The 288358-nt window shown below is 40.9% G+C and overlaps 1 protein-coding gene and 1 long non-coding RNA gene across 8 annotated transcripts; one reads left to right on the top strand and one right to left on the bottom strand.

Moving 5' to 3' along the window:
• Positions 1 to 7318: 7318 nt before the first annotated feature.
• LOC131404431 (uncharacterized) lies at positions 7319 to 15164 on the bottom strand. The gene is made up of 3 exons (XR_009219795.1): positions 15023 to 15164; positions 12473 to 12637; positions 7319 to 7557 (listed from the first exon to the last, which is right to left on the bottom strand). It is a non-coding gene; the product is annotated as an uncharacterized LOC131404431 (long non-coding RNA).
• Positions 15165 to 157469: 142305 nt separating this feature from the next.
• SEMA6A (semaphorin 6A) lies at positions 157470 to 282262 on the top strand. Of its 7 annotated transcripts, XM_058538937.1 has the most exons (20): positions 157470 to 158254; positions 220535 to 220672; positions 222926 to 223043; positions 227395 to 227455; positions 228434 to 228496; positions 229218 to 229319; positions 235075 to 235165; positions 238189 to 238308; positions 238991 to 239079; positions 239943 to 240160; positions 243772 to 243903; positions 246097 to 246252; positions 247673 to 247849; positions 248212 to 248352; positions 248440 to 248520; positions 251281 to 251339; positions 253723 to 253743; positions 253878 to 253928; positions 259223 to 259387; positions 279139 to 282262. In XM_058538937.1, the coding sequence occupies exons 2-20, from the start codon at positions 220573 to 220575 to the stop codon at positions 280335 to 280337; spliced, it is 3144 nt and encodes a 1047-aa protein (XP_058394920.1). In that variant the 5' UTR covers positions 157470 to 158254; positions 220535 to 220572; the 3' UTR covers positions 280338 to 282262. The 7 variants fall into 7 exon arrangements, with proteins under 7 accessions (XP_058394920.1, XP_058394938.1, XP_058394930.1 ...); XM_058538955.1 differs by lacking the exon at positions 259223 to 259387 and having other exon boundaries at positions 157471 to 158254; XM_058538947.1 differs by lacking the exon at positions 253878 to 253928 and having other exon boundaries at positions 157472 to 158254.
• Positions 282263 to 288358: the final 6096 nt, after the last annotated feature.

The raw sequence follows: 288358 nt of genomic DNA, 5'->3' as shown, positions 1-288358 counted from the left end.
AGAAGGGAGCTGCCCTGTGCAAGGGTCCCTTCCCTCCCTGGGATTCAGTAACAGGTCTATGTAGGGTACAAGCCCCATCTACCTTGCCTCATATGGGACACCACTAAAGGACCGTCCCAACTCCAGAGCTCCCTGTGGCTGGGGCCTTGGTTGCAACTGCAGCACAGCTCAACTCCTCCTCTTCCCTCTCATGAATGCTGAGAGCACCTCACAATGAAATTCCTACATGGAAAGCACCACCACTGAGTCTGTTTCTTGGGGAACCCAACCCAAGGCAGCAGAACGCCACGGATGGTGTATGAAATGGCAGATGTGCTGAAGCCCTGTCCAGGTGTTTCGGGAAAGCACCATGCTCAGGAAAATGTACTAAGGTCAGGAAAGACACATTAGGAACTGGCTGCCTGGCATTTCCCTATTTATTATCCCACAGTGTTCTCACAGTATTCTGAAAAATTAGCACATTCAGTAGAATTGAAAATGCTGGTGCATAAAAATTTTAAATTTCTATGTTGTAAAATAAAGAATTAGTATAATAAAAAAAGATAACAGGACAAGTGAGAAATAGGGGAAACTATATGCAACATATATGATAGACAAAGGGATAATTTTCTTAATGTATAAAGAACTCTTAAAATTTAATAAGAAAAATACCAGCAACCGAAAAATAAAAAGGACAAAGCAGGTGAACTGAGTTTGCAGAAAAACACATTACAAAGTGGACTTTTTGCCTATAAAAAGATAGTCAACCTTACTCTTAAGACAATAAATGTAAATTAATACTAACCTGAGATATCATTTTCACCTAACAGATGAATCAAGATCAAAAAGTTGAATAGCATGGTGTGTTGGCACATGTGTGAAGGAATAGCTATTCTCATAAAATTATGGCAGGTGTATAAATTGGTACAACCTCTTTGGAAGGCAAATTGGCAGTTTTAAATGCACAAACCCATTGACTCCCAAAAAATTTGGCTCTTCGAAGGATTTATATATCAAAAAAGTATGCAAAGGCATACATATGGGGTTATTCACTTTAACATTGTTGATAGTAGCAAAAGACCAGAAATCATCAAAATGTTCATCATTACATGCTAGAGTAAATAAATTTATAGTAAACTCATCAATAAAATACTCCTCAGCCTGGCTCTGCCCGGCTGACCCTGCAAAGGATCAGTTCTAGGGCCAACCGACCCCGAGGTCAGGAGAGCCGGCTGTACAGGTTGTAGACCAGACACAGCCCACCCCAGGACCTCCCCAGGCACCCCACTTCTTTCCTGAGTTTGGCCAACTTGACCATCACTTCCGGGCAGCTGTGCTGGATTAAATAACCTTTGCAGTTCACTCTGCTCCTTATGATAAACAGCTGATGTAAAAACACATTTTATCACCATTTATATTTTAACAGATTACGTGGTTGGTTATTCTGACTTATATTAGTCTCTCACTAAGAAAAAATTATTTCTAACATAAGTGTAAATTATGATATTTAATTTTTGGATGTTCAAACCAATCCGAAGAAATTTTTTTTGGTAATCTTTCCTCAGAGAGTTTATTAAATAGCTTTCAGGTCACAGAATGATTTAAAGGCAAACTTTCCTAGGTTCATCCTATTTGTTATGGTCTTGAGCTTCTTTATTCAGAAGAGTTCTAAGGGTTTTATATAATCTATGCCAGCCACAAACATAAATGCGTTAAAGGAGCAAGAATCTTTGGCTCAAAACTCTCTTAAAATATTTTTCAAGATACTAATCCCTGAAAAATTAACAGAGAAATAAACCAGAACTTTCAAACCCAAAAGCCTCAGAAATGTTTAACTGATTCTTCTTGGCCGCATAAACATTCTTAAAAAGCCCCTGGATGTTCTTCAGCGAGAAGACTACAGTGGTGGAAGAAGAGGTAAGCACAGTTCCAGTACTCTGCGCTTATTGTCCATCCAGTAATGCCTGCTGTCCCTTCCACAAAGAGGCCTAGATGTCTATTTCATGGCAGGTGTCACTTACATGGGCACATTCTCCCAATTCTGCGCTACACAGCGCAATACTCTGCAGAATCATTTCCAAGGCGCATAAACTCAGAATCACACCCCCGGATTTCAGATGCCTGTAAACCTGGATTAGCACACACTGCTTACTGACTCAGCTGCACAGTTGAATCCCTTGGATGTTGCAACAAAGGACTGAAGAAGAGATGAATTGTGCTGGGCCCTGTCAATTCATTTCAGGTGTCAAAATGACACAAGAAGGCACAAGGATATTTCTTTATTTGTGCAGCCCTTGAGATGAGATGGGGGAGGGAACCCCGGTGCCTTGGAGAACTGAAAAACCATCCCTCATGTTACACAAATGAACTAATGCATCATCAATCATTGGTATTTGAAAGGACTTTGGATCACGTGATGCATTATTCTCCACCATAACCTGCATATTGTTTTTAATTGCTCTAACTAACTGCAGGAGAGAACACTTGCTTGGAGTTCAGATAGCAACTCCTCCATCAGGTCTTTTGGCAGATTAGGAGTGAGTGAGTGTTCTTGGCAAGGAGACTTTCTTAGCTGTGTGTTGATTAATAACTTGCTCTGCCCAGTCTCATTCTCTCATCCGTCGTCTCTTCCCTCCAGCCCCTCCCCCTTCTCCCAGCACATTTTCCCACAAAGCCCTCCTTCCCTTCAATCCCAGGCCAGGAATTTGCTGCAAGGCCTGGAAGTTTTAAGGGGAGTCAGTGCTGGTGCTTAAGCCACAGCAAATGAAGTGGCAGGGAGCCTGCTTCTGCCTCCTTGGGCTGATGTATCGTGGGAAGTTGTGCCAGGGACTAGTGGGGACAGCGCGTTTTATTAGGAGTCAAGGCTGCAACGTGGAGCCCTTCCAAGGCGTCTTTCACATGTCCTTGCTACTCCTCTAATAAACCAGGATTAACCCTAAGTAGAGCACACTGTGCTGGAAAGAGCCTGTAAATTTTATCTTGCACCGTGGTCCTAAAATGCTGGCCTTGCTTTTGGCAGCCACAAAGCTTAACAAATGAGCAGCCACTTGCTTGTCTCCCCTCCACACCTCTCATGAAGGAGGCTTATGAAATGGGTTTCCCGGCACGGGATACCCGTGTGGGTGTACCTGATGTGGCTCTTGGCCCTAAAACCAACACTTTCTGCTGAGGGCAGAGCCCCCTGCCTCAGCACACCTCCTTACTCCTTGCTAGGGTCAGCTTCAGGGTATGCAACCTGAGCAGTCGCACAGGGTCCCGGTCTCAGCAGGACTCCACACTTGGTTTCATGCTTTGCTGCTGCCATCTTGAAATTCTTAATATTTTTTTTAGCAAGAAGCTTTGCATTTTCATTTTGCGCCCGACCCTGCAAATTATGTAGCCAGTCCTGCTTCTGGCTACATGGATCCTAACCCAGAGGAAGACATGCTGGGAAAGACAACCTCTGTTGGAACATCTCCTGGATTTTGTTTTTTGAGCTGAGGGCTGTGGGCTTTCCAATGTGGGGGCAGCCATGTTCTCACAACCTCCCAGCGATGCCTTTCTTTATTGCCAAGCACCCCTTGGCAATATTTTTGAAACATTGTAGGGATTAATACTTACTGAATGATTAGTGAATTCCAGGCCCTTTTTTATGCATTTTATCATATAACCCTCACAACAGCATTGTGAGGCAGGCACTATCATTACCCTATCTTAAAGATGAGGAAATGGACTCTCAGAGAGTTCTAGTAATTTGCCTCAAATCAAATTCAGATGCAGTTAACTCCAAAACATGTAGTTTTAACCACTAGACCATACAGCTTGATTATAAAAGGAAAATATGTTCTCCATTTCTTTGGCAGTAAGATTTGTGATTGATGTGTTGATTGATTGTGAGTTTGGAGATGAAGACTGGTTGGAAAGAAAAAAGTAACAGAAAAACATTCCTTTTTTTTTTTCCACTGAGTACACAGGAGAATATAAACTGATATTACCAGAGTGCCATAAAGAAACAAAAATCTCCTGGAACTTTTTCCTGTGCACTTTAGTCTAGGCATTACTCTTAAGGCTGCTGGCTTGGGTAGCTGTGAGCACTTGTAGCTCTAGGACTGTGGGATTCATTATCCCAAAATGGCTTCCAGGCCTTACAGTTCTATATCTTCTCAAATGCATTCAGCAGACCGAGGATATGCCTAGAATCCAGCATCAGGGAATTTTCTACAATGATAACCACCGTCATCTAATAATCAAAGCCAATATTTATTAATTGCTATGAGCCAGCCAGTTTACATATATAAACTTATTTAATCCTCACAACAACCACATAAGGTAAGCATCATTATTGTAATTTTACAGATAAGGAAACTGAGGCCCAGAGAGATGAAGTAATTTGGTGATGTCACTTAGCTGGTAACTCTCAGAACCAGGACTTGAATCAGGGTAGTCTAGGGCAGAGAGCAAGCTCTTAACCCCTACACTGTATGAGAGCTGAGTGTCTTCTGTCAAAGGCTCTGTCCTGAGACAGAAATCTAGAGAGATGAATAATCAAGAACAGAAGGGTCAGTGGGGCCTCCTGATCCCAGAACCACAATGCCCTTTCTTTCCTGACTTCCCCTTCTTTACACACCACTGACTGACTGTGTGTTCACTGGGAACAAGCAGTGACACACAGCACAGCCAGCACTGGGGACTTTACTGATCCTGCTTAGATTAGAGATGTCCGTAACTCAAGAATCTATTCGTCCTCAGTGTCCTGACTAGAATCACGGGGGAGTGATAACTAGTTAATCTCAGGGAATTTAGTTCTTGACAGTTGTTTCTGGGAAAACCAATCACCGTAAGTGAATGGGGAAGACATTTTATGAATCTTGATGTAACTCACTTAATTTCTCACTGCACCCTGAGAGGAAGGTATCATTATCTCCCTTCTACCAAGGGGGAAGCACAGGTTTAGGCGAGTTTAGTAATTTTCCCCAAGTCCCACCACAAGGAAGTGATGGAGCTAGGGATTCAAATCCCAGACCACTAAAATCAAACCCAGGGTCTAAACTATGACCCATGTAACCTCTCCAAATACTGTGTTAGGAAGCCCAGCACCAGCCCAGTGTCTTACACAGTACTGTGTAGCATCTCATCTCTCAGCATGAACTGTGCTCCCAAGGCCATGTTCATCCTCCAACCCTCTAGGCCATGGTTTCCTAATCAACACTAGCTACTCATTGAGGTTTTCTCACTCTTGAAGAGGTTCTTCACAAACCTTTTTCCTTAGGACTGTATCATACTAACTCAGAATCATTTTCATGGGACAATTTCATGTTTACAGAATATAGTAATAGCAACTTACCTTCTACCAAACTTATTAATCTTCTTTTTTCTTCCTTTCCTTCCCTCTAATTTTGTGAGTGCAGGAACTGAGTTATGCGTTAGAAAAAGCATCACACCAGATGTCATTACCTTTGCAGCTGTAGAGCTTACTCTGAACTGACAGAAAGCATACAAAGAGAGCTTTCCTCTCTCCCTCTGTCCACTCACCTCCATCTTACAGATGTACGCACCTGTGCATGCACACACATGCATGCGCACACACACTCATACACATGCACACAGTCACATAGGCAAGCCCACAAAGTGTACAGCTCTACACACACACACACACACACACACACATGCACACACATGTACTCACACATGCATGCACACACAGGCCCTCATATACAAACACACACACAGATTTGCTCACTCCCTAGGACTCACTGACTGGGTATAGAGGGTCTTAGAAAGCACATCGTTCAGGTAAACGGTCTGGGAAACTTCCTCTGCCTTCTCCTCTCAGACACACCCCCTCTTTGCTAGAAGCCAGCCTCAGGGACTTACCTGGTGTATTTTGTTAAAACAAAGGCTACAGTCACTTTCCAACAATGACAGCAATGTGACTCCACATTGTAAACAGAATTTTTATCTGTTGAGCAACACTTTTCTATCCATTGACAACTTTTTGCAGACATGTTTCTAGCTTTAATCTAGATATATAATTATGAAAATCAAGAGTAATTATTACTTGGAAGTGACAGTTTTCTTTATAAAGGATTCACCATGCTTTGAAAGAAGTCTCTTCGTGCAAACGAAACACGACTCCATTGATAAAATTTAACCACATGCTTGGCTGTTCAGGATCACCCTATCACATAAAGTTCTGGAGGACACTCACTACCTGATCCACAGATAATTAAAACTTAAGGTTCTTCTGAATAAACAAAAATTATGATGGGGAAACACTTGATTTGAAATCAAAAGTTAAAATGCATTGAGTGGAATTAACTGCTTAAAAAAAGAAAAAGGTGGGGTTGACCCCACGGCCTAGTGGTTAAGTTCAGCACACTCCACTTTGGCAGCCCAGCTTGGTGGGTTCGGATCCCAGGCATGGACCTACACCACTCGTCAGCCACTCTGTGGCAGTGACCCATATATAAAGGAGAGGAAGATTGGCACAGATGTTAGCTCAGGGCTAATCTTCCTGAAGCAAAAAAAAAAAGAAAAAGAGGAAGATTGGCAACAGATATTAGCTCAGGGCAAATCTTCCTCAGAGGGGAAAAGGAAAAAGGAAAGTTACTTCAGAAGACATTCAGGGCCTGCCTGGTGGCGCAGTGGTTAAGTACATGCACTCCACTGTGGTGGCCCAGGGTGTGCAGGTTTGGATCCCCGGCACACACCAATGCACCACTTGTCAAGCCATGCTGTGGCGGTGTCCCATATAAAGTAGAGGAAGATGGGCACAGATGTTAGCCCAGGGCCAATCTTCCTCAGCAAAAAGAGGAGGATTGGCATCGGATGTTAGCTGAGGGCTGATCTTCCTTACAAAAAAAAAAAAAAAAGAAGACAACGACATTCAGAAATTCTAAGGGCAAATTCAAGGCGGAAAAATAGATGTAGTCTGCACACCTGCGAAAGTGGGGCAGCCCCTGGAATCCTTTCCTTAGAGTTGCAGTCTTGAGGCTCCCTCCATACCCAGTGTCCAAATCCCTTTATCTTTCTTTGTTGCCAGCTGGCCCCAGGGTCATTGAGCAGTGCTAAATATAGGCCAGCCTTTTATATTTTTCACTTTGCTGGGGAAACGATCATATTTTTAGTCTAGATGAAAGCAAGGCAAATGACTACTTTTCCTGGAAAGCATATGTTTATAATTCCTAATTTTGCAAGAACCAGGCAGCAGAAATTCAGTCTATTAAAACATGAATCTAGTACATTTGCAAGAGTGGTGATATTTATTCCTACTGAACTTGAAATTATCTTGGATGCTAAAGAGATCTTTAATTATGTATAGACACAGGACAACAGAACACAATGCATCCTTGCTGTTTTTTTTTTATTTCTCAAGAGCAAGAAAATGATAAGTTAAACGTTTAATGTTCTTACAGCCTACATTTTATTTCCATCAAGTTCTGGAGTAAGTAAAATTTTTATTTTGGCATTAAAAAAAAAGTCACTGTATGAGATATATAGGTTTACAATTGGCCTGATGTTTTTCCATTGGATTCAGGAGGATACTAGGAATTCACAAGAATAGGCTTCTCCAATTTTCCATGGCATCTGACTTTACATCTGGAAATAGACAGAGAGGAATAATCGTACATGTGTGAAATGCTGTTGAGTTTTCCCAAGACATTTACATATGGCATCTCATTTTGAGCCTCACACAACCCTGCCATACGAGCCTAATTACTCTCTTTTCTGACCCTACCACAATGGTGGAGTTTGAAAAGTCATTTAACAGCAAGAACATCAAGGTCTAGAGAGGCTAAGCAACTTGATCAAGGTTTCCAACTAATGGAGGAATTAGAACTAGAATTCAGACTTTCTGACTCCCAGATCAGTCCTTTTCGACCACACTTACCAATCTGAATCCAATTTTCCAGTGGGGTCTGGTTGCCGTTGGCAACATGGCCTCTTGTGTAAGTACAGAGACTTCTCAACAAAGGACTTTCATAGTGTTGCTGGAGGGTTATCAAGGCCCTCTGAGGAATTCTGGAGTGTACCTCCAAGCTCCTCCCTCACCCAGCCTCAAACAGCACTTGCTCTGAGGAATTGCCTGTAGCCTTGATCTCCCCTGCCAATCCCAACTGATCAGTGTGACTGCCAGGAGCATCACAGTGCGAAGATGTCTTTGGCTGATTCTTCTAGGATCAGTGAGTAAAAGTGCCGTGAGTATCGGCCACTATACAAGTGTAGGAAATGGGAGTGTGACTTGAATGTCGATTCCATGGCTTTGCTTTACATGGTGTGTTTGAGACCAGAAGGTGCACATTTTCTTATAAGCCTGCCTTTCTGTCCTGAATACTCAGGCTGCACATTGTTTTGACTTCCAATGATTGGGACTCCCTTCAGAGTGCACGAAGGGACTTTTTATTTTCTTTTTGGGGGAGGTGGCTGGGAGGGAAGAGGTAGCACACTGTGTAAATCATACTCATTAAAACCTTAACTCCACTGTCTTTATCAGATTCTTTATCAGACGTGGCAAGGTTTCAAACCGGGAGCTGTTCCAGCTGATGGAAGCCTCCCCATGGAAGTGTTTTCTTTTTAATCTTTTTTTTGTGTGTGTGTGAGGCAGATCAGCCCTGAGCTAACATCCATGCCAATCCTCCTCTTTTTGCTGAGGAAGACTGGCTCTGAGCTAACATCTAGTGCCAATCCTCCTCCTTTTTTTCCCCCAAAGCCCCAGTAGATAGTTGTATGTCATAGTTGCACATCCTTCTAGTTGCTGTATGTGGGACACGGCCTCAGCATGGCCGGAGAAGCGGTGCCTCCGTGCACGCCCGGGATCTGAACCTGGGCCGCCAGTAGCAGTGTGTGCGCACTTAACCACTAAGCCACGGGGCCGGCCCCCATGGAAGTGTTTTATTGGGCAAGCTCTGAAGTTAGTGGGGCCTTTAACTTGCTCCCCTGTGCTTCCCTGTGCAATACAGCACCCTCTGCTTCCCCCAGGTGACACCTGCCACTTACCTGCCTGTCTATGAAGGCTTCTGAGTTTGTTCCCATGACCTTTTGTCCCATAGGCCTAGGACGTGGCATGGATACTTTCTGATGAGGGTTGGGACACGGGGAAGCAAGAGGCTCAGATCCAGCATCTTCTCTTTGGGGTAACCAAGCGGTAAAGCGAGATTGAAAAGGCTAGGCTGCCAAGCGAGAGATCACTGAGATACAATACAAATACACTTGACAGTTTTGCTTATAATTGAACGACCACCGTGAGCTTTTAGAGTTCCCACCACTGCCAATTTGCAGACAAGCTGACCCTTCAGCACCAAATAGCATCAGAAAGAGGCAGTCCATCACCCCCTCTCCTCCGTCACTCCCACGCCCTGCACAAAGGGCGGCAGGATTGGCAACGGCACAGGCTCGAAGGGTAGATTTCTCTCCTAATCACAGATGCAGGGCGTGCGTGACCTGGGGCATAGCTTCCTGCTTTATGGAAATGCTCTCTCCTCTGCTTGCTCTCTGTCTCACTGCCTCATGACAAACTGCCTCCTTGTAGAGTCTCTATTCCTATGCCACTGCGTACCGCCTAGAGAGCCTATTATTGCTTTTGATCTCTTTTTGATGAGTTAACCCCTTTGCATGCTCAGATTTGTTGTTTGTATACACTCTTCTTTAACTGATGAAAAGGCAAAGGTAAAGCAACGCAGTCTTTGATTTTTATCTCCTACAGATTGAAGATGAATTCTAAGTGTGTTTTTAGAAGTGACTTGCTCCCTCCTAGATTTCATTTTCATCTGGCTAAGAAAGCAATTGAACGAGGAGCGAGGATTCCAGGAACTATAGTCGTGGCCATGTATTAGATACGTGCAACTTGCAGGTGTGTTCAGGTTGGGGCATCAAACAAACAGAAGTGGCTTTTTCTATGCACTTCTTTTCTTCAGTTTAAAATCTGAAATTCCAATGAGGGACAAGATTGTTATTATTTAATTATTAATTTATTTTTATTTATTTATATCTGCTTTGTTCCAGAAAAGATTCAAGGCAGCATAATGTATGAATTTCTGATCTACGTGCAGGACCAGTTCCATTTGATTTTTTTTTTTTTATCAAATGCACTTGTTAATGATTGATATGTTAATGATTTGATTAATCCATTGGGTGTGATTCATTTACATAGTCATTTACATTTCATCAACCTGTGTTTTCAAGGAGACACTTGACGTCCTTCTCAAAATGCTCCATTTCTCGGCGTGGGGAACTTTTCTTTTCCATAAGCAGACGAAATCTGAAGCTTGGAACTCTAACTGACAGGAAGCTGATATCTAAGTGTGGAGAGGATAAGTAATCTCACTGAGGCTTCACAAATCCTGGAGGAGCCCACTTTTTCTTAAGTCTATGTTTTTTCTATAAGGTATATTCATGAGTCTATAAAATTTCTACAAAATCTAGAAGTGAACAACAGCCCCTTGGCCATCTACCCCTAGCAGGCTGAGAATATGCCCAGAAAGCCTCAGGCCCTGGCACAGGGCCTGCTCTGCACCCAGTAAGGAAAGCTGTGCCCACAAGTGTCCCCCTGCTGAGCCTCGCAGTCTGCATGTGACCTTCTGGGCATTCTTTGTGGGTACAAACAGAGTTGAGTTCATGTGAAATAGAGTGGTTAGGCCAGAACGGTGGTATTTGAAATGATTTTAGTAGGACACAGACAGATCATCAAAAATTTGGAATGCATAGTGAGAAAATGGCTCTCTGCTTTCATTTTCATGTTCAATTCTCTTTCAGCGTTTCCAATTACATTAAGGAGAAAGTCTCTGCTCGGTGACATTTAACATCCCCCTCACTCCTACTAAGTTCAATTCTCAACAAAGAGCTGGCAAGCAGCAGTCACTAGCTACAATCTAGTGAGAATGTTCCATTTCTGTTGTATTTTGTTTTTAATTTTTTGTTTATTGCAGTAACATTGGTTTATGACATTGTAAAAATTTCAGGTGTACATCATTGTACTTCTATTTCTGCATAGATTACATCATGTTCACCACCCAAATACTAATTACAACCCATCACCACACATATGTACCGAATTATCCCTTTCACCCTCCTCCCTCCCCCCTTCCCCTCTGGTAATCACCAATCCAATCTCTGTCCCTATGTGTTTGTTTATTGTTGTTATTATCTACTACTTAATGAAGGAAATCATACGGTATTTGACCTTCTCCCTCTGACTTATTTCACTTTGCATTATACCCTCAATGTCCATCCATGTTGTCACAAATGGCTGGATTTCATCGTTTCTTATGGCTGAGTAGTATTCCATTGTGTATATATACCACAGCTTCTTTATCCATTTGTCCCTTGATGGGCACTTAGGTTGCTTCCAAGTCTTGGCTATCGTGAATAACGCTGCAATGAACACAGGAGTGCATGTACCTTTACAAATTGGTGTTTTCAAGTTCTTTGGATAAATACCCAACAGTGGAATAGCTGGATCATATGGTAGTTCTATCCTTGATTTTTTGAGGAATCTCCATACTGTTTTCCATAGTGGCTGCACCAGTTTGCACTCCCACCAGCAGTGTATGAGAGTTCCCTTCTCTCCACATCCTCTCCAACACATGTTGTTTCCTGTCTTGTTAATTATAGCCATTCTGACGGGCGTGAGGTGATATCTCATTGTAGTTTTGATTTGCATCTCCCTGATAGTTAGTGATTTTGAACATCTTTTCATGTGTCTGTTGGCCATCTGTATATCTTCTTTGGAGAAATGTCTGTTCAGGTCTTTTGCCCATTTTTTAATTGGGTTGGTAGTTTTTTTGTTGTTGAGATGCATGACATTTCTGTTGTATTTGGATTAATGTTTACCCTCTCTATCAACTGATGCTAATTGTCATTTGAGGAAGTGATATAAAGTCATCTTTTAAAATAAATGTATTCAAGTATTTTAAAAATCAATTTTAAAAAAATTAAATAATTATATAGGTGATACATAAATGATAACATTTGGGGTAACAGGAGGGAAAAGGTAAAGAGCTTTCAATGAAAGACAAGCAGCTGACGTCCTGAGAAAAAGTTAGCATTAACCCCAGAGAGGCTGAGTCTGAGACCAAAACTCCTCCTGACAAGCCACCGGAGGTGATGAATTTCTGGTTACTGGTTTCCCCACCTATAAGCTGGATATAATAAAAATATTAACTGTTTCACGCATTTGTGGCTAAAGATCAAATGAGATATTGTAAGGGAAAGCCTGTTACAAATTATAAAGTATTATACCCATGTTTGGGATCATCACAATATACGAGCAATGGGGGAGGGATAAGAGACGATAAAAGGAACTTAAGTTGAAAGAAACTAGTTAACTAACTAAAAAGAAAATTCTGCTGCCTCTAGGTAAATGGGCCTGGTTCTTGGAAAAGCAGGAAGAAGCCCAGCTTGTAATTTGTTTTATACAAGGGTAGGGATCAGAGGAATAAAAAATTAAAATCAAATGAACAAAAAAACCTGCTTTAATTGGAGGACCCACCGGGAGAGCAGAGAAATCTTGACAGACCTCAAGTCCGGGTGCAACTTTCCCGAGGGTAAGGCCTCCACAGAGCGGGGTTGGTGCCTCTCTCTGCCTGCTGGTGTCTGTCAGCCGTGATTGCATCCTCATAGGTCCCAGCATGTGCAGCAAAGCAATTTGGGTCCGTTCCACATCCAGCTGCTGAGTGGGATGCTAGATGGAAAGGGACAAGAACAGGCAGAATCAACCCCACGAGACAACAACACTGTCCGCTTCCCTTAACACCCAGCGCCCAGTACAGTGCCCAACAGAGTGGGTGCCCAGGAAGCATTTGTTAAATGAGTGAAAGGAAGAAGAAAGGGAGGGAAAGAAAGCCCCAAAGAGCTCAGGCAGCAGAGGCGAAGGCCTGGCATTTTATCCCAAGCCTCCTGCCCCTCTCTGTAGAAGTGACAGTGAGGAGGCAGCACAGCGTTCCTGAGCGTGGGCCTTGGAGTCAATGGAACAGAATTTCAGTTTCACCTTGATCACTTACTAGCTGTATGACACTGGGCATGTTACTAACTTCTCCACTGTCAATTTTCTCTCGGTAGTATGGGAATGATCATAACAGCTTCATTCAGTTTTTGCTAGTATTAAATAAGATAAAATATGTGCACATGGTAGATGGGCCAGAATTGTAGCTTTAATTATTACTGTTGTTGTTTATTATATATGTTCTACAAAAATGCAGAGAAATTATTTTGATTCTGTTAAAAGTGTGACATGATATAGATTTTTATTCCATAAACAAATTCTTATACTTTGCTTCCTAATTAGACTATATCTGTCATGTCTGTAATTCCTGTGTAATTAAATTGAAATTAAATGTCAATTTACTTTGAATTACGGACTAATTCTATGTATACATGCCACGCAATCTGCATTTTGTTAGAAGATGACAACCAAAAATATCTTGACAATCCCTCTGTAATTACACAGTGATCTGATTAAGATCAGCGTGACAAACTACCTGCCAAGGCCTGAAGAAGGAAAACCATGAGCTGGTGGAGGTTAGGCCCAGGAGGGGAGGGGAGAGCGTGAGCTCACTGATGACCTCGCCATTCCCCAGGAACCCACGAAATCCTGAACCGAAGCCAGTCACCTGTGCAGGTGGTGGGGGTGTTCCTTTAAAAGAAAAAAAATACCTTAATTACAGCACACACTAACTGGCGCTGCTTCCTCTTCACTCTCTAACCCAGCTGTTTTAATTAGACTGGTGTCTGGGGTCCTGAATCCTCATGCCTCAAAGACAGTGATAAATGTAGAGATAATACTTCAAACCTCATCCAGGAATTTTATCTTGGTAATACACAAAATGGCTCCCATCCTCTGATTTAAAAAAAAAAAAAATTGAAATACTTTATATTCTATTCTTTTATAACCAACAAGCATGTTAATGTTTATAGCATCTTGAGAACAAGTGGCAGTGGGAAAAGCTGAGGTAAGTGGGGTAGAGGGGAGGGGAGAGCCAGGGCATGGAAAAGCCACATCAGGAGCCGTGAGCAGCACTCCGCAGGGCACTGGGCTCCGGTCTGCTAAGATGCTCACAGATGTGAGCAGCGCAAAAATGGAAAGGCTGCCACCTATGCTTTCTCCCCTGTCTCCTTCCCCCAAATCCTCCCCGTGGCCAAGGAAAGTCACCTCCCCTCAGCCTCCCTTTCCTTGTCTTTGCCCCTTGGCACCCTCCTCACCCACGTGTGGCTTATTTCTGACAGTTAACCAAACTTTACCCCAGTACTCTGGGATCCAGCCTCTGGTCCTGGATCCAGCCTCATCATCTGAACTGTATGGACTGAGCAATTTGGACTGATTATTTTCCATTAACTCAGCAAAAGGCCCCCTTTTCCTGCTCCACACCAGGCCCCAACACTCTGCAGGGCCCCCAGGGGCAGTCTCCAGAGGCGGGGTGAGAGGTCCTCCAAGCTTACAGGTTGGGAGTGCACAAGAGAGAAGAGGCCAACAGACAGGGTCATGCTCCACCCTACACAGGGGGCACTGCCAAGAGCATGAAACTCAGAGTCCTGAGTTCTAGAACGAGCTCTATTTCTTACCCGCTATGACCCCAAGCAAGTCATTTAACCTCCATGAGCCTCAGTTCTCCCAAATACAAATGGAAATTAAAATAAATTGTCCTATTGCATAGGGTTGCTGGAAGAACAAATTAGCTAAAGTATAAGAAAATGTTTGGAAAGAGTAAAGACCTGTCTGTGTTTGTTGCTATTATTATCTTCATGGAGGTATTTTAGTCAGAGCTCTCTCTTTTGCAGAAAACCCAACCCAGCCTAAGGAGATCAGAGGAAAGAAGGGACTTGGGTTTTGGGGTCTCTTGTAGCTAAACTGTCCAGAGTAGATGCAGCTTTAGGCCTAGCTGGGCTCAGGGATCACACAGAGTCCTTAGACTCAGTTTCTCTGCGTCTCTGGGCTCTGGTGTCAGCTGTGTGCCCTTCTCTCTCAGGCCCCATGCAACACTGCACGACTGTTTCAGCTCGCATCCTCCCCAGCGCAAATTCAGTGGGAAAGAGCGTGTCCCAGAGCTCTCACTCCAATCCCAGGACATACCATGCTTCGAGCAATTGGTCACAAACCAATCACTGTGGCTGAGGAGATTTGGGGTGCTCTCCAGTGCTAATCCCAGCCTCTGGTCCTGGATGCATCCTCACCATCTGAACTGCAGGGACTGAGCAAGAAGAAGGGGGTGACTCCCCAGGGGCCTGAGGAGAAGAAAGAATGGAAGCTGGGCAGGATGGTCACACACACACACCTCAGAAGTCAAGGAATTTGTGGTTAGACCAAATCTTAGAACAAGAAGTAAGCAGGTGAGCGAAGGTGGAGCATGCTCCCAGCTGAGGATGGTAGAGGCACAACTAGAGAGACTCCTAAATAACAGATGACGTGAGGAATGGTCCAGAGCAAATGTGTCTCTATTCCATGCAGCTTTGGAACTCCAGAACTGGACAGTTCTGTTACAGAAGAGGCAGCCAGCGCAGCTGATTGACAGAAGCTTGGCCCAGATGATAAAATGACTGCCGATGTGCAGCTAAGGGTTACTTGAACTTTGCTTTCATATCAGGAGGTGGGACCCCATCTCTGTGAGCGTTTCTCTCCAAATAGAGTGCTCCTGCTGCAGGCATCATCAGAGTGTTTTTCAGGCCCTCCCCTGTTTGCCACCTGACCCTGAATGACATGCCTCACTTTCCACCATCCTGCTCCCTGGCTTCTCTTGAAAGCAAAAACAAATGCGTGTCTCTAGACTGGCTGCCGTGGAAGCGGCATTTAGCCCGCTGTAGGCTCGCCCGCTGGCCGAGGACAGCAGCAATGTGAAACGGATTCTGATACATCTGCCGGAGAATTTTTTAAGGTCATTGTGCTTGTTGCATGTGTCTCTTGTGTTCTGAATATTTCAGAATTTTGCATAATGGGCAACACGGAAAAGTCAACATTTTTCTTTTTTTGTCTGCCAAATTCCGTGGAGGATATAAAAAAGTACAACATTTTCTATGAAAAGGAAATTGTTACAGCCAAATATCTTTTAAACCTAAGCCTCCTATTGCTCAAAATATAAAGTCATCGATCATCTGTGATCGTCTTTTCTGTCTATTTGGTCATTTTGGAATTAACGAGAATGCAAAAGTATCTCTAGGACTTCGGCTCTGCCCATTATGAGCTTGGCTCTTCCTTTAACACTCATTTTAACTCGGCATGGTTCTCTTCATCCAGAAGGTCAACTCAGCTGTTCACAAACCAATAAAGCTACATGTTTGTCCTTGTCTTTATGTTTTCCTCTTTGTTTGACTAATTATTATCTGGACATGGGAATTTAAAATTCATAGGGTATATAAAGGGATACACTGCAAGGCAAGTTCCCCAGGCCTTCTGCCCAGAGTCTATCACCGTGAAACACCTTGTGTGTCTTTTCACACACATGGATGTCCCACGCCTCTACAAACAGTTTATATATATACTCCACTTTTTCTGTGAAGGGCTCATGGTATATATATTTTTCCACAAGTCACTTTTGCTTTTTTTTTCTTTTAATTGAACACTATGTGTTAAAGAGTGTTCCATACCACCACTCAGAAGATTCTTTTTTGCAGCGGCTACCGATGGACTGCATTTTGCTGTTATAAACTATGCTGGTAGATTAATTTCTAGTGGTAGAATTGCTTCATCAGTTCACATATGCATTTTATTGTGTTTTTTAAATTATATTAATTTATGAAGATTGAGTATATTCACATGGTACAACAAGAAAAAGTATAAAAGTGTATTTAGGAACAAGTAAGTTTCCTGAATACCACTGTTGGAAAGTCATTCAGTTCCCATTCCTGGGACAACTCCTGTTATCAGCTTCTTTTACATCGGCTGAGAAATGCAACATTCTGCCCCTTCCTTTTTCTCACTTAACCACATATCTTGGTTATATGGCTATAAATACCAGAATGTAAAGAAGCTCTCATTCTTTTTTGTAGTTGAGTAGCATTCTATGGAGGGATGTGTCATAATTTAATTTAGCCAGTCCCCTTTTGATGGATTTGTAGGTTATTTCCAGCTTTTTTGCTAGTTCAAACAATGCTGCAATAAATAATCTTCTATATACATCATTTGGCAAAAGAACAAATATATGAAAAGGAGGATACGTTTCTAGAAATAAAACTATTGGGTCAAAGGGTAGCTGTATTTTAAAATTTGGTAACTATTGCCAAATTGCACTTTGTAGAGGTTGTGCTAATTTACACTGCCAACAGAAATGTGTAGGACGTACTGTTTCCCCATACTCTCACCTTACCAAAACGTGAGAGAGTAAGAAACTTTTTGATCTTTGCCACACTGAGAGGGTAAATGGTATTTCATTACGGTATTAATCTGAGTATCTCTTCTTATGAATATGCATTGTTTAATATGTTTAAAAACCATTCATACTTACTTTTCTGTGATCTGACTGTGTTTTTTGTCTCTTTTTTCTGTTAGTTTGGTGTTCTCATTCTTATTGATTTGTAGGAGATTTTTACATGCTAAGGAAAGTAGCTTTACATGTGAATGATAAGTTACAATTTGCCATTTGACTTTATTCTTTTGTCATGAAGAAAAATTGATTTTTGTATAGTCTAATTATCAATCTCGCAATGTTAAGGATTCTATTTTTAGAAATGCCTCCCCCACTTGGAGATTATTGTTCAATTTTTTCATACATTCTTCTGGTATTATCTTAGATTTTTGTAGATTTTACATTTTAAATTTTTATAGATACTATAGATATTGATAAATTATAGATATTGATAAATTGATAATTGTGGGAGAATTGGGTGAGGGAAACTTTCTTCATGAGCGCATCTATGAAAGACTTCATTAATATGTTCCCACGTCAATCAATCAAGACAACACATTAAGCCTAAGACTATCTGTGATGTTTTATAGAATCTAATTCAGCAATAATGAGTAAACTGCCATTAATCTCCATTTGTAATCTCCCATTGGAAACTTTTTCTGGCTTTTCCTCCCTATAAATTTCAGTAAGATGCTTGAACATTCATTTTATTTTGATGCAGATAATATATATACTAAAGCATTCTCTCTGACTCAAATTAAAATCCACATAATCAAGAGAGAGGCACACAGACATGCACAAATATCCACATATAATAGAATTTCATGTCAAACAGCCTCATCTTCACACTGGCTCTAATAAAGGGTTTATACTCACTTGTAGCATGGATGATTTAAAAAGACAATTTAAGAAAGGATTTAGTGACAATGAGAAGTATTTGGAATACATTACTGGGAAAGGTTTCAGACTCAAGTTCTCTAAAAGACTGTAAATGTAGAATGGGAATCCTTACTTGTTAAAACCAGCTATGTTTTTGTGTGTGTGTGTGTGTGTGAGGAAGATTAGCCCTGAGCTAACATCTGTTGCCAATCCTCCTCTTTTTGCTGAGGAAGACTGGCCATGGGCTAACGTCCGTGCCCATATTCCTCTACTTTATATTGGACACTGCCACAGCATGGCTTGACAAGCAGTGCCTTGTTCTGTGCCTGGGATCCGAACCTGTGAACCCCGGGCCGCTGCGGTGGAGCACGCACATTTAACCGCTACGCCACTGGCCGGCCCCAAAACCAGCTCTGTTTTAAGGCAAGACTATGTTCTGGACTAATGGTTCTCAAACATGTCTGTATATCAGAATGACTGGAGAGATGATATACACAAACGCAGTTTTCTGCTGGGACAGCTAAGCTGATAGAAACAGAGTCAGCAGGTCCTGCCCTGTACCTTCTGACTTACAACCTGCCTTCTAGACCCAGAATTTAAAAACAATGTTAAAGGTCAGTCAAGTGTATGGATTTTAAAAAACTGTATATATGTTCTTTATTTGTGCCATTATCTCACTAAATCCTCAAAATAACCCTATGGAGAAGGTATTACTACACTATGAAGTAGTTATAATTGTTATGTCTGTTACACTGATTAGGAATATAGAACTTAAAGAGTTTGAACCCTTTTCTCAAGGTTGTACAACAGGGCAAACCCATGACTCCAAACCCAAGACTCTTAACCACTCCAAATACAGATAGGACAGCTAGTGTCACGATTGATGAACAAATGAGTAATTGAACTTTACTAAAAACATCATTAGAGAATCAGAATAATACTGCTCACAAAGGGGAAAAAGCAATGGAAGCAGCATTCCTAAAAATAAAAATGTGTGTCATAAAGAACTTGAAGCAGTCTTTACTTAATTCCTCAGAAGGCAATTTTAGAAGAGAAAGAAAGACAAAAAGAAAGAGAAAGAAAGAAGGTTGTCCATTTGTTTAAAGAGTTTACATACAAGAGACTCTATATCCTCCATTATTAAAAAGATCTACATAACATCTCTTCCCTTAATAGCTAATTTGAGTCCCAACAGATGCATGGGAATCTTCTTTGCCTTTCCTCACTAAAAACAGAAAACAGCTGTTCCAAAGAGCCAACATAATATCCCTTTAGGGTAGTAATTAAATGGCCGTTACAGTTCTCTATTCACCCCCCCTAACAGTTTAGTTCCTGACATTGTCCTAAATGCTGATGCATGGGCCCAGAGAGGGGCATCCTGTAAGTGTCTAATACAGTCACCAATAGCCACAGTGATGGGGGTGGGGAGAGGAAGTAGATTTTCCAGTATGTAAATTACACAAGACTTTTGTTTTTCCTCTTGCTCCCACTAACTGCAACTAAACAACATCAAAAATAATATCCTCTTTGGAAGCAGTAGAATACAAAGAGATTAAAAAGCCATCTAGAAATAGTAGCAACCAGTATATTATGAAGAAACGATTACATTGAAAAAAAGAAAATTGCAAGTGTTTGTAAAGGGCAGTTTAAGGAATTTTCCCCCACATTGGTAACAAAAATGACCATACAGTCTCAGGTTCCTTCACAGTTCTGGTTCACTTTATCTTCCCTACGACCTGCTTACTGGGAAGTTATATTTTTGATGTATTAATAAAATCAGGAAAACCTCATGATGTCTTACAGGTTATTTATATGACAATTCTATGCCCATGTCAGTGCATTTTGTATAAGCAGATCTCCAGTCTTTCATCTCTGGCCATCAGAACCTCTAATGGTATTGGTCGACTGCCTGAGCACTTTTAATGGTGTGCATCTGATACATCACTGGTTGGCAACATCCACATGCTTTTGCAAAATGTCCTGCTGATGGGTACTGAAAAGCTAATGGAAAAATTACTCTTTGATAATAAAACATCAATGCTTGACTTTCTGGCTTAGTAAAGTTTTTTCACATTAGAGATGGCAAATGGGGACCTACCATGATGTCTCTCAAAGAGATATACCTTCTTGCAATTGTCCTTCAACAATTTCTGATAATGGTGACTTAAATTAGGATAACTTGACAGATACTCAGCATGTTGATGCTTTTGGCAGGTCTTTCATATTTTTGTATTCACATTCCTCCTAATTTATGGCTAAGAAAGCCTTTGGTTCTCTGAAGAATAGAAGAGTATTGTCACATTCCTCCCTTCCTTTCTTCAATTCATTTATTGACCCCCTGCTATATGCCAGTTATTGTACATAGAGACTACCTGAAGAAGACTCATCCCCAGCCTTCAATTCTCAAAGACTAGTGAGGAACAGCATGCAAATAATTAAAAAGCAATATCATCCTAAATAATCAGATACCGTAATGGAAGTTTGGACGGAGCGCAATGTGACCAGCTGCTTCGGAGGCTGAGAGAAGTCTTCCCAGAAGACAGGAATTTTGAGCTGAATATTGAAATAAAGAAAAGAGTCCACTGGGAAGATGAGGGGAAAAGACATTCCAAGACACTTTCCTATGCGCAAAAACAGGACATATTAAAAAACATTGTATTCTTGGGGTTCAGAATGTCCTTTAGTAAAGCTAAACAAACGCGTGAAGGGGCATGTCAGGAATAGATTCCATAAATATAGCCAGTGGCAGATTCTATTCAGTCTTATATGGCATGCTGAGGAGTTTGATTGTTACCTTGTAGGCAAGAGGGAGCTCTTTATTAAAAGGTTTGAAGCAGGGGTCGGCCCAGTGGCGCAGGCGGTTAAGTGTGCGCGCTCCGCTGCAGCGGCCTGGGGTTCACTGGTTCGGATCCCGGGCGCGCACTGGCTCACCGCTTGTCAAGCCATGCTGTGGCGGCGTCCCATATAAAGTGGAGGAAGATGGGCACGGATGTTAGCCCAGGGCCAGTCTTCCTCAGCAAAAAGAGGAGGATTGGCAGATGTTAGCTCAGGGCCGATCTTCCTCAAAAAAAAAAAAAAAAAAAAAAAAAAGGTTTGAAGCAATTCAGTGATGAGTTTAAGTAGATGGTATGTTGTCAGTGTTACCTCATCTCACTGAGGTAAAAACAAAATAAACCCTTGGTTACTCTGTGGCATGAGAAACTTCATTGAGGTACAAAGGAGTATTTACTGACAGTAACATTTGCTAACTATTGGAATGAGTTCCTGAGAAATGTTGGAAAATCACCTCAGGCGGTCTTTAAGAATAGACTAAATTATAATTTGTCTTAGATGCTTCAGATGTGATTACCCGTTAGGGCAAGGGGATTGACTCTGAGTCTCACAGACTTACAGTTCCATTGTTCATAGAATATTGGAGTGAATAGAGCTCTGCATTAGTTAGCAATTTGTACTTGATCCTGTGGTTGCAAATTGATTACAAGATTACAGAAGCAGAATGTTCGCCTGAAAAATAAGCATTTAATGAACACCATATGCATGGGAAGCTATCGATCTGTCGAAGATAGAGCAACCTGGTTTGTGAGAGAGGTGAATTCTCCCCTTACTTTCTCATAGGTTCTTCATATAACCTTGCTGTAATTTCATTTTTCTTAAGGTTTTCTGAACACTAGAGCAGGTACCATCAGAGATGAGAAGACACAATAATGAGCTATAGCAGAAATAAAGGAACTCAGGTTAACTCAATATGTGGGGGTACCTTGCGTCATTGCTCAGGAAATTAGTTAAAACTAGCTATTATAGAAGGTGCCCTCTGAGACTATTAATAATCCCCAGAAAGGTCATAGTTTTAGAGTTTAGAAAGTTCGTCCATGGGTATTACCTAAGCTGCTCTTCCCAAGAACACTGAAGTGAACAAGCCTTTTACAAATGAGGACACTGAGGCTGAGAGCATTGCAGTAACCCTCCCAGTCTGAATAGCTACTAAATAGCCTAACCTGGATTTACCCACGCTCAGAAACATTTTATCTGATCTCAGTTCCTATAAATCTTTCCAAAATAAGGAAATAACAGTTTGGAGGGGTAGGAGAAAGAGAGAAAATGAAGAAAAAATCTAAATAAAATGATACCTAAAAGCCAGAACTTAGTTTCATTTCCGGGTCATGAATAATACCTAGGCAGATTATCAGTTTGCAAATACAGACAGTCCCTGACTTATGATGATTCGACTTATGATTTTTTGACCCTTGCAATGGTGCAAAAGCAATACTCATTCAGTAGAAACCTTACTTCACATTTTGACTTTTGATCTTTTCCCGGGCTAGCGACATGCAGTTCAACCCTCTCTCCTGATGTTGGGCAGCAGCAGCGAGCGCAGCTCCCAGTCAGCCCCACGATCATGAGGGTGAACAACCCATACACTTACAACCCTTCTGCACCCATACAACCATGCTGTTGTTCACTTTCAGTACAGTATTCAATACATTACATGAGATATTCAACACTTTATTATAAAACAGGCTTTGTGTTAGATGATTTCGCTCAACGGTAGGCTAATGTAAGTGTTCTGAGCATGTTTAAGGTAGGCTAGACTAAGTTATGATGTTCAGTAGGTTAGGTGTATTAAATGCACTTTTTACTTGCAATATTTTCAACTCATGATGGGTTTATCGGGACATAACCTGGTTATAAGTCAAGGAAGATCTGTACTTACTCTTGGTAAACCATAGCCTTCGAACTAAGAAAAATCCTCTAAAACACTGACGAGATAACAGATTAAGGAGAGGCTAATAATAATAATAAATTAACAATAATAGTGAGATCTCTGATGTGACAGATCTCATTAGCAAAAATAAAATAACACTGGATTAATAGGTTCATTAAACTATGTATAACAACTGAATTTTATTGAAACTAAAATAACATTGATTATAAGACGTACTATTACCTTATGTTCTACTAAGAAAGAACAAACGTGGCCAATTAAACTCCAATATGCCATTGAGTTTAAGACATGTCATGATCCTAGGGATGCTAAATGGAGATAAACATTCTGCATTTTAAAATATATGAAGTATAATGTTTAAATATATTACACCAGGGGTTTAATAATAACTAGAGGCACTGAGGAGGTATCAACTTCAGTATCATGGTGATCTGTTCTGGGCTGGATTTTAGATGAATAGAAGACCTCCTACACAGTAATGAAGATGGCACAATCCAGGGACTTAGTTTTATGTTGGAAACATCACCTTTAGGAGTAGAATGCAGAGGGTTTTCTTCTGAGAAATTATATACAAGAGGATAACAGTAGGGAAGAGAAAAAAATTTTACTAATGCAAAATATTCTAGGAACCATGGAATATGGGTTCATCTAAAGGGATGTGGGGTACTGATCTGCCCTGTAGACGCCGAGACTAGAAGGGGGTCCACCCAGTAGATTGATCCTAGAGCGTGGAGAATCGAAGGCCTAGAAGAAGCAGGTGACTAAAGCATCCAGGTGGCCTTTGTACTAATACAGCCTGTTAGTAGACAAGCTTCAATATAATAAATTCTAGAAGTGGTGTTTTTCTATAAAAAGGTTGTAATATTTTTAAATATGATGAATACTATAAAATTGCTTTCCAAAATGTAATTGTTTATAAGCATAAAAGTGTGTAGAAATTCTTATTTTCTGCATAACCCCACCAACTCTGGGTATTATCAGTTATTAAATGATTGTAAATACAATAGATGTAACATGAAATATCGTGTCTCATTTTAATTCAAATTTTAACATTATTAGCAAGGTTTAGAATATTTATTTGTTTATTTGTTTGTTGATCATCTGAACTTACTCTTCCAAATCACCTGTTCATAGGTTTTGTGTAGTTTCCTCTTGATTTTACTTTATTGATTTGTAAAAACTCTTTATATGTCATTGATATGACACTATATATATATTTATATATATCCATATATATCAAGGAGTAACCTGTGAAATTATCTATATATAGCACTATATATAGTACTCTATATAAGGAAATATATACTCCTTGATCTGTCATTTATTTTTTAATGTTATTTGCTAGGTTTTTTTTTTTTTTTTTTTTAAAGATTTTATTTATTTATGTTTTCCCCCCAAAGCCCCAGTAGTAGATTGTTGTATGTCATAGCTGCACATCCTTCCAGCTGCTGTATGTGGGACGCGGCCTCAGCGTGGCCGGAGAAGCGGTGCGTCAGTGCGCGCCCGAGATCCGAACCCAGGCCACCAGCAGCGGAGCGCGCGCACCCAACCGCCAAGCCACGGGGCCGGCCCAGTTTTTTTTTTTTTTTTTAACATACCAAGGTATCAAAATTTTCTATAGTAATATATCTTAATCTTTTTCTTTATGATTTCTAAGCTCTGTGTCATACTTAAATGGCCTTGGTTATCTGAAGGTAAAATACTGCCTGTAGTATTTTAATTGTTCTATTTTTTTATGTTTAGATCTTTAATTCAATGGAATTTATTTTTATATTTGATACAAGGTAGATATTTAACTTTTTATTTTCAAAGAGAAATACAATAGTCCTAACATCATTTATTATAAAATACATTCCTGCTCCATAGATTTCAAATGCAATCTTTTTTTCATATCTTAAAGGACCCTGTTTATCCTTTCATTGATTTATTTGTCCAATATGCGCCAATACAACAATGTTTTAATTATATTATTATAGAATCCCTTAACATCTCATAAGCTAAGTCTCTTCGCAATAAAAGCACTTTCAAAAAATTTTGAGTAATCTTGCACATAATAGTCTTTCAGAAAAATCTTTGAAAAGAAAAACTTGGCAAGTCCCCTTCCACTGACTTCCCACCAAAACCACATTAGGGTTATGATGGAAGTTTCAGAAGATATATGAATTTGACAAAGATGATATCTCTACTACATTTATTGACAAAGTATCAATAAAGATGAGATCTACTATATTTATTCAGGTCCATATCTCTTTGGGCAAAATGCCACTGCTAGCTTCATGGAGACTTAGACATTTCTTATTACATTTAGTCTGAGACTTTTCTCAGTTGTTGTTGCTATTGCCAATGAGATTTAAAAAGTTCGTGTTAACAATTTATTTGCTGATATAACTAAACTATCTCCATATATTTATCTTGCTTCCAAACCCCTTTATGAACTCTATTATTAGTTTGAATACTATTTCATTTAGATTATTTAATTTTCTAGGAATATGTTCATGTTTTCTACATGGGTGATAACTGTGTCTTTTCTAATACAGATGCCATTTATTTCTTACCTTACTGCATTAACTACAATCTTCAAAAAAATGTGAAAAAAATGACAACAGTATCTATCTTTTTCCCCTCTGAGTTTAACAAAAATACATTTAGTATTTAATGTGATGGTTGTTATTTATGTCTAATACTGTTTTTCATACTTAGGAATTTTCCATCTCTTCCTATCTGTTTTTGAGCTTCCACCAAGAATAGATGTTAAATTGATAGATTTGCTAATGTTGTACTATACAAGCATTCCTTGAATAAATTCCATTTGATAACACTCTATTTCCTAAAATAATTTACAGTATCCTTGCACTCTTAGAATAAATCTCACTTGAGCATGAGGTATTTCCTTGTATAATCTTAAATGTATCATTTAAGATTTCTGCACCTATAGTCATGAATAAGACTAATTGTAGTTTGGATGCTGTTCGTGTTGCTGAGCTCAAATATCTCCCATCCTACCTGCACTGTGGGATCGTTCAGTTTATAACTCCCCAGTCATTCTTTCCCCACTTTGTGGAGTTTCACTTCATTCAGGCTCAGCAAAGCCTTAAGGAAGCTGCACATAGGTTCTGGAGCTTTTGTTTCTCTGCAGGGCCTTCATTTCTGGAACTCTGCATTGCAACTTCTGGTTGTTTCTTCCCCCCTAAACTCCAATCCCCATCTCCACAACTCAGCAAGGCCTTGTGTGGGTTTCCTCTCCCTGTGCCTAGGTCTGAAAATTGCCTCCAAGCATTAAGCCAAGATCTGAGGGCTTACCTCATCCGTCCCTTTCTCTCAGGGATCCTGGTGTGTGCTGCCTGGTGTCCAATATCTAAAAATAATTGTTCCATATATTTTATCCAGTTTTACTGCAGAAGGTTAAATCTGGTCATTGTTACTCCTCCAAAGATGAAAGCAGAATCCCTAGTGCCTTTTTGGTGATAGATATTTAATACACTTTTTCATATCTTCAGTACTTAATTTTTTGTTCAGTTTTTGGTTTTGTCTTCTTGAAGCCATTTGTATAATTTTGACTTTCTTACAAAATGATCTAATTCATCTAGATTTTCAAACTTAAACAATTATTCTCCTCCATTGATAGCATTTCCAGATTTAGCAAATAACACAGTTATACTTGAATTTCAGATAAATAATGAATACTGCAATAATTTTTGTTTGTGTCCCAATAATTTTTGTAAATATGTCCCATATTTGGGACACACTTACACTAGAAAAGTATTTGTTGTTTATCTGAAATTGAAATGTAACTGGATGTACAGCATTTTATCTGGCAAGCCTATCCATTAAGCATCTTTGTAAAAAAAAAAAATCAATTTTGGTTTTATTGACTAAATCCTGTACTTTTGTAGGTTTTTTGGGTAGGTTTTTGAAAATATAGCAATTTGTGCCCTATATTTATTAATTTCATGTTCTCTTGCTTTCACTTATGGTTTATTTTTTTTCTAGTTTCCTAAGTGAAGTGTTTGATTCATTTGTATTAAAATAATACAAATGTTTAAAGTCATGAATTTTTCTCAGAGTGTAGCTCTATTCACATCATGGAGATTTCTCAATGAAGAGGGCTCATTTGCATTAATTGCTAAAACATTTGTAATCTCAGTTTTTTATTTCCTCTTGATTCAAGAGTCATTTAGAAAATATATTTTTTTCAAATTTTAAGTGGGTTTTTATTACTTTGTTTTGCCATTGAAATCTAACAGTTTGGTTGTGGTCAGAGTATATCCTATAAGTGTTCTAGTTTGGGGAAAAAATGTGAAAGCTTTTTGCAGGTCAAGTATATAATTAAATTTTGTACATGCTTTATAATCACAAGGGAAAAATATACATTCTCTCTTTATTGAGTTTGAATACAGAAATATAACAAAGTTAGTCAATCATGTTATTTAAATCCTTCAAATTTGTACTTGGTTTTGGCCCAGTTCACCTTGAGCAAGATTGTGGCAGATAGAAACCACACTGAGCTTTTGCTCAAGACCTGGAAATGCAACAAGCTTTTCTCTCCATGATTTGTGAAGCATTTTTAAACATGGATGACTTTCTATGAAAAAGTATCCTTTTACAAGGATTTATTAGATAATGTATCATTGACAGCTAATTAGCCCCTTGTTCAGAAGACAGTAAAGGCCAAAAACATGAATGAGATTATGTAGACAGAGTGCCTTATACAATTCACCAAAGCCAAACCTGCCCATTCTTCCACACAAAAAGCCTCATAGTCACTGTTTTCATCAATGGATTGCGTGAAGAGATATGGAGAAGGCTTAGATATATTTTTGTAATATTTTAAGTTAGCCTCCAAAGCAAAAGCCTAGATAGCCAAAATCAGAATTTTAACCTCTTCTAACAAATGGGGGGGGGGAGGGGGAGGGGGCGGGCCAGGAAACAACAGCAGAAGCTAGAGTGTGGATTTAACTAACGCTAACTAGTCAATCACAGAGTGAAAGCAAGAATTAGGGCCACAGCTATATGTAATTATAATTGAAAACTTCCAAATGGTGTTGTTTTCAGTTTTCAGATGTATCAATCACAGATATTGGGAAATAAATAGACTGAAATTTCAAAACGTGGACTTGTTTTTAGTTTTGAGAGTTTTCAAAGGATTGCATCTATCTTTTGGAATGCTTCCTGAAATGCCTGGGCCATGGAGTGATACTATAATTATAAAAATGCAAGGAGGCAGGACTCTCTGCCATACATTGGTGTAGCTTGTTCTCTCTGAACTTTTCCAAGCTTCTTAGGGAAACCAAAACTACCATGCATCACTAACCTTTATCTACTTGACAAGAAAGGTTACAGGTGTCTTTCACTATGAGAAGTATAATATAGTGGTTTGAGCAAAAACTAAGGTATTAGACCTCATCGGGTCAAACTCAAGGTCCGACACTTCCTAGATAAACTATGTAATCTCTCTATCTAAGGCTCAGTTCCTTGATTTTAAAATAGAGATGATGATGCTAATGCCTCCCTCCAGGAATTATATGAGATTGTTCTTACGAAGAATTCACCACAAACCCGATACACAATAAATATTATGTATTGTTAGATAGCATTTTGTAAGCATCATATCTTATTTTAGCACAATCTGTAAATAGAAGTTGTTTTCACATGGTTTCTTTAAAGCCCTGCAACATCCTGGTCCTCAAGCTTTTCAAGAGCAATACCATCCATGCCTTTAACCATGAGCAACCCAAATAAATTATGAAGATGATCAATGGTGCCATGTTCCAATTATTGCAATTGTATGTTATTTTAGAAAATTGATGAAAAGGCTTCACCTGAACCATTGACCAAGTCAACTTCATGACCTCAAGCACATAGTACAAGTAACTTTCCCCAATAAGGCTGCTCTCCAAAAATCTCCCTCCAACTGACCCAAGAAGGATGACATTTGGTAACTCACTCTACACTGAAAAAGCTCTGCAATTGGATTCCAAATTCCAGGAGAGCCAAGATCCTGTCTTTTTTTCCATGCTGTATCCAAATTTAGAACAATGCCTGGCTCATATTAAATGTACAATACATATTTTTAAACAAATTATTGAAAAAGATATTGATAGTGAAATTAAAGAAAGTACATCTTTTTTGTGTGTGTGTGAGGAAGATCAGCCCTGAGCTAACATCCATGCTAATCCTCCTCTGTTTGCTGAGGAAGAGTAGCTCTGAGCTAACATCTATTGCCAATCCTCATTTTTTTTCCCCCAAAGCCCCAGTAGATAGTTGTATGTCATAGTTGCACATCTTTCTAGTTGTTGTATGTGGGACGCGGCCTCAGCATGGCGGGAGACACGGTGCATCTGTACGCGCCTGGGACCCAAACCAGGGCCGCCAGCAGCAGAGCACACGCACTCAACAGCTAAGACACGGGGCCGGCCCAAAAGTACATCTTTTAATTCTTCAAAGTTGATAAAGAAATAAAAATTTAAGATCATCCTGCCAAAGCCAGCCTAGCAGTTACAAAGGGGAACATCAGGTCTGATTTTCGGAAATTGTGATAAGTTTCAAATGGAAGCAAGCACGCCTAGAGAGGCAGTGTGGCATAATGGGAAGCCCACAAGTTTGGGAGTCATAACACTCGGGTTCCAGATCCAGCTTAGCTACTGAGCAAGTCACTTACTCTCCCTTAGGCTCAGGTTCCTGGTTTGTAAAGCAGCAGCTGTCATGCTTATGTCACAGAAAAGTTCAAACGAGACAAAGGATTAAGAGGCTTTGAAACCTAGAAAGTACTGCACCATATAACTGAGTGTCTAAAAATGTAAAGTATAAGAGCTATATTCATTACACCAAGCACATAAGAAATAATATCAGTCATAAATGAAAAATTGTAAGCAATACAAATGTTCAGCAAAACTATTCCCTTAAAAGAAAAAAATCCAAAAATTATGTCTAGAGAGCCAGTGTTCATTGTTTGATGTTTGAAAAGAACATCTAATCACATATGCTGTATTCACTGCTAGGTAAAGCCATTTTGTTTTGTACACTTTTTCCTCTTCATTTTTGTACAAAATTAAACCTATTACTTGTCTCTATTTATAGAACAAGAAATAGCTCTGTTGCTTACGTTGTTCCTTTCCTGTCTTGTCAACAGAGTCCAGAATATATCTGAAATGTGCTGATGGAAGAATTTAAGAATCTCAGAAAACACATCTTCTGCCATCTAGGCACAAACATAAAAGATTGCAGAAGTAAAGAGAAAGACAGAGAAGAGGACACAGATACACAACACACAAATTCTTTCTAGCACATCTCTGAAAAAGCAACTAGGAAAGAATTTTAATAAACATCCATAGTTATCTAAACTGCTGAGATAGTTAGCCAGGACACAACTGCTTTGTAAATAAGTTGGGGTAATACTGAAACGCTAGTTGAATCTGCTTTCTTTCACTGGTTTGTTCGCTGGAATATTCCTTATAGTGATCCTGCTACTTAGAAAATCTTTGATTTTATGGGTAACTATTCAGAAAATAAGCCATGGACAATGCGAGTCAATGTTTAGACCAGGGTACAGAAACTCTTGGTCATGACTGTCTAAATGTTTTGTACTTTTATATACATCTACAAACATGGCCATTAAGAAAACACAAGATCCATGATTTATGCTTTGGGAAATAATGTTTCTGAGGCGGGAACAACATATTTTCTTAATTTCAAATAGGAAAAGTTTACTTTTTATTAAAAGTATCATTTCCTTTTGGCTGGTGTCCACTGAGGTTGAGCAAAGTTTCTTAACTCTTTTTCTCTTAAAAATCTATATTTTGTTTCCTTTCATTATCTTTCCTGGAATTATCATCTTCTCCTTCTCCACTGTATCATTTCCATCGGCACATTTTGTTATTTCTTCCATTTAAAAAAGTGCATAGATCTCATGAACCCTTCCAGCTATTACTTCATTTTTCTGCCTCTCTTGATATCAAAACTTTGTGAAAGAATTATCTACGTGTGTCTACACTTCGTCATCTCACATTCTCTCCCCCACCCACTCCAGTAAGGATTCAATCCTCACCACTCACTGCAACCACTCTTGTGGGTGTCGCCGAGGATCTCCATCTCACCAAACACCATGTTCAATTTTCATTCTCATTTTACTCTCTTTTCATCAACATTTGACACAGTTTCCTGCTCCCTTCTTTTTCAAATATTTTCTTCACTTGGTTTTCAGGAAAACACTCCTTGTTTTCTTCCAACCTGACAGGCCACTATATTTTAGTTTCCTTTGCTGATGTTTCCTTCTTCAAATATCTGCATATTGGAGTGTCCCAGGGTTCAACCCTTAGTCTCCTCCCCTCCCCTCTTGTCTCTATTTACTCACCTATAAGTCTTTTTTATCAAATTTTATAACTTTAATTAAATTTTAAATGATTCCCACATTTATATCTTGGTTCTGACCTCTTGCCTACACTCTAGACTCATATGTATAACTGTCTACTCAACATTTCCACTTTGATGTCTAATAGGTACATCTCAAGTCTAGCATTTTCAAAAGAAAGCTCTTTAGTCTACCCTCCCACTCCAGAACTTCTCTTCCCCCACTTTTCCCCATGTCAGTAAATGAGAGTCCCAGTCACTCACTTGCCCAGCCTTAAAACATAAAGTCATCCTTGGTTCCTCCCTTTCTTTCAAACCCTACATCCCATCTCTCAGCAAGTACTTGGAGTCTCCCTTCATGATGTGTCTAGAAGCTGGCCCCTTTTCACCACCTGCACTACTACCACCCACGTCAAGCCACCGTCATCACTCACCAGTGCCTCATTCTTTCCTAAGTGGTCTCCTTGCTATCATTCTCATCTCCTAAGGTCTTTTTTTGGCTAGCAACCAGAGTCATCTTATAAAAACATAAGTCTCATCAAATTACCTTCCTAATCGTAACTCTCCAATCTCATCCTTTCACACTCAGAATACAATCCAAACTAATCCACTTTCACTTGGTTAATTCCCTCACTACATTCAAATCTGTGTTCAAATAATACCTCCTCAAAGAGGCCTTTCCTAGCAAACCTATCTAAAATATGCCCCAAAGCCCACCTCATCACTCTCTATCTCCCTAAACAGCAAGTTTATTTTTCTTTATAGCACCTATCACGAAGGCAGGGACTAATTGGGCAAGTAGTAATTTGAGAATGTGGCTTGTGGTGTAGCCACTTCCTAAGGTTAGCAACATTGTGTCTTCTGCTGTCTTTTAATCATACACCTATAAGATGGCCATAAATGGATAAGAATTAGCAAATTTTTCATGTGCCTATGTTTGCATGGACAAAAGCACAGTGGAGAGTTGAGTAATGCATGCAGTAAAATTGACTCCCATCACCAAAAGATAAATAAATAAGTGAAAATTTTTCCTTCTCAATCTCCATATAACCTATAAACATGTGAAAAGGTACAATCCCATTAGTAATTGAGAAATGCAAATAAAACTGTAATGAGATAGTACTACTCAGCCAAAATGGCTAAAATTAAAAAGACTGACAATATTAAGTACTTGTCAGCAAGGAGGAAAATGAAAACTCTCATACATCACTGGTGGAAGTGTAAATTGATACAATTAATATGGGACATTGTTTAGCAGTATCTATTGAAATTAAAATTGGCAAAAAGGCCCTAGGTCCAACAATTCTATTCCAAATTATATAGCCAAGAGAAATGCAGATATGTGTATATCAAAATATAGGTATAAGAAATGTCCATAGTAACAATAAGTGTAATAACAAAAAAACTAGAAACAATCTAAATGTCCATCAATAGCAGAAGAGGTAAATAAACTGTGGTATATTCATACAATGTAATGCTATTCAGAAGGGTAACTGAATTAACTACAGCTATATTTAAAATCTGGAAGCTGATTCAAAATAACACATAGTACATGACTCCATTTTTATAAAATTTTAAAAATAAGCAAAATCAATTCATGTTGTTGGCAATGAGAAGAGGAACAGGAAAGGGAATGACAGGAGAGGGGCATGAGAGAAGCTTCTGGGGTGCTAGTAACATTCTATTTCTTGACTTCATTTGTAGTTACACAGATGTGTTCTTATAGTGATAATCCATTGAGTTATACACTTATGATTTATACATTTTTATATGTGCATTTATTTACATTAGAAATTTTGTTCAAAAGTAGCTATGTATCTGGTTCATCTTTTCATTTTATTAGCCTGTTTAAAGCTCAGCAAACCCATTTTCCTGATTGAATGAGCATGGGCTGAATCCAAACGAAACTTCAGAAGACAACGATAGGAGCAAAATTTACAAATGGCAGCACTTTAGCAGTGTAGAAGATAAAATACAGCTTCTTTAAACTATACCACAGAAGGTCTCATTGAATATGAAAAAATATGTTTCTAAACTAAAAATGTACTTTGCCTACTCACCAAAATACAATTAGTAGATTCTATCTATGCTGACATTTCTCAGTCAAATGATGTTACTATTTAGGTAGTAGTTTTAATGTTTTTGGAGGCATATCAGTGATAAATTAGTCTCTTACTGCTTTGTCCCCAAAGCAAATAGTTGCTTGGGATACTATTGTGCTACTTGTGTGTTATTGCTATTTTTAACATATATTAGACCTCCCACACACTTTGCATATACGGGTAAGATGTATAGGAAAAGTGAGGGACAGCTTTTGTGAAGTAGCTACCAAGAAAAAGATGCAAATAGGATTTTTACCTATTGGCAGTCTAACTCCTCTATATCTTTTCCTCTTCTACATACTCAAACATGGAAAGAAAACCCTTTTTGATAGAATCCCCTTCCCAATATGATTATGAAGTACCCAAGTTTGCAGATATTCTGCAATATACAACATCTATTTTTAAATTGGCATAGGGTTAACATTACCATCTTTTGGTTAACATGAAAATTGTTTTACGTATTTCAGTTAAATGCCATTAGAGTATACATACACCCTTAGTAAACAGAGAGGGTATGTATGTGTGTGTGTATGTGTGTGTAAAATAAATTGTGGTATACTCATACAATATATTATTAAGAAGTGTAAATGCACGAACTACTGCTATATCCGAAATAATCCTGGAATAATCTCAAACATAATTTTCAGCAAAAGAAGCTGACACAAAATAATGCATAGTATGCGATTCCATTTTCACAAAATTTTTAAAACAGGCAAAATTAATTTATGGTTATGGAAATCAGGAGAGGAAGAAGAAAACAACAAAGTAATATTTATGTTTCTATATCAAAGCAACAAATGCCGCTGATTTTTCTTCAGCCCAATTTTCACTCTTCTCGTAATGAAAACTGTCTCCTGACTTGATTGCAAAAGGATCTCCATGAATGTGGAACAAAAGAGAGTGGGAGGAAAGCATGAACTATGGCCCAGAGCAGAATGGTTCATTCCTGGAGTTCTTATTTGCATTCAGCTTGAAGGCCGGGCGGTTAGCATTTCCAACAGAAAACAATTCCATGGCCCTCCCCATCTTGTCTCATCCTGGAGCCCTCTCTGAATTCCTCCTTTTTCTTGTTGCTGCCCTCGTTCTACACCAGAGAGAGCTGTACGGTTGAGATGGGGCAAGCGACTTCAGAATTATATTTAGTTTCTAAAGAGCTCTGCTGCATTTGGAGATAAAAAGCACTTCGGAAACATATGTGATTATTGTTGCATTAGAAGTAAACCTAGGATAAGAAAAAATCCATTAACAGGTGTTTCTGCTAAATGCTTTCTCAGGTGGTCATTCAGAGATACATTTGAAGATGCAAAATGTAGGAGATCCAGTGATATCTTCCAGATAAGAAATACTTTGTGTCCAACAAGTGCTGATCACAGAAAGCCATCAGAGAACCGCAACTTCGAATACTAGCAAAAAGCAAATCCATCCCTCAAAGGCAAACCTAGAGATTTGCTTAAACAACGCCATTTTAGAGATGCCAATCATTTTAGAGACCTTAAAAACAACTTGCCTATCTTTACCCAAGCAAAGGTCATAATAACAATTTGATCTTACAGTTGGTCACCAGCCTAGGAGATCTGAAAAACCTGGAATTTTCTATTACTCTCTTAAATCTGTATCAGGTCAAAGTCTATTATCTCAAATTAGGGTTGAAATGATAGCAGAAATTGAGGTGCACATTTTAACATTATCAAGATATCATATTTTGTTAAAAATTCTTTAGATTTTATAAGTAACACATCGGCTCAGCCTCTGCAGATAGATGAAACACTCCTTTTCAGCCAAAAAGTGAGATGCTATCTGTAAACCACTTAAGCCTCTGAGCACATAATATGTGCCCAATGACTGTTAGTTACCTTCTCTTTCCCCTGGGGGGGTTACCTAGTTCTCAAATTTATTTAATCCAGTCTGAAAAAGAAAAATAATAACAACAATGAGAATAAATATCTTTTGTTTGGTGTCTAGTATATATGGTCATTGTGGAAACCACTATACATTACACTCTCTAATTTGTACAACAACTCTATGGGGTAGATCACATTATTATCCTCATTTTACATATGAAGTTAACAAAATTGCCCACAATTTAAAGAGCAAGTTTTAAAAAGGAAGATCACCTCCTCTCTCAAACTAGTCAAAAGGGAATATCCAGAGATTTCTTCTGACACTTTGGAAAAAATCTGTGAGACTGAAGATTGCTGGTTCTAAACCATGCGCTCTTTATGTGTTTTACTCAAGTCCTGAAAAAATCAACCTGTTAAAGAGTGGGTAGCCCTTCTTCTGTTTACAGAATTTATCTTTCAGGATTCTATGTTTATGGTAGATAACTAGACACGCAGAGTCAGAGTTTGGAAAATTCTTTTGGTTTTCAGAGCAAATTGCTTATTTTACTATCTTAAGGGCAAATGTGCAGGTTTAATTTGGCAAATGTGCAGGTTTAATTTATGTAAGCCCTCATATGGAGCCCTATAAATATTCGCCATATGCCTTGGGGTAGAGAACATCCAGGATGTTGTCAAGGCCAAGTGGAATCATATCAAGAAGTCCTTCAGAGTTCAGTTCTTCTCATCCTTGAAAATGAGTTTAAATTACCTTATTAGTGAATATTACTATAAGATTCCTGATTGCTCTACTACGTAGCGAGTACATGGTGTTTCATTAATTACTTCCAGTTATCTGTTAAATTTTCTGATAAAGCAAGGTGATTTTAGTTGTGGGATCATTTTTCATAATGAAAGAAAATGTCAGTCTCCAAAATAGGTCCCATTCATTCTTAACCCTATACCTTCACTCCTGTTAGGGCACGTGTTGGAAGAGCCACACCCCAATCTATTTAAATTCTAATCACTCTTGAAGGTCTAATCAGATTTTGCATCTGCAGCCATCACTGACCTCTAGCTGCCTATTGCTTTCTTGGTTACGTGCATCTTACCTCTCCATTCTTGTTCCCTCTCAAGGCCTCTCTTAGTGTCCTGCATATATTGGCACTCAAAACATATTGTTGATGATATGTCATTAGGGGTCTGTAGTACACAGTTTAGTACCGAATCATTTGTGGTTTTACACTGTTCACCTCTAAGTCATTAATGTTAGTATGGCACATTTAACTGAAGTACATGTTCCTTAAGGGCAGAAACCAAGAGGTATACTTGTTTATTATCAAACGCTGCAACTAACATAAATAAAAATATAGCGAGCGCTGGGTGAATAGAACCCTAGAATTGCTCAATGTGCCACACATACACACACACACAAGTTGTGAAGCCTAAATGAGGTGATTTATACAAAGTTTGTTAAATAGCAAGCTCTTAGAAAAAAAGCACTTACCAAGTGCACACACCTGCTCCATTTTCATTCACCCAAAGAATGTCATCTTCATTTGAAGCATACATCAGAGTGACAAAAATGCAAAAGACAAATCATATTCAATGTTTGGGAGAGTGTGGGGAAAGGGCACTTTCATAAACTATGAAGAATAAAAAAAATCAATATAACCTTTTTGAAGGGAAATTTGGCAGTCCAAAGTGATTCTACAAATAATCATCTTTTTCTCAGATCTTTTAATTTTTTAAACTGAAACTTTTTCCCATGATAAATAGATTGATATTACCTTTTAACATTTATACTGTTTAACATTTATTGAACATGATGAAGTTAATGATCAGTGACAAAATATCTCAAAAATAAGCCCAGTTAGAGCAAACATGTCTTACACTAATAATCAACATTTTGGACAAAATAAAAATGGTAGACAGTTGATGCCCTTTTGCTCTAGGGTGTCTTTTTATTGACATGTATTAAAGTTGTCATATTGAAAATATTGAGACACTCCTGCAGTGGTTAAGGGCATAGATGCTGGAGCCAGACCACTCATATTCAGGTCCCAGTTCTGCCACTTACCAGCTGTCTGACCTTAAGCAGGTGACTTAGCCATTTCGATGTTTCGGTTTCCTCATCTGTAAAATGGGGATAATAATAATTCCAATCTAGGACTGTAGCAGGTATTAAATGTGTTCGTAGACACCGCACTTTGAGCAGTGTTGTAAAGTGCTTTGCAAAAGTTTGTTTCATTATTATCATCACTAAGTATTGAGCACCCATTATGTTCCAGAAGCTGAGGATATAGCGGGAAAAACTTCATCAAGTTTACATTCTAATGGAAGAAATTATATAGGTTGTTGACTACATTGACAAATACACATATTCTTAAAATTATGATAAATATCCTAATAGAAAAGCTGTGGTTAATATGAGAACTAATAAAGGAGGTACCAAATGTACATTAGGGGTTGGCAGTCATGAAGGATTATCCAAGGACCAATAGGAAGAAGAATCTTCCAGGCAAAGCGAAGAGGATAAGCAAAGGCACATTCAATAAACTGACGAAGACCAGGACCACTGTCCCAAGACCAATGAGTGATGGGGAGAGTATCACAAGAAGAAGCTGGAGAGGTTGGCAGGCTGAATAGAGCAGAGCCACGTGGACCATGTTAGAGATTTAGGATATGGCCTAAGTTCAGCTGAAAGCCAACAAAAAGTTTTAGGCAGGGAAGTGACGTGATCAAATTTGCATCAATAAAATCATCCTGGCTGGAAAATTGTGTAGAACATTTTGAGTTCTCGTACATGTGCACAAAGACACGTACAATAAAATCTGCCCACTTGGAGGAATTCAACCACGCATTCTCTTTTTCATATAATTAAATCACTATAAATGACATATTACATATGAATATATTATATACTATACATTCCTGTATATATTACACATTTATACATATGTATGACTGTGCAGGTTTGTACTATACATGGCAAAAGCCATTCTGGACCCAATTCCAGGTGTGGGAATTTCCCCCACACCTCCAGCAACAATTCTTGGACACCAGCAGCGTATACAAGAATTTGACTCAATTCTGGTGCCATAGTCAGACATAGCATCAGTTTTCACAGGTTAAGGGTTTGGTCCTACAAGACTGCCCTCCCTCCCCACTTCAGACACCAGTTGCAAGTCCAGGTCGTCACCTGTGTTTCTGACCAACTGGCTATAGATTGGAGGTTCCCATAACACCCTCCTTGGGTTTGATTAATTTGCTAGAGTGGCTCATAGAATTCAGAGAAACCATGTTACTTACTAGATTACCCGTTTATTGTAAAAGGATATAATTCAGGAACAGCCAGATGGAAGAGATGCATAGGGCAAGGGATGGGGAAAGGCATGGAGCTTCCATGCTCTCTCTCCCAGCATGCCACTCTCCGCATATCTCCCTATGTTTACCAACCCAGAAACTCTCCAAACCCGCTCCTTTTTTAGGTTTTTACGCATTACATAGTCATGATTGATTGAATCATTGGCCATTGGTGATTGATCTCAACCTCCAGCCCCTCTCCCCTCCAGGAGGCTGGGGGTGGGACAGAAGTTCTAACCCTCTAATCACATGGTTGGTTCTCCTGGTAACCAACCCTCTCCTTAGGTGCTTCCAAAAGTCACCTCATTCACATGACAAAAGACACCATTATTGCTCTCATCACTTAGGAAATTCCAAGAGTTTTAGGAGCTCTGTGCCAGAAACGGGGATGAAGACCAAATATATATTTATTTATAAATCACAATATTACACACGGTAAACCAAGTACTGTTATTTAATAAATTTGCAAGTTAATTTCATTTCTAGAGATTATTGCCTTGCATGTTAACTTTAGAATTAAGATGCAACTGCACTGTTAAATAATGTTCACTGAGCATTGTTTGTAAAGAAATAAACATAAATAATGATATAATTATACACATACTGGGGATTGGTAAAATAAATTTCGATATGTACATATATAGACCAAAATGGAATAGTGTTAAAAATATTGTTAAGGGTTATAAATCAATGTTACCTCAATAAAAAAAGTATATATATATAAAAATATATATGTGTGTGTGTATATTAAAGTATATAAATATATGAGTATATATATATTGTTAAAGGGGAAAAAAACAAATTCTAGGAACATACAATTAGGAGTGATTTTTGTGAAAATAAAAAGTATATGTGAAAAACTGTATAAAAATGTTTGTTTATCCAGATCTAAAAGTATACATGTCAAACTGTTATTATCACACAAAATTGGGGTTCTCTTGACCAACGCATATAAACAGCCAATTAATTATGGCATCAGCCTTTGGGAAAAGAGATCAGCTTTATTCTGCAAGGAGGCATGTGCCCTCAGATCTGTCTCCCTGATTCAGGATTTGGAGTGAAGTTTAAGAGGTTAAGGAGGGCCAGCCCCGTGGCTTAGAGGTTAAGTGCGTGCGCTCTGGTGCTGGCGGCCCGGGTTCAGATCCCGGGCACACACTGACGCACTGCTTCTCTGGCCATGCTGAGGCCGTGTCCCACATACAGCAACTAGAAGAATGTGCAGCTATGACATACAACTATCTACTGGGCTTTGGGGGAATAAATAAAATTATAAAAAAGAAAAAAAAAGAGGTTAAGGAGAACAGCCTGGCACACAGAAACACTGGCGGGACAGGTTTTGATTGGTGGGCTTCAAGCATTTATGGTAAGATTTTAAACATCTATGACAGGGTTCTAAATATTTGTGATGAGGTTCTAAACTTTTGTGATAGGGTTCTACACATTTATGATGAGGTGGGGAAGGAATTTTAACACTGGATCTTACTGAATGAAGGACCTTTCACTTCTGATAAGAGTCCGACTTTCAAGTTCTGGCCGTGTCCCGGTCCTTTGGTTCCAGAACTTTGGTTCTGCAGTCATTTCAGGTCAAGATTTCTTCTTCTGCACATGCTCTGGCTATGTGACTTTGCGCATTTTCTGAAAGACAATTCTAAATCACTCTGTTGATAAGAGATGGGGTCAGTTGAACTGGTGCTGGAGGGCCTGAGGTTACACTGTTAATATTGATTATTCCTTGAATAGCAGGGTTAGGGGAAGGGTGAGCATTTACTTTTTACTTAAGATATTTGTCATTGATTGAATTCTTTATAATGAGTATCTATCAATTTGCAACCAAAAGCAAGTAATAAAGATATAAAAATTAATAAAATACAAGCTTCAATTTAAATCTTTTAAACAGAAGTAATTTACAGCATAATAAAGAATTGAAGTAAGACACAATTAGTGAGTGAAATGAAAAGAAGATTGATATATGCTAATTATAATTTTAAAAATAGTGGCATATGATTAAGGTATTTCCTGTTAATTACTGGTGGGTAGAATTAAGGGATCTCTGTCAGCCATTATTGATCGGGTAATACAACCTGATGTCAGTCTAATATATGACCTGTGAAGGGTGAGTTTTATTCTATGATAGCTTCCTCTTCCTTCTCTTAGCAGTCTTCCTACCTGCTTCAATTTGTCTTTTCAAGAATAAATGGATATTGAAAGACTTTGATCAAAGTAGATGTAGAAATGGCAAATCTACAAAACAGTATTACTGTAATGTATCCTATACCTGTCCACAGGGCCTGAAGAAAGTCATGAAACTTCTTTAACATCTCTTGTAATTAGAGGGACTAGCTAATTACATTGTATTATTAAGACGTAGTCAACAGAGACATGAGAATTTAAAGCCATCTAATTCAGCATAATTCCTTTCTATGACTCGGCTGAATGACAGGTCCCAAAATGCCAGTGTTGTCATTCAATAGTTTTAAAACAGCTATTAGGAAATTGTACCAGCAAAATATTTTGGTATTATCTCAATGAATCCACCATACTATAGACCAACATTATTAAAAATATGTTCTCCAGAACACTAATTCTGAGGGCATATAATAGGTGTCATGTGTTTTTAAAAGGGGGGGTGGGTTATTAATTAAATAAAATTCAAAAATGCTGAGTAAAATGAAGTGAAGAAAGGTTTTTTTGGTTTTGGGTGTTTTATTTGTTTTGTTTTGTTTTCGCTGAGGAAGATTGGCCCTGAGCTAACATCTGTTGCCAATCTTCCTCTTTTTTTTGCTTTGAGGAAGATTAGCCCTGAGCTAACATATGTGCCAATCTTCTCCTATTTTGTATGTGAGTCATCACCACAGCATGGCTGACGAGTGGTGTAGGTCCATACCCGGGATCCAAACCCACAAACCCAGGCTGCCAAAGCAGAGCGTGCCGAACTTAGCCACTATGCCATGGGGCCGGCACCAAGAAAGTTTTTTTACTGGACTTCTTGGAGCCATTAATATGCTAATGTGGATTATGAATCTTCAAGATATGGATATAATAAGTAGTATTTTCAAATTCCAAATTCATTTTTCTAGGAAATCCTTTTGTTGGCAATATGTTAGGGGTATGTTAAGGGACAATTGTTCTTTTGGAACTGCCAACATAGCCCCACGGTCAATCTAAATTTGGTGCTTTATGCTATGAAACAAGCTTGGTTGCCGTCTTCCTTTACTCATTTAAAAGAGTTGTATGGCCCTCTAAAACAAAACTTTGCCATGTTGCCATTCCCTCTAAAGAACATTTCTCTCTTTTCTTCCTATTAGAAAGTTACAGAATACATTTAAGGCTAACCTTCAGAGAAAGCCAAGGTACACTGAGTTCTTCATTCATCTCTCTCTCTCACTTTCTACCCTTAAATTTAGAGTGAAAAATGCACATGAATAAAACTTGGTCTTGGCTATAGCAAATTTGGGTTGATAGATCTGAATACACAAAAACAGGCCTGGGTCTTCAACCTGAAGGTAGTTTAGTACTCCTCAACACTCAGCTTATCACTAGCAAATTTCTTAGCTAAGATTTTACTCACTTGTTAATCATAAACTTACACTAGTATCTGGGTAACCTACGTTGAATTCACAATAAAAATATAAGAAAAACATTCGAGAAAACAACTTGGCAACACATTCAAAAGTCTTTTAAAAGTTTCTTTCGATTGCTCTGCATTTGATTCCACTTTTAGAAATTGATCACCAAAATATGTATAAGAATGGTCATGGATACATTACTCATAACAGTCAGAAAAAATGATAAACTCATACAATAGAACCTCATTTAGAACTTTAAAATGATGCTGTGGAAAAATATTTATTAATATAGGGGAAATGCATATATCCCTATGCATGCATTTTTAAAAAGCAGAAATAAATACATACATATTGGTATAAACTTGTATTTGCATAGATCATCCTGAGTGATGCACAAATTGAAAATGGTAGTTGCATCCGGAGTGGAGAACTGGGAGACTGAGGGATGCGGGAGGAGACATCAATCCTTTACTCTCCTTTGTACTGTTTGAATCATTTACCATAAATACAGTAAAATAGGATAGGTAGGTGGGTAGGTAGATAGGAAAGAAAGAAAAACAAGAAAAGTAAAGAGAGAGAGAGGGAGAGGGAGGGAGGGAGGAGGTGGAGGGAGGAAGGGACTGTGATGGTATAAACTACAAAAGAAAATGTGTCTTTAATCCTATATGTAGCCCCAAGTAACTAACTCATGATCCTGATAGTTCAAGCACAAGTTTGATATTGTTATTCAAATTCTCTATAGTTTTATTTAAAACTTTGCTTACTTGATCTGTCAGTTTCTAAAACAATGTTAATGTACATTTTCTCATATTTTTAGTGACTTCTGCAGTAGGTAACTTGACACTGGTGAACATAAAGGCTCATGACGGGACACATCTTGCTGATTTAAACCTTTTAGCAACATTATATACTGCTTTTTTCCTTTAAATAATTTTAGTCTTGAATTCTATTTTGTCTAATAGTATATGTTATAGTAGCTTTTGTTATCAGTATTGTTGTTAGTATTTGCTCAGAATATCTCTACTTATCCATATATTTTCATCTTTCTTGGGTCATAAAAACATATAGCTGGATATTAATTTTTCCAAGCTGTAATTATTTGTTTTTTAACAATGTTATTTAAACCATTTACATTTATTTCTTATACTTTCTATTTGTCCCAATCATCTCTTTTTGTGTGAATTATATTTACCGTGCTTTATTATTTATTCTCATTTTACCCTTTGATAAATTTGCTGGATTGATTATATTTGTTTTACATATTGTCCTTATTCCATGTTTTTCCTTTAATTGGTTGGAAGTTATACCTCTTGTTTCTGCTATTCTAGTGGTTTTACTCAAATTTTTAACACAAATATTTAAACGTGAAATTTACACAAAACTTACATTTATCTGTTAAAGCCTAGACTTTAATCAATACTTATAACCTCCTGTCCTCTCCCCTTTCCCTAAGCTCCCAGAATGTTAAAATTATATGGGATTTTAGTTCTAAATTTTATTTTAAATAATTAATACTCAAATAATTAATACTCAATTATAAATTATGCTTAGTTTTTTGCTCAGTACTGCTTCCTTATCTTCCTTTTGAGTTCATTTTTAATATTTCTGAACTATATTCTCTATTAATTATTCCATGTAAGGTTCACAAGTGGTATATTCTTAAGTGTTTTGTTGTATAAAATGTCCTATTTTACCTTCCTACTTGAACGATAGGTTGATACAGAACAGAATACTATTTTCTCACAGCTCTCTGAAAATACTAATTATACATACTCTGAAGTCTTCTCTTGGGTGCTCTATTAATTATGTCTCTTCACATATTCCTTTTTTTGTAAAACATGACACCTGTCTTTCATGATGGTTGTTTTCTACCGTCTCCTGATTTGGGGTCGTGAGGTCATCGTTTTATTAGCTTTTTCCTTTTACCACAGCCTACCTGCAAACAATGACTAAACTGGAGTCCTGGGCACAGCGGCTCATCATTCCCTGTGGGCTTCACCAATAACCACGGACATTGCCCTGCCTCCCAGATTTGCAGCTATTACCTAGAAGAGGGAAGGAAGAAGCTCACCTCCAGGATGCTTTCACAGCAACTCCCAACCAGGCCCCTCCTGTGCCTACCCACAGCATCTCAGCCCAGGGCTCCCCTGGGGCCAACGTCCCCTCCTCCATCACCTTCTCCTGCACCTGTTTAGGGCTGTGGATTCCTCCTTCAATCTGATCTCATCTAAACTCTAACTTGCAAAGATTCCTCATAATTTCTGATCCACTAACGCTGCCCTTTCTCTTTACATATATTGAAATTTTTTGTCTGTTCATCCTAAAGGACTTGAGCGGGGACAGAATGTGAGTCTGCTCAATCCATCCCTTTGGCCTAATCCCCAATCTTACTAGCATTTTTTTAAATCACACATACACACACACACACACACACACACACACACAACCTCCATATTTTAATGCTAAATCTAAATAAAGTAATTAAGTCTGAACTGCTCACTCTCACAAATAGTAAACCACACTATTTCAGTGACACGTTTGTATTGGGAAAACTTTATTAACACTCTTTCTACCAAGATATAGTTTCCTGAATTTATTTTTATCTCTGTTTTAGAAAGGAGATTGAGATTACCTGATAAGGAATTGCTACTTCTTGGTTTGGCGACCCTTTGTTACTTTTGCACACTTCACTACTTCTCCCCCTCTCCCTCGGCCTGCCTTATCGAGCCCTCACAGTCTGCACAGGACTGTCACGGGATTTTGAGTTCAGTATGTTTTAAGTCTCCTTTCTTTTCTCAAAATCTAAACTTTGGAATTCACATTTAGATGAAGTTACATAGACCCTGTTGCAAAGACCACAACTACACACCCAGGGCCAAATAGACTCAACTATAAAAATGTGGTCCCCTTGACTTACCACCACATGCACACCACCAAGACAGGGCGTGTGCACTTCACATCGGTCAGCCTTTCAGGGAAAATATCCAAGGAGCACTTCTAAGTTCTGGCAGAGAGGTAGATGCCTGTGCCTGGGGCTGAACCTTTTTTTTTTGATCTCTAAGATAGATTTGCTTGTGACTGCTAAATACTGCCACATATTTTCCCCCACTGTAATATGAACAAACATACGAACAAAAAAATGTATCAGTGAGTAAATACACAGTGAAAGGCAATCTAGTATGGTGATTAAGAGCCCAGACGCTGGTTGAATTCAGATTCTTCTATTTATCAAATGTGTGATCTTAGCCAAATGACTTAACCTCTCTGTGCCTCAGTTTGCACACCTATAAAACAGGGACAATAGTAGTACCTAATTCTGAGAATTGTCATGAAGATCAAAGAACTTAGTGTATGCAAAGTGCCTAGAACAGTACCTGGCACACAGCAAGCCCCATATAAGCATTTGCTAAAATGACAAATATTACTAGCAATTACTGCTACTATGTTCAGTAGAATAGAACTAATTCTGTGACTCTGTTTTTGGAAGGAGTGAATCTCTCTTGGCACTGTTCTGACTTCCCACATAGAGATTGTGGGAATGGACACCTCCACAGAACAGACCACACAAAGGGTGTGGAAATACAAGTCACCATCAGACTATTGGGCTGGTGCCCAGGCACCCTCAGGAGAAGTGTGACTCTGTCCTTCAGATCTCTTAAGAAAGTTCAGAATAACTCCCTGTAGCTTGGCAAACTCATCATCACTCATCTGCTTTGGGAACCAAGTGACCCATGAGCACAGAGCTGCTGTCTCTCGCACACAGTCCAGGCACCACTCAAAGAGCCAGGCCTCCTGCTCAGATAGCCTGCTTCTGTCTGGATCATGCAGGATCAGGTGCTGCAGTTTTAGGCTCTACAAATGGCAAATGGCCATAGGCCTGTTCGAGTCCTACTTGCTTTTAGACAGAGAGCATCTCGTAATCAGTCCTGGAATCCAAGCTGACTAGAATTGATCACGAAGGCACCCTCAACGCCAGGCCCTGCCAAGAAGCCTCTTTTCATTCTTTTGTCTTTATTTAGCCAGTATCCCCTGGATGCAGCTTAAGTGCTTGGGAAGGGCAGAAAGGAGTTATTAGAAAGGAATTAAAGATGGTGTTGCTCTTGGGTTATAAAAAAGAATAGGACCTGTTTATGGTTCTTGGGGTGGAAGCGGATAGAGATAGTAGATTGATGATACGTTCTTTTTTTTTTTTTTTTTTTCCTTTTTTCATATTGACTGGAAGGATTATAGTTTGAGCAAATATTTGCTTGGCCTTCTCCCTACCTTTTCCATTGTTACTTTGGCCTTACAGCCTCATCTGAGGATGCATTTGTTTGCATTTCTCATTAATGCAACAGGTCTATTCATTAAATCCTAGAAATCAATAGTCTAGTTTGAAGACGAAGCCCCTGCCTTGCTTTCCTGGAGATGGTCTCTAAAACATGGGGATGCATCGTGCACACACTCAGCTCTGTCATTTCTTTGACCGTCAACAGACACACACAATCCTAACCAAACCGAGCCAAACAGTTAAAGCAGTATAAGGAAAATGCTTTCCATCAGAGCAAGCCAGGGCCAGGCTAAGACATGTGGGTGCCCCAGAGACTAATAATTTGCTTTCTCAGCCAATGGATATTCATTAAATTACTGACAAAAGAACACCTGCTGGATGAATTAAGAGGGGACTGGAATCCTTGTGGCAGCTTTCCACCTCTCCGCTGCCCCAAGCAATTCACCTCTTGCCTCAAACTCACACACCCAACTCAGCAGAACAAAAGCTCTGCAATTAACCAAATCTACACTCTTTAGAAGGCAATTTAGTAACTTTAGGACCTGCTTAAGGCCCTTAGGTTCTTTACACCCCTCCACAGAGCACTATACCAAATTATTCCAACAATTCAACCAAAACATTTCTCACCCAGAGAGGAATTCTGGTCAATATAAATGTCCCATCTCATTTCCAGGGATGCTTTTGCGCCTTTTATATGTCAATGCCCCAGGCAGCTCTCCAGCCCCGGGCAGCGCAGAATGGGAGCCAGGCGGAAAGAAGGAGCAGGGGTTGGGAGGGCAGCTGTGCTCTCAGCCTCAGGACAGGCTTTCTGGTAAGGAAGGCAGGCCAGAGGGAGCTGTCCTGTGAGCAGGAGGCCATGTGCTAAAACAAAACAAAAACTTGAAGAGTGCAGGGGATGAAAGGGACCAAGGATGTGAAGTCATAGTGAGGTGTCAGCTTTGGTCATATGGAATATCATTCATAGAATTTACAGGAATTTCGTTTCCAGTTTTCTCTCTGGTTCCCTCCCTTTGCAAGCTCCTTAATAGAACACTTGAGTTGGTCTCAGCGAAAAGTCATGGAATTCACCTTCCAAGGCAGTGCTGTCCAACAGAAACTAAAAAGGGCCACATAACATAATTTTAAGTTTTCTAATAGTCACATTTTAAAAAGTAAAAAGAACCAGCTGAAATTAAATTTAATGCCTTTTTAACCCAATATATCCGAAATAGCATCATGTCAACATGTAAATAATATTAAAATTCATTAATTTTTTCATGCTATGTATTGGACAATGCAGTTATTCAAGCTCTTAGTCTCATGGTGAGATCAGTCTGTTCCCAGGGAGTTTTCAGTCTGAAGAGACAGTGGAAGTCTGAGTGAGTGAGAGTTATCTGAAGGCTTATTCCAGAAAAAAGGAGGTGGCATAGTTTAGTGATTAGAGGTCGAGGCCCTGAAGTCAGACCTAGAGCTTCAACTCTGCCTCTTATTAGCGGTGTGACTTTGGACAAGTTAGTTAACTTCTCCAAGTTTCACTTTCTTGACCTTGCAGGGTTGTTTTGAGGTCTGGCCCTAACAAGCAGTAGAGAAATATTAGCTCTAATTACATAAATTATGAAATCTTTATAATCATTGATATTTTAATTAAGAATTTGGCATATTCTCTTATCTTCCGATCCCTGAAAAGGAAGATTTCTAATTTATCAATGACTGACAAAGCCCTATGATGAGAGAGAGAGAGAGAGAGAGAGGTAGTTCACTAGTTAGTTAGTTAGATAAGTGTGGAAAGAAAGAGAAGGCGAAAATGGGAAATAGAATGCCAGCCTAGGGAAACAGGAATTCCCTGTAGACAGAGACCCAGACACTGGATTTGCCCTGTTTTATGTCTGTAAACACTGAAGAAGGGACAAATTCAGGGTTTAATAAGTGAGGGCATTTCCTGACTGCCATATGGCTGGTACATAGGGTCCAGAAGGACCAGAGCCCCTTCTGGCCACATTGGCTCAGAGTACAATTCTGTGGTTTATGGAGAAGAGAAGGAAGGAAGTGAGCAAGGAGAGCAGATGTTGGCAAGTACCCCAGAGGTACTTAATAACCCAGGCTCTTCTTCCCCAGGTAGCAGAGTGGTCCTCCTAACCCATTTCCCTCATCCCTGTCAGGATGTCCTAGTCACAATCTGTTCTCTACACTCTGTGATGAAAAGATGATGTGATCTAGGACATCAATGGAGGGAAACACAAAGTCTCTGAGGTTGTAGGACCTTAGTCCAGTTTCCCATCAAACTCCCAAATCCCCTTTCTATGGGTCCCAACAGACTCTTTTACTCCTGCTTGGCCATTTGTCCAAGTAAGCTCTTTAGTTGACAAGATAGCTTATAGCTCTCCATGCTAGAAAGATCTCCTCTGTATGGAGCCAAAATATGCTTTTACTTTAAGGTCCAGCTCACTCTTTGCCTTAGTTTTGCCTTCTGGACATGCATAATATCTCTCCTACAGGCCAATCTTCAAATACATGAGGGCAGTCATCACATCTCCCCTTGTCTTTTTGTTTTATTTTCCAAACTAATAACTGGTTTCTTCAGTCCACTTCTCATTAGTTAAGGTTTCCAGGCCTCCTCCTTGCCCTTCATGGAATGTGCTACATTTTTTGAATGTCCTTTTAAATTGCAACACACAGCGTGGAACATGCTCTTCCCTATACAGGCTGAGCAGTGTCCAGTACGGTGGACTATTGTTTGGGACATTCAGCTTGGCAGCCCCATTGCACGTACGCCTTACCATCCTCCCAGTTGATCAACCCGTCTCTTCTCCCACAGTAAATGCTGTCTGTTCTCCTTCCACAGCATCTCTCGTATCTTCCCTCCACTTCACCATCCCCCACCAACCCCCGCCTCAGCCCAGGGCCTCATCACTGCTCACCTGAATTATTGAAATGGTCTCCGATGGCTTTACTACCTCCAGCCTCTCACCTCTGCAATGCATCTCTCACCCTGTTGACAGACGCTTCCTTCTGATCCATAAATCAGTTCCCGTCTCACCCTTATACAGAAACAACCACAACTCCCTATGGCCTTCAGAATAAGTCTTAACTCATGTTACAGCATTCGAAGCTTTCAGTGATCTAGCTTTAAGCTATTTTCTTTACCTCACTGTCCTCTACACCTTCCTTGCCAATCCCCTCAGCCTCAAATATTTCATACTTCCTCCCTTGTTGTAGAAAGGTTTTTGTCATCCTTCAAAGCCCAGAGTAAATGTCATTTCTCCATGATGCCTTCAATGATCTCCTCCTTGAAAATCTTGCAGCGTACTAGTTGTATTTCCTTGTTGGATCATTCATGTATAATTTCTTTTACTCTGTTTTTTTTCTTTTTAACCAGACACTGTCCCTGTACTCAAGGAGGTTCCAATCTAATGAGAGAAATAGACAAGCAAAGAGCCAACAGAATCATGAATAATCTAAAGGGGCATGGCTGGGAACCTGAGGAGTGGGGGGTGGGTGTCTAACCAGACAGACTTTGGGGTCAGGGAACATTTCATGCAGAACAGGACGTTAAAACTGAGTCCTGACATGAGTGGGAGCTCCAGGCAGAGGGAGTCATCTGTGAAAAAGCCGTATGACAAGTGAGATCATGGGCCATTTAGAGAAAGGAATATGTAACTTTGTGGCTGCTTTGTAGCACAAAGATGGGCCTGGTGGGGACGAAGCTGGGAAAGCGGCTGAGGCAGATTCCAACAAGACCTTGAAGGTCATGCTTTACAGGGTGGAGTCGTTGAAGGGTTTAAGCAGGGGAGTGACACGCTGAGATTCTGAGCTTAGAAATGCAACAGTGTAGAGAACAGATGAGAGCCAGTTTGGAGTGGAGACAGGGAGACCTATGATGAGGCTGGAGCAAAACTACAGGTATGGAAGTGGGTCCAGAGACTGGTGAACAGACTCAAAAACTACTAAGGAAGTAGAAACTTCAAACCATGAACTTGAATGTGAACAGAAAGGAAGAAAGATAAATGCTGGGTTTCTATTCAGCTTTTACTTTATTTTGTCTTGTTTTGTACAAACTGCCCCCAAAGAAGTAGCACTGCCCTCAACAAAGTTTATAGTCCCTGATAATAGGGACAATCTCTCAATCAGCTATAGATCCTCTATGTTGCCTTCAATGGTATTTTGCACAAGGAGGGTCTTAAGCTTTTGCCAAATTTACCAAGACTCCTAATTTTTGGTAGGCAAGTTTAATTTATGATAATGGCAGATAGGGCACAATTTTTTGAAAATCACTTTAAGAGAGGCCTACAGTTGGGTCATTCCATGTTCATCCATCTATTTTTCACCCTACGACTATTTACTTAGTGTCTCTCACATGCCAGGCACTGTTTTAGGCGTTGGGGATGTAGCAGTAAATAAGACAACAGGCTTCCTGCCTTAACAGAGCTTATTCTTCCTGGGGAAAACATACATAATTAACAGTAAAACAAAATAAAAATATAAATTCACATAGGTATAATTGCAAAGGGAATAAATGGAGTAAGAAGTGAAAACTACCATCCAAGGAGGTAATAATTAAGCTAAAAATGGGATGACAAGAAGGCAGCAAAAATATCGAGAAGAGTCTTCTAGGCAGAGGGAAGAGTGAAATGCAGAGAGCTTGTGTGTCTGGGAATTAAAGAGGAGGGAGAAAAGCACCCGCGGACGAGTTCAGACAGGTGGGAAGCTCATGTAGGGCCTCACAGGTCATGAAAAAGGGTTTGGATGTTTAGTAGGAGACTAGCATGATCTGACCATGAAGATATTTTTTTTCCCCTTAGAAGTTGTCACAAGCCTGCTCCTCATATCCTTGGAGAAAGCAGAGCAGTTTTCCATGACTCTGCCTTTCCTGAGAATGTTCCACAGGGAACTAGCCAAATCATATTTATGACCTTCATTTAGAAAAATTTCACCTGGGCTCTGCTCCAGCATCTTTAGTAATATTATTTATTATTTATCCAGGTACAGGAATGTACACCGCACTTGGCCCAACAGGGGGAGCTGAACCTAACAAAGAACAAAGTCTCTATTGTGCGCCTGCTGGGTATGGAGGCTTTACCTCTGTTAATTGTCTCTCCTTGGAGCATGAGGATCAGGGACGTGGTGGTGGACCAGGACAGAGCCAACAAGGCCTCTTATGACTGGAGCACTGTATAGAGGTGCAAAAGAAGAGAAGAAGGCTGGTGCACTGGTGATGCCAGGTGGTGGCAAGAGCGCATAAGCAATGGTTGTAGGTGATGACCTTCAGGTTGAAAGATGGGGAAATGAAAGCTGAGGAGAAAATTTGGCTTCGAGCCTCTTACAACAAGATAATGGCTCAGCATCAAAATCACAGCTGTGGGACACTGGTCTCTTCTGGTTTCCCCAAGAAGAAATAGAGGTAATTATTTCTGAAGTTTCAATGAGAAGAATATGGAATAACCAAAGATAGAAGTTAAATTAAAATGAAGCTAGATATAACGAGCCCCCCATTTTCATCTACCTCACTTTCACACTAGGTCTTCTCTATACCTTGAAGAGCCAAGAGAACTTTTTAGAATAAGAAAAAGAGACTTAAACTGGAACTCATATAAAGAGGAAAAATATAAATGGCAAATGGGCCTCTGATTAGCAAGTTCTGTTTTATTTTCTCTTATAAAGATTAAAAATACGAGGGTGTTTTAGTTGCTGCCATTCTTCCTCTGTCTTGACTCTCTCTCCCAAAACAAAATAATTCCCCATCCTTAGTAGAAGCCTGCTTTCAATTATCTCTAGCTTCAGTGATGATTGTTCCTTTTGCTTGTTATAAATGTGGTTAGGGCCATACCATACCCTCTGGGGTTTTGGGCTCTTTTGCCCAGTCACTAGAATTTCATCAATGCCCTCACAGTCGAATGGCGCCCATGTGTTAGTGATCTCACAGATACACCATTGTAATGCTTCATTATGGTTTTCCTTGGGGGGGCAGGAGTAAGAGGGGGGTCCTGCATAGACTCCAGCATGTACAAAACACTGCTGTCAGAATTCTACCCATAGTAGTAGCCTGAACATGTCATTCTAATCACAAGGGAACTGTATTGGCTCCTTGTCAAATGTTGAATTGATTTTAAAATTGCTTTGATGACTTATATATTCAGTGCACAGTTTGGGACTTCTGTTTATCTCTCCATATGAGCCTAGTCACAGCTTGAGAGCTTTTGAAGCTTGTTCTATTGGCCGTTTGAAAATATAGGTTTAAGTCACATGGAGCACGTGCTTTCAGTTGCTGTTTCAGAGTCTCACATTTGGAGTTCATTCCTGGCTGGCCTCCAAAGCACTGAATGCATAGATCTATTTAAGATGAAATTTCAGTTTTATCTTTACACAGAATGCTTTTGAATTAAACATATACATAAGTTGTATATGATTTTATTTTGGGTTATATAGCACATGAGAACTTGAAAGAAGAGAAGAGGAAAGGAAAACAAAAACCTCACCTGGCCTACTGGTTCAATTGGTCACATGTTACCTAGTTTACCTTCCAAGTTCAGCCAGGTGTTCCATATGGCAGGAGGTCTGACTTCTGCCCAAGTCTGCCTCCAGGATAGATAAGAGAATCTTGCCAAGATAGAGTGAAAATTCAGAATTGGACTAGAAAGGTTAGACTTTTGTTCACCTAGGAATTGATTAATAAAAGAAAGGAGGAGGGAACTGAACTAAAACCCAGGAGGAAATCTACACTGCAGATCTAGGGGAATGGCTAAGCTTCTGTGCTATGTGTTAGATTAGTGAGGATGATAATTAGTTGAAATTAGGGAAATGGAATGCAAGACAGGAATGTGATAGCCTGAAAAACCAGAGTCCCCAGAGCTCTACTTGTCCTGTTAGGACTGGCTGATCCTTGCACAATTTTCCCCAGGGTGGGTGCAACACAAAATTCCTTATGCTTAAGGACATGTTGATAGATTAAACTAAAATCTAACCTGGGATATCCATTATATTGCAAGATGCATGCTTAACACACACGGACTTGGTAGGAAATGTTTATGACGGGAGGCAGAGATGAGTCCAGCCTGCTTTTTAAAATTCATGTTACCAAAGGTCTAGAAAGCTAATGATTTCACTTTCTGATCATGCTTACTTCATATCTATATTGGAAAGAAGTCATTTGTTTCAATCGTGTCTCCAGAGAATTAAAATACCCTTAAGTCATCTCCATGGGTGTTAAATAATAGCAAGCAAGCACTGAATTAGCGTTCCTTGCCCCCTTTCAGTGTTCAGTGTCCATTGGAGAAGAGGCAGAAAGAAAGAAAATGATGTTATAGCCAATCCTGGCCATGTTCTGTCAATACCGTCATTTCATTTTCCAAAACACAGGACCTAAATGCTGAATACAATAGAGAAAAGTATATTGAATCTGGATCAGCTGACCAGAGACATGAGGACAGCTGAAGTATTCACCACAGCTCTAAGGTTACCAATCCAGGTCGTAAAGAGTAAGACCTAAGGTCAAGGCAAAATGTGATCAGCTTGTCTGCGCCAGTCAACACAATTTAGAATAATGGTTTTAAGTCTGAGCATCAGAGGTGGATTTCCAGTGAAGCTAATGACACTTAAGCTTCAGGAGCTCTCACTGCACAGACCCTGGGAGGAACCCTAAATTTGTTTTCTTGTGGTCATGTGTTTTTTAAAAATTTGTAAAAGTAAGGTATTATAATTATCATGAATAGAGACCACGGTGTCTTTCTACTCTGACTTGCCCTTCGTAACACTTCTCCTCGTGTTAGAAGGCTCCAGAGTGACTATGTGCATTTTGAGAATCTGACAAGGGGAAGCTGAATTTGGGATCCCTTGGCTTGAGTTTAGTATGATATACTTGTTAGGTTTCAGTGACTCCTGTGTATAGTTAAGTGATCGCTAGTCATCTCAGAGTAACAATGATGCCTAGGAATGGTCTTATCACTCACAGTGCCAACTCACCCAGTCTTGAGACATGAAAGCATAAGGTCTAAAGTAATACTGTGATATGAATTTGTCCCACAGTGCCCAGCACCAGAAGTTTGTGGGTGATAAAAGAGCAAAAAGTTTGGCAATGCATGGAGCCAGAAGCTATTCTGGCTTTTATTTCTGGATTTGTGATGTTTGTGGTATTTGATAGCTTTTTAAAAGGTATAATTTGCTGTGATTTATTTTCTCATTCTAAATTAATTATTTTAATACCTAACTTATATTTATAATTGTGCATTATTTTTCCTAAAGAGCTCTAAAAGCCTGGATTCATCCCTGCCACTGATTCAAGGTGGTGTCCAAGAAGCCAACCTGATAGCATCAGAGACTATAGGCAAAGCGTTAGTGTAGTAAAACTTCTGGAACCTGAGATTCCAGAAGCTGAAGGAGATATATAATCAACATTCCTAGATATTCTGATGTAGCCTCCAGATATGCCTGCTCTGATCAATCCTGCCTAACCAGTCCATCCCTGGATTCTGAACAAAATCTTTCACTTTAACACCTTGTTCACAGGAAGGACAGAGTACTCTTGATGGAGAGCAGAATTCCTGCTAAGGTCGTGAATCATGTGCCATGTTCCTTCCCACCACTGCTGTCCTCCTCCAAGGGCTGGACAGAGTACCCTGTTGAAGAAACTGTGATAATCTATCACATACAGTTAGTTAAACTCCTATTATCACCTAGCCTCAAGGTATGAGGCGTCAAATCCAGAAGCCCCTCCTTATCACCCCAAATCCCCATTTGGGCTCCTATAGGATGTCAAGCCCCTCATATCTTCCAGGGTAAAATAATAAGGAAATGAAAACCAAGCTCAATATGATTTACTTAATCACCAAAACGCATTCTTTCTTTTATTCCTTAAAGCTCTTGAGTATTCTTTTGCACAAATACAAGGCTTTGTTTAGTGTCTTAACATGATTTTATTATTTCTCAACCTCTCTACTTCTTTCACAGTCCATCTATAAACCATACTCCAAAGGATGTTAATTAATAAAAGAAAGCAGCTGATGGAATGCAGTGTGGTGTCAGGACCTATTATCACACATACTTACTTCTGCTATACAAAGTATAATTAGCACACTGGGGTCTCAAGTAGTTTAAGTCCATCAAATGGGTTAAAGCAAGGTACTTTCAGAATAGGCAGGCTATTTGCATATTTATTCTTGCACAGAATTATAGCAAACTGGAGACAATTCAAAAGAAAAAAAAATCTAATAACTTTGTTTTTGTTTTTGTTTTTTGTGAGGAAGATCAGCCCTGAGCTAACATCCATGCCAATCCTCCTCTTTTTGCTGAGGAAGACCAGCCCTGAGCTAACATCTATTGCCAATCCTCCTCCTTTTTTTTTCCCTTTTTTCTCCCCAAAGCTCCAGTAGATAGTTGTATGTCATAGTTCCACATCCTTCTTAGTTGCTGTATGTGGGACGCCACCTCAGCATGGCCTGACAAGCAGTGTATCGGTGCACGCCCGGGATCCAAACCCGGGCTGCCAGTAGTGGAGCGCACACACTTAACCGCTAAGCCACGGGGCTGGCCCCTCTCATAACTTTGAAAAAGTAAAGAATAGACAAGTTTAAATCTCACATATTAAAATGGGCAAAAAGTTTCTGGGTATGTGAAGCTACTTTTAAATGTACATGTGTTATGCGAATACTTTACATCATTGATGTTACACATGTTATCAGCAACCAGTTATAAACTCACATTCTTCCAGATGTGCTGTCAACTATTAGTTTAGTAAAATTTAATCTTGTGTTCAAAAGCATCAGACTGCAAGCATAATAAAATATAGTTCCATTATTTCAAATGTCCATAAGTAAAGACAACACTAAATGTGAACACCCCTGAACATTCTATTCTTATCCTATCCTCTCCCAACACAACACATAAACAGTAAAGTTTTACCAGAAAGTTGCCCAAACCATAAACAGCATCCTATGATAGCCAGTCTTCAAGATGGCCACCAATGATCCCTGCCTCCTGGGATTCACACCCCTGTGTAGTCTCCTGCCGCATTATATCAGCTTTGGTCAGTGTGGCCAATAGAATGAGGCAGAAGTGATGATATGTCACTTTCAAGATTAGATTACAAAAGACTGTGTCTTCTTGGTCACTCTCTTGCTCATTCATTCACTATCTCTCTCTCTCGCCACCCTCAGCCCCCATCGCTTCCTCTGGGGGCAGTAACTTGCCATGTTGTGAGCAGCCCTATGGAGAGGTACATGTAGTGGGAACTCTGAGGCCTCTAGCCAACAGCCAGTAAGGAACTGAAGCCCGCCAACATCCATCTGAGTGGATGGAGATTTGACTGATACATCCTCCTCCCCAACATTAAGTCCAAACTTTAGTAACCGACTGGTAGAGGCCATATCTCTATGACCTCATAGAGATGAGAATATCCTGTGTGTATATTTGAAACTGAGAGGGTCACATGCTGAAGAAATAATCACCTCCCTTGTTCAAACAAAATACAAACAGAGGCCATGAGAAAGGGGTGAAGTGCAAACAAAACGATCAATGGTTCTGTGCTGTTTCACCTTCAAGCTCATCATGGGTTCCTAGTCCAGGAGAAAACTACAAGCTCAACCCTACATTTTAGAGGCATGTTTAAATCACATCACACTGAATTTCTTGCAGTGGATTTCTTTGAGTATGACTTTGCATTTGTTGTGCATTTAGAGATTATTTCTGATAAGTCAATTAGTGCTTTTCAGAAACTGTTAACTTATGCAATATGTCAAGTAAGAAAAGCATTTTTTAACCTCCCAAGGGAATAGAATATGAAACATTCAATTCTGAAGTTTCCCAAGGTAGAGGTCAATAGCTGCTAATCCACTGATATTTCTGGTGCTGATTCTATAGACAAGAAGTCAATATTTCTAACCCAAAACTTTGGAGAGAAGCAGAGTAGATTTCTAAGTGATTATGAATATTTTAAGATGTCTTTTTCTTTTCCTTTCTTTCTTCCTCCTTCCCAGGTAGGACTTTCATTGGTGACTTTCCTGCTACCATGTTCTGGAGGGAACAGACTATGTCTAGTCCATTTCTGAATCCCTCTCACAGTGCAAGCGTACACTAAACATGCCAAATGGTCTGATTTTAACCAAGCCCTTCCTTCCCAGGCAAAGCCCAATGAGATCCTATGAAAGAGAACAATAGACAGTAAAATAAAAAGCGAGTAATGTTCTAAGACAGCAAGAGAAGTAATACACAGGCACATTGTAATATCCTCCTAATGAATTCTTGCTTGACTCAAAGATGAAATATACTCAGTATACTAAACTAGAACAAGAGCTAATGTGTAACCAAGAAAGATTTCGATCCAAAGCAACATACACATTCTTTTATTCTACTAGTCTGCCAGAACAAAGTAGGGAGTTTTCTGATTTCATAGAAATTACCAATCTTTTTACCTTTTAAACAATTAAAACAAGAAAATCACTATACTTTTGTAAGTAATAATGGGTAATAGTGAGTAATTCTTCTTCCCGTATATGTTCCTGCTGAAAATACTTTTCCATGAAGAATTAAATGCTACTTAATCCTGGAATTTATCTCATAAAAACCACACAGAAATCCACTCAGTCTTCTAGTATATGTCATAAACTTCTCATTCCAGGCAACCAGGAAATAGAACTTTATTTACAAAGTTAAAATAGAAGCTGCAATAAATAATTACTGCCAGAAATCTAAAAATAACTTTTACTCCTAATTACTATAAAAATAATACAGGGAAATGTTGAAGCCCTACTTTCCAGCACTTCCTGGCTATGCAAATATCAAAGTGTCACTTGGCAACAGTTGGACAAACAACCGAGTTTTGTGTCAACCCAGACAAAGTAACCGGCGATCCCTGGGATCTCTGCTTGCAGCAGAGTACAGGGGGCAGGGATGGGGGTGGTTGGCAGCTCCTTTATGAACAAGATTATTATCTCTACCCTCCCCTAGCCCTTAGAATTTTTTGCTTTCCCCAAAAGTTGCTTGTTAATTTCCCATTACACTGAATCTAAAGGAAACATTCTCGAGTATTGAATAAGCATCTGGCCATAATGCAAAACAACTGTGTAGGTGAATCAGCACCTTTCTAAAATTGAGTCTGACCAATGAAGCAAGCAGTCTATAAGAACTTTTGTGTTCAACAACATCTGTCACTAAGTGAGATATTTCCAACTGCTCTACGTTTCTTGTCTGCTAAATGGCTCCTACATCACTAATAAGTTCAATCTGGCTTTGCTAAACCAGTACTCTTCTGTGGAATTGGACAGCAAGCACATATTGCCCAGCAGAATGGACTGCCGGGGTTTGAACCTCACTGTGCCACATACTAGCTAAGTGTCCCTGGGCAAGTAACTTCGTCTGATTTTAGCAACGGCAAAGAGGAGATAACAATAGAACCTATTTCATAAGGTAGCTCTGAGTATTAAAAGAGGTTATGAGCATGTCGCATGCTTGGCACAGTGCCGGCATAAAGTAAATGCTCAGGAGTGTTGGACCTCATTATTCTTGTCATTGTCTTTTAGTCTTATTTCTGTTGTTAATAGTATTACTCTTGCGAAATTATGAGATTTGACTTCCACAAATGAATGCCTAGAGGGATAGTCACATAAAAAAGTTTGACTATTGTCCATAGATTAAAAGGCAATGTTAATAAAAAGCACATTTATCAAGCCCATACATGTATTTAGGTCTATGATAAGTACAGAGGAAATAGGGTATGGGCTTTACACTCTCAGAATCTATCAAGTGTCCTCTCTTGTCCCATTTGAGTCTCCAAGCTGTTTCTCCCAATATTCTGCATGATGATTATATTACATCTTCTGTAAAACATCTACCAATCTCTTCTTAAACCCAGACTCTTATACTCTGCATAGTAATCCTCAACTCCCCAGTAACGGAATTCACAGAACAAGTGATGAAAAGAACTTTGAGAAATTCATCTCCACTCCAAAGAACAAAACCATAGCCAACAGGGATTCTATAATTTACTCAGGTCCTTATTCAAATTAACATATGGAGACACCAATAAGGGAAACCCAGGAAAGATGTAGCCTAAATAACTCTTCTAGAAGAAAAAAAAAAGGGGCTCTGAAATGAAGTCTTCTTCATAAAAGCAAAACTCCTGCAGGGGCAAGTCAGCTGATTGGTTTTTAATGGAGTGCAAAGCTTAATCCAGTTACAAACTAAATCACACCTAAATCAAATCAGGATCTTTCTAGCTGATTATGAGAAGAATCTAAGGAGGTGCCATTCCTGTTGCCTTCCGAAAGATCTTACTCCTCCATGCTATAGTTATCATTCAGTAAAATACAGAAATTATTTGCTGTTAACTCTTTGAGTTAGGACTTACATTTAGCCAACTGCCTTTTTGGAGGAAAAAACTCTCTTCTCTTTCTAAAGTCAGGGAATAATCCAGGGCTCTTTTGAAATAATATAAGAGACATTATACTTTGAAAGAGGTTATTAGTAATGCAAAAGTCAACTGTCATCTATTTTGAGCTTAGCAAAAATAAACCAAATAATTAATGTGTTTGAAGTTCTTATATAACAAAAGAACTAATATTTATGTCAATGGGTGGAACTCATTTGACCATGGTAAAAAAAAAAAAAAAAAGGAGAAGGAAGGAATTACCATTCATCAAAAGCCTATTATGGGTCAAACAGTAGTGATGTATGTATACTAAGTCATTTACTCCTCGTAACAATCCAATGGTGAGAGTATTATTGTCCCCATTTTAGGGATGATAAAAGAAAATGATGTTCAAAGAACTTAAATGACTTGTCCAGTCACACAGCTACTAGTGATTCAGCCACCAGAGACCAAAACCCATCCATGTTCTTTACACTGTACCAGTAACCTACAAACAGACCAAGTTATTTCACATATATATACAGAAATTAACTTTTAAACAAGTTTAAAAAATTATTAATCTGGTTGTTGGAACTCAAAGTGCATTTTGATATAGAAAGAACTTTACAAATGACAGTTAGACCTGCAGACCAGTTTGCAAACAAGTAATGAAACCAGAATTTCACAGAAGTGCTTAATCGCTGTTGCATGATTATTGGGTATTTTGATTTTCTTTATTTTCTTGGATTAGGTGTTTGGGTTTGTGGGAGAAGGAAGGTGAAAAATTGCAATTCATGACTCTAGGTATTAGCCAGGGACTATCTGGTTATAAGGAACAAAAACTCATTTAAATTAGTTTAAGTAAAGCAGGAGGAACACGAGGACTGAGGCAGATCAGAAAGCCGGCAGGAACGGATATTCTATTCTCCAGCTCCAAGGGTTCACTTCTTGCCTTTGCTCTGCTCTGTGAGGTTGCTTCTCTCTTCTCTGTCTCAGGATAATTTTCTCTGTCTCTCCACTTTCAGGGGAAAAAATGTCCCACTTTATATTATATCCCAGTTCAAAAACATCCCTGAAAAAAAAACTTCTGAACAAGTTTGCAAATATTCTTTGGAATATCTGGTTGACTGGAAACGTATCTCTTTTCTGCTTCAGTAGCTGAAAGGGGCTCTCCAAACTCTCAGAGCGTAGACCTGTGTCTTAGTCTGCTTGGGCTGCTATAACAAAATACTACAGACTGAGTGGCTTGAACAACAGACGTTTATTTCTCCCAGTTCAGGAGGCTGGGATGTCCAAGATTAAGGGGATGGCAGACTTGACAGATTGTAGAGAGCTGCCTTCTCACCGTGTCTCATATGGAGGAGAGAGAGAGAGCTCTGCTCACTTCATCTTCTTATAAGGGCACTAATCCCATCATGGGGGTCCACTCTCATGACCTCACATAAATCTAATTACTTCCCTAAGGCCCGTCTCCAAATACCATCACATTGGGGGTTGAGGCATCAACATATGAATTTGAGGGGGATACAAACATTCAGTCCATGTCACGTTGAGTCACCACTGCCTTGGTTCTCAGGCCCACTCCTCCACTGCCATCACCAGCGTCCCTAAGGAAGTCCCGGTCCCACATTTCCTGACCTTCTCCTTCTTCCATTCCAAATCTTTCTTCTGCTGCTGGCAGAAGCTTTCTTCTCTGCTTCATCAACTGGAAAAGCATCTAGAAGAGTTGTTGGCCAAAGACTGTGGAGCAAGAGTTGTTTTGGCATTGAAAGCTCTAGTAGCATGTGCAGATTCCCCAAGGAGTCCCTGACAGACATGGCTCCAAATGCCCAGCCTGAGGTAAGATTTAGGGATGGCCCATTTTGGATTTTATTTCAGGTACTACCATCAGATACAGTGTCCTAGACAAGTCACTTCTTTTTTTTTTTTTTTTTTTTTAATTTTTTGTTTATTGCAGTAACATTGGTTTATAACATTGTAAAAATTTCAGGTGTACATCATTGTACTTCTATTTCTGCATAGATTACATCATGTTCACCACCCAAATACTAATTACAACCCATCACCACACACATGTGCCGAATTATCCCTTTCGCCCTCCTCCCTCCCCCCTTCCCCTCTGGTAACCACCAATCCAATCTCTGTCCCTATGTGTTTGTTTATTGTTGTTATTACCTACTACTTAATGAAGGAAATCATGCGGTATTTGACCTTCTCCCTCTGACTTATTTCACTTTGCATTATACCCTCAATGTCCATCCATGATGTCACAAATGGCTGGATTTCATCGTTTCTTATGGCTGAGTAGTATTCCATTGTGTATATATACCACAGCTTCTTTATCCATTCGTCCCTTGATGGGCACTTAGGTTGCATCCAAGTCTTGGCTATTGTGAATAACGCTGCAATGAACACAGGGGTGCAAGTACCTTTACAAATTGGTGTTTTCAAGTTCTTTGGATAAATACCCAGCAGTGGGATGGCTGGATCATATGGTAGTTCTATCCTTGATTTTTTGAGGAATCTCCATACTGTTTTCCATAGTGGCTGCACCAGTTTGCACTCCCACCAGCAGTGTATGAGAGTTCCCTTCTCTCCACATCCTCTCCAACACATGTTGTTTCCTGTCTTGTTAATTATAGCCATTCTGACGGGCGTCAGGTGATATCTCATTGTAGTTTTGATTTGCATTTCCCTGATAGTTAATGATTTTGAACATCTTTTCATGTGTCTGTTGGCCATGTGTATATCTTCTTTGGAGAAATGTCTGTTCAGGTCCTTTGCCCATTTTTTAATTGGGTTGGTAGTTTTTTTGTTGGTAAGATGCATGAGTTCTTTATATATTTTGGAGATTAAGCCCTTATCAGAAGTATGGTTTACAAATATCTTCTCCCAATTGTTAGGTTGTCTTTTCGTTTTGTTGATGGTTTCCTTTGCTGTGCAGAAGCTTTTTAGTTTGATGTAGTCCCATTTGTTTATTTTTTCTATTGTTTCTCTTGCCCCGTCAGACGTGGTGTTTGAGAAGATGTTGCTAAGACTGATGTCGAAGAGCGTACTGCCTATGTTTTCTTCTAGAAGTTTCACAGTTTCAGGTCTTACATTCAAGTCTTTAATCCATTTGGAGTTAATTCTTGTGTATGGTGTAATGTAAGGGTCTACTTTCATTTTTTTGCATATGGCTATCCAGTTTTCCCAACACCATTTGTTGAAGAGACTTTCTTTTCCCCGTTGTATGTTCTTGGCTCCTTTGTCAAAGATTAGCTGTCCATAGATGTCTGGGTTTACTTCTGGGCTTTCGATTCTATTCCATTGATCTGTGTGTCTGTTTTTGGGCCAGTACCATGCTGTTTTGGTTACTACAGCTTTGTAGTATATTTTGAAATCAGGGACTGTGATACCTCCAGCTTTGTTCTTTTTTCTCAGGATTCCTTTAGTTATTCAGGGTCTTTTGTTGTTCCATATAAATTTTAGGATTCTTTGTTCTATTTCTGTGAAAAATGTTGTTGGAACTTTGATAGGGATTGCATTGAATCTATAGATGGCTTTAGGAAGTATGGACATCTTAACTATGTTAATTCTTCCAATCCAAGAGCACGGAATATCTTTCCATTTCTTTGTGTCTTCTTCAATTTCTTTCAGAAATGTTTTATAGTTTTCGGTGTACAGATCTTTCACCTCTTTGGTTAAGTTTATTCCTAGGTATTTTATTCTTTTTGTTGCAATTGTAAATGGGATGGTATTCTTAATTTCTCTTTCTGCTACTTCGTTGTTAGTGTACAGAAATGCAACTGATTTTTGTATGTTGATTTTGTATCCTGCAACTTTACCATATTCGTTTATTACTTCTAACAGTTTTCTGGTGGATTCTTTAGGGTTTTCTATATATAAAATCATGTCATCTGCAAATAGTGACAGTTTCACTTCTTCCTTTCCAATTTGGATCCCTTTTATTTCTTTCTCTTGCCTGATTGCTCTGGCTAGGACTTCCAATACTATGTTAAATAGGAGTGGTGACAGTGGGCATCCTTGTCTGGTTCCTGTTCTTAGAGGGATAGCTTTCAGTTTTTCACCATTGAGGATGATATTAGCTGTGGGTTTGTCATATATGGCCTTTATTATGTTGAGGTACTTTCCTTCTATACCCATTTTATTCATTTATCAATTTGATGCTGTATCTTGTCAAATGCTTTCTCTGCCTCTATTGAAATAATCATGTGATTTTTATTCTTCATTTTATTAATGTGGTGTATTACGTTGATTGATTTGCGAATGTTGAACCATCCCTGCATACCTGGAATAAATCCCACTTGATCATGGTGAATAATCTTTTTAACGTATTGTTGTATGCAATTTGCTAGTATTTTGTTGAGGATTTTTGCATCGATGTTCATCAGTGATACTGGCCTGTAATTTTCTTTTTTTGTGTTGTCCTTGTCTGGTTTTGGTATCAGGGTAATGTCAGCTTCATAGAATGAGTTAGGGAGCTTCCCCCTCTGCTCAATTTTTTGGAAGAGTTTGAGAAGGATAGGTATTAAGTCTTCTTTGAATGTTTGGTAGAATTCACCAGGGAAGCCGTCTGGTCCTGGACTTTTATTTTTGGGGAGGTTTGTGATTACTGTTTCGATCTCCTTACTGGTGATTGGTCTATTCAAATTCTCTACTTCTTCTTGATCCAGTTTTGGAAGGTTGTATGATTCTAAGAATTTATCCATTTCTTCCAGATTGTCGAATTGATTGGCATATAGCTTTTCATAGTATTCTCTTATAATCTTTTGTATTTCTGAGGTGTCTGTTGTAACCTCTCCTCTTTCATTTCTGATTTTACTTATTTGTGCCTTCTCTCTTTTTTTCTTGGTGAGTCTAGCTAAAGGTTTGTCAGTTTTGTTGATCTTTTCAAAGAACCAGCTCTTGGTTTTATTAATTTTTTCTATTGTATTTTTAGTCTCTATTTCATTTATTTCTGCTCTGATTTTTATTATTTCCCTTCTTCTACTGATTTTGGGCTTGGTTTGTTCTTCTTTTTCCAGTTCCTTCAGGTGCATTGTTAGATTGTTCATTTGAGATTTTTCTTGTTTGTTGAGATAGGCCTGTATCGCTATAAACTTCCCTCTTAGAACTGCTTTTGCTGTATCCCATAAATTCTGGCATGTCGTATTTTCATTTTCATTTGTCTCCAGGTATTTTTTGATTTCTTCTTTGATTTCTTCGTTAACCCAGTCGTTGTTCAGTAGCATTTTGTTTAATCTCCACATATTTGTGGCTTTTCTGATTTTCTTCCTATAGTTGATTTCTAGTTTCATACCGTTGTGGTCAGAAAAGATGCTTGGTATTATTTCAATCTTGTTAAATTGATGGAGACTTGTTTTGTGGTCTAATATGTGATTAATCCTGGAGAATGTTCCATGTGCCTTTGAAAAGAACGTGTATTCTTCAGTTTTTGGATGGAATGCTCTGTATATATCTACTAGGTCCATCTGTTCTAGTGTGTCATTTAAGGCCAATGTTTCCTTATTGATCTTCTGTTTGGATGATCTATCCGTTGGTGTAAGTGGAGTGTTAAAGTCCCCTACTATTATTGTGTTACTGTCTATTTCTGTTTTTATGTCTGTTAATAATTGCTTTATATATTTAGGTGCACCTGCATTGGGTGCGTAGATATTTACAAGTGTTATATCCTCTTGTTGGATTGTTCCCTTGATCATTATGTAATGCCCTTCTTTGTCTCTTTTTACAGTTTTTGTTTTAAAGTCTATTTTGTCTGATATGAGTACTGCTACCCCAGCTTTCTTTTCATTGCCATTTGCGTGGAGTATCTTTTTCCATCCCTTCACTTTCAGTTTGTGAGTGTCTTTAGGTCTGAAGTGTGTCTCTTGTATGCAGCATATATATGGGTCTTGGTTTTTTATCCAGTCAGCCACCCTATGCCTTTTAATTGGAGCATTTAGTCCTTTGACCTTTAAAGTAGCTATTGATAAGTATGTACTTACTGCCATTTTTTAACTTTTGTTTTTTCTCAGTGTTTTAGTAGTCCTTCTCTGTTCCTTTCTTCTTCTATACAGAATTGATGGTCACTTTAGTTTGACCTCTGTCTGAAAGCTGTACTCTTTAACTCCCCTCCTCCCTCACGTTTTTGATATCATATCTAACCTCTTTGTTGTGCATTTGTATCCATTACGTTCTAATCATGGAAATAGATAATTTTTCCTACTTGTGGTCTTTTCTTTTCCCCTTAAATCCGTCCCTTTAACATTTCTTGTAGCACTGGTTTCTTGGTGACAAACTCCTTTAATTTTTGCTTATCTGGGAAAATTTTGATGTCTCCTTCCATTTTGAATGATAACCTTGCTGGGTAGAGTATTCTTGGCTGTAAGTTTTTTCCTTTTAGCACTTTAACTATATCGTGCCATTCTCTTCTAGCCTGTAAGGTTTCTGTTGACAAGTCAGCTGATAGCCTTATGGGGTTTCCTTTGTATGTAACTTGTCTTTCTCTTTCGGCTTTTAGGATTCTCTCTTTATCTTTAATTCTGGACATTTTGATTATGATGTGTCTTGGTGTGGGCCTCTTTGGGTTTATCTTGTTTAGGGCTCTCTGTGCTTCCTGTACCTGGATGTCTGTTTCCTTCCTTAGGTTAGGGAAGTTTTCATCTATTATTTCTTGAAATAGATTCTCTGACCCCTTGTCTTGCTCTTCTCCTTCCGGGACACCTATAACACGGATGTTAGTGCGCTTGATGTTATCCCAGAGGTCCCTTAGACTGTCCTCAGTCTTTTTAATTCTTTTCTCTTTTACCTGTTCACCTCGGGTAATTTCTTCTAGTCTTTCATCCAGCTCACAGATCCGTTCTTCTGTATCCTCTACTCTGCTTTTGAGTCCCTCTAATGAATTTTTCATTTCCAGTTTTGTATTCTTCATTTCTGATTGGTTCTTTTTTATATCTTCCATTTCTTTGTTGACATTCTCACTGAATTCATCTATTCTTCTCCCCAGATCAGTGAGCATCCTTAACACTCTTAGTTTGAACTCTCTGTCAGGTAGGTTGCTCATTTCTGTTTCACTTACTTCCTTTTCTGGGGTTTTGTCCTGTTCCCTTACTTGGAATGTATTCTTTTGCCTCTTCATTTTGCCTCTTTCCCTGTGCTTGTGTCTACGTATTAGGTAGGTCAGCTACATCTCCTGCTCTTGGATAGGTGACCTTATGTAAGTGATGGCTTAGGAGGCTTCCAGTGTGCTTCCCTCAGTTCTCAATGTTCCAGGGGTGACCCCTATGTGGGCTACGTGTATCCTTCTGCTGTGGCCTGTTTGCTCTCCCTATAGGCGCCCAGGGAGGCTGAGTTATGCTCCTGGCCAGCTGTTGTAATGCTCAGCTGCTTGTAGTTATTGTGGGCCCTTCAGTCTCTTTATCAGGTGTGGGGATCCCCAGCACAGTTGGCTGCAAGTTCTAATACCACATTTGTGTTGCAGTATTTCTTTTAAGTGAGTAGGCCCCCAGCGTGGCAGGTTGTTAGGCTCAGGGCCTTACAATTGCTGTAAGCCTCTAGCCTATTAGGTCTCTTGTCAGCTCTCTGAGGATTGCAGCTGGGTGGGGCTGGCCTCAGTCACAGGAGCACCCAATTGTTTCAGGTTTTGGAAGGTGGAGCAAACCTCCTATGTGGGTCTTTGAGAAGTACAAGTCTTCTGCGGCTGAGAAGCCCTGCCACCCACAGGTCCACACACACAGTCAACACAGTCCTGCCCCGTGTGAGTGCCCTGACCTCCCCAAGCGGACCCAGTCTCTCCACGGCGGGAGCCCCACACACTCCACACTCCGCCACCGCCCCACACTCTCCACCCGCTCCTTGTGCACACCCTGCCCCGCTCAAGTCAGCTCAGTTGCCAGGCTGCAGAGAATCCAGTCACCAATCTATGCAGGCCCACAAGTTGCCTGAGGGCTTGTTGTTGGGTGGGGCCAGTCTCTAGGGTGGGCTGCCTGCCCTGGCTGAGCTGGATTAGATCGGTGCTCTAGCGGGTGGGGCAGACCCTGGGCTAGCAGGCCTCAGGGAGAACTCCAATGGCGTCTGTGTCAGCACGCCCACACCAGGCCACAACAATGGCCGCCGCCAATGTCCCAGTCCCTGGAGAGGTCTCACCCCTCACCGAAATGCACTCAGGGCCTATTAGGTGAGTCTCTTGTCACCAAAGCACTGTACATCTTTCTTTCTGGTGACTTTAGGGTGCTTCCTGAAACGGGTGAGTTTGCGCGCGGGCCCTTCAAGAGCCGGTTTTAGTTTCTTTGTGAACCGGGTTTTCTGGGGGTGCTCCCCAGTGTTTTAGTAGAAGGCACAGTCAGATATTATGCCGCTGGTCTCGATTGTGCTGGGTCCACAATATGCCCACAGCGGGGGCGCTCCCCGGCTCAGGGCCCTGCGTCTCCAGGGAGGTTGTGGACCTTTGAGCTGCTTCCGGCCGCCGTGAAGCTGGCGGCTTGTGACGGCGGCGTTTTTCGTCTCCAGAAGGGAGTCTCTGCCTCTTCCACCTCAGTTAGGATTGTCCGTTGTTGCAGGAGTTCCTCTCATCGAGTTTTCAGTTCTGTCTCAGGGGTAATTTTTCCACGAGTAGTTGTAAATTGGCTGTGTCCACGGGAGGAGGTGAGTTCCGAGTCTGCTTACGCCGCCATCTTGACTCCTCTCGACAAGTCACTTCTTTCATCTAAACCTCAGTTAAAGTCGGAGGATCTGAGTAGACGACTCCTGAAGTCTGCGGCTCTGTGACCAGGACACACTGCCAGTTTTGCCATTCTTCCATTTATTGTAACTTGATGTTTGCATAACTATACTTGATGCTAAAGTTACATTTAACCTCATATTACAAATGACCTCCTCTGCATACTAGTGAATACACTTATTTTTAGTTCTTCAAAAATTATAATCAATCAAAAAGTGATGTTTTTATGAGCTCTGCACTGCTCCTACCACTCCAGAGGATTCATCTATTCATTCATTCTTTCAACCATTGCTTAGTGAGCACCTCTACCAGACATAAAGAAAAGTGCAAGACGTGGCAGGCCCTCAATGGAAGCTGAACCTCATTGGGGGAGAGAAAATTTATTACTATGAAACAACGGCAGAGAATACTAGCAGCTTCTGTGAGGGCTAACTGCTATGTAAGGCTAAAAGAACTTTAAAGTTCAGAGAAATGGGGAAAAATATCAGTAATGTTTGTCAAGTTCCTAAATGTGGTTAGGAAAGCTGAGTCCTTACCAGAACAGCTTCATTAAGCTGTCTTCTAGAGAATTAACGATGTCACAAGATATATAGTAAAAATGTGCTTAAAGTGAATTGGGGGTGAGGGGAGCAGAATTGAGAATTGGTTGGCTCCTATCCTCCATGCAGCCCCAGTTCTTATTTTCTTACTAGAAGAGGGGAGGGGTGTGGCAGAAAGGGTAAGGATGTGAGACATCTGTCATTCATTATGCCAAACTGCAGCTGTAACAAGGACCATTCACTGAGGGCCCCGGCCAGCTGGCAGCTGTGCAGGGTCTTCCTGGTCATTTCATTAACGCCCATCACCATCGCCACCATCCACACAACCCACTAACAGAAACCTGTGTTTTACATGATTGAATTTTTCCCCACCTATACTAGTCATATGTCTCCAGAGAAACAGAAATTGATTTTATATAGAGATACATAGAGAGAGAGAGAGACAGAGAGAGAGATTTATTATGAGGAAATAGCTCAAGCAATTGCGGAGGAGGAGAATCCCACAATCTGCTGCCTGCAAGCTGGAGAGCCAGGAAAACCAGTGGTGTAATTTAGTCTGAGTCCAAAGGCCTGAGAACCCACAGGAGGTGATGGTGTAAATCCCAGTCCAAGGACAGGAGAAGATGAGACGAGATGAGACGTCCCAGCTCAAGCAGTTAAGCAGAAAAAAGTGGTGAATTCCTCTTCCCTGAACCTTTAGGTCTATTCAGGCCCTCAACAGATTGGATGATGTCCACCCACATTGGGGAGGGCAATCTCCTTTACTGAGTCCACCAATTCAAATGCTAATCTCATCCAGAAACACCCTCACAGACACACCCAGAAACAATATTTAATCTGCTGTCTGGACATCCTGTAGCCCAGGCAAGTTGACATATAAAATTAACCATCACATCACCTATCACACTATGATGTGGTTGTACTCCATGCGAATGGTTTATAAGGATGGGTAAGGTGAGATGAGGGCCAGAGTAATTAGAGAAATGTGAAGTAAAAGCAACTATAGGATTCTCACAGGCAAGACAATGTGCTGGAAGTCTAACCAAATAGCAAGAAGGATGATCTGTCAGGATCTGGTTTCTTTCCAAATGTCTTCATGTCCGTGTTTTCTCTCCCTTCCCATGCTGCCATCTTGACTCATTCACAATGGGGTTCCCAGCTGGCCTCCCCAAGGCTATGCTTCCTGCCCTTCAATCCTGTTTCCAAAATTTAATTAGATTATCTTCTCCTAACTGATCCCATCACATCACTCCCCTCTCAAAAACCTGATTTAGTCTACATCAAATACCTGGACCTAGCATTCAGTTTCCTGTTCTCCATTCCAGTCAAACTGGTCTCACTCCCCCACATGGCATGCTCATTCCTGCCTCTCTGCCATACTCCTCTTCTTAAATATTTGACTACCTCCCCATCATGAGCTTGAATCTTTCAGTCCTTCAAGGTCAGTCAAGTTCCACTCTCTTCATGAAAACTGGCTGTGACCACTCTGGCCCTCCCCAGTTGCTGATCACTTCACTGAATATCTACAACGCTGTGGCAAACAATTTTGCAAGTAACAATGTATTTAATATCTTTTAATCTTGTCTCTCTAGTTAGAATGTCAATACCTGGCACTATACCTATCATATAAGCTCTATAGGTTTTTAATAAATAAAAGAATGAATGATCATACTGGCCAGATCATCTATACTCTTTATCTCTCATGTAACAAGTCACCTGAGCCAGTACCAATGTTTTATGCAAAATCATTTATGAAATGGTTTCCAATTGTAGCACCTGGAGGAATCCTGGAGTGATAATAATGTAGGCAAACTCATGCCTTCACAGAGCAGTGCACACAAGCAAGAAAGATAGCATCAAAAGTATAAATGGTCCATTGAAAATTCTTGATATATAGAAGATGATAAGACAGTTGTCATGTACAGGCTAAGGGCTCCTATAGGAGAGTGGATTTTAGGGCAGTGAGATGGCAGGCAGAGAGCAAGAAGTGCACTTGGATTAATAATGAAGATGAGCATGGAGAAAGTCATCCACATCTCAGCTTGGACAAGAGAAGGGGTAAAGGCAAGTAATAGAGGAAACAGGGACCAGATGTATATACAACCTGGTACCCACGTAGGTCTGTGCCCAGAATATGAATATGTGCCTCTCAGTGTTGGAGCAGGAAGATGGGGGCTTGTTTGTTAATTTGCTGATTTTCCAAGTATGGGAATATATAGTACCTATTCATTGACTCAGGTGTTAACGTGTGGGTTCTGTTGGTGATTCATTTGTTCATTTACTATTTTATTAGGTACTTACTGTTTGTTAGATTCCCTGCCAGCTGATGTTAGAGCATACAAGACATTGGGCAGGCCCTTCAGGTGAAAATAAGACTAATGAAAAGGAAGAAAAATGGTAACACAAGAAAAGTGTGCATGGTCCCTGCAGGTGGGACAAAGAGTAACCCTTTAAGTGTCCAGAGAAAGAAGAGCCAATCCAGGAGGCAGCTAGTGTTGTGAAAATTGCTCTGAACTAAGAGTTAGAGCCAGCTTTTAAGAATACTAAATTTTTTATGAGTATAAGGTGTACATTTTTAATTCGATATTTTACTGTATCTGATATCAGGATAATAATAATAACAAATACCTATATAACGCTTACTGTGTGCCAGGATACATTTTAAATGTTCTACAAACGTTAACTCATTCAATTTTCACAACAACCCTACAAGGTAGATACTATCATCAGCCATATTTTTCAGGTAAGGAAACTGAGGCACAGAGTAGTTAAGGTACTTGCCCAAGGCCACAGTTTGTCAGTGGTGGAGCCCGTGTTCACGCTGGAGCTGGGCTCCAAAATTCATGCTTATCAGTAATAAATTTAAGGGAATATGCACACATATACCTTGAAATATCCACCCCAAAGCGGTTATTAAATCAAAGGTTCATCTTACAATCAAGGGCTCCTTAAAATCAAAGAACTCTGTATGGTACCTCTGTACCTGATATAGTACCTTGAATTGGGGGTGGGAAGTCAATTTGATTTAGCAAATATTTACTTAGCTGTGGAGGATTAAGAGATGAATAAGACGCAGTCACTCTTCTTAAGGAGGTCAATATGTAGTGGGAACCACAGATAAGTAAACAGCTCATTGCAGTGCACTGGGCTAAGTGCTACAGTACCATTTCTATTGTGCCAACAAAGTTTATGGGCTGCTCAAGACAAAGGGATTAATTCTGTCTACCAGGTTTAAAGAGGCTTCACAGAGGTGGTAACCACTGAACTGAGCCTTGACAGAAGATACGCTGTACTCAGGTGAGGGGGCAGGGGGTTGTGGAGGAGAGAGAGGCCTTTCCAGGGATGGTTATATAGAGAGCTAATAAGGGGCGATAATAAAATGGTACTCTAATAGTCCCTAAATTCTGCTTTGGCCTCTCCAGTCCTTTTCCTCAAGGTCCCTCAGGGATATATGTGCACAAAAATGGCAAAGCAAGGCCAGCTAATATTTTCTTTTTAACTTCCTGTCCTCCCACCCCGAATCCTAGTATAAACTCTGAGAAGCTAAGACAGACCCATGGAAAATGCCTTTATCAAAGCTAGGATGGTTGAAATGCCCTAGAACCCCCACAGCATGAAAGGCTTGCTCTATTTCACCCAAAACTCAAATCCAAAGTGTATGTCTCAGGACTCTGGTTTGAGGAAAAGCTAATCCAGAGTATAGTGCTAGAGTAAGAGAGCCAGCTAGAGAGAGTGAGGGCACGTTGACTTGAGCAGAGTGAGAGAGATGGGAGCCTCCCAACGAGGAGACTGGATCTCTCCTGAGGGAACAGGTCACTGGTCTTAAACAACTCCAGCCACATAAGTGGAAGCCAAGGATGCAGCACTCAGCCTGCTCGCAGGGAGTGGCCTCAGTCCTCATTTCCACTCCTGCCTTGTGGGATCCTTTGAAATTTTCACAGTACATGCACTGGTGCTTTTATTTATTTTTTTAATAAATAGAGCATAATGAAATCTTCAGCCACTGGCAGTCCCTCTAAGGGACTGATTATAGCACCTACTTTTCCTTGGAACAGAATAAGGGTGGTGATGGGGAGACTGTGGGGAACTCCCCACATTACATGGAGGCATAAAACTCCACAGTGTATTCAGGGAACTAGTCTAGTTCAGCATTGCAGTGTATATGGTTCACAATGAAGAGTCAAAGAAATGAAGTCATGTCCCTCTGCCAGTCTGTTTCCCCATTTGAAAATGAAGGAAATGATCTCGAAATCTTAGTAGGCAGAGTTTATTTCTGACACCATTTTTGATCATAGCTGGGGTGATGAAGGCTTAAAGGAAGAATGAGATTTCACTTCCTAGCTCTGTGGACTTAGGCAAGTTACTGACCTCCCTAACTCTCACTTTATAGATAGGAACCTCAATAAAAAGGTGGTGATGCCTACCTCTTAGGGTGGTTGGGATGAGTCAGTGAAAGAATGTATGCAAAGTGCCTCACATGAAGCCTGGCACATGGAACTTATTGATTCCTTGTGAGGGTCTACTATATGAGGACAGTTCCTGCCCGCAAATTCTAAGGGACTGGACATAAGTAATGTTATTTGTTGTAGAGTCAGTGCAGGAACCAGAACTTACCCCAGGTATTTTAAGCAAAATGGGTTTAACACGGGGATTGAGGAGCTTACAAAATCGCTGGGAAGAGTGAGAGATGAGCTTCTTGGAATGACTCCCAGAACAACCCAGAACTAGCCTAGCAGAGGTGAACTCAGAGGCACAATTAGAGTGACAGCAGTCTAGTTGGAGGCCCCTGCTGCAGCAGGAAGCAGGAGAATGGACGTGAGAAGCTGTGCTCAGAGATTAGAGATCAGATCAAGGTGTGGCCACTACCACCACTGCTTCTTGACAACCAGGAAGCTGGAGAAGACTGGAAGCCAATGCAGGAAACCCACAATCTTGCTAGTCAATGAAGACAGCCAGAATCCAAAAGAAGCCCCTGTCTTCCTTCTTCTAAATCTCCTGTGAGAACTTTCGTTAGTAGAATCTAATTTATAGCCAGAATCATAGCTGCAAGGGAGCCTGGGAAATGTAGTTTCCAACCATGTGCCGAGCCAAAACTCTATGAAAGAAGGAAGAGAATTTTGGAAACAACTAAATGTCTATCTCTTTTAGTACAAGATGGAAGGAGAAGACATGTGAGGGCAGAGAACAATATTACTAAAGACTCAAGTCAGCAAGAACAACTGAGTAACCACAGTGAAGGAGGATAAGAAGGACCCCATAAAGAAAGCTAGAAACTAGATATTTGATATCATCTAACAGCTAACATAGAGACCATTTCTGACTTTCCATATTTTCTACCTTTAGAATTAGTTAAAACTTATGATCTTTTCCTGAAAGCTCTTCTTCCCTAGGAGTCCCAAAATCCTGTTTAAAGTCTCATTAATTTGTCATTAAATAGAGCATCATTAACTGGGTCTGGAAAAAAACAGAGGTCCCTTCCTCAAAGGCCAGCTCTGCATGGAGCTGGTCCCCACGAAGCTATACAGCATTATCCGCTTAGGTTCAACTTTATGCCCAAAGGTGTTGTTAATAGTTACCTGCCACAAGGTTTTCTGAATTTGTTTAAAACTGCCATGCATTATTATTATTAATCAAAGTGTACTCTTTGAACCAAGAAAGAATTCACTTAGAATTGAATATTGAGTGGAAGGAAAGAAAGCAGGCACCAGGTGACAATTACATATTTACAAGGAAACTAATATTTTATATCTCAAAGTGTAGCCTCTGATGGCTGAAGCCATTTTTCTTTGTTCATGCCCATGGTGCAGGGAAGGGCTCTAGTGCTTTACTGGTGAAAATAGAGTGGCAGAAGCAAGCAAAAAAGACAGTATTGTTTTCATTTTGCACTAATGTCCCTAGACAGAAGCATGCATTTGTCACATTTGTTTTCTCAAGGCCTTTATTGTCCTAGCTTCCTGTTAAAAATCAAGCTAGTGATGGCAGACCCATGCGATCGCATTAGAATACTGAAAGCAGTGTATTACAGTACCAGGCAGGAGAGTGAGGGCCAGACAATAGGTATAATAGGAAAGCATTAACCCCAAATGAAATCGATAGTAAGCTGCAAGCCATCCCCATGGCAGAGCCCAGGCTACAGCTATAAAACAAAGACGCAAGTATCATTGATGGAGCTTCACAAACAAGCAAAACTGGAGAGGCTGAGGGCAAGGAGAGAGGAGACAGAGAGGTTGAGGAAACTCAGCTTTGTCCCCACCAGCTCGCCCATGGAATTCAGCAGGTCTCTAATTTAAATCAAAGCTGTGCTACCAGACACAAGCTTAACTTGGACATTGAAAGAATAGTTTTGAACAAAGCTGTTGGAACAAAGAATGCTGGATCCATCAAACAGACAAATATGTTTGGAGTCTGATCTTTTTTTGTGCATGCCACTGTGTGCATTATCAACCATAACATCTAATGATAATTCTCGTCTTTGCCTGAGCAGGAGGAGAAAGAAGAGAATGTCATTCAAAAACACAGAAGATGAACTTTAGGGTCAGTCTTTGAGGGCTTGTTGCTAGACTCTCTCGACCCTTCAGTGAATCTAAGAGTAGTGGGCAAGAGAGAGATCAGCAAGCAGATAAACATACAAGGATAAGGAAGAGTGATTCTTCAGCAGGGCCTTGAACATGTACCAGCAGAGGAATTATGCTGAAATATTTCCAAATAATTATAGAGTGTGTTTCTAAAGACATAGATATACAGCCATAGATACATATCCTCTGCCCACATTAAACCTTGTACTAGAGAAGACAGGCTATCACTTGCAGAGAGATTGATTTGAAATTCTCCATAAAGGTATTTATTCCAAGAAAAGAAACATTTACCTTCCCCACATCCTCCTGCCTAGAACAAATGTTAAACCTTTTAGAGAGAGAGGACACATCTTAGTTATCTGAGGTATACAAACTTCTCAAAATTATCAGCCTAGATATTTTCAACAGAGAAGATGGATCTATTTGCACACACTTAACTGAAGTCAAGAAACAGGAAATTGTAAGATAATTCAAGTCAAACAAAATACTTTTGCTTTAAGACCTATATGAATAAAATCATAAAACTTTAGTGAAGAACATAAAAGAAGACATACCATGTTGAATAGAGAGACATACCATGTTGCTAGATAGTAACACTCAGTGTTGTCAAAAATGTCAATTTCTTTCCAAATTAATCTATAAATTCAGAGCAATCTCAAGTGAAATCCAACAGTTTCTTTCATGGAACTGACAAGCTGATTCTCTGGATTTCTCGGAAAAGAAAATGTACAAAAGGAATAAAAAAAATTTTTTTTTAATAAATTAACTAAATAAAGCTATACTAATTAAAACAGTGCATTCTTAGCACAGACAAAGTCAACTAGAGCAACAGACTAGAATAATGTCCTGAACATCTGCCATAAATGTCTGTGTTGGGGGGGGATTTTATTTCAAATTAGTGGGGAAAGGAAAATAAATGGTATAAATATAATTGTTTACCCATCTAGAAAACACATGCCTGAATCACTGCTTCCGTTACTGTTAGGGCTGAGAACTAAGTTCCCAGCAGGGTCTACAAGGCCCCACAAAATCTGGCTCTATACCCACCACACTTGGTTTGTCTCCCACTGTGACAGACTTATTCTCTGGATGTTAGCCCTGTTTATTGCCTCAAATGCGCATGCTCCCTTTAATCAAGCTACTTGGAAAGCTAGGCTGCTCTGGATCCCTCCATTCCCCTTTCAACCATCTTTTTCGAGGTACAATCTATCCTCTGCCTCTTCCTTGGCATCTAAACTCAAAACCATTACTTCCTCAGGGAAACCTTCCCTGACATTCTAGATTAAGCCCTTGTCCCCCCATATAAGGTCTTATACTATATACTTCTCCCTTATTGCACTTGCCACATTTGTAATATTCTATTCAGTTACATAATTCTTTAATGTCTCTCTCCTGCAGTAGGCTGTCAGGCTCCATGTGGCAAGGGACTCTGTCTGTTTTTGCTCACCTAGTATCTCATAGCCTGGAACATAGGAGGCGCTCCATAAATCATGTTGAATAAATGAATTTTTATTAAAAATGTATTTACATATATTTGTATCTGTTATTTATATTTATGTGTCATATAGAAAGTGCTGGAAAGACAAACACTGAATGTTAGCAGAGTTTTTCACTGGAGATTTTTACTTAATTTGAATTTTTAATAGTTAACATCCATTGCATTTAAAGGCTAAAAATCTAAAGTTATTGCCATTTGGAAAAAAAACACTCAAAGGTAAAAATTAAAGCTCTATAACTGTGTAGCAGCTGGGAAATTTTAAAATATATCAGACTTAGGATAAATATGATTCTGTATTCCTTTATTTTATGTTAGATAGTCAAAGAGCAACTGTTCAGGCAACTCACTTATCTACACCTGCAAGATTTTCACACCATCTCACAGCTTACTAACTTTTAGCTTAATTTCTAGGTAGCTTCAGTTTTTCACTTCATTTGTTGTTGGTGGTGGTGTTGTTTTACTATCGTTATTATTTGTCTTTTTTTTCTAACTCAGTAGATAACCGCAAATACTACCCACTTACCTGGCAAAAGAGACTGTCCTCATCCTGTTTGAAAAAGCCGCCTAATTAGCAATAATGCTAATAAGAAACTAGAAGGAAGAGGTTGGAAGAGGCAATGGAAAGAATAATAGAGAGAAATTATTTTAAACAGTTTAAGGGAGGGGCTCTAGATAGGCAAAGATGGACCTGATTTTTGAATGATTGTCGAGCTTCTCAAAGGTGATGCTTCTGAAATAATTACCATGGTGGAGCCAGAAAAGGTGTTAATTGACTTCCATGATTATAGCATCTTTTCACCTTTGCATAATTACTCAGAGGAAATGCAGGACAGTTGGGCTATCCTATTCTGAGTTCATCTCTACAGTAACCCAGGAAGGGAATTAGGTTGTGATAAATGATGGTTAATGAAATGAGAATTTTAAATGAAAAGTTTTAGATTTTGTTTTCAGCATTTGTAGAATTTCATTGCCTTTGAAACACTGAAAACTGTCAGACACTGTACTACCTTTTAACAAAATCAGAGCTATGTACCAATTTTAAACCTTGGAGACACTTAGAAATCCAGACATTTGCTCTGATTTTTATAGCTATTATGAAATTATTACAAATCTCACCTTAAAAATTAATGTGACACTCCATGAGCATAATTACATTGTTCATCTTTCCATAATCCATAATTCCTCTGCGTGTAATAACATGTGATAAGTCCTTCTTGTAACCCAGCTGCTTCAAATAATTGCTTGCTGTCCTACTGAGAAAACTTTTAATAAACGGCACATTAAGCAAAATAGTGCAACTCTGTTCTCATAGCTACAAAATCAGAAATGGTTTTTCCCCAGAATTGAACTCTGTGATACATTCTCCCTTCTTACAGTAGCATTGGGTGGGTTGGGGAGAAGAGAGGATTTGAATGTTTCGCTTAGAACCCCCACAGTTCTTGAGGAATACAACCAGGATTTTGCCACTAATTGAAGAAATAGATAACATGTGTCTTTTCCTTCAGCAGCTCTTATTTCCTTAATAGACATATTTTCAGCAACTTTAAGAAATGTTTCCTTTTGAAATACAACATCATATAATGGGTCCCATCTGGAATGGCAATTTTGCACACAAACTAAGAAATTGGAAAAAGAAAAACTTATTTTTTTTGTCTTTGTCTAGGGCGAAAAGTTGCAATTAGCTACTGCAATATCTGTATATGCTACCATGACAGAAAATGAGCGAAGCTTTTCAATGACCCTTAGGGCACTCAAAATCCTGAAAAGGCTGATATCCAAGAGAAAAACCTAGTGAATTTTGTTTATTCAAATTGAAAGCATTTTGTTTCCTATTCAGTTCTATATTACCTTCATTTCTGATAGTTTCGGTTTTGTTGTCTTTTTTTAACATCCATTTGGAAAAACATCTGAACTTTCTAATCCTCTTCTTCAAATTTGGATGAATTCTTTACTGAAAGATGAGAGCTTTTCTTTAAGTCAAAAAACATGGAGAATTTCATAGGAAAAAGTAGCCTCTGAAACCTTGTATCCTCGTTTGGGATAAATGAAGACTGGAGTAAGCAGAAGAATTCAAGCCCTGTGGACGGGAAAATAACAATTGGAGCTGCTGAATCTCTTCACTCGGTAACAATTTCCTAGGTCTGTGCTCTAAGAAACATGAGATGTACAGGGATAATTTAAAACACTGAATGTAATGCATGAAAGCCAAGGCCCTACAAGGGAAGGCTATGCACCAACAACGAGGGCTGGAAGGAAGTTACAGATTGATCGGTATACCATGAGGCAGTCATTGTACTGAAAACCAAATCAAAGAAGGATTCCTACTCCTGTGTGGAAAAGGGCCCTAAATTTCAAATTATGAAAGTGGGATAAAATGCTAGGTGGGTTAAGTGAAATCCTGCATCCCAGCTGTGGCACATATTCACAGTTAGGATTGTGTTAGTTGCCACATTAACACAATTTTGTGTTTGTTTTGCCTTTCTGTGCCATCAACAGTAAAATCAGTGGGACCAATCCTGGAGACCTGTTTCAGGCTGAGGCAGCCAGTTCAACCATTTCCTCTAGTTCTAAGTTATGACATGATTCCAAATCAACGGTTTTTCCTCCAGCTTTGTCAGAGTTTCCTCCCTCCAGAAATTAAGGAAAGGTATGTTATTTGGCAAACGAAAAAGAGAGAAGGGGGCTAGTTCTAATTAAAAGCAGAACGCAAAATTGACTTGAAAGCATCGGGTTATGAATTATCCCTGTCATTATATCCGAAGTCCTTTGTAAACCCAATCATCATCTATGACAGCCAGAGTAAGAAGTCTTCTCATTCTTCCTCAGCCTTTCTATCAAACAGTCTCAGGACTGCTGACTGCTGAAATGTAAATCCTATTACCATGTCTGTACGTGGAAACAGCAAGTGTCTTCCAAGACAAAACAATGAGTGCTAAGCTCAAGGAGCATTAAAAGGGTACTATCGGTATTTTCAGACCTCAAAGGACCATATATCTTTTGAAGATAATGACATTTTGGACACGAAAATCACTACTTTACAATAGAAATATCTGATATTCAATCCGCCTCTGTCAACATATGTTTAGAGCCAATACATGCTGCTTATTTCATTAAATCACTATGAATCTGTGACTGGAATCATTATGCTGTTACATTGCAAGGCCTTCTTCTAAAGCACAATCTTCCCCCTAAGTGTTTACTTTCATTCTTTCTTCTAGCCCTCTATCCTATTTCCCCTCTCTGTGGCAATTCTCTACCACAGTAAGAATTGCCTGGGGCCGGCCCCGTGGCTTAGCGGTTAAGTGCGCATGCTCCACTGCTGGCAACCCGGGTTCAGATCCCGGGCTTGCACCGAGGCGCTGCTTCTCTGGCCATGCTGAGGCCACGTCCCACATACAGCAACTAGAAGGATGTGCAGCTATGACACACAACTATCTACTGGGGCTTTGGGGGGAAAAAATAAATAAATAAAATCTAAAAAAAAAAAAAAAAAAGAAAGCTTAGAATTGCCTGATGGTGTCATTGGGTAATCCAGGAATACAAGGGATCACACAAAAGTTTTACAATTAACTTTGGGCAATGAGATCAAAGACTCAACCGTTAACACTCTATGACTGAACAAACATCTACCACCACAGAAATAAGGTAATAACTACCCTGGCAAACTGGAAGGTTTAACATAGAAATCCCTCCCTTCACGTGTGGCTGGGATCCTCCCAAGGTGTTGTCCAGCAGCCAGAATCCACAGCCCAAAATAATACTCCCCCAACCAAGCGGTAGATCCCAAGGGACTCCTTTGGAGGCACAGACACCCCCTCAGGGTGACATGCCAAGTCATCGAAACTCAAGTCCCCAGTGAATAGAGGTGACCCCAAGTAAAAGGAATGTTCCAGAGTTCATCTTTCAGAAAAAAAAATAAAGCTAAAATCTCTATAATTAACATTTTGCAAATGTTTCCTTAGAGAAGAAAAATTAGATAAACACTATAAATTTTCATAACAAAAAATGGTAACGTTCTGATTTCGGCCCACCCACGGCATAAACAACTGACAAACAGGGCACCATTAGCAAGCTCCTCTTAGGCTGATTCAAGGCACCCTGCACTGTTCCTAGACTCTCCATGTTACGACACACTCTCTGCAAACCCTGAACCCTGTCATTTTCCTCCTTAGTTCAACAACACTCAGAAACCTTGGTCCCCAAGGATGTTGTCATGTTTCACAAAGGGCCACATTGTGTCTCTAATTCCTACTCTCTTCGAGGTTCATTTTATATGCCTTGCATGTGCGTTTTGATTTTCCGAACATGACTCATGCCTTTGAAGTTACTCTACAAACTTACAAATGGAGAAAAGGAGTAATGGGTTGGCTGATTGGAAGTGAAAGAAAGTGTCCTTCTTTCCCCGGACAGTGTGACTTTTCAAAGAATGCACTAAGTGACTTCCTGGCTCACCAAGATCAATGTGATGTGACATTTGAGAAGGGACAGGAATAGTGGATGTTTTTCTTACATGATTTTTAGACAGCTCATCATTTTTTACTGACAGAAGTAAAGCTTTTTTCTCCTTCATCTTTCTTTCAATTGAATAACGGAGCAACATGGAATGTTAGAGCGCAGCTAGATATTCAAAACAATTGGGTCAAACCGAAAGATTTCACTGAGTGACCTATTTAGAGTTATAGTCAAAATGTATTGGACATGATTCTGATATCGGTGTCCTGATGGGCCCCAGGATTTAAGTAATGTAAATACTTCCCCCTTTTGGAAGGAGGTGAAGACAGTATATTACCTAGATTTGCTTTGGAGTCTGCACTGTTTGCAAGAGCACCTTGACGAGGAGGAACCCCACCTACCATCAGGCCTTGGGGATGGGTGAGGGGAGTTGCTCTGTTTGAGAGAGGGGGTTAGGGATGTGGGGTGTGGGGAGGTAGACAGACGTGAGGAGGGAGAGGGAGAAGAGCAAGCCCTTGGAAACAGGCTCTCAATCTCCCCTGGAAAGGGGTCGTCACAATGGATAATACCTCCTGAACCGATTGCTACTGTCTTACTGTTGCCATGTAAACTCAGTTCCACCTGCACACCCACTGCACTCTTACCCATTCCAGCATAATCTACTGGTATGTTTGGGATGGATAATCTTGATTGTTGAGATCAGAGAGGGGCTGAGTTTCTCTGTGCTGTCTAGGTTATGCAGCAAAGAGTCTGCCTGTAAGATAAAGAAACCTGAGGACAGTAACCATAAGAACTTGTGTAACCATAAGAAACCTGGAGAACTTGCAGAAATCTTGCAGAGACTTGGGGTGCTTGGTGCTACCCCTGCTGCGGAGTTGGAGATCAAGGTAATCTGATCCAGATCTATAAGAGCAGAGAAGTTCCAGCTACATCTGGATTATTTTTCCCTCTGTCAGCATTTACACAACATTCTTGTATTTCTTAACACATATGTCTTGTGTACCTGTAGATGTGAGTCTGTACGTGTGTGAGAAAGAAAATTTGGGGTAGTATCTGACCAAAAATAGGAGCTCACTGCTCTTTTTCATTCTTCTTTTTTCCTGGCTAAAAGAATGGTTAGTTTTAGATAAACTTGCTAAAAACTTGGGTGAAAACTCTGGGGCTCACAGAGAGAACTTGGCCTGTCATTGAGAGTCCTGACTGTCCTGTGATAGAATGCTCTGACATCATCAAAATCATAATGCTCTTTGTTCTTTTATTATTTTGACTTATGTTTGTACACTTTTCAAAGGGCTTTTACATCTATTATGTCATCTTGTACTGACAACACCCCTGTGAGGTAGGACAGGTATCATTATAACTCAGCCACTCTCCCATCAACACTCATGGCTCATGACTGAAGCCCCAGAGCCCAAGACAGGGAAAGCAACCCAATCACCTTATGCTCCCCCAGAAAGATCCTCCAAGGCTGACAATGGGACAAGGCTTTGCAAGGGGCTGAAGGAAAGAGTCCTGAAAAAAGGGCAGCCTGCCTAGATGGGCCTATGCCAACAGCTCCAGGTAGAAGTAGGATGGGGTGGGATGGGGATGAAAGCTCCTTTTCTGGAGGATCATTTTTCTTCTTCTGGGTCTATCAGGGCACACAGGGTTTGAGGCATCAGAGGGACTAGCATGAGTCTTTACTCTCTTCATTCAGTCTGAGAGACGATAATGCAACTGGACAGGATGAGAAAGAACGATCCTCCTTTTTGGTTTAGAGCTTTCTTTGGGAAAGCTGCAAGAAAGCAAAAGTCTGTAAATTTCAAGGAGAGATACATAATGTTCTTTTTTTCTGTCCCAGCCAGTGATGGCCAAGTTGACATGTGCCAAATGGCTGCACTATTTCATGGCCGGGTGAGTCATCTTTTCTTCCTCATAATTTCTATGTTCACAGCATGAGGTTAAAAACAACATCTAAAGTTATCAGCCTAGTACCTGGTACACTGTACAAGCTCATTAAGTGCCATCTATGACTGTAATTATACGTATAAGATCAGGAACAGAGAGTATAAATTGGTATGTCTCTTGAAATGGCTAGATCTGCCATATAGTACTTAAGGGCCTTGGCCTGTATAGACAAGGCTAAGTTTTCAATAATCAAGACAAGTGTCCTCCCTGTCCACAAAGTGGGGTAAGCCAAGCTTGAAAGGAGAGGCCAACACAGGTAAGATTACCATGAGCCTTTCTTGACCAATTGATCATTGTAAGTGCACGTACAAGCAGAAGACCACCCTTACCTGGCACTAACATGTGAAATAGTTCATTAGAATGAGAGAGACAGTGTTACTGAATCCAACATTTTTATTAGTGCCCTCAGAGTTGATTCTGACTCCTAGTGACCCTGTATACAGCAGAGAGGAACCCTGCCCAGTCTTTCTGCACCATCCTCTCACCTTCCGGTGCTATATCAGACAATGTTCCCCTGCTGCTCATAGGGTTTTCATGGCCAATTTTTTCAGAAGTGGGTAGCCAGTTCTTTCTTCCTAGTCTGTCTTAGTCTGGAGGCTCCGCGGAAACCTGTCTGCCAAGGATGACCCTGCTGGTATTTGAAACACTAGTGGCATAGTTCTCAGCATCACAGCAACACACAGCCACCACAGTATGACAACGAACAGACAGGTGGTGTGGCTTCTTACCTGGGCCCCTGGCCCCATAAGATATTAACCACAACCTGCTCAGAACAAGCCTAACATGTTACCTTTAGCTTATAGGAAACCACAAAGAGAGGAAGGAGAAGATGGCTGAGACCTGGGGTCAGAACTAGTTTAAACCAGTTCAAGGCAACATTGTGGTCAGACTTGACCTGATATACACCCCGCAGCTCAGTCTATGTTCATTGTAATACATCACCATACTAAATGACACACCTACTCATGGCCATGAGAGGAAACACCAGATCAAATAAGGGAAGAAAAGGAATGGCACCCCAATTCCCAGAAAAGCCTGCCCATTTCCCCAAATAACTGTGAATATTCCTCCTCTTCATTACCTTGACCCTTTATAACAGCTACTTAATAACCCAAGAGCTGAGAAGTTGATTTGTGAACTTAATTCTCCATTCTTAGGCCATTGAATAAAGCTTGTGCTGTTGAACTCGCAGCTTCAGTTTCATTTCAAATCCACAATACCTAACAGAGGAAGGACCCTCCGAGGTTGGGAGGGAGCTCAACTGGTAACAGATCCCCGGGCGGCAGCAGTGAGAAGGCCAAATCTTAACCTCTAGACCACCAGGGCTGGCTGAATCCAACATGCCTATTGACATTTGTTTGATGATCCCCCCGATCATACACAATTCTGAAGGCAAGAACCTAAAATGACTTTTAAATGTATCCAATTCAGAGCCAAGTGAAAATATTTCTGTACTGAGAATAATCTTACATTAAACTTTTTTTTCAGCAGCCTAAATTTAACCAGTGGGAATTCTTTTTTTAGATGCCATTCTATTCAACCTTTAAAAATGAAAGATCTGATTTTAGTGCGAAATCTGCATTTCATCAAAGACGGGACACAGTGTCCTTGGCTTAATTATTCTTAGGAAATCGAACACCTTTACTACTGCATGTTTAACAGGTAGCAAGAAAAAGAAATTGCAGAAAATGTGCTCCAGGTCTGAAGGACTGAATCCACTGATTCCATCTATACTGATAAAGCGTAGGGAATCCACCATGCACTGCTATTGCTCACATGCTGAAATGGCATGTGGTGTAATAGTCAATGATAATGTCATTATATGCCTACACATACAAGGGAAATTTAGAGCATGAATAAGTAAAATAATAAGACTTCACAATTTTATGACACTTTGCTTTATAACCCTCATGTAATAGCTATCACTCCATTTCATATTTTTTATCAGCCCTGGGAGGGAACCAGCCAGCAGGGCTCAGGTAAGAGAGACTGTGATTGTGACCATCCAGCTTCTAGGTGGTAAATCCAAGCCTTGAATCTCACCTTTCCAGAGCACTTTTCTTTTTATCATGAAGGTTCCTAATGAATGTTGAGAATTTTGTGGAGGGGGCAGGAGGTGCAATAACTGTACTTAAGGAAACTGCTTCATAAAAAAGAGAGGGAGAACTGATGGATGAAAGTCAAACTCAGTTGGAGCCTTGATTATGCTTTTAAGAGATCAGGGTGACCTGGGACAAGTGCCTTAAATATCCAGTACCTCCAGTTTTCACCTCACAAGAGGGAATGTTAATTCTAGTTCTTTCCACCTCATCAAGTTTTTAAGAAGGAGCTAATGAATATGAAGCTGTTTTAAACAATATTAACTCTTTTCAAAATGTAGGTATGGAGAGGATTTTTAAATAAGGTATATTGCTAGTTAACAGGAACACTTGAATGGAATGAATGTATTAAAAGCCTATGAGGTCCTATCTGCTATGGCCATTTAGATGACTCCAGGTACCTGCGGTGGAGTGGGCATCTGCTGTCTGTGCTGCCTAACTTCCATTTCCCTTCTGATGGTAAAAGGTACAGATTTACTTTGGGAAACTCCTCCCACCACATACAGACGGGAAGGGATCCGCCCTCCCTAGGCCTAGTTGCACTTCAGAAGATTTTGTGCCATGAGCAGAAGGATATGGTGCCCAAGAACAGTTGAAGCTCATTTACCTCCAGGGCAGGGCTCAGAAGAGGCTTCCCTGCCTCCTACATTCCTGGAGCTCCTCGCTCCTTGGTCTGCCCTGCCTTGTTCTTCAGCCTTCGCTTTGATTCTGGAAACTCTTCCACATCCTTGCAGTAAATTCCATCAATGTCCTCTTGTCATTGCTGTTTCTGTAAGTCAGCTAGCGTTGGTCCCAGCAACTTGAAAACAAAATACCCTAACTGTGAAAGCAGCAACACTAACAGATTGTGAGGCCAGAGGAAGGTAGCCAGAGGAGAGAAAATCAAGAAAATCAAACCATTTGATCACTTATTATCTACCATACAAGAAAAGGCAGGAAAGCCTAGCCAGGTAAATGAGCCAATAATAGGTATACAGCCACCATACTTAAAATGTTTTCCTTTTTCTTCTGTAAGTCAATAAAACTTTAAAAGATCAAAATAAAAACATTAGTGTTGTGACAATAAAAGTTAGTTTTAAAAGTAAATTATATGGGGCCAGCCCCAATGGTGTAGTGTTTAAGTCCAGCGTGCTCCGCTTTGGTGGCCCAAGTTCACAGGTTCAGATCCCAGGTACGGACCTACGCCACTCATCAGCCATGCTGTGGCAGTGACCCACATAAAAAATAGAGAAAGACTGACACAAATATTAGCTCAGGGCTAATCTTCCTCAAGCAAAAATAAATAAATAAATAAATTATACAATTTATATATAATATATATATATTTTACAAAGTTTTTTATGTGACCAAGTAAATACTACTGTTTAGTACCGTTAGTTTTATAAGAAATGTACTAGTAACTCTGTTAATGAAGTTGTCAATTTTTTACATGAAAGTTACTCTCTTCAAGACCTAGATTCTGCTAACGTGTATTTGATGGTGCTGTCATCACAGAATCAAATCACAAGGAAGAGCTGCATTCCAAAATCTTCACAAATGTTCTGGAATCAGATAAATATCTAAAGATATTTTTATACAAGGGTGTTCAATAGCCAGAACATCAAATATGAAAGGGAAATTCAAAGAGGTTCCTCCACAATGAATAAAATCACCAGCCTCATTTAATATCACATTTTCTTCACATCTAAGTATTGACTTGGTTCTAACATTTCTTCTTTCAAGAAATCTTCTGTTCTGATAACTATTGCTACTTGGCAAACCACTCCAAGCCTAAATGGTGTAAAACAGCCATTTTATGATGCTCACAGATTCTGCATGTCGGGAATTCACAGAGTATGTAGCAGGGATGGCTTGACTCTGGTCCGTGATGTCTGGGGCCTAAGCTGGGAAGACTTAATGGCTGGAGGTGACTTAGCAACTGGGGGCTAGAAACATGTGGAGGTACCTTCTCTCACATATCCGCTGCTGATGTTGGCTGTCATCTAGGACCTCAGCTGGGACTGTCAACCAGGGCACCCATAAGTGGCCTCTCCACGTGGCCTGGGCTTCCTCACAGCATGGCGGCCTCAGGGGAATTGGACTTCTCACATGGAGTCTCAGGACTTTTTACATGATATTCCAGAAAACAGGCTAGGTTCTGAATCTCCTTTTCTGACCTAGCCTCTGAAGTTTTGTGGCATCATTTCTGCTCTGCACTGTATTGGTTATAAATGAGTCACAAGCCCATTCAAGAGAAGACACCTACTTCCACTTTGAATGGGAGGAGTATCAACATCTCATCATAGAAGAGCGTGTGGGATGGGAGATATTATGGGGTCACTCTTAGAAGATACAATCTGTCACTCCTTCATGGATCTCTCATTTCCAGCTAGAAATAAGCTTTTCTTCTCTAAATTCTCACAATGCTCTATTTTCAAATAGATGCTTACCAATTTCCATCTTATATTGTAATTATCATAGACGTGTTTCATCTTCACCTCTCCTCTTTGAGCTCCTAGGGTCTTCTTTGCTTTTTGTATCTTCACAGTCCCTAACAGAGCTCATGGCACCTAGTAAACACACAATCAAGTTTATTGAAGAAATCTGGATTGTTTTAAACCACTTTCAGATATGATTATTATATACTTAGGTGACACTCACAAGTGCTTTTGGAAGGAAGAAAGGAAAGAAGGGAGGGAGGGAAGGAAGATGGAAGGCAAACAGGTAGCATAATTGTTTGAAGTAGCTCTTTCATTCTCTAAACATTTAAATTATGCATTTTTCAAGTTTCCAAAGGAAAAAAGATCCAATTCTCCACCTTTTACATACATCAGCTGTGCAGCTGACAATCCCTGGAGAAAAACACACAATCGTGCTGACAGGTTTCATTTTAAATCCATGACCACGAACCTCAGCTAGGCCCCTCACGCTGCCTGGCAATTGTGCTTTACTTCCCTAGTCTGTTCGTGTTCCTACTTTCCCAGATGTCTGTTTCATACCTCGTCCTCTCTCCTCAACCTTCAACATCTTCTCCTGCCTCTATATTTTCAGTTGATGACCTTCTTACTTCTCTGAAACAACAAAGCAATTCAAAGAGAGTCCCTATATACCCCTTACCCTCTCACCTGCCAGCCTCTGCACACAAGTCCTCTGCCTTCCCACAGCTGCCATACATGGACCATCCACGCCCCATTCTAAAGCCAGTCTCTCTGCTCTAACACTGGATTCTGTTCCCTCCCACCTCAGTGCTCCCAGCAGTCCAGCCCTCTGATCCCTACACCAACAATTCCAAAAGCGTATTAATATGCTGTTATTTCTCCCATCTTAAAAAGTACTTCTCTTGACCATACTTCGTCCACCAGCCCATTTGTTTTCTCTTCCACATAAAAAAGTTACTTTCAAGAGTTGTTTATAATCACTGTTTCATCTACATCTCCTCACACTCTCTCTTAAACTCATCCCAATAAGGTTCCCACTTTCACCACTCCACCAAAGTTTCTTGTCAAGGTCATCTTAGACCACTTCGGTACTAAATCCAATTTCTAATTCTCCAGATGGTTTGACCCATCAGCAGCATTTGATGCAGTTAACATTCGCTTCTCCTTTGTATACTTTCCTCACTTGGTTTCCAGAACACCACACTTTTCCCCCTACTACCTCTCTGACACGCCTTCTATATCTCCTTTCTTAGTTCCTTCTCCTCCTCTTTACTTCTTAATGCTGGGTGCCCTAATCTCGGACCTCGAATTCTTCTCTATCTACTCCCAATATTTTGTAAAGTTTCCAGGCTCATCACTTTAAATACCACGAATACATGGGAAACAACTCCCACAATATATCTCCACCTAGAACTCTCTCCCAAACTTCAGACCCGACATCTCCACTTCAGAGGTCTAATAGCACTTTGTACTTAGCATGCCAGCATTGAGCTCCTGGTCTACCTCCCATTCTATTGCTCATGCGGTCTTTCACATCTCAGTTGATGGCAACTCCAATCTTCAAGTTGCTTACACCAAAAACATTGAAGTCATTCTTGACTTCTCCTTCTCTTATATTCCAAATCTATCACAACAGGAAGTCCTGTATCCAGACTATGACCACTTCTCCACTGTTCCAAGCTACCACCATCCCTGCCTTGATTATGGAAATTGCATCCTAACCAGACTCCCTCTCTCTCTCCTGCCCCCCTACTGCCTATTCTCAAGAGTGCAACCAAAAGGATTAGTTAAAATATCAATCATACCATGCCTGTCTTCTGGTTAAGGCCCCGCAATACCTTCCCATTTCAATCAGAATGAAAGCAAGAGTCCTAACAATGACCAACAAGTCACTACATGGGTTTACTCCTGTTACGTCTCTGACTTCACTTTTTGTTGTTCTCCTCCTCCTTCACTGGCCTTGTACTCTACGTCAAACATTCTAGGCATGTTCCCACTTTACGGCCTTTGCCTTGGCTCATCCCTCTTTGTGGACTGCTCTTCTTCCAAATATCTGAATGGCTTATTCCCTTATCACCTGCAAGTATTCATTCCTATGCCACCTCCTCAGTGAGCCACCATGAACACTCTATTCCACCTGCAGTGACCTACCTCTCAGCATTCCTAATCTTTCTTACCCTGATCTGTTGTTTTCTGTATCATTCATCATTGTCTAACTGACTATTTAACTTATCTATTTATCACCTATGATATCTACTGTTTGTTCTCTATCACTCCCTGCCAGAATGTAAGTCTCACAAGATCAAGGACTTCTGTCTGTTTTGTTCACACATATGTCCTAAGCCCCTAGCATACTACCTGGCACATAGTAGGTACTCATTAAATAATTTTTGAACAAATAAACGGTGTGAAGACAAGATCTATACAGAAATGGAGCAGAAGAGAACATACAAGGTGTGATTTTAGGGACATCATGGGGCTTCTCTTAACCCAAAGTAGTTTTCCCACCACATACCAAGGCACTGCTCTCCCCTCCTCTCTGGTCTACAAGTCTCACCTTTAGACTCGGTCATTATTGGTCCAGAATAGCAAAGTCCAATAGCTAAACACACACACTTATTCTGAGATGTTGGTAGGAACTCAAAGAAAAGTTAGGTTGGTTAGTGAGGAGGTGAGGGAGACAAGAGACAAGGTGGTGAAGTCAAAAGGGCATTGGGCCTTGGAAAAGTTACATAATCTCAATTTCCTCATCTGAAAAATTAAAGGGGTGGATTATGGTCACTAGCTCCATCCATGCAGTGAAGTACAGTGAACGATCATCAGATTGGCAATTAGGCAGCCAGACTCAAATTCCAGCCTTCTCACTCAGTAGCCTGAAAAACAACATAAATTCCCCCTCCACTATGAATGGTGAACAATACGAAGGACCCCAGAACCTTGAAAGAGAATGCTGAGGGTATGTTCTTCGAAACAGAAGTTGAAGGATTTGGGGAGGCACTGAAGGACAAACATGGCTGCCTCCACCATTAATCCTGTCTCTGTAGTGTGAATGTGGCCGTGACAAACACAGTCTCCCTCATCTTTGAAATGTCCTAGTGTTCCAAAGAGGATGTGTGATGTGCAAAGGAGCTGAGATGCTGTTATCTTGTCATCAATTTCTTATCTATGACTACGATGAAAACCTAGAAGGAAACATGTCCTAACAGAGATTTCTTTTAGACCCTTGGCAGATGGTTGGGTACAAGACTCTAACTTTAAGGCAAAGGAGACTCAGAGGCAGTACTGTAAATCAGCCAGGCCAATCTCCTGGGGTCCTCTTGAGGTCCATGTGTCCACATCTCCACCTCCCAGCCAAAGCAAGTCAGTTCAACAAGATTTTCATTCAGATCTATTTCACTTTCTCATATAAATAAGGTCCAAGGTAGTCACAGACTGGCTAATATAGCTTGTTTATATTCCCCCAAAATTGTTTATGGGCTGCATCACCTCCAGAGCAGCTACAGACAAACGGTACTCCCAAACATACCCTCCCTCTATCTCTTCTCCACCCTCCCTTCTTCCTTCCCTGCCTCCTTTCTTTCCTTTCCAAGAGTTGGTTTAGAAAACGTCACGGCATTATTTGCAGAATCAAGAAACTATACTGGTGCTAATTAAAAGAAGCCAGATACCACAAAGTGCATAGTGTATGACTGCATTTATATGAAGTTCAAAAACCAGCAAAACGAATGTATGATGTGAGAGGTCAAGGTCGTAGTTTACTTGGTGGGAGCTGTGATTGGAAGCACCTGCTAGGGAGCTCTGGCGTGCCGGTAATGTTTTCGCTCTTCATCTGGGTGCTGGTCACATTATAATGTACTTTTCTGTATGTTTATTTTACTTCACTTAAAAAACAAACTGTGAGGTGCTAATGAGGGGACAGAATCTGTCATTTCATCAGTAAGCTAAAAGTTCAATCACACTAAAATGAATACTGTGTTAGTTCCATTCCAAAATTGAGTATATGGCCTAAAGAAAAAAAGACAGTCACAAAAATAAATGAAAAATCTATTGCACCATCACATATTTAAAAATCACCATGAATGCCTATAATATTCTGGTATCAAATTATTCAAATATCTCAAATAGCAAATCTCAAATGTTCACATTAATATGGTAGTTATTGCCTACTAAAATACTGAATATATGCAATGCTTGCATTTAATTAGCATCTGAAATTTTTGGCAAAGCCAAAGCATGATCTGAGAGCAAAGGAGAAATTGAATTCTAATAGGTTTTCTGAGATATATTGCTCAAAAAAATCCCATACTATTCTACTTCAGCATAAATTTTGATATAGAACCTGTCTTCCCTGCCCAGATTCTGAACCAGTGAGTATGGGGAGCCGCCTCTGGTGAAACAGAAGAGCCCACGTGCTCAACGTAGTCGACAAGCCCCAAGAAAAAGAAGACAGGCAAGGAGAAACTCACCAAATAGGTAATTTCATACCTTCCTGTTCTCCCCAGGGGCAGGAACGAGTGAAGGCCAAGATGTCAAAACTAGTGCAATTCCATCCTCATAGAAGGAAACACAGTGGGGTCTAAACTTCCTCACTTACAGATACCAAGATGTAGTTAATAAATCAAAAGGTACCTTTTAATGAGGTGGTTATTGCAAAAAGGATACTCTATAAGCCAGAGAAGGCTGTGTTAGCCCACATCACAGCCTCACACAGAAGTGGATGCCAGCCCCAATGCTGCGTTTTCATATCATTTACCACATGTCCTGTATTATACTGGGCTTTACATCCATGAGCTAGTTAAGGCACACAACCATCCCAAAATGTTAGTATTATTCTTCTCATTCCACAAGTGAGGTAACTGACTTGCAGAAAAGTGAAATAACATGCCCATGGATACTAAGGGATGGGCTCTCTCTCGTCCGTAGGACATACCGGCCACTCTGCCTTACTGCTGCTCCAGCACGACTATTTTAGGAAAGAGGAAATGAAGCAGAAGCACAAAGGTGAGCTCAGTGTGGGGTGGTGTGGACAGCATGATTGAGGGGATGATAAAATCAGGATGCCTCCAATGGGCCCTCAGCAGCACCAGCTAAAGAGAAAACTGATGGTTCTTATCAAGTACCGTTTCCTTGTGGCAAGACCAGCACTAGAATAAAGAAGGATCAGGCTGCTGCCTGAGGACCTACATTCCAAACAGTTGGGTGTGGGGACACACTGGTCTGACTGCAGTTGGAGAAACTCCTGGACTGCTTTAAGGGGACCATCCTGGAGTGCATTAGGTGTGCCCCCATGCAATCTGGAAAGACCAACTTGTCTGCTGGGGAAAGAGTTAGTTGATCAGGTTATGACAGGCTATCATAACAGGAACTCAGGGGCCAGGACTAAGGAGAGGCAGTGTGGTGTAATGGTTAGGAGCCAGAGCTGCCTGGGCTCCGGGACCTGCTCTAAAACCTCCCACTGCACCAGCCCAGGCAAGGTGCCTCAACTCTGCGTGTCTCAGGTTCCTCATTTGCAAAATGGGATAAACATAATTATCTCATAGGTTTATTGTAAAGTTTAAGTGAGCATATAGATGTCAAGCATTTAAAACACCTGGCATATACAAAATGTTATGTAAGTTTTAGCTATTATTAATATGTGTCATAAATAACAGATAATGTAATATAAAAGGTAAGGCAAATTTGGAAGCCTGGACATATACACACTTTGGTTGGGTGTTCCGATTTGTTTTTCTAATTGATCTAGTGAGAAAATAAAAAGGGATGTCCAGGAGTGGTATGAGTTGAACCATATGAAATTGCTGATATTCAGTCAATTTTTTTTTTTTGCCTGTGCAATAGCAATTTCATGTGGTTTGAGCTATTATTAAGAGGGGAATAAAAAAGTTTGTTTTTCCTTGTTGCTAAGCTGTCCAGGCCTGCCTTAAACCTAAGGCCAAGAACCGCATGTGGATTTGTGGACCCGGGGCTCATCCATTAAGCAATCTTTACCCTCATGTGGTATACACACACACTCGTTGGCAAACAATCGTGGAATTGGCCCTGGGTGCACTGGGTGACACCTTCCTCTTACCCCAGCTTTTAGGTGGGCAGGGGAGACCGAGAATGCCCAAAGGCATCAATGGTGTTATCCAAACTAACCGACGGGGCTTTTCCTTAGAGTGTTTAAGTTTATACAATCTTAACAACTGAAAGAAACCAGAGATTCTTTCTAGAACAAATCCCAACCCATTGCTGGGAGTGCTACCATGGTGTTCCTAAAAGGCAAATATCCAGCCTGTTTCAAAGTGCACAGTTATTTTTTAAAATTCACCCAAAAAACTATAAAGCAAATACTAAGTCTTCTCACCTATGCTCAACAATTGATCCTCCCTCTAAAATAAACACTGTTAAGAGTTTCTTAGGTATTTAACCAGAAAAAATGTTCTGTTTTTACCTGTATTTATGTTTATGCTTTTTAAAATTTACACAAATGGGATCTTACCATGCATGTTGCTCTTTTGCTTTTTTTACTTAAAGATCTACTTGGAAATCTTCCTACTATGTAAGTACAGGGAACCATCCTGGAGGGCATGAGGAGTGCCCCTGAGGAGTCTGGAAGACCAGCTTGTCTGTTGGGGAAACAATTGGTTGGTCATGTTATGAAAGTAGTGACAGTCCTATCATAAAATTAGCTGGAAGCTTCAAAGGCCAGAAGAAAAGAGATTTATCTGTGGAAAATTCCACTGCATAGATGTGCCTCTAATTTTTTTAAATAGTCTCTTATTCATGACCTTTTGTGTTCCTCCCAGTTTTTTGCTATGAGAAATGTTGATATAGTACTATCTTTGGCTCAGGGATGCACAATTTTTAAGACAACCCGCTCCATTGCAAGACATTCCAGTTATTAGAAAATGTGTCCTTGAATTGATTTAATATTCAACACTTTGAGTTCAAAGTATTGGTCATAATTTGCCATTTTAGAGTCAGCAAGACAAAGAAACATAAGAAATAATGTACTCTCAAGTTTTTAAGACATTGCCAGTTAAAGTATTTCAATATGTATCCTGGGTAGACTTCACAGATTTAACAAATAAAAATAGAGAGGACCCAATCAAATTTGAATTTCAGATAAGTAATAAACAATCTTTTTAGTATAAGTTTGTCCTATGTAATATCTGGGGCATAATTATACCTAAAACATATTCATTATTTATCTTAAATTCTAATTTAACTGCTACCTTGTATTTATCTGGTAACCCTACTCCTGGGTTTCTTCTTCTAGCTAAAAATGCCCAGTTCCTGTGAGCATTTCTCATATGATTTTATTCCCAGACCCTCTAGCATTGGGACATCCTTAAACCATAACACAGAGCTCCAGAGAGGCCCAGAGCTGGTCCTTCTGACCATTACCTGATTCAGCACTGTGTCAGCCATTTCCATCCATCCTATAAAGATTGTGCCCCAAACTCAGACCTATGAGTCAAAGAGCATGCAGTTGGATCCTACCACACCAGAGAAAGATTGGACTATTCCCAAAGTAAAGGAGGATGAACATGTCTCCTGTCTATAAAATGTGTCATCAGAAAACAGCTGAACCAAGAACCCTGCTTTGCAACCTCACTTTCTTGGGCCGCTATCCTCTCTAACACAAAAGGAAGCCGTTAGACTAGAATTCTTCAGCTCAAATGATCTACACGCTCTAGTAGCACAAAATACAATGCTACTTGCGTTTTCTTTAAGGCAAACACTAGACTTTTATTATTCAATCCATACTTGAAGTTTCTTTTATATATATATATTTTTGTAACTTTGTCAGATCATTGATTTGTCTTTGAAGCTTTTAGAGTAGCCAGAGCAGGCAGGTTTCCATCTAACAGATCATATTGCTGCTCAATTAATTATTCATCAACTTGATCACGTGAGCTGGGGCGTAGGCAATAGATCCATTTATTTTGACACTTTAACTACCAGGTCGGCTTGGCCATATTGCTAATCAACTGAGTTCAACTGGTTGTTAACGAGAGTAAACAAAAACAGTTCATAGTATGTAGAGTTGGCTCCAATTTTAACCCATGAAAAGAAGTGATTAAGGGAGGGAAGAATTCAGAATGAAAGAGGAGGCAGAAACGAAAATGCAAAATGAGAAGAAACGGCTGCAGGAGACAGAGCAGGGGAGAGGATTAATCACTCTCCCTACTCCTGCGCCTCTCTCCTAACCCAGGTCATTTCTATTAGGCAATCATTTTCCTAAATAGCCCTGATAAAATAGAATCATAGTACATTTATCATTCTGCAATCTCCTTTTTCACTCAACAATATCTCCTGACCATTTTTTCATGTCGGCCCTCACTGTTTTTACTACTGGATACAATGTCATTGTAAAAATATACCATAATCTATTTAGGTCCCTATTAAGTAGTTTACCTTTATTGCTATTATAAACAATGCTGCAATAAATATCTTTGCTCATTCTTTCTCATGCACATTCAAGAGGTTTTTTTAAGTGTAACTTCTGAAAAGTTTCCAGGTCAAAGAAAATGCAGAACTTTAATTTAAATAGATACTGCCAATTTGGAAAAGGTCTGGAGGGTAATAGTTTCTCTTCTGGGGAAAGTATTGGTGTGACAGCCAAAAGGGATTTTAGCCTTATCTGTAATGTTTTAAGTATTTTTTAAACAAAGAGAATGAATTCATTTATTAATTATGTAATGAAAAGATTATTATTTTTTTTTTTAAAAAAAAAGAAAGCTTTTAGACACAGAATACATCAATGGCTTAAATAACCTTGAGAGTCAAAGAGATCCAATCAACCTGCCTACCCTATCAGGGCCCCTGTCTGGGGTGAAAATAGCCGTCCTACTGAGAGGAGGCCGAGCTTGCTGGATGCCCCTACACACACACACACACACACACACACACACACACACACAGGGAGTCTAAAGGGCAACCTTGAACAGGCCAAACACTTGGCTGTTCTATCCAAATCAGGTACAAGTTGTACTTGATGGGGTTGGGGTTTCTGAGGGAGGCACCAATGTGTCGCTTCTCCAGTCACATTCTGAATAATTTAAACAGAGAATTAATACAGAGGCCAAAATATCTTTTTTTTTTTGGGGGGGGAAGATTGGCCCTGAGCTAACATCTGTTGTCAATCTTCTTCGTTTTTTCCTTTTTTTCTCCCCGAAGTCCTAGCAGACAGCTGCATGTCATAGTTGTACATCCTTCTAGTTGATCTATGTGGCACGCCTCCTCAGCATGTCTTGATGAGTGGTGTGTAGGTCCACGCTCAGGATCCAAACCAGCAAACCCAGGGCCACCGAAGCAGAGCGCGCAAACGGAGTGTGCGAACTCAACTGCTACACCACCAGGCAGGCCCCCAAAATATCTTTATCAAGCTGACTTTTGTAGGTTTGAGAATGTGGATTCTATTGGTGAGTAGGGAGTCCTACTAATCTTAACCTCAGAACTGAGCAGACTTACCCACCAGTTATGGGGTCAGGGGTCTGGTGCAGGCCTACCCCATGTCCCTGCCCCTATCAGTGAGGGTCCCAGCAGGATTCAGAGGGCAAACTCAAATTAGGATAATTCAAGGAGACTCCATCAAAAGCATGGGCAGGGAAAGTACTCTGAGGAGAAGAACAGCACTGTCAAATTGGTACCTTAGGAAAAAGGCTCTGAGACAGAGATCAGCATGCAGGAAGTTCATTAGAGAATATACTCAAGATCCACGTTCTGGGGGAGTGAAAGAAGTAGAAGTGGGCAGAGGGAGGTGTTGAATTGCCAAGAAGTTGCAACAAAGTCCTCAGTTGATCCAGAGACTGGGATGAATCTTCCCAGATGTCCTGCTTGATGCAAGGAAGTTGGGCCTTTATACCTCATGTTGACCACGCACTGGATGGGGGCTGCCGCTGGAGAGTGGAATGTGACCTGGGGAAAGCATGACCTGTGACTCCCTTTAGCAGAAGACAATTCCTGCAGAGGGTCTCAGCTGAGAGGCACAAGTCACTGAGTCACTAGCATTCTCAGAAGCTGGGAGAATGATCTCCTCTGTCCTAAAGGGATAACTGGGCAGTGCCCCATAGTACTCATTAGGGTTCAGCCTAATGGATCCACTTTCTTCAATAGTAAAATCTGGGAACAGCTTCTCCAGGAGTCTGGCTGGCCTATTTTTCTGGGTAAACTTATAAGAGGAAGGTTAGTGACATGAATTACAGCCCCCATTGCTGTAGCTGGTTTCAAGGTAATGGATACACATCATGTTTCCACTCTACTACTCGTTTTAGATTCCTCTCACCCTTGGCTAGCACCTCTGTTGGTCTAAGTGGCTTACCTGGTGGGGTCACCCTGACCTGCATCAATAAGATGATCTGAGTCCCTGGTCACGATGCCCTTCTCAGGCCATGGCTACTGCCTGTGTCCATTTATCATTAAAATTGGGTAAGAGAGTTCCAAGAGACACCCCAACGTGTGACAGCCTCCTCCTGATCATCAGGGTCAAGTACTCCTGCTAGGATGGAGACTATTTCCCTTGCCTGATAAACTTTGGCACAAGGCTAAGTCGACAGGTATAGCTTAACGCTTAATGGGACCCCTGCTGAGTTTCCTGATGGAAATGTTCTCCCTCTGGAAACTGAGACCTCTAAACCCAAAAAGCCTAGGAGCGCAGTAACAGGAAGCACAAATACCCTAAGTGGGTCACTAAGAGTGATACACGTTGAGCCACACCTACTTCTACTCCTCGCTTCCCAGACTCACGCTTGCTACCTACTGGGGACACAGCCCCATGTAACAGTTGTTGATGTAGGGTGTATACTGTGTCTTGGAGGATGTTGCCCATCCTCACAGTTTATCATCTCTAAGCTGGATCCTCGGCGGCTGTTAAGAAGCTATTTCATCACAGCCAGCAACTTCTGGGTGATGCAGTATGCAATAAGGCCAGTGGATCCCACGGTCATGTGCCCACTACCACACCTCCTTGTCTATAACTGAGTTCTTCAGTCCAATGATGTGGATCCTGTGTCAGTGAATCAAGCACTCTGTAAGCCCTTTGATAGTCATGCTGGCAGATGCCTTCAGGCAGAAAAGGCAATCTTGCATCTGGTGTACATGTTGATTCAGTCAAGATGAATTGCTACTCCTTCCAAGATGGGAGGGGTCTGATGTAATCACTTGCCACCAAGTGGTTAGTGGATGATGCCAAATCAGCAGCTCAGTATTGGTCTCTGTTCCTAGAAAGTTGGACATTCAGCAGTGGCAGATGGGCCTTGGTGAGAGGGAGCCCATGCTGTTGGGCCATGCATAGCTTCCATCCTTTCCACCACGGCATGAAGCTCATATCGCCAGTATTGGAGTGGCCCAGACTGATGTCAACTGGCTGAGTCATTTTGTCAACTTGTTTGTTTAGTGCCTTTTCCATGGTGAAGGAATGTTTTCTATTGAGCATTAATATTTAATACAAGGTTTGTCACACATCATGCTCCATCCCATAGATGCTTCCACATGCCTCTTCCCCAGACCTTCTTGTCCCTAATCCTTCAATCTTTCCCTTTTGAGGCCGTGATCACCAGACAAGCCATTGATTACTTATCATGAGCCTATATTTATTGTTTCTTTAGACTACTTCTCTTTCCACACAAAGTGGGTAATCAAATACCTCTCCCAAAGCTCTGTCTTTTGGAGGATTTCTCTTCACTCTTTCTTTCAGGGCCATCCCTGAATGGAGCTGTAATACAGCAGGTCACTTTCATCTTACACCCACATAAAGAGCCAACCCATTTGTGAACTCAGTTTGGCCTTTTACCTCCTTCATCAGCTGGTCACAGGGACCTTGCAGGAAGAGGTTATCAAGAGGATGTGACCACCAGTTGACCTGCACGCTGGACCCAGGCAATTGGAGGCTCCTTACCCACTCCCCTGTCCTTGGAATGTACGTTTTGCCCACCACTCCCACAGTGGGAGCCGTTTTCAAGGACACAGCCTTGAGAGAGAAATATATTGTTGAGACCATCTGGACAATATACATGACTGAACCCAGTTAAGGCCTCTATATAAACTCTTAAGATTCTGATGGGCAGGTGTAGAGATCCACTCATTTTGTGGCCACCCAAGACAAGCCTTGTATGTACATTTCTCGATCGTTAAATCTGCTACTTACTAATCTGGAGTGCTCTGCCTCTTTCTTCTGTTTCTCCTTGCCTTCCATGTATGGGGGCCAGGTTGTGAACCAAAAGACCTTCCCATGCCCCTGCAGCCATAGATGTGAGCTGAGGGAGAGGCACCAATGGAAGAGTGGTAGGTGGAACGGGTCTATGTTACCTGTTCATGCGGCCTCCCTGGCTCTGCTTGTGCCCACTCCCAGATGTAGCTCTTCCATTTTACTATAAATTGCTGTTGGGAGTGTGTGATCTTATGATACAAGGGGTCTGGCAGAGGTCAAAGATGCTCATTGATGAAGATGATACAGGTCAGCCTCCTGGAGCCTAGAGTAGGGAGGAGAAGGGTGGAGAGTTTATCTAAAGGCAAACAGAAGATATTCAGGACACCCCCAAACCCTGTTCACCACAGAGGCAGAGCCCTGGGGGAACAGCAGAACTTGTGTTCCCAGTAGGTAGCTCATTCCCAATTATTCTTCCCAAATTAACCAATCAGTAAGGCACCTCCACCTCGCAGGAGGAGAATGAGTAAAGAGGCAGACAGAAGTCAGAAATGAGCTTAGGGAAAATTCTTCCCAATGGGAACCCAGAGTGGGACCAAGCATTTCCGCTCTAATAAGCAGGACGAGCTGGATTCTCCAGGCCCAGAAGGATTAAGTGCAGCCTAAAAGGGGAGGTCTCATTAACAACTAGAATTTTCTGTCTCCAATGCTGTCAACCAAAATTTTCTGTCTCCAATGCTGTCAACCAAAATTTTCTGTGAAGATGAAAATGTTCTAGAAGTCTGTGCTGTCCAGAAAGATAGCCACTGGCCAGATGCGGTTACGAGCACTGATGTGTTGCTAGTGCAACAGAGAAACTGAGTTTTTTATTTCATTTTAATGAATTTAAATTCAAAGAGCCACATGTGGCTAGCAGCTACTGTATTGGACAGCACAGAGACTAGGGAATACGTGGGCCTTGACTCTAGAGAGAAAGACCTTTAGAGGCTCAACCACACAAGCTCCCATGGAGCTAAGGAAGGCACTGGACACTTTCACCTAAGTCCCCTGAATTTGATGGAGCAATGCTCTTGGCCTGCGCTATGGCACAGGCCCAGGCCACTGCTAACCAGCTGTGTGATTTCACGCAAGTTGCTTACTCTCTGAGACCCAATTTCCTCTCCTGTGAAATGAGAATAATACTTATTTTATAGAGCTGTGGTGGACGCAAAATGAGAGGACATCTGTAAGGTATCTGCTTCACAGTGATCATTTCATTAGCACATCTTCTGACACCAGCCACCAGCCTCAACTTTCTCCTACTTTTTCAGCTTTTCTTTAGCAAAATCCCAGAATATCAGCCCAGTTCTTTAGTCTGAGCTTGCTCTCCCACTGAGGAAGAATGAAGTCAGCTGGGCTCCCTGCTTTAGATGTTCACATTTATTGACCCCAGAGAATTGGGGCATGGATTCCTTAGAGTATAAAATGGAGGACAATCTAGTTACTTCTGGGGGAGGGAGGAGTGGAATTCATTCTATTATCTCACAAACATGGCATTTCCTTCCACATCATCCCAACTGCATTAACAACAAAATTACCTAATAAAAATCAGCAGCCTCATTGCATCAGTGGAAGTGAGATTCTCACCTATTTTTGCTGCCAGTTCTTAGGAGCAAAAGTCTCAGATGAGAGGCTGAAATTCTCAGTCGAGAGCCCTTGTCTGGGATGACGTAATTCCCTCAGGGCAAACAGCCAGAAGCCAAATTTGGCAACTCACCAGGGCTTGCTGGAGGCTGACTTCGCCTCTGTTTGGCTGTTTGGCGCAGTTGGCTTTTGTTTTGGTTTGGGATGTTGCGAGCGATGTTCAGAGCTGTGTGAGGATTCTCAGGTCTGCCTTTTTGCCTGTTGTTGGGGGGAGAAGAGAGAGCTTCCTTTGTCTGCAGAGCTCAGTAATGATCTTCTTATTTCTGTGGCAGGAGGTGTCGGGAAGTTCAGAGGTTCAAATTTTAATCTAGCTCCACTACGGGTCCTGCTGATGAATTTATGTTTTAATTTTTTATTCGTGCCTTGGCAGCAGACATCATATAAATAAATGAGTACATAAATAAAATTCATGAAGCTGGGCTAGAGATTTGAAGCTGAGCAGCCTTGCTGAGTTTGAGGGGTGAGTTTTACCATCAGAGCCTCCCCATCTTGTTATTATTACACATGCAAAACCCTGTAATGAAGGAACAAAGTAGGTCAGTCCCAGCTGTACCAAAACAGAACAGAGTGAAGGAATTATCAAAGAAATTAAAAAGCCTGTCGTGGCTGTTGAAAGAGCACACTTTTATAGGTTTTCTTTCAGTGATAATCCTGCAAGTCAAACGCATACTCGTGTCATTGACTTTTCCACCCTTCTCAAAGCAGCGGTAATAAGTCAGCAATCCTAACAAGGTTCCTTTAGAAAAGGGCAATGAGTACTCATGATAATTAAAAGCACTGGGAACCTAGAGAAACTTCCATCCCCAGTCTGATGTTAATCTTATAGTATTTCCTGCTCTTTCCTGGGGTTTTGTTTCCCTGTGTAAAATAATAAAATAACTTTAGTTGTGTCCGAACTCTGAAAAGTCACTTTGTACTCTTCTGAAAAAGAAATCCATGTTTGAATAGAATAGGCCAACATTTCTTCAGATTACCTGCACTTAAATAGCCCTACCGGTTTGCAAACCATCTTTGGAAAGATGAAAAAAAAAGGTTTTGGCAACTTTCCATCTTAAAATGAGCTAAAGTCAAATCCCTGGAGATAAAGAAAAAGTGGGATTAATTACAGTCTAGTGTCTTAAAAGACAAACGTAATGAATGAAGGCACAGAGCTAGCAAAAAGAAAAGAAGAAATTATGTCCTAACTAGATTACAGGTTTTCCTTTCCAGAGGTTTTTCTCTAGGAGAAGTCTCACATTAGAAAACGTTTATCTCATAGAAATAGCCTAAGCAGACTGATGTAGAGGGTCCGAGTCTGCTCTTCGGGGCAGAGAGGAAGCACTGTATTCTCTGGTTCTGAACGATGCAGGTAAAGCAGCGAGCTTCGTGCCTGACATGCACCTGGTCAATTACTGTATATTCCCTTCTCACTTATCTTCTTTCCCACTCCATTCAGAGGGCCACCTGGGGATGAAACCAGCATCTAAATAGATGCCCAGAAAAAGTGAATGAAAGTGCTTCCCCAAGAGCACCTTCTCTGCCAAGGGCACAGGAACCAATGTCCCCCTGTTTAGTATTTGCCCAACAGGCAGGGTGATCTGAGAGTTTCTTCCCCCTAAAGAGAAGATGCCGACACTGTTCCTTTCCCTCCACCTCCCCATCCCCACCCGGGTCCCTGGTAGGATCTATGCAATCGGGCAGCCTATGCAGGACCATAACACTAGTGTCATTCTTCTTAACACCTTCGCAAGATCCTTTTTTCTTCCCAATGTCACTTCAGAGGGGGAAAAAGAAAATCCTCAAAGTGGAAAAAAGGAGAAGAGTAGGGCAGGTGGTTTAGAATATCCCTGCTGAGCAGCAGAATATCCCCCTCACCTGCGTTGCTGTCCTTCGGGACATACAAACATACACACAGCCCTTCCCCTTGCATCAAGCATCAGAGGTGAGGTGCGCATCCTCTGATGGCATAAACTAGCTCCCGCCAGGCTGCCCTTCATCCTCCACATGCAGCATCCTATCTCTAGAGGCCAGGGCGGTGCTCCACATGGGGCCCTAGAGACACAGTCTAAGGGAACATTCCTGGGGCAAGTCAGATGTGGATCTGGATCTCAGCTCATCCCAGATGTGCAATCTTGAGCAAATTAGTTAACCTCTTTGAGCCTTCATTTCCCCATGCAGTACATGTGGATAATAATACCTAGTTCACAGAACTGATATGAGGCTCAAATAAGATAATATGTAAAAAGCTTCCAGTGTGGCATGTAGTAGGAGCTCAATAAATAAAAGTGTTTTCTCTCTCTCTTTTTTTCTCCCTCCCTGTCTCACACACACATAAACACACACGCACACACATACTTAACGCAAGACAAGACAGAAGTGACGGAGGAGTCAAGGAGAGAATAGTTGTGTATACGTCACTCCAGCTTCCTCATCTGTAAAATCAGGAAGCTGGGTTGCATGATTTTGAAGATTCCATGAAAAACTAAACTGACCCATGATTGAGGAAGAGAAAAGAAGTGAACAAATCACAACCTATAGAATTCCTAGAAGACTGAGAAGGCTGCCCTGGAGGGGATCATGGAGACTCTTTCCAACTCTCTCAAAGACCCCAATCCCAGAGGATGCAGGAAGACACAGAATTCAACCAGCACAAACTCCACTCAATAAATGGTAGGTGGTTAACAAGGCCAACAGCACACACTAAAAATGTTTCATTGGGGTTGGAAATGCTTCTTCCCCCTCGGTTCCTGTCATGTTTGCTGTTAAGCCAAATGGAAGAGAGGTGGACAGGTGGAACAGGGGCAGGGAGGGAAGGTTCAAGCAGATCCCCATCACACAGACATCTTCCTCCAGGCTTGCTCCCGAGCCCAGATTCCTTGAAGGGGCCACATTATTGGGATTTCTGAAAATATGTCAAAGCGTAGATTGTGAAGGCCCCAGGGAGCACCAATTTCAAACTATAGCTTCTCAGAGATGTTGAGCAGATGTCGAGTGATGGGCAGATTCTAGCCTCCCTCTCCATCTCTGCAATCAGTCATCTCATTTCCTTTTTACCTTAGGAATTTGCCCTTTCTTTTGTAGTTGACTTGGGTTAAAAAAGGAAATCGTTGGGTCAGAGATTTCACTATGACGTATATGAGAGTATAAAAACAATAATAGGCATTGGTCACTATGGGCATATCCGCCCTATTCCCATTGGCTTCCCAGCAGTCCAGCTTAGGAGGATGAAGACAAGTCTCCTCCCTCCACTCCCAAAGTGTTTAGGAGCCCTGTGGCCCAGGGTTTATGAAATTTCTTCCTTGGTGTATCGTATAGGAGACGAAGACACTGAACACGTCTCTAGCTACTCTTAAGACAGCTAACTCATCTGTCGTAAGTGGTGAATGGAGAATGGTCAAAGGAAAAAAACATGTAAGATATCTTTTAGGATGGGGTCTCCTTTATCTTGAGCTAGGGGCTGGAAGATACCTGGGGATAGTCAGAATCTGGGTGGTCCTGAAGAACCACCAGCAACCCACTCATTCAGTGCCTAGTAGATATTCTAAGCACGCAAAATTTTTTACATTTTTGAAAAGGGTGTTGCCTTTCAATTCAAATTCAGTTTAGTTCAACATCATTCTTTCTCTCGTTTTGTCTTTGATGGAGTTGAGGGGTGCCTTTGGTGCCTTTAGCTGGAGATTCGCAGAAGTGGGGGATTTTGTTTCCCTCACTCCAGGTATTATAGGTGTTTGTGCCTGGGCATGGAGGAGCCAAGGCAGCTGCATTGTACTCATTTAATCTTAAGACAGACGGCTCTGCACATTCCCAAATGAACACTTGACTCGATCCAGCCAGTATCACATAAAATGAAGCCAAACATTTTTTGCTGGCAGGTTAAAAAAGAGTGGGATTAGTCCTAAAATGTGTTCCCTTCACTATTAGAGTTCTTTCCTTTGCTTTTATCTCAGGTGAAGTGGCTGTGCTCTCATTACAAGACCATAGGAGAGTGGGAAACAAAGAAAATGGAGATTTCTGGTGAAATAAGTATCGTAGAGGCTTTTTCTCCCCTGTAGCTGTGATGTAAGAAATGAAATACTTTTTACAATTTCCTCAAATTCTAACTCTGAGAAGTTTCACTAAACCCATTCAAAACTGGACCCCACCCTGCGGGCCCCACATTCCAACCCTGTACCAGAGCACTTCAGCTGACAGTGGCATGATTTTGCTCTGCACTGTCCAGCGTTTCTTCAAGGCATATTGAATGAAAGAAGAGTTGACAGAGGAGAGTTCCCCTCCTTTGCGTCACCTCTGAGGTCCTCTTTACTTCCCAGGGAGGCTTGCAGAAAGCCTACATTGCACAGTTGAAGAGACCGAGTCAGGTACCACGGATGTCCCAGGCAGTTTTCCCATCTGGAGATATAGCAGGAACATTTATCCTTAGCATTCTGCACTTTTGCCAAGGAGCTCTCTGCATCCTCTCCAAGCAGATCAGGCCATTTTTAGAGTGAACACTGATTAGAATTCCCAAGTCCAGAGTGAAGTTTTTGCTCAAAGAGAAGCCAACTCGCAAACTTTGCAGGGTTGGGAGGCCCAAGTCTCAGGAGCCAGACGAGCTTGTTTGATTTAGTATCAGCACCAATCTGATCCTTTAAATTGTTTCCTAGCAGAATGTAACCAGCTCTTTTGAAAGTCATTCTGACTGTAATTTGCTACTAATTGTGGTTTAAAGTGAGCTACTCTGGGCCTAGCTGATAGCAAAGCATAAATTCAAGTGGCTGCTTTTAGGATGTCCTTGGATTAAGGTGAGCTTGAGTATTCTCACTGCCTGGGCTTCTGGAAATTGGATCATTTCCATGCCTATCGTACATATCATCCTACCATCAAATTAAGGTAGGCTCCCAAATGATGGGAATGATACGAATTATTTGGATAGTGTTTAAATTTCATCAAAGGACAGTGTCATAGTGGCTAACTGTGCAGTTTGCTTCTATTACAAACACCTTTCACTGGCTGCCCATCTTCTTTTTACTACTCCTTAAACCACTTACTCCTTAGGGTCATGTTTGCAAAGTGTGGCCCATGGAGCACATTGGGCCCTTGCAAAAATGCACATTCCTAAGCCCCCAATCCTACTGAATCAGAACTCGAGTACGGGGTAGGGGGCAGGTCCCAGAAATCAGCATTTAACATAAGATCCCTGAGGGATTCTGATGCACACTCAAGTTTGAGAACCACTGCCTTGTAGAGAGATTAGGCTGGTTCATCAATGGGAAACTTTTAAGTCAAAAAATTGAGTGCTGATTGTAGTGAAATAGAAACCAAGAAGAGAATGTGGAGTGGAGGTGCTGGGATGAGCTCTTGTATCTCCCCCCATCCTCCACTACCGCTCAAACTATTGTCTTTGCCACTCTGGGTGCAAAAGTCCCAGCCTGACTAGGCTGAGTCAAGGGGTGGAGGCAAGATCACAAACCACAAGGCAGGGTTCTCCATCATTTGGCATTGATGTCCTCTCTCTCCCAAGTACTCTCCACTCTGGCCCAAATAGTGGCCTCTCTTCTCCTCTCATAAGCCACGCTCAAGCTTGTCTCCGTGTCTTTGCTCATGCTGTCTGGCCCCTTGCATATAGAAAGTCTCGCCTCCGCCCCTTGATACATTCCAATCCTACACATCTTTCCTGCTTAAGTCCTAACTCCCTATGAACTTTTTTGTCCATTCTGGAACACCTTCATCTCTCCATTCTCCAGAAACTTTACTTCCTTTAGAATCAGTCTGAGGTTTGGGGTTTTCTTTTTTAGCTTTTAATTATGACATTTGTGTAAGACTCATCTTGCGAGCTAGATTTTGAATTTCTCTAGGCAGGGAGACTATTATACTTTTCAATATTTCCCTCAATTTTTAGCACTGAGTGCAAAGTTAAGTATATGATACGATTCTAATAAATTCTTGTTCAAGTCCTGATTGATGGAACGCCTCCCTGCCTGCTCAGAGGATTATGTGGTAATTTCTGCCTCCCTTATCATGTCTGGTCCCATTCAGCACCAACTGAGTCAGTGGTATTACAGAAGACACAGAGAATTGGCACAAGAAACATGCACGAAGAGAACACTCAACCAGTCATTATTTATTAAGCACCAACTGTATGCCAGGCACTGGGTTTAGGTACTGAGAATACAGTGATCAGTAAAATATTCTCCTTATGAAGTTCCCACCCTCCTGGCTGAGACAATTATTCAGATGATCATAAAAATTAATATGAGATTATAACATGATACACGTTAGAAGGGAATGATATATATGTGGGCTCTGAAAGCAAGATACAGGAGGACCTGACCCTTGCTGTGAGATCAGAAGGAAGCTAATGTGCTGGAAACAGAACTCTGAGCCTCCAGGTTGAGACCATGTAAATCTCTCCCCCACAACCACCTCCCCCAGAAATTCAAGTTGTGTGACCATCCCTTTAGGGGCTCCCAAACAATTAAAGAGTTCTTGAGTCCATGTGGCTGAATCGTGACTGCCAGATGATAAATCTGTTTTATCCCCAAAACGGCTGAATCCCTGGAATTCTCCTTGGACTTTCTGGCAACAAAATGGGTATGATAACAGAGCCTTGCTAAACACACACTGTGAACATTGAGGAATGATTGTAATGACTTGAACTCCTAGGAAGGTAAAGCAATCATGGCCCCAAACCAGCAGAAATTTAGCCCAAATTTCTTTGCTAATCAACCCCAGAAAAAACAAGAAGGAATGAGGGATGAGGACTCTGTGTGTGTGTGCACGCGCGCGTGTGTGTGCGCGCTCGCATGCGCGCACGCCCTCATATGTGTAAAAATAAAGTTCAGTTACATAGTTCAGCTGCTCTCCTGTGACTTTGTCTAGGTTGCAACAAAGGGACAGTTTAGGGGTTCCACAAGAATCCTCTGAGGGAAATTTGGCTGCCTGTCGAATGACAGAGGGTATTGTTTACCCCTGAATAGCTTTGTCAGCAATAGGCAAATTTAACAAAAATATAGTTACCCTGAAAACTCAGTGTGTAAAAAAAGCAATAACATATGGAGACAGAGATGTGTTTTTATTATTTTTCTTTTCTGTAGAGTTTGTATAAAGTGTGCTACATGTCCCTCTTGAGAGTGGGTGGGAAGGTGGGGGGGGCCACCAGAGAGGCTGGTGGATCACTTAATATAGCCCTATTCAGTCAGGTGGGTTGTATTATGCAAACACACACATTGAAGACATTTCTCTTCAACCTTTAAAACATGAGATTCAAAATAGCGTTGTCATAAGACCCAGAAGATTTAAATAGATAGTGCATCTGATTGTATTTAAAAAAAACAAAACACTTCCAGTGACTAAATCTAGGAAGGCCTTTGTATTAAATCTGGTCTGCTTCTAATAGCTATTTTAATAATTAAACCATAAAAGCAAAAGATACCTGTTTTTACAAATATAGCCTTTTCTGGTCCATCTGTTTGTCTCTCTTCTCCAAGTGTTCAAATATTATCCATTTAGAAGACATTGTAACAAGAAGAAAATTGCTTTCTATGTGTCAAGTGCCCTTCTAATGTCTTTTGGGTATGTTAACTCATTTAGTACTTGCAACAACCCTACAAAGAAGGTCTGACCTTTACTTCCATTCATAGATGAGGAAACGGAGGCCCAGAGAGGTTTAGTAACTTGCCCTAGGTCACAGAGGTGATAAATGGTAAAGGCGTGATGTGAATCCAGGCATACGGATGCCAGTGTCCACATTCTCGCCCTTTCTGCCATATCCTCTCTAAGGCTTAGAGAAAGAGATGGCTGGTAGTAATGGTAATTGTCTTGGAGCAGGTTGGAAAAATATAGTGTTTCCCTAGGCTTTCCATAGGCTAATTTCTAAAACTCTTCTTTAGCTAGATGGCTAATGATGAGGTAGTCACGAGTTAACTTACAGCAAACTAAATGTCGTAAATAAATCACACACGGCTAATTTGTACAACCTAAGTCAGAATTTGCAATGAAAGCAAGGGAGAGAAAATGTTTGAGAAAACTATCTTCAGAGAAAAAAGCAATAAGTTAAAATTGACTCCCGGAGGTAAAAAGACTCTCTTCTTTGCAATTTACCCAAGTGCTTGGAGGTGACTTACAATTCCCAGCCCATGCTCAGCTCTGAGTTTAAAAGTGCTTCTTTTAGCAGCTCTTGCAGGATAAATTATGACTTCAAAGCAGAAATGTCTCCATTCACAAAATGGGTCGCTGACAAAAGCTCTAGGGTGCAAAGAAACTATAACAAGCAAAGAAATATGGCAATAAGAAAAATGAATTTTACCCTAGGTTCTGCTTCCTCTTATCTCCTTCACCCTGTATTATAGAGAGTCTCATTCTCCCTCTCATCACAGTGGGAGGAGCATGAGAAGGGGAGCAGACTCAATTAAACCAGTGGATCTAGTCCACAGAGAACGATGCTGGGAGCAGAAGAGGCATCATCTACTTCTTCTAAGGCCTGTGTGGCTTTTGCAGTGAGAGCCGCTGTGCTGAGGCCCTATCCTGGTGGTTGACCAAGACTTGAGGACCAAGCTTGGGGCTGGGAGTCTGAGCTCAGTGCAACATGGAAATGCCCAACAGAAGCTTCTGGTGAAGTCCCTCTGAGACAAGAGCTTCCAGGTCAGCTGAGGATCTGTGTAGCCCTGCAACCACTTCTTGCTGTATAATGCTGTCCATCTCTATATCAAGGGGGGTTCTGTCTAAACAGGAATGGCCAGTGTTGACATTTTTAAACTGCACCTACAGAAGTGGCTTTGGAAACTCCACTGTGTTTACAGTGTGGGGGTGAAAGAAGACACTGTTTTAGGGAGCACTGAAAAACCTTCTGTGTACCTAGAGGTAGGAGCCTAGAACATCCAGTGGTGTAGGTAATGGAGCAGAGCAACAGCATGGAGCACCCAAGAAGGCAATGTATGCATGTGAAGGGAGGGGGCCTATGTCACTACAAACACGGAGGTGGCATGAAGGCACCTCCATCAGCCAGGTAGCGAAGGAACTTGGAGCCAAAGTCAACTTGGCAGGATTAGATGATGCTATTTCTCCACTGGCTCAGTGGGGAAGCAGTCCTTAGCAGAAGTCAGCTCAGAACCTCCAGCCAGTGGGCAGTGGAATTAGTGGGAGGAGCTTTGCTCCACTTGGGTCTCAGAACTTTGCCTCAGTTTCCAGCCTGGCATGCAATTCTTTCCAAGGATTAGAGCATAGCTGGGACTCAGGCCATTTGGCTGAGGCCCTGATGTCTTATCTGGGTCTTATTATCTTCCTCCTTCACCCACCCAAGAGCATGAACTTTCTCCTATCTCAACTCAAAAGAAAGAAAACTTGTTGAAACAGAGCTCTGCTTCATGACTTCTTGGTTCAGAGAATTCGTGAGTGTTCCCGAAAAACCAGGTGCCACTCGATAAAAATCGTAACTAACTCCAGGCCAGGCTTTGTGTCAAGCACTTTGGTTAATCCTCAGATCTACCCTGAGAGGGAGGTATTTCTGTCCCCATTTTGTAGATGAGAAAACAAGGCACAAAGAGGTCATGACTTACCAGGGCCTGCACTAGAAAGTGGAGGAGCCAGGGATCAAATCTTGACACTTTGCTGGTAAGTGGTAACATTACATTTCTTCCACAACATGCTGGATACATTCCCTCACCTCTCAGTGCTTCCCCTCGCTTCTCTCCAGCAGAGGTGCCAGGTTCGAGGCGGGTGTCCCTGGGGGAGGCAGTGAGAAGAACATGATCTGATCCATGCGTTAGCACAGCAAGGTGCCATGGGAAAACCCCCTCCTATAAAAAGGAGGGAACAGCTTCTTTCCGGTACTTAAGATTTTCCTCCCCACCCCTCTACCACCTTCTACTTTCTTGCTAAAATTAGGAACAAAACCAAGTCAGCACTTCAATTCTTCCTGCTGTCCTGATTCAGCCAGGAAAACATGGAAAACAGACCCAGCTCCCTGGGAACAGAACATTGACTAGAAGGGGTGGAAGGAGTTAGCCCGGAGCCCAGTGGGGGGAAAATGGATGCATCAAGAGAAATTAGAAATGAAAACAAAAGTGAGTTCTTTTATTACTGCTAATATATACAGTGTCAAGATACAGATGGAGGAAAACATGTGGGGAAAAAATAAATTAAAAAAGCAAAGAAAGGGGGAAATGTTTGCAACTGTGTCTTTCTCCAGCGGAAAGATAATCCAACTGGTAGTTGGAGCTGACGATCTGGTCTTGGCTGTGCTAATAACTGGCTGTGTGACGCTGGCCAACACACTGCCCGTTTCTGGCCCTCAGGTCCAGGTTTTGGTCCAGTCACAATCTAAGCAAACACATTCAACCAATTAATCAATCTGCTGGCACTTGCCTATCATGAATTGTTCCTACGTTTTTATGCCTGTAACACACAGAGAAGCAAAATGGAGGGAAGACAATTGTCATGTTCAGTCATCTGCTTTCTTGTAGGAAGATTGTTTCATTTCAGTATCCTTATGAAATAATTTTAAAGTCATCTTTACATATTCACACAATCACAAATGCTTTCCCTGTGATTTTCAAAAAAAAATTTGTACTGACATTCAGAAAATAAAATAGTAGGTGATATACTGTGAAATGAACATCGCTGTGTTTTGGTTCCGCCACCCTTAACTGCAGTCGGGCAGGACACAGAGAGCTGACTAAGCATGTGAGCTTGTAGAAAATAACGCATATTTCACTTCCAGAAAGAGCTCAAATCATTTCCTGCAGATAAAACAATGACTTGGGGACTTATCTTACCCTTTTCTCTGTTTCTAAAAGTTAGTAAATAACGTAGGCACAGTCATCAAATCTGAGCATACAGATTTTCAGAATACATTCTCTCAGTGAATGAGACTATTGCTCACATTTTTAAATGTTAAATGCACACAGTGTAAAGAGACAAGCACAACTGTGGCATCTTGTATCAAAATTAGTCTTACTATAGTTATTGGGAACTCTGAAAATTCTCTGAACTCTCTGTGAGTAATTTTTAATGGAAGCAGAAAACTCGAAAATGGTAGATAATGTGTGAAGGAAAGAGATCAGAGAATGGTCCATACTCTCCACTCTCACCTACAAGATGCTAAGGGGAGAAACACAAGGAGTTGCTTATAACCTTTGCGATGACATGCTCTTTATTTAATGCACTCAACTACTTAATTAGCATGCCAATATTAATCTTTAAAAACTGTGTGCAAAGTCAGCAGGGGGTCTGAGTCCTGAAGTTATTTTTCCCACAGCTGAATAAATGATTCCCACCACCACCAGCACACTCGTACACTCGTCCTCATTAGTATGTATGAAGTGAGGGAATAAGCATTGGGAGATTTATACTGCACCAGATCCAACTTAATTAATAAGAAAGGGAGCCGATTTCTAGAGGAGGAAGTAGATGTTCACAGGCTCCTACATACCTCTGTTTAATTAATAATATAAATCCATCATAAGGAGACTTTAAAAATGTCCTCCTCATTTTCTCTCCCTATTACAACTATTAACTAAACTTTTCAGTAACTTACAGATGTTAAGGTGCTATGATCTTTAGGTAGCGTCTGCAACTTAATTATAACCTTAATGTCCCTGCCCTACACCTAGCTCAGGCATTCAGTAAATATGAAATGATATCAACCCTGGCCCAGCAATGTGCTAGGTACACAGGACACAAAGATGAATAAGAAGGAGCCTGATTTTCAAGTAACTTGCAGTTAAGTGGAGGAGACGCGGATATAAACAAATGTGATACAGAGAGAGACTTTCTGAAGGGGTAGGTATGTACAAATTGTTAAAAGAGCCTCAGGCAATGGTGATGGGGAAAGCAGAGCGTAGAGGGAAGGCAGTTGCAGAAGGTTTCACAAAGGAGCCGATATCTGAATAAAGATTTCAAAGATAAGTGCTCGTCTTCTGCTGGGACCCTACTGCCACGAAGGCAGGATTAAGTTTTATCCACCAGTATATCCCCAGCACCTAGCACAGAGTATGCGCTCAATAAAATTTTCTGAACGAGTTAACTGAGTAAGTTTGCCAGGTATAGAAGAGTGTGACAGCATTTCAGAGGAGGTTCGGGGATGAGGGTCAAATGGTCTTGGTACATTCTGAGAATCACAAATAACTTGCTACAGGAATGTGATTTGAGCAAGGAAGTGGTGAAAGGTGGGGCTGGAGAGGGATTATAAAAATCCTGTTTTATAAAATTGGGTAAAATAAACAGCCGTCTTCTAAGAATTTTTACTTCACTGAAACCTAGAAGCATATCAGAGTGCATGTCAACCTCATACATAAATTAAGCATAATATTAGCAGTGTCTGGATAACCATCTTGTAGTTTCTTGACTTGTTTACATGGCAAAAAGAAAATAGAGCCAGGTGTCTCAGCCATAAAAACATATTTCTTTCATTTGGAATAATGAAAAAGTTCTGGAGATGGATATTGGTGCCGGTTGCACAACAATGTGAATATACTTAATGTCACTGAATTGTACACTTAAAATGATTAAAATGGTAAATTTTACGTTATGTATGTTTACCACATTAAAAAAATAATTTTTGGATGGCTACTACATACAAGACACACAGATTTTACCATATAGAATTTTGGTAATGATTGCTATCAAGCTTACTGGGTTTAGTTCCTTATTTTTGATTGAGATGTAAGTTACATACACACAGGTCTTAAGTACACAGCTCAACACGTATTAATATATGTACATCCCAGCACCCAGATCAAGCACCCAGACCAAGATTTAGACAATTTCCAGTCCTCTAGCAGGTTCCCACCTGCCCCTTCCCAGTAACTCCCCACAAAGCCAACTGCAATCCTGATTTCTACTTGAAGAATCTTTTTCCTCTTTTGAAAATATATGCTCATTCTCACTTTTTCCTGATTTTTTTCAGTAGACTCTTTTGGCAGTTGTTGACATTGCTGTTTAGTTTTCCATTGCGTTGTAACAAATTACCACAAACTTAGTGACTTAACACAAATTTATTACCTTTCGACGCTCATGAGTCAGGAGTCTGGGGACAGGTTAGCGGGCTCCTTTGCTCAAGACCTCACCAGGCCGAGATCATGGTGTAGGCCAGGGCTGCTCTCTCACTGGAGGTGCAGAGCACTCTTTCCAACTCACTGGTTGTTGGCAGAATTCACTTCCTTGCAACTGAATTCCTGAGGTCTCTGTTTTCTTAGAAGCTGTCAGCCAGGGACTGCTCTCAGCTCCTAGAGGCCACACTCAGGTCCTTTCCACATGGCTCCCTCCTCTCCCAACAGGGCAGCTCACTTCTTCAAGGCCAGAAGAAGGCTGCTGCCGCTTCTTGTCTTTTTTAAGGGCTCAGCTATTTAACTCACGCCCACCCAGGCTAGCTTCCCTTTAGATTAACTCAAAATCAACTGATGGATCCTTAATTACATCTGCAAAGTCTCTTTTGCCATAAAACACAACATAACGATGGAAGTGATATCCCATGATATTCACAGTCGCACCCACACTTGGGGAGGGGATTATTCAAGGCTGGCACACCGAGGGCAGGAGTCTTGGCGCCATCTTAGAATTTGGCCTACCACAATTGCTTCTCAGTTATTTCGCCTAACCACCAAGACAATAGTTATTTTTCTATTTAAGACATTTATTATAGAAAATTTAGAAAATACAAAGAAAAGTAAAATAAAAAGTAACACATCATTCACTATTATAACTGGATAGAATCACTCATAGCATTTTACTGAATCTATTTCCAGTTTGTTCCTAAGCATTATAAATATACTTAAGTGGGTATTTATAGAAGTGAGATTGCACTATACAGACTAATGTTAGCTATTTAAATTGAGTTTTCAGTCTGGTTTCTCATTGTGTTCTTGGAGGACTATTTTCATCTTTGGGTTTTGAGCATACATTATGGAGTAGCCCTATGTTTATCTATGCAATATGCTTGCATACATATGTATATACGTACAATTCTAAATTCTGCTAAACTAGAATGTGCAATAAATTAACATCAGCAGAATATCCAAAATGTCCTTTTTTACATGTTTGCTACCTGGAAAATTCCAGGAAGCACACTCCCAAGCTTAAGAAGTTGCCCAACTGAGCTTTTACTGGATAGTGGGAGGTGCGATTAATGAGCAGAGTAGTGAGATACGTCATAACTCATTTGTTACTAACAATTTTTCTCTTTTTAAATCTGCAGTGGTCATTAGCGTTTTCACAAATATTCCATTTTTCCTTCTCTGAGCATATAACAGGACCACTTTTCCCTGTCCCCACATAGCATGTCTTATGTGACTTATCTCCGTCATAAAATGGGAACAAATGTGTGTGTGCCATTCCAGGGCAAAAGCATTAAGAACGAGTTTGTGATTCTCTGTGACAGGATGAGCTGCTTTGAGACAGCGTCTCAGTCAGCTAGGTCCCTGGGTGGCCATGATTAGTAAAGCGCCCCCTCCCCTATAAGCCTACATGTGTGAAAAACAAAATGTTGTTACGTAAAGCCACTAAGACTTGTTTCTTACTGCAGCACGATCTAGCCTAACCTGAATAATGTAAAACTAAAGTTTGAAAATAATTTTTCTCTTTCTGTAAATTACAGCAGATTCAAGTTCATACCTATAAAAATATGTCTCACACTAACTCGCATTCTGATGTGTTTTTGTTTAAGTGGAAAGGAATAAGTAAAGAGAACATGGATGTACTGAGAAGTGCACATGGGAGCCTGTCCTTAGGGTGAACATCTTCCTTCATGTGTGACTTGGTGGAAAAAAGTTGGGAACAGCAGATTATCACACTGGGGCTGGTAGGCCAGAAGGCTGAAGCACCTGCTTCCTCCACAAATCTGTATTATCTACTGCTAGTTCGTCAGGTTAGTCAGGAACTGAAATTGAATGTATCTAAACATATATCCAAGCTGTGACAGTCTCATTCCACTAAAATTCTCTTTCGAAAGTAGAGCACAATAGAATTACTTTAAAAATATATGAATAAACCTTCACATGCACTTAACCCTTTAGAGTCATGTCTAATATGAGTTAGCTAAGGGTGGAGTCTTCTGACTCACTGCTGTGCCCAGTTACAATTCCACGTGGCCAAGACATGTATGAATCATGGTGTTTGCTGTTAATACAGAACAAAACAAACAAGGAAACAAAAACAAAAACAGTCAGTCCTGTTGAGCATGATGAGCTGAAATGAGATTTTTAGCAGAGAGCACAAGAATGCTTGTAGACAAGCTAAAACCTAGCTTCTAGTCAAGTGGCATAGTTATTGTATTTGATATCGAAATCACTCCTGCCACCAGCATCCATTCCCCCTTCTCTGGGTAACTCTCCTAATTTTTTCCAGGTAGCCACACCTCCCATGAGCCCTTCTGCTTTTGTGTGTGTGTGTGTATGTGTGTGTGTGGAAGATCGGCTCTGAGCTAACGTCTGCCAATCCTCCTCTTTTTACTGAGAAAGACTGGCCCTGGGCTAACATCCATGCCCATCTTCCTCTACTTTATATGGGACGCCGCCACAGCATGGCTTAACAAGTGGTGTGTTGGTGTGTGCCAGGGATCCGAACCGGCGAACCCCGGGCCACCACAGTGGAGCGCACGCACTTAACCACTTGCACCACCGGGCCGGCCCCTGAGCCCTTCTGCCTTGAGGGAGGTTAATGCCCCCATTCCCACTGAGGTGGGGTCTGTAGCTCAGGTCTAAACAAATCAGTGGGATCTCCTCCCCTGGCTACAGTGATTGGCTCAAGTATGGATGGACAATATGTGGGCCAAAAAGACCGAAGGAGACATTTTCTATAACTTCCAAAAAAGAAGCATCTTAGCTCTTTTCTGAGAGCTTCTGGAAAAGACCATCCCTCCGGCTGTCTCCAAGAATATATGTGAAAGCAAGCATCCTATGAATCTGTTAGCAGCCAAATTACCACCACGAGGTAAGACCAGCCCCAAGGTGAATCTGCCATGGTGGTGGGCAAAGAGGAGAAATGGTAAGAAACTTTGATGACATTGTTGAGCTACTGAATTAAACTAATCCAGAGGTCTGACATACCGGTAGACTGCCAGCTATATAGACTAACATATACGCTTTTAATGTTTAAGTCATTTTTTCTTGGGTTTTTGATTCTTTGCATCTGACACACTTAAACTGATACAATTACAGACTGATTGGAAACGCAGTTGCCTAAAGCAGTTGCCTGGATGGAACACAAAAATCAGAAAGCAGTCACCCATTTCAAAGCAATGGCTTTACGCAGACCATGAATCTAGGCTTCCTAAAATGACAGACTATAGTAAGTCTCTCTTGCAGTACCAATTATGTTACAGAATGGTCACCTATAAAGAGTTTTAGATAGGGTCTTTTTAGTGTTTTTTTGGGGTAAAGAGATGTGATCAGGAAGGGAATGGCTGAGAAAAAAGAGAGAACACAGATCTGATAGTAATAACAGCGGACACCATTTTGTGCTTACTATGTGTCCGGCACTATTCTAGGCAGTGGACACATTAACTCATTTACTCCTCATAATAGTCTTACAATAATACTATATTTATCCCTATTTTTTTCAGAGAAGAAAATAGAGGCACCAGACAGAGGTTAAGCACGGTGCCCCCACCCCAGGCCCCACATAAAAGCTGCAATTCAAGCAGCGGGTCTGGCTCCCACGCCGGCTCTTTCCCTCTCTGCTGCTTTTGCCTTTTTTGTCCTTAATTTAAGGCTGATATACAACTATCCCACTGCCGATACTGGGCATTCCCTGAGTGCTCTCTGTTTGTAGTTTCCTTTGCAACCCAGCGGACATACCTAGGATTCATCTGGATGAAGCAAGATGTACCTGGCAGAGCCCAAGTGGATAGAGTTTGCAAATGAATCACGCCAAGGAATTAGGTAAACAGAGGGAGTTCCTGCCAGTTACCTGCACAGATTTCACCGCCACCTACTAACCTGTTCATGTCATTGAGAGCCAAAGTTTCTTCTCTGTCAACAGATTCCTTTCTTCCTCACTCCTCCTACAGAAGAGGACGTTACACGGGGATGAAAAAGCACCTATCTGGAAGAGGGTATCTTTTTGCTTAAGTTGTAACCAAGTTACTTAAACATATTCCAGCTGTAAAAGTAACGTAAAAAAAACAAAACAAAAGAACGCATTCAAACTTCCGACGCTAGAAATGGATGCTCCTACTGTTTTCATTGTAAAAGTAAATAATCAGCTCAGTGAGTTAAATGAGACAGTCTTTATTAAGCTCCTTCTGCATTATCACCAAAGTTGTGTAAGGCACTATAGGAAGCAACAAAAGATGCCTGTAGTGGTTACTATTTTAAAATATTCACTTACTTTTCTTCTCTGTCTTTTTCAGTTTTTCCTCCTTTCCCAATAAAACTTTCCCACCCCACTCCATTCCAGCACAAGATCAGATTTTCACTCATTCAGGAGAGGCACACAATACAGTGGAAAACAGGGCAAACCACAAGCTTTTGTGATTTGTTTTACAAAAGCCTAAACCCATGGGGAAAGAGATTCACTATTCACATCCTGAAGAAACAGGAGTGAAGTTCCTCTAAACTCTCCCAGTTCCCTAGGGTTGGGGAAGTATGGAAGAGGCGGAGGTCTGGGATCAGTCCCAAGAGCAGAGAATTGTGCCCTGCATTAAGCAGCCCACTAAGAAGGCTGCCAACCTCAAGAGGGATGGCTACATTGTGCACATTGAGCAGCCTGCACGAAGATTCCTGGGCTCCCAGCATGACATGCAGAAGACCATTAAAACTGAGAACAGAGATGACAAGCTCTCAGACCTACCTTGTCTGGAGCAATAACAGAGGATCCAATGTCTCTTCCATCCCCAACACTTAGCTCTGTGGGAGATCCCAGAACCGTTGCACAACCCCAGGGAAGTGGTTAGAGTTTCCCAAGAAGAACTAAAATTTAGTTGTGTTTTGCTTGTTGGTTTGTTTTTCCACAGGCCTAACTGAATGGGCAAATCAGAGTCAGATCTCAAGCTGAGACAGAGAAAGTACAAAGATGAAGTATTGTTTGTACACCAGAGTTTGGGGTGTGGAACTCATGGGTGCTATAGAAGAATCCATGAATCCTGCCATAAGCGTTCATAATCTTCTAGTATACAGGTATGGAGACAAAATGAATCTGAGAACAACAAACACACAAAGTAGCCAAATGACAGAATGTGTGGTAGGAGGAGATATGATTATGAGCTGGGGACCCGAATGAAGCTCTCTGGAGAAGGTGGAATTTGACGTGGTGTCTCAGTAGAGCATGTGAAAATAGGATGTACAGGGGAGGAGGCAGGGCTCTTCAGGTCCTTGGACAGCATGTGCGAGGAGTCAGGTTTGAGAGTGAGCATATTTATTCCAGGGTAATGATAAGAAGGAGAGACATTTGACAGACTGAATTGAGGGAATAGTGAGTGACTAGAAAACTAAAAGTGGGCCACCCTGTAGAGGGTCTTGGATGCCTGGCTCAGAAGTCTGTATTGGATACTATAAGCAACAGGACACCAACAGAGAGTCTCAAACTGGACTGTGAAATGGTTTTTAAAAATTGTGTTCTAAGATTAACATGAAGTTGGTATGATAGATTATTAACAGCCAGTGATATTGGAAGAAGGCAGAGCGTATGGAATGCCATTTCAGTAATCTAGGAAAAAAGTAAGTAAAAGCCTGCATTAGGGGTGGATAGAGAAAGAAATTAGCGCTTGAAATAGTGGAAGAAAGTGTTTTGAAGAGTAGAATTCATTTTGGCAAGTTGGAACTATGACTTGAGCATTCTATTTAGCCGAACTCACAATCATCACATTGGGCATAAGTTCATTCCATCTAAGCAATGTTACAGGCAAAAATCGTGTAATATATTTTAGTCAGCCATTTTAGGCTGCTGTTCACCTTAGGCCCTTTGGAAATGTGCTGTCTTGCTTTGGGTTGGGAAAGGATTACAGAAGTGAAGAGAAAACAAGGTTTCCATCCTCAGACTGTTTTCACGCTGATAATGTTTGGTGCTACTGCTGTTTAATGTCTTCTGACACTTTGATATACTGTAGCACAAGGCAGCTATGAAGACAAACACGTCTAATTGCAGGAACAAAGCCACCTTAGAGTAGTCCTTGAATCTGTTACTCCTGAGGAAGTAAGAGAGAATTTACAAAGAAACAAACATGATTTGTGCAAAAAAAAAAATACATCTGGAACATAAAATATATTCAAAACACATGCAAGGAATTGCTTCAACAGCATAGTTTTTAGAGAGAAAGTCCTGGGTTCAAATCCTGATCCTGCCACTTAATGACCACACAGCCTTGAACAAGTTACTTAAAAGACCAGCCCTCATGACCTCCATGAAAATTAGAAACAGGTGCCCCGCTGGGCAGATGAAATCCCAAGGAGACTGGAGGGCTCGTTTTTGACCCCCACCCTGACCCCTGTGACTGAGCACCCACACGCAGTGAGCAATCCACACAACTGTGCACAGTGGCTCCATTACTTCAAATCTTTGTGTTTTTATTTCCTCTTTGTATATTGAAGGAAATGAGAGTATCTACCTCATGGGGCTGTTTTGAGGATTAAGTTGCTGTAGAACACGGAATGTAATGTGTTTAGTATAGCACTTGGCACATTTTAAACATGCTGCAAATGTTTACTACTGTTATTGCATTTTTATTCATCTAAATCTCTCATATTTTAGGGCAGAGGTTAGCAAACTATGGCCTGTAGGCCAAATCTAGCCTACTGTCTGTTTTTGTACCGCCTGAGAGGTGAGAATTGTTTTTATATTTTTAAATGGTTGCAAGAAAATCAAAAGAAAAATATTTTATGACACGTGAAAATTACATGAAATGCAAATTGTGTTATCCATAAACAAAGTTTTATTGGAGCCTAGCTACTCTCAGTCATGTATGTATTGCCCATGCCTGCTTTCAGGGTATAGTGGCAGAGTTGAGAAGTAGCATCAGAGACGACGTGGCCCATAAAGCCCCAAATATTTTCTCTCTGGCCCTTTGCAGAAAGGGCTTGTCGATCCCTGTTTTCAGGTGTTTTTTCACTCCAGGATGTGCTCTTCAGTCTTTCCCAAGGATTCAAATTAAATCAAAATGATTTTTTAAATTCTTGCGCACCAGTGAACATCAAGCTGTTGAAAGAGAAGCATTCTTATTCTTTCCAAGTATTTTGCAATATCTTTCAAAACACTGTCATCTCTTTTCATGGGTGATGACAATGTGCTTAACATTAATTCTCCTTCTGATATACAAAGACAGTGGCAGCCTAGCGCTGTGTCAGAGCCAGAGCAAACACATGCCTAGAGAGGCTGCCCTAAGTGTTGCTGTATGTAAAACAGGTCCAAGTTGGAAACATATTTTATATGGACAGGTGCCAAGCATCTTTGGCTGTCACATGATGTCAACATACATATGAGCAAAGCAAAAGACTCAGTTGATCATTGAGATGTTTTATCTATTTGATGCCAAAAATTCAGATATTTGGAAACATCTGGATAATTGATTACATTTTTCAATTTTCATCTGGATTTGGCAGTCAGCATATTTCAGCTAATGAGAACAGCCAAATATTAGCTCTGTTCCGAATACTAACATAGAAAAAAAAAAATAACTTTCTCCCTAGTTTTTCCAAGATAAGTTCCTGGTTCTACTTTTTCCTTTTTTGTGCATTTACTGTTTTCTTCTATTTTCCCCTCTGTTTCTCATCTCCTTCCTTTCTTTTTGTCTTTTTGGCCTTGATTATTCTCTCTAGCATAATCTCTACTGTAAAACTTTTAAAAATGTCCTCTTCTTTCCAATCCCTTTTGTCCTAAGAAGAAAAATGATTGGCTTCATAATAAGTGAAATTCTCAATTAAAACCTAATGTTCAAGTCTCTGATGGTGTGAATGCTGTCTCCTCATTTGCTGGGAGACTGCTTTGTGTATAATTGACCAGACCATGTCCATAGCAGAATTCAAGGGAAAGGTCACAGGGACAGCTTTTGATTTACCTATTCGTACTTTTTCTATTATTTTCAACTGATTTTTAACCATCTGTTCAATGTTATAAGTGTATGTAAAACCCCTATGATATAATACAGACTTCTCTGGGCCACTTATTTGCAATTACGGCAATTACACCCTTCTCTTGACTCCAGCTATTTCTGGAGGCATGGTTATGGTCTACACTGGTCCACAGTCTTCTTTTGTAATAACATGGACCTCGCCAAGACAAACGCAATCTTCTCTCCCTGCTCTCCCAAATTCTTGATTGATGCTCTGCCTTTATGAAGTCTTGCTGTGAACACAGCATTTAATCCATGACGCTCCTGTCAGGATGTCTTTTGCACATTCCCAATGAGGGCTTTTTCTTCCCCAAACAGCACTGTAGGGTTAGCTGTAGCCCCAGACCATATAAACGGATAGCAGCTGCAAAACCATGAATTTTATTGTCTTTGGTCCTAAGCTGCTGACTTCATATTTAAAAAGAAAGAGCTTCCAATAGAAAAGAGAAAACATCTTGATTTTGAAATAATTATTGCATGATTCCTGGAGGTAATGAGCTATGTTATGTTCATACAAATACTTGGTTTTCTTTTTGCCTAAAGATCACTATAAGAGAAACCTTTTTCCTGAAATCCTTCATAATTAAAGAGGAAAAAATTTTCTTCAAATACTAGATTTGTCAGCCTAATTTTAATGCCAGCCAAGATCATAGACATATTAAATACAAAAATTCTAGAATAATGTAAGTAGTGTTGATGAAATAGCAACCAATATGGTTGTGAGATAGGAAACTCCTGCCAGATCAATTTAACTTGCAGGTAAAATTACATTACAAAGTATACCATTACAAAACTATTTCTGTATAGCTAAACTGTCTTAATGTCTTGGGGGAGAAACCAGGATGACAGTGATTTTTAATTAAATTAAGAATAACCTTCTATAACAAACTATTTTATGGAATACACACTTTCTCAGGTATCTTCCAGAGAGTTTGTATTCTCAACCCTTAGACATCTTTTTGTCCTTTACTTGTGTTGGAAAAAAATAAAAAGAAAAGAAAAGAGCCAAGATCATCTCAGTTCTTCTACTAAGGTATCTATTAAGAAGGCAGGAGTCACTTTCAATTCTCCTTCCCACCTGACACTTTCAACACCCAACCTTACCCCTCAACACAGGAGGGCCGGGGGCGGGAATGACCTCTCACTCTTTTCCTTTTGGTTTAGAACTTATTGCCCTCTTCCTTGACTGATTCACTAAAGAGCCTGGGAAGCAGTTCTGTTTGCTCCTAAAACCTCTGGTACGGGCTGGCTGCTGGCGTAGTGGTTGGGTTTGCGTGCTCCACTTTGGTGGCCCTGGGAGGTTCAGATCCCAGGCGTGGACCTGCACACCACTCGTCAAGCCATGCTGTGGCAGCGTCCACATAGAAAATGCAGGAAGATTGGCACAGATGTTAGCTCAGCAACAATCTTCCTCAAGCAAATAGAGGAGGATTGGCAACAGATGTTAGCTCAGGGCCACTCTTCCTCGCCAAAAAAAAAAAAAAAAAAACACAATTCTGCTAGGAAAGGAATTTCTACAAGTTCATTGATTTCTAGAAATGTATGAGATCATAACTGTCCCCTTCTCAGAACCCTCCAATGTTTCTTATCCCACTCAGAGTGAAATCTCAAATCGTTTTCTAGGAAGACTTACAAAGGCCACATATCCAGCCCCAGCTTTCCTCTAGCACCTCAGACTCTGCCTTTCCCTGCCCCTTGTCTACTCAGTACCAGCCACACTGGCCTTTCCTCTGTTTTTACCTATATGCCAAGCTCATCCTGCCAAAGAGCTTCTATACTTGCTCTTTCCTGGGAGAGCCTTCCACCATCTCCTTCCATGGCTCACTCAGATCACTCAGGTCTCTGCTTAAAGGTCAAACACCCAAGAAGACCTTCCCTGACCACTCTGTGGCAGGCAGAATAATGGCCTTGAAAGATGTCCACATTCCTAATTCCTGAAACTTGTGAATATATTACCTTTCATAGCAAAAGAGATCTTGCAGCTGTGATTAAGTTAAAAATCCTGAGATGGAAGATTTTCCTGTATTATCTGGGTTGGCCTAATGTAATCACAAGGGCCCTTATAAGAGGGTAAGTATTGGTTTGTAAACTGGCCCTCCTACATGGTGAGCAAGAAGAGACCGAAGAAAGGGGCAGACCACTCCAGATTGGTAGGTGGCAGGTTTAAAAAGCAAGGGAACTTACATACAAGGCTTGCCTTGGGTGGCCATAAGATGAGTAGATCTCTGCACCCGCCCACCAGAATCTTAGAAGTTTACATAGAGGCCTTAACTGAATTCAGTCACTATATCATTCAGATGGTCTCCAAAGCACGTTGCTGTCTCAAGGCTGCATCCTTGAAAATGGCTCCCACTGTGGAAATGGTGGGCAGAGTGTACATTCCAAGGACAGGGAAGGGGGTGAGGAGCTTCCAATTGCCCAGGTCCAGCTCACAGGTCAACTGGCAGTCACATCCTCTCGATGACCTCCGCCAACAGTAAGAGTCAGAGAGAGATTTGAAGATGCTAGGTTGTTGGTTTTGAAGACAGAAGAAGGCACCATGAGCCAGGGAATTAAGTGACTTCTAGAAGCTGGAAAAAGCCAGAAAATAGATTCTCCCCTAAAGCCTCTGGAAGGAGTATAGCCCTGCCGTCACCTTGATTTTAGCCCAGTAAGACTCATTTTGAACTTTTGACCTCCAGGAGAGTAAGATAATAAATTGTGTTGTGGAAGACACTAAGTTTGTACTACTTTGTTACAGCAGCAATAGGAAACATATACACACCCTATCTAAAATAACTTTCCCTCCCTACTCCCGGCTGGGTCACTTTCAACCCGTTACTCTGCTTTATTCTTCTTAGTAGCACTTACCACTACTGGAAATTATATTGCTTTCTCATCCGTTTGTTTGCTTATGTATCTCCTGCAATAGAATGTAAATTTCATGAGGGTAGAGACTTTGCTTTATTTACCTCTGGATCTCACATACCTACGAGATTACCAGGAGAGAGTAGGCACTTGATGGATCTTTGTTGAATGAATGAATGATTGAATCAATAAGTAAGTTAATACTTATTAAAACCAGACCCCACTGAAACATAATTTGGATGCTTATGGAGTTGTGTGTGTGCATGTGTGTATGTGAGTATAGTAGTCAGAGTGGAGTAGGAGTAGTAAACAGTATTACTGGTGGTAGCAGCAGCAGTCATGGTGGAATTGTGGGATTTGACCTATTTCTGTGATGTAGCAATGGCCCCAATTGATAATAGTTAAAATACATCAATATTTCAAGAAGGCTTTTGATTAGATGCCATATGAAAATGTCCTCCATATGTAAGTTCACAGCTGTTCTGAATTATGTTGTTACTACCATTTGGATAATACCTTCAAATGAAAGGCCCTGCCCACAGGGCAATTATTAATAGCTCAGTGTCCATACATGGATTGCATACTTTGGAGAATTTCCCCAAATTATGTGACTAAAGAAGTCAATCTAGTTGTGATCAAAGCTGTAAAGAAAAGTTAACCCCAAGAAAAATTTAGGTCAGTATTTAAGCCCTCGATTTATAAACTAAAAGATGGTTCCCATATGAAAAAGGAATAGAGAAAAAGGGAACTAAAAAGTTGGGAATTTAATTGGCATCAGAAATAGACCTTAAAAGAGTTATAGGCCCAATTAGTAAATTGGATCTCAGTTGACATTTTTGTTTCCAGTGTAATGGTGTATTTATTTAACTACCTTCAGATGTTCTTTGCACTTGGGAAATAATTTTCTTTAAAATACTAATGATCCTTCAAAGAAATAAAAGGATAATCTGTAACTTTCTTCAGCTCTTTGTGCATCATGTCACTGTTCTGGCCAACTCAAATGAATCCTAGTACCTTCAGTTAAATCAATCTGCTTCATTCACTCGTTATTCCATGCGCTGGGCAGTGTGCTCAGTGCTAGCGATTCAGAAGTAAAAACAAAATCATAGACCCTGCTTTTAAAGCTCTTACAAATAAAGCAGCCACTATAGTAATACAATGTGATACAGATCAACCAGTGTAGCCCAGCCCAGGAACAGTGAGGGAGGAAGGGGAAGGTGGTAGTAGGAAGAGCAGGAAGTGAGTAAGGCTTTGTCTAGGAATTAGGAAGTAGGAGCTATCCAGCAAAGGGGTTGGGGTGAGGGGATTGGGGGCAGGGCACGGTTGCTGTGGAGAGATAGTCAGGGAAGGCTGGGAAGCATGAGAACCCCTAGCGTCTTGGGGGACACCCAACAACACCTTTCAACTTACACTCGATTTTTTTCTCCACTTATGATATGTGGGCTATATTGTATCCTTTTAAGATCTATTTGTGTCAATATATATGGGTATAGCTCATTCACGTTGTGTTGTTAGTATTTTGGCATCTCAATAGGCCATATTTTATTTAACCTTTTCCCTATTTACAGACATTTTAACTGTTTCAATTGTTTTGTTTTGTTTTTGCTATTAGAAAAATGCGTCTGTAAACATTCTTGCCACTCCTTCTTACCCACATGTGTGAGAAATTTTATAGGACAATATATCCAGAAGTGGAAATGTTGAGTTTTAGCACATGTAAAAATTTAAATTTACTAGATATTTTCAGAATGTTTTCCAAAATGGTTGTACCAATTCGTACTCCCCCCGTTGGTATGTTGTTTGTCCACAGCTTCTCCGACATTGATGTCATTTCTTTTATTCTGATGAGCGATAAGTGACATCTCATTTTTGTTCCAATTTGCATATCTTCTGTCATTGTGAAGTTGAATTTATTTTTCACATACCTGTTAATTCTTCTTGAACTTCTTTTGATAATTGTCTGCTTATGACCTTTACAGATTTTTCTAGTTTTTTGTCTTTTTCTGCTCGATTTATAGACATTTTTAAAAACTATATTCTGGATATCATTTCAGTCTTTGCTACAAACTCTTTCTCCTAGTCTGTTTTAACTTTAAAATGTTTTGCTTTACTTTAGTTTGATCTGTACATTGTTCTTTAGCCTTTCTCTTTGAAATGACCCTGTTTGATAAGCCATGTATCCATTAAATTTAGATCACTGGAAAACAGACACACATATTTTCTGGCCTTATTGTCAGAGAATTTTGTTAAAGACAAATATCTTTGGCATAACCAAACTTATTAAGCAGAAGTGCCCTTCTTAAAAGAGCTCTACTTGGTCATGGATAAAGACATCCCAATATTTAATAAAGTATAATAAAGAGATTTTCCTTAATGCCTAATCACTGTACTTTCAAAATATAGTTAAAATGTGCCTATTTATTTGCAGTAATTTTCAAGAATTCTTATTCTTTCTACGTGGGTATGTTCATTTTCAGCAGTTTAATGACATCTTCTTGAAAAAGACATGTACAATCAGTATTTTCTTCTTAGAATATGTCTAATTTTACTTTTGTAAATCAAAAAGGGGCAAATCCCATATTAAATTAATTTTTTATTTACCATGTTAGTGATTTTTTTAAATGGTATATATTAGAATTGTGTTCATTTTATTAATATTTAACTAGTATATAGATGTGAAGATACCAAATTTATTATCATGTAATCAAAATGAAATAAAATGCTATCAATTACATATATCTTTAAATTTCCCCAAAATGTTTAGACAATGCTTTTAAAGACTATCTAAAAGAGTACAGTCATGTGCCGCATAACAATGTTTCAGTCAATGATGGACCACATATACGACAGTAGTCCCAGAAGGTTATAACGGAGCTGAAAAATTCCTATCGCCTAGTGATGTCATAGCCATCGTAATGTCACATAGCTGAAGAAGATGCAAGAGAAAAAGAAACTGCAGGAGACGAAAAAGAAGAAGAACCCCCGAGAAAATTCACAGTGAAGTAAACCCTCAACAAGCTCCTTAAAAAGTTGGAAAACATGAACCCCAACAATGAGAGCTTTTCATTAATAGAGAGGAATGTTCATGGTGCGTTATCTGCTTACAAGCAAATCTATGATGAAAAACAAACAAATCAAGCAAATCACCATGGACATATTTCTGAAAAGGGTGACAGCTCCTCAAGAAGAGCCTCAGGCAGGTCCTTCAGGAGGTATTCCAGAAGAAGACATTGTTATAATAGAAGACGACAGCTCCATGTGTGTTATCGCCCCTGAATACCTTCCAGGGGGACAAGATGTGGAGGTGGAAGCCAGTGACATTGATCATCCTGACTATACGTAGGCCTAGGCTAATGTGCATGTTTGTGTCTCAGTTTTTAACAAAAAAGTTTAAAAAATAAAAAAATAGAAGAAAGCTTATAGAATAAAGATATAAAGAAAGAAAATATTTTTGTACAGCTGTACAATGCGTTTGTGTTTTCAGCTAAGTGTTATTACAAAAGAGTTAAAAAAATTTAAAAGTTTATAAAGTAAAAAAGTTACAGTAAGCTAAGGTTAATTTATTATTGAAGAAAGAAAAATATTTTTTTTATAAATTTAGCATAGCCTAAGTGTACAGTGTTTATAAAGTCTACAGTAGTATACAGTAATATCGTAGGCCTTCACATTCAATCACTGCTCACTCGCTGACTCATCCAGAGAAACTTCCAGTTCTGCAAGCTCCATTCATGGTAAGTGCCCTATATAGGTGTACCATTTTTCTCTTTTATACTGTATTTTTACTGTACCTTTTCTATGTTTAGATATCTTTATGTACACAAATACTTACCATTGTGTTACAATTGCTAACAGTATTCAGTACAGTATCATGCTGTACAGGTTGGTAGCTTAGGAGCAATAGGCTATGCCATATAGCCTAGGGGTGCAGTAGGCTATACCATCTGGGTTTATATGAGTACACTCTATGATGTTTGCACAATGACAAAATTACCTACAATGCATTTCTCAGACCATATTCCCATTGTTATGCCACACATGACTATATTAGATCAGAAATTTCTATAGACCCTCCCTCAAAGAAGTAGACACAAGTTTAAATGATATAGAATAGTCACTATGAAATGTTACCTATAGAATTGGTGGAATTGGTAAATAGATATTATAAATTCTCAATCAGTCGCAGTGTAAGGATGAAGAAAATCCACAGAACATTTTAATTTTCAGCCAGTATTTCAGACCTCTTTTTCTACTAATTCTCTTGCAAGAACTTCCGGAAAGATGCAAACATGCATGGATGGGTGCATGGGAGGAACAAGTTTTGCTTTATCTTCTGTAACATACCAACTTCTTTTGAAAGTTCTTTTGAAAAGCAAAACAACCAAAAGAAAGGCATGAACTGGTGACAGAGAGGCAAAGACTACACAATCCACAAATAGAATTATTAGCTCCTGAACCACCAAGTTTTGAGGGTCAACGAAAGCAGTATGAAATAAGTAAACTTATATCTAGCACTGAAGAACTAGTAAATAACATGTGTAGGCAGGTTGGAACATGCAGGTATCACTGTGTTTTGATTCACTCAATTAAGATTTGTATCTAAAACATAAAATAGGTATTATTTATGGTGAGGTAAAGCTGAGGATAGTGGGAGAGAGAAAAGAGGTGCATGACTGGAAGTTTCTTTAAATGACAGACTAGACTAAAAGCTGGGCAGATTCAATTTATCCTCAGTGTTTCCAACTGAGGAATGAATCTGTAATGACTTGTGATGACATTTCCTCTGCCATCTTCTAGAGGTTTCATCTTTAAATATCTCTTTCTCTTTCTCTTCTTCAGGATCCTTTTCCTCAAAATATCCAGCCACTGCAGGGACATAAACCAACGTAAACATACACAAGCTATTTCATTCTACTTTGAGGGACTCTCAGGTTGCAAACTAAATATAGAGAGGAGGTTGTGGAAGAAGTCTGCCACAAGCCCGCAATTGTGGGTCCATTCTATCGATGGTGGATAAATTTCTCAGGCAGTCCACTCCATGCCAACCCTCGAGCTGAACTAGCCACTTCAGCACACTCAGAGTGGTGTTCTGAAGACAATGCACGAGCTCTGCAGTTAGACAGCCACAGATTTAAATCCTGGCTCCGCCCCTTCTCTGGTAGCGGCCTGTGAAGGTAGATAGTATCTCTGAGCCTCAATTTTCTTATCTCTGAATCCAGTGTGCACACATCTGCCTTCCAGCTTTGTGGTGCAGGATAAGGACAGTGAATGTCACGTACCTGTGTGGCAAAAAGAGCACTTCTGGAATCTAGTTTCAGTCAATGGATGGGGAGCCAAGGGATCCATGTCCCAGGTGGCTCCAGGAAATTCAGTGCTTCTTCCATCCTTGAAGGCCATGTATACGGATAGCATAACCATAAGATGGAGGAGGGCTGCCCGCTCACATGGGACTTTGTGAAAGCAAGAGCCAAACTTTTGTTGTGTTACGCTATTGAGATTTTAGAGTTTATTTTCTACTGCAGCATCACCTGGGAACTGGTTAGAAATGCAAATTCTCAGACCTCACCCCTGACCTGCTAATTCAGAATATCTGGAGATGGAGCCCAGGAATCTGTGTTTTTAACAAGCCCTCTAGGTGATTCTGATGTACTCTCAAGAATGAGAACCCCTGGCATAGACCACCCTGACTAACCCAGTTCAGCACATAAGGAGTATTCAAAAAACGGTAGTTATTATTAGTTAAGTCAAACCACTTGCAACAAACTCGTCATTGCAACTAAATAAAAACACTCCTGGTCATATTTTATAAAAGAAATCTGACCCCCAATTAATATCTGCTCCTTCCTTTATTTGAAAATGCAGATGGTGGAACTGTTAAGATGATCAAGAAACCTAGGACGTGGTAATCCAGATGCTCAAGTCAAATTTATCATTACAATTAAATTGATATGTGAGATTCAATGACAAACTTTGGAAATCAAATCCCCCAAATTTATAAATATTTCATAATCATTTATGCAACACAGCTGCAGTTACCGAATAGTAAATCTTATAAGAAAAGTTGTAGTCATATAATGTTTTCAGAATTACATTTCTCTAACTTACACAACAAAGTGGGAATGTGTATGTCTGTGTGTCTGTGATGGTGAGGTTGGCCTTCTTTGATAAAATACTTAAATTTAATTATAATGAGATTTATTGCAACTTTGCCTTCTCACCTTTTCTTTGTTCATCAAATGTTTGTTTAGATTTTTTAATTTTGTTTTGACCCCGCCAGGGCTTTTAGTGTCAGAATCACCAGCCGGTGATTCTCAAACAGAAAAATACAAGCTTTATATGTTCAGGCTGAGCCACGAATATGTCATATGATGCCCTCGGAAAATTTTTAAATGGGCTAAATCTTTACATTTTGCTGTACAGAGCCTAAGGTTGTGATTCTAAGACAACAGTGCCCCACTTATCATGCCTAGCCTCATTAATTTGACGTGATAATCAATTTTTCTCTTTAAAGTGCTGCATAACACATTTATTTGTCCTAATTAAAGTAAATGAAAACAAATTTTGTTTGAAGAATTTGGTGGCATGCACGGAGCTTTCCTGGAGATCAGCAAAATCAGATCTGAAAATCACTTTTCTGAGGATATGGCAACTTGACCATTCTTAACTACCAGGCACAAGAGGAAAGAACAATGGAATTTTACCCCCAAGGACTTTTTTTCTTTAAAAATCAGAGGAAAATTTTGCACTTTTATTTGGAATGTTTGATGCCAGTGGGAATCAGAATTTTTCTATTTTGTCTGTGCTAGAGGAATTTTGTCTTTCATAAAGTACCAGGCCATAACAGCCACATTTCCATCATTATTCTCAAAACCTTGGAGGGAATACCCAACTAACAAATGGATTTTTGTAAACACCTTCAGTTCTCTGTTTTGCTATTCCTTAAAAATTCACACTTAGTCACCTTGGAGTTTCATTCTACCTGCAGTATCCATTCATCATTCATTTAACAAACATTCATCCTCTCACACTTTAGTTATTTTTCTATTTTATCTTATTTCCCATGCCCATGCCTCCTTTCTATTAGCAGCCATTCTGAAATGTTTAATGTTGTTTTTTTTTTTGTGAGGAAGATCAGCCCTGAGCTAACATCCACGCTAATCCTCCTCTTTTTTTTTGCTGAGGAAGACCGGCTCTGAGCTAACATCTATTGCCAATCCTCCTCCTTTTTCTTTTTTTTTCTCCCCAAAGCCCCAGTAGATAGTTGTATGTCATAGCTGCACATCCTTCTAGTTGCTGTATGTGGAACGCGGCCTCAGCATGGCCAGAGAAGCGGTGCATCAGTGCGTGCCCGAGATCCGAACCTGGGCCACCAGTAGCAGAGCACGCGCACTTAACCACTAAGCCACAGGACCGGCCCCTGAAATGTTTAATGTATACCTTTTTGTTTGTATTCTTGAAAAATGGGTATTATCGTTCTACATGCAGGTATTTTTTATTCTTTTTAAATGTCATTGTGTTATATATCTAATTTTCTTTCATACCACCTTCACCCAGCACTATGTTTTTACCTACAATTATATTACCATATATACAGCCAGCCTGTTATTTATAATTCTTGTATATTAATGATGGACCCTTTTTCTAGCTATTAGGTATAAAGGGTCGAACAAGAAAATTCATGCTTCTTACTTCCACAGAGCTTACATTCTAGTTGGAAGAACAGACATTAAACAAATAACCACACACAGTATGGTAAAGTGTTTATCATTCATTTTTTCAACAAATATTTATCAAATGCTTTCCATATGCTAAATATGATGTAAAGCACTGGAGATGAAATAAAGAATGAGATAGATGAGATACCTGCCCTCATGAGGCTTACATTCCAGAGGATTAGCCAAGTCTTATAGATCATAGTAAGGATTTAAGGTCAATGGAAATGATTAAATGGTTTTCTGCAACAGAGTAATATGACAAAGTTTGTATCTTTATTCAAGACACAGTAGGAATAATGGATTAGAGGGGAGCAAGACAGGGTTCAGGGAAACTAGTCAGGTGGCTGTTGCAGTGAAACAACTGAGAAATGAAAGTAGCTTCAATGGGGATGGTGGTAGTGAAACAGAAAAGAAAAAAGAGTGACGTGACATATGTTGGAGATAGGACAGAAAAGATTTACTGACAGATTAATTGAGGGATGAGGAGGAATCAAGAAGTATCCCTGGGTCTCTAGTCTGAAAGGTGAGATGGGGAAGACTGAGCATGGGTCGAGTTTGTGGAGAAAAGCAAAGTCCTGTTTGGATCATAATGCTTCTGCGGCATTTAAATGGACGTGTCAAGCAGGCAGCTGAGTATATGAATCTGATTTTCAGAGAAGCGATGTACACTGAAGATGCATATCCAAGAGTCATCACATATGGCTGGTCTTTAAAATCATGGGAATGAATAAGAATGTAGACAGAGGCAAACAAAGTGGGGGGGGGTGCACTATTACAGAGCCCAAAGGAATCCCACCATTTAGAGACTGGATGGAGGAGAAAAAATCAGCAAGGAAATTGTAAGGGAGTGCTCAGGGAGGGTCTACTGTGGTTGAGCCACTTGGGTGTCTATGTGTTTCCCTAACTAATGCCTTTAGCCAAAGCTGTTTTTCTGGAGAGATGTGGGAAGGACCCTTACACAGAATGGTATAAAGAGTAAGTGGAAGTCAGGAAGTAGATATGGTGCATGCAGAAAATGTTTAGTGAACTTGGGGATGAAGGGGAGGAAATGAGGCAGGGTGATATCTAGAAGGGAATTTTGGATTAAGAAAAGGACTTTTTTAGGTGAATGAGACTTGAGCATGATTAAAACATAAAACAGGGGTCAGTCCAGTGGCATAGCGGTTAAGCACTTCGGCAGCCCAGGGTTCGCTGGTTCGGATCCTGGGCATGGACCTACTCACCGCTCATCAAGCCATGCTGAGGCAGTGTCCCACGTAGAAGAGCTACAACTCTACAACTATGATATACAACTATGTACTGGGGCTTTGGGGAGAAAAAAGAAAAAGAGGAAGATTGCAATAGATGTTAATGCAGGGCCAATCTTCCTCAAAAAAAAAAAAACATAATACATAGGTGCATAGGGATAATGGTTAGTGGAAAGTTCCTGAGAGGCAGAAAGAGATGGAATCCGAGCCTATGGGGCAGGGTCTGGCTCCTGGTGAGAGGAGGGGCAGCTCCCATTTGATAGCACCCATTCCACACCTTTCTCTGAATGCTATTTCATTGACAAAATGAGAAGAGGAGCCAGTTTGAGAGCTCTGTTCAATGGGTTTCACAAGGAGCAGAAGGAAAGGGGCCTAACTCTTTAAAAAGTAATTTGTTCAAAAGTCAATGTCAGAGAAACCAGACCTCAAAACAAGAAGATATCTATAGAATTTGGCAGAGAATCTGATTTTATATTGTCACAGGGCAAATTTGGGTTGGAAGAAGGCTGTCTGGTGGAAGAAAATTACTCTCTTCTGTCTGGGAAGAGACCATAACAGGCTTTGACAGAAACCCAGAGAAATCGTCCAGCCTTTCCTTGTGTTTCTCAAAATGCTGAAAGCTCCCTCCCTTTTCCAGCTTCAGGAGGCATACAGAGCAGAAGACAGATTCTCCAGGATAAATAAAATTCAGGAGTATCAAAATAAGTAGGGGGAAATGATAAACCAAACGGTAGTGATCAGAAGACATGCTAACGCCGTTGAGCATTTAGCTGGGCAAAGGCCAGGGTGAATCTCCTTCTGAGACCTTATCTGTAAGTCTGAGAGGACCTATGATGAATTTTCTACTTAGGCCTGGGAAAAGACCACAGACAAATTAAACAGTATTTAATAACAGCTAAAAAATAGATGCAAATATATCTGAATATATTTATTTCATTAATTCTTAGGCTAAAGAGTACAGATGTTTAATTTTCCTAGTCATAGTATTCATAGTGTTTTGTCACTTTCTGAGTTGACTACTTATACATAGTCACGAATTTATCAAATCACATCCTATGTTTTATTTTTCAGATCTTTATGCCATGGAGAAGTGTAAGTAATTGGATCACAAAGTCATAGCCAAGAGGCCAACATTGACTTGGGGGCTGCTACGAGGTAGGCAGAGTAGCCCTGAGGAGATAGGCCATCTCTGCAGGGTTAGACTCTCAAACCCAAGCTTATAAAATGGCATCATGGGTAGTAAACAGAGGGGCAGTATATTATGTTGCAAAGAATGCTAACTTGAAAACTAGCCTTTTGGTGCTGGTCTGCCACTAACATAGTGGTATGACTTTGAGCAAGTTACTAAACTCCCCAAGGCATTTCATCTGTAGAGTTTCCACAGGTACTCAGTAATTTTTAAGGTCTATCCTAGTTTTAAAATCCTTTGATCTAATGTATTAATCAGGATTAGTTTGGTTTCAAGTGACAGAAGCAGACCTCAAATTGACTTAAGTAAAAGGGGAGATTTATTGGTTCATGTAACTGCAAAGCTATTGGCAGCCCACATAGCCCCTTCTGAGAAATGGAAAAAGGGCTCCTGAGTGAGCATGTGGCTTGGCAAGCAATGGGAGCCTTGTGTGAAACAAAACAAAACATGTCCCTTCCTCTAGGTAGATGCAGCCTTGCTCCCAGATGCACAAAACGGATTTCAGCCCCCATTTACCCCTGTGGCCGGGAACCCTTTGCAGTTCACAAATCGCTCAACTCCAGAGAGTGGGCCTGAATCCAAGGGTGACCTGGCATCAAGCCTAGCTTGATGGGGCTCAAACACTGTGCACCAGGACTTACTCTCGTTCTTTCTGCCTGGCTCTGCTTGCCTTTTGTTGAATCCATTCATGAATGTATTTGTGTGAGTGTGTGTGTTTGTGTGTATGTGTGAAAGAGCGAGAGACTGCCCTGGGTCACATGCTGACTTCTTGGATCTGAGGGTGGCACAGGGGGTCCCATCAAACCAGGTGGATTGAGAGAACAGAGGAACTCAGGGTGCTGTTCCTAGAGGAAGGGGATAGATGTTGAACTGGGAAAAATAATCCTCGTCCTTTTATGTCTCTTTGTTGTTTTCAATCAGCTCACCAAGTAGTCTTACCAGAGCTGAAGAACCTTCCCTGAAGCTTTTACATCAGCAAAAACCTTGAAATGATACTAGCCAATGCTGACAATACCATGATGAACTGGGTATATTTGTACGTTGCTGGGGCCATCATTAATTGGCACAAGCCTTTGGAAAGCTATTGAGCAATTTTGATCAATAGAAATAAAAATTGCTTGGATCACGTGGCCCTTAGCAATACCCCTGAGAACTTATCCTAGAGAACTAACTCAAGTTTAAAAATTCATGTGTATGAAAATGTTTATTCAACATTATCTGTGATAACAATAAGTTGGAAATGGCCTAGATGTCAACCACAGGGGCATAGACAACTAAATTATAATATAACAACTGAATGAAATATTGAGTAGCCATTAAAATGACAATTATGAAGAGTATATAACATCCTCAGAGAGCTGACAAGAGACCTAAAGGCTGGAGGCTTATAGCAATTGTAAGCCCCTGAGCCTAACAACCTGCCACGCTGGGGGCCTACTCACTTAAAAGAAATACTGCCACACAAATGTGGTGTTAGAACTTGCAGCCAACTGTGCTGGGGTTTCCCACACCTGATAAAGAGACTGAAGAGCCCACAACAACTACAAGCAGCTGAGCATTACAACAGCTGGCCAGGAGCATAATTCAGCCTCCCTGGGCACCTACAGGGAGAGCAAACAGGCCACAACAGAAGGACACACATAGCCCACATGGGGTCACCCCTGGAACATTGAGAACTGAGGGAATCAGACTGCAGGCCTCCTAAGGCATCACTTATATAAGGTCACCTATCCAAGAGCAGGAGACGTAGCTGACCTACCTAATACATAGACACAAGCACAAGGAAAGTGGCAAAATGAGGAGGCAAAGGAATACATTCCAAGTAAGGGAACAGGACAAAACCCCAGAAAAGAAACTAAGTGAAACAGAAATGAGCAACCTACCCAACAGAGTTCAAACTAAGAGTGTTAAGGATGCTCACGGATCTGGGGAGAAGAATAGGTGAACTCAGTGAGAATGTCAACAAAGAAATGGAAGATATAAAAAAGAACCAATTAGAAATGAAGAATACGATACTGGAAATGAAAAATTCATTAGAGGGACTCAACAGCAGAGTAGAGGATACAGAAGAACAGATCTGCGAGGCTGGAAGAAAGACCAGAAGAAATTACCCAAACTGAACAGGTAAAAGAGAAAAGAATTAAAAAGAGTGAGGACAGTCTAAGGGACCTCTGGGACAACATCAAGCACACTCCGTGTTATAGGTGTCCCGGAAGGAGAAGAGCGAGACAAAGGGGAAGAGAATCTATTTCAAGAAATAATAGATGAAAACTTCCCTAACCTAAGAAAGGAAGCAGACATCCAGGTACAGGAATCACAGAGAGCCCCAAACAAGATAAACCCAAAGAGGCCCACACCAAGACACATCATAATCAAAATGTCCAGAATTAAAGATAAAGAGAGAATCCTAAAAGCCTCAAGAGAAAGACAAGTTACATACAAAGGAAACCCCATAAGGCTATCAGCTGACTTGTCAACAGAAACCTTACAGGCTAGAAGAGAGTGGCACGATATAGTTAAAGTGCTAAAAGGAAAAAACTTACAGCCAAGAATACTCTACCCAGCAAGGTTATCATTCAAAATGGAAGGAGAGATCAAAAATTTCCCAGACAAGCAAAAATTAAAGGAGTTTGTCACCAAGAAACCAGTGCTACAAGAAATGTTAAAGGGACTGATTTAAGGGGAAAAGAGAAGACCACAAATAGGAAAAATTATCTATTTCCATGATAAGAGGGTAATGGATATAAATGCACAAAAAAGAGGTTAGATATGATATCAAAAACATAAAAGGAGGGAGGAGGGGAGTTAAAGAGTAGAGCTTTCAGACAGAGGTCAAACTAAAGAGACCATCAATTCTGCATAGAAAGAGAAAGGAACAGAGAAGCACTACTAAAACACTGAGGAAAAAAAAGTTAAAAAATGGCAGTAAGTACATACTTATCAATAGCTACTTTAAAGGTCAAAGGACTAAATGCTCCAATTAAAACGCATAGGGTGGCTGATTGGATAAAACAACAAGACCCATATATATGCTGCATACAAGAGACACACTTCAGACCTAAAGACACTCACAAACTGAAAGTGAAGGGATGGAAAAAGATACTCAATGCAAATGGCAATGAAAAGAAAGCTGGGGTAACAGTACTCATATCTGACAAAAGAGACTTTAAAACAAAAACTGTAAAAAGAGACAAAGAAGGTCATTACATAATGATCAAGGGAACAATCCAACAAGAGGATATAACACTTGTAAATATCTACGCACCCAATGTAGGTGCACCTAAATATATAAAACAATTATTAACAGACATAAAAAGAGAAATAGACAGTAACACAATAATAGTAGGGGGCTTTAACACTCCACTTACACCAACGGATAGATCATCCAAACAGAAGATCAACAAGGAAACATTGGCCTTAAATGACACACTAGAACAGATGGACCTAGTAGATATATACAGAGCATTCCATCCAAAAACTGAAGAATACATGTTCTTTTCAAATGCACATGGAACATTCTCCAGGATTGATCACATATTAGGCCACAAAACAAGTCTCCATCAATTTAAGAAGATTGAAATAATACCAAGCATCTTTTCTGACCACAACGGTATGAAACTAGAAATCAACTATAGGAAGAAAATCAGAAAAGCCACAAATACGTGGAGATTAAACAAAATGCTATTGAACAACGACTGGGTCAATAAGGAAATCAAAGAAGAAATCAAAAAATACCTGGAGACAAATGAAAATGAAAATACGATATGCCAGAATTTATGGGATACAGCAAAAGCGGTTCTAAGAGGGAAGTTTATAGCAATACAGGCCTATCTCAACAAACAAGAAAAAGCTCAAATGAACAATCTAACAATGCACCTAAAGGAATTGGGAAAAGAAGAACAAACAAAGCCCAAAATCAGTAGAAGAAGGGAAATAATAAAAATCAGAGCAGAAATAAATGAAATAGAGACTAAAAAAACAATAGAAAAAATTAATGAAACCAAGAGCTGGTTCTTTGAAAAGATAAACAAAATTGACAAACCTTTAGCTAGACTCACCAAGAAAAAAAGAGAGAAGGCACAAATAAGTAAAATCAAAAATGAAAGAGGAGAAATTACAATGGACACCTCACAAACAGAAAAGATTACAACAGAATACTATGAAAAGCTATATGCCAACCAATTCGACAACCTGGAAGAAATGGATAAATTCTTAGAATCATACAACCTTCCAAAACTGGATCAAGAAGAAGTAGAGAATTTGAATAGACCAATCACCAGTAAGAGGATCGAAACAGTAATCACAAACCTCCCCAAAAATAAAAGTCCAGGACCAGATGGCTTTCCTGGTGAATTCTACCAAACATTCAAAGAAGAATTAATACCTATCCTTCTCAAACTCTTCCAAAAAATTGAGGTGGGGGGGAAGCTCCCTAATTCATTCTACGAAGCCGACATTACCCTGATACCAAAACCAGACAAGGACAACACAAAAAAAGAAAATTACAGGCCAATATCACTGATGAACATCGATGCAAAACTCCTCAACAAAATACTAGCAAATCGCATACATCAATACGTTAAAAAGATTATACACCATGATCAAGTGGGATTTATTCTAGATATGCAGGGATGGTTCAACATTCGCAAATCAATCAATGTAATACACCACATTAATAAAATGAAGACTAAAAATCACATGATCATCTCAATAGATGCAGAGAAGGCATTTGACAACATACAGCATCCATTTATGATAAAAACTCTGAATAAAATGGGTATAGAAGGAAAGTACCTCAACATAATAAAGGCCATATATGACAAACCCACAGCTAATATCATCCTCAATGGTGAAAAACTGAAAGCTATCCCTCTAAGAACAGGAACCAGACAAGGATGCCCACTGTCACCACTCCTATTTAACATAGTACTAGAAGTCCTAGCCAGAGCAATCAGGCAAGAAAAAGAAATAAAAGGGATCCGAATTGGAAAGGAAGAAGTGAAACTGTCACTATTTGCAGATGACATGATTTTATATATAGAAAACCCTAAAGAATCCACCAGAAAACTTTTAGAAGTAATAAACGAATATGGTAAAGTTGCAGGATACAAAATCAACATACAAAAATCAGTGGCATTTCTATACACTAATAACGAAATAGCAGAAAGAGAAATTAAGAATACAATCCCATTTACAATTGCAACAAAAAGAATAAAATATCTAGGAATAAACTTAACCAAAGAGGTGAAAATTCTGTACACCAAAAACTATAAAATATTGCTGAAAGAAATTGAAGAAGACACAAAGAAATGGAAAGATATTCCATGCTCTTGTATTGGAAGAATTAACATAGTTAAGATGTCCATACTTCCTAAAGCCATCTATAGATTCAATGCAATCCCTATCAAAGTTCCAACAACATTTTTCACAGAAATAGAACAAAGAATCCTAAAATTTAAACGGAACAACAAAAGACCCCGAATAGCTACAGGAATCCTGAGAAAAAAGAACAAAGCTGGAGGTATCACACTCCCTGATTTCAAAATATACTACAAAGCTATAGTAACCAAAACAGCATGGTACTGGCACAAAAACAGACACACAGATCAATGGAATAGAATCGAAAGCCCAGAAATAAACCCACACATCTATCGACAGCTAATCTTTGACAAAGGAGCCAAGAACATACAATGGAGAAAAGAAAGTCTCTTCAACAAATGGTGTTGGGAAAACTGGATAGCCACATGCAAAAAAATGAAAGTAGACCCTTACCTTACGCCATACACAAAAATTCACTCAAAATGGATTAAAGACTTGAATGTAAGACCTGAAACTATGAAACTTCTAGAAGAAAACATAGGCAGTACTCTCTTTGACATCGGTATTAGCAACATATTTTCAAGCACCATGTCTGACTGGGCAAGAGAAACAACAGAAAAAATAAAAAAATGGGACTACATCAAACTAAAAAGCTTCTGCACAGCAAAGGAAACTATCAACAAAATGAAAAGACAACCTAACAATTGGGAGAAGATATTTGCAAACCACACATCTGATAAGGGCTTAATCTCAAAAATATATAAAGAACGCATGCATCCCAACAACAAAAAAACTAACAACCCAATTCAAAAATGGGCAAAAGACCTGAACAGACATTTCTCCAAAGAAGATATACACATGGCCAACAGACACATGAAAAGATGTTCAAAATCATTAACTATCAGGGAAATGCAAATCAAAACTACAATGAGATATCACCTCACACCCGTCATAATGGCTATAATTAACAAGACAGCAAACAATATGTGTTGGAGAGGATGTGGAGAGAAGGGAACTCTCATACACTGCTGGTGGGAGTGCAAACTGGTACAGCCACTATGGAAGACAGTATGGAGATTCCTCAAAAAATCAAAGATAGAACTACCATATGATCCAGCTATTCCACTGCTGGGTATTTATCCAAAGAACTTGAAAATGCCAATGCATAAAGATACATGCACCCCTGTGTTCATTGCAGCGTTATTCACAAAAGCCAAGACTTGGAAGCAACCTAAGTGCCCATCAAGGGACGAATGGATAAAGAAGCTGTGGTATATATACACAATGGAATACTACTCAGCCATAAGAAACGATGAAATCCAGCCATTTGTGACAACATGGATGGACATTGAGGGTATAATGCAAAGTGAAATAAGTCAGAGGGAGAAGGTCAAATACCGTATGATTTCCTTCATTAAGTATTAGATAATAACAACAATAAACAAACACACAGAGACAGAGATTGGAAGGGTGGTTACCAGAGGGGAAGGGGGGAGGGAGGAGGGCAAAAGGGATAATTCGGCACATGTGTGTGGTGATGGGTTGTAATTAGTATTTGGGTGGTGAACATGATGTAATCTATGCAGAAACAGAAGTACAAGGATGTACACCTGAAATTTGTACACTGTTATAAACCAATGTTACTGCAATAAACAAAAAATTTAAAAAAAAAGAAAATCAATTTCTCTTGGTAAAATATAGAAGTTTAATATTCAAAGATATAAATAAAATTATGTACTCCTAAAAAAAAAAGAGTATATAACAAGTATGCTAAGTGCAATAAGGCTCACTTATAAGGACAAAATTATATAACCGTGTAATGGCAACAGAAAAATATGTAAGTGTGTAGATGAAGCCTAGAACAGAACACCTAAAAATGGAAATCATGTTTGTATTTACAGCGAAAGGTAATGGAAAAATTGTTTTGTCTTTAAATTTCTTGCAATGTTGGTACAATATTGTTTTATAATAAATAAACTATAGTGAGAAAATTCTATGATTTAAGAATGATTGTCTCAATTTTCTCATGGGGGTTTTGTGAGGATTAAATGAGATAATGCATATAAAATGTTCAGGGAGTGTCTGCCATGTACTGAGGATGAAATAAATGGTGGTCGTCAATATTAACGTAACACATTTAAAACAGCGTGTGCACATTATGTAGTATTAGAAGATGACAGAAAGTGACATTTTCCCTTGAGCCTTCTCCTCTCAAGCTAAGAGGAAGCGATTTCCCCTCACCACAAACCCCCGTACCAATTCACACTGTCTTATTCCAGTGTCCTAACCTCAAGTCCTTCTACAGTATTTCCTCAGAGTTTGTGGTGAGGGACCTTGACCCGAGGGAGGTCCTCTTGGAAAGTTTTTCAGGGAGGCTCAGAATAAATATGCCTGCCTGGATTAATATTGTTCAGGGGAAAGTGAGGAAAGGAGGCAAAGGGCAGTTAGAGGGGGAGAGGGAAGAGAAAATTGACTTTAAAAAGTTAATGTTTTAATCGTACATGTAAATACATTCTCATTTTAAAATATTAGAACATTACAGCTAACTTGTCAGCTAAGGCTAATGTCCTCTTTTATACTTGTCTCAGTCAGCTCAGGCTGCCATAGCAAAATACCACAGACTAGGTGCTTTAAAAACAGACATTTATTTTCTCAGACATTTATTTTCTGGAGACTGCAAGTTCAAGATCAAGTTCCCACAGGGTTTGGTTTCTGGTGAGGATTCTCTTCCTGCCTTGCAGATGGCTGCCTTCTTGCTGTGTCCTCACATGTGGGAAGAGAGAGTTCAAGAGAGAGAGAGAGAACCCCAGGACTCTCTCTAGCATCTCTTCTTATTAAGGACACTAATTGCATCAGATCAGGGCCCCATCCTTACGACCTCAATTAACCTTAATTACTTCCTTACTCCAAATACAACCACACTAAGGGGTTAGGGCTTCAACATACGACTTTGGGGGGGACACAGGCATTCAGTCCACAACAACATCCCCCCGACCTTCCTGCACCTAGATGCTTCTTCCCTAATTATGAACTCTATTATCAATTCTCAGGTACAGGGAGGTAGCCAGACTTTTTTCTTAAAAAAGAAAAAAAAAAAAAACCTATAGATTCTATGAGGGTATTTTATTCTGTGCAGTTTTAAAATTTTTCCTGTGTATAGACTTCTTCAAATTGTTTTTTATAAAATACGTCTTGGTGAACCTTCAGAGTAGTATATAAGTATCAACTTTATTATATTTTAGCTGCTGCATACTATTCTACAATATGATGACCAGATCCTATTAGCTATTTTAAATAACTACCACCATATTCATAAATGTTTAAATCATTTCTAATATTTTTCCCCAATTAAAGACAATCCTGCTATGAAAATCTTTATCCATGCCTCTTTGTGCACAAAGGTGAATGTTTCTCTTGGTGAACACCCAGAAGCTGAATTGCCGGATCATAGAATATGCACATTGTCAATTTTAATAGATACTGTCAAACTGTCCTCCAAGGTGGCTATCCTCATTTATATGTATTTGTATGTGGGACGCTGCCACAGCATGGCTTGAACATCTTTGCCAACATTTGAGATTATCAAACTTTAATATTCTTTGCTAGTCTGATTAGTACAAAAAATGTTATCTTACTGCTTAAATTTGTATTTCCCTAATTAATGTGAAGTTGAGTATCTCCTGGGATATTTATGAGCCAACTGCACTCCCTCCTAAGAATTGCCTCTTTATGTGTTTTGCTTTTTCCTATCAAATTGTTGATTATCTTATTCAATTTGAAAGACTCCTTACAAATTCTTTATCCCTTTTCTGTTAGTTAAGTTGCAAATATTTTCTCCTAATCTGCCATCTGCCTTCTTACTTTATTTATGGTTTATTTTGTCTTATAAAGGTTTTTACTTTGGGAGGCTGGCCTGGCGGTGTAGCAGTTAAGTTCACACGTTCCACTTTGGCAGCCTGGGGTTCCCCGGTTTGGATCCTGGGCGTGGACCTACTCACCACTCATCAAGCCATGCTGAGGCGGTGTCCCACATAGAAGAGCTACAACTTCACAACTATGATAAACAACTATGTACTGGGACTATGGGGAGAAAAAAGGAAAAAAAAAGAAAGTCCCAAGGGAAAAATAAGATTTAAAAGTTTTCGTTTTGGAAATAGCCAAAATTTCTAATATTTGCCTTTAGAGGTTTTGCTTTTAGTGTTCTAAGAAGGCCTTTTCAGTCCCAAGATCATAATCATGTTCTCTTATATACTCATTTAACTCTGTTATATTTTGTTTTTGTTTTTCTTTTACTTGTAGATCTTTAATCCACCTGGAATTTATTTTCAAAAGCAATGTGAGGTAGGAACCAATTTCACTATTTTCCAAACGGAGAGCCAGTTGTCCCAGCACAGAGAGTTGACTCTTTTTGTTAGAAGCTCAAGCTCTAGAGAAGAGAAAAACGATCTTATATCTCACCGATTGTGGACTCAGCTCAAGAGGAGAGTCAGCTGATGTACACAGCCCTGCTCAACACTCTCCGCAAGAACAGGACCACACACATGGAAGCAGGGAATCCAGGGTGCATTCATTCTTCATGCAACGGACAGACATAGGTTGTGGTATATTGTTAAGGTTAAACATTAAACTTGAATCAAGAGCTTACTTCAACATCGATGCCTCTCAAAAGCAAATCATCTTTTCTATAAATCAAATTATTAACCCCTGCTTTATCCCTTTTATAATTAAGATTTTCCTCTAATTTGGTTTTCAGTTGAATGAATACACATTTAAATTTAAACAATTTGCTGAAATTGTGTTGAGGAGGATTCTCCATAACACTACACACATTTTGACCTAGATTCTATTTTGTTAAGTTAGCAGCAGCATTAAACACCACAGCCTCAATGATGTTTGGGACTTCCACATTTCTCAGAAGGGCTGAAACAAGGAACCAACCGCATATAACACACATGATTCCTTTGCCTGACTGTGCAGCACAGCCGGTGGCTCGGTGCCGAAGGCCTGGGTGTGAATTCTGCCTCAGCCACATCACAACTGCAAGCCTTTGGCCACATTTTCTTATCTTTTTTTTTTTTTTTTGGTGAGGAAGATTGGCCCTGAGCTAACAGCTGTTGCCAATCTTCCCCTATTTTGTATGTGGGATGCTGCCACAGCATGGCTTGATGAGCGGTATAGGTCTGCATCCAGGGTCTGAACCCATGAACCCCAGGCTGCTGAAGCGGAACGTGCTGAACTTAACCACTACGCCACGGGGCTGGTCCCTGGCCACATTTTCTTAATATCTATTTGCTTCATTGGCCTCATCTGTTGAATGATGATAATAAAAATACTTATATGTTAGAATCATTGGAAAGACTAAACGGGTTAATACCCATAAAGCTCTTAGAAAAGTCTCCAGCATGAGCAGCACTGTGTTAGGGAAGCTTTCAGCCCCACGGGGAGCTGCTTTCATAATGTCCCACTTTCATCCTTCTTAAAACTTCGTATATTTTCAGATTCACTTCTCTTTTCCACTAGCACTACTTTCTCTTGTGTGTATTTTCAAAAATAGAGTCTTTGTCCCAAATTCATTGTCAAAGAAAGTTGAGCAGTGTCTTTGTGGCCAGTCTGATGAGGAGGGCACCTGGATCCCCACACCTCAGCTTGATTCCCAGGGAATGTGAGTCTCAGTCATGGACCTTTTCATAGTCACCCTGGCAGCCCAGCTCCAGGCCTGCATCACTCCTACTCCCCCAAGAAGCTTACAGAGCATGCTTGCCCTATTTATTGCCTGAGCTCCTTTTGGTGAGCAGCACTCTTCTAGGAGGTTTCAGATGTATAATCTCAGGTAAAAAGCTAAGGCTCATGGCCATTGGGCTCACCGAGGTTTCCTGTGCTCTTTTACCACACAGGCTGTCTCCCCATGCACCAAACCCTATCTCCCCAGAGGCCCTCATTTCATAGCACCCAGGCCTCATTTGGGAGCTCCCCTGTGAACCCCACCCTGAGAGGTGATCAGTTTGGGGAACAGTTTGCATGTTTTTGGCTCTACCCTGACAACTGATAAAGTCCTCATCACCCAGGAAGGGCCATAAAGTGTCTGGGGTCCTTTTGTACCCATATTGGGGGAGAACCAGAGGTGGAAAGATTAGTCAATGCAGATGTTGGGAATATGGGGGGCATTGTTCATTCTGGAGAAGTCCCAAAGGGACAAGGACAATAAAGGAGGGTTTGGAAGGGAGGAGAGCAGTGAGAGACCCAGTCAGGGGAGAAGCAGCACAGAGATGTATGGACAGTAAAACACAGGAAAGAACTTCCGGAAGGAAGGGCCAAGGTTTGGATGATGACCAAGAGTAAGAGCGATGGCAAACATGGTGGATATAGCTCCCCAAATCTAGAAGGCAGTCCCTCCGATGCTGAGAAAGACTAGGTGCTCCATTATACTAAAAGATAAGAAGGGCTAAAATAGGCTCATAAGCACTGTGCAAATATGTAATTTGTAAAATAAAAATACAATGATTTTCTATATGTTAGATATATTTTATATATATTATATTCTATACACTTTATACACATATATGTTATATATAATATTTTTTATGTATGTGGTGTGTGTGTATGAACATTATTTGAAGAAAAGATTAAAAAAGACCACTTGAGAATTTTCTGAATGTGAGCCCCAAACCAAATGGCCCTGCCAGCCTCTCATCTCCATCAGCCTGCCTGCAGAACTATGGGCATGGGATTTCACAGGATTCAGCTAAGCCTGGAAGGGAGGCTGTTAGGGACTGAATGTTTGTGCTCCCCCAAGGTTCGTATGTTGAAGCCCTAACCCCCAGTGGGGCTGCATTTAGAGTAAGAAAGTAATTAAGGTTAAATGAGGTCAGAAGAGTGGGGCCTTGATCCGATAGGATTAGTGTCCTTATAAGGAGAGACACAAGAGAGCTCACTTGCTCTCTGCTCACAGGTACCGAGGACAGTGAGGTTCTCTCCATTTGAGGACACAGCAAGAGGGCAGCATCTTCAAGCCAGGGGGAGAATAGCCACCAGAAACCAAATTGGCCAGCACCCTGATCTTGGATTTCTAGCCTCCAGAACTGCGAGAAAATAGATGAGGTTGTTTAAGACACCCAGCTGGTGATATTTTATTATGGCAGCCCAAGCTGATACAGAGGCCCACATGGAGGTTATCATGTGAGCTAGCTCTCCTTTTCCTCTTGGTCTTTGGAAGTGAGCATCTGAAGTAATCAGCAAGTAGTGAGAAAACGCCTCATCATCCATCCCAGGCGTTTCTCATTCAGAATCTCCCAGCTCTGCATACCCATTCCCACTCTCACTGCGAAACAGCAGGCACTGCCCCAAAGCAAACCGTATCAAAAACAAAAACACACCATGTTCTGCCTGCTGTAACATTAGACAAAGAAACTGTTAAAGAGAATCCTGTACTTGGGAACATTTCTTGACAGAGAGCTACCAACTTTGCTCTAAATTGTACCCAGCACGTGGCACATGTACCAGTAGCCCTAACATGATTGACATTAAATGTAGTAAGCTGTGGTTATTTATTCATTCACTCAACAAATATTTATTGCATTTCTAGCATGTGCCAGGCACTGTGCTAAGTGCTGGGAATATACTAATAAATGAAAGTCAGTTCCTGCCCTGATGAAGCTTACGACTGAGTGGCAGGAGACGGGACGGACACTAAACAAACAGTAAATATTTACAGGGTCAGACGGCAGTAAGGGTGGTGAGGAAAAATGAAGCAGGATAAGGGAGCAGGAGGAAGGACACTAGGTTGAGGAGTTGTAATTTTATAATCAGTGGTCAGGAGGTCTGACATTTGAGCAAAGACCTGAAGGAGGTGAGGGAGTGAGCCCTATGGATATCTGAGGAAACGGTGTTTCGGAAAGAGGGGAAACAAGAGCCTGACATGGGATGCGCATGACGCAGCGAGGCTGGAGTGGAGTGAGTGAAGGGGAGAAGACGAGAGGAGGCTGCAGAGGTGGAGGGGAGGCCACGGGTGGGGCCTTGGCTTTTACTCTGGAGGAGGTGGGAAAGAAATCATTGGAGGGTTTTGAGCAGAAGAATGACATGATTTTATTGAAAAAGTTAAAGGATCATTCTGGCTGCTCTTTTGGGACTAGATTGTACGGTATGGAATACAGCAAGTTCAGAAGTAGGGAGACCAGTTATGAGGCTATTAGAAGATTCCAGATGAAAATGGTGGTGGCTTGGACCAGTGTGATAATGGTGGAAATAAGAAGTAGTTAGCTTCTGGATATAATCTGAAGGTAGAGCCAAAAGGATCTGCTGATGAATTGGATGTGACAAATAGGAGAACAAGAGGCGTCAAGGATGACTCTAACTTGTTTGGCCTGAGCAGCTGGAAGGATGACGTTGTGATGTGATCAAGAAGCAAAATGTGATAAGCAAAGTACCACTGCATCTGAGTCACCGTCCTCCAATAACACATTGATAGGAACCTGAGAGCATAAGGCTAATCTCACTCCACAGTGAGTGAATTAACACTGTCATACGACACTCGTATTACAGTTTATACAGTGTGTTTTGTAAGAAAAATAGCTAAACAGTTTACCAAAAAAAAGGTAACTGAAAAAAGTAACGTATTGACTAAGGAATTAAACAAAAAGGGAAAATTCCTTAAGGTAAGGGAATCTAGCAAAACAATGTCAATGTTGGGCTGTAATAATTCAAAAATCCATAATCCATACTTGCAGTTTTGTTCAGAGGGTAGAGAAGAGAAGGGGACAGAAATAGTGACGAGGAGCGAGAGTTACAGATTTTCTAAAGTTTGTTTAAACAAGAAAAGGCTTTAAAAGGCTGTTTGGAGAACGGAAATGATTCAATTGCTTTGAGGCATGGAAATAAAGAGAGAGGAACTATGAAGAAATCAATGTGTGCGTTTTTATAAAAGTCTTAATAATACAGTTCATGACATATTTCTTAAGAAAACAAGTGTGCAGGTTTTCAGTTCAAATGTTAAAATGTAACATTCTAGTTCATATTAATAAGTGCCTGGTTATGAATAAAGGTGTATTTAAGAGTTTCACAAAGAAACTGACATCAATTGTTCCACTTGTCTTAAATTTTGCTAAAGCACAAATTAAGCACTATTGAATCATCTGAAACTTCTGGGAACTACTGAATAACGTGTTATTTATTTTAAAATGTAATATTTAAGCTCATTTCAACCTAAAAGTTGAAAACATTCTAAAACCTAGCTAGTTAAGTGTTGTCAGTGTTTTATAGGACTATTAACTAGAGACTTGCCCACATACAAAATCCAAAGCAGGTTAAGACATTAGGAAACCATCTTTATATGTTATAATTATATGTATAGGGGAGTTTTCAGAGGATAATTTTAGATTAAACACTGTTATTTTTCATACTTCATTAAAAAACCTACTTTAGATCCAAGCATATCATTTTTTAAAAGTACTTTCATTGTCACTAATTATGCAGCCTGAGTTTAGATGTTTAAAACAGCTGTCTTCTGTTTTAAAGTTTCAATGTGAAAGCAAACAAAACATCCTCCGTTGTCTCCATTTCTCTGGTTATAAAATTACTCTTAAATACACATTCATCATAAACAGCCTGGAAAAAGTCTTTCAGTTGATACTAGTACAGTGTTTTCTCACATAATCTAAAAACTAGATTTGGAACGAAGTGAAGCATAATTTGATATTTAAGCATGGGCCAGAACACTTTTCTCTTCTAGCAGGCCTTCTACTACCCAGAAGCAAAGACCTTGAAAACAGTTCTCAAAAATAAGTATACTTTATTTTTATCATTCTTTCGGCCAAATAGCGAATTCCAAAGTGGTATTTAATCATCTAGTTTATCTGGTTATGAAAAGTATAAATTACATTTAGGCAACTGCATTTTTAAACAAACTCATAATCAAGTAGATACTTTTAAGTTTAAATGGTTAGTAGGAGGGGCAATTAAAAGAAATTCTGTTGGAACTAAAAGAAGAAAATAAGGTCAGAGACAGCCTTTGCTCTGTCTTACATAACTAAAGACATCCAGTAAATGTAAAGAGCTTTTGAGGGGAAAAAAATGGAGTTCTGGTTTACTTAACATTTACTGTTCATTCATTACCTTATTTCTAATCTACCCTTCTCTTAATTTCCTAAACAATAATTTGATATCAGAAAGTGAATGGGGCCCAAGCTTCACTGTGGTACAGTGGAATGATTGTTACATGGGGAGAGGGTACCACCCTGAAGCTATTCATGGAGGGGCAGACAGTAAATCACTGTTAGCACAATTCAGCTTGCTGGGAGAGCGGTCCTCAGAGATGCTCTTGCATTGTTCCTAGTAGATTCAAATTGCAGTTCTATCTCCTTCCACTGCTCTTTTAGAGTTATATTTATATTCCTATCACAGCTTATTTTTAAGCATTTTGTTTTGTAATTGTGGTATTTACTCACCATTTACATCTGTAAATCTTTTTTCCTCATTCAAAAAACAAATTAGCCAACATACATTAGAAGTTCTATGTTGGGTGAAAGCCTAGATTTTGTTCATCTTTAGAACTGGAATCTCAAAATAATTTTCTGGTGTTTTATTTTTTTTCTTTCTCTTTTTAAATAGTCCTATCCCATCCAACAATCTATTTCTTTTCCTACTGAATCCTTGAAAAAGAACTCACTGCTTTCACTAATTCATCCCCTCTTTTATGTACAAGCCCTTATTCTCTGCCTAGTGCTAGAGATACAAGAGAAACGAAAGATGCAGTCCCAGGACTCAAGGAGCTCTCATCTAACAGCAGAGAAAGGCATTCAACAAATAATTGCACCAAGAGGTAACTCCAGCTGTGATTTATGGACTAAGTTGCAAGGCACTTTGAGAACACACAATGGAGGAGCTATGACATATTCTGATGTATCAGGGAAGTCTTTGTTGAGGAAGGGACATTTAGGCTGAAACTTGAAGGATGAGTAGGAGTTAGCCAGGTAAAGAGGTGAAAGGGGGAGATGACAGTGTTCCAGGCAGAAGCACATGGGCAGGCTTGTAGTTACAAAGGAGCATGGAACTTTCCATGTCGGCCACGTTGCAGAGGGAAGAAAGTGATGGAGCATGGCAGAGAGATAAGACCAGAGAGGAGCAAGAACCCTGCACAGCCTTGAAGGCTAGGGGCTTTGGGATGCCAAAGGGTTTTAAGCAGGGGAGTGATGTGATCAGGTATGCATTTTTCAAAGATTGCTTTAACTACGATTTGGAGAATGAATTGGAGGACAAAAGTAAAGAGGATATTATTTATGTTAACTTAGGAAAAAAACACGAAAAACATTGCTATATACTGGTTCTGGGTACACATGGTATATGTAAAAGTATAGAAAATGAACTATAAGGATGCACAGAAAACTCATGATAGTGTGACCTCTGAAGAAGTGGAGGGGCATGGGAAAGACAGTGTTGATATAAGGAAGGTAAGCTTTATGCACCACGTTTTATTTCTTGAAATAAAGACAGAAAACAAAGATGACAAAATATTAACATTTGTCAATTCTGGGTGGTAAAAATTGGGATGTTAAATTATTCTTGAAAATGTTTGTATCTTTCAATTTCCTCAAAAGAAAAGCAACGTTAAAAAAGGGGGAGAGGGAGGAGGCGAACCAGGAGGGACTGATGGGTTGTAGAAGTCAAGAGCAAGGAGTATTTAACAGAGGAAGGAGGGGTCGTGTTCATTGTTGCTGAGAATTCAGATAAGAAGAAAACTTTAAAATGTCCACTGGATTTACTCTCATGGATGTCACTGAAGACTTCAGCAAAAGCCTTGTCAATGGAGTGCTGGGAACAGAAGCCAGACAGGAACAAGAAAATGGGAGTGGAGGAAGTGGCAATGGTGACTGTCAACAATCCTTGGTGATACTTGGCTTTGGAAGGGAAGAGAGGAGGGGTAGCTTGAAAGAAACAGAGGACCCAAGGAGGGCTTGTTTGGAGAGAAACTAAAGCTTGTTTATGTGCTGATGTAAAGGACATACAGATGCAGGAGACACGGAAGAGGTGGAGACAATAGGACAGAATTTCTGAGAATGTGTCAACGATCCGAGAGCAGGTGGAGAGATTGGTCTCAGATCGGAGGAGGGACACTGCCTCCACCATACGAGGAGATACGTAGGAAATAACGAGCACAGAATCAAAAAGTTCCCATCTGATATACTGTTTTTTCAGGGAAGTAGGAGGCACCAAGGGCTAAATATCTGGTTAACGGGAGAAAGAGAGACTAATTGAGAGAAAGGGAAGATGACGATGAGGCAGTGTTGAGGGTCCAGTTGAGGTTGACAACTGAGTATACAACCTCCCTAGATGTGTGCTTCAAATTTTTTTCCAGCAGGCTTCCACCGCGGGATGCAAGAGCAGAGAAGGCTGATTTTACATAATTCAGGACTGGTTTTTAGTCAGATGGGTGTCACCAAAAGATAGGGGAGCAAGGCAGTTGAAAGTATTTGCTAGAGAGAGATTATTATTGTGAAGCTACGCTGGACAGAGAGGGGAATGAACGAAGTGGATGGACAGAGAGAGAGGGGCAGGACCCACGGCGTGGAGGTCTTCACGAAATCAGAGTGAGTGCAGAGGGGTGCCTAAGCAAGCAAGCTGGAAGGAGAGGAAGTTGCGATTGGAGAGTGGGATGTCAGAATTAGTGATTTAGAAGATGGAGCCCCTTCTGAGAATAAGGCCCAGCATGAAGGCCTGGAGTGGGGGCAGAGGGGAGTAAGGGAAAAGGACAGCGTAGCTGAGGAAGGCAAAAAACAGAAAGCAGAGAGTTAGTGGTTAGGTGGACGCTGACACTTCCACGAACGGTGACAGGTAGTAGGACAGATAGAGGACAGTTAGCCTGGTGCTAAGACTTTGAAGGGGGTCAAATGCCGTCTGTGGATGAGATCACCAACGTATTTGTAGAGCGGAGCCTCCAAAGCTCTGGGAGTTTTTGAGAGAAGAAGAAACGGTCTGAGAATCAAGAAGGACACTGACCTCACTTCCCTACACGGGGATAAATGGGCAAGAGAGAAAATAAACAGCCCCACCAGAAAAGGCTGGGGAAAAGCAGTGTTCTAGAACACAGCCAGGATTCATTGTGATGGTGGTTCTCATCCCTGGCTACGCACTAGAATCATCTAGGGAGCTTGAAAAAATGCCCATGCCCAGGTCCCACCCCAGCCTGGAAATCAGAATCTCGGGAGCCTGGGGATCTGTGCCATTTAAAAGCCTCCCAGTAATTCTAATGTGCAAACGGATTTTAAACCCACTAATTTAAGGCAAAGAGGTGAAGGGAACTTCTGAGAAGGGACTATAGATACAGAGAGGTTTCCTGATTATGATTGATGGCCTCAATGTACAAACTGCACTCCCCAAGGGCCCCCCAGGATCTCATACCCTCAAGGAGCTGGTCGTAAGCAGCAGCAGACCCTTCTTTTTCCAAGGTCTCTACTCCTTTTTGTCTTAAAGCAGAGATTCTGATCAAATAACTACATGTGGTCTTTAAAAGGTTCCTGGGTGAGTTTACCTTTTTATTTAATCTTCCTCCATACTTTTTCCAGGTGATGTGTGGGAAAGCAGGTGTTATAAGCATTTATTGAAGAGAAGTTGTTATGGGTAGATCCCAGCACGGACACAAAGCAAGCCGCGTCTTCCCTCTGTGCCTCCATCTGAATCCTGTAAAATGTGGTAGCAGGATGACCAAGATGACAATGATGCTAGGTAACCTTTATAGAGCAGTGTTTGCCAGGCCCTAGACTCATGGTTTATACTCACCATCTCATTTAATCCACACAATCCCTGGGAAGTAAGCAGTATATGAATCCCCACTGACAGATGAGTCCACTGGGGCTCCAGAGAGATAAGTGACTTGTGCAAGGTCACCAGCTAGTAAGTGACATAACCACAGCTGGCCTCCAGAGACCAAGGCCCTCCTCACTCCATTTCACGCCACTTAACTACAAAACAGTCTACATTTCCTTGTCCTTTTAACATTCTGTGATTCTTTAACCACCCCCCCACCCCCACATCCCCTGCGTTGGCTTTCTTTCCCTGAAGGGGCAGGGTAGATGGCAGACTTCAAACACGTTGGAGGGGCAGCAGTTTTACTGAAAAGTTAAAGTAGACGTCTGGGAGTGAGTCTGAGGCACACAGAAGGGGAAATGACATCATGAGGCTTCACAGATGCTCCCCACAGGTGCTCCCCTGAGGGCTTTGGGAGCGACACAATACCTGGCTTTTCTTCCAGCTCCCAGAGCATCTCTCCCCTGGCAGGTGGAAAGGTAATCTCACCTGGTCAGGATGATGGGCGCCTAATTGGATGGTGAGACTTCAGAGCCTAGTAATTGCCAGAAAGATTCTGGGTGGTATTTCTTAGCCATGCAAAAGTTAACTCAAATTCTTTTCTTCTTGTATTCCATAATTTTAAGTTCGGTAAATTTAATCTCTTGCTTCTTGGCTCAGCATTACTGCAAATTAAACATGCAACTATTAATAATGAAAATAATTTCCCTTTAAAAACATATCCTGAAACTCGATGTGGGGCATTTCCAATATATCCATAAAGCAAACAAGACAGCTTAATTGTTTGTTTCTCCAAGGGAAGAAGCTAAGCCCGGAATTAATTTGGTACAGCCTGTGAAACAATTCGTTTGCTCTGCCTAATTCTGCCAATTAAAGAACTTTTCCCAGACACAATTAGCATGTAAATCAACGGCAGAGAGCGAAGAAGGGGCCTCCGCGACCCGAGCGGGGTGGAGGTGCCGGCCAGAGAACCCGGGAGACCTCTCGGTCTCGACCTCCGGGCTGCGGGACCGCGCTGGGGGCGCACGGACGAGCTCGGGGACCCGACTGACACTGGCCCTGCCATCACCCGCCGAAATCTGGGCTTTTATTAGTACAGCCCAAGATCGAACCGTCGCAGCCCGCCAGAGCCCTTCCCCCGGGCCCGACCGGATTCGAGATGGACGTCCGGGAGCCGGCCCCCGACCCGAGCCGCGGGAGCACGCAGCCCAGCCCGCCGCGCCCCACACCCCAGCCCCAGCCCCAGCCCCCTCCCACAACTGGCTCCGCGAGTCGCGGGGGCTGCGCGCGCACCTAGGGCCGCGCCCCCAGCCACCCCAGATCTGTAGCGGCTTTTGCCTGGGAAAGTGGAGATGGCGGCCCCTGCTGGCAGCTCTGGATAACAGCAGAGAGACTGGCTTTTTTCCCCTTACCATTCTCCCCATCTCCCCAACTTTTCCAGGTGGTTTGTGGGGGGAAAATATATATATATATAGTGTTGTCGCGTGCGCATTTACTCTTTGTGAGCCCTCATGAACAAATGTCTGTACGTAACTTGGGTTCCCAGCAGGAACGGCAAAAAGAGAACCAGGACTTATTAGTGGCCCTACCCCCAAATAGGTAATAGGTAGTTTCTAATGCATTTATTTGAGCGCACTTGGCCTAAGGGCGACTGAAACCCTGATCTCCCTCCCAATGCCTTTCTCAGCCGACCCTATAACATAAAATATTGCTTCGAGAACTGCCTGACCGCCCAGTGTTACTTCCTTTGAAGGCTGTAGCTATGGCCCGCACCATCTGCGAAGCCCACTTGGGGAGCAGCGGCACGGTGCGCAGTTGTTTGCCTGCCAAGCCGGCGCGGCGGGGATCGCGCAGCAACCCGGGGAGGGGGACATGGTGTGGCCTGACCGGTTGGCACAAGCCTGTAACTGCAAGGCTTTTTGGCGATTGAAAGTTCAAGCGGTGGAGGAAGACTGTGCCTGTCATTCTTCGTGTGATGATAACAATAGCGCGTTGGAGAAGTTGCGATTTACTTCTTCCATGAAGCTGTTGGATTCGTTGGAATTGTTTGTATTTTATTTCTGAAGTTTAGTTATTTCTAAGAACAGACTACACACTTTCCAAGTTTTAAAACAGATCGTCACTGTCATTAATAACACCATTCTTTGTACTACAGGTTATTTGCTTACTTGACATGCTTTATTAACGTGTTGTAGGTGCGTTTACTAATAGCTGTCTTCATATTTTCGAAGGTATTTTTAACCGCACCAGCTTCTATCCAATTCATCTCGGTGCATAGAGCGTCCATGACTTCTGAAATCCACCTCTTGATACAATAATCAGAATTAGAAAGGCTGGCCATTCACTTACCCTCAGCCTTTAAAACTTTTCCATTTAAGAAAATCGATGAACAAATCCTTTCTTGTAACTCACTCCTGCACTACGTCTATTTTTATTTATTTTTCTGATTTGGCAGGGCTCAGCAATGCTGTTTGGGATTTTTTTTTTCCTTGCTACAGCAGATGCGGGGGTGAGGGAGGAAGGGCTGGGCGCCTGCTCGAGTTGCCCCAGCGGGGACCTCCGCCGAGCGCGCGGCGGGGCCAGGAATCGTGGAGGAAGGAAGCTGCGCTGGCCAGTCGGTCCAAGGCTCCACCTGCAGTCACACCACGTAGGTTCTCCCTCTCTCCGCCTCGCTCACTCGCATTCACACATACACCATAGCTTTCCTTTGGGTCGGAGAAGACGCCAGCCAAAGGAGGCGGGGTTGCAGGAAGGGAGTCCGCTCTGCGCAATCCAGTCCGGGACTTGGCTCCGCCCGGGAGCGGCGGCCTCTCCGGTGACAGAGGAGTAGTGAGCGGCAAGGGGTGAGGCTGCAGCCAACTCTGCTCCCCGCGCACTCGGCTGCCCAGGCGCTCGGGACGCAGCAGCGGCGCTTCTCCGCGGGGCCGACCGCCCGCGATGCCCGCTTAGGAGCAGCGGCAGCGGCCAGCATCGCCACACTCGCAGCATAGCGCTCCAGGTCGCTGAGCGGGGCTACAGCGTGCACCCCTGCCCCAGCCCCCACCCCGCCCCCCACCCTGAAATGACTTGTTAATCGCCGCAGACACCACCGAAGGGACTCACCGGAGTGGAATCCAAGTGGAATTTGGATTTGGAGAAGAGTTTCTTGAACATTTACTCCTTCCTTGTTGGTTTTTTTCTTTCTTTTTTCCTCCTTTTTTCCTCTTCTCTTCTCTGTCATTGGAGATGAACACAGCGCGTTTGCATCCCAGAAAGTAGTCGCCGTGACTGTTACCCCCAAAGAGACAAGCACACATGTAGGAATGACAAAGGCTTGCGAAGGAGAGAGCGCAGCTCGCGGCCCGGAGAGATCCCCTCGATAATGGATTACTAAATGGGATACACGCTGTGCCAGCCCGCTCCGAGCCCCGGCCGCCTGCCCGTCGATGCACCGAAAAGGTACGGCTGGGGCGCCTCGGCGCGCCCCACCTCCCGGGCGGCTCGGCTCCAGCCTGTGGGTCCCGGGGCCGCGGCCGGCACGCGCTGTCGGCTTTGTAGTGCCTGCGTTTTATTTTGTCTCGTGTCTCTGTCTCCCGAGCGTTGTCCGGCCCTGGGGGAGCAGTCGTGAGCCCTGCCTGCCGCTCCTCTCCGCCCTGCGCCCCAGAGACCGCCGGGCTCCGTGTTGCCAGCTTCCCCACCCCGCTGCGCACACGCCCGGCGCCGCCCGGGACTGCGACCGTGCGGATGCCTGCCTGGACTGGGGATGTGTGTGCAGGACACGGGGCTGATCCTCACTTTCGGGCAGGGAGCGGAGGCCCCGAGAGGGTGGGATCTCGGAAGCGCCCTGTCCTGGTGCGAAGGCAGGGGAAGGGGTTCTGCCCTCGAGGGCTGGAGGAGGTTGGGTAGAAGAGCGCTGTTTTTGCCTAGCACCAGGTTTGGGTTCTGGGGTGGGAGAAGAGGTTCGGCAGAGACGGTGGGGATACCTAGAGAATCTTTTGTTGTCCGCGCGGGGTCTGGGCTGGGCTCTGTGGAGTGCGGGAAACTTGTAATGGCCCTGGCACCCGCGCGCCCTTCCACTTGGTGACATCCCGGCTCCCGCGGCCGCTGGCACCAGAGGTTCCGGGCTTTGTTTGCTCGAATGAGTGCCCAGGAGCGGCTTCCTCCCGGTGTGGCGCGGCGCCCCCCGCCCTGGGTCCTATCCATCGCCGCAGCTCCCTCCTGGGCGGCGAGGACAGCACCCGTCGCGGCTGCGTCCTCCTCAAGCACAGAGCCTATTACGCCGGGGCTGGCGCCCGCTGGACCCTCCTCCCGAATCTATGAGGTACCTCTCTGGAAAGGAGGTGTCCAGGGAGGGGGAAGGGTGGGAAAACCTGACACAAGATGGCCCAGTGCTTGCTACCTAGACAAGAGCTCTGCCTCGGTCCCAGGTTCTGGATGTCCGAACTACTGGCTGCGTCCTAGAGCGCTGCCTCGCAGGCGGCGGGGCGCTCGGTAGCAAGCCGGACAGAGCCCAGCCACCCTGCATGACCCTGCTGGGGTGCGAAGCGTATCTTCTCCAGATTCTCCGCTTTTTTTCTCAGCTACCCACTGTGGGACACGGTGCAAAGCAGGATCCTGAGGTCCGCTCCCTTCTCCCACGACCCAAACGGTACAGGGGGAGCCAGCGAGCAGTCCCGGACTTGTGGGTGTCGGGAAAGGAAATAGGACTCCGCTGTCTTTCCCACTCCCTCGCCGCCCCTGCGCCCAGCGCCGCCTCCTCCTTTTCCAGCAAGAGGTCACTCGGCCAGGCGCTTCTGGAAAGTTTCTCTGAAAGCCAGGGGGGGTAGACACGACAGGATTGGGGCTCAGCATGTGCAGACCGCGGGAAGCCGACCCCCGAGGGAAGCGGGTGGACGGTCCAGAATGCGGCTAGAAGCTAGGTGCTGGCCCATTGGACAGTGGCGCCCCTCGGGCCACGGTCGGGTTGGTTGGGGTCTTGGCGCTGCACTTGTTGGACCAGTTTCTCAAGCAGTTGAGGAAAGGGTGGGTGTGGGGTGGGGGAGGAAGGGGAAGTTCAGGGGCAGCACTTGGGATGCTGGTGTGGCCAGTGTGGACAGCGGCTGGCGCGCGGGTGCGTGTGGACACCGGCCGGGGCTTGCTGGCTTGCAAGTACCAGCTCCAAATGCAGAATCCCCAGCCTCCTGCGCCCTGCGCGCCGTTTTCCAGCCAGCGGGTGTCCAGGGAGGAGCGGAGTAGGGAGCCACGGGTGCGTGGAGCAGAGAGATGCACCGCTGTCTTCACAGCCAAGGCAAGCACTTCCAGGGGCGGCCCCCGGGCTGTATCGCACTGGGCAGCCTCAGTGGCCGTTCCGCGTCGGGTCCTTTGAAAGGTGGCTGCTTTGGGGATGCAGTGGCCAGGCACGGCCACGGTGGGATCCCTCTCTGCTTAGGCTCTGTGGAAAACAAGTTGCTACTGAATGCGATCCGCGAAAGGTTTAAAACACAGGCGCGCGGATACACACAGACACACTCTCACACTTGTACGCACAACTTTCTTTGCCTCAAATCTGAAAAGATGTTGAACCCAGTTGCAGTGTTCTGCCAGCAGGTCTCAGGAAAGCTATTTAATGCCCCCCAGCGCTGGGTTTTAAGTCTCCCTGGTAGGAAGGTCCAGTGCCTTTTCCTTGCCTTTCTCTAACCCTGGTCATTGAGGGTCTTCCTTACAACATAAATCTTGGTCATCAAGTCCTTGGTCTGCCACTCTGATGGCAGGGAGAAGATTGTTGGTTCTGGATAAGTGAATCCTTTATTTAGGTTTTTCCCAAAAGTAAAGATGTTTATGTCAATCCTTAATGAAAATATCTTGCTTTTTTACACCTTATCCACATGGCTACCAGAGGTCAAGATTGCAAGCATTTTGTATGGTTTTTTAATACCCTGTTTAGTCTGCATGGAGCAGTTTTATGATTTACAGGAAGCTTTGATTAAACTACTCCAGGCACCAATGTTAATTATTAACGTAACCTTAAATACAGTAGCAGAACCATGTCTCCACCTATTAACCTAAACTATCTGTTAAATAATAATTGCACTAACTATTTGAATTTGGTTTACCCAAGCTTGTTTATATGGTAAGTTTTATTGGACTCTTGAGTAACCCCTGCTCTCTATTATTATTTTGGATTTAGGACATTCTTGAATGAGGCACTTTGCAAGTCAATCTGAAAGCAGAAAAGAATGAACATCAGGTTTAAAAACTCATTTTGTGTTATGTCTTTTTTCAAGTTGATATAAAGGAGCATTCTAGTTCATGTTTCTTATTTGCAATGTTTGTGTGCTGACAATCTTCCCAAAGTGTTATGTTTTGCAGTTACCACCCTTTGGAGATGGGCCACATCTCAATAATGCATATAACCCATGTATGTGAAAGTCCAGCAGACACCCAAAATCATTCTCTCAGGAGCCATCTGCAGAATATACTTATTGAATAAAGTATCTACGTTTAAATAGGTTAAAATTCATAAGAACCAGTGTAGAAACTCAAGTAAATATTAAATGAATAACTGAATGAAAGAAGTAGTCACACATGGCTCACATCTTGCCACTTAAAGTGGACCTGTTTTTTTCTCCTACAGTGAAAAACAAAGTCTATGCCTTCAAGTGGCAATAAGTGCAACGCTTTATTTACGCACACATACACACACACACACAAACACGCACCCCTCAGGTTCTTTCAAAGTCTAGTGAATGCTTTTCCCATCATTAAAAAATATGTCCTTTGCATTTTGAGTAGGCGGCGAACATTGCTGAGTGTGTTGAATCAGAGGGATAGCAAGAATTAGGAAGACTGTTATCTTCATTGAATAAAAATAAGACACCCAAATTAAGAACTTGTATTAAATTCAAAATAAATACTCATGCTTTAAAAGCAAGTGGGTAATTGCACTCTCCTATGAAATGGAAGGAAAAATACTGTTTTGAACAAGGAGGTAAGTCAGATACTTTACTATGTGTACATAGTGGTTCAGCTCTTTTCTGAGCAGGACAAAAGAGTGATGATGGGAGAAAAAGTTTTTTTAGAACTAGATTGCCAAGAGCTAATATATTCTCCCATCTTATTTGTTTGCAGAAAGGAATCACAGAACAAGCCAAAGTAATTGCAGATGCTTTAATTAGGCATCTGCCATTTGCAGCAGTGTAAAGCTGAGGAGAGCCTGCCTGTATCTCTGTCCTGCCCCCACCCCCCGCCCTTTTAGGTGTAGACAGTTTATTGTCTACTCCCGGAGTGGGTGTTCCCTGGGTGTTCAGGCTTCCAGGGGAAGGTGAAGCCTGGAAGCCTCCTCCTGTGCCCTCCCATATCGGTGTCCCCCACTCTCTGGGGGTGCCCCGGAGCCAAGTTGTCTCTGAGATTTTCTATTTCAGAGTGAAGGCTTTTCTCATTTGCCTTAAAATATGCTGCAAGAGCAACTGAGCTATTCTCTGCTGGCAACCACATGGTTGCCTCAAGGGATAGGGTAAAATATGGAAAGGAGGGAGGCATTTATTCCCTTTGAAATGGGCAAATAAGATGTCATACCACACAAACCTCAAGGGGAGAAGGGAGTTCAGGATACTTCTCAGCATGGGACTGTTAAAGTATGGTATATACACAGGGGTATCTTGCTTTGTGAAGAAGATGAGTTCTTGCTAAACTTTTTTTATTAGAATAATTCTAATTACACTAATGGAGAGTGTCATATAAAACTATCCATACTCTGATGTTTCGCAAATGACCCCTTTAGCCTAGACGTCTCTCCTGGATCTCTCAAATATTCACTGCCTACAGAGGAGGTAGTTCCTCTTGGATCCGATAGACATCTCAAACTTAACATGTTTGAAACACCTAATTCTGGATCTTTCTCCCCCAAATATGCTTTTCTTATAATCTTCTCCATCTTGATAAATGGTAATTCCATCCTTTAAGTTGCTCGGGGCTAAAAACTTGAGAGGTATCTTGGACTCCCCTTTCTCGGATCCTCATCTGTTCCAGCTGCAATGCTGTTGGTCCCACCTTCAGTGCTGTTGGCCCCACCCTCAGAATGCAATGCATGCAGACTTCCTCCAGGTCTTCCACCTCTGTGGGCCTCACATTGGCCAAGCCGCTGTCCCCTCCTGCTGGGTTATTGTGCCAGCCTCCCAACTAGTCTCTCTGCTTTCCTCTTGGCCCCCTACAGTCTTATCTCAACACAGCAGTCAAAGCGGTTTTTTTTAAAGCTAAGCCAGATCAGATCACTTCTGCTCAGATGCTTTCCCATCCTATTCTAGTAAAAGCTAAAGTCCTCACTCTGGCCTTTGTGGCCCCACATTATTTGCACTTGGGTCCCCACCTCTCTGACCTCCACTCCTCCTTGGGGTTCCTTGAATATGCCAGGTGTACTCTCCTCAGGATCCTTTGCAGGGTCTTTGCACCTCCTCTTTCTTGGCTTAGGACGGTTCTTTCCCCCAGGTGGCTGCATGATTTGCTCCTCACATTCTTTAGGTCTCTGCTCAAACGTCATTTTCTCAGTGAAGCCTTTTCTGATCAACTTATTTACTTCACCCTTTTTCCCCGACACTTCCTATCCCCCTGGCCTGCCTCATTTTTTCTCCTTAGCATTTTTCACAGCCTGACAAACTAAATGTTGCCTTTATTTTCTGTCTTCCACTAGAATATAATGCCATGAAGATAGACATTTGTATGTTTTATTCACTGCTTTATCTCCAGCACCTAAACCTATGCCTGGCGATCATAGGCCCTTCATAACAAGTATTTGTTGAATGAATGAATGAATGAATGAATAAAAAGTGAATCTTTTGCAAACAACTAGTCTTTCTCTTTGTATGCTCTTGTTTTTCTACATCATGTTTCCATCAAATGAGACACTTCTCTGCCTGTGTGAGTGTGTGTGTGTAACACTGTCTTCCATGTACATAGGTGATATATCTTATGCACCATTAGTGGAGCATTGACTGTGGGGTGTTTTCCCAGTCTTGGTGATGGATTGGAGCCTGCTCATTCCCACACTCTCACCCAGTCCCCTTCTGTGGCCAAGAGCACACATCTGTGGGACACCTGGTTGAGACTGGAGGGAATCTGAGTTAGGTAAAATCAACTTGCCAAAAAACAGCTAAGAAGACAGCCAGCACTGATGGGGACTGAGCTTTTGACCTTGGCCTCATTTGTTCTGCGTTCTAACCACTGGCCAGAGACCCTTCTCACTTTTTTTGGAGTTTTCTATTAGTACTTTTTAAAATTCAACTTTCCACCAGGAGAAGAGAGTATGCCTGTTAGCACATATTTCTGCCCTGTACCAATATGATGATAACTGTTGTTAAAGATCCCGTACTTGGAGTCGGATGACCTGGGTTCCAGACTCTTACTACCTTGGACAAGCCACTTAACCTCTCTGAAGCTGCATGATTTATTTATTTATTTATTTTTTTGGTGAGGAAGTTGGCCCTCAGCTAACGTCCATTGCCAATCTTCCTCTTTTTGATGAGGAAAATTAGCCCTGACTAACATCCGCATCCGTCTTCCTCTATTTGTATGTGGGACGCTGCTACAGCATGGCTTGATAAGCAGTGCGTAGGTCCGCGCCCAGGATCTGAACCTGCGAACCCCGGGCTACCAAAGTGGAGTGTGCAAACTCAACCACTATGCCACCGGGCCAGCCCCTGAAGCTGTATGATTTTAAATAAAAGTTGTGAATAGTAAACCTAGGCTTCCTACCTTGTATGATTGCTAGGAGAATAATAGAAAATCGTGAATGTGAATGTATTTGGTAAAATATGAAGCACTCTGGAAATTTGAGAAGTTTAGTGCTAACTCTCTCCTTCCCACTCCAAACCCTGGGTCTAGCAGAGACCCTACTTCATCATCTTCTAAATCATAAAAGAAAGATTATACACTGTTGAAGTCATTTGAGTATAAACCACATTATGAAATTAAATAACATCTTCGAAGTCATTGGAAACATACAGTCTATGTAGAGCTAGAGCACGGATAGCAACTTTACTATCAGAATGCCAACTGTGTCAAGTTAAGATTGCTTTCAATGTGACCATTAAATTGGGCAAGGTCATGGGAGTGGCACTCTGCCAGTCATTATAAAAAAAAGTAAGGGCATTGTTTGTGCTTGGGTCAGTTCTAAAATTGTTCGTGTCAATGTAAGCATTAATGTAGAACAGACACGTCAGGGTGAACTAGGAGGAGTAGGAGAGAAGTTTTGATCTTTGCTGTAACAAGGGCATATTCATTTGATTTTGTGGTGTGAAGTTTATAAACATGGAGAGACTGTCAGAGGGAAGGCAATGGACAGCTCTGGAGGCAATGCAGAGGTCACACTTCTTAGGCAGACACAACACACTTGGATTTGCATCCCATTTTTTGCGATTTACAAATAGTGTGACTTTGAGCCAGTTGCTTAACTTTTCTGCCTCAGTTTCCACTTGTAAAATGCCAGTATGATGACGTTGTTATGGTTGTTGAGAAGAGTAAATATGATAGCATCTGTACAATTTGTAATGCTTGGCACACCATACACACTCATGAAATATATGATATTATTTTTATTTGGGTGGCATTAGTCATGATGAGTGCCCTGGTGGGGAAAGGACAAAAGGAAATGGCCACAAATCTCTAGCATAAACAGATGATGCAAAGGAAACAACCTTTGGACTAGACATGAACATTCACACCGCAGCTGGCCACAGTGTCAGGAGTTTTAAGCTGAGAAGTGTGTGAAAGAGTCACTTACATGGGAAGAGGAGTCATGATCCTCTTCCTAACTTTGGAAGTTGAAATAGCACACCCAAAACGTGGAAGAAAAAAACCACTTTACAAATAAAACAATAGTAAGCAGCAAAGAGCCTTACATCAAACAAGAGCCCAAAGGATAGTTGTTTTTAAAAAATGATAGCCTTCCCTTACTAACATTTTAAAAATAAAATACATAATCTGCACCCACTAAAGAATCTCAGAGCACCCACATTTGGAATCTGAGAGCAGTCCATAACTGACTGGTCAAGGATGAGTTGAATTGACCTCAAGGACCACCTCTGTCATAGGAGAGACGCTCGGCTGCCGATTGACTCCTCCAGGAGGCTGTGGCTAGGACTTCTGCAAGCAGGTTTTCATGGTGGCCATACACACGGTGGCCATACACTTGCCGGGTCACTTTTCCCTGGCCACGCCTGAAATCGATTTGAGAGAGCATGAATCTCCACGCAGAAGCAAACCACTACCTTCCCCACGAGATGTAGGAAATAGTAGGCTGACCCCAATAGAGATAGTGTTAACTCTACTGACTGACATACCGCCACACGACCTGAAATTTGACTCAAATGATAGTCAGACAAGTTCTTATCAGTGAGAAGAATCTGACTTCTGAAAACATACAGCAGAAGGGGCAAGAAATTGGTATTATCACCACAATTCCCTGCAGGACTTCTGCATCCAGGATAGGAATCCCTCCATGGCTTAGAATTACAATTATTTTCATCTAGGAAAAAAACAATTCTCTGATATTTTATAAGTAGAAAGAGGATGTAAAGAGAGCAAAATAAATCAGCTATTATGTCCTAAAGACTGAAGGGCCAGGTCCTTCCATGAGGAATGTGATGATTGTTTCTTTGAAAGTATTGTTAGTCATAGATACTGCCACCTACAGCCTTTAGACCTGAGGCTTTCATTGAAATGTGACTCAGCACTTTCTCGTGGTTTCCAACTAACCTATAATTGCCATCTGTAGAAAATTGAATTCAAAAAGAATCCATGCCAATTTTAAAAATTTAGCAGAAGAATCTCTAAAATTGATGCTATTTACCCCTCTATGATCCCTTGTGCCCTCCCACGTGTTTAAGACCAAGCCTCTGGCCATGATTTGATTCAAAGCATGTATAGAATAGAACAGGATCTGGCATTGAACACAATGAAAACATGCCATTGGAAAATAAACATTTTAGTGACTGGGAAGAAATAAAGAATGTATTAATTATGGTTTAATGTTATATGAGAGTTTTATGGACAAGCTTTCTGCGATGGATCCATTCTTCTCTCCTTTTCCCTATTCCTGAATCTTTTTTTAAGGCGAGTGTTCCATCTTTTCATTAATGTTGCCGTGACTCCAGCACTTCCCCACCCCTGCCCCAGACTCCTGCCATCCTTGAACAAGGAAACTAGACAATCCTGATGGAGCTGGTGAATGGAAACGTTCCTTTCCTGAAAATGGAATGCTTTATGAAAAATTGCATTCCACAAAAAACACTCAAACAATTCAACAACTGTCTCGCCTCTTTTTTACCCCGGAGAGTCACATGGCTTCATTCACGTATTTTGGTATTTGAATGCGTTTGTTGTTAGGCCTCGAATACCCAGGTGGAAAACCTGTCTTAAAAGAGGTCTTTCAACCTGTCTTAGCCTTTCATTATTCTAAAAACGTGAGCATCTGGGTTACTAAGAACATTCTCATCTCTGCATAGTGAGAGATAAATAGAAGCCAAATTGTTTACAGTATTCTAACCTGGAGTCTATGTAGCAGAATGGCAGTTGGGTGGATTATTATAAGAGTACTTGTTAATGGTTTTCGAGATGGATTCTGTGCTAATTCTTCTCGCGTCATGAATGATGGCCCTAGCTAGACACTGTCGCTGGGATCTTCATCTATTAATCATGGAGGCTGCTTTCTTATTCGGTTGCCATAGTTTCAGTGCCTCAGATAGTGTTGGGGTGTCTTGGGAAAGGCTTGAGATATACTAGGGCTTGCAAGCCTGGCAGCTATTCTGGCAGTTGTGGTGTTCTGAAAGAACCACTTCTCATGTAATTCACTGTTGGATTAAAAGAGGCAACTTCTGAGAGTGTCTCTCTGGACCTTGTTATGTGCACATCCAGCTGATATTTACTCCAGGATTTGCCTCTTGCTCAGTCCTGTTGGTAAAAAATTACAGTCCAGGAGCTGATGTCACGTTCATCTTTCGACAAGAAAGCCAAGGGTGCACTCTTCATTAAAGGTATTCATAAATGTGAAGGTAAATGAGAGCATTCATGACTTTGCTCAAAATTTCAGTTTCATAATCTGGTTTTGGCTCTGCAGATCGCTACATAAAGAAAATGACCTCATGAGTGTTGTAGGCTGTGCTTTGGTATGGGCAATGTAAACATTTAGTGCTTTGCTTCAGGTTTAACCTTGACTTTTTTAGGTTTGACACACATTACTGAGGAGCTGGAGACCATTTTACTGTATTTTGCAACATTGGCCCATAGGTCTACTGCCTTCTCAGCTCTTGAGTGTATGAGCATTTTTTTCCTTGCTGTAATTGTAATATTTTGCTATTTTGTTTTTAGCATTGTGACCTCAGAGTTGATAAGGAAAAGCTCTCCAGTTGTGTATATATTGTATGACTTAGTCAAGAAAAGATTTAGAGGAGTCAATTGCTACAAGAGGGAGAGATACACACTCAGTGATTTCTGTGCTTCCTGTGTGATGGAGAACACAGCTTTCCTTTGTTAGGTAAATTTGGCCTTGTGTGGCAGATAGTGGTACACTTCTTAATGTTTAAGTTCCCATTTCTCAAGTGAACTTTCAAGGACTCCTACCAGTCTAAGCCAAGCTGTTTAATTCTTTTGTAGATTAAAACATAAAACAATCTCACACTTGAAGCAAACAGGACTGAATTCTAGAAATGTAAGGCATCAAATGAAAATCCAGGCAGATTCAGACGAAGAAAACCTCGAATTCATTACAAATGGGCCTAATCTAGAAAATTAGTCACTTTTTTTTTTTTTTTTTTTACTAGAAAATGACTAGCTTTTATTTCAGGGTGAGCTTCAAAGCAGCCGTTTTAAATTTCACCAGATCCAGCCTGCCAGAATTTTTGTGTAAGATCAACAAGCATTTTTAATGCACGTGCCTATTATATTGACCACTCCCTTACCCAACCACACTAAATGATTGATTTTAGAGGCCAATAATTTGAAGTAAATTAAAAGGATAACATGGCCTTAATTGCTACTGGCTTCACCAGGCTTCTGGGCACTGGAATTCCTTGTGGAGAAACACTTTTAAGTGTCACAGCAGTTTTTGATCATGTGGTCTGGCTTACCCATAGGCTGCAATTATCCCCCCAGCCTTTCTCCACCTCCCCCTCAAATATCTCCGTGAATCAAAGAAAACACACATTTGTAAGTTCAGTATTATGGACCCCTGATTATTTGGCAGGGTCAGAAAATAGGTCCTGCTCATTTTACGGTATTCTCATAAGTTAGTTGTTAAAAAAAAAATGGCATGGAGTGGGGAAGGACAGTGGGACTAATATTTCAGATCAGAAGATTTTGTTTTTTTAGAAGAAGAGTTTGTGTGAATTAAGTTCGCTGTCATCACGACAATAACAAGATTGTGATTACTCTTTGGTATCTGGTCAGACATAGTATTGCACACGTAGCCTTAAGAAAAGTAAGCAGGACTTTTGTGTGGATGTCAGTCAAATACAATGTGGACTTTAATTAACCTTCATTAATGATTTCTGATTACAGATTTTCTTTTGTGCCTCCAAGGCCTCAATACCTTGGAGGCTGTATTTTGATGGAACATTTTCAGACAGCAATGACTTGAACGCACTTCCATTATATTGCCATGCAAACCGCACTATCTTCTTCTTATATGAAAAAATGTGATTCTGTAGCATTTGCAGAAGAGTCTTGTAAAGAATGAAATATCACTTGAGGGACAACTGAGATTTATAAGTGATACAGAGTACTTTGAATCTTAGGGGAACCATTTTTAATTTTAAAGGAATTTGCTTATCAAAATTGCTGATATTGGCTCCTAGCTGGATTCGAGGCCATTCCTTCCAAAGACTGAATAGGACTTTGAGTGGTACCCTAATTCTTTCAAATGAAAGCTACTATGTGCTGGGGCAATGGACCAAGTGGTATTACCTTTGCTTAAAAGTACCAATTCCCGAGTGCTAAACATAATGACCAGGGAATATTGTAACCACTGAGGCCTTACTTTTGGTTAAAAGTATTTTTCCTGTGTCATGAGTTTTACAACAGATATCAAGAAGCTGAATTATAATGTTAAGCCACTATTTACATTCAACTTTTAACTAGAGAATCTAATAAAAGTTAGATATATTAATGCCAACTTATGAATTAATTTTTCGTGTGAATAATCACTTTGTAACTTATACGAAACTCGAATAGCATATAACCCATCTAGTCCAGCATAATTTGTGCTTATGAGTTATACATGCTTAGCTTTTACAATTAAGCTTACCGATCTATAAGCATTTTAATGAGAAATTACCTAAATTAAATTGATTTGTAGTGTTTGCTGTACTGTGTTCTAGGGTAGTGATTATCTAAAATAATTTTCAAAATGGTTGTCCCACTGCGTGCAATATGGTTTTACTTTTCATAGAAATAATGTCAACTCAGCGGCAAGAGCAGATGCTACTGGTGTCAGAAGTAGGAAGAACAGAGTAGATTCAAATGTAGCCAAGAGAAAAGGTAACAAACATCTTTTGGATACTTTTCTTTTTTAAAGGGATGTTCAGAGTACAGGGAAAAGTTTTCTACTGAAAGACCAATTTTTCTCTACAAGGTGTTTCCTCTCAATTGTGATGAGGGGAAGTGCAACATGTTGAATATGCTGATTAATTAATTCTCATGGGATGTCTTGGAGGGTGGAGCTTTCGTTTTCATATTTTGTCATGTCCAACACAAGACCTGTTAATATTGCCCAAACACATCCGTTCCCAAGAATGAAAAAGACAACATAATTGCCTTTGCTGTTAGAAAACAGCCACATCCAGTTCCCCAGCAGCTCCCACATGCCAGGTGTGCAAGAGAAGGCTTTGAAATGTTGTGAATGCTTGACATTATCACATTGTTATTGAAATGCAAATTCTTCTGAGCAGAACTTGAAAGGGTTTTAAAATGTACGACTAGGACAATGTATTTTCTTGCTTGTTGTCAACCATAGCTAGTCTTAACTTGAGGGCTTGTTCTATTAAAAATCATCGTAATGCATTTGCATATTTCATTGTATCTCACTGCCTGTGTTTAAAGTACAGACACACCTTCCTGGGATGGTACCTTGTTGAGAATGGACAGATTTGCTTTCAGAAGTGAGGTACAAACCCAGGACTGTTCTGCCTAGGAAGGAGTCTTGCTGAGTCACACAGCAGATTTAGAAATCAGGCTTACTGATGATGATCAACATCAACAGTATTTAATGGTGTTATTATTAATAATAAAGACCTCATTTATACAGTGCTTATATTTTTCAAAGTGCATTTACAAACATTGCCTCATTTAATGTCATTACAACCTGAGTTAGGGAGGGCGGGTATTATTATGCCTAATTTAAGGTGAGATAACTGACGTTCAGAGAGGTCACATCATTTGCCTAAGAGTGTACCTCTGGTAAGCGAGGTGCTTGGGACAGGTCCCCAACCTTCTGAATCTGAGTTTTGTGCTTCTCCATGTCATTGTACTGTTTACTCAGTACTTCAAAAATTATAAAAAATGATTACAGCCTTCCCAGCATAGATGTTCTCACATTATGCCTATCATGCAAATTGAATACCAACAGAACAAGTTTAGAAGTAGCTTTCCAAGGACTCCACCTGAGGCTTCAGCGCAATTAGGACCGAAATTCCTGCTTTTCAGTGGACAGTGGCTTCCTCCTGCCATTTCAGGACATTGTCTCTGGAGGCTTTTGGGGTCTTGAGTCTGTCATCTGAAAGGAGATCAGTGGAAAAATGGAGGATGTTTTATTGGGGATTCTAGTTGTTTTTTATAGTAGGGATAAAAATAAACAGTAACATCAGGGTGGAAACTCTGACCCTAGTGTAGGGTAGAATCAGAGGAACAGAGGGTTGAACCAGATCTTCTGGCAGGAATATCCTCCTGGGGCTTGCAACTTGTACCTATACAACAGAAACATGTTTTTAGCAAAGAATAAAGTAGACTGCATGGCACAACATAAGTAGATCTTCTCTATGACAAAGGTCATTTTACTCTCTGGTCCATGCTACTAGGTCTAGTGAAAGCAGCAGTTCAGTTTAATTCAACAGGTATATGTTTAGCACCTTCTCTAGGCAAGGAAAATTTCTGGATACTGCAGAAACACAGTGATGACCTAGTTCAGAATTTATTGATTAATTGCGTACCCACTATTGGCCGGACATTGGGCCCACATTCTAGCAAGGAAGGTCGATATATGAAAAATCACTATAGTGTAAGGTCTGACTATTCTCCATATCAAAAGCAAAATGGTAAGTATCCTAAGAAGCACAGGAAGGAGCAGCTCTGTCCAGGTGGGAGGTCAGGCAGGCCTTGGTGAAGGAGGAAGCCTTTGAGCTGTATCTAAAGAATGAGGGAGATTTCAGTGGGTGGGAGGTGAGGGGTAAAGAGCAGTGGGGCTCACGGAAAGGCAGGCACCAAGGTCCACAGGCAGGGAAGTGCAGGACTTGGCCTCAGAGCACCAAGGGGTCCTCTTGGTGAAGGTGATGTGGCCTGGAAGCCTTGAGGACAGAAAGGGGCATGGAGAGCAGCCTGTGGGGGGCTCTGCCCTGCTAGAGAGGTAGGACTTGGAGCTGCAGGCAATTGAAGCTTTTCAGCAAGAAGAGGACATCATCGGGTGTGTGTTTTAGAAATATAAATCTGCTGGAATTGTGAGTGGAAAAAGGAAACAAACCTGGTAAGGTATAGCCTTCAGGACGTAGGGACCAGTTAGATGTGTGGGGTAAGGAGTGGAAGGAGTAAAACGTGGTTCTAAGATGCAACATCTGGGGGACTGAATGGATAGTGGTGGCACTGGCCAAGACAGGAATCCAGGTTTACAGACAAAGTGGTTAATATTTAACAGCTATCATAAACCATATTTAAATGACACATAGGCCAAACACCAAAGCGTTGGACCTAGTCCTATTGTGCTCACACCCAGCTTGGTGAAATGAGTGCTAGAGATTTTAAAATTGAGTGTTTAAATTGTCGCATTTGGTCTGGCAGCTGGGACCACTTTCTCCAACATTAGGGAGGTCAATACCATAATATGAGGTGGATAATATGAGGAAGACCAAGCATCATCCAGCGCATCCATAAAAACTGGTTACAGAAGTGCGGGAAGAGTAAGTACCAATGATTCACTCATGTAAGAATCAGGGCATAGAGCCAGCCACCTGTTTCCTATTTTTTTCATTCTGAACAATTTTACTTTATGCAAGTTTTTGCATTCTGAAATTAGATATACATGTGTTTGTCCCTCCCTCCCCTCCCCACATTGAGCATATTTACATGAGTATTTTTCTCTTAAATTGCCTTGTGCAACCGGAATGTTACAGATGACGTAATTCACAAAACACAAATAACACCTAAACTGTGTTGTTTATTTAATAAGACAGTGTTAACAGACAGCTAGGCCTTTTTTGCTGCATTGTGCTAAAACTGAACACTGCGTATATAGTGGAAGAAAAAACGTGTTTTAGTAATATTTTATTTAGAAAGAAATAAATCTTCATTACATAGGTGATTGAGGTATCACAGATTTCATTTTATGGTTTCAACCTTTAGATAAGAATTTATGTAGTACAGTTGTTCAGAACAATCCTCTGATGCCTTTAATAGTTGAAAATAACTAATGTTTATACTATAAAAAAGAATCTTAAAAAGATGGATATTCTGTATTTACCATTCATATCGCATTTTTCTTTCAGGGGTTTCTAAATAAAACTTCTAACAGGAAAGTTTTATTCTCTAATAAAATAAAATTTTATCTTGTATTTTAAAAAGAGGTTGAATAACAGAAGTGAAACAAAACAGGATTAGAGACATCAAGTATCTTCAGGGAGTTTTAACAAATTGAGTTTCTAGAAGGAAGAAAACCTTTATGAAATTGTTTGCTTTGATGTCTTATTTTAAAGACACATTCAAATTAAACATTAAGGAATAATTTTATTTTATTTTTTTACGTTGTGACACCGTATCTGAGCTGGTGTCATCATGTTGAGAAACTGAACTATAGATTACTTATTTATTGTGATATGTCAAATTATTGCATTGGTATGGTATTACTTATTTCTAACTTGTAGGCTGCCCTCTAGTGTTACTTAATCTCAACACAACCCCTTTTGTTTAGATCCTATGAGAGGTGAGAAAACAGAATCTTCCCATTTAGTCAGCAGCTAACCCAGCCTCGCTAGACACTGTCTCTAAATACAGTGTGAAGAAGTTTATGATACCTAGTTTGAAAGATTGTGAACAAATTTAAATGTGTCCATCACCAAAGCTTTTGATGGCACAGAGCTTTTGTGTGGAAAAATACACACACCAATGACTGTGAATTGAAGTCAGACTCCAAGCACGAAGTCAAACACTGAACAAGAAGTTTTAGGACTATATTATTCAATTAATTTCACCTATATTTTCTTTTGTGTGTGTGCAAAAGAGTGATATATGATAAAATAAGCTCTGTCTATGTAAGTCTAAAAGACATTCTTTAATAAGTTCAAATAAAAATTACAAGTGTCAAGGAAAAAGTGTCAACCACTATTGGGTGGGAGATGTTTGACCAGACAGCCCCCAGGTCTTGCATAATTAGCCTTCAGGAATAGTTCTCAAACTTCAATACACTATCCTATTCCAAACCTTCAAAGAGTAAATTCCAGCACTTTATAGATTATTCTCTGAAGATATTAAGAAGAGAAGCACACATTGCATCCTAAACCATGGCATTAAGTACTTTCTGACAGTAGTGCTAACTCTGCTTTTTCTTGGATGAAGAGTAAGCATACTCCAGAGTCCGCAGTAAGTGGGGAAAGTAAATTTCAGACTCGGTTGCTATATTTTGTGTGTGTAATGTTGACATTCTCAGTAGGTTATGAAGGTAATGTTACAACATTCCAGGTACATCCAATTCATAGCAGCAGAATGACTGACATGAATTTGATAAAAATGGTTACTGATGATGTTGATGATTTCCCTAAAGTTTTGAGACTAAGATCAGGAAGAACAACTAAGACCACATCTGTGTGCTAGACACACAGAGAATGGAAGTGAGAGTCACAATTACACTTGGGAGTCAACTTCTTTTCTTTCTTCTTTCTTTCTTCTCAGAGGGGTGATGTGATGGAGTAGTTAAAAGCGTGAGGTCTGGAATTTCCTATTCTGTTGGCGATGAGATCTTGGGAAAGTGACTTAACCTCTCTGTGCCTTGTTTTTCTCATCTGTAAACTGAGAATACAAATAGTGTCTACCTCATAAAGCGATTCTGGTGACTAAAGGAGAACAATGTCTGGTACATAGTAAGCACTCAATAAAAATTAGCTATTATAGTTTGACAGCAAGTCCTCCTAATAGAATTGGCTAAATTCAGTGTTTATGTCACCAGCAGAGTATGGCTCTTGGCATATAAGTTAAAACTGAAAAGATGAGATGTTAGTGTGCAGATGAGTCTTTCTGCCTGCTTTTGTCTCTGTCTCTTTCTCTATGTTCTTTTGTGTTTCAGGGCATGATTTTAAAATAACTGATTGAATAATAATTCATTACTTCATTTTATTTAGCAAGTATTTAATAGATACTTACTATGTGTACTGAGCTATGTTATATATTAGATCCTGTTGATATCTACAAAATATTAAATAAGGTGTTAGGTGAGGTGACTAGGTTTTGCTCCAGTTTTAATTTGCCTTTGTCTGTTCTAATGCTCAGTTAGAAGTTTGTGTTTATCAGGCTTCTGCCACGTACCCCGAGCTCCTGCCTTCCTGTACTCTGGAAACAGAGGATGTAGAAACTCTGAGGGAATAATACTGAGGGTTTTCTCACTGGGTGACTTTTCTGTATGCAGTAGATTGTAGTTAATGTTATATTTGGAATCATTCAGGAATCTTCACTAACAATGAGGGCCTAAAGATCTCTTTTAATTTCATATTTGACTCAAAATCAATGTATAAATACAAAAAGTTTATTTTGTACAACAAAACTTGGTTATATGTGGCATTAACTTATACCAGTAAACTGCAAGTGTCAAATTGATTCATTGGCTTTAAACACTTGTTTTTCACAAAAGCTAATAGTTGAACCACTAGACAGGATTGGAAAGTAAACCCCTATTCCTACCTGGCCTTCATCCCTGCTTCCCCAAGATGTAATCAGAAGGCAGAAAAGAAGTTGGGTGATTGAAGAAGAAAAACAAGGGCCAAACTGATCATTAGCTTTCAAGCAAACACAAGTTAATTCTGGTTTTATCCATCTCAAGTATTTACTCCAGTGGGCAAAGCTTATTTACAAAAACAAGGAAGTTGCTGGTCAGGAGTTAGGAAATGTGCTAACAAATAAGAGCTTGGAGACTGGGTACATCTGGAGATGGATGATAGGAACTGGGGCCCCTCCTCCCCAGGGCAGGGAGGATTGTGTTCATTTGGTATTCACCCAAACTCAGGGCCATCTGACAGCTGTTTGGTGTTTCTTGTGAAATGGACTTGGGCCCTGGCCAGATGCTAGTGGACAGATGTTCACAACACAAAAACCTTCATCAAAATAGGCGCTAATTGGCACCCTCCTAATGATCTGAACAAATAAGGCAGGAATGGGCTGGATCTGCCGGTGACCATCTCAGTGTCCAGGCCTGCCTCTTCCAGCTTAGGGAGGAGGCCTTGCTGGGAACCAAGCTTTCTCCATACTCAGGGATTCTTGATTCCTGGGCTCCTTGACATCAAACTTCCAAAAAGGATATGTAGTGTTTGTTATGGGTGTATGTATGTGCTTAACAACTGAAACCTTTCAAGAAAGTGGGCAAATCAGGGATCACTGGGACTTTGCCCACCTCCCACCAACACAAGTCTTAAATTGCAGAATTTTCTCCACGAGTTTGGTTTCTATGCAGTATTTTTTTTAAGAAATACTTTATAAAAATTATTACATATTACCTTCCTGTGAACCTTCAAACAGAATGTATGTACTTCATTTCATATCTTTAATTGTAACTGATTAGTAATAGCTGCAATGTAATTTTGCACAAATATTTTGGTTAAAATGGATTTTTAAAAAACCTAAGTTAAAGTGAGTATTTCAGGGGCAAACTGATTTGACAATGCCCCATTCATAATTAGGTGGATTTGCTCCTACTTGTACAGGCTACCATTAACTGTCTTTGATTTCAACAAACTGTCTTTCTAGTGCCTGGGGCACTTTTTGAGTAGGAATTCTCCCCTGTCATTTTCTCTGAATTTTGCAAGTTGGGAACAAAATCTTAACTCCTGGCTTATTACTAATAGAATCTGTTACTCACCTAGAGACTGACAATTTTTTTCTAAGGCAGGGTGTAGTTTTATAATAGGTGATTTAGAACATTTTTACTGATGTTACTGCTCATTGTTTGTTTTCATGAACTCAAATCATGTACAGATGAGGACACAGAAGAGAGGCTCTCCCTAACTCTCCGCAGCCCCCACTCCCACCCCACCCCCACTTGTTAAAGCCTCCTTTTCTCCACCCCTTTCCAGAGAGAAAGATCTAAGGAAGACTCATCCTCCACCCAGATCTTTCTAAAACATGATCTATAATAACTCAGCTACAGAGGCTGGACACATTTTACTAGTCATTTCTTTAGTTATTTATCCAAAAAAACTTATAGAATGGGTTGAAGCTGTATCATGTTGAGTGTAAGAGGATGTTTTATCGTGGTGGTATTCATTCCGGTTGAAAATCTCTTGGTTTTTTGCCCCTAACATCTTACTCTCAGGCTTTCTCTGGACCAGTAGTGCAGCCCCTCTTTCCATTCTCTAGCATGGCTCCTGCTCCCTTGAATGAAAGGCAGCTCTGACTAAAGGAGCTAGAATATGCCCAGCAACCAGTGCTGGGTACTGTTGAGTCCATTGTTTGCTCCCAGCACCATGGAGCCAAATCTCGTTTTATAGCACAGTGTGTTCTAGGAATTCCACTTCATCAGTACAACAGACCTTCTCTACTGCTTTCCTCTTTTCTCCATTTGCCGCTGTCACAGGCAGCGCCACACAGTCCTGCGGCAGGCAATTATAATTCACTTCTCTCCAAGGCTCCGCTCTCCCCCATTGCAAGGAACCACAAGGCATCAGCTGCCATATTAAATAGACGCTAATGACACCAAGCGTGATCAGCCAAAGCAGTCGACGTGATGGTGTGTTTAAGATTTACTCCCTTTGAGGGACTGAACTTGGAGTTCAGAGGTGGTCTCCCTACAGTGCTAACACCGAGGTTTATAAGAAACTCGGCTAAAATTATACTTGGTAGATTTCCAAGTGCTTAAAGGTAAATGAGGTGACTATTTGTAGTTAAAGGAAACATATTAATAAAGTTTCCCAACGCAGTCACAAAAAATCGGTCTGATACGAAGTTATAGAATGTATACTATATTATTCAAATGTACTATATGTACTTATTTTCCTCTGTAGTTTTCAAAGCAGTTTGCAAACTACTAATACTGCCCCCGTTTGTTTTCCAAATGGAGAAGTGTCCTTTGGTGACTCACGAGGATTCTTGGGGATGAGTGAGTGCTCTCTAGAGCACAGCCAACTCCTTCTGGACCCTCCTCTGTGCAGGGAGATGCTTTTCTCCTGGAGACGGGATCTCCATCATTGCTTATTTATCCCTTCACCCAAAATTTTACTTTTTTTTTTTAACTTTCTAGTATATTTTGGCAATGCTTGAATGAAAATATTTTCACTTTTGTTACATCTGGCACCACTTATGAAATAATTTTCTATTGACTTTGTAAAATTGCCCCATTATTAACACTTCCTGTAACTAAGTGTAAGTGATTGTCCCCCACTGATGTAAAAAGATTTTGAGAGAATCTGATCCGCACTTGCACATTCAGAGACTGACGGACCCTCCTCCTGGTATAGAGGATGCGGCCTGATGCCCCGCATAAGTCGGAGGCCAGGTCACCTTCTGACTCCTTGGGAGCTTACCTAACTTGCTCCATAGCCTCGTGCAGCTGTGCTGCGAGATGGGGAAGAGCATCATCCTTATAGGCCCAACCTTGCAGGATTTCATTTAGTACCAAATCATTAATTGACCCAGAGGGTGATCAAGTAATTAGTGCAAGGCTTTTCAAAGTTCTTTTATACGCACCAGCCAATTTCATTCTCACAATACACCATGGCCCCTGTCAGTGCCCTGGTTTGGAAAAGGAGAAGAAACATTCTCCTCTTGAATAAAAAGATAGTCATTGTAAAGTTATGTGTTCTTATCATTTTGCTCAACTATCAGGGTTTGTAATTTTCAGCTTGGTGAACTAAAACATGTTGAAAATGATGGCTGGCTACAGAATCCTTTTTTAAAAAGAAGTGTGAACATCAGAGGAAGTCTTAGCCCATAGATAACAGTTATTTTACACATCCTGGGAAATTTTTAAGAATAGAAAGGAAGACCATGGCTCCCCTTGCAGTACCCTCCAGGTTAATCAGTAACTCTTTGACTGGGGTCAGTGACATTGGGTGGGTAGTGGTTGGTATGCCTATGTTTTTTGTTGTCACCATTTCTTCAGGTTAACTTCAATAACTGAGTCAGGATCCATAGACAGGATCCTGTGAGAGACCCTCAGGAGAGTCCTTAAGGCAAACATCAGGCAGGTGTTTTTTAAAGCCCTCCCCTAGCTGTCAGAAAGTTGATGGCTCCTGGTCTTTCAGTTGTCAGTCCAGACATTCTAATTCCTCAGTGGGATTATTGATGTTGTTGTAGCGTGTCTGTGTTTAATCGCAAACAGGAAGCTGATAGAGCAAGCTTGTTGTGATTACATCCTCTGAGATACCTATTATATCTGAATTCAGTAATCAGGTCAAAACTTAGGGGTGGGGGGGAGGGAAACAGCTTCAGCAAATGAAACTACGTGCACAAGAGAAGAGAGGCAGCATGTCAGCGGTCACCTGCAGAGAGGCCAGAGCCTGGGTTCAAATCCAAGTTCACCACTCGCTAGCTGTGCGACCACAGGCAAACTACTTAATCTCCCTGTGCCTCAGTTTTCTCCTCTGTAAAATGGAAGAGGAGTAGTGTCTGCCTCATAGGGTTGCTGTGAGGATTACATGAGTCAATATGTGTAAATTGCTTTAAGGGCCTGTTACGTAGTAACCACTAGATAAGAGTTTCCTATTTTTACTCTTTCCTCCAAATCTGTTCGTGTGAGCATGCTGCTGAGGCATAAGCCGCAAAGAGAATGTGTGTGTGTCTGTGTGTGTGTGTGCACTGGAGAATACCACGCAGAATTGATTTTACCCTGGAATTGTAACATGGGCAAATTTGGCTCCAGCTTCTCTACACCCTAAGCCCCTGCTCGGTCACCCCCCTCCTCCACCTTCCCCCTCCAGATTCTTCTACCCATGTTCTCTTTGGTCATGGCCTGTATCTCATCTAAGTGACGCTTTATGAATTCCATAAAACCACTCACTTTTGAGGTCCCCAAGAACAGAGACTAGACCCTAATCCTCTTTGCATTCAGTGTTACTTGTTGAATGTGCTAATGGATGCTAATATTTAAAAATAGAGAGCTAACCTCTTTTGACAATGTCGGATTCTTGTCCTTAAGCGTGAGAACTGTAGGCATGAAGATATTTGGGGAACTGGGTTGCCAAAGACCAGCCTGATCAGAATCTCCAGGGCTGAGGCCTGGGAATCTATAGGAGTCAAAAGTCCCTCAGACAATTGTGATGATCAGTCAATTTGGGGAGTCTCTTATTTGATTAATTGTTCTAACATTCCTCGTGTGTGAGATGGTTAGAGCGCCAAGCTTTTCTCCCAAGATTTTGGTGCAGACCAAATGATGTCATCTCTGTTTTTATGCAGTGTGAAGCCCCAGGTCAACCTAAGGCCCTGTCCTTCCTGTTAGATGCAGGGCACTTGGGCACTAGGGAAGATCTGCGGACCACAGGGCACAGAGATGTCTGCTGGGCACATGCTGCCAGGGTCTTCAGAAGCTGGTCACTGGAGAAAATCTCTCCTTGGGCATCGCCTTTGCTTTTGCTGTGATTCAGTAGAGTCAGTAAAAAAAGTTTCAGGCCCGCAGAGCTGGACATGGGTTCTCTGTATCATTAGATATTGTTAACATTAGCACTTTCAGAGTATTATTTCACAGACCTGGTTTCAAGTTCAACAACTAAAAGGGGGAGTAATAGTGTCAGATAACCTCGGAGAGAATTATTCTCTTGGTAATCTCTCCTTTCTTAAAATAATCCAGACATTGCTGACCGTGTGAAATTTGTAACTAACCTTCAGTAGATGTTTATTTTGCTTTTAAAATAAAACCAAGGAGGCTTAGAAGTAGTCATAAAAGGAAATATTGTGGAAATTAATGACCTGAAATAATTGAGGGATATTTATAACATTCATATTTTAAAATGACAATGGCTTAAAATGCCTCAAAAAATAAACTCTTTAACCACTAATGCTTTTCCATTCAAACCCTAAAGGAATGCAGTTCCTTATTTTGTATTTGTACAAGGTTAGGATCCGTCACCTACTTAAATGTGATCTTAAGATGCCCAATTAGAAGGCCCATGAGCAATGGAACCAGTTACAGCCAATTGAATTGAATAAGTGCTGTCACCAGTCCTAAAGGTAGCTCTGGCCTTTGGTGTTTGAGAGGTATTTGTGGTGGGCATGAATATTGGTGGAGCATTCTGATTATTATTTGTATACTATTAAATGCTCTGAAAATTTATAATTTATACATGGTATGAATGATATGGGAGAAAACTCTCCTGTGAATTTTGCATAAATGGTGTACTGCATTCCTGTTGTTACTAGAAAAGTACTCACGTGACACATTCTCTTAAAAATAATTGGACATTTATGCCTCATTAGAAGATGAGAGTGCAATCTCTCACTTATAAATAAAATCATTTTTATTGCATGTCTCCGATTTCCATTTCTGTTTCCATTTTTGTTTCTCTGGTCAGTGTTGACAGAGGTGAAAAGAAAATTAACCTGCCTAACCCTCCATCAGAGGATGGGCAACAATGGGTCACTGGCGGTTCCAGTGGGAGTTATCCCCATCCTAGCTCCCCATCCGTTTCCTCCCCCAGAAACTAAATGTCATGAGGGTTTCATGATAGTTTAGTCTTCTCCAGAAGATAAACATAATCATCAAGATCCTTCTGCCTCTTTCTCTCTTCAGGTTTTAGCCTGAATTGTATTCTAGTATCTGGGGTCTCCATATGCTATGGGATGGTACAAAACAGAATTTATTCCATTATTAAGGCTAACTTCTCAGACTCCAAGAGAAATTTCTATTTCTTGATTCAGTCCTCAAATGGTAGAGGCCTATAAAGTAACCTCTTAGGAGGTCCTTGGCTATATTAAGGGAATTTAGTATGTGATTTTTTTCCCCTCATTTTCAGAGACATCTAAGAGATGATTTATCAGATCCATTTTGTTGTTTGCTTTTTTTTTTATGGTTTTATTTTTTATTTTATTTTTTGTGTGTGTGAGGAAGATTAGCCCTGAGCTAACCTCTGTTGCTAATCCTCTTCTTTTTGCTGAGGAAGACCAGCCCTGGGCTAACATCCATGCCCATATTCCTGCATTTTATACTGGACGCCACCACAGCATGGCTTGATAAGCGGTGCATCTGCGCGCGCCCGGGGTTCCGAACGCCAGGCCACCACAGTGGAGCGGGCACACTTAAAAGCTACGCTACCAGGCCAGCCCCAATGATTTTTATTTTTAACTGATTCTTTGAGAGCCTGAAAAGTGCTTATTTAGTTTTCCCATCAGCTAGCACTGAAAATCTTTGAACTGTATCTAAGATCATGCTTTAGTTATTGTACACTTCTTTCTAGAAGTAAAAATTGCAGACAGAGAAGATCAGGCCTGTCCCATTATTCTTTTAGTTTCCAAGGCAGCATTCATGTAAGAACAGAGTTTAAAATGTTGTTGGATAATAACAAAACCTTTTCGGTTATCCGTTGTGGCTTACAGAATGGAACTGTGCAGGGCAGTACAGTTTTAAGGTGAATTGAAGCTGTACCGACAAAGAGAATAAAGTTGTCTTCTTATAGCTTCTGTTGACTTGGTATAATCTGTGTGCATTTGTCCCACATTTGTGGGGCACAGGTCCCTCATTTGTCCCCTGGCCTCGGTTTTCCCACTGAAAAGGGGATTTTGGAAAACATATCTTAAAACCTTCTGGCTGAAGAAGCTATATCAGTGAAAAATGTATTACTTAAACACAATAGCTTTTACATGGTATACACCATTATATTTATAGACTATAAACTGAAAAGAGCTTTGACTGTAACATGAATACTGGGAGGTCTGTTTTATAATTCTTGACCATCAAAAACCCAGAGATGTATTGGCAGCCTGTGGCCACCCTCCGGAACCCATTTTCAAAGTTGTCTGTATAGAATGACATGCACAGTTTCTGTCCTTCATGGCAGGGGCTTGAAACTTTCCTCCGCACACCATCCCAAAGCGAATTTTCTGCTCCAGTGTGACAAGAAATGTGATATTCACTGAAACGCACCATGAGCCTTGAGAACCATTGTTGAGCCGACTTGGCCCTGGCAGCTAAATGGACGGTATCTGGAGTGTGCCAGTCCTCCCTGGAAGCAAGAATTAAGGTCCATAAATCAAATCTCAAGTACTGAAAAGAAAGAAAGAAAAGAAAGCTGTCAAGTAGGATGAAGGCGTTATAACTGGCCCTCACTGTTCTGTAGTGCCCAGCTGTGTTGATACCCACAGAGCTTTGGAACCAGTTCAAGACCGATCAACCCAAAACTAGACAATTAAGTTCCAGGGCTGTCAGACATCTCTGTCTGCAGGTGTGAATGTAGGTGATAGGGTAGATGGTCTTACACAATAACCATGATGGCTACGGGGCCAGAGTCTCCCAGCACAAAAGGTCTGTCCAGGGATAAGGTTCAGCACTGTTGGAGAGAGCATTAATGTGCAGCCCCTAAAAGCACTTTAGCTCCTCTCAAACAGTAACTTACATATTGCAAAGTTCTGGGTGTAATATACTTTAATTAAAAGTGCTGCTCATGTTCCCTCCTTATTTGCAGAATGCTTTACATTCACGGATGTTGACTCAAGGGATCATTTGGCCTCTTTTTTTAAGTATCAGGTGTATAGCAGTTTACATCATCGGATTTTCTCTTCTGGTTTAGATCCAAAGACATTATTAGCCAATCTTAATGCTTTCTTCTTAGTAATACTGTTGTGAAATAAAAGCTTCTATTGTAGAAGCTTCCTTAATAGATAAAGCAAAGGCCTTTTCTTAATCAGTACATTACTTAAGAGAATATTAATCAAATAGTTAAGTGAAACATAGCTTTTAAAACATAGCCCTTTTCACCTTAAGAATATATAAAACCCACTAATTTCTGATAACACACACCCCAAATCAGCTGGCATTTTAGGAGTTAATTTCATATATTGGAATATTGAAAAATAAACAAATACAAATGTAATGTGAATATATTTAGAGGGTTTAGCACATGCCTTGGCTAGAAATACAGTTAGGATGACCTGAAAGGATCAGAACAAATATTTCCATAAAATTGAATATGAGGTTTCTCAGCAACATCAGTGCTATATTTCCTTAGGACACTTGGTACACATGCCAAGGTATTACCTACCATTTCTTTAATGCCACTAGAATAAAAAGGATAGTTTTTTTTAAGGCTAATAGATTTTTTTAAATCCTTTTGAAGTCTTGCTAGAGTAGCAGGAAAAACTCACGCAAAGGCAAAGAGCAAACAGGATGACTTAATGGAAATCAGGCAACAAGCCTAAGGAAAAAATAGATTTGGAACCGAAAATAAATTGAATATATAACACCTCTCCATTTTGTTCCCTTTTCTTTTTGTTTTTCATGAGAATCTATATTTATGGAAAAGTCAGTTGATTGCTTATCAGGCTGAAGCTTGTGTTTGCTCAGACTAGCGATAATGAGCAATAAAAAGAGGTGGGAATGGCTAAAGTGTGAGGAGATGGGATCAGGGAAAATGGATGCTCGGGATAGTTTTCAGAATCTGAATTTTGAAAACTCTATAATTGCCCCTTGTGCTGTTATGTTAATTGGAGGGGGGTTAGGATAAGGATCTGTGTAATGACTATGGGGTCTTTCCAGCCAATATGGAGAGTCTGCTGGCTCTGGGGAAGGGCTCCCAGGAATTACCTACTTACAGCCCTATGATCAGGTTACAAGTGATTTAAGCTTTGCTTCTGGAAGTGTGGCCCACCAAGCAGCATCATTAGCATCACCTGAGAGCTTATTAGAAATGCAGATGCTCAGGCCCCGTGCCAGACCTACTGGAGGTGAGTCTGCAGGTGGTTGGTGCACACATTGGTTTTGAGAGGCATTAGTCCAAAGGACACAGGGACATGAGATACGAGGATATGTAGAGTGTGGGGTGCAAAAATGGAATTGTCTTAGAAAAAGGAGGAATGAACTATTTTTAGATAAGTAGCTAACAATGTTGCAAGGATGTGATGATATTTGTTGGTAGTTTGTCTTTCAAGATGTAAAGCAGTCAAAGTGTCTCAGAGAAGTGGTTAACTTGGACCTTGACATGCTTGTACCTGTGGAGTCACGGGAGCCCAATATTTGCCTAATAGCCCCAAGGCCACGTGGGCAAATGGGGCTGAGGTAAGAGAGCTGGATGATAAGAAGAGTGCCGCTAATCTCAGTGGCCCTTAGGGTTATGGCTCTCGTCAGGTTTCAGAACCTTGGCTCCCAATAAACCAAGACTGCCCTTGGTTTCCAGCACACACTTATGATTGGAATGATTTATCATTTTCTTAAAACTTTCTGCTTCCAAAATGCTTTGTAGCCCTTTAAAAACAACTTGAATCATCATAACAGCCTCACAGGATAGCTCAGTACTGTGTTCCCCTGATTCGAAAGGGCAAGTGAGGATTTCTGCCAGCACCCTCGCAGTTTTGAGGGACCGCAGAACTGGATGGGGTCAAGAAGATGCCCCTTTACGGAGCAGATTGTCACCGCATCTGAGTGGCATCTCCAAACCTACATGGAGAGACTAGATCGGCCCTTGTCTCTACTTTCCCACTCTGGGCTGCCATTTTCTAGTGCAACCACGTCCATTAGGTAGTATGTGAATAAGCCTCATACACAGTTTCCTATAACAGTGGAGGGTGAGGCTACAGATAAACTCTCTCCACTTCACCTTTTATGCCAAAGTCTAAAAGCAATAAATACCGAGCTAGAGAAACATTGACTAGAAATGGTGATATCACAGTAATTACAAATCTGTTTTTGTCCTTGTAACATTTTGATATAATGATCTCAGTCCTGTTTGGCAGGCAGACTCCATTCTGAGGGTCATGGGAGGCCTCTCCTGAGAAGTACACAAGGAAACTGCAAACTGCATCTGTGCCCTGGATTGTGCCTGACCCCAGGCTCGGGAAAGAGGACTGGGAAGGAGATTCCTCAGTGATCCCAGAAACCAACTCTGATAAGGAAGGGCCACCCAGAGTGACAGCGGTTGGAAGGAGTTCCTTCAACAGTAATAATCCAGAAATGTAAATATGTTGCTGAAAGAAGGACTAGTCTCTATTCCCAGCTTTTCTAGTACACAAGTTATTTCTTGGAAACATTAGGGACCAAAGAGAATTATTTTTATCCTCTCTCTACCTAGGTGCATTTAATCTGCATGAGAAATGCAGCAGAGAACATTGACTGCCATATAATCAAAGATCCACCAATGTGTTTTAAGAGCTGCCCAAAAGATTAAAGAGCTTAAATGGAGAATTAAAGGAGAAGAGAGAACCTACGAAGTCTACCACAAAAGTGAAAAGGGCGACTTTGGGCATGAATGTAACCACATTGGAGACTGGATCAGAGCATTGAGGCTTGACCACATTATCTAAACTCATCTGCTTGCCTTATCATATTGTCCCACTGACTTTTCTTTTTCTTTTTCCCGCACAAACTCATGTCAGCATGTGGGAGTGGTATTTCTCCTACCTAATCTGGGTTAAACAGCCCTGAAAGGTCAGGACATGAGTCGGATTATAAACCTTTGGAGAAGGTCTAATCTTTATCCCATATTCATCAGTCTTGACCACTCTAAATTACAAAATGAAATAGTTGGCCTTATTTAAAAATGTAACAAGTCTAAATGTTGAGGCTAAACTTTGTGTTTATATTAGCGGATATTTCTATAGAGCCTGTTATGTTTCGATAATAATGAGAATTATTCTAGAAAAAAATATTTTCAGCAGAAACTAGATCAAGAGAAAAACAAAAGATTGAGACACGTCTGTGGTTCTGAGGACCACCTCAGAAAAGGTGCGAGTAGAGTCGTTCCAGGTGAGAGAGAACCTCTTCTGAACTGAGCCATTTTGCTCACATGCTACATGGGAGGGAGCAGGGGAGGGGGTTTTACTGAACCAAGGGATCTTGTAAGTGTTTTCCAGAAAGATTAAGTAAAATTTAATTCGTTACGAAATAGAAAGGCAGCACTTCTATGACTTAAAGGAATTCAGTTATAGTCATGACGGAAAAACCAATCATCATCCCATACAAGCTGAAAAATGAAATTTATGTCATCTTGAAAGAGAAAGGCTAGTATTTTCTAGGCTTAAGGGGGAAAAAACCCTTCAACTTTACGATGTGTTGCTTCGGCTTTGCGAGTATTCCAGTAGACCTACATTCACAGAATCTCAATGTTACAAGCGGACAGCGATGCTATCTCCAAAATGACAAAAAAAATCCGGGGAAAGGTTCAAGTGGTGCTGAAGCAGCAGCCCGTGGGAGTAAAGGAAGTGGTTGGCAGCCTAGAGAAATGGAGACATGGCGAGTGAACTAGGTAGTGCTGAACCGAAGAGACTCCACTGCCCTTGCTTCCTTGCTCGGTGTACCCTTCAGCCACACACACTTCCTGTTTCTCCAACATGACATAGGAACTAGCTTTATTCAGAGTTTAAAATGATGATAATCCCCCAGGTTTTGCCCTGATCTACTAGTATCTACAAATGGTTAAACTGCACCTTCACAAGAAATCCAGATTCTTTTGGAATCCTAGTAGAGTATGATATTTGCCTTAAAAAAAATTTTTGTGTTTGTTTCTTTGATGCAGTAGTTGTATAGACCTGTGTTGCTTTTATTTTATTTATTTTTATTTTTATTTTTTTTGTGAGGAAGATCAGCCCTGTGCTAACATCTGCCGATCCTCCTCTTTTTTTGCTGAGGAAGGCTGGCCCTGGGCTAACATCCGTGCCCATATTCCTCCACTTTATATGGGAAGCTGCCACAGCATGGCTTAACAAGCGGTGCGTCGGTGCGCGCCGGGGATCCGAACTGGCAAACCCCGGCGCAGCAGAGCGCGTGCACTTAACCGCTTGCGCCACTGGGCTGGCCCTTGTGTTGCTTTTAAATTCCCTGCAGTCTAAGGTAAATGAAAGGGGAGAAAACAAGTGTTTCCTGAACCCTGTTAATGAAAGATGAAGGGACAGTCAGGGTCCTATAAAAAAGGCTATTGAAAATGATGTCTGTATGTAAAGAGGTTGGGAGGGGTCTCCTGGGAAGAAATAAAACACAATAGCGCAATGAAGAGGAGAAGGCAAAAGCTGAGTGTCCTTTGGAAAATACTTTATTTCTCAAAGAAGGGTCCAGATTTCTGACTTACATAAACACCAGAATACTGGGTCAGTTATGGTAGTAGCTTTGATGCATGCTTCCTAGACCCTTACATGATTTGGTTAGCAAATAACAACTGCAAAGGATATAGGAATGATGATCTCAAACTCCCTATCCAAAGTCTTTAAAAAAATTTCACACCAATTCCTGCTTCTCAAATGAAGACAGAATATAAAGAGACTTAATTTTTGATGGCTCTCCAGGCTACCCTCCCAGCAGCAGAGACAGAATCCTCAGAAAACATGGAGAAGAAAATGAATGGGCAACGACCAGTCTATTTACCAAGATATGACATGTGCTTCTGCACATGAGACTTCTTAACTAGATAAAGCATCTTAAAGAACTGAAGGTTTTCTTCTGCCCTAGATACCCATTCATGTGTAAGATGTTACCAAGTTCACTCTAACTATTAATTAGCCTTTGAACTTGTAATCACAGTAAGCAAGCTTGGTACTGACAGAATGAACTTGTGTGGGTGGCCTCTTAGCATAGGAACATGCACAGTAATTAACCCTTTATTTAGTCATGTTAGTCCGGGGTTGTTGCCTTTTAAGAATATTGCTTGCAAATGTCCTTGAATGCTAGTTATTATTTAAAAAATAAATAATAATAGATTTGGTGACTCTACCTCCCCCCCCACACACACACAATAGACATAATAGGACTTCTGAAAACAAACACAACAGGTTTAGATAAAAGATCCGTGGTGTTAATTTGAATTCTTATTTTGAATATTTAAAATGCACTGGACACAGGGATCATCACTAATTAGCATTTTGGGTAGCCAGGCCAGCTTGTGATTCAGCTGTTTTTGTGTTCACCCTCCACCCCCACCACCCATCACAGCCGATCCACATGAATGTTATCAAGCATTTGCAGCCTGAGAAAGACATGATCCAGATCTGACTCCTTTATTTTTTCACAATTAGTATCAAGTGGGGCAGAACAATCTCCACTGTAAGTCATTTACATTGTGATATTAATATTATCATGCTGGTGAATTTTATTGTGTTGGGATGGATTGAGAGCTTTGACATTAGTTCAACGTTGCTAATGGAAAATATTATTTACACAAGATTTTTCCTGTCTGCAATCAGCTATGCAGAAATATAATGTCATCAGAGTGCCAAAAGATGCTGATCTGAAGTAGAAGTTGTTGGATGGTATTGGTGCCAGTCAGATGAGAATAAACTGCCAAGGAAGACACCAGTGAAAAATGATAGTTCAGGCCAAGTTTTTTTTTTCTCTCTCTCTCTCTCACTCTTGAAATTAGGTATATAACACATGCATACACACAACATCAGTCTCTATGAAATATGAGGGATGCCTGATCACAAGCAAACAGGGAATCCTGGGGCAAAACTCATGCAACTTCCTGCCCTAGCCCCTTAACTTGACATATCATGGTTCTGATAGTGAGAAATTAAAGTGATGTGTGGGAGTGATGGAGTCCATTTCTTCTAGGTTTCAGGGTACAATAGGGGCCAGGCACTTCTAGGATGAGTGACTGGAAACAGAAGCTATAGCCAGAAACCAAGGCATCTTTGTGAACATCTGAAGCAGTTTATCCAGGAATAGAGACCTCTAGTATGGTGGAGACGACACACAGGCATGGGGCAGAAAACGGCCCCCGTGCTGCCAAGCTTGTAATGATGACAGAGTCATTCTATATCTAGTGTTAGTTTAAGATACATTGGGAAGAACAGTTGATGTGTCTGATGACCTAAATAATTAAAATTTTATGTAAAAATCAAGAGGTTAAGAAAGTGCAAGGCAGAAATAAAATAAAAACGAAAACATAAAGTATCTGGACTTCAAAGACCCCATACATCATTTAATCTGATCATCTCCCACTGATGGAAATGGTGTTAACAATTCTAGTAGTGAAAATCAAGTTATTGAAGGAAATCTATCAGTTATTCTATACGTTTTTGTGTGATTCGAGGGAAATTAATCAGGCAAAAATTAGAGAAAGGCCATACATGTCAGCGTTAGAGGAATTATTAAAATGTATTGCAATGAAAGGTACAAGGTTATCATATTAGAATATTGGGAGCCATTTATTTAAAGTGCAACCTAAGAGTATGGATGGCAGCTCTGCACACTGCCCAGCACAGCTGCAGGGACAAGACGATTCTTACAAGTAATGACTATCAATGATTTGTTTTGTTCTCAGATTGCAAAACAGGGAGAATGCTTTTCATAGCATGTCAGATTCTGTGCATATTCAATAGTCTACAGATCTTTAACAGCTTTAGAATTAGGAATATGTGACATAAATTTCAGAAAGACAATGACAAAAAAATAAATAAATAAACAAACAAAAACTACAAAAGCAACCCAGTATCGCCTCCGGCTTAAGGAAGCAGACCCACCACACAATGCTTGCCCGAATCATCACAGCTAAAACCCCAATGTCAAAAGCTGTCTAGTGCTGAATAAAGAAATGTTGTTTGTTCTGACTTCTGGATGTGGGGGCAGTGGGTTGTGGTACATAAGGATAAGGTGTGGATGTTTAAAATTACACCTTATATATAACCAAGAAAAATTTGCTTGATTGCAGAACACATGATTAAAAATGATATTTTCTTAGTTGCTATGAATGATTTTCATCTAAAAATATTGCCAACTCCAAGAATATATTCACAAAAAAAGATAATGATTAAACAAACATGTAAAGGCAAAGAAGAAAAAGAAAACTCTAGAAAATACATAGGAAATAGCAAAGTAATTGGATGCTTCTGAGGTGGGATAGGCTGGGAGTGTTGTATGGAGGGGTCTGAGATTGAGGGTGATGGTGAAGTGGGATTTTAGCTTTCTCTATAATGTTTATTTTATTTACCTCTTTATTTTTGCCATGAGAAGGTCATCATGCATTGTTTGTATAATTGCTATAAGTACGTGAAAAGCAGCTATTAGGTGTATTCTAACAGATACATAACAAGTTAAATAAGATAACAGACAAAAATATTACACACTGTTGTTGAAAGCAAAAACACATCTAAGAACACTAAAATTCTATTTCTCTGAGCAGAACTATGCTGAGAACTCATGTAAAATGGTAGTGCTAGAAGAGCTTTGGAAAACAGAATACAAAGGACGTGAGAGAAATTCATTATGCCCACACTCTGGGTGACTCCACATGTGTGAGGTTGACATCCCAGGACAGTAAGTGTCATTGTATCTTGGCCATCAGAACACCCACTGGTCATCAGAAAAAAAAAATTAAAATGCCCGGCAATAAGTTATTTTGAGGAAGATAAAATGTTTTAAAAGAATCAACAAACGCCTATTACTCATGTTGGAAAAAACAAACTCAAACCATTGAGCCCACGTAGATGGATAAGAGGTATAATATTCATGTCTGAAGACAGCAGATTGTTTTTCCGACAAAGCATTTGGCCTAAGTTTTTAAGAGCAGATAAAGCAATTAGACGTTTTGCTTGTGTGACCTGCCTGCATTTATTCCCCATATGCTTAGTCATAAACCTTTGTGGTTATTTTTTTATGTCCTCCCTGTTATTTTTCTCTCTTTTTTTCTAAATGTATTAAAATTCCCAAGAAGGTGAAAATACTACTACTACTTATAACAGCAGCAATCACAGTAACCGACATTTGTTTAATGCTTGCTATTGTTCACTTGATCTATGCAGCAACCCTAAAGGCGCATGTTACTATTATCCCCATTTTTTAGTTAAATCAGTTGAGATTCTGAAGAGTAAAGGAATTTTTCCCTTGGTCACACAGCTAGAAAACAACAGTGCTGGGGGTTCAAGTCAAGACTGGATTGAAGGCAAACCTAAGATCTGGTTTCCACTGACCCCTAAACACTGTCTCAGATGCCGGGCAGTATGGAAGTACCAGGACATCCTCCCTAAGGGGTGTTCAGAACTTGTTACTTGTGAAGTATCTGTCTGTATTTGGGCAAGTCACTTAACCTCTCCAGAACAGGCTGCTTCTCTGGAGATGGAGGTATTGGAGTAGATGTTCTCCTGGCTCTAAGCTTCCTGTGATTCTAGTTTCTGTTACCGCCCTACTCTCAAGAAATGCATTTATTATGAATACATGCTGTGGTTTCCTGTCAATAGGTCTCTGCAAGTGTGTGTGTATGTGTGTTTGTGTGTTTATGTGAGATTGTTTCCAGAGGATTTTCATCAAAACACACAAGTCAAAATACTTACCTTTTAACTGCTGTTGGAGCTGCTTCTGTCTAGGTAGGTGTTCCAAATACTGGGCTGCTCTTATTATGGACTTGATTTTAAGGAACGCCTATTCCTTTTTTGCACACATGCTAATACATTGTCCGTCTTGCCTCTCCTAATAGCCCATGAGTCTTGAACTTGCAGCCAGAAAAGTACTTCCTTTGTAAAGCACAAAAGAACACCAGTTTTTTGTTTTTTTTTTTAATCACACGAGGCCTGAATAAAAAGCTCTCCAACCATTCAGAGGCTGTTTGCATTGTGCAGCTGCTCCTTGACTGCTGAGAACATCTCGAGGCTGACAATGCAGTACCTGAAGGAAGCACTGCACAGGGGGCTATTCAAGAGTTGCAGGACCTGGGAATTTTGCCAGTGTCCTCTGAAAGATCGGGGGCCTTTTTTCTTGGTCAAACTCTGATAAGCATATTGCAGTTTGTTGTTGTTTTGTTGTTGTTTGCCTGCCAGCATTTGTTTCACAATTTTATTGCAATGATGTCTTTCCAACACGCTGGCACTTAGGGACTTTTTCTTTTCCTATGTTGGACCCACCTCCGTGAAATGTACAGTGAGACTTTGATTGGTCATAGTCCGTTCCCAGTTAGCAATGCATCACTGTGTGGACTGAGTTCCCATGACTTTGGCTTCCTAGGACAATGTCTCTTTCTTCAGCAAGCTGATGGTAAATATCTGGTCAGCCTCATCTATTTAAAACCAGCCAAGCAGGAATCCTAGTGCTGAGGAGAGGATTCTTTTGTTTGTTTGTAAGTAAACAATGGACTCAGCTCTTCCTAACTAAAATTAAATTCCAATCACTCTTAAAATAATACCAAAGAACTAATCTAATTGCAACAGGGGGCGGAGGGAGATGAAGGCAAATTTACTGGTGCTGGCTGTTGCTTCACCACTCTGCCTAATGTATATTTTCCAACTGATGATTCTAGAGAACTTTTCTATGCAGAGGAAATTACGTTCCTTGCAGGCAGACAGAGCTGGGTGACCTAAAGCCAGGTGGGCATCTTTATCTGAAATCATTTCCTTTTGAGTAAATAGGATAGAGTTAATTGAGTAATTTGGGGCTGACATTTAATTTTTTTACAGTGTTTTTAAAAAATGCCTGAACGCTAAAAGGCTATGCAAAATGATTAGCATATCTTCTTGCTTTACAGTGATATAGAAGACCCCTGCTGTAAACAGTCTCACTATAGGAAAATCTGGATTGATGACAAATCAAGGGAGAGGGTGTAATCTGTTTTACAAAATCATTTGTAGGAGTCTCTGAAGCAGAAGCTCCACTCCTGTAGTTAGAACGTGACCTGTCTAAAAGCTGAACCTTTGTTGAAAGGTGCTGCGTATTTCCCACTTCTTCCTCAGCTCAGCGTCAGCCCTGTTTTTCAGGGTGTGTCGGTCCCCCTGGAATGAGCAGGACATCAGTATAAGTGGGGATGCTTTATGGCTCCAGTTGAACCCCAGCTGATGGGCTGTTACTCATTATCTCCCTCAGGTTGATGGCAGCCTTCTTTCCTGCAGTTTACATTCCCATCTAATACTGGAAACATCATCAACCCAATTACCCTGTGTTTCTGATTGGATACAAAGTCAGTGTAACTGTGATATTACCTTCATCACAGTTTTTAATTGTTCAAAATCCAAAGATCACGTGCCTATCAAGAAACTCCTGCTGCTTACTCACATGTGCTCACAACAGCCTCCTTATGCCACCCTGCCTTTTGCTCATCACTGCAGTCTCTATTCATCTCCACCCAAATCCTTCCTGTCCTCTTCCCCCAACCATTGCAAAGCCAACCTTGCAGTTCTGCATCCCACTTGCTACCCAGCTTCCCTGTTTCCAGGCCAGGTCAGTGACCCTAGTACTGGGTCTCACTTTAGCCTCCCTGGCTGGGTAAAGTGACCCCCATCATCCAGCTTCCTTCTTCTTTGCACTCTGTACTCCTCTCACTTGTGCTAGCAGCTGTCCTGTCTCCAGTCTGCCCTCTTTCCTTCCTTCAGGCCACCCTAGTCACTACTCTCTATGCTTCTTTTTAGTCCTTTATTTCCTTATAAAAGGACATATATTTGTATTAGGCTAAGTGCTTTTCTCCTCCAGCTGAGTGGCCTGATTTACCTATATGTAAAGACAAGTACGGCATTTCAAATGCTAGAAAGCTTAAAATGTGAATTTCTTCAACTGCTTTTTATTGAGCTACGTCTCTGGTTAGGCTTTAGTAATCCTTCTAGAAAGGCCTTCTGTTGTAAAAGTACAAAGTCTTCACCTGTTCCTTCAGTCATTCACTAACTACGTGCCCGACATGGGGCTCAGCACTGGGTGTCTAGTGGTGAAAGAAAGGACATGATCCAAGGACCCCGGGCCTCCCAGCCTAGTGGGGGCAAAGGAGACCAGGAAGCATAGGAGTACATTTCCCATCACAGCTTGTGGTCACTAGCCTGAAGGGAAAGAATGGGGTGCCACGAAAAAGAGCATTGTGGTGAGGAGGGGGTGTCAGGAGCCCACGTAGATGGTTTGGTCACAGGTCTCTCTGAGGAGGTAACACTTGAACTAAGACCTGCAGGAGGAGGAGGAGCCAGCCAGGCGAAGTCAGTGGGAAGAGCTCTCTAGGCAGAGGGAACCGCAGGTGAAAACAGCTCCAGGCAAGAGGGAGTTGTAGGGTATTTGAGGATCCAAAAGACAATTTGGCTGGAAGGTAGTGAAGGGCTGGGGAGGGCTCGCAGGAGCTGAGCCTGCAGGGCTGTGGCCTGTGGCCTGTTAGGGAGTCTGCCTGTTGTTCCAAGTGCGCTGGGAAGCAGCGAACGGGAGGGACAAGATCTGATTTATGCTGTAAACACATGAAGTTCAGCAAAATTGGTAGCAGCAGAGATGGAGAGAAGAGAAGGAATTCTAGCTGTGTTAGGAAGAATCAACAAGGTTTGCTGAGATAAAGCCATTGGGTTCAGTCGCTAGTCATTGATGGCCTTTGTGAGAGCAGTTTTGGTGTTGTTACAGGAGAAGAGAAGCAGATAGCTGTGGAGTAGATGGTGGTCAGAAAGTAAACGCAGGTCATAGCTGGACCAACCCTTGATGATTGGCAATGAAGGAAAGGACTTAGCCTTCAAGGGAAGGAAAGACGGAGAGAAAGGTGTTTTGGGAAAGTGAGACAGGCATGTCAGTGGATTGGGAGAGAATGAAAATACCAGAGAAAGGGCAAAGAGATGGGCAGCATCTTGGGGGAGGCTGGAGAGAATGACCCGCATCACAGGTGAAGCAGGGGTCAGCCTTGGACACAAGTGGAGACTGGAGGGAGTGAAGCCTGAGGTGGAGGAAGGGAAGGGGAGGGCTGATGGCCTCCTGACCTTTGCTTTATCCCCCTGATGGCAAGTGAGGCCTCTGTTTAGTGGAAGGAAAGAGATTTTGAAGAGAGTAGTAAGATTTGGAATTCTAGCTGCCTCACCCATCTAGAGAGAGGCTGCTTTTGAGCAAAAGAAAGGACTGAAGAGCAGTTAGCAGCTTTGCTAAATTTGTTTTGCAGCCCTTCCAAACAGCCATGTACAATTTTTCTCCAGCAGCGTTGCCTCACTCTAGAGAAAAGTGTGCTGATGTACTTTGGAAAGATTTTCAATAACAAGGGCTTTCTAAATAACTTTCAGTTTTACCAGGAAATCATTCAACCAGAACCCCCTCCCCCAAGTATTCCAGTTAGTCAAAGTTTTACTGAAACATGTCAGCATTGAAAAATGCAGAAGGCGGCTAAGTAGGACTCACTTAAAAGGCGTCAGAAATCCCACATCTGCACACAGAGCAACAGTGGCAGGGCTCTTCAAAGGCTAGCTATTTTGAACCCGCCATCTCGAACGCACAGGAGCACCACGGGTTAAAAAAAGGAAAAACAAAGAAGGAAGTCCATAGCAAAGAGTAGAAAGACAATCCATTCAGAGTTTTCGAAGGCACATGTGTATATGTAGCTGTACAGGGCATTTTGAAATGTTAACTTAGAAATTAACCAGTAGCTTTGCATAGTTTGAACAAATAGTTAAAGCGACTCAAATGGCTGAAACGTTACCAAATAGCTGTACTATATGATTTATTTAAAAACACTCCTGTAAGAATGTGTACAGTGCAGACACAGGGCCAAGCTAAGGTGTGTTTGTGAGCTGTTGGCAGAGGGCATGGAGAAACCTGATCCTGCACTTTGTAAATTATAAACTGTTTACACCTGTCATCTCTGTCTGGGTCTCTGCTAATGACACTTTACCAATTGGCTTATGTATGACAGAGTGCTAAGAGCCAGTGGTTTCAAAGCAACCACATCCAAAGGCATTGTTATTGATGTCCACTGGAGTTTGAGGGAAAATTACAAGGGACAATGACATAGGTGAGGACTTTACCACCAGGTTTTGGGTATTTTTTAAAAGGGTGACCCTTGGAAACGCCTCCAGTGGAACAAGAGGGCCTTTACACAGGTAGATGGGTCTGAGCATGCAGTTATACCATCCAGAGGGACCCAAATGCCTCAGAGACGCTGACCTCTAGAGAAGGTCCCACAATTCTCCAAACTGGAAGGACCAATTGGAAAAGGCAGGATTTAGTACATCGTATTATCGTCATTGAGTCATGTCCATCTGACCCACAAAATTGTGGTAGGAATTTTGTTTTTTTAAAACGTTATTCTCCCTTTTCTCCACTCCAGACCCTGCCCATCCTCCCCCCTCAACCTCTAGTACAAAGCCCTACACGTAGACTAATAGGCACTTATTAAATGTTTAGTGAATTTAAGATTTAGGAAATGACTATGATTAGAGGGCAGTATACATAGTAGTTAAGAATGTGGGCTTTGGAGCCTGCCCAGGGTTCAAATCCATGCTGCCCCACTTACTAATATGTGACCTTGGGAACTCTCCTCACCTGTAAAATGGGGATAATAGCATGTATCTCAAGGTGCCGTGAGGATTAAATGAGTCATTACCCATAAAGAGTTAGATCTGATCCTGACTCATGGTAATCACACAATAAAATGTATTGTTATTTTGCAAAAATAAATTTCTCTTGGGCAGAGGGAGCCCTTTTGAAAATGTACCACCTAAAATAAAGGCAGGCAGGTATTTTTGGTCACTGATCAAGATTCTACAACTTCTGCATTTTCAGCAGCCTGTTTTTAAAGGTAAAAAATTTAGATTAATATGGGTTTTTACTCTTCAGAAGTCCAAAGGGTTTTAAATAAAATTGTTATTTACAAAAAACAGTATGAGTCTTTTTAAAATATAAGTTAAGCTTCTAAAATATTTTTTCCTTTAAAAAAAAAACCAGATTCTGTTTCCTTTTGGAAGCAAATTCACATCTGGGATGCCAAATTTCAGTCTTAATACAGTATGGAACAGCTGAGTTATAATTTTTTAACCTCCCAGAACACAAAGAATTCTGATGGGAACATGGGAAAGGACATTTATCTTTTTAGTTGCATGAAAATGAAACCCATAATATTTTAGTGAACTAAAAGAAAAATGCATATTAAAAATTAAGACCATGTGTAACAGGGAGGGTCTATCTAGCTACAACATTGGAGTTTGTACAATTACCCTACTGTACAGATTAGAATGCCCTTTACCAATTATTGAAAGCAGTAGTGCCTTTTACATTAGAATTAAACAGTGGTTATTTTCATTCTAAGATATTTAAGATTTACAACACTTAGTTCAAATGGATGTATGTGCAGCCATATTGAATTACAGCCACCTTCTGATCAGGAAAACAAAACAAAGCACTCAAAGAAAAGGGCAAAATGCTGATTAAAACTTCTCACTTAATCCCTAGTTTTAGACCATACAACAGCTCTCTTATAGCTGTGTCTCAAGATACTCAAATAACTGGTTGCAATATAAAGTACTCGGTTAATCACTATGCACTCTAACTATGTTCTTTCTTCACACTGGCCCGATTCTTTTTTGGTTTTGTTGTTGTTTTGTTTTAATGCCTGAGGTTAATAACACCCTTAGAGACTAGCTACATGTCCACCCAGTACCGGCAGAGCTTTGGCTTATTATTATGCCAGTTTCACAAGTAGAATCCATTAGTTAATTTAACATAGTCGGAGAAAAACTCATTTGTCTCCTTCAGTGTGTTTCACAATCAAAGTGACACAGGGTCAGGCATTATCTGGTGGAGGGGGACAGTGAAATTAAAGTCTCTGGGTACCAGCCATTCACAGCAGTAGAATGGACGATTATTAGGCTGGATATAATTATAGAGCCACGGCAGTCCCCCACGATACACTGGCTATCTGCCTAGCACAAAGGTTTAGATCCTTAATTTGTTGCCGGCCGGAATATCTATGAAGTAGCCATGTATTTTTGTGTACCATCAATCACAGCTTAGATAGGCAACTGCTGCTGTTTGCATTTTGGAAGCTTGGCAGCTGTTAAGCTTCTGCCTAGTGTTTGGACAGAAAGATAGGATGGATATAGGGCCTCGGAAAGGCTTTTAGTGGCAGAATGATGACACTTCTGCCAGGGTCCTATCCCAGGCTCATTAGCTGAGTGGATATTTGAGCCTCGTCAGTTTCAAAGGTATACTGATATACAAAGTCATCCATTTCATTAAGTTAATTTACCTGAGCTAGCTTTCCTGATAATCAACTGCTTCTGCAGTATCAGCTTGATACTGTAAGGGCAAATGAGGAGGGGGAGGGGTGAGAGGCATTGGTCAGGAGGGTACTGAGGTCTGTGTGGTTGTACTTTCCTTTAATTGGGCACTTCCAGAAATCCACATTATATTCTAAGTGAGAAACATGGCAGGAAGTTTACAAAGGCTTGTTATTCACTTTTGGTTTCAAAGGATGAAGTTAGAAAATGAGAAAGAGATGGTGTGCTATGGTAATCACTTTAAGAATAGTCTCCAATTGTTTAAGAAAGGAAATGAAGGAAGGAAAAGGAAGCGGTAAAAAGGGCTACATTTGTTGATTAGGTGTTTAACCTCTAGTGATCCTGAAGAGTGTAAATTGCTTTACAGCCAGATTCACTTAAATGATATGACCTAAAGGAAATTGTATCTGCAACTTATATCCTGCAATAAGTTGTTAATTAAAGAAAAATGTGCCCCTCCCTTTTGTGGTTCTCTAAGTTGCATCTTTGTTCCTTTTTAAATAAGCTTTTGCTTTGTGGTATTTAGACTTCAGTGTTATTAAATTAATGACACTTGAGTTGGACTTCAGCCTGTTAGATAAGTTGAGAGCTATTTGGATGTTAAAATTTAATCTTATCTAAGGTTTTGTGGTCTCAGGGTTGACTTTTAACAGAGAGTTGTTACTGACTTGCACGCCATGCTGTTAACTCTAAGACTAATAATTAGACTTCAGTAGAAGCAACTGGTTTGACAAAGAGAAATGAAACAGCACGTTACCTACCCTTTTCTCATAGTACGTTGCACGAACATCAGCTCTAAGACGGAAGATGGATAAAAATTCCTTTTCCAATCTCATGCACACTTTCACCTTTTCATGGCCTATTGGGTATAAAAGAGCCCTTTCCGAAGGTGAGAAGTATTTCCCTACTTGTAGGAAAAAAGCCCATATATTTCCTTGCATTGAATCATTAGAAACAGTTTATCTTATTTAGCAAGCCCCAAATCCATTTGTTTAATTTGGCAATAATTGTCTTTTGGCCACATTTAATTTTTTTTATCCAGCGTTTTAGAGAATCCAACTCCACCCATTTTTAGGGCAGAAGTGTTCAGTTGCTTAGTTCTGATGACAAAATATTTAATGCCAAGTATGACTGTGAAGAATTAACCTCTGTTTGAATTGGTATTTTGCTGGTAGGAGCTTTAAGTAACAATTTAAACCATTGTCAGGAGCAGATAAAATTAATATCATCTTTTCACACCCAGGGGATTCTGGGCCAGCTATATCTTTCTCAGTTCTTATTTCATTGTCCATATAATTGAATAAAATATCTACTCTAATGCAATATTAAGGTCACAGATTTAATAATACAGAACTTGGGGAATGCAAAATTTACTTTTCTCAAGATAGCAATTTCTTCCACGTGCTGGGCATTATGTGCACTTAAGCTATGCTTTCAGCGATGTAACTAGGTCAGGGATTTCGTAGAACGTGGAGGTGTTTGTGTTACTGTATGAATACCAGCATCTTGCATTTCATGTATATTTCAAGAGCCTGTATTTGCAAGTAAAAAGGCAAACACTGTGTCAGTTGCTGTGTGTTAGCAGGCGTGTATACATAACAGGGTTTCTGAGACCAGCTAGCACTGAGGCCTTTAAAAAAGAAAGTCTGGTGCAATCTGTAGTAACTGCTTCAAGGATCCAATCCCTTATGAGGTAAGCTAAGTAGGTAAATCTAAGCCTTTCTGGAAAAATTAAAACTTAAAATATATGGCATTTTTCTCATAGTACATATGTATTTGTACTTTATTTTGCGGTTTGTGATTGACATATCTGACTTCCCCATAAATTGTAAATCCTCTGAGGACAGAGATTGTGTATTCGATTATTCATTCATTGATCCATTTATTTATCCATCAAACATTTGTGAATCCTTGCCAGGTTCACTGTCTAGTGGTGTGGGGAGATTAGTAAACAAATAATGTCGATTTGATTGTCATGATGGAGCTCTTTCATGTGGAAGAAAAGCGAGAGACATTAGTGATTAACTGTCAGTGGGGATCAGGGAAGACTTCACAGAGGAGGTGATGTTTGAAGAGTGTCTTAAGGAAAGGGTAGCAATTCCCTAGATAGGAAAAAAAAATGGGAAAGAGAAGTGGGGTAGAGCGGGAAGGATGGCAATAGGGAAAGCATTGGGAAAAAATAACCTAGCTGAGGGAAGAGTAGTGCAAGAAACGAAGAATCAGAAGGAGAGAAGAAAAGAAAGCAAAGAAAAATCCAATAAGAGCCATTGTTCCACCCTTCTCTAATTCAATTTAATTGTGAGAAGTTCTCGACCTTATTGTTAGGGGTGGGTCCTTGAAACCTTGGTGTATATTCTTAATCCTGGGCAGCAGGCAGGAAAGCCAAAGTGCTAGGGCAGGGCACTCACCTAGGACCACTAGGTGAGAAGATTTTAGAGAGGTTCCTAATGCTGCTTCCTCCCCAAGCTCTTGTACATAAGCCATCCCTCCTCTTTGTACTGGCCACAGTGCCTGAGACAGTGTCTTACTCATCAATAAAGACAATAAATGCTCAACTTAAATTGCTGAAAATAAATAGAAGTAAAGGGGCCTCTCCCTTTGAGGTGTTTGCAGGGTAGTTGGGAAGAGAGAGAGGAGCCAGGTAGTTAACACCAGTGACCACAGGCTGTTCCTCCTTTTTACATTGACATGGCTCTGAAAAATGCATGATAAAAAGCGCAAGCCTCCTTCCCCCAATAGAGTAATTTGACTTCCATGAAATTTTGGTTAAGCACCAAACTGCAGTTACCAACTTCTCAGAATGGCAGCTATACCTAAGTGAAGCAAAATATGGGCAGCTCCCATGCAAGACACAGAAGTCTATGTTTGGCAAGTTTGGAAGTATTTTTAGGAAACAAGTGATGCATAAGTATACAAAATTCAAAATGCTGAAACATGAGGATACTTAAGAGTTTCCAAATGCCAACCCCAAGAACAAAGGGGATTGAAAAGAAAATGGAAGCCTAAATTTATGCTTCCAGGGGCTTTTAATCCAAATAACAACTTTATGAAGAGAAAGCATCATTATCCCACCTTACAGTGGAGGAACCTGAGGCTTACAGAGATTAAATAACTAACCCAAGGCCAGTTAGCCACTAATGGAAGGAAAGGGATGGAAACCCACTAGAATATCAGCTCCACGAAAGCAGAGACTTCTTTTGTTCACTGAGGAATCCTCAGTGTCAAGAACATGCCTGGCACACAGTAGGTGTTCAATAAATATTTTCTGAAACAACCCAGACTTCAAAGCCTGTGTATGTCTACAAAGTGGTCAGGGTCGAGTTAGTCACAGAGAAGACAAACTTTTGTACTTGCTCCTGGGATAAAGAATTGTCTAGATAGGCAAGTGGGCAGACATTCAGTTGAAATAAATAACAAACTAACAGCAGTCAAAACAAACAAGATAAGGAAGATGAAGAGTTAAGAGATAGTATTGCCTAGGTCTTTACCCAAAATATTTTTTGTTGTACTAGTAGAAAAATGTTTTCCTTGTCATTGAAACAATAGCCAAGACAAAGCATAGAACATCTGACGCCTAAAGAATATCTTCCAAAAATTAAGTGTGTGTGTGTGTGTGTGTGTGTGTGTACACACATAGTCATGCACACATTCTGTAGGAGGTTAGGAACCTGTGAAAATAAATGGTTACATTGAAAGATGTCTTTAACCTTAACTGTAGCATTTGCTAGTGGAAACTCTATAATTACTGTTGTGTTTTTGGTGGTGACTGTTCATGATTTTTTTTAAAGGTCTGACAGCTGCCCTCTTAATATTTATGCTTTCTTGTTAGGGAGTCCAAGATTCACAACTCTGAGCTTGTAATGAGAAAAAGAAGACAATACAAATAACATGAAAAGGAGTATGAATTGGATATCGCCAGAGAGGCAAATCACATATTCTATGCTGCTTTAATTGGAAAACAGTCTTTCATGGGGTTACTTTCTCTTCAGCTGAGATAATTAAGTCTGGGCTGACACTGGTGACCAGCTACTGATGATATATAGTCAGTTACTAACAATGCAGCAATCAGTAATCAAAATTTATATTTCCCAGGTTACCAGGGCACGGTGGAAAAGAAAAGCCGTTTTGATAAGGCCATGCGATAGGCTTCCTAACGCAGTATTCACATGGCCTCTACTCCTTAGCATCTGGGTGGGTTAATTAGGTCTGCTTTATTTCAACTCTGTCATAAAAGAGAACATACCTTTTGTCTGTGTTTACATTAAAAATACTTTGCAAACTGCATGCTGGAAGAGAAGTTTCTGCATGGCTCCCTGTAATTTTTAATGGACTAAATTATATTTTGTTAGTGGTTTGGCATGAGGGTAGGTGGGCATGAAATAAACTTGGATATTTTAAAAGCCACTCCATGCAGCTGGCACAAGTACAAGTTTTTTGAATCATGATTAATTATCCCTGGCTGTAGCTGAAGGCATTGAAATGGAAGGGATTAGGATTGTAATCTGGATACCATTTGTGTTTATATCAGCGGTTCTCAAACTTGTCTGCTTACTAGAATCACCTGGGGGTCTTTTAAAATTTCCAAAGCCCAGGTCAAACCCCTGGGCCAGTTAAGTCACAATCGCTGGGTGTGGGACACAGGTGTCCTTAATTTGTGAAGCTGTCCAGGCGATTCTAATGTGCAGGCAAGTTTGGAAACCCCTGGTTTATCCTCACAGTATGATATATTTTTGTATTTACCTATGGACAGAGCAGCATATATTGGTGGAGTGAGGAGAAGAGAACACACGTGTTTCAATGGGCAGCACTTGCCTCCAAGGTTCAAGCTGGAGTTGAAATTGGAATGAGAAACTACTGTCTCCCACCCCAGTGAGAGACCTAAAGCCCCAAGAAGAGGAGGATAATGCGACCCAGCCGGCGAGAGAAGCAACTTCACGGTGGTTGAAATAGACTCCGGGGAGAAGGGGAACTGAGGAGGAAGAAATGAGCCTTTGCTCCTGTCTCAGCACCTAGCTCAGTGTTTGTTGAGTAAACAAGTAAAAAGATGTGAGAGGAGGAGACAGTCCCTTGTAGCTCATCTCCCAAAAAGGGATGCTGGGATAAGATGAAGGATACTTTTCATAGATCATGTCCCGATACAGTGGATCCCTCTCCACTCTGCCCTCTCTGCTCATCTGATCAAGTCTTGTTTTCTTTCTAGTTTAGTCAATGTCCCCTCTTCTCTGGGAGCAGTCATTTTGGGATAGTCTAAGGTGACCATTCCCAGAAGAGAACACTCATCCCCCTTCTAAAAAGTCGTGCATCCTTTGGGGATGCTTCAGAAGCAGCCTCTGGTCTTCCCTTTGCCATGGGAGGTGAATACTGAGAAAGGGCAGTGACGCCAGAGAACACGGAGGCAGGAGCCTGCCCAGAAATGAACATGCAAATAGAGGGGAAAAAAAGGTTTCCATACACAGCACTGGAATCTTGTTTATGGAAAATAAAATAAAAGTATGAAGTGTATTTGCTTTGAGCTCATCTGATTTTTCGTATTTGACTTCATTGTGCCCTGCCTTTCAGAGTTTGTTACAGCTTTATTTGAAAGCTAATAAATGAGGCCGCCATTCATATGGCATGCAGGCGGGTTTATGGTGTTGTGTAAACTACCAGCCACCATATATATCCATCTGTGTCACAGATAAACTGAAGTTATCACTACTGACACTAAAATGCCTATAAACCTCCCTCATCCTCATCCTGTATTCTAGAACATTGCCATTGGCTGAACATATTGTGAAGGAACAGGATCCTGGGAAAAACTGTGGGAATTGGCAGGTATCAGTAGGCCTGAGTTCCAGGACTGCCTCTGGAGACTTAGATTAAAAAAAAAATAATTAGTTTTGTTTTATTCCAAAAATGAAACACATGCACAAGAAAAAAATTCAAAAAAACATAAAAGAGTACAACTTAAAAAGTGAGTTTCTTTCCTACATGTGACCCCCAGTCCTCCTCCCTCAGAGATGAGCACTGTTACTAGTTGCTTGTATAATTGAACTGAAATATTCACAACACTTTTAAAAAATCAGTCAGACTTGGCGTGTATTTCAATTTTCATTTGAAAAATTGCCCCTTTTACAATCACTGTAGAACTCAATGTGCTGATATTTAAAAGTACTCAAAGCCCTTGAATCAAAATCAACAAATATTTAACAATAAGTACCTTCAATATACAAGATGTTGCCTTAAGCACGCCATTTCTAATGAGGATTTTACATGTATATTTCATATTTTTTCTGGTGTATAATCAACTAATCTAATTTTATGCCTTTGTTTTAAATCTTTTTCTCAGAAACAAAGGTCATCTCTTTCTTGCTCTCCACCTCCACTCCCTCCTTTCACTCTCAGCCTTTCACACATTCTCTGATTTGAGATCTGTTTTAAGCCCAGACATCTGGGTAGGTGGTACATTCTGGCCAGAGTACATCTCTCATACCTTCTCCAGATGGATTGGCTCAAGGATCTAATATTCCCAAAAGAAATAAAACTTCTTTGAGTTGCAAAAGAGGAGCTGCAGCGCTCTCTGCTGCAAGACATTTATGTGTTGAAGGATGAGAGATGGTCCATGACAGAGCTGACATCCCCACCCATGTCTTGTCTGCAAAGGGGAAACACCCCTGTTCTGTAGCCCACTGAGGCATTCTGGGCTGATTGCACAGATGAGAACCCCATAGCCCTCTCCAACTCCAGCCAGCAACATCTATGTTTTCTCTCCAGCTGGCTGGCCCAGCTGTTCTGGTGTCAGGAGAAAGTTATGAGTCACTGGGAAGGGATTTGAGACAAGAGCGGAGTTAAATCATCTCTTGGGGTCTGTATGTCATTGGCAATTGAGCCTTAGTAACAAGCCAGTGGATGACATTCATCCCCAGGAAGGCCACACACCAGAGCTTAACTTTGTATCCCACACTTCAAGACCTTCTCTGAGCTTTGCAGAGATGAGAAGAGGCAGGCAGCATGGATGCCGCATGTTCCCACCCCAGAAGACCTGGTTATTGTCAATGATACTCCTTAGGTTATGACCATCTCTCTCTTTGCTTATACTTTTCGGCTACTAACCTAATGCCTATGCAATGCTGGTCAAACTGAGATCCTGAACGAATGAGGCCTGGCCAAAGCCTGAGGACTTGCTCTTTGGTGCTTTGATTCCAGGCGTGTTATTTCATCAACAAAGCTGTATGGGCAGCTTCCAGCAAGAGCTTGAGTCAACAGCAGGATTTTGCCGGACCTTCTCTAGTTTCCTGCTTTAAGCAGTGCTTCCTCAGTAAGTAGCAGGAAGGACTGGTCAGAGGATCCGAGAATCATAGGCAATCAGGCTCTCCATTGGGACCTTAAACATTGTCTAGTCTAGCCCCACATCTGATGTCTGGCTTCCCTGGACAATATTCCTTCCACCCCAGCACTCATCCGGCCTCCCTTATGTAGGCCAGTCCACGTTTGTGTTACTGGGACCACTAGAAAGGTCTTCCTTATTTTGAGCATAAATCATCTCCTTATAGTTTCTGCCCATTTATCTTAGTTCTACCCTCATAACTGTCTTCCAGGTTTCTCTTCAGATATCTGAAAATGCCTATCCTCACCCCTTGCATCTCTGCTTTTCTTTGTTTTAACACTGATTTGTCAGAAATTGTTCTGATGCTCTGAATAAATGCGTAACATTTATTCATTATTCAATGAATCTTTGTTGAGAGTTCATTGTGTAGTAAGCTTTGTTCCAGAACGTGGAGATGCAGTGATTAACAAGACAAACTTGCCCATATGAAGGTTACATTCTAATGGAGGGGAGGGACAGACAAAAGCAAATAAAAATATAAATGTGGAAATATTAACCAAGGACAAATCCATTTCAGAAATATAGAATGAAGTGATGAAAAAGAAGACATTGGGTTGTTTTGGGGGTCAGGGAAGGCCTGTTCAAGGAAGTTATAAGTTCTGAATGCCAAAAGTGAGCCAGCTATATGAAGACTGGGGTAGGGGGAAGATCATTCCAAGTGGAGGGAGCAGCTAGTCCATAAGGCAGGAATGAGAGCTGTGTGTTTAAGGAAAGCCAGGCAGGGTGGTTGGGGCAGAGTGGGAAATGGTAGAACGGAATAAGATTGGATCAGGGAGATAGGTGGCGCTTTTTGCACCCAGGAGAGGGGATTTCAATTTTGTTTCTAATGCCATAAGAAGCTGCTATAGAGTTTTATGCAGGGGAGGACACGATCTGATCTATGTTTTTAAAAGACCATCAGTTGCCATGTGGAGAGTAAGTTGATGGAGGACCAAGTGGAAGTAGGGAGAGTAATTAGAAAGCAGTAACCCAGGCAGGAGCTGATGGTGGCTCAGAAGATCATAGGTAGCATGTAGAGAAGTGGACAGATCTGGCGTGTGTTTGGGTTATAGAATCAATATCTGGATGTTCTCTCTCAGTTCTCTGAACTCTCCTAATATTTCTTTTTATGTTTACATTGCTTTCTACTTTGTTGTAGCTGCTCATGTACTATCTCCCATGGTAGTCTAGGGGCTCCCTAAGGGCAGAACCCATGACTGAGCCCATGACCTCCATATCCCCCACTGTCCCAGCATAGTGCCTTGCTTGACGTATGTGACTCAACCATTTCTTGAGTGAATGAATGGATGAGTGAATGAATGAAGGTGAACCACTAACAAAGGTAGTTTCTTATTTTATTGAACATGGAAAATAAAGTCCTCTCTCAATGCCTATACACTTGTACAATATTTTCTCATGTCCATGTTCTTATTGGTAACTCCCAAAACGTTAAACAAGTAATCCATGATGTACAAAAGCAGTGCTCCTTTGAAATAAAATTACTTGCAAAAAAGTGGAAAAATTACCAGTAACAACTCTCAACCTTCAAATATACCTTTTGTGTGAGGAAGGAGGAGGCATCCTTATATCCCTCACTTTCAGATGGGAAAGCAGTGCCCCAGCTTGGGGAGTCTTGCCCAGGCGCCATACAGCACCTTGCTCCCTCCTCATTGAAGATTCTGGAGGAGACTCAGCCTTTCTTTCATGTCTTAGTGCTGCCGGAAATGGCTGATTAAATAGATATGTGAAGAACACATCTGCCTATTCCTGCATAACACTTCAGAATGACTTTTCTTTTTTTACTCTTTGGAGAGATGAAGACTATGTTAACTGAACAGGAAGAATATCGCTGTTTCAGTAGAAAATTATTCTCCCTTAGTCTTTTAGTTATTCAAAGTGAACCTGGGGAATCTCCCTTTCGAAAAGAAGTTCATGCATTATTCCCTCTCCTTGTGTTCCATAGCTGTGTTTTTTCCGTCTCACTGCTCATACCTTCAAATCCTTTCTAGTGAAAGCCTGGATGACCCAGATGGACGGACCTCTGTGCTTTCCAGTAACCAGGGGATGAGTAGCTTGCAGAGCCATTTATGCATTTCCTGTGCTTCCATTTCCTCCCCATGAAAGGCGAGCGTGTGCGTGCAGGGATCCTTGTGTTCTCCTGGGGTGACCAGCTGCCCGGGCACGCCTGCTGGGCTGGATGTGGGTCTCACACTCTCTTTCTCTCTGATTTATCTCCCCTCTTTTGTCTGACCCTCAGCACTTTAATTTGGTTTCTGCCTGTCACACTCAAGCTTATTGGATAATTTCATTTTTTCCCGATTCTGGTCTTTCTCACACAGATCGTAATTATGGTGATTGCCTGCTGTGCTATTAATTATGGGAATTGTGATTTATTTATTTATTTATTTTTAGATTCAGTGGTTAATTGGTGATAACCATGTGCTGTTTTCCCTCCAGATAATTTGGATTGCAGTGATTAACCTTGTGTCCAGGTTATCTGCTATTAACCATTTGCCTGCATTTTGTCTCAGAGTTAGAATTGATTACCATTGTCCCTGATGCCCAGTGTCCATTTTGTGAGAAAGAAAGGAGGGGGACCGTTTGCGGAGGGGCCCCTCAGAGAGGAAGGGAAGAGAATGTTTCCAACTCTGCCGCCCCCACCCATTGCCCAAGATAACAGTTGTCCTCCCAAAAGAGTCTTGAAATTCAAATTCTTCATTTCATTAATTAATCCTTCAACTTACTGGTATTATCGATGAAGAGAAAGTTGCAGGTATTTGAAAATTAAAGGCAGGTACATATAACAAAGCAGAGGGCAGATACTGCCAGCTGACAATTCCCTCTGATTACAGGGATTGGAAAAAGCCATTACCAGGGTCATTCATGGCGGAGAGAAAGATCACAGGCTGCAGACGTTATGGCCATTCCTTTGGAGAAACCACCACCAACTGCACAAAAAGCCTGTGAAGTCTACCCATTTAGCACAGAGAGAGGAGCGAGTGCTGAACTGCCTGTAGTTGCTGTCAGATGGGAGGAAAAAGGAAGCTCACCCAGGTCGGGGGTTGCTGAGCTGGGTGAGGCAGTCACTTCTGCTGTTGCTGGATTTCTCTGTTTACCCACGAAAGGCATTGAGACCCCCTCTACCAAGATCCCCTCTGCTTGTGACATCACTCGTTTTGTGGAAACATGTTCTTGTCAGTCCCTTGTATGGATAGGAGCCTGGAACCTTGTCATTATGAGCACAGGACAGAGGAAATTAAGACTAGATGACTCAGTCAGCAATTCCTAATCTCTGAATTATTCTTGCAAGTAAAATATGATATATGTTTTTAAAAATAAATAAAATACAATCACATTTTTTTAATTCTATGAGAATTTGACAATATACTGTGGGATGATTAGAGAGCTCCTGGGTTTAGCAAAACCAGTGTTGGGAATTCTGCTCTAAAGGATCTCCTTTCTCCTCATTTTTTATCCTGTTTTAATCTCTTCAGGGACAAATATAGTTCCACAGTCTGTTTTTTTGAAAACCTTGGAACAGATGTGTTTCAGAATTTTTAATTTTTCAGATTTTAGAGAACATGAGACATATACTCTAGTAGGGGCAACATCATGTAATCAAACCCATTAATATTTTTGCAGTGAAATGTATAAATATTCATCATATATAAATAAAGACTATAAGTGGTCTTATACCTGTTCAGGTCAAGTTTTGTCACCAAATGAATAGGAAAAAACTTTTTGGTTTTTGGGTTTTTTTTTTTTTAATTCTGTAATTGCAAGTAAGGGATTGTGTACCTGTATATCCAAATTCAACTTGCTTCATCCATATCTAGAGGAACAGGGAAAAGTGAATCTTGTTCTTCTTTAAGTTTCCAGAGAAGTGAGGCAGATTTAAAAACAACTACTACCACCAAAATAGTTCATCCAGATGCCGACCACCTTCGTCTCAGTGATCAAGACTTTAAGTCTTTTTCTGTACTGTGACCTTTACGTCACCTGTGTAAGGAATTAAGTTGGTAAGTGGTACAGACATTTAAACAAACCCATAATTTCCTGGAACTTACTCCTATTGGCCTTAAGGAAGCATATTTTCAGGATGTTTGGAAATAGTTATTAATTTTGAGGGTAGGATTTCACATTAAAAACAAATGAATGTTTTAAGGAGCATTATCGCTGGATTTGACTGATTTGGGACAAGGCATCTAGTGAATTGTGCTCTGTCTACCCTAATTCAAATTGATACCTGCCCTAAGAAAATTAAGCCAGTCCAATGAGTTGCTTTTTGTGTGTAAAGAAGATGAACAAAGCCAATAAAAATATCATTAATTTCAGAAAAACTTAGCAATATCTACGAAATTCAATAGTAAATTTAAATAGATTTAAATGTATGGGTTTGCAATTTTCATCTGAATCATTGGGACATAAAGCGGACTTTTCTTTCCTTTTAATAAATGAAGTGAATTTCCTAAAGAATATAAGAAAATTGTGGAAATTCAAGAGATAATGCTTCCATCTCATCTCTGTTCTGGATGTATCTAGACATACACAGACATAGAGATAGTCCACTGTGTATGTAGATATTTTACTGATGATGAGCACAGTCAGCAGTATCATGCTTTGTTATGGAGCAGATCTTGAAATGATATTATGTCTCTCTCTATACAATTAGAAGCTTGTAGTCAAATATAAACTCTATTTTGGGCTTTCAGAGTACTGGGAGAGCATCAGAGCTCGTTGAAAGAGACAAGGAATACAATGAAACATGGCATGCAGTGAACACCAGAGAACCTGATTCGAAAAGTCTAGTTGAAGGAAATGTTTTTCTCTTGCTTCCTCATCTTGAGACTGCTTTACCAAAAAAAGCCATAAAAGTTTGTAGGGTTTGGTCAAAGTTTCAATCATCTGTGATAAGTGATATTGTTATTTGGGGCTATTATTCAGAGCTCAAAAAGGGAGAGACTTGCAATGGTTTTGTATTTCTCTCCGAGCCACGTTTAAGTCGACTTCCACTCCAAAACGGGGAAAGAACACATCCCCGCAGCCATCTAAGCCCGAGCAGTCCCAGGCCAGGGGAGGAAGAGGAAGCTGAGAGTTTTGGCTAGGAGATTCTGTTTTCTATTAACCACACTGAGAGGAGACAGAGGAGAAATTATTAGAGAGAGTTGTGCCCTCAAAGGGCAGCGATTGCTTTATTTTAGTTGAAATCAGTTCAGAATTTTGACAAAGGTTTATGGAAAATTCCAGTCATTAATATCTCTAGTTTGCTCTCTTTAAAGTCACTGCAAATATCTTTCTAAGGGCTAGGGAAAAGTGCCTTCAATTTAGGCGTGTTATTTTTGCCCTCTGTTTCATTTTTAATGAAATTACAAATGTACAGAAAACTAGGGAGAGTAATGTGAAAATAACTCACATACTCAGCCCTTCGAATGAATAAATACCAATATTCAGAGCTATTACTACAGAGCTTCCTCCTGCCCTTCCACTGCCATAATCTTAGAAGAAAAAAGTAATCAGATACGATCTTCATTCTCAGTTATAATTCTTTAAACTGAACTTTGGGTGAGTGAAAAAATCCATCCATTACTTTAGACACATATTTGAAATCCCTTAAACAAAGAGTGAAATGGTCCAATTTGAGTGTCGGAAATTCCAGTCATCATGGAGTTGTCCGTTTTAATGCCCTGCTCTCTGGACCTGGCCCTCCTACCGGAAATGTCCTCCCAACTGCCCCTCCTCTACCCGCTAGAGTCCACAGTGAACCCTCATGCAACCTGCGAAGGCTTTCTCCAGCCTTCGCTGAGCATCCCACCCACATCCTCAACAATACCTTCACCCTCCAGGAAGTATTCTTCCCAACAGAATTTTAAGTTCTTTTTGAAAAATCATTGTTGTCTGTTTATGTGTTCTCTTTTGGGACAATGGGCAGGAGCTGTCAGGCCCTTCTACTAAAAAGTGGCATCCTGGGGGGCAAAGGGGCCTTTTTTTCCATCTTTGCCTGTATCAGCATCTAGCACAGAGCCTGTGCTCCCAACAGAAAGCTGGAAATCGGGCGATGGAAGTAATGAACATCAGGCAGCAAGCCAAGGAGAAAAGAATGAGTCTTGGCTTCCTTTCTGAAAGCAGCGTAATGTAGGGACAGAGCTCGGTGCAGGAGTCAGGCGCCCTCAACTGCTGCTCTGCTTTGCCGCTTTTGAGCTGCGCCACGTTTGGCAAGTGACCTCACTTCTCAGGGTCTCAGTTTCCTTAACAGTAAAATAAAGGGGTTATTTGTTTCTGCCTCTGGAGCGGCTGTTTGAGTTCATCAATATTATAAAAGTTGAAAAAGATGGAGATGGCAAAAAGCTGGGGCGTGATGTGGGTAAACACGGTTGGGACTGTTGCAGCTTTTTGAGATGATGACAATTTTCCACGGTATTTTCAGGCCTGCTAAGATCATGACTATAGCTGCAGAGTCCTATGAGTCAGTCGACTGTATCTGAAACTCCCAAGCAAAGTGTACTAAATGTGTTGGCTCAGAGGTGTGTGTGTCGGGGAGGGAGGGACCGTGTTGGTAGAAAGAAAAGAAACTGTCATAAAGAATCACCTGAAAGATAAGACTTGCCTTCTCCCCTCAGATAGTAGGTTTACAACCAACCTTTATTTTTCCAGAAAAACTTTTTTTTTTTTTCTAAAAGGACTTCTGAATTCACAGCTATTTTTCTGTTCCTTTGTGACAATGGTTTCAGATCTAAAATGGAACATCTATTATGCACAGTCGATATTTATTGTTATACCCCATTGAATGCCATCATCACTCTCCAAAATGTGTTGAAGTTAGGTCTGTGGCATTTCTCTTTCCTCCAAAATGGGTGCTTTTATGTGTTTATTAATGGCTGAGAAGGGGAGGAGAGAAAGACTAGATGCTTTATTAAGAGGCTAGAGCTATTTTTCTCATTTGCATGAACCTTATATCTTAATGCAATATCACGGAACAGGTGGCCGATGTAGTCCCTGAAGACTGGGTACAGTAGAGGTTTCAACCAGGATCAATGGGCCCAAGTTGTTCCTAATTCCATTTGGGAAGTGTTCTCCTGTGGCCCGGCTATGCATCCAGTGGACAGTAGCATCCTCTTAATGCTGCAGTCCTTGAAACAGGGCTGCCCAGAGCAGTGAAGGACACCTGCTGTTTAAACATTCTAATTCTTGAAATGTTCTTCTGGTGCAAGAATAATCAGGAGTTCGGATCTCTGTGCGGCGGGTCTCCAGCATTCAGCAAGCTGGGGTTTCTGCACCAACACCTGCTCTGCCACGCTGTCTGGGCAGAGGTTCCTTACTCTGACTTGAGGGGTGTCCAGATCTGTTCGTCCTATCAGCTACTGAAGCAGACAGCCTTGTTTTTACCCTTCATAACAGCCACTGTTTTCTATGATATACTGACTTTAAAACATCACTATCGGAGGAGGCTGCAAGCAGGCAAGTGATTCCACTTAACACAGTGGTGTCACAAGATAATCAATTCCTTCTAAAACCGTGGTTGAGAATCATTTGCATCTTTCTCTTACCTTAAGCCTGCAATCACAGGGCCATAAAGTTGAATGCGCCTTTGTGTGCCTAGGTGTTTGGAAGCAACTGTGTATTCCTTTTATAGGTTTTTATTACTGAAGCCATTAGGGACTTTCAGCCACTCTATCCACGTAAGCAGAGATGCACCAATCTATATTCAACTATTATCTTAAGTGCAGTTTCCATTTATGCCAGCATCTCTCTCTTTCCAACCTTCCTCCTGTTCCCTTTTCTTTGATGTACTGAGAAGGACATAAACTTTGGCGTCACATAGAACTGGGTTTGCATCCCAGTTTCCCCTTTTTACTGATGTGCTATAAATATTGACAATGTGCCACTTGGCCATGTTACTTAACCTCCCTGAACCTCAGTTTCCTTGTGTGCACAATGGAGAGAATAAGGCCTGTCTTCCTGGGTTGCTGTGATGTTTAAATAAAATAATATGTGTATGTACCTCGCATACAGAAGGTACCTCGCATACATAAGGTACTCAATAAACTCTACTTCCACCCCATCTTTTCTCCATTTTCCACATCATTATTTTCCTTTGAACTCACATAAGTGCTGTGATTCACATTTAAAAAATCACATGATGTGAGTTATGTTATCCTGAGACAGACTCTCCTGCCTCTCCCAGAGGCTCACCTCCAGAGATAAGAAGCTTAGTGACCTGGAAGGGGGAAGGGAGGGAGGGAGACAGAGAAAAAGAGGAGACAGCTTCTTCTCCCACTGAAGAAATAGACCACCAGTTGCTAATCTGGGACCTACCTGAGAATTTCTTAAGGAATTCCAAGAAAAGCTATTAAAAGGCAATTTTTAGTATCTCAACTGAAGAATAAACAAACATGTATTGAGGGCTATGGTTTTTATGTGCATTATCTCACAACCAGTCTTGAGACACTACTTGACCCACTCTAAAGATGAGGAAACAGACTCAGAGATCTTCAGCATCTTGCTAGAGGTCCCAGCTCGTATGTGGCACAGAGGCCCTCAAATTCCATGTTTTTACTCTGCTCCCCTATGTTATTAGCAATAGTTGGATGTCATGTAGGAGCTTTTACACCAATTTCAATTCAGATTTTTAAAGACAGTCACCCTGTAAAGATAAAGATGATGAGGTCAGAAATCTGGAGCAGTAAAAATGAAAATATTACCCTTAGTGTAAAACCCAACTAACTGTGAATATGATTAAATGGTAACAACAGGGGCTCTTTGGCCAGGTTAGAACTACTTAAGGGACTTGAACTTTGCCCTGATGTTGAAACTAGGCAGTGTCACATGCTGTGGCTTCTTACTCTAGCTTGGGGCACTTTTCACAATGTGCACGCTGTGCCTGTTGCAGTCCGCTGATAGCGACGTTAAAGAGAGCCTGTTCCATCCCTCATGTTTGCCACATACAGTACCACTTACTGACACACTGACCACATGCAGTTTAGGGGCAACCGGGAGAGAGTGTAGAAGAAAATCAGCCTTGTTCTCTTTGGAAAGAGCACTCACCCAGGTGCACAGAGCTTTATCTGCCTGACCTCTGCCATAATCTCAGAGAGTGCCTGACACAACCACCACCAGAGCCGCCGGACTACGTTTCCCAACTTCATTTCCCGCTGTCCCTCCCGCTGTGTGGAGCTCCAGTACCCCACTCTGCCCCAACCCCTATTCCTCTCGCTCCAACCCCACACCTCCAGAATGTGTCCGTGGCCTTGGAAATGGTTTACAATGGAGTGTCCTGGCTCAGGGGCACACTGTTAGCATGCCCTTCCTTCTATTAATGACAGCGTGAATTGTTGATTACCTTTAAAACTTCCTATGATGTCAGTAGAAAATTTGCTTTTTAAAAGATTTACCAAAACACTGCAGTAAATGATTTTCCTTATAGGAAAAAAAAGTGCCACTACCATCATTTCCTCTTTTTTTCTAGGCCACACTTAAAGTTATTGTCCAGAGCATTTCGCATTTGCAGGTTTCCAGATAAATTGTTTTTCTCATCATTACCACTTATTAAAATGTTCATTGGATGACAACATTCTGGAAGGTGCTGTTGTTGTATTGAATCAGACACAAGTGATATCTGTAAGGCCATGTCCAAGTGCAAGTGCACTATGCACTGTTTGCTGTGGCTGGACATGCAGACGGTGTGTGGAGCAGCCCAACTGGGTCTTTAAAACAAGCAACGTCCATTGATTTGTTTGTGGAGACATTGGGTCCCTCAAGGTTCACCTGCCAAGACTGACACACAGCAACTTGCAGATGATGGTCAAGATAAGCAGAACACTTCACGCAGCAATGGTGATGTGCTTTTCCTGAGTGGCATGGAGGTTGCCCTCAGAGCTTCAGGGGTCAGGCAGGTGAGATTAGTGGGCGAAGAAGGCTTCCTAAAACAATGGAAAGTGGTGGGACTGTTTCCAAGTGGGGAGGGCCAGCCCCTCTACTTTGGGCAGCCACTGTGCAGCTCCGGAGTGTTGGCCATGTGGAATGTTGGCCAGCAAAGCCAGATCTCTGTTTTGTTTTTTTTAAGACACCAGAAATCTGGAGTTGTATGTTAAATCTTCTATTTTTTTCCTAAATGTTGGCAACTAATTTAGTTTTTTTCTTCTCCGTGAGCCAACTTTGGCCAAGTCCTAACAGTTTGTGAGCCCGAGTAGAACTTTCCAGGGCAGGGTTCGGGGAATAGTTGGGCAGAGGATTAGAACCAGTGTTGAGGTAAGTGTAAATGGTACTCTGGCTGGGTAGGCTTGTCGTGGCTTCTCAGTCCCAGTGGCTCTTATGAAGTTAACCTGATTAATCAGAAGTAAGATGTGCAATTTGTGACCTCATTCTCTGACTTCATCATCATTTCCAGTTCTAGTGACATCCCCTTTGCTTTATGCTTTGCTGACATAATGACCTTGCTGTATGACAAGGGTATGGGGAGGGGGGTAGATAGAAGCTCCAGTTACGGAAAATATTTGATCATTTCAAAAAACAATTATCAACATGAATGCAGTTACAGAATTTTCAGACACACCTCTTTTTAGCCCGTTCTGTTTGGTCTTCAATCTGGAATACCTGAAGGCTAGTTTCCTGGCCAATTAGCTTTCTGCACGGTCCATTTAGCTCATGGCAGGCAATAGTCACAACACCATTTGTGCATCACAGCTCTATTATTCAATTCTTAAAAATTGTAGGGGAAAAATTACAGTAGAAAGAATTTTTGTCCGGGCTCAGGATGTGTAGAAAGTCAACATAATTCTTGCCTATCTGACTCAGAGTAAAGTTGTATAATTAGTTTTAGATGAACCTAAATAGATCTAATAAATTCACCAAGCAGATGCTGATTAAAATTAATAATGTTCTCAAGGATTTTCATGAGTTTTGTGGGTTGAAGAAGAGTAAGATTATAACTTTATAGTAATGGTGTATTTTACAAAGGCCATTTCTCTTCAGGCTGTAAGAATAGCGGAAGGTTGAGACAATTAGATGGGAAAATTCAGGGATAATAAGCTTACTTTTGAAGTAAATGTTTTTGTTTAGAATGCTCACCTTGACAGTCTTCCCATTATCTAATTTTCTGGATAGCTGCTTAAGTCTAAGTCATATGAAGCCTATGTACGCTCAGTCATAGGAGGGAAGTCAACAAATGTGTGTGGATGCCTATAAATATGCTATATGTGGGTAGCACTTTTCAAAGTTTCAAAAATTACTTCAACAGCCTCTTTATTTGCAGCAGCCCAGCTAGCTCAAGATTTTGAAACTCATTAGGAAGTTCTTGTTTGTTTTTATTCTCCAGGGCTGGTGCCAGTCTGTATTGCTATGGTCTTAGCAGGGAGACCCAGCCCATGTTCTGCAGGATGAGAAGTGATTGACTTGGGAATCTCTCCACAAAGTAATCACTTCAACAAGAAAATATATTGTCTACACGTTTACAAAGGGTTAGAGCACAAAGTTTTTAGGAATGGAAAGATACATCAAAACCTTAGCTGCAGAAAATTGTAAAGTGTTCATGTAGACCGGCCAAGATTAACCAGTACTGCCAGAACACTTTTACCCATATAATGTACATGTTAACAACTTGATGATATGATGATAGAAAGACACATAGAACAGCTATTTTTCCTGGCATAGAGCCTTACTGTAAACCTGGAGATATTTAAATAACCCATCTCAGCCATGATCCTGGCTATGTGTAAGGATTAGAAGAAGCCATTGCATAATAGATTTTCTTTTGCATGCATCGCTCTTCCTGTCAGCTTCTAGGGTTGAGAAGGTTGCATCCAACCCATGCAATCTTAAGATGGAAAAAATTAAAATCGGGAGACATAATAAAATAGCAGGACTTTGTCTCCCTAGCTTGTAAGACATTTGTACAAAGATGAATGCGATTGTGGAAGGATGATAGAGACTCATTTGTCATGTCAAGAAAAATTAATCTTTAAAAGATTAATTGGGAATACATATATTCCCAAAGATTTCTAAAGGAATGAGAATCAGCCTTTTGAGTATCTATTATTCTTCCATTACATGCTGCAAACTCTCTGGGGTAATATGCTTCTGTATAACACTATAATGCTGCTCTTGAGCCCTTGGTAAGTGTTGCCACTTCCTCTTCCCCACAGACTTTCTCATCTAAAATCTAACAGCTGACTGGTGTCCAGTTTATGTTTTAGTTACTCCTGTTACTGATTTCTCCTCTTTGATGTTGTACTGAACGGGAGCCATGAGAAGCAAGTAAGGGCACCTGAGAGCTTCTTCCCTTTGGGTCCAGGTTCTCTAGAATAGGAAGAACTGGAAAATGTATGAATGAATGGACTGTTGCTTTTAACCTGTCTATAAATACATGTTTAACTCTCTTGGTAATGGATCACCCTTGTGAACAAGTAATCATTTAAAGTTTAATTTTTATCTGCACATCAGAGATGGAGATATGGAATTGCTCAGGTTTTTCTCTCAACCTCTCTCCCTCTTTTGATTTTCAAGATAAAGCAAATTAATTAATGTGCACTTTTCAATTGAAGAAATGATTAAGACCCAGCTGTGTCTGTGAAATTATAAGTTGCGATGCAACACTTGGGACTTGTTAATGCTTTTTTTGGCATGAAGAAGAGAGACAGGTATCTAATATTAAGTGGTGCTCTAAAATGCATAAGTTAGCAGTTTATTTGCCAAATTAACTTTCAAAGACATCTAAGTTACTAAGTTTGACTTTTCTGCACACAAATCTTATATGATTGATGGACTACTGTAAAATAGCTTTGTTCAAAAAAGATAATCTTTAGCAGGCTACTTCAAAGGCTTTACTACCCTGGAAAGATGAAAAGATAGCCCTATTTTACATTAATTTCCCTGATAGATCAACGCTTACTTGAAATATGCCTGAGAATTATGCAGTATTTACTGTATGATGAGTCTTCTTTTACTGTATCCAGCAGCCCCCACATGGGATTGTTTTTACTTCTAAGATTTAGGAGAATTTTTCTACACATAAAGAGCATCTTTAAGAAAATACAGATGGGCAGAACAGTATATCTGGCATTTTTATTCACTACTGTTTCATTGCAAGGTAGTATTTGAGACTAAAATATACAGAGATATGATTTTGTTAATCAACAATACCATTTCAGGATGTGGTTTCAGATTCTCCCTATAGCATTCTTCATAGATCCCGAAAGGATCCATTTATTTTTTTTTAAACACAGATTATGTGATTTTATTTATGTCTAAGGCTAGTAGAGAATTACATAAACCAGAGGTGAAAATCTCAGCTGAGGGATCAAGCAGGTAATGGATATCAGCGAACAAGGCCAGTCATAGGTGTGTGTGTGTACCTGTGTGTGTGTTGGGGGTGGGGGTGGGGGCGTGGTGCCTGAAGGGAATTGTCATTTAGGTCAGTATGTCAGATATTCTGACTTTTATAAAGAAAGTTAGAAATCTCCTAATTTTTCAATATTGACAACTACTTCAAATTTTTTAAAGATCCTGGGCTGACCAAATAAAACAAGTCTAGGGGATGACATGATGCTGTAAACCTGCTGAGAAGAAGAAAAGTGTTTACATTAAAAAAAAAAATGCTTTCTCAGTTTCTACATTTTTGGAATGCAGTTTCCTAATTGTGAAGTAGTTACCGGTAATGGCCTAAAGATGGCACAGGACAAAGGAACTAAGGCTCTGTGTCACGTGTTTGGAGAAGCTTTGCAAAAGGGTTCAGATGCATGGGAAGGAGGGTGCAGTGATAATGGATACAGGTTCTTTATGTAAAACATAATAATCAGTGAATTCACAATGGAAAAGATGTGAAGCAGAGGCCCCTTTTCTCTTAAATTTATCTTCAAGGCCATTTTATTTTATGGAGTTGAATAAAGCTGACTTGCAAAAGAAATAAATAAATAAATTCCTTCTTTGCTCTTTGCCAGGGTGAAGTAGAGAAATAAAGTCTCCCCGCTGAACTACTATGAGGTCAGAAGCCTTGCTGCTATATTTCACACTGCTACACTTCGCTGGGGCTGGTTTCCCAGAAGATTCTGAGCCAATCAGTATTTCGCATGGCAACTGTAAGTATCCACGATCTTCCTCTCACTCTCTCCCTTTGCAGACATTTTAGCCTGCATCAACCAGCAAAACATAAAAATTAAAAACTTAATAAAATAGGAGACCTGTTAGTCACTTTACTTGTGTAGATGGCAAAGGTGGATAATCAAGTCCAGCCAAACTGGTAGGATGACTGTTGTGTAACTCCTTTGTTACATGTTGTTGTGGGGACACGTGTGAAGATTTGAACCATTCCTCAATGCCTCCAGTGAAGTCTCAATTACTGCAGGGAGGCCATGATCATGCCTGAAAAGCAGCTGTGAGAGAATATCACTATCATTTGAGTATTGCCAGTATTGCACATTTTCATATGTAACTAATATATGGGCATTGTTACAAGATAAGAACAGAAAATAAGACTGTTTTGGCATCCCCAAAATTAGAGACAAAAATTAACTTTTTTTTAAACTTAGAAGTTATATCTTTGCTAGAGTTGGGTAGAGTGATTTTGAATTCACAGAGGACCTATTTTAACTGTTTATAACTTTCTTTTGGTCTCTGATTCATTTTCAAGGGTAGAAAGCAACATGATCTGAGAATTCAGTTGATTCCTCAAAAGAGGAAAGTCCTACCTGTGTACGGGATGGAACAGTCGATTTACTACTTTTTTTTTTCTTTCCAAAAGATAAAATATCTTATCACAGAAAAGGTGAAAGAGAACATTCACCCAAATATCTATTTTCCTACTAATTATCCCAAAACAAACATTGCAACCATAAAAAAGGTGTTTAACAATAATATGGGCTACTAAGGAGACCCATCAATGCCCAGCTTTCTGCTGGATGGCCTAGGTTGAAAAATGAAGGTGAGGCGGCAACATTTGACACATAAAACAATGAGAGAACAAAAGTCAGGGCATGATTAAGGACCACATTGTATAGTTCGAGATCATTGTTCTTGAAGTGGCAGAGTCTACCTAACTCAAGGTTAACCAAACCTTATTAGGAATTAACCAAACCTTAATAAGAATTTATTTATCTCCATTTGAGATAGGTATTCTATCTGTGATGCCCTTATACAGAAGAGACCCCAGCCCAAATGTGCTGCTGAAAATCATACTTCAACAGACACTCAAAGTCTTGATAGTAGAGACAGGAATTGTTTTAGCAAGCTCGTTAATGAATGGGTAAATGAAATTTCAGAGCAGTGGAGGGGAAAGCACAAAATAATCCCATACCAAGCTTGATTGTGAGTAAAATATATCAAGGCTCTCTCATAAGATACCCACTACAGGTTAAGCCCAGATACTACAGGGGTTTAAAGTAGGGATCTCAGCATAAACCTGTGCATGGTTTTCAAGTCTTATTTATACCGCCCCCCCCCCCCCAGTGGAAAACAACTGCCTTTTAAATGGGACTCATCTTTCTTTCCTTCTTAGTTTCTTTGGAGGATTGCCAGTGCTCTGGAGATTGTAGGTTTAAAGGCAGAGAGATTTTTGAGATGTAGGTATTTCTAAAGGTCAGATATTATTACAAATTGCCCGCTCTCAGCTAAAGAGAACTGTAGGAAGGAGAAATATGCTCACTGACTCTCCAAGTCAGGGAAAATTCCAGATCACCTGACTGGCTACACTCAGTTTGACCCTGTCCTGTCAAAGCCCCCATTTCTGTGAGATTAGCCAATTGCTTAACTCAAGAGTGAACTTCCCACAGTTCCTAGAATGCCAACCAACCTAGCGGGGCTTCCTTCAATAGTAGATTATTCCAACTGGACGCCTGTGGAGACTGTATTTTTCTTCTGGCTCCTGGATGAGGGCTCTCGCCTCCAGACCACATTGCCTTTGTGGTGATTGATGGGAACGCTGCTTTGAAATAGTTTTGTCCGGAGACAAGATCTTTGGCAGACTGCCCCTCAGGCTTAGCACTCTAAAGAAGATGAAAAGAAAACTGTGGAAGAAAAGAGCACCTTCATGTAAAGAGTTCACTAGCAAGTTTAACCCCTAGAAAGAAGGACAAGTCAGAAATTGAGGTACTTAGAAATATAAGTCCAGGCTTATTATCATCTGGAAATGAAACTGTAACTTGATCATCCTTAAAGAGCACTCTTCTGTCATAGTATTTCCTAAAATAACAGGCACATTGGAGATGGAAAATGGTGGCATGGTCTGACTTAAATATGGTTTTGTTCTGTGGCTGGGCCCCCCTCCTCTCTCTGCCCTGTCAATTCTTGGCCTGATTTCCACTTCCCACTCTTGCCCCCATCTCCTCTTTTCACAGATACAAAACAGTATCCGGTGTTTGTGGGCCACAAGCCAGGACGGAACACCACACAGAGGCACAGACTGGACATCCAGATGATTATGATCATGAATAGAACCCTCTACATTGCTGCTAGGTGAGTGGCCTCTTCCTCACGTCTGCCTTCAGAGCATCCGAAGGTCCTAAGACCTAAATGTACCCGCCGTGGGTCATTTTAAAGATCATGACATTCCCAAACAAAGTGTTATTTAATTTAAAGGCTACTTTAGTTTGTCAAGCAATCATTCTTTCAAGATTTTCTGTGTCTGTTCAACTGTATGTGGATTTAGACAGAAATAATTGCATATTTTGGAGCTCAGACTCAAATAATCCACTGTTTACCTTGAACATATATGCAAATATTTACTCAAGCTCCCAGTGGAGTGCTTCTCTCCTTGATACTTGTTTGTTAAATTAAGTTGAATGGGTAAACATGTATTATATGCTGTGTGTGTAGGTGTGCGTGTATTAAACCTGTTTGTAATTTTGCAGTGAATACAGAGTATAAATCGTTACTTTAACAGAATGGCAATAGCACTTATTTTAGAAGAGTTTTTGATTTGGATCTAGTAAGAAAATACTCATCCCCTGGGGAACTGTCATTTAAACAGACCATGTCCTAAGGCTGAATGGCATGGTAAGAATACTGCCCAAACAGGGATTACCTGGATTTAGGCTTTTGTTTTCATTCTACTCTTAATTTACCTGGATAACTTCTCTGACCATAAGTGTCCTCTGTCAAAGGAGAAGTTGGGTTAGATTAGCTTAATGAAGTCCCTTGGGATTCTAACAATATATGAGCCTCCATTTTGGGGGCATGTAGCTCATTCAAAATAATTCTAAATGGAGCCAGCCCTGATGGACTAGTGGTTAAAGTTCAGCACGCTCTGCTTTGGAGGCCTGGGTTCAGTTCCCAGGTGCAGAACCACACCACTCATCTGTCAGTAGCCATGCTGTGGCGGCAGCTCACATAGAAGAACTAGAAGGATTTACAACTGGAATATACAACTATGTACTGGGGCTTTAGGGAGGGAAAAAAAATTCTAAATGAACAGCAACAAGGAGAACTATCTTGTGGGGTTCCACTGTGGTCTTTCCTGGATCTAGATTGATTAATCATTTCATACTGGGAAGAAGAAATAGAGATCATGTTTGCAGTACTTGTCTGACTGTTAGCATAAGTGAAGAACAGGTAAATAATGACAGTGCTAGATTCTTTTAAAACACTTAGATGTTCTGAAATGACAAGCGATGCAACAAAGTAAAAAAAACATTGGCTAGATTAAAATATCCTGTGAGTACCCCATATTTTGTCACAGGGAGCAATGCCAAAACACTTTTAAAAAATTTAACTTCACAAATACTTATATAGTACATATTAGTTGTATGTGCTATATCAATTGCAGTTATAGTTGTAAGTTCTTTATAAATGTTAATTCATTCAATCCTGGAAAAAAAAACCCTATGAGAAGGAGCTATTATTATCCCCATGTCTTATAGGAGGAAACCAAGGTACCAAAAGGTGAAATGACTGGGTCAAAATGACTGAAGTAGGACTTGAACCGGGACGGTCTTCCTGTTCTAGAGTCTGGGCCATTACTCCCTGTACTATGCAGCCTACTGAGAAACAGAAGTGATACTATTTGTCCTGGCAATAACTTTCTAATAGCAGTAGCCCAAGAACATAGGCATTGTGGGTATTCATCAAAAAGCATTCCAATGAGGTCGTCAGTAGCCAACCTCTCTAGTAGAATACCAGCTCCTTCTTAAATATCATTTTTAGTTTCCTAAATGTAGCAGGGCTGGAAGACTACATTTGTACCTAATTGTCTAAAGGCTAGTCAAAACAACTGATTAAATATTGGATCTGTGAGAAATAGGTTGACTCAAGAATCTTCTGTGAATTGTTCACTTTGCAACTGAGTCTCTAGGGGAAAAAACAATATAATGGACTGCTCATACCTGATGATTTAGCATGGGTGTTGACTGCAGGTCCAGGGTGTCACCTGAGTTAGGAATAAGGTGCTATGCAAACTTAAAAAGTGAGCATTATTCGAGCTCATTAAAACCAAGACAGTTTTATCCTAACTGCCACTCCAAAAAAGGAGACAGAAGAAATGGAAGGAAAAAACACATTCATTTTTTGAAAACTTTAGAAGAGACTCACCTTTCATTAAAGGTCAAATTGTAACACCCTAGCATTGATATATTGGTTTTCACTCTATACGAAGCCACTTCCTTCAATATATACCCTTGTAAAAATTCCTAAAGGAGTTCCGTGGCAGCCATATTTAGAGTCTCTCCTCTCCCTTTAATTTCACATCTCCCAACATTGCCTTGAGAGATCCGGGTTCCTAGGCAGCAAGTAACACGATTTAAAGTTAAATCCTTCCCCCAGGCTTGAGCCATGGCAACACAGTTCAGTGATGCTCACTGGAGGGGGGAAAGAGGAAGTCCTAGGATTAAGTCAGTTTGTGTTCAAATAACTTAATTCAGTAAGAAGAGCGTATGAATCTTGGGATGCACACATGGGTGGTTGGGAATAACCCCCGACCCTGGTCTGTGGTTTGGCATAAAGCGCTGTTTCTGTTTGCTGGGCAATGTGATCTCTTGGATATTGAAAAAGATTGCCATTGTCCAAAGGAGATTTCCTTCACGGAATTCTATTTTTAAAAGGCTTCCCAGTTCTTCTAGACAATTGGTGTCAGCAGTCGGAAGCCAGTCCCATCCAGAACCCAGGGATTGAGTGAGGCTGGATGGCAGGAACTCTTTTCAATTCTGCTTTATTATTATCCATTTTGTAAATTCTTTCTTTTTAATCTCTAAACTGCTCATTAACATAAATAGGCCATGCCAGAAGGGGGCAGTCCTAGAGCTTTCTGAGGAATTGCCAATGCATGTTAATCAGTTGTTAATTTACAATTCATATATTCAGCTCCTACTTAAAGTTTGGAGGGGGAGGCAGGGCAAGGAAAACCTAGAGTCATCTCAAACCTGATACCAAAGTAATAGGCAATTCCATTCCAATAATGAGCTGACCCACAGTACCCCCAATAAAGTCAAACAAGTAATAAACGAATGCAATAAAACTGCCTTGAAATTAAAGAGCAGGGAGATTCTGGCACCCTACTCAAGTTTGAAGAACTTCCCAATTCAGCAGTTTACAAAACAGGCTCCCCATTCTCCCCCTCGCCACACACACACACACACACACACACACACAGACACACAGACACACATACACATTCTCTCTCACAGTTCAGTAGCAGGCCAGGGAATTTTGTCAGCCAACCGCCTTGACCCTATCCTTTTATTTTCACATGAGAGAGCCTGTTTTTAGTTCTATTTTCTCTGTTGTACTTTCCCTAAAAGCAGTAGCAGATTTCCAAAGAACTGGGAAAAAAAAATTAAAGTGAATCCTGACAGCAGATAATTCCTTTCTTTCTTTCCTTTTTTCTTTCTCCCCGCCCCCCTTTCTTTTAAGTAATGAGGGGGCTTGAAAGTCTGCATGGGAGCCTTGAGGTCCTGGTTTAAAGCTGTGGGTAATTTTCCAGCCCCAGGATTTCCTGCATTTTAGAAAAAGTCAATGTTATTTCAAGGGAAAATGAGCTGTTTTGCTTTCCCTCACTAGCCCCCCATCTCCCCAGTTGAATGTAGTTCTTTTCTTTCTTCTGAATTCCAGACAAAAACGCCCTTGTACTCGGCTCACACAGAAAGGGATGTTTAAATATAGCCCCACACCTGAGCTGCTGATTCTGTTTCTCTCCTTCCGAGGGGAGATTGGCAGCAAATCTTAAAGACAACCAAATTCTCAGCAAAACAGGAAGGTGAACAGAAGCAAGAAATGTAAACTTTAGCTCAAGTACATTTTAGACTTTAATTGATCATCATGGTGTGAAGAAAAGAGTGGCTTCTGGAAATAATTTTACCTTTATCATCTTCCATCTTGTCAATCAAATCATCAAAGCTAAGACTGAAAATATGTTTTCTCAAGAGAGATGGAGATGGAGATTAGCTTTTTGTTAACCCCATAGATGAACAAATGTGGCATATTGAATACCAAGTGTTTGGTACATGAATTTGAAGATACTGGAAGGGCATGTGAACCCATCTGTCTTCCAGTTTAAGGGCCAATTTAACTTTCAGAGTCCTCCCTCCTGAGCTACATATATACAGACGTTATAGCTTCGGTATGAGAGAGACTACAGGAAAGTTTTCATGAAAGTTGTCTCTTACGGCAAGACGCCACCACTCGTCAGAAGGTGCCGAATGTGATTCAGAGGCATCTCTTGCAGGCTGAACTCCCCCTTTTCTTGCATGTGGATGTCTTGTTTTTTAATAACATGGATATGGATTTATCTGCCTTGAATGAGATATATACTCATTCAGGAAAAAATGAACTGCCTTGATTCTTGTGTTTGACATTGTATTAATTTTTTTGTTTATAGGGACCATATTTATACTGTTGATATAGACACCTCACACACAGAAGAAATTTATTGTAGCAAAGTAAGTAGTTTTAAAATCATCTTTCTGAAATGAAAGACCTTAGGATAGTTCCTGAAGAGAATATGTATTTTAAATGCATTGATTGAGATGAAATGGCTAATAATAATTTGAACACTTCGTGAAATCCTAATTTGGGGGTACGTTAGGGCTTAATACATGTTCAGAAACAGTTATGTATTTCATAGTTTGTTCGTCAAATATATGTACATATACACTTTTGAGTTTTAGGTAATTCCTAAATTCCTTTAATAAAATATTGTCATGTTTGGAAAATATCAGTTTTCATATGTACAATTTTGTCCCTCAAAGGTTTCAATATTATGTTTCCATGTCTTGCAGTATTAAGTTTGATTTGACTGTTGTGGTTCAGGAATTTGATCATTATCCATTTCAGACAGACATAAAATATAACCTAAGCTTCCGTTATAACTCCACATGGAGGTATTTTAGTTAATAAAATCTGCCATAGAAGTAGACGATCCCTTCAGTCCATGAATTTACGTGGAGTGTAACCTGAATTAAATCTTTGTCCACCTACAGTGAATGTCCTCTTTATGTTTAAGAAAATGACTTCCATATTTTAAGGAAAAAGCCTGTTATATGAAAATTGATTTGTCAACTGAAAGGAAAGGGCAAGGACATGTATTTTATCAAAATAAGCATAATTTATAGCAAATTAACTTGGATATTTTATGTGAAATTTCCATACTTTTGTTTATCCTTCTTTCCTTTCTATTTTATCTTTATCTCAAAGAGAAGATCATTCTGTAATTTAATGAATAGATAGGAGTTCAAAATTAAATGAACATTTCCATCTCTAATCTTTTGTTGTTATGGTGAATTAATCATGGAGAAAGGGTGCAGAAAGCTTTCCATAAATATACGTTCAGCCTCTAGTCTCCCCAAGGGAACTCTTACTTCTAAAATCAAATGCAACAACCTCTGGGCTCTAATTGATTTCTTTCTTGATCCCTGCAGAAACTGACATGGAAATCTAGACAGGCTGATGTAGACACATGCAGAATGAAGGGAAAGCATAAGGTAGGCAATTTTCATTTCTCCTGCAGCTGCCACTTTGGGTTAAGTTTTTGACTGTTATCTCCAGCTGTAGACGGTGATGTGGAATGGATCATGTTAGTCCCTTTTCCCCCAGTAATTGCTTTTTCCATCAACTTATTGAAGGCTTTAATTTGCACAAATAGTTTGCTTTTAATGTGATGAAACATTACGACAGCTGCTAGGGCAGCACCATGAACTACTTAGGGGCGCTAGGGATTGTGGACACAAAGCTGGCTGCCCCAACTCTTCGGAGTGCACTCTCCAGTGGCCCACCTCGCAGGCCGCAGCCCTCAGGGAGTCTGCGGGAGAGCTCGGAAAAGGCTGCTGCAGACTTCTAGGGGTTTGTGCCTTTGGTCATAGAAATGTAAAAACACACTTCAGCCAGGAGCCTTGTACATCAAGGGACCTTGGAGCATCTGGCATTAAAATTAATATGATGGGAGGTTGGCACTTCCAGGTTTGCTTTCCTTGTGTGACATAAACACACGCTCTTCCACTCTATGCCATGTTTTTATCTCCTGTTGAAAAGGAATTGTTGTCAACATCATCTTTTGGTAAACACCAGAAAGAGCTGGAACTTTTAACAGGGGAACTCCTCAGCCACCTCACTTTAACCTTACTGTCGGCAGATCGTGGTACACGGTGAAGAATGGGTTTCTGTATGGAATGGACTGGATACAAAAATGTTTGAATTATTTTTCAGGATGAGTGTCACAACTTTATTAAAGTCCTTCTAAAGAAAAATGATGATACTTTGTTTGTCTGTGGAACTAATGCCTTCAACCCTTCCTGCAGAAACTATAAGGTAAATGCTATTTTGTCAGTTGGAACCACAGGGCCCGGAGGTATTTACTGTGATTGTACCTGCAGCAACATAAGAGGGGTAATTCAACACCACGTTGGTTCCTCTCACTTGTTCGACTTAATGTATTGCTCCACATGAGTGATCCTGAGGAGGCTTCTAAGCTTCCTGTTTGTTCAGGATTGATTGACACGTCTTTAAAGAGCCTACCCAGCAAAGTTAGTTTCTGTAAGCCCTATTCTTTATTGTTCAGAACATCAACATACTTACCACATATACCATGTGGATTTCCTCTCTCTCTCTTTCTCTTTCTCCCTCCCACCCTACCATCTCCTCCCTGAGCACAAAAATGCACTCATATTGTGAGTGAGTCCTATTTTAAAAGGTATCTCAAAAGCATGCCGTTGGAAACTGTAGACTTTCCTCTAGGTAAGATTTTCAAGAACACAGGAATTTAATTCCATTTAGTACTCAGCTTATTTGACCATGGCCTTACTTACCTTGGCCTTTATGTGAGGGGAAAAAAATTAACTCTAAAAGTGTTAATAAATCTAGTTAGTTCTGGTGCAGTTAACAGAGGTATTGCTGAAGAAGCAGGAGCTACCAGCTGCAGAGGCAGAGGTGGCAGTGATCTAAGGTCTTGGCTCCACATCTGTTAGCTTTCCTTGCCCCTTCTTTCTGCCACAGTCTCGCATTCAGCAAACATGTATTGAGTTCCTCCCATGACCAGGCATTGAGGTTGTGAAGACAGATAGGAGGACTCCATCCTTAGGGAAGCCAGACAGGGAGAAGAAAACTACAATTCTATGGGGTTGCTGCCATGGTGACATAATGCAGAGCATTATGGAAGCACAACAGAAAACCATAGCCTGAGATGAGGAGTCAGGGAAAGATTCCAGAAGGAGGTAGATGACCCCTCTCTTCACACATTTCCCCCGTGCTGTTCTCACATATGGAACATGAACACCCTCAGCCCAGAAGAAACTCATAAGTTCTGTGAGTATGGGGACCACATCCGTCATTGTCCGGAACCTGATAATGCCTCCAAACACGTGCTCAATTAATTTTTACGGGGCAAATAGTGAATGAGATAATGCCTAACTTTTGTCTTAAAGAAGAAGTAGAAATTAGCCAAAGGAAGGGAGAAGGGCATAACAGGTAGGGGGAACAGCATGAACAAAGGCATGGAGTAAGAAACAGTCTGTTGAGCTTGAGAAACTTCATTTGGTCCTGAGGTGCTGGCCTGTGAAGTGACAGATGATAACAAAATAGAGACTGGAGAGGTAGGTGGCCCCAAGGATGAAGGGAAGAGAATAGATCCAGGAAATACTTAAGTGACGAAAACCAGTAGAATTTAATAATTAAGAAGAAGCACAGGGTAAGGAGAGAGAGGAGATAAGAATGACTGCAAGGCTGTCTCTTAGGTGAGTGGATGGATGGGGCTGCCACCAGCTTAGACACGGAACAAAGGAAGAGCAGTGGGGTTGAGGGGGGTAGTGAGAAGATGAGGGTTCAGTTTTCACATTTGAGTATGCCTAGCACTCTAGATGGCAATCCTATGGGACATGAATAAAGATATCTAATGAGAAGATGGATAGGTAAGCCCTGATTTAGGGAGAGACGTGGGGAGAAATATAGATTTGGGTTTCATCAGCATAAAGTGAACCCTTAGGTGTGTGAAAAATGAGAACAGAAATGATGGGCTGATATCAGAACCAGAGGACTCACCAACCTTTGGTTTGACAGTTTTAAAAGACCCTCTGCTTTAGCATAGACAGGGAAGGGAGGGTCTGTTTACACTGACACTCATCTTCCATCTTGTGTTTGGACATGGGCACCAGCAGGGCCAGTATCAGGGTGAGGCAAGGGAGGCACTCACCTCGGGCGCTAAATGTAAGGGGACACCCAAAAAATGTAGTAATCAAGATCAATGATATTTTTAATGCAATATTTTTAAAAATCTAAAGTAATGCAAAAAATACTATCATAAAATATCAAAATTTTAAATAACGACAGGATCCATTCAGTTTATAATAGAGACAGCCGGTCCAGTCAAACATTTCCTCTAGCCAGTAACAGCAAACAGCTGAAGTTTCCACTTTAATTCAGCCACTTAATATTCCATCCCTGTTTGTCATTGTTTAGGACTCATTAAGATTAATGCTTCTCACAAATCCCAACGAATTCCCTAGCTGGAGAGCTATCTTTTATGACAAATTGCAGGTTTTCTTGGGACTGGGATACACAGGCCGCCAGTGGTCTGGCTCATTCTTCCCGCACATGTTCCATTCCCAGGATGCGTCACCTATAGTCATACTCTCACCTCTCACTTGTTATCGCCACACCTGCTGAGACATGTTCTAGGAGCCTGGGCCTCTCAGAAGCCACAGACGGGATGTTCTTCCCACACAGTCCTGTCCATTTGCCTAGCACTGTGAACGGTAGTGAGAACCCTTGGCATTGCTCAGAAAAGTGTTTTTTTAGATTTGGGGCACAGTGGGACTTTGCTGATGACACAGGACATAATGTATTTGGCTGCAGGAAGAATGGACAGCCCCTCTCTTAACTGCTTTTTATCAACAGATCGGGACCAAAGGTTCAAAGCAAAAACAATGACCAGTCTTCCACTGAAAAACCCAGGTCTCATAGCACAGAAGCATCAAGTTGATTAGATTAACTTGAGGCAGGAGGGTGACAAATTTTGGGTCTCTGCCTCTGCACCATGCCCTGATTTATACAATTTTTATAACAGAAGTCAGCTGAATGTATTTGAAGGATTATAGTCCCAAATAAGATTATCTGGGGAAGAATTCTGAAGGCTACCCACTAGAAATCTAAAACTACACTCCATACCTTTTCCCTTCTGGTCTCTAAACCTCTTGATCTTATGCAAAAGTCAGGCTGGTTCTTAGTGTAATTATTTGTACCCTATGGTGATTTAATTTCCCAGGGGCTGCTGTTAAGTCTGAGATTTGATGACTACTACAAGGATTAGTTCTTACTTCATGGAAAGGGGATTTCACCATAGCATTGTTTTGTCTCTGAACCTTTCCAAACTCACAGACCAATACATTAATTCTTCACTCCTTCTTGCCTTTGACTAGCTATGGCTGTGGGCACTTTTTTTTGGAAGTAGGTACATTTTAAAAAACCCTATCCCCCTTGTATATTGTTTCCCCACTGCCAGGATTACAGCATGCACTGCTTGGGATAAGGGCATTTCTGTTGCATCATTGTGTACTAAGCATCACTTTTGAATACTTGCCAGACCCATAGACCACAAAGTCTGTCACAGTTCAACAGGAAGCTCTTGTTGGAATAAAATATCAGGAAAAGACTTTCATAAAAATGTGCCGGGGGAAAGAGTACATTTGCTTTAAAAGATGTCTGACTTGAACATCTTTCCCCTAAAAATATGTTTTTAATGCAACTGCTTTATGTGAATCTCAACTATCGTTTAAACAAATAGGATGGCTTCTATAGAGACTATCTCAAAATGATTACAGATCGAAACGCCCTGTCATATTCCTGAAATGGCTTCTGGGAGTTTAGGGCAAAAGGCACAATTGATTGGACAACACTCCATTGTCAGCTGCTCAGTAAGAACCTCACTCTTTCCTCCCGAGCAACAACACAAAGCACCTTGATCTAAGGCACCTTGATTTTAGTGCTAAAGGCCTTTTTTTGGATCCTTCCTCAGCACCAGTGCTGTCTTAGGTTTATCTTCTTTCAGTTTTCATATTTGTAGTCAAACCACACAACTGCCAGATGAAAAACAAAATACCCTAAAACTATATAGAAGATCGAACCACAGCAGGGTGTAAAAACATTAACGATGTGGAGGAGATCATTTTATGGACTCCATGGTGCTGAGATTTAAATGCTAGGAAGATGCCATGGTATATGGAAGGAAGACCACATGGTAGAAGGCAGGAAACACCAAATTATTGTTAAAGGTAGGCCAACTGCTTAATAAGGTTAGTAGTTGACTAATAGAGGCTCATTTCCTGCTTATATCACCATAGAGTGTGGGTCAGTGAGAGAGGTTCTGTCCCATAAGGTTATTCAGAAGGCCAAGCTCCATCCTGCTCATACTTCTACCATCTCCTAGGGTCTTGAATTTTCCACAGGATTCACTGTATCTAGGAGGCAAATGTGGAAAGAGAGTAAGAGTGGAGGACCCTGGAAGGTTTTTGGGGGCAAGACCTAGAGGTGGTACATAGCCTTACACTCACATTCATTGGCCAGGGCTCAATGATGTGATCACACCCTACTGCAAGGGAGGATGGGAAATGTAGTTTAGTGATATGGAGGAAAGGGAACTGGAATTTGGCGAACAGCTAGAAAGGCTTTGCCACACCTGCAAATGCCTATGGGGTCAGACAGGTAACTTATAGGAGTAAAGCAAGCAGGATCGATACATTCCGTGGGTGAAGGGGCCTTGGTGCTGGAGACCACATGCTTATTTGAAGAAAATGGCAGGGGCGGCCATTACTTAGCTGTAGTTTGTTGCTGCCACTTGGGTAAGAAGGGCCTGAATTGATTTTCCCACTTGTTCAAAAAAAGTAAGAAATCCAGGTTTTCATGTGCAATCTCCCTGTTTTAAAATAGGGCCATTTCGGGCCAGCCCGGTGGCTTAGCAGTTAAGTGCGTGCTCTCCGCTACTGGCGGCCCAGGTTCCGATCCTGGGCGTGCACCCACGCACCGCTTGTCCGGCCATGTTGAGGTCGCGTCCCACGTACAGCAAGTAGAAGGATGTGCAACTATGACATACAACTATCTACTGGGGCTTTGGGGAAGAAAATAAGGAGGAGGATTGGCAATAGATGTTAGCTCAGAGCCCATCTTCCTCAGCAAAAAGAGGAGGATTAGCACAGATGTTAGCTCAGGGCTGATCTCCCTCACAAAATAAAATAAAATAAAATAAAATAAAATAAAATAAAATAAAATAGGGCCATTTCTTTTCTCCTTTTTTTTTTTTTTTACATACTAAGATGGCCAAACAAAACTTGCTGGCAGGCCAGTGATAACCTCTAGCATACAGGAACAAGGCCTGGGTTGGGCACTAGGAGATGGAAATCAAATAGCAGCCCCACTCCTCACTGCCCTTGACCTGTGTGAGCCCCTCAGCTTCTGGGCCTCTCTTTCTCATCTACACAATCTGAGGCTGGGACATGTTTCTGAAGTAGGTGCAAAAGGCCACCTGAGCTCTGCTTGCATCCGTGTTTTTCACCTTTGCTGATGCTGTACTATTCTACCAGGTAACCTGAGGAAGAATTCCAGTGTCTTCTCCTGGAATTTAACCTACAAAGGCAGGACTCCTCAGGCAAAACAAAATCAAACACTGAGGTCATTCTCTATAGAGTTCATGACCCAACAGATAATTTGGGGGGAGTGGAGAAGGGAGGGGAATAAGTTTCCTTGGTGATTGCTTCAAAAATTGCTTTTCCAAGGAGAAGATGCTTATTTCTAGAGCATCCTAGAAGGATATGGGAATCTATTTATTGTAATGGTTAACAGTCAAGCAGATATGATTGAATTTCAGACTCCCTTAGCTGTAGAACCTCGGTCAAGTGGCTGCATCTCTCTAACTTCAGTTTCCTCATCTGAAACCAATGGACTTATCTCAGAGAGTATTCGAGGATTATTTGCACCATGCATATCTGTTACTTAGCACATTAAGTGCTTTGTAAATATTAGTTGCTATTACTACTGTTGGTTGTTGTTGTTCTTAATTAAGTCCAATTATTTCATTTAGATGGATACTTTGGAATCTTTTGGGGATGAATTTAGTGGAATGGCCAGATGCCCTTATGATGCCAAACATGCCAACGTTGCACTGTTTGCAGGTAAATGACCTGATTTCCTCTCATTGCATTTGCTTTTGCACGTTCAGCCTGTCGCTGTGTATCTGCTCTGGAGGATTCACAGAGTCACAGTTGTGCTTTGATTCTCTGGTGAATACTGTAATTAAGAATGCCTTTTCCATTTGAAATTAGTATGGAAATTGTACTTTTGCTTCTTGAAAGAAGTCTTTGCCACACTTACCCCTGCTTTTGTGCCTTCAGAAAAGGATAACAGCTTTGCACTGAATATGTGATATATCAGTTAGGGCCTGTTTGGGCTCAAGTAGTAGAAAATCCCACCTCCAACCACCGATGTGGATTGATTTTTCAAGGTAGGGTAGACTTTGGGGTTGGTTTGATTGAACAACTCAATAATATCATCTGCAGGTCCTTTTCATTTTTCTGCTATCTTTCATTTCTTTCTTTTAGAGAGACTGGCTGCTCTCACAGTCATAGGATGGCTGCCAGCCCCAGTTAGGGCTACATTAGGACTGTATGTCCACATGTAGAAGGGAGAAGGAAAGAGACAAAAGGAAGCTTCTGGAACCTCTCTCAGAGCAGTGAGGCCACATACCTGCAAGTTTCCAGCAAAAATCTTCTCAAAGATCATTGACCTGATTAGGTTGTATACCTGTCTCTGATGGAAAGATTGCAGTGGCAGAAGGGATGATGCTGACTAGCATAGATTGACCCATACTCCCCATCCTCACCCCTTCCTTCCCCTGCAAAGGATATAAAGCAGCAGCAAATAAGCCATCATTTTCAAATTGGGATATTTGTGTATGAGTGTGTGTTTTAATTATGAATTTGTTTAGGAATTCATTGCCAGCTGTGTATGTGGAGGTGGGTGTAGGAGAAGTGTTGGTATAATAATGATTGTTATAGCATGTAACAAAGCAGTTAGCTATAATTCCCATCACAACAGCTAAAAACTGGCACATCCTAGCTAGACGAGGAACTTGAGGGCTTTGATTATGAAACAAGATTAGCTCCTTGAACCTCATCCTCAGTGTCATCCACTTGTGGGCCTGAATCTGCAGTCACAGATTGTAGAAACGGCTTGTGCCAAGTTAAGAAGGAAAAGTTCCTTGGGTTCTCCTCCAAAGTCAGAGCACAATATTAGTAGGAAGCAACATTGTAAGAAACACAGTCTTGTCAACCTATTTATCAGCATGGGCAGAAGCAAGGCCAGTAGAAGGAGATGCTTGAGTATATTTTCAAGTGCATAGCTTCCATGTAGCACCTTTCTGACACTTGAACCTGCATTGGTTGGTACCATGGAGGATGTGGGCTGCAGGGGAGAATTTAAATTTAACTGTAAACTAAAAAGAGGACTTCTTGTAGCCTGAGGTAGAAAGGGGAGAATGGGCAGAGTATTTACTAAGGCCACCAACCTTCCAGGAGCTATAAAGAGCGAGTCACATGAGACCATACTATGACTGCCCCTCTCCTCCCCCAATAGGTATATTTGAAAAGGTGTTCATTGGAATGTTTGAAACCTCATAACAGCTCAGCCCTTATTAATAGAAGATCCTTGCTGCAACTGAATGGTTGTCATATTACCAAGAGTGGCAGATTAGTGCTCTGTTTTACAAGTAAAGTTCTGGTGAGATTCCCAGTGTTGAGTGTAAAACAAAAAGAGTACAGGAGAGTGGTCAGGAGGAATAGCCACACACACACACACCACCCTCCCACTGCCCCCTGCTGCTTCCCAGGTATATCTGTATGACCTGGGCTATGATTCTATAATAAAAGTTGATTTTTGTAGATGTGTGTTTGTCAATAGAAAGGTTTGCTGTCTGCAGTGCAAATATAACCCAAACAGTCAATACTTTTAACACCTGGCTGTTAATAATGCAGATATCAAGACAGCAAACTTTTCTATTGACAAACACATATCTACAAAAATCAAACTTTTATTATAGAATCATAGCAACCTTGAACCTGAGGAAATTTCAGTTATTTTAAGACCAAAGGTAGACATCAAGAACTCTGCTTAGGTATATTTGGATAACCTTTTTTTTAAAATCATTATACTTATTTCACAATTGGAAGAGCTTAAAGAGCACTGTATTGTACATAAGCCACTTTGACATACAATTAATGAAGATATTTAATCCATTAAAAATGAACCAAGTCATTTTTTATTTTGAATATAATTGTTTCTGTTTTTATCTACATAGATTTTGCTATTGTAGAACATTGCAATTGATTATTTGTGTGTAGCATGTTTGCGAATCCAGGAAAAGAATCAAAAGTTTTAGGGATTAATCTTCAGTCCTCTTCACTTTCTTTTGCTTTGGATGTACCCTCAAGCATATCACTCAAAAAGCAAGAATGCGGTTTGAACTGAGTGTCACCCCTTCCCCATTTTTTCTTTGCTTTGGCATCTTACATGTCAGAATGTTTTCAGTTTATGACTTGGGAAATACTGACGTAAATATCTCGCATTTAAACTAGACTGGTAGGGTGTAGTGGCTGTCACGACTGAGGTGAAGAGGAGTAGAGACTCTCTGGATATAAGTCGCAATTTAGTCGGCTTTTTGCTTATGAATCCCGCTTCCTCAACTCCCCTCACCTGTTCAGTCTGAGAACACCATTCCTTCTGCTTGTACTTAAAAATTCTGGTGATACAATCAGCTTCGACCTTTCCCTGGACTTCCACCTAACCTAGTTTACCACAGTGTGATGGCAGCGCAGTGTCCAAGTGGCCTTGGCCTTGAGATTTCAGTCAAGGTCCATCTAATCAACTGAAGCAAACAAGATTTTTCATGTATTCTGTTCCCTGAGCTGCTGCTGCTTAAAAATTGCCATGCAATTTAAAAATGAAAAATGTTTCGTCTCTATGATCCCAATTTAAAATGGTTAGGAATGTGGGCCAAGTATTTTCCCAGCGACTCTTGTTTTTTTCCCAATTGTCCTATATCATTTGCCTGATGTAGGAAAGGAATGTGGAGGATGTCTCTATTATTCCTCCACACCTACTGTCTTGCTCCCACCCCATTCACCCTTCTTTTTCTTCTAAGATGGAAAATTATACTCGGCCACAGTGACTGACTTCCTTGCCATCGATGCAGTCATTTACCGGAGTCTGGGAGACAGCCCAACCCTACGGACCGTCAAGCACGATTCAAAATGGTTGAAAGGTGAACAAACAAAAGAAGAAAAGGGGCGGGGGGGATACATATCATGAGGGAGATTTAGAGTCCGAGTGGACTAGACTGTAGTTTCATTTTAGTAATGGATTCTGACAGACCAGAAGGTGGAAATTGCATCTTTTGCCTCAATTGATTTATTTACTTCCCTTTTTCACTTCCCATGAGTTTCTGGAGTATTAACAAAAGTACCAATGCCACCACAATAGAATATATTACATTCATCTTTCCCTGCCTCAAACTCTCATTTTGAGTCCCACGTGAAAAGAACTGAACATTTCATTCATGGAAGGGAACGGGGGATTGGAGGTGGTGGGGAACAGGAAAAAAGCTATTCACAACCCCATATGAGTCAGGGTTGACGAGATGTGTACAAAATCCTTTCTGTAATATGGGCACTCCATTGTGGAAAATAAAATTACAGAGATATGCAAAGCTCATTTATTCTTCATTGTTGATTGCAACTGCTTCTGAAAGATAGAATTTGTAGGCTTGAGTGCTTTCTGAAATCCCCAGCACTTGCATGGTGTGAAGTCATTAGAAATGGTTAGTGTTAACCAAGTGTCTAATGGCCCTACACTTTTAATTAATAACATGTCTTTGGTTGCAATTGATTGACGTTCTTTTAACTCTGTGTGACATGTCCCCAGTTAAACTGCCCATTTGTCCACAGAGCCATACTTTGTCCAAGCGGTGGATTATGGAGACTATATCTACTTCTTCTTCAGGGAAATAGCAGTGGAGTACAACACCATGGGAAAGGTAAGAGGGGAGGATGTCTCACTTTTGGACCAATGTTGTTATGAATAACCTTGAAATAGGAACCATAAATCTAATGACAAGGTCATCATTTTGAGAAGATCCAGCCAAAGCTTGGTGGAAGTGAGACACAGTGCTGCCTCGGAGGCCTGTACGCTTTTTCAGAGCAGTAATGGATTACAGGGGATCTCTGAAATACTTCTATTGAAAATTTAATCAACAGATGTTTGGTTGATTTCATACTGAGTTTCAAGTATCTTGAGATGTGGTTTCTAGGTATACTCATCAGTTTTCTCTTTTTGATTGCGTTGCTCCACAGAGAGGGAGTAAATATCCACTATCTTTAAACAAACAGAGCGTCTTGATTTTTGTCTTTACTGACAAATGCAAAAGAACACTTATGGGATGTCCATTTCCGTTCTTTTACCAGCGAGTAGATCAAGGTCACTAAGTTGGAGGGCACAGATTCAATGCCAGTGTGGCTTGCACAGTTATAGGAATGCAGAGTATGAAATTCAGGGCCCAGAGGCAGTTAGCAAGGATGGCAGAGATGGCGCATACAAAGTGTGCTTTTGTTTGAGGAAATAAAAAGCTAAGCAGTCTGTATGGAAATGAGTTTATGTGGCTGGGAGCTGATCCCCTGAAGGATTTATGGCTCTGTATTAAATGCCACAGCCTTATCTTCTAAAACATGCTGTTCCAGTGCTGAGTCCCCCTCGCCCTTTTATTTTTGCTACTGATTTTAGAAACATCGGATTAAATTAAGCACCTTGTTGTTCTGTTTCTATTTTCAAAGAAAGGCAAATTCTACCAAGATCTCAAAAAGTGAGTGCATTTCATTTTCCCTGTGTGTTTTTCCTCTGCAGGTAGTTTTCCCAAGAGTGGCTCAGGTTTGTAAGAATGACATGGGGGGGTCTCAAAGAGTCCTGGAGAAACAGTGGACATCTTTCCTCAAGGCTCGTCTGAACTGCTCAGTTCCTGGAGACTCTCATTTTTATTTCAACATTCTCCAGGCGGTTACAGACGTGATTCGTATTAATGGCCGTGATGTTGTCCTGGCAACCTTTTCCACACCTTATAACAGGTAACCATGCCCTGGCTGTGTTGACCTAATCGGTCCTTCCTGGCTTCCTCTTCCCAAGGGGTCCTCTTCTAATACACAAGATTTGTAACTGATGGAAAAATTGCCACTCACTTAACACTCAGTTTTCATCAACAAATTAACAGTCATTTATAAGCATTATTACGTTAGGATTTTAGGGAAAGTAATTAGAAAAATTATAACAATATCTTCTACTTATATGCCTGGCATATAAACACTATTCATATGTTATTTCTCAATCCCTCCAGTAATCCTGAACATGGAATACTGTTGGCCTCTTTTTACACTTGAGGAAACTGAACTCAATTATTTACCTGGTCCAGGTAGTCAGTAGATGGAAGAGGCAGCTTTGAAACTCAAGAATGTTCCTCCTTTCTCTTCTAGGTCATCTAACATACTATTTGATTTTTAATATTTCTATGACTGGATCAGTAACTTTTGAAGTAAAAACATTGGAAATTTATTAAAATGCTACACAGTGAAATTTAGGACTCAGATGAATCCATCTTGCATCCCACCTAAGGGGCCTTGGTTATTGTCTTGTCAGAGGATTCTAGATCCCAACCACAGCATTACTGTCTGATTCTAGAGGGCTCGAGTGAGAACTTCAAAGTCATTAAACATTGTACCTAGAAATACTGAGTGTCAGCCTGTTCATTCCTGTTTTTCTATTTATTTAAGCTAAGACTTTGAGCAATTAAATGACACACTACTAATTGTTCTTGGAGCAATGGAAATGTGTGGAGATTAAAGAATACAAGGCAGTCAGGCATTAGATTCCCTGGTACTTAGCTCTCCAAGACCTGAGAGTCCTTGCACCCTTGTGTGAAAATGATCATAACTCCGGGCATGGTCATGAAATCTAAATACATGTACTATATTCTCATTTCTGTGTAGAACTTTGGATGTTCTATATTATCTTCCTCTAGGAATACATTCTTTTGTTTTGGATTATACTTTTTACGAAGACTTTTGAGAACTTGATGAGTGCCTAGATGACAGGCACATACATGATGAGACTGGAGGATAGCATCAAGAAAGAAATGTTTAAGAACTGGGCAGAGCCCAAAACAGAGCAAGCTGAAGGATGAAATAATGTTCCCCAATTATATGGAGGACAAGAGTCAAGAGTGCCCCACTGAAGATATCTGAAAATATTAACCTATATTGCAGCAAGAAGTATTCAGGTAGATTTAAGTAAGCTTTAACTGTCTGTAGCGATTTTTAGACTTGAGAATAGAAAAGATATTACAATGCAGGCCTTGACTGTTCATACTTCAGAACCCATCTATCTAGGATTGTTGAAAAGAATACTGTCTTGGTACATGGGAATGCAGGAGCTAGTGGAATTTCAGAGCACATTTTTAGTTTGTTTGTTTTCGAGGGCGTGAGTTACTTTCTAGTTACAACACAGTAGTAGATATCTGCATATTGCAGATACTGCATTTAAAATATTTTCTTAAAAGGTCCCTAGGAAACATCCAATTAGTGTACGCTTATGCAATCTCAGAAACCGTATTTGTTCAGTAAAATCAGAAAATGGTAAAAATGTGCATACTCATTTTCATCTATAGTCCCTCCCTGGTTTTACTCTCTCTGATTTCATCCATTTGCACCCCATCCTCCAAACATGGTCATGTCAGGTTGTTTCAAACCCTTTAGGTGCTTCTCTTTGCCCTGGGGATAAAGCTCAAGTTCCTTGGAATGGCACACAAGCCCCCTCATGGTTTGGCCCATCTCCTCCCCCAGCTCCATGGGCTTACTGGAGCTAAAATCTGTTCCTTGAATGTGCCATGCTTGCTCATGCCCTGCTCTCTGCCATGTCTTCCCACCCTACCAATGTCTGTTTGCCCTGTTCTCTGCCAAGTCTTCCCATCCTACCAATGTCTGTTTGCCCACTGAAACTCTGGGGATGCCCCAAGTCTCAGCTTGAGTCACTTCCCACGAGACCATGTGCATACCTCTTCAAGTACTACTCTTACCAGACTATCTTGGAGTAGTTGTTGTTGTTATTACCGTTGTTGTTATTTGCCTCCACATCGAACTGTGAGTCAACAGAGAGAGCAGAACTCTATGGTATTTATTGAGCATTTACTGCTTGAGATTAGGGATTCCATAAATATATACTGAATGAACAGAAGGTGGGAAGAAAGGAATGAAGGAAAGATGAAAGGAAGGAGGAAGGGAGTAAAGTAGGCAAGGAAGAAGAAAGGATTTCACAAGAGATTCTAACCTTGGGAAGATATTAAAATCCTTGGGTATCTTTAGTTATTACGAGGTGCCTCATAAAATACTTCAATATTTATCCTATTTTTCTTAAAACTTAAAGTAAATATGTACAGCTGTTACGTTTAGGAAAGGGAGATGTGAAGAGAGTCTTACAAAATTAAATAAATAATGCTAGAGTTCTGAAATTTCAAAACAAATCAGGATCACTGTCTTATATACTCAATTCTGTGAACTAACATATATATACTACATGCTTCAAAATTCATCCTGCAATCTTGTTTTAAATAAGCTTTCTAATCCTCTCCCTACTTCTTTCTTTATTAGTAATACTTCAATAATTGTGTTCTGAAATTAAAGATAGCATAAAATTCTCCTAATCATTTATGAAGTGATTTCCATATCCTTTCCACACGTGCCAAATCAAGACTAAATGGCCCTCTCTGCCCTGGATGATGTTCCTGTGCTGCATAGCACCCACGTCTTGCCCTGGATACTCCTGCCACACAGTGGCCCACTCCCTCACACCCTGATTAAAACTCTTGGCCAGCTGGTGCCTGCAGTTTATTTGATCAAAATCAAGGAACGACCATAGTCAAAAACAAACATGGGTTCCGTGTACCCAGATAAATGAATAATTCATGCCTTCTCACCATTGATAAAAAAAAAAAAAAATCCCCAAGTCCTTCCAGGAGTGCCACGCAAGGATATAATTATAGGTAGAGATTACCGTCGTTATTATTATTTAGCACTTAATAGAGCACTTTATTTGCAAAGTGTTGGTGCTTTAGAGACTTAAATTGTTTAGTTGTATGCAAATAAACAGGAAGTAAAAATTGAAATGTACAGTGACTAACATAAAATACGCGTGGGTTCCCCACACATACATTCTCACTCGCGGAGTCCTTGGCTTGAAGAACCAAATTCAAAGAAGCAATACGCGAACAGTAAGGGCACTTTTACTTCAAATTTTCACCAATATTAGAGATGTATAATGTTTTCTAAAGATTTTATCTTTGGGTTATTGACTGATAATTAATATCAGGCAATTGGTGAAACTTCAAAATCACCAGCTCAACCATTCTTTCTTTATAAATAAAAGCGATTCCAGAAGCAATGAAGACATGAAGAGGTTTTTTTCTCTTTTTGAATTTGCTGCAACTAGCCCTTTCTTTAATGCCATTGATGCAAATTAGATTCACAGAAACATTCTCTGTATGCACTAGGCTCCCTTACGTTTATAAGTTTATGATATGAATTTTAAACTTCAATTGCCCATATTAGGAAAGTTTTTTTGGAGTATGTTTTCCAAGCTGCATATGTACCTGTTGTGTGAGTAACACTTTGTGTGACATGTCATGTTGCAGCATCCCTGGGTCTGCAGTTTGTGCCTATGACATGCTTGACATTGCCAATGTTTTCACTGGGAGATTCAAAGAACAGAAGTCTCCGGATTCCACCTGGACACCAGTTCCTGATGAACGAGTGCCTAAGCCCAGGTATATGCAAATATTTATACGGCTATTTTGCACTTCTAGAGATGGTGCAGTTTGCTCCTCTGATAATGAACATCTTGTGAACTGCACACTAGTGCTAGCCATGCAGACACAAATGCCAGAACAATAGAAAGGCCTGTGAGGTCATTTGCCTTCATCCACTTAACCAAAACTCAGAGTTACCTATAGTTATATTCAAAACAATGGCTCTCCAGTCTTTGTTTAACCTCTATATCTGTGGTTTATCCAGTGTAATCCTAGAATGATAGGAACCATCTGGTCCAACCAGCCCCAATGATGTATAGTTGAGGAAACTGAGGCTCGGAGAGGTATAAAGTATACTGTGCAAGTTCACGCAGCTGGGTAGATTATTTCTGCCACTCCTCCCTGCTTCCCTTCAATTTCACAGAGACCCATGTTTTCAAACCCTAATAAAATGTGAAATGTAAATTGAGTTCCCTGGATTTTGTGACCTGGCTAGCTTAGAGCTGAGTCCAGGCCTCCAGGCCAAGGGAAAGAAGAGACCAGAGGCTACAATGGACCATTAGGATGTCTCTGGTCTGCCAGGTTCTGATCTGTTTTGGGTCCAGATATAGTGCAGATTCCCCCTCCCCAAACTGTGTCCCAGATTGCTTTCATGGGGAACCTATCGTCCAGAGACAATCCAGAGATCTCTTGGTCTTATGTAATCTCCTTCAAATCCTCACACGAAACCAGTGAATTCATTATTTCTAACTGAGATAGGATGAAGCTCTCCCCTAACCCCGTGTCTGCCCTCTTCGTGTGGCAAACCTTGCACGCCTCCATTACGGCATTTGCAATCTAAGCTGTGTAGAAGCCTCCCTGTGTGCCCAGCTTTCTACACTGAATTTGCGCCCTCCGGAAGGAAGCTCAATGTCTTCTTAATCATTTTTCATTTCCAACTCTCTCCTCCAGCCTCCAATTCCCCACACAAAACACCCAGCCCAATTCATTTAATTGAACTAACTTAGATAATGTGAACCACTATACCCAGGGGAGAAACTCCTGGTTAATCCATCTTCATCACCTGAATTATCTGGCATGTGCATACTCTGTTACTTATGGAGAGCAGACTAGGTGCAAAAAGCACACCCTGGCAACCTCAGATAGATTCTCTAAGTGGTTGCCTGTGATTGTCAGCTACCTTCTAGGTAAGCAGGAAAGGGCCTTAAGCCTGAGGGATGAGGTTTCAGGGAGTACTTATGGAATATGCCCTCCTTGGTGTGTAAAGATGGTGTCAGCCATCAGCAGGACACATACTTTAAGTGATTTTCTACTGGTGGCAGTGTGTTTACCCTCATCCTTCCAAGTGTTTGCCTCGTCACTCTTGCAGACGTCGGGATGCTTTCAGGGGCTGGCTGGGCTAGTGCCATGAAACAGCGTGTGCTTGGGGCTACATCATGCCAGTGTTGTCAGGGTCCAATTTCCTCTCATGCACCCGAAGGCAAACCAGGTGTCTGGACAGGATTGGCATCAGTGTTTGCCTGATCTGACTTTGCTGAGATGTCCCTTGACTCCTGAACTCATAGGATTTCTTGTAGAAATGAATTTTCATTGTCATTGTTCAGTAATAAAGAAATGACCTTTCAGGAGAGAATCTTTAGTGTAATTGGCTTTTCATACCTGCCCAAACCAACCAAAAATAACAATAAAAACAAAACCCAATTGTTCTCTGACCCTCAGGTAGTGAGAGATGGTTATACTGAGTCTTGCTGGTACGGTACGTATACTGGCTGGCGGCTTTTTGAATGCCTTTGTTTTCCACCTTGTGAAAAAGTCAGCTTAATTCTTTCCTTTTGTAGAGCAAATGCCTCAAGAACTTCCAGCAGGTTTTAGTACAGGTAGAGCAGTCCCTCAGACGTGCAAACTACACATTCTCTCATTTGCTTCAAGTTCAATCACCATTTATGGGGTTTGTTTGTGCTTCTCAGGGGAAGCCAAGCTGCCCCCAGCCGAGGCTGAACCGCCCTGGCCGAGGGTCCTCTATGGAATGGAATGAGGAGGCAGCCTGGAGGAAATCTAAGCAGATTTTATTTGGTGGCATTCTGCATTGTTCAGCTTCCTCTTCTCAGCCTACAGTACATTCTCCCTCATGCCAGATGCTTAGAGAAGCAGTTCATTCAAAGAATTTGCCATAAGGCATGAAATCAGCTCCCTCCCTGTGTTTCTTTTTAGGCCAGGTTGCTGCGCTGGCTCATCCTCCTTAGAAAAATATGCAACCTCCAATGAGTTTCCTGATGATACTCTGAACTTCATCAAAACGCACCCGCTCATGGATGAGGCCGTGCCTTCCATCATCAACAAGCCTTGGTTCCTGAGGACGATGGTGAGGTGGGTGTCAAGCAAACCGTGTCCTAAATGGATTTTTCCCTACTGCATCTCGTGCTCATAGAACCTATTGGTGGATCATGCTTTGAAATGTCTCAAACATCTTCTGTTATTCTGGGCATCGATTCAGCTATGAAATGCTGGCCAGTTGGGTAGATGCCACCAAACCTCCATAACTACATTCCTAGTGAGAAGAGTTCTGATATTGTCAGGCTAAATGGACACATGCCAGCAATTAGAGGAAACAAAGATATTTCCTTCCGGGTTAGCCCATTAATCCAATCTGTGCAAAAGAAAGGAACAGTGAAGGAGAATCAGTCAATGGATGTGGATACCTGTTTGGTAGGATATGGTTGTAAAACATGCTGCAGATTCCATCTGAGCATTGTCCCTGGGTTGTTAGCTGTCAAACGGAGCATGGACAAATGGAGCATTTGCACAAGTATGCCAGCATGAAGGATTCATACTTTAGCGTTTGTTATCTGAAGTTGTGGCCAAGAGAGAAGGGAGAGCTGATTAGAAATCTGTGATAGCATTAAATATCCTCCTTGTATTTATTTGCAGCTTATTTCCAAACAATTCCATGGGCTTTCCCAAGTACCATCTGGTTGTGGGAGTCATCAAACAAAATGTTAATTAACTTTACCACCATTTCTAAACAGTGACTTTATTGAAAGATATTAAAGTACTATAATGGTTCTTGCCCATAAGATGGAAACCATGGTATAAAACTTGCAGAAGGGTCCATGTTTTCTGGTTCCTGCCATTGTGCTTAGGAGAAATAGGTATCTGTGGAGTATTGAATGGCTGAGAGATTTCAGAGAAAAAGGATGCCCAATAGGACTTATCCTAGGCATGTGACAGGACTGATGCCCTTCAACGTTGGCTATAAATGGATCTGTTTGGTTTGCACATCCTTATGTTTATTAATAGTGACATCAACAATCTACCTCCCCATCCCTCTTAGCCCCTATACATACAATTGGAAAGCTTTCCAATCTGACATTTTGTTGACAAGGCCTTGCACCTCAGGAAGTATGGAAAAATGATAGCAGTTGCTTTTCTTTTCAATGTTAAATGAAATGTTAAATGAATTCACATTATTTCTTCCCCTCTTCATACGAGACATCAGCCTTTCCTTGTTGCTCATGAAAGGGACAATTGCTGAGTGGTTTCAGATGGTTATGGCTGTCTATTATGGAACTTGGCCTCTACACACATACCTCCTTCCTCCCCTTGGAGCCATACTAATGTTCCGCATATAGAAATAAAGGACCAGAACAGCTTGAGAGCGTTATTCATATGCATATATTTTTCTTGAGGTTATTGCTAGAAAGCTATGTCACAATTATTTGAAATGAAAAAGGGGACACTTTAATGATAGATCAAGACAGAGATATAAAATGCGATCCTGTCATTTTAGATACCGCCTGACCAAAATTGCGGTGGACACTGCTGCTGGGCCATATCAGAATCACACTGTGGTTTTCCTGGGATCAGAGAAGGGAATCATCTTGAAGTTCTTGGCCAGGATAGGAAACAGTGGTTTCCTAAATGACAGCCTTTTCCTGGAAGAGATGAGCGTTTACAACCCTGAAAAGTGCGTAGAATGTTTGATTCTTTCTTAGTAATATTTTGTGTTTTTATGATCACTTTCACTCAGAGAAACTCATGGCAGACTTAGGTTTTATGCATTTTGGGGTGGCTTTTAATATTATTTGTAAAAATCTTTTAATATATAAAAAGCATTTTCTCCTTGCCAATAATTTGTGTGTTTATATAGATACACATATGTACATGTATAGGTATGTGTGTTTGTGCATGCACAGGGATCGGTTTCACCTTCAGTTAGATCAGATTAAACGATCACCTTCTGGGCTGGGAGGTGGGTGTGAGGGTGGTGGCAGGAAAAAGAACTGATCCAAGAGATCCTATTAATATTACCCTGCCTTATAAAATTAGGTGCAGCTATGATGGAGTAGAAGACAAGAGGATTATGGGCATGCAACTGGACAAAGCAAGCAGCTCTCTGTATGTTGCATTCTCCACCTGTGTGATAAAAGTTCCCCTTGGCCGGTGTGAACGACATGGGAAGTGTAAAAAGTATGTATTTTGCCTCATTGACCGTTAGAACGTCCACAGTGCTTAGAAAGGAGTCCTAGGTAGCTCATGGTCATCCTCTTCCTGCAGAACCTGTATCGCCTCCAGAGACCCATATTGCGGGTGGGTAAAGGAAGGAGGTTCCTGTGCCCACCTGTCACCCAGCAGCAGGTAAGGAGCCCAAGGTGTGGGAGAGGGTAAAGTGGCCTTTGGCTGCTACACATTCTAGATGTATGACTAACTGTGCTTGCACACACCACTGCCACTCAGTCTTCTGTGCACAAACCTTATCAATGGGACTGCCAGCCGTTCTCCTTCCGTGTCCCATTTCATAGAATGCTCCAGCATCACATGTGGCAGATTTCCAATTTATTAATCATCCATCCTCAGACTGATTAAAAACACAGAGAAAAGAAACACAGCAGGCTTCTAAGTATTCCCTGGAGAGAGGGACAAGAAGGTGCATGCCTTGATCATCGCAGTGCGAGAACAGCAGAGAGAAGGAGCAGTAGGGTACCAATTAGATTAGTGATGTGGTTTGTCCAGCCGTAGCAAAACTGGCTCCTCTAATTGACCATGCAGGGCTGAGAAGAAATCAGAACATTTGTTAAGCGATGCATTTGTACTGCAAGCATGGTGTATACATCCAATAAACCTTTCTCCTGCACTGAAGAACAGTTGACCCTAGTTCTCATTAGCTAGTCAATCAATTCTTGGCAGTTGTCCAGAAGATCAGCTAGATCAGGCCAGTCTACCAGGCCTGTGACTTTGTTGCTTAAAATTGGTACCCTGGCTTTAAATGCTTAGGTGGCATTAGTTAAAAGGTTTCTTTTGTTTTTACTTCAGTGGATGTGAAATCCAAAATAACATTTGGAAAAATATTCAGTGCATGTCCTTGACAGGTTATGGCACCTCAAGGAAGGTGCCATATGGCAGCACAGTTCTTCCTTAGCTATTCCTTCAACTTCCCCAGATCCAAAGGGGGAACAGAATCGTCCTTACATCACTCTGAGCCTCCTCTCCCGTTTTAGAATACTAGAGAAGCAGACAGAAGGGCATGTCTGATGACCACCTGCATGATTTGACGGAAAGTATTCCCATAAGCAGAGCTAATGATAACTGTAAAGTCTGACCTGGAAATTTGACTAACGCAAAGGACTAACTCACTACATATTGTTAGATCAGCTTTGCAAGTAGCAATATCGACATACTACAGAGTTAGAGTTTTATATCTTTTCTTGGGGACCCTAGAAGCAAAGGAGAAAGGATCACAAAGCACAGTGAGGGAAGCTAAGAAATGACCTTTCTATATTCAAGGTGTGACCAAAAGTAATAAGATTGATTTTTAAAAATCATTTTTAACTTAATATGAGAACTCCAAAATTGTTCCCTGCAAGATCTACATACATATTTCATTGCTCAAAACCTGCAGAACTCTCCTTGGAAAGTGGCTTTCATTACCACTAAAAATCTTTATCTTTTGAAGATGAATTTCATTTTTAACACGGCAAAAAACATTGGAAAACAAACATGGTGGATTATTAGATCAAGGTGTGACTTTCAAAATAGTATTCCTATATGGCTCATAAATAAATTCTGAAGGCAGTTGCAAAATTGAAATAGGAGTTTCAATTATGTTGTAGGAAGAAGCACAGTTTATTCAAAAAAGAACAGTACACCTTTGGATGATTCCAGTGTGCTTATGTTAAAAATCAAAATAGATATTATTAAGATTGGTCTTGTTAATGTTATATAGCTGGTACAGCCCAGTGGTGACCAAGTGCACTTGAAAGAAAAGTGAGCATATAGAGGAGCATGAGGGTATTACTCCCGAGGATTGGGTGTAGGGTCGGGAGTGAACAAAATACCCGAGTGGTCTCAGCAAAATGCACCACCATGTCCTATCCCTTCACAGGTCCACCCATATCCACTGGCCATTTGTACCTTTGAACACTGTTATACAAGTTATTTCTAAGCAAAGAAATAGATAAAAGTCTAGCAAGGCAAGAGTTGGTATGAAAGACAAAGTAGAGAGGAAAAGAGCTCTATTTGTTTTTTAATTTATGGACTTCTATATCACTTATATAAGGAATGTGTGTCAACATTTAAACCTTTTAAATGTTTAAGAAATGTTCATGGAATCAGAGTAAAAGAAGGATATAAATAATCCACAACTAATTAACTCCCTGAATGATATCTGAATTAACTGCTTAAACCATGGCATCTCTTTGGAGATTCACATAAGACTCATTTCTGTAAACTTCGGAGATAAATTTTCAAGCTGTTATCTACTCTTTTTTTTTTTTTTTGTAATTGCCAATCAGTTCATCAAACTGTGTTAGTTTCTTTAGTGAAACTTAAGCTCATTCTGGAATAGGGCCGGCCCCGTGGCTTAGCAGTTAGGTGCGTGCGCTCCGCTGCTGGAGGCCCGGGTTCGGATCCCGGGCGTACACCAATGCACCGCTTCTCCGGCCATGCTGAGGCCGTGTCCCACATACAGCAACTAGAAGGATGTACAACTATGACATACAACTATCTACTGGGGCTTTGGGGGAAAAAATAAATAAATAAAAACTTTAAAAAAAAAAAAGGCTCTGGGGCCGGCCCGGTGGTGCAAGCGGTTAAGTGCGCGCGCTCCGCTGCGGCGGCCCGGGGTTCGCTGGTTCGGATCCCGGGCGCGCACCGACGCACTGCTTGGCAAGCCATGCTGTGGTGGCGTCCCATATAAAGTGGAGGAAGATGGGCACAGATGTTAGCCCAGGGCCGTCTTCCTCAGCAAAAAAAGAGGAGGATTGGCGGATGTTAGCACAGGGCTGATCTCCTCACAAAAAAAAAAAAAAAAAAAAAAAAAAAAAAAGACTCATTCTGGAATAATGACTCATATTATTCAATTTGTTTCTGTCTTTCTTCTCTCCCCTCCTTTTTTTAAAGACTGACTTTTGAACAGGACATAGAGCGTGGCAATACAGATGGCCTGGGAGACTGTCACAGTAAGTAAAGCTTTTTATCCATGTTCATCTTTGGGCGAAGATGCTTTTATCGAATGGCCTAGAAACGTTACCTCACATGTGGAACTGAGTGCAGCTGGCACTAAAACAGGCATAAATAACAGAAATCATCTTCTAAATATAAAATAAAGAAAACAGAGTTTTTTAAAGCCAGTGTTGTCAATGTTGTTGCTATAAATGCTGGCCCCTATTTCATTATTATAATGCTGTGTGGAACAAATTCACTCTAGAGAATATTAATTATAGCAGAGCAGTAAGTTATATCAGCGTTTCTATTAAAAAACCACAGTTTCTGTCGTTTTTAAAAATGTGTTATTAACTGTAATTTTTAGCCAAATAATAGAAAGATTGATCACTGTAAAAATTCTACCTTTTTAATTGAATGGGACTGTTTCATTCTTCTTGAACATATCAACTAACAAAAATAATTATTTTTTAAATTAGATTTATGTCTATTACCATTTGCAGTAGAAAAAAAATTTCAGAAAGAACTCGCTAAGTACAGGTGACCCACAATAACCTTTTTATAGGAATTAACCTATTATGCTAATCTCAGAGTTGATTTCAAAAGTTATTAAATAATAATATTTCAGTTAGAACTTTACATAAAGGATTCTGATCAAAATTCTTCCCAGTTGTCCTGTGATCTGATTAATATCAATATTCTTCTGAAAATGCTTTATTAATGTTAATTTAGAGAATAATGCCATACTCTTGGAAAATGTTTACTTTGCAGTGTTTTAAATGTTATATGAGATGAATTTCAAGAAGCTTGCATTCAAAATGGCACCAAAAAATCGCTCTTAAGGGAATGAAACTATATTACTTCTAATATTTGATTCTATAATGAAAATCATGGATATAACTCTAAATCTTTGAACCATGAGTACTGAAATTTCAGGCTCTAAGGTGCCATTCAACATTCTACCTTATCTTTTTTTAGAGATCAGATATAATCAAATAAAGAGGGCTACAGGCAGCCTCATCTCCAAATTCTTTGCCATATTTTTTTTGTTTGCAAATATTGTATATTGGCAAAAGCTTCTTATTGATTATGTCTTCACACACAAAATTTATGAGTTAAGAAATTAGCATAGGAGACAGTGTCATCACCAAAAGACCTGTGTTACTTGTGTGCTGTGAAACAATCTGATGTTTGATCAGGAGATCTTAATCATATTGTGCCTTATGGCTCCATTTTCAGGGAAATAGGTTTTGGTTCGTGTGTGTGTATGTGAGTGAACTTAATTAGCTGATTTTAGTGAATAACTTTCTTCATAATTTTATGATCTAGTGGTATGGGCATCTGTAGGGAAAATGGGGTGTTGATTTGAATTGAATAGGTAAATATATGAAAAATGTGAAAATGGTTGTTACTGCCTCTGTAAAGTGCCATTACACCAGTAGGCTCACACCACACCTGTGTCCTCAGGCAGAGGAACCTAAGGAAGCCTCTGTATCTAGCACAGGAGAGACCCTCAGGTCCCAAGCCAGTGATTTACCCTTTAATCTCAGCAGTCAAGCCTCCGTGTTTTCATGTGCTCCCTAACCTTGAACCCCACTCCTGCTGAGGCACTTAGGGTGCCCGCTCCGGCAGGAGGTAAGGCCGACCCTCTGCTGCCTTTCCTAGTGACTTCTCTGCTCCCGGTGCTCCTGTTAGAGCATAACCGACTTCTATTAGACATACCTATTCACATATAGGCATTCAGAGGATTTAGATAATTGGTGCACAATGACTCTTTAACAGGATTTTAAGGGAGAAATGAGGAAATCATAAAGAGCCAGCGTCAGAGGCTGAGTAGCAGGTTGAGGAATCATTGATCTGACCCAAACCCACAGCACACACACATATGTATGTTGCCCATATGTGTGTGTGATTATTTTTGTTTCTATTTTTAATTTCCTAACTAAAAGCCCCGGCTGAGTTCAGAACATTGTGATCCTGGACAGTTCCTCACAGCATGGTTGTGAGGATGAAATGAGAGAGAATGTAAAGAAAAAAGTGGTCCAGGTATCATTTATTTTATCCACATACACATCCCTCTGTATAGAGTAGGGCTTACATTCTCAGAATCACATATAATCACAGTTACCACTCCTTCTACTAACTCTTCCTTTTTCTCTGCCTCTTGGCAACAAAGGCAGTGACTTTGAGGAAACTCACTTCTGGAAGAGTTACGGGAGTATGAAATCAGACCGAATATATAGCATCTTATATTACAAGCAGGAATTAAAAAGTACTTACTTATTATTGGGGATCATATGTTAGCATAGTTCTGTATTGGCTCATTCCTACTTATTATGTAAGTCACACTAAGCAGAGTGTTAAACATTAAGTAACCTTCTTCTCCCTTTTGTCTTTCAGATTCCTTCGTGGCACTGAATGGTAAGGAAGATATCACTCATAATTTAATATCGATGGAAATCTATTTGGGAAATCCTGTTTCACTAATCCTCTTGAGTATTTTCAAACCTTAGGTTTCTTTTTTAATTAATTTTTTTATCATTATTTTTTTATAGACATTTCAACTCCTCTACCAGATCATGAAATGTCTTACAACACAGTATATGGTCAGTTTACGGATTTCTTTTTTTTTTCAATTCTTCAAACCACTCATGGTAGTTTATAGTTTTCATTCCTAAACATCATGGACCAGATTCTTTGTTACTTCAGGGCCCCAATTCACTAAAATTATTTATAGATTTCATGATGCTTCAAAAATCACTCTGCCTGTATGAGACAATTGACGTGTGAGACTAAGTCCTACATTTTTAATCCACATAACATAAAATATGCAAACCTTAGGGAATTTGGTGAATATATTTAATGAGTTCTTGAGGGAGAAGAAATTGCTTTTGGACATAAGTATATCCAAGATTAAGGAATGGTGCTTATAACTAATAGGACATAGCTCCTTAACTGATACAGTACCATTCCCCAAAATGCTGACTTTCAGGACAATACCCTCTGTGGCAGAAAATCTGTACAGGGTGCCAATACCAAGTTCTTCTTAGGCAGAACTTTCCAATTTAACATGAAATTAGCCATCAAAATTTGAGCTTACAAAGAGTGTGAATATTTAGACATATTTTTAGTGAGATTTCTTCAAAATGTATACAAGGAAGAGTGACGCAGTGGAAATGATGTGCAAACAGGATTTATCCCATTGTTCCTGCTCTGAAATACAAACACTATATTAAACAAAGCCATTACGTCCACAAACAAAATATTCTGAGCTCTTTATAAGTGGAAATGTAGTTGAAATGTTCCATTTTCATTTCTCAAAGTTCCCCCAAAGGTTTATTAGGGTAAACAATTCATGTGTTTTTTAAATATAATGTGAAAAACATACGTGTGATGGCAAATTGAAGCTTCTGCATTATAATGGGGACTATGAGTTTCATTGATATGCAGACATTTTATAGTTTTTGTGTTTAAGATATGTAACAGTCACAGTTCTAGGACAGTCTTTAAATGTAGAGGTAGGTAATAAAGGAAGGGAAAAAATAAAGAGGGGAAAAAAAGAAGAAAGAAAAGAAAGGAAGTGGATTTAGGATTCAAAGAAATAGTTCCAGATGGCCACAAATGTGTTTAATAGCACTATGTAAACTATTACTCCGTGTCTAATTAGCATAAATAAAAAGCCTCTTTGAAAGTCCTAAAGACTATCTTTAGGACTAAAGTGGAGCTGTGCAGATATGGAAAACGATGTCTGGTTTCTCCTGATTGTCCCCCTCATGAAGTGAGGCAGTGTGGAGTATGAGCCCACAGAATTCATCCAGTTTTAACATTCTCTCACCTGTGAATCAAGCCAGAATACTGAACACCAACAACTGGAAGAAAAATTTCTCAGGAGGCAAATGTCATCTAGCTTAGTTTGCCCTTCAGAAAGAGAACCCACATAGCATCTTCTCTTCTCCAATATCATACTTTGCAATCATTTCCCATAATTGAATAATCTTTATCAGATATTGAGAAATTCAGGTCTTGAATCTAATTGAACCAGCAACCTCCCCAGCCTTCATCAATCATACTAAGACCAATTTTGACTCCCACGTAATTTCTCATATAGATAGAATAATTAAACCATGAGATGCTCTTTATGAACAAAAAATCGCTATCCAATCTATGGATCTCTCTTATTTCCTTTACAAAGGGAAAGAAATTTATTAATTCCTCCACATTAAAGGACAATGCTCGCCCTCAGCTCTTAATCAGTGGCTTCTGTGATGAAACTAAAGAAGAGTTGGAATTTCTCTTTTAACTAATGATTCCGTCCATTTCAGGCTAAATCTATCCAGTGTGAAGTAGTAAGATGATTAATTGACCATTAAAATGAGGGCTGATCTATGGGGCCAGCCCCATGGCCTAATGGTTAAGTTCTGCACGCTCTGCTTCGGCAGCCCGGGTTTGGTTCCTGGGCGCAGACCTACACCACTCATTGGCGGCCATGCTGGGGTGGTGACCCACATACATAATAGAGGAAGATTGGCACAGATGTTAGCTCAGGGCAAATCCTCCTCAGGAAAAAACAAAAAAATGAGGACTGGTCCAGACAGTGCTCACAAAAACACAGGAGACTTTCTTTTCACAAACTATTGTAAGGGATGTTTATTTTAGAGTTAATAAACCTAGAATAGATTTAAGTCATCCATTCAGCAAATATTTGTTGAGTTCCTACCATTTGCCACTGTACTAGGCGCTGTATTTGTACCACCAAAGGAAGGACCAAATTGCTATTTTTATGAGCACCCATGTAGACTAGGAAGCCAACCTCGAAGTCCAAAGTGCACCCACTGTTTCTAGTTCTGTCCTTTGCATGTCCCCATAAAAAGTTCAGTAGCAGGCTCATAGAGTGAACCACAAAACCAGAACTGTCTAACTCAGAAAAAGGGATCATTTCAATAAACCATGCAGACTCTCTGCTTGGCAAAAGCTCTGTGCAACACCACTTGCATATGCAAGGACCTCTTTTTAGTGAATTGGACCCTGATTATTTTCCTTCTCTCTTCCTCTCTTGTATTGATTTAGTGTCTCTTTTTTGTGTTTAATTGGCAACGATCATTGTTAATAGGTTAGAGTATTTGAAGAGTCTCTAACCTCTGGAATCACAAAGGCTTGTAGATATAGAGAAACGATATGATGCATGTTAAAGTTAACTTAAAATCTATCTATTTCTTTGTATAAGAATAACACATAATAAGCTCTATTGATTAAAATATGACCTTTCTTATTGGATTAACGAGACAAGATTATAGATTCCAAATCTATTGACAGATAATACTATATCCACAAATGATAGCCTATTTTTACAGCATTATTTTGGTTACAAAGTCTCTTACAGAATGCACAAAAATGACAAAACCTGTAGAATCACATTATAAAAAGGAATATAAGTGATTTCCTTTTAACATTTTCAAGCTTGGAGAGGTAATAATAACACACCTCTTTGATTTCAGACTAAGGACTGCTGCTATGGTCTTTTACATGGTGGTTCTAAAATTTTCGAGAATCAGGTATTGCTTTCTCCGACTGATTCACCAGTGACACGTATTGCCTATCCTCAAGCATAAGTTTAAAAGATTGCAGACCTCATGCTGCTCTATTTTTGTTCTTTTGAGTATATCAGATGCATGGTTTCTCTAGATTTACATATAGAAAATGGAGATGTGGTAGGTATTAGACTAACACTTCAGCAATAGGAAGGAGCTGATTTCTCACATTTGTGTAAAACATTTTCCTACCTAACTACCATCTGGTCCACATTAATTTCCTCTCATAGCCATAGCTTTCCACTACCAATGAGTTTTCCACGTATTTGCAGCATATGGTCCAGGAAATCTTTCTACAGAGAATGTGTCCCTTAGGCATATATTTCCCCTAGATTACTGTATTAAGAAATGTTCTCCCTAAACCATACTTATGGCATTACCATAAAATTGCCCCTTGAACGCAGTTAAATTGAAAGTGCTCAAAATGTGTATCAATTCAGGTAAAAGAAATTCTTGCTACTTAGAAGAGAGGTTCTTTATTTTTCCTTCCCCCCTTTCTAACTCCCTACCAAGCTATTTCTGATTGTTTGCTTATGCTGGGTGCTGAATTCTCTCATAGGTTGACCATATATTTTATTAGAGCAGTATTAAATTCAAGAGTAGAAAATAGAGGCTATATTTTAGACCTCAATATAAGCAAAAAGGAAGTAAAAGAAATTCTGTATTTTCAATTCCAGGTTAATTTTCCTCCCCTCTCTTACCAGTATTATGAGATGACATGTGAAGCCCAGAAGTGTAAAAACACAAAGTCTAGAAGCGAGCGTTCTTGAGTTTTAAACGAACATGTTTTTTGCAGTTGGATATGAACAAGACTATTTGCAACAAAGTGGGTGTTTGAAGCTATGTGGGAGCCAGACAAGCCCTATACAGAAAGGGGCCTCTTACATGTTGCCAAAGCTTTGTGGTAGCGTTTAAGTGTGCTGTATCCATAGAAATCGTTATAGCTTAGATGAGCCACTTGGCTTGCTTGCTTTTCCCTGCTATCTTTTATATATATATATATATGTTGTCTGTAATTTGCAACATTAAAGTCTCCTGGGAATCCAACTTCCAATAATAATTGTAAAAAAGAAGAATGCAGTGCATTGGTCATTATACTCTTTTTTTCTGGTGGCCAGTATTTTATTTATTACATACATGGCGATCATACCCGAGGCTGGAGCCACTTGTGAATCTGTCCTACTTTCTGCCAAAGGCACCAATTAGACATTCACAGTAGTTGCCCTGATGTCTTTTTAAAAATTGTTCAAGAGGTTACTATAGGTAAGATGGTTTAATAAGCCAAAGACTCTACCTGATAATCACAGAAAGGTTATATTTTATTTCTACCAGAGAGCACAGGTAGTGGGGCTTCTTTAAATCATTGTGACAGTTGAGATCAAAGCGCCTGATACGATCTGCATTTAACCTTGTGGAAGGAAAGTTTAGGAATGTATTCACAGGAAACGTCCAGAGTTTCTGCCATTAACTCCCAACCTAGCCATTCTTCTTCTGACGTTATCCTACGGTAGGCTACTGTGGATCTCAAAAAGCTATCCCTTTCTAATCTGAATCATATCAGTCAATGCGGCCTCAAAAACAACCTCTCACAGTATGAGTCATGAAACTAACTTTGTTGGAATAAGACACAAAAGGCACAGTCATAACAACATGGAGCAATTGCAGCCTCCATGCCAGGGAAAAGGAGGTGGGAGCAGATCCCTTTAGAAAGCAGTCACCTCTCCCGGAAAGAATGCCTGTGAAGTTGAGATGAAGCTGAAAACTAGACAGACCTCCCTGAGAAAGGCTCCATAAGAAAGGCTCAGGACAGCTGAGTTATTTGTCACAAGGGAGAGGCTTGTCCACTACCATGAACCTGCCCATCAGTCACAAATGTTGTCCCCAGAGTGGACACATTCTGCCTTTAGTGTTGCTATGGGAATACTGAAAAAGGACACTAGTATTTCTTGGGCACCTACAATGTGGCAGACACTGCTAGGTACTTTCACCGTTATGTCATTTTATCCTCCCAACACTGGGAGGTAAGTGACATCATCCCCATTTTGTGCTCAAGGAAAACCAAGGCCCAGAGAGGTTAAGTGATTCCCTGAGGCTCACCCAACAAGCGGCAAAGATAGGATCTGGCCCTTCATCCTCTAATGACAAGTCCCAATGGACTTCCGCTGAGCCCCACCCCCCAGCCTTGTTATTTCTAGGGCAATCTCCTTTCAGTCTTACAGCCAGCTTGGGTGTCCTACCTCCAGGCCTCTGAGCAAAGGGAATGTGGGTGTCCCCAGTGATATTTTCCCTAACTGTATTTGTGATGAAAACAGGGCACTCCAGTTCCCTCTTGCCCAGCACCACCACGTCCGATTCGGCGGCTCAAGAGGGGTATGAGTCTAGGGGAGGAATGCTGGACTGGAAGGATCTGCTCGATTCACCTGACAGCACAGAGTCTTTGGGGGCAGTGTCTTCCCATAATCACCAAGACAAGAAGGGTAAGGCCTTGGAAATGCCTCTTCCTCTGGGGGGGAGAGGGAGGGAAAAGTGGGGAGGACTGTGTAACTGCTTCCAGCTGAATCACAGCAGCATTTAAGGAACCTCCAACACACTATGATTGAAAGCTTCTCAAAAAAGACTGCAACTCAATCCTCTGTACTAGGCTTGATCCTAAATTATTCCCCGACCAAGGAGAAACCACACAAAACAAATAACACATCCTCTAAGCTTCCTCCACCCAGAAGAGGTGTGGCTTGGCCCCAAGCAGATGCTGGCGCCTGAGATCCCTTTCCACTCCTCTTAGCTCATTCTGTGATTTTCTGGATCCTCTTTTCCCACCATAATGGGATGGAATGCAGTGCAGGCTTTGGCAAGCACATGTAATCGAAGTAAAGGCCCGTTTAATCAGTGAATGGAGAAATAGCAGGGAAAAGTCTTTTCTGGCTGGTAGCATCTCTCACTCTTGCATGGTGCTGAATTTGAATAGAGCCGTGGTCCTGAGACGTACTGTAATTGCCCTTAGAGGACAATAGCTCAAACAAAAATATGTTATTTAATCAAGCAGAATTGCTATGCCTTTAAAACGGAAAGGAAGCTGCACTAAATGAAAGGGACTCTACTGTGAACTGTCCTAAATTCTCCCTTGCTTTCTTTGCTCTACTAGAGACAGGAAATGTCATCTCTTTTCTCGCCATTTGCTGCTTCTGGTAACACATCCTACTTTAGTTGCAGCTGCAACCAAAAAGGCCTTTACTTGTCCAAAAAACAGTCTTGTAAATCAGAGACTGAAAAGCCCAGTTATGTTGCGAGCTGTTTCCCCCCATTCAGAATTGTTTACTTCTATATGTTTTCAAGAGTTTCATCCAAACAGGGTTTGAGTCTTGAGGGCAAACCAGCCGCAGTGACCCTCGGAAGACAGTCTCTAGCGTGTCCTCCCCCAGAGTTTACTGTATACGTATTTCCATCTTTACTTTTAGAGAATGTTTTTCGAGGCCAACTCACACTCTCAATTTTCATCCTCTTTTTTGTATCTCATCTCCTGAGAGGGCTGTACACTCTGCTGCTCTTTGTGCCAAGCCAAAATGTGAAGCTGTAGCCCTTTTAACTTGTTCTTGGGCAAAAATCTTAATCAATTTTATTATTCTTTTATAACTTATATTAATATGTCCTGTCCCAAATCTTAAAAAGAAAAAAATAAGTGGCTTTTGTCTCAGCAGCCTCCTAAAGTTGGAGGGATCCCTGCTCTTACCATCCCAAGAAAGCACCAGGCCGATTGGTGACGGGACAGAACTGTCACAACAGGCCACAAGCCCTAGCATGGGCCATTATTTGTTATGTGTGGCTCCAGCCTGCAGATGTGTTAGTCTTGGCCGAGTTCTCGAGATGAGACAACTCAGTAAAATCACTTTGTGTTTGCCCAGTGCGACTTTCTGAAAAACCAAACAGCCTCTCCAGTAAGGCATGAAATATGTCAACCAAATATCCAGCTGTTGGTTACAGTCATTTTCTCTTCACTTCACTGAGACGGGTGGCATGAATTTTCTCCAGTCGTTAACTCTCCCAAGGGATGGAGGTTATCAAAGAGTCCAATTAACACTTTGACAGATCATTTTCAAATTCGGCGTTGTTCATTCTCTTGGGTCTTATTATGAATATTGACAAAGCTGGAAGCAGTCTACAGATTGTCAAACAATGGTGGCAGAGGTGACTGCATGGGTGTTTAACATGATCACTGTTCTTGTGCTCTGAACTCTTTGCCTTGCCCTGTCAAATTCAAGTTTGATTTTTGACAATTGGTTATGTATTTGATGGGGCAATGACAATGAGTTGTTATGCAGAAATAAAATTTTAAAAAAGATGTAGCTTACTGTTCCTTTTACCATGATCTTTATGATTTTAATTTCCATTTTGCTCTGAATTGTTTTTCTGTTTAATGTTCATGATTTATTTTGAATTTCATTCTGTTTTGCCAAGCACTGTGCAATATGACTTGGTGATGGCGTTATTCTGTTGGAAAAGTCTTTTCTTTTCTGACTCATTATGATGTCCCTTAACTTGACCCAATCTGTGATCCCCTCACTTTTTTTCATTCCCTGACTTGGGTGCTTTAATGATGTCACATCCGTGTGTGCAGCATCTCCTGGGATGCGAGAGTTTCATGGGTGTTCTGAGGGCCTCTGGCGGGTGCTCTTTTCACCGGGTTGATTGTCTCATGGGAATGTGACATTTGTGTGCCCCAGCTTTAGGAGCTAAATATACTCTGGAATTGATACTAAAATATTGCACATTTCCCGCTAAGCAGAAAATGTGTCTGCTGACCAGCTAGCTGAGGAGGAGTCAAGTGTCCCATGCCCTTTTTACCTTGGCCAATGGAAAGAAGACCAGTGAGCAAACGGGCCACAGCTCTGCTTTGCAGATATGTTGACCACCACTGGGTTGGTCCATTCTTTGTCCCACCTCATCCTCCAAACAATTCCGCATTTCCAGAGTATGTTTGCTTGCCTTTGTCTTTCTTTTCCTTGCTGTGTCTTTTCGTCTTGATTTAATCCTGTGCGTCCCTCACGTTCTGTCAAAGCACCATTCCTCACCTTGCAATCTAACCCCTTCTGCTACCATTGTTCTTAGCCTCCCCCTTTCAAAATACTAGACCCAAGCCCTCTGCCCCTCTGTGGAATGTTCCAAGGCTCTTTCCTTCTACATTGTGAGTAGCATTCAGATGCTGTTTGTATATCAAGTCACACTAACAAAGCGTGAGAAGAGACCTGCAAAGCATGCAGAAGCATTATCACAGAAAATGAAGTAATTTTCTCTCTCAGTAACTGGCCTTGCCCTTTATTACCCTACTGGCCTTGTCTAATATCTCTTGTCTTTGCTGCTTTTCTTTAAAATTGCCTGATATCTTTCGAGCCCTAGATTCATTAGAAAAAACACAGCCAACTGCTCTGTTTTATCTCTGGGTCCCTAGATGTCTGGAGCCTCTAGAGCCAGCCCTTTAATCACCAAGTTGATAAATTAGATGCAGCCCTGGCTACTTCTTTCTTGGTTTTGCCACATTTAAAAATATATATTATTTATTCATCCTATAACTATTGAGGTGGTAATGAGTAGTTACAAAGGGGCTCTAATTACATATGAATAAGAAAGAAAATCCAGTTTATTTTTAGATCTGGCTTGTCTCCCCTTACCCACCTTCCCACAGCAAAAGAAATAAGAGCTTTCTTTTTTAGGTTAAGCAATCCTGAAAATTAATAGCCACTCTTGTGCCTCTTGTTTCTGACCAAAAGTAACAATACTATAAAACCTAATTTCCAAGAAGACTGCAAGATATGTGAGGAAATTAGCCATGTACTGATCTGCCAAGAGAGCTGGCTAGCATAAATATAAAATGTAAATGCTGACCACTGCTGTTAGGACACAAGAATAAATTAGAACAGAAGAAAATCCCCTACTTCAGACTTTATTATATAGAGTTCTTGTGAGCTTTCAGAAAACAGATGGAATAGTCAATATATACAAAGATGTTCCCATTTGATTGGAAATGCCAGAATTGTAGTATGCTTATTTATTTGGGGAAATCTTTAAAGTGAGATATTATCACATTATTACATTTAGTCAAGAAGATATGCTCATTACAGACAAAAAAAAGATGTAGAGACAGAATTTAGAGATCAAATGAATAATTTAAGCTGAAATGTACAGTAAATGTCGAATATATTTTAATCAATGTGCAAGCTATTTGTGTAAGCAATTTTTAGTTTGGGAAATAGTATTCCAGTAAGATTCATAAGGTCTGTAAAGTTGATGAATATATTGTTCACACTTCATAACCATCCTGAATGGAAGTTTATAAATCACAGAGTTTATCAATAATCCTCTTTATAGTCAATTAGTTGTTCCTCAAATACATCATAGCTTATAGTAGTATTGTCTCCAAGTGGGACAGGCAGCACCCTACATGAGACGATTTAGGTGGCCTGGGGGCATCATGGCCTTGAAGAATACTGAATCATGCGGTGGAAAGTTACCATGCCATTTTCATTTCTCTTTCAGTGTTCTTGGTTATGTCAAGGCAAAAGTCTCAGTTTGGTGCTTTATCATTAACAACTCCCTGAACTTGCTACTATCCCGTTTTGACAAGAAAGAGCAGGCTTTACAGTGGGTGCTTTGCCTTGCAGCTGGAGCTAGCTAGAATTAACATTGTTTTGCTTTCAGTTAATTTTATTTTTATGGTTAACTTCTATCTATGAAAAGTGACACTTTTTTCCATTTATGATAATGATATAAAGTTTCCATTTGAAATAAATTTTAAAGGTAATTTGAATAAAATATTAAGTAAATAATAATTCAGAAGGTATAGATGTAAAAATACTAAGGAAATAATATGGTAAGTGAGACTCACTGGATCACCAAAATTGTAGTATTGGTAGTTGAATGACTAAAGTTTGGGTAACTCTGGCCTAGAGCAATTAAAAGAGTCCAGTGAGGATTAAACTACTACCAAAACTTTTCCTGGCATTTGGAAGAACGAGATTTAATAACCGCCACACCTTCTGTTGGCTGGGTTCTGAGTCTTGCAATTACACGATCTAGTCTCTTCTGATTTCTCTTCCAACTACTGAGCTTTGTGATTGGGGATAAGAAGTTTGGTCAAGTAGGAATTCAGAGTAAAATGGATGTAGCCTAAAAAGAAATTAGTCATTCGAGGCTTGTTAAGCATCTGGCGAGATTTTTCTCCAGACCAGCAACGAGCACCCAAGTGTAGACTGCAGCTGGTTATCACCCAAATTGTGACCTAGGGAGAGTTTACTTTCTGCACTCCCACTTCCCGTCTACTTCTCTGATGTCTGTAAGGACCCTTGTGCTACAGCATGTTCCCGGGCCTGGCGATAACCTACATTTGACCCTTCTTACCCTTTACTCTCATTCAAACTTCACCTATTCTGACTCCCAAACTCTCAGAGCCAGGCTTTCTTCATTAACAGGCTGAGCAATCCAATTTTAGGTGATTATAGTTGATAATAGAGCCTGGCCCTGATTGTTCTTGCATTCAACAATTTCCAATGCTAAAAATCTAACAGATTGGGGATTTTAAAGTGCTCTAGTTCTCCCAATGGGGAAAGTGATTTCTTGGCTCCTATCAATGTAGGTGATCTTATGGACAGAGAAAATTATTGCTGATGACAGTAATCAAGGAAGAAAAATAAGCTTCTCTTCTTTTCCTGACTCCTACACTTGGGCTGAATTTTCTCTGCCATTTCTTCAGTAACATTACCATAACAAAAATGTTTTCTGAGGCATGTCAAGCAAAATTTATTACTGGCTCCCTAGCACAGTATTGGATGCCAATAAGGAGTTAGAGGCTATACTGGAGATAGACAGAATTCCTGTCCAAGAAATAAACCGCCAGACAGATGATGCACACATAGACTTGAAAATGCACCAAAAAGCTTTTACCACCACCATTGTCTTTGTGAACAAGGCAAAACTGTGCACAGCGGACTTTAGGAAAAGATATTAGACAACTGAAGACAACTTGGCTGAACACATCAAGGACATAGCACTTGGAGTCTGTTTTTCAGCCTTTTTCTTGAGTCCTTCCCTTTGGTACCAATATTACAGCAATCATATATCAGTTGACAGGGAGGATGAGGGAAGTGAGGGATGTTTGGTACAGGATTCAGACTTAAAATTTTTGTAGAAATGCTGGCAAACTCAGGCGTTTATTGAACAGCCTAAGCTTTATTTCAAAAAAACTAAGCCCATGGTAATTTGCGTAGTTTTTATTAGTAAAACCTGTAGTATCACAGCCATTTTTAAATGTGAAGGTAGAACAGGACAGTCCAGGAGGAGAATTCAGAGAAGGGGGTTCTGTCTGATGGGGAGGAAGGCTAGTGGGAGGGGCGAGGGGCTCTGACTTCCACCTAACAATGGACAATTAACCGAACCAGGTAGGAACACGCATTGTCAGGGCCAAGGAATACTAAGAGGTGAGGAACTGACTGCTGTCATTCTAACCACCCTTTTGAATTAGGGTTCATTTGTTTCTGTTTTTGAGGGTTAGAGGAAAAGTATCCTTCAAGTTCATAAGAAATTTGGTATCTACATTGCTGTTGTTGCTGATAATGAAAAATAAAATATAATTCTTGAAATTTAGTCCATTAGTATTCTTTTATTTATTTTTTTTCCTGAGGAAGATTGGCCCTGAGCTAATATCTGTACCAGTCTTCCTCTATTTTGTACGTGGGTCACCACCACAGCATGGCTGATGAGTGGTATAGGTCACTACCCGGGATCCGAATCTGCAAACCTGGGCCACTGAAGCCGAGTACGCCAAACTTAACCACTATGCCACGGGGCCAGCCCGATTAGTATTTTTTTTAATTTGTAAATTGTGCTATACGTGCCCCATACAGGTTTAATATAATTTTTATTATTCTCTGTTAAACTATTTTAATCTCCAAAAGTTTAGAGAGGTCCTAAAAGAACATTTGTGGGAATCATTAGAAGCACATTATTTGAGGGTAGAAGAGTAGGGTTACTAGATAAAATACAGAATGCCCAGTTAAATTTGTATTTCAGATAAACCATGAATCATTTTTTAGTATAAGTATGTCCCACATATTGCATTGGGACATTCTTGTACTAAAACACTATTATTTATCTAAAGTTGAAACTTAATCAGGTGTTCCGTATATTTCTTTGCTACCTGGCAATCCTGTTGAAGAGTTTGCTGATAACTTATTCATTGAGTATATAAGATCTAATTTCTAGATTACATTTGTTCTTTAACTTTTAGAAAATCTAGAAGAACCCATATAAGAGGAATTAAAGTAAAAATTTCATTCTGTGGAAAATATTATCATTATATTTAATTTCAGAGAATTATCACTAAAAGTTATGTATGTGTTTGAAATGTGATAGAGTAAAAGATTATCACTGAAAGTGGGCTTTCAAATGCCACTTTTAAGTGAGGAAGGCTCAGAAATCAAACTTCCTAACCAAGGGCATGGTTAAAACTATTGGTTCTTTCTAATTTTATTTAACCTCAGGTTTGTTTTTTTAATCAATTATTATGTTCACTATATGTATTTTTCTTCTTTAATTATATAGCTGCCTTTTTTTTTTCCATTTCTCATTTCCATGTCTTTGAAGGGGATAAACTGGAATCCAGAAAATAATAGTTTAATAATGGTGACAATAACCATAGGCTCAAAGAAAGGCAAAATGTCAACCTGCCTTCATTTCTTTCTTCATGCATTCAATAAACATGTGCTAGATATAAGCCTTATGCTGAGTGTTACTGTAGATACTGATCTGAATTCAACATAAGCTCTGCACTCAAGGAGCTTACAGTTCAGTACGGGGTACACACAGGTGACCTTCTGGCTAGCCAGTAGGGCAGAGTGGAGTCTGAGAGCCAGGGAAGTAAGGGAAAGAGGACCGGGAAGAGCCCTGAGAGAGGATAAGGGAGACACAACTCATTCCAAGTTGGGAGCCAGGGAAAGACCTTGCAAAGTCTTGAAGGATGAGAGGAGGAAGAATAACGCTAAATAAGCGACATGACCAAGACACAAAGTTATGAAAGCACAGAGTATAATGATAAGAGGGAGGTAGTGTGCTATGATTAAAGTGATAAAGTAGATAGAGGCCAGAATGGGACTGGAGATGGAAATGGTAGTCTGGAGCCTTAACAGTCGTGCTAAGAGGTTTTGGCTTCAGCTGTCGACAGTGGGGATAGGAAGGTAGATAGGTGGAAAGAAAGACACGAAAGGAGGGAAAGACAGAGATCAAGAGACTGATAGATGATCGATAATAAATTGATTATTCAATCTTATTAGGTTATTAATTACATATACACAGTAAGTTTGGGAAATGGAATTTTGCATCAATTTTAGATCTAAAGTGTCTGTTTCTACCCATCACTGGCATTTTTCTGGTAGATGCTCCTTGCCAAGCTAAGAGCTCTAGCCTAGGTAAAGGTAATTCATGCAAGCTGAATTCCAAACTTGGGCTTCTCTGTCACTTCAGTTAAAACACTGGGCTGCATGGCATACAGCAGACTTTTCCTCCAGAAAAGATTTTGAAATTGGGAGAGACTGAGAAAGAAATGATAATATAATCCAAGGTACCACCGTTTATTTTTACTATAGTAATATTTCTTTGTCACGTACCAGAAAAAGAATCTATTTGAAGTCTCTGGCTTTTCTGAAGAACTGAGAAAAATGATACTGTGAGGAGGTCAGGTACTGGGCTCTGAGCTAGATGATGTGGAAGTTTCCATGTGAGCGTGTGCTGGGTAAGAGGGGCAAGGACTGAGAAGCCCATGTGGAAGACTGTAATTGTTCTTTCAGCAGTGCGGGCAGAGATGTAGATTTGATCTAATTAATTTTGTATCCTCTTGACAACTTGCTGAATTTATCTCAGGTCTTGATGAGATTATTGTGGAAAGGGTAGAAGAAAAAAAAAAGTTAAATGTCAGCCATGTAGAAAGCTGTTTCATCTCCCTGCCTGCCTGGATCTGCACACCAATATTTGAATTTTCTTTTCTAGAGATGCCAACGAGGCTTCTTTTATTTTTTACCTAACATCCATTTTCTCAAAAAAAAATGAAGTCCTTAAATTATGATTATGGAGACTTGAATTTTTTCTTTTAAAATCAGCAATTTAAACCTTAGAGTATTTAAAAAATCAATTCACCTTCTAGAGGTGCTTCTTACCTTTAATCTGTAGCCACTTTTTCAAGACATTTCACCCTTGACATCAATTCACTTTACCCCCGCCCTTTTCCCTCAATCTCTTTTTTTTCCATTCTCTCCTATCTTTTGCACAAAAACACAGACAATGACAAAATTTTCTGACAGCTTAATGGAACTTTCAAGGACTACAGGGACTAGGGTAGGCATGATCTTATTAACTGAACATCTGGAGTAGTTAAAAATTTGCTCTTTAATTGTTTCAACTTCACTGTGTTCATCTAAAATTTGTTTTGTCCTAATAATAAAATTGTGAAGAGTCAATTTGTGTTTTGAATCGTGTAATAATGGAAAAATAATATTAGCTTTGTCTCAAAACTTTCTTTCTGATAGCCTCGTTTCCTGGAGTTTAAAAAGAAAAAATGCTTGTTGCAAGTTTTACTTTGCAAACCTCACTGCTCCATAGATGAAGTGGTCTAGTAAGGGCAAACTAGGGGAAACTGGGAAATTGTCTGAGGACAGCTTCTCTTTTCTTGATACTATACATGAGAATGGCCTCGAAAGCTGCAAGAGTTGCTCAGAATACATAATTCATGCCACTGCCACAGAAAGAAAGAGGACAGAAAGGCTGTATTCACTTGCTGGTCCCAGGGAGACAGAGGCTGTGCAAGTATTAGGTAAAGTCCTGCAAAGTGCATGGCCTGCGCTGCCGGCCTGAAAGGATCCACACGAGCTGCATCATGTGTAAATCTCCCAGGACCTTAAATGGTAGAAAGGCCCTAAAGTAAACCTGTGAAATGTAGCTGGATATATTCAAATACATTGGGTGCACAGTAGATGGGATCTTAATCGGTGTCAGAAAGCTAATTACGGGCAGTATGAAGGTTTGTCATCCTTAATTAATACTTCTTAAGCTCTTGTAAGTCTACAGCCTGAGAACTATCTTTGTAAAGAGATTCATTTTTAATGGGATGATAGGAATCTCCCACTCCAATTATTTTTAAATTTCATATTGTTTAAAAGGATGCATTCTTTTTCAGAAATGTATCTGCAATTACATTTCTTTGCGGAGGGCAGGGGCAGTTATTATGAACTGTATAGAAATAATGGAAGTTCAGTATGGCCACCACTGACAATGCTTTATTAGGAGGGAAAATGGTGTCAAGAAATTTATAGGGCAGCAAACTGCATTATGCCTAACCTTTTGGACATATTAAAGCTTGTCATTTCCAGTCCTACCGCCTCTTGTTATTCATAAATAATAGATAACACTGGACACAACCATCTGACATTTGCTAAGGTAATAAATATACCCTAAGTGCTGATGGTCTTGCACTCTGTGATTTAAAAGCACACAGCAGAAATTTAATGTAACTTTTAATGTCTTATATAATTCTGTGGATTTGCAGATTCAGTTCAACTCAGCAGATCTGCAAGCACCCAGATCTGTTGAGCGCACTGTTGTGCTGGGCAGTTTTATTATTATAAAGCAGGACCTTAATTTGGGGAATGGAACATGAGCTCAGGTCCCTCCTTCACCCCAGAAATATAAGGGAAAAGAATCTCCCTGAGTTTCTTATTCTCTTGTCTGATCATGCAGAGGTAGGGGAAAAGATCCCCTGAAGCATCATCAAATGTTGCTTGACGGCTGTGCATTGTTTGAGTGGAGATGATTTCCAGGTGACATGAGATGCAGGCCAGATGCAAAGGAGGTTGCCCTGTTCAATAGTGAGCTCCCACCGAGATTCTGCCTCTTCTCTCCCTGGGACCCAGTCCTGACCGGGCTGACCTAATCTAGGATATATCTGGGCTCTGTAGTACCAACCACTACCTGACGGCCCCAGTGACAGAGACAGGGAGCATCAGAAATTCCCCTCCGTGTCTCCATGCTGGGGCAATAAAGAGACCACAGGCGTTTGTCCAGCAGCTTTTGGCTACAGGAAATTAGGTTGATTCTGTTACAGTAGTAGCACAGTGTTTTAGGCCATATGTCAAGCTTTTGTCAGGTACCAAGGAAAAATTAGGAATTTGTTTGTCTTTCCAATAAAATCATATCAATTTTGTATTCTTTGTCAGAATACGGTAATCACAGTAAAGAAACTGTCATACATGAGACCCACTAAAGATTCATACTTTGAACACCAAGGGAGACTGCATTTATTTATTTATTTATTTATTTATTTTACAAATCATTTTGAAAATCTGGCTATACACTGCCTCAGTGGTATCTGAGGTTGGACTTTAAAGCTAAACACTTGGATGCATTTTCTGGAGTATTATTCATGTCATTTAGGACAGTGCTTTTCAAGCTTTAGTGAATATAAGAATCGTCTGGAGGCCTTGTCAAAACACAAATTTCTGAACCCCAACTCCAGAGATTCTGATTCAGAAGGTCTGGATAGGACCCAAGGATTTGTATTTCTAACAAGTTTCAGGTGATGCTGATGTGGAGTAGCACTGATTTAGGACACTTTCCAAGTTTCTATGGGCTGTCTTATTTAAGGTCATTCTCCAAGATTCTATTGTATTTTTAAATCCTTATTTTTCTACTGTTGCTAATACAATTGAACCCTACCAAAGTGTTGCATTAAAACAGTCTATCTTGGACCCTGTACAAGTCAGGTAACTTGTCAGAAATTCTAGAAACACTTCCCTTACGTTATTAATTGAGCATTAACATGTGTCCTGCACAATGCCAAGTGCTTTACATGCATTTGTTTATTTAATCCATTTAATCCTTCCAATAACACTCATCTCGTAGCCAACACCACTGGGGCTTAGAGAGATTGAGTGACTTGCCCAAGGTCACACAGCTAGTTAGTTATAGAGCCAAGACTTAAACCCAGGTCTTTATGACCTCAAAGTTTATGTTCTTAACCAATACCACCCAGCCTCATCTATAACTCAGACCCCAAGAACTATATTTCTAGCAAGTTTAAGTTGGCAATTTCAGCAGTGCTCAAACAGACCTGTTTCCTCCTATTCATTTTACCTTTGCTTTGCAGAGAAAAAATCAAAGCACTGTAAATATTCCAAAGAATCACCTGAATTTCACAATTTCATAAGGAGATCCACTTCCCCCATTTTGTAGCTTTGATGCCTCGTGAGGGAGCAAAAGAAGAAGATGGGACCAGGATGTTGGAAACTAGAAAGGCTTTGTCTGTGATATCAGAAAAAGTTTCAGAAATTTCTTAGACGTTGGTTTCAGAAATTACATAGAGGTTGGGTTTCCAATCTTCTTAGAAAGAAAACCTCAAAAAGAAGGAAAATAAGCCATGCAAATTCTGCTAAAACTTTGCCCATCTGAAATAATCATTACCTTTACAAAGACAGTGACAGTTCTAACACATGGAACCACAGACCAACATTCCAGGGCGTGGCTTTGAAAATTTATCTTGTCATGACTCCCAATCTAGACCTCAGTCTATGCTCTGGATGTAGCGCTCTCGTTGGCGGTGCCAACTCTAAAACAGTGGCGCAGAGGAGGAACAGTGAACTGAGCGCTCTAGTTGGCACAGAGGGGAAAATGAAGCTGTTTCTCCTCTAAAAAATGTGAAATCGAATGAGTTTCATGCTCATTCTCCCTTTTCTTCCTGTGATGGCATCCCAACAAAAAAATGCATCAATTTCAAAGGTGATAGAACTGGAAGTGGATTCATCCGCAGATACCCACACTAAGCATTATTTCAGTACGTGAGTTTTAAAATAGCTTCTGAACTCAGGATATTAAACAGTCAGGAAGCTGCCTCTACTTTGGCATGGTCAGTCTTTAACTTGATACATCTTGAAGACCATGGCCCCTCCCAATACCTAATCTTCAGCCTGCCAGGAAAAAAGAAAAAAAAAATTGAAAATAAAAGGAAAAGGAAAGTTTGAGTTATAAACTCCGAGCCCATTTCCACGGCTGCTGGCGTTTCAGTTTATCCCTAAGCCATCTGGTTCACATTATGCCCTAAGACAAGAAGAGGGCTGCTTCCTGCCGAGATAACCGCAGAGAGCTCCCATTGCGCTTTCAGTGTGGTCATCTCCATCGGCTGGGGTGTGGCTTGGAGGATAAGTCGTCTCCAGTTAGGGTTTTTCCCCCATTTGTTTTCTCCTCTCCTTAGTAGGGATTATAGCGGGCCCTCTGTGGTTAGCGGCTGGGATGCTTGGCCCGTGATTAGTTCATTCATTCATACTGCTTTGCAGGACTGTGAGCTTGGCATTTTGTTGCAATAAGATTTTCAAACAAGAAAAATTGGGTTGTTAGATTCCATTCACCGAAGTTGTTATGAGGATTTCAAGGAAATTGCAGGCTTGTCTTACTATAAAGCAGAATCAAGAGTCTATTTTTAGGGGATCCTACTCTGGAGCTTTTCTTGGTATTTTGCCATCTTTCTTGGCTCTCAGACCCAACACGAACCCCGCTCTGGCTCAGCGGTGGAGGAAATGTCCATCCTCCTTCTTGCCTTTGCATATTTCTCTAAAGGACACAGAGGGGCTTTGTTGTCTTTGTGGCCACCAGGTCCACTTTACACAGATGCCTATTAATCACTTCACTATGGAGACAGACACATCCATCATATCACAGCAGCTCCGACACAAGCAGTCCAGTGAACAGGGGCGAGAGGGGAAAGTGCGCGCTTAACCATTTCGAGGGACTGGCTGCCTAGGTCTCATATACTTAGCAAGGTGATTGGCGTGGGGATGAGTAGAGCTCTTCCTTGATATTCAGTTTAATAGATGCAATTGATTTTATGTATTTTTGTTTGTCTGTTTTGCTTCATTTTTTGATAGGACAGATAACATCTCTCAGTTATTTCTGTACAATGCAGGGGATAAGAATAGTTGAAGACAGTTTTAATTTTAAAAACAGTAATAATAAATTCAGGTAGACTAGCTGTGCTTTTGATGCAAAGATATTGACTCTTTGAAGCCAGTAGTTTTTCAATAATGGATTCAACATGGAGCAGCGTGAGCTGAAAGTCAGCTTTCTCAGGCAAGAAGATACTTGAAATTGCAGGTAAATTAACTAAGAACTTTCCTTCCAAAACTGACGTGTCTTCTAAATATCTTTTTTAGTCGTTCAGCGCTTTTCACAGCCTGCTTCTAACTGGTGTTTAGCTCTCGTTCTTAGTTTTCCTCTACAGGTACTCATTCATTCATGCATTCACTTACTATTTATTTAACAGGTATTTATTGAACAACTTTATGCCTGGAGATTCAGTGGTACATCTCTCCCTCCTGAGCATTCTAGAGGAGTCTATGTAAGAAAAACAAACAAAGCAAGTATCTTAAGAGTGATGATTTTAGGATAGAGAAGGGCAGAGCTGTGGGGGCACCCATGGAAGGAAGCGCTAACCTGGTCTGAGGGAGTTGGAGAAGCCTTCTCCATTTAAGCTGAGACCTACAGGAGAGGGTCAGAGGAATGGGAGGTAAGCAGGGATATTCTGGGCAGAGGGAACAGCCTGTGTGAAAGCCCAGAAGCAAGTGAGAGTGTAGCATGTGGTTGGTGCCTGGAGCGTAAGAAAGTAGAAGGGACTTAGGCCATTGCCCTTACTGAATACAGCCTTCATTTTCCTTCCTTCCATGTCTTGGTTCTTTCTCTCTCCACTTCAGCTGACATCCTACGCATCTTTAAGGCTTAGCTCAAATGCCACCTCCTACATAAAGCCTTTGCCCATATTGAAGCAGAGGTGATGTATCTCCTGATGCTTCCACACTTTGGATGTAGTACACGTGTGAGTACCTGCCTTCTTCTTCCCGGATCACAGGGTTTGTGCCTCCTTCACCTTTGTCTCTCCAACATCCAGCACAGTGCTTTAGTCCATGCTCAGTAAATGTTTGCTGAAGGCAGCCACAAAGATGCTTGGAGCCAAAACCTTGTGATACCAGGAGAGTGATGGTAAAGGCACTAAGAACATCACAATCCAGCCCTGAGTTAAGAAAGCATCTTTCTCTGAGGTATATTGTCCTAGAGCCTGGTGTTGGGCTCCCGGTGCAGACCGCAATTGTAGAGAACCTGTGAGCAGGGCTACCAGAAACCATTATTTTAACAAAGAATTTGATGTCTGAAATTTCAAAAGGCCTTGACATGGTCATCATAGGAAAAAGCAGAACTGTGTTGGACTTCCTCTTATTTTACAGTTTATAATTGTTCTTACTTTGAATTACATGTTGCAGGGTCTGGAGGGTGGAGTTCATAATCGTTTCATTGCTTCAGCCTCTAAAGAGCTTCAAACTGTCCCTCTGAGACCTCCCCCTAGCATCCCTCCAGCATCTGAAAACTCTCACCTCAGGAAACAAAAAAAACCAGTGGAGATTCTATTCTTTCTCAGTTCTGCCAATTTAAGGCATGATTTCAGAGAACTCTCTAAGCCATTGTGTGCCTTGCTTCCTGCAATAGGAAGGTGGAGAGAATAACCATTTAGCACCTCATGACTGGTGAGAAATAGCTGGCGGTTAATGAATCAATGCAAAGGATTTTTCAGATACTGTTTTCATTACTAATGCCCCCTTTTCAGTTGGTGAAAGCAGAAAGCCCAGGGGTTGGTAGAGGAAGGCATTTCAACACCCCGGGTGGAGAAGCCAACTCTGATTTATCCCTCTACAATGGGAGGAGGGGAGGGACTATACCACCCTACAAAGGCCCTTCAGCCTCGCCAGGGCTTGTAGGCAGCCTCTGAAGCAATGATGTTCCTCCAGCTACAGCCCTTTGCCCTTTGCAGAGATGAGTTTGTTTGAAATTATTCAATTCCACTGGAGCACTCAGTTGTTACAAATAACCCATTTACCCTCATCATCTCTTTGGAATTATCCCAGAATGAATTTCTTTTCATTTTTAAAATAGTTTCTCTTATTATTATTTTGAACAAATAGTGAGCACCTTTATGGATTTCCTTTGTGTAACAGATGTTAGTATGATTATATTCTGTTATATGATTGGAGACATAACTTGTTTTTGTGACTTCAGAAGCAAGGTTATAGTCACTCCAAAGATGACCCGCCAAGTTCAGAAGTCCATTTAAAAATATCTCTAGAGGCCAGCCTGGTGGCATAGTGGTTAAGTTCACCCGATCCTCTTTGGCAGCCCAGGGTTCGTGGGTTCAGATCCTGGGCGCGGACCAATGCACCGCTTATCAAGCCATGCTGTGGCAGACGTCCCATATAAAGTAGAGGAGGATGGGCACGGATGTTAGCCCAGGGCCAATCTTCCTCAGCAAAAAGAGGAGCAATGGCAACAGATGTTAGCTCAGGGCTAATCTTCCTCACAAAAAATATATATATTTTTATATATATATATCTCTATCACGTATTGCAAACCCATGTATTTAATAATCATTTATTAAGTGCCTGAATAAGAACCCTGGGGATGGTGAGGGTTATAAATGCATATAAAATATGGTCCCTGCCCTCCAGGAGTTGATTGCAGGATTATTGCTCCACCAGGAGTCTAACTATAATCGCTGTGTTTTACTCAACATTTCCCACTTTGTTGTTTTACTAATTTCAAAATTCAGGACCTATAGGCAGTCCTGAAACAGAGGTATGTGTTCCCTCCTGTTACCTCAACATATCATCCTTTAGGCAAAAATTTGGACAGCACAAGGTTTGGAGCTGGAAAGAATAAGTCTGTCTGTCTCACCCAGGAGACCCACAGCAAATGGAATCCAGTGGAGCAGCTGTGACTAACTATATTCTTAACCCCTCTGTGAGCTACTAACCCCCCACTTCTCTTTTGGTGGCTCCTTTTTTTTTTAATGGTGAGGGAGATTGGCCCTGAGCTAACATCTGTGCCAGTCTTCCTCTATTTTGTATATGGGACGCTGCCACAGCATGGCCTGATGAGCAGTGCGTAGGTCCGCACCTGGGATCCGAACCCGTGAACCCTGGGCCACCAAAGCGGAGTGCTTGAACTTAACCACTAGGCCACCACCGGGCTGGCCCCTGGTGGCTTCTTTTGATCTTTAGATTTGTCCAGCAAACTCCAGCATTTAAGCTCTTTCTTATTCATTATTTCATTTGATGCTTGTAACAACCCAGTAAGGCAGTAAGAATAAGTGTGTTAACCCCACGTTACAGATGAAAAAACTGAGGCCCAGAGATATGAAGTCACTTGCCAAAAGGTCACACAGCAGTAAGTGGGAGCCGAAGACTCCAGGCCTTTGGAGATCTCTAATGTTGCTTGTACCACCACTGGCCTCTCTGACAAGCCTGGTGTGTTCAATCCTTCACAGTGACCAATGGCACAAAGTGGATTTAATCATTTCCATGAATGCCCCTTTGCCCTTTCTCATGGTATAAGCAGAAAGCTTTAAGTTTGGAAGGTATTTTCCAAAAATGACTTCTAACTTCTTATCTTCATGACTGTGCTTTCAACTTAATCTTCCATCTGTTTCTCACCTTGGACAGGGGGTTTCTGAATTTGCACAAGAGGAAGAGGGAAGCCACCTGCTTCATGGTAGATATCTCAAAGCTGAAGAGGTGCAGAAGGGTTTTTAAGGGCACTATTTACGTAACAAAATGAGACCGGGGAGGGGTGCTGTCTGAGACACCATTTTTCTCAAAGGTCAGACCCTGCTTGATTTGCTAACAACCAAAAACCTGAACTCAAATGTCATCCACGAAAAAGAGGAGTGTTTCCCAGTGAAAGAGCATGTGGTTTCTATGAGTCTCAGTCAAGGACCTTCGACATAAAAGAAAACTATTGGGAGCTAAAAGTAAAGCTAAGAAGCAATGGGTAAACTTGAAGATTTTGTAGTTTTCCCAACTAAACAATGAATGAAACAAGTGGCTCACTCTAGCCTTATTCTTTCCATGTTCCTCCTAAGCTGAGAGGGAATTTAAATTGTAAGATGCCAAAGTCAGTTGTAGATAGCTACCTATTACAAGAATGAATTTATGAGGAAGGCACAGCCCCATAAATATGGTTGCCTGGAAGGGATCCAGGAAACACCCATTATGAAAAATGTACCTGGTACCCCCCCCATCAGTGGGGTCTAGCCTGTGTTAGACCCCTCTGAGATCACCAAGTCAACGAGGGAAATGAAACCCATTTTGTTCACAGGTGTACATTTTTGTGCCCTTATATGTAGGTGGTTAAAAATGATGTTCAATAGCATCCTACACACAATCAAAATTGAAAGCAAAATCAGTTGCTATCTTAGCATTACAACAAGGAAATGCAAATTTAAGGAAGAAATTTTCATTAGCACAATTCCTTGGTGACTACATATTTGAATGCAAGACACCCACTGTTTGGGGAGCTCCACAGCATAAAAGGTGTGAGTTATAGCTGAATTGCCTGCTGCTTTTTTGCTTTTCAGTTTCTGGCCCTTAAAAGTTCATGATGATAAATCTAGAAATATGTGAAAAGTGTCACATTTGGAAATTATTCAATGTCTTACCATCTTACACACACTTCCCCCCGGGATGAATTGCTTCCCCTGCCCTTCATTACCAAGGGCATTTGTTTAATCACAGAATCTTTGTTTCTCAAGAGATATTTGCTGCTTCTATTTATTCCCCACCTGAAGTCACAATCCTTTGTCACCGGACAATCATTTCCACAGCAACCAACCATGATGTCACAACTGAGGGGAGGAGGCCAGTTGAGAAAGAAAAGAGAAAGAAAAAGAGAATGTTATCTTCTTCAGGCTAAGGTTTCTGAGTTTTAAAACCACCGCTTCACTAATCAAAATATTTTCTCAGAAACACCCCAGGACAAAGCTGCACTTCTTCGGGGTCTCAGCGGAAGTTTAAGGGTTGCATGTTGTGGGTTTGGGAAGGGGTGGAGATTTTTATTTCATTTCATTCTAATTCTGTGCCACTGATATCTGCCAGTAAAATACATTAAACATTCCAGAAAGAGTTGATTTAGTAGATGAAAAATGTGTCTCCTGAGACCAGAGAAGGTACATTTTCTGTCTTACTAGCGTTTCCATAATAGAAACAATGTTTACATTTCCTCAGCCCATGCCGCCCCTCTAATGTATTCATGTTCTTTCACTCTCCAGAGGCAGGAATTGAGGTATTTGAGATTTTATTTTTCAGCTACCACATCAAGCACTTAAGATCTGACAATTGTGATGTGTATTCTCACTTGGTATTAAAAAATAAAAGCTTTGGTGTTTGCATTTGATTAGAGTTTCTCAGCCTGGTGGCTGATTAAGTAGGAACAGGAGAAGCCACTTTCCTCAGCAACAGCATCTTGGTTAATGTAGTGTAAGATTATTGACGGGTATAGTCACATAATTTTTATTAAATTGAAGAGATTAGCTTTGCTGAAGAATCTCACCGTGACAGCAAACTCTAGCCGTAATAATGAGACCTGACACATCTCAAACCCACTACAGGGCCCCAAATGGTCTCTTTTTCTAAATATTCTTTCAGTTCAAGTAAGGAAAGAGCTTCATTCAAATATTCAGCATATTTACCTGAAATTGAGTGTGCCTGGGTTTTGGGGGGTGGGGTTGGGAAGGGTGATGCAAAATCAGCATAAATATTTGTCATCTGTGAGCTTTAGCTATTTTCTTTCACTGTAAATAACACACACTGTCTCTCCTCCAATTGCTTGAAATTCAAACATAGCTTTTCTCCAGATAGAGGCCATGGTGCCCTCCAGGAAGACTCTGGAAGCCTGGAGTGTGGTGCAATTTGTTCATTTAATGTGCATAAAATTGTTGCCTCTCCCCTAGACTCAATATCTCGGTTATCCCAACTGTATGAGGGGAAGATTGAAAAAAGATGAAGAGGGAAAGAGGGATAAATTTTGGAGATGAAAAACTGCCATATTCCGGCAGAGCGAAGCGAAGTACAAACAGCGTGTACTTGAGAGAGAAAAGCACTTTTTCCAGAACACAAAGAAGGCAACAAATGAAGTCTATTTACATACTTCACAGGGGGGACTTGGGAAGGATTAATTAGTTAATGTTTGCCAAGCTGCGCCTTGAAGACAAGTTATGCAGAGGTGCTATTGTCACTTATCACTGTTATTAATTAACAGGGTGAATGCCCAACAAAAATAAGCCTTGCAGTGTGCTTTCATTTCTTAACACCATATGCGATGTCTATTGCAGGAGTGATACGGGAAAGTTACCTCAAAGGCCATGACCAGCTCGTGCCTGTCACTCTCTTGGCCATTGCGGTTATTCTGGCTTTTGTCATGGGGGCCGTCTTCTCCGGCATCATCGTCTATTGCGTCTGCGATCACCGGCGCAAAGACGTGTCCGCGGTGCAGCGCAAGGAGAAGGAGCTCACCCATTCGCGCCGGGGCTCCATGAGCAGCGTCACCAAGCTCAGTGGCCTCTTTGGGGACACCCAGTCCAAAGACCCGAAGCCCGAGGCCATCCTCACACCACTCATGCACAACGGCAAGCTCCCCACTCCCAGCAACACGGCCAAAATGCTCATTAAGGCTGACCAGCACCACCTGGACCTGGCGGCCTTGCCCACCCCCGAGTCCACCCCGACGCTGCAGCAGAAGCGGAAGCCCAGCCGCGGAAGCCGCGAGTGGGAAAGGAACCAGAACCTCATCAATGCCTGCACAAAGGACATGCCCCCTATGGGCTCCCCTGTGATTCCCACGGACCTGCCCCTCCGGGCCTCCCCCAGCCACATCCCCAGCGTGGTGGTCCTGCCCATCACGCAGCAGGGCTACCAGCACGAGTACGTGGACCAGCCCAAAATGAGCGAGGTGGCCCAGATGGCGCTGGAGGACCAGGCGGCCACCCTGGAGTATAAGACCATCAAGGAACATCTCAGCAGCAAGAGTCCCAACCATGGGGTGAACCTTGTGGAGAACCTGGACAGCCTGCCCCCCAAAGTCCCCCAGCGGGAGGCCTCCCTGGGCCCTCCGGGAGCCTCCCTGTCTCAGAACGGCCTGAGCAAGCGGCTGGAGATGCACCACTCCTCCTCCTACGGGCTTGACTATAAGAGGAGCTACCCCACGAACTCGCTCACGAGAAGCCACCAGGCCACCACTCTCAAAAGAAACAATACTAACTCCTCCAATTCCTCCCACCTCTCCAGAAACCAGAGCTTTGGCCGGGGAGACAACCCGCCCCCCGCCCCGCAGAGGGTGGACTCCATCCAGGTGCACAGCTCGCAGCCATCTGGCCAGGCCGTGACTGTGTCGAGGCAGCCCAGCCTCAACGCCTACAACTCACTTACGAGGTCGGGGCTGAAGCGCACACCCTCGCTAAAGCCGGACGTACCCCCCAAACCTTCCTTTGCCCCCCTTTCCACATCCATGAAGCCCAATGATGCGTGTACATAATCCCAGGGGGAGGGGTCAGGTATGGAACCAGCAGGAAAGGCGAGGCGCCCGCTCAGCTCGGCCAGGTTCTCAACTGCCTGAGGACCCACCAGACCAGGATGGCCGCGGCGAAGCCCAGGACGCTGGGGCCTCCTCTGGGACGCGGGGTCTTCTCCAAAATTGGGCCATGTGGTTTGGTGAAGGTTTGCGGCGCGGGACTCACCTCCATTCTCTTCCTTCACTCTCCCCGACACCCTACAACAGGTCGGACTCACAAAAAACTTAAATTATCATCACAAACATGAGCCAAAAGCACATACCCACCCACCCACACACCCACTCACACACACACATACACACACAGGTAAACAGCACCTGCAACATTTTGTCCGTGACTGGACGGGGCGCTGCCAAACTGGGCTAGCGTTCCAACCTGCAAAACGAGTACATTTTTAAAAATCATGAAAATTAAAAAGACAAAAAAATAAAGAATTCATTGATAATTCTAACTCAGACTTTAACAATGGCAGAAGTTTACTATGCGCAGATACTGTGAAATGCCCACCAGTGTTACAGCTTTCTGTTATAGCAGATTAATGCCATGTTGGGCAACTATGTCATAGATTTCTGCTCCTCCTCTCTTTTAATGAAATAACGTGACCGTTAACGCAGTAACTCTATTTATTGTTCACCCTGTTTTTTCCTTAAGGAAAGGACTCTTCCACATGCTATCCTATGAACAGCTCTTCAGAAAGCCCCTTGGAAGTTAAACTATTTAACGTGAAATCCATTAACTGGAATAATTAAGTTTCTTTATTTTTACAATAAATTCATTGAGTAAATAAGTTGGAGCTGGAATTCTGAGCTTTGTGTTTGGACTGTCTGATCTTTAGCTAAAGGAAAAAATTAGGAGGGGAATATTTATTTAAATCTACCAATTAATTTGCTGGTCAGATTTCTGGCCTAGAACATGCAAAAAAATAATCAGTTTAAAAGTCCTTCCAGATCCTAACTTCTAAAGCAACCAGGAGAGGAACTTTAAGAATGGCACATCCATGTCCCGTGGCTTTGTCAGTGGTTCCCACTATCTGTGAAGGCACCAGCTTGTGATACACCATCCCACTTCACCTTGCATGTGAGACAGCAAAGAAAATCCACAAACGGTGTGAACTAATTAATATGCTGGCTGCTACCGTGCATAAATTAATGGTTTGATCACACGGGTTTTTCGTAGGGTTACATCTGTGAATAGCCTGTTTTCCACATGTAAATTTGTGCCTTACACCCTGAGTTGTGTATACTTACAAACTGTCGTTATGATAAACTTTTTCCCCCTTTTGAAATAAATGCAGATATTTATTTAACCCTCCCTCCCCCCATCCCCATCCCAGCCCTCTGGAAGATTAGCATCCAGCAGATGGGAGATGAACGTGGTGGTGATCCTGCAGCCTAGGAAACTGGGCGGCAGCACGCCCTCCAATTCACACTTCCTTCTAGTCGTGCCAACGCCAACCGCCCTTTGGCCATGCTGTCAAGCATGGACCCCAGTGTTGTGGGTGGCAAATCCCCTTTCTCCCTCTGGAGCTCCCTGTTTCTCTTATATTCTCAGATCATTTCAACATGGCGATACCCTCATTAGCCAGCAGAAAAGGGACTAACTAAATGTCCCAGTCCTCATTTCTGCTGTGTCCACTGGCTGGAGAACACGCTGTGTGTGGTTAGGCAGGCACCTGGGAGGAGTCTCCAAGCCATGTGCTCAGCACCCACGTGCAATGCACACAAAGAAATGACATGGAAATAGATGCAGGCAGGCTGGTCCCTGCTGTGATTAATGAGTAACTCCAAGTACCAGGCCAACCACAATGGATGCTGCAAAAACATAGACTGGGGCAAAAGATTTTTAATTTTTTAAAAAATTTCTTTATCCTTTTGTCATTATTGTTTGTGGGGGGTGGGGAGGGGGTTGTGTTTTCCTCCTTGGTGTTTGTTAGCTCAAGCACACAGAAGGGACTTTTGTTTACTCATCACGAACAAAAGAATTGTCAACATACTGTAAACCGTGAGCATTGTTGGTCGTTATTGTTTTTTTAAACAGTTAAACAGTATATTTGCTGGTCTCTTTGTCTCTTTTTATTTCCAGTTTGATCTTCTGGGTTTAGTTTTGTCTTTTAAAAAAAACTTTCAAAAAAAGACAATTTTGGACAATTTTAAGTCGGCTGGTGAAAAAGTGGCGCCTCCGTAATCAGTGAGACCCGGGTGTGTAGCGAGGGCACGTGCACAGCCTTTAGTTCCAAACATCCTCTGCAGGTTTGCTGTTGTTCAGGGTAGGTTTTTGTTGTTTTTGTGTTGTTTTGTTTTGTTAGTGGAATCAATATTCACATCCTGTGGACTCTGTACCCTGAAACATGAATTCTTTTCTAGAAACTGAGATGGTGTTTTTTCCTTTGGATTTTCTTTAGAAAAGCAGAACTTAGGAAGGCAATGGGTATATGTCACCCTGCTGCCTTCTCCCCCAAGTGTGACTCCCAAGAGTATTGACGGTGCAGTGCCGCTCTCCGGTCCCCGTGTGCGGGCATCACTCCTCAGCTGTGTCACAGAGACCTGTCTCAGAACTTCCATCCCACGTTCCTACATCCCACATCCCATCACTTGTGGTATTAACCCTAAAATGCCCAAATGTATTGAGCTGGTCTTCTGCATTTATGTTTTTTTCCCCTTTTCTTTTTTTCCCCACTGCGTGTGGGGGGAGGGTCCATAAACCTGAGTGTGCCTTTGCTTTCCACCCTTGCTAGACACTGGTAGATGCAACAACTCAGATTTATATTTGTTGTAAAGTTGTAAAAGTATTGTGATGTCACCAGTTTTCCTTCCATCTCCACATCCCCTAACATCTGATTCACGACTTAATGTATGTTATAAAAAAGAAACAAAAAAAAAAGGGAAAAAAGACAAAAAAAAGCAAGGAAAAGGCTCTTTATTACTTAAAAGTAATAAAATAAGACTGTTCTACATTATCTTTCGTGTGCTGAATGCTTTTATTTATCTCTTAATTTTTCCCTTTCTAACCCCTCCCTTTTTGGGTAGGATTCTACTCTTTTTATCCATCTCTATTTGGCTTCCAAAGCATAAATAACAATGTAGTTAGACCCATTTGTTTGCAGTACCCACACCCTGTGCCCCGCCCCGCCCCCCCCCCCCCCCATTATTGATGTGTTTTCTCTGCTTGCACCCAGCCTGGAGCAGGAGTGTAGCAGAAGCCACCGGTAATTAAAAGGCAGAGCACGCATTGACTCCCTCTATTCATTTTATGCATTTCTTTTTATGGGCTTGTTCATCATCAAACATTTATGGTAGGCTTGATAGTTTAAGAGATCAAGGCTAGGATTTTAGTATGTAGGGTCCACTAAAAATAGATCCTTGCACAGATGTGACTTCAGCCTTTTTACATATTAATAAGGTGGAGGGTGCTGGATTTTACTCCTTGTTAGCATTTATCTCTTATAACCCAGCAGACGCAGTTGGAGGTATATTGGGATGCAGCGGTGGATTTTTTTATTTTGCAGAATAGCATTATGAAATGCCTAGATCAGGTTTTTCCCTCTGGGATATTTTTAAAACAGTTATTTAAATAAGTCCTCAGCTATAGTATTTTAGTTTTGACCTTCTGAAATAATTTTTTTAGGTGTTTGAGGTCAGTTTGAGTGTGGGAAGCTGGGGATTGGGGCTCAGTTCACACCCATGGTGATCCAGTCACCTTTTTTTTTTTTTTTTTGGTGAGGAAGATTGGCCCTGGGCTAACATCTGTGCCCATCCTCCTCTATTTTGTATATGGGATGCCGCCACAGCATGGCTTGATGAGCGAGTGGTGCGTAGGTCTCTGCCTGGGATCCAAACCTGCAAATCCCAGGCTGCAGAAGCCGGAGTGTGCAAACTTAACCACTACGCCACTGGGCCGGCCCCCCCAGTCACCCTTTGATAAGTCACTTCCAATTGTGTTTCTTGAATCCCAGCCTATGGCACTGTCAGGCACAAAGTTGACTAGAATATAGTTCCCTCCTCCTCATTTATCAGGAGAAATTGACACAGCCTATAATTGCCACTGGGAGGTGGGAACAAAGTGCTGAGGAAGTGCCCCAGAGGTGTGGGACACAAGGCTACCTTTGAGCCGCTTCTTACAGAATGACTTCTCTGGACAGCTAGCCCAGGCAGAAAGGATAACTTGTGTAAAGGCCCCAAGTGTGCTGTGATTAGGAAACAAAAAGTTTAGGGGTCCTTGAGCAGGGTCTGTGAAAAAACCTGGTGGGGGCAAGGCTGGGAACAGGGGTTGGGGCCAGAGTAGGAGGGGCCTTGTTACCACGTGTTAGAATTCTGGCTGATGGGCAGTGGAGTGCCTTTGGAGAGTATGAAGCAGCAAGCACACGTTTGTGCTTTAGAAAGCTACCTGGCAGTGATGTGGAAAATGGATTGGTCCAGGGAGAGGCTGCAGGCCGCTGGGCAATGTGCCAAATGGCATGCCAAGTTGGTAGGATCAACAGGAGTAAATGCTACATCCAATTTCAGATTCTTTAGGAAACAGAATCAGCTCTGTGACCATCCCCTCGTTTGCCAGCCAAGAGCTTCCTTCCCCTTGTGTGACTGACAGGTTTGCCCTGCCCAGGTACCCAAATGTAAGCCTGAGAGAATGGCCAACAGCTAGTCTGACTCTTTCATTTTAAAAATGGAGAAGCTGAGATCCATTGGGTGAAGGGATTTGCCCATGATCCCAAAGCTGGTGTAGAGCAGCTCTTCCGAGGACAAATGCATTCTCTCTTACCCCCATTCATTCACATTGTTAGAGCAATACTAGCTAGAAAGAGCTGACAGCCCCTCTGCCCAAGGCAGCATCTCCGTCTTGCTCAGTTGACTGAGTGACCCGGGAAGCCCTTCATACTTGCCTCCGCCTTCCCCAGCTGGGCATCCCAAATGCCTTCATCTGGACCCAGGCAAAGCGGCGGGCTGGAGCTCCCGTCACACTGATTTGAAGCAGACAGTCACTGCAGTGCAACTTGATACTTGGTATAGTGGCTTTTGCTGCACTCAGCTTTGTTCCGGTCTGGTGAAGAGGTGACAGAGGCTGAGCAGGTGCAGCCTGTATTTTAGCTGGGGCCCCAGGGATGTCCCCGCTCACGCTCGAGAAGTGCCTCAGATAACCCAGGTTTTTTTTTTATGTGAAGAAGCTCAGCCCTGAGCTAACATCCATGCCAACCCTCCTCTTTTTGTTTTGCTGAGGAAGACCGGCCCTGGGCTAACATCTGTGCCCATCTTCCTCCACTTTATGTGGGAAGCCGCCACAGCACGGCTTCACAAGAGGTGTGTCGGTGCGCGCCCGGGATCCGAACCTGGGCCGCGAGCAGCGGAGCGCACGCGCTTAACCACTACACCACGGGGCCAGCCCCCAACCCAGCTTTTTAATTGTTGTGCTTGCTTGCTTGCTTGTTACAGGCTTGGTGGTTTGTGCAGGGTGTTTTTAGACTGTTGACCCTAAGCAGTGGCTGTCCCAGTACAGCCAACAGGCTAGGTGTTTCATGGGGCCAGAGTTGGCGTCTTAGACCTGCCTGCTCCTGAAGTGCTATGTCAAGTAAACATGGACTGGTCTTGTTGTTCAGCCTTCTAAGTTGGCAGGAGCCAAACAAGATGCCCTAGAACCATGGTGCCTAGGTCTGACTGCCTGAACAAAAGAGCTTTCAAAAAAAGTCATTCAGCAAGTGAAATAAAAGTGTCAGAAAGGCATCTACAGTTTCAGACACTGGTACGTTTTGCTTGAGGGAAAAGAGTGAGGGGAATTTAAAAGATCCCTTTAGACACAAAATAACATGATTAAGAGCATAATCCTCGTCCTGGCTGAGCACTGTGACAGCTGGGTGCTCGGACTCAGTAACCCTTAGAAACCCACATCTCACGCTTGTCTTGAAACCAGGTGGTGATGTGTCTCTTGTACAGACTTGGGAAGGAAGGGCTCACATTTATTGATTGGGACCGCTAGACAGATGGGGATCTTCAATATTCCATTTAGAGTATTGTGTATCCTGAGCTCTAACCCCCCCGGGATGCCTGGAGGTGGGGGACGGTTGACCTCAACAGAGGGTTAGGGCTGAACTGATGTGCATTAAATGTGGCTGGGCAGAAAAATGTGCAGATGTCCCTCCAGCAAATGGAAATGAAATTTGAGCAAATCGAGAGAGGCAGCTGAGTGGTGAGGAGTTCCCCTCCCCCTCTGCAAACACATGCACACACACATGTGCACATAGACGCTGTCACCAGGCTTTCTGCTCTTGGGGTCTAATACCAAACATGTCCCAGAGGTCAGAACCCATGTTTGCTGAAGGTGGACCCTTTGGGAGTTCTTTCACCCCTTTTCCTGGTAAAACATGGGTTCCACCTCAGCACTTTCTGATCAAAAGTGAATTGTCACAAACTATAGTCTCAGAAATGAGAATCAAGACCTTTGCAGAGGAGCCTGGACACAGGTCCCTGACAGCCCGTTGATGGTGACTGAGATGGCAAGCAAGTTTTTAATTCTTCCTAATCATCTTCAGATAGAAAACTCCCTTGATAATCATTAACAGCATCCCCAGAGCAAGTCATCAGTCCTGCTAGTGGGATGCAATAATGGTCCAAATAAGGGGATGCTAATGAAGGGGGAAAGTAGGTAACCATGAAATCAGAAGCATTTTTCATTATGATTTTCAGCAAAAAAAAAAAAAAAAAAAAGATGAAGGTGACATTAGACACAGTGCCAAATGCCAGGAAACCAACATGAAAGAAACTCAGGCAGGATTCCCTGGGGTTGCCTAGGTTGAGAAAGATCATGAAAAATCAGTCTGAGAACCACTCTCTTTTTTCCTGTTCATCATAACTGTCCTTCCCATGTTATGGGGTGAGGGGAAAGTGGGCCGATCTTGGCAAACTTAGTATCAGTTCTCTTGTGTGGATACTGAACATTTTGGACACTTTGTCCATGTCAGTGCAAAAGCATGAATTTCAACAATAGGGCTAAGGTTCATTTCATAAAAAATGAAAAGTGGAATGGTATCACTCCAGAGGGGCAGGGCTTCTGATTGTTGGTAACAATGACAATTTACATTAGTAGCATTTTACAGTTTGCAAACATAATCTTGTCCATTGTATTGCTAGATCCTCATAACAGCCTAGTGAGGTGGGCAATGCATATGATTATCCTCATTTTACAGAAATTGGAGTTTGGAGAGGAGAGATCTGTTGGAGTGCTGATCAACATAAAAATGTAATAATGTTTCAAAAACCTGTGTGTTGACATCATCCCCTCAGCTCTCTCTCGGACACCTCAGATTACACAATTACTCTGCTTCTCCAAAGGGGAATAGCCTCCCACAGCATTTCCCAGGAGAGATGGCTACAACAACAAAGTCCCCAAAATAAAGGCTAGGCGCACAACGTTCTATTTTAAGGGCATTGTGCTCTTATATTTTTCTATCATTAAAGAACACATCTCTTCCTTCCTGTGTCTGCAAAATTCTGATGCCAGCAGTGTTATTAGGAACTGTCAGCAGAGCAGGAAAAGAGACAGCTGAAGCCAAACTCAGTGACCTCCCTTCTTGAGGCGCACCCTGCCACTTCAGGGGCGGTGACACCAGTTGCCTCAGTGGAAGAAACGATGAAAGGCCCAGCTTTTATAGCTTCTTCATCCTAGTCAAGCCACACAGATCACAAGAGAAACTTGAGAAGTTTAAGATTATCCAAGATTAATTGGGCACAGAGAAGAAAAAATGCCCTGTAGCTAGAAGAGTAAAGAATTTGCCCACCCTTCCCTTCATAAAAGACCAAGGAAAAGTAAATGTGAAAGGAAGAGGTAAGTAAGATATGTTACTGTTGTCTTTTCATGTTAGCCCCCTTAGCCACTTAGGCATTGTGGGTACCCACTAAACAATTTGACTTCATCCCTGATGTCAATAGTTGGATGATTTGGTTAAGTGCCTAGAAAAATCTCCCAGTAGGAGACAGAAGGCAGAGATTGCCTCCACGTG

This window comes from Diceros bicornis, chromosome 1 (assembly GCF_020826845.1).
Source record: "Diceros bicornis minor isolate mBicDic1 chromosome 1, mDicBic1.mat.cur, whole genome shotgun sequence".
Taxonomy (NCBI): domain Eukaryota; kingdom Metazoa; phylum Chordata; class Mammalia; order Perissodactyla; family Rhinocerotidae; genus Diceros; species Diceros bicornis.
Note: the sequence above shows the minus strand (reverse complement) of the source record. Positions and strands in the feature narration are given on the sequence as shown.

What these genes read in the sequence shown, in the direction of transcription:
- SEMA6A (XM_058538937.1), top strand. Translation starts at nt 220,573, where the DNA reads ATGAGGTCAGAAGCCTTGCTGCTATATTTCACACTGCTACACTTCGCT. An exon ending in AAGAAATTTATTGTAGCAAA is followed by an intron (nt 227,456 to 228,433) that starts GTAAGTAGTTTT and finishes TGATCCCTGCAG; the next exon opens with AAACTGACATGGAAATCTAG. An exon ending in TAATCACCAAGACAAGAAGG is followed by an intron (nt 259,388 to 279,138) that starts GTAAGGCCTTGG and finishes TGTCTATTGCAG; the next exon opens with GAGTGATACGGGAAAGTTAC.